General features: G+C 43.0%; 7 protein-coding genes and 2 pseudogenes across 10 annotated transcripts; 4 read left to right on the forward strand and 5 right to left on the reverse strand.

Annotated features, from left to right (window-relative positions):
* Positions 1-12,018: 12,018 nt before the first annotated feature.
* LOC115159598 (AN1-type zinc finger protein 5) lies at positions 12,019-20,536 on the reverse strand. The gene is made up of 6 exons (XM_029709470.1): positions 20,212-20,536; positions 14,612-14,784; positions 14,378-14,477; positions 14,103-14,200; positions 13,832-13,960; positions 12,019-13,656 (listed from the first exon to the last, which is right to left on the reverse strand). Exons 2-6 carry the CDS (start codon positions 14,763-14,765, stop codon positions 13,508-13,510), a joined length of 630 nt encoding a protein of 209 aa, XP_029565330.1. The 5' UTR covers positions 14,766-14,784; positions 20,212-20,536; the 3' UTR covers positions 12,019-13,507.
* Positions 20,537-21,103: 567 nt separating this feature from the next.
* smc5 (structural maintenance of chromosomes 5) lies at positions 21,104-51,694 on the reverse strand. Its single transcript, XM_029709469.1, has 24 exons — positions 51,436-51,694; positions 33,103-33,244; positions 32,859-32,911; positions 32,605-32,767; positions 32,353-32,487; positions 32,095-32,235; positions 31,454-31,615; positions 30,981-31,052; positions 30,616-30,871; positions 30,327-30,481; positions 29,163-29,276; positions 28,892-28,986; positions 28,646-28,778; positions 28,324-28,497; positions 27,840-28,009; positions 27,239-27,362; positions 27,009-27,131; positions 26,786-26,914; positions 26,590-26,685; positions 26,407-26,511; positions 25,981-26,100; positions 21,816-21,995; positions 21,623-21,718; positions 21,104-21,555 (listed from the first exon to the last, which is right to left on the reverse strand). Exons 1-24 carry the CDS (start codon positions 51,588-51,590, stop codon positions 21,424-21,426), a joined length of 3,225 nt encoding a protein of 1,074 aa, XP_029565329.1. The 5' UTR covers positions 51,591-51,694; the 3' UTR covers positions 21,104-21,423.
* A 551-nt stretch (positions 51,695-52,245) lies between these two features.
* mamdc2b (MAM domain containing 2b) lies at positions 52,246-62,555 on the reverse strand. Its single transcript, XM_029709471.1, has 14 exons — positions 62,264-62,555; positions 62,047-62,157; positions 59,544-59,839; positions 58,899-58,983; positions 58,363-58,500; positions 57,695-57,978; positions 57,443-57,536; positions 57,123-57,269; positions 56,609-56,874; positions 53,660-53,756; positions 53,402-53,557; positions 53,034-53,287; positions 52,780-52,864; positions 52,246-52,668 (listed from the first exon to the last, which is right to left on the reverse strand). The coding sequence occupies exons 1-14, from the start codon at positions 62,292-62,294 to the stop codon at positions 52,616-52,618; spliced, it is 2,097 nt and encodes a 698-aa protein (XP_029565331.1). The 5' UTR covers positions 62,295-62,555; the 3' UTR covers positions 52,246-52,615.
* Positions 62,556-72,202: 9,647 nt separating this feature from the next.
* LOC115159601 (amyloid-beta A4 precursor protein-binding family A member 1) lies at positions 72,203-84,764 on the forward strand. Of its 2 annotated transcripts, none has more exons than XM_029709475.1 (13): positions 72,203-72,661; positions 77,232-79,211; positions 79,537-79,740; positions 80,497-80,536; positions 80,739-80,884; positions 81,377-81,409; positions 81,537-81,620; positions 81,854-82,069; positions 82,214-82,393; positions 82,670-82,882; positions 83,211-83,330; positions 83,453-83,593; positions 83,820-84,764. In XM_029709475.1, exons 2-13 carry the CDS (start codon positions 77,301-77,303, stop codon positions 83,889-83,891), a joined length of 3,360 nt encoding a protein of 1,119 aa, XP_029565335.1. In that variant the 5' UTR covers positions 72,203-72,661; positions 77,232-77,300; the 3' UTR covers positions 83,892-84,764. The 2 variants fall into 2 exon arrangements, with proteins under 2 accessions (XP_029565335.1, XP_029565336.1); XM_029709476.1 differs by having other exon boundaries at positions 81,857-82,069.
* Positions 84,491-124,713, reverse strand: LOC115159600 (tight junction protein ZO-2-like). 2 transcript variants are annotated; one of them, XM_029709474.1, is made up of 24 exons: positions 124,558-124,713; positions 112,435-112,573; positions 105,118-105,171; positions 100,632-100,756; positions 100,409-100,511; positions 99,500-100,241; positions 99,259-99,362; positions 98,930-99,083; positions 98,147-98,258; positions 97,834-97,976; positions 94,646-94,730; positions 94,321-94,471; positions 94,036-94,144; positions 93,708-93,927; positions 93,421-93,602; positions 93,078-93,173; positions 92,778-92,857; positions 92,383-92,593; positions 91,413-91,513; positions 88,582-88,809; positions 86,369-86,470; positions 85,971-86,261; positions 85,723-85,808; positions 84,491-85,563 (listed from the first exon to the last, which is right to left on the reverse strand). In XM_029709474.1, exons 3-24 carry the CDS (start codon positions 105,160-105,162, stop codon positions 85,401-85,403), a joined length of 3,633 nt encoding a protein of 1,210 aa, XP_029565334.1. In that variant the 5' UTR covers positions 105,163-105,171; positions 112,435-112,573; positions 124,558-124,713; the 3' UTR covers positions 84,491-85,400. The 2 variants fall into 2 exon arrangements, with proteins under 2 accessions (XP_029565334.1, XP_029565333.1); XM_029709473.1 differs by lacking the exons at positions 112,435-112,573; positions 124,558-124,713 and adding an exon at positions 108,485-110,397.
* Positions 124,714-129,719: 5,006 nt separating this feature from the next.
* pip5k1ba (phosphatidylinositol-4-phosphate 5-kinase, type I, beta a) lies at positions 129,720-144,221 on the reverse strand. 2 transcript variants are annotated; one of them, XM_029709477.1, is made up of 14 exons: positions 143,962-144,221; positions 140,292-140,348; positions 138,776-138,906; positions 138,279-138,396; positions 137,920-138,072; positions 135,780-136,076; positions 134,838-135,031; positions 134,613-134,693; positions 134,479-134,527; positions 134,319-134,403; positions 134,073-134,210; positions 133,824-133,947; positions 133,535-133,622; positions 129,720-130,945 (listed from the first exon to the last, which is right to left on the reverse strand). In XM_029709477.1, exons 2-14 carry the CDS (start codon positions 140,346-140,348, stop codon positions 130,943-130,945), a joined length of 1,518 nt encoding a protein of 505 aa, XP_029565337.1. In that variant the 5' UTR covers positions 143,962-144,221; the 3' UTR covers positions 129,720-130,942. The 2 variants fall into 2 exon arrangements, with proteins under 2 accessions (XP_029565337.1, XP_029565338.1); XM_029709478.1 differs by lacking the exon at positions 143,962-144,221 and adding an exon at positions 141,223-141,282.
* A 27,722-nt stretch (positions 144,222-171,943) lies between these two features.
* On the forward strand, positions 171,944-177,720 carry LOC115159604 (protein escargot-like; annotated as a pseudogene).
* A 10,127-nt stretch (positions 177,721-187,847) lies between these two features.
* On the forward strand, positions 187,848-196,085 carry LOC115159603 (zinc finger protein 264-like; annotated as a pseudogene).
* A 4,003-nt stretch (positions 196,086-200,088) lies between these two features.
* LOC115159605 (intracellular hyaluronan-binding protein 4) lies at positions 200,089-206,529 on the forward strand. The gene is made up of 8 exons (XM_029709480.1): positions 200,089-200,543; positions 201,061-201,181; positions 203,840-203,986; positions 204,111-204,182; positions 204,848-204,925; positions 205,172-205,352; positions 205,472-205,654; positions 205,872-206,529. The coding sequence occupies exons 1-8, from the start codon at positions 200,285-200,287 to the stop codon at positions 205,935-205,937; spliced, it is 1,107 nt and encodes a 368-aa protein (XP_029565340.1). The 5' UTR covers positions 200,089-200,284; the 3' UTR covers positions 205,938-206,529.
* Positions 206,530-263,475: the final 56,946 nt, after the last annotated feature.

A 263,475-nucleotide genomic window follows, 5' to 3' on the forward strand; every position in this document is an offset into this window, starting at 1 on the left:
ACCTTTGTGTTTTTAATGTAAAATGTTTTTGTTGTACTGTATGTGTGTTTATAGTTGTGTTTAATGTTGTGTTAGTGTATGTAAGTTGTTTTGTCTGAAACATTGTTCCCCCTGCTGTATTGGACCAGGTCTCTCTTGGAAAAAATCTCAATAAGAAAAACCTGTATAAGTAAAGGTACAAAAATAAATAAATGAAGTGCTCTGAAAGGCTGGTCATGGCTCACATCAACATCATTATCCCAGAAACCCTAGACCCACTCCAATTTGCATGCCGCTCTAACAGATCCACAAATGATGCAATCTCTTGCATTCCATACTGCCCTTTCCCACCTGGACAAAAGGAACACCTATGTGAGAATGCTATTCATTGACTACAGCTCAGCGTTCAACACCATAGTGCCCTCAAAGCTCATCAATAAGCTAAGGACCCTGGGACGAAACACCTCCCTCTGCAACTGGATCCTGGACTTCCTGACGGGCCGCCCCCAGGTGGTAAGGGTAGGTAACAACACATCCGCCACGCTGATCCTCAACACAGGGGCCCCTCAGGGGTGTGTGCTCAGTCCCCTCCTGTATTCCCTGTTCACTCATGACTGCACGGCCAGGCACGACTCCAACACCATCATTAAGTTTGCCGATGGCACAACAGTGGTAGACTGATCAACGACGAGACAGCCTATAGGGAGGAGGTCAGAAACCTGGCCATATGGTGGACACGGCCAGGTCCAACAACCTCTCCCTCAACGTGATGAAGACAAAGGAGATGATTGTGGACTACAGGAAAAAGAGGACCGAGCACACCCCCATTCTCATCGACGGGGCTGTAGTGGAGCAGGTTGAGAGCTTCAAGTTCCTTGGTGTCCACATCACCAACAAACTAACATAGTCCAACCATGCCAAGAAAAACAAACAACAAAACATATTCCCCCTCAGGAGACTGAAAAGATTTGGCATGGGTCCTCAGATCCTCAAAAGATTCTACAGCTGCACCATTGAGAGCATCCTGACTGGTTGCATCATTGCCTGGTATGGCAACTGCTTGGCCTCCGACCGCAAGGCACTACAGAGGGTTGTGCGTATGGCCCAGTACATCACTGGGGCAAAACTTCCTGCCATCCAGGACCTCTATCAGGCAGTATCAGAGGAATGCCCATAAAATTGTCAAAGACTCCAGCCAACCTAGTCATAGACTGTTCTCTCTGCTACTGCATGGTAAGCGGTACCGGAGCGCCAAGTCTAGGTCCAAGAGGCTTCTAAACAGCTTCTAACCCCAAGCCATAAGACTCCTGAACATCTAATCAAATGGCTACCCAGACTATTTACATTGCCCCCCCCCTTTACACTGCTGCTACTCTCTGCTGTTATCATCTATGCTTAGTCACTTTCATAACTCTACCTACATGTACATATTACCCTGTATATAGTCTCGCTATATTTATTTTACTGCTGCTCTTTAATTATTTATTACTTTTATTTCTTATTCTTATTCATATTTTTTTATATATCTATATTTTAAACTGCATTGCTGGTTTGGAGCTCATAAGTAAGCACTTAACTGAAAGGTCTACACCTGTTGTATTCGACGCATGTGGCTAATACAATTTGATTTCATTTGGCTTTGATAGGAGATAACTGAGGATGGATCAATAACATTGTAGTTACTCATCAATATTAACCTATTGACAGAGTGAAAAGAATTAAGCCTGTACAAAATAAAAAATATTCTAAAACATGCATTATGCTTGCAACAAGGCTCTAAGGTATTACTGTAAAAAATGTGGCAATGCAATTAACGTTTTGTCCTGAATAGAAAGTGTTATGTTTGGGGCAAATCCAATACAACACATTAGTGAGTACCACTCCATATTTTCAAGCATTGTGGTGGCTGCATCATGTTATGGCTATGCTTGTAATCATTAAGGACTGGGGAGTTTTTCAGGGTAAAAAAGAAACAGAATGTAGCTAAATACAGGCAAAATCCTAGAGGAAAACCTGATTCAGTCTACCTTCCACCAGACACTGGGAGATGGATTCACCTTTCAGTAGGACAATAACCAAAACACAAGGTCAAATCTATACTGGAGTTGCTTACCAACTTTGCAGAGTTCCAGTTTTGAATTAAATCTACTTGAAAATCTGAAAATGGGTGTCTATCAAGGATCAGCAACCAATTTGACAGAGCTTGAAGAATTTTGAAAAGGATAATGGGCAAATGTTGCACAATCCAGGTGTGGAAAGTTTTTAGAGACTTACCCAAGAAGACTCACTGCTGTAATCTCAGCTAAACCATCAGCAATGCCCTCACTAGCCTCAGTCTTCAGGCAGTATTGGTTTTGTTCTCGTTCAGCACGCTTCTCATGTTTAGTATATCTGCTTATTCTCATTATTAAACTCACCTTTTGCACCTGCTTCCTGACTCCTAGCGTATACGTTACAAGATCATAGGAAATCCCTGGACATAGTGCCTTTGATACTATATTAGTTAGCTCAAAGAGCTAGTTGCTGTCACAAACTCCACACAGTTTTCCCCCTCAGGAGACTGAAAAGATTTGGCATGGGTCCCCAGATCCTCAAAAGGTTCTACGGCTGCACCATCGAGAGCATCCTGACCAGTTGCATCACCGCCTGGTATGGCAACTGCTCGGCATCTGACCGTATGGCGCTACAGAGTGTCGTGCGAATGGCCCAGTACATCACTGGGGCCAAGCTTCCTGCTATCCAGGACCTATATAATAGGCGGTGTCAGAGGAAAGCCCATAAAATTGTCAGAGACTCCAGTCACCTTCTAGGCAGAGTTGCAAAGAAAAAGCCATATCTCAGACAGGCCAATAAAAATAAAAGATTAAGATGGGCAAAAGAACACAGACACTGGGCAGAGGAACTCTGCCTAGAAGGCCAGCATCCAAGAGTCGCCTCTTCACTGTTGACGTTGAGACTGGTGTTTTGTGAGTAGTATTTAATGAAGCTGCCATTTGAGGACTTGTGAGGCGTCAGTTTCTCAAACTAGACACTCTAATGTACTTGTCCTCTTGCTCAGTTGTGCACCAGGGCCTCCCACTCCTCTCTCTATTCTGGTTAGAGACAGTTTGCTCTGTTCTGTGAAGGGGAGTAGTACACAGCATTGTATGAGATCTTCAGTTTCTTGGCAACTTATCTCATGAAATAGCCTTCATTTCTCAGAACAAGAATAGACTGGCGAGTTTCAGAAGAAAGTTCTTTGTTTATGGCCATTTTGAGCCTATAATCGAACCCACAAATGCTGATGCTCCAGATACTCAACTAGTCTAAAGAAGGCCAGTTTTATTGCTTCTTCAATCAGAAAAACAGATTTCAGGTGTGCTAACATAATTGCAAAAGGGTTTTCTAATGATCATTTAGCCTTTTAAAATTATAAACTTGGATTAGCTAACACAACGTGCCATTGGAACACAGGAGTGATGGTTGCTGATAATGGGCCTCTGTACGCCTATGTAGATATAACATAAAAAAATCGGCCGTTTCCAGCTACAATAGTCATTTACAACATTAACAATGTCTACCCTGTATTTCTGTTCAATTTGATGTTATTTTACTGGACAAAAAATTTGCTTTTCTTTCAAAAACAAGGACATTTCTAAGTGACCCCACACTTTTGAACGGTAGTGTACATCTCCTGTGTGTGTTAATAAAGTTATTGTGTGTGTTAATAAAGTTCCTGTGTGTGTCAACTCTTGGGCTGCCTTATTCCCCTCTAACTGGGGGCAGTGTCAGTAGGTCACAGACAGGTAAACATGTAAAGCCAGGTCACTCTTTTTCAATATTTAAATCAATTTCATGTTCATCAATTGAGTTCTGTTTTGCTAATTGTAGGGTACTGTCTGTAAAAAAAATTAAAACAACATGTGCACAATGATGTGCCAAATCTGTAATTTAATTTGTAATTTCACCTGTCCTTGTGCTTGTCTCCACCCCCTCCAGGTGTCGCTTATTTTCCCCAGTGTATTTATCCCTATGTTTCCTGTCTTTCTGTGCCAGTTCGTCTTATTTGTCAAGTCAACCAGCGTTTTTGTTTCTTAGCTCCTGCTTTCCCAGTCTCTCTTTTCTCACCCTCCTGGTTTTAACCCTTGCCTGTCCTAACTCTGAGCCCGTCTGCCTGACCACTCTGCCTACCCCTGACCTCGAGCCTACCTATCGTCTTGTACCATTTGGACTCTGACCTGGTTTATGAACTCACGCCTGTACCCAACCTGCCTTTTGCCTACCCCTTTTGTCATAATAAATATCGGAGCTCAACCATCTACCTCCTGCGTCTGCATTTGGGTCTCGCATTGTGCCCTTATATAAGCATTAGAATAAGCTGCAATATTTGCAGCCATGTAGGTGATAATAGGCACTGATCCGTCATCAGTATAATTCTAATGTCAAGGTAAGATTTGACTGGAGAAAGCTGATCTGAGTTCAGCACTGCATTTATTTCGATCCTATCAGTATCGACACATGCTTCAACAACAAAGTTCTCCCTTTGTGGTATTTTGGGAAATGCATGTGAGTTCTTCGGCCGTTATAGGAACGATGCATCGTTAAAACACTCGTAAGCTTAAGTTCCATCGCTATCGGGAAACCGGGCCCAGGACATTTAAACAGTTAGAGACACTCTCACTCATTTGTTCAAACAGAGACACTCTCACTCGTCTGGACACCAGACACCATGACCACACACGGACCAAGACAAACAGCCTTAAAGATTTAATGAATGTTTAGGTTTCCTTTTCAATACCCATTAGGTAAAACAAACGCATTATGCACATTTTACATATTCAATGTGCTATTAATACACTACATGCAGAATATTGGAGGACTATATTGTCCATAAATAGTTTAATGAATGAGTGAGAATATATGTAGTAACACATACAGCACACACAAAGATATAGAACACACACCTCTGAACCTGTTCACAAAGATATGGGACACACACCTCTGAACCTGTTCACAAAGATATAGAACACACACACCTGTTGGTCCCCATTAAATAATGGAGGGGAGCTCATCTTTGTCACAGGCGTCGAAATGAGTAGACCAAGGCGCAGCGTGTATAGTGCTCATATTTAAACTTCTAATGAAGACACTTGAACCAAAACAATAAAACGACTGACAACAGTTCCGTAAGGTACACTCTGACAAAACGGAAAACAACTACCCACAAAAAACAAAGGAAAAACAGGCTGCCTAAGTATGGCCTCCAATCAGAGACAACGATAGACACCTGCCTCTGATTGGAAACCATACCCGGCCAAAACATAGAACACAAAACATAGAATGCCCACCCACCTATCACACCCTGGCCTAGCTAAACAGAGAAAACTCAGCTCTCCTAGGTCAGAGCGTGGCAATCTTCCACAGCATAAACTACGGTCATCAGCCCTGTCAAGTAGAAAACCCACACATGTATAAGACATTGCATCTATCACCGGTAGAATAAATTTTTTTTACTTTGCAATCATGTTATTACAATCTCATTATTCCAACCAATAATATTCCTGAAATGATTCCACCTTCAATGATAAAAGTAAACCCCAGATCATGATCAACAGCTTTCATGCAAATATAGTCATCATACAATTCTGAACACATTCCTGTTTATACATTTCTCAGATGATTGTAAATCTATTTAATGCATTCTCTCCATGAATTATGCATGTGTATTTAAATGTGAAGTAATATCACTTCATGTACAATCTGGGCAAAAAAAAACATTACACTCATGTAGGCTATAATAACCTAGTCTAACATGTCTTTCAATGTGGGTACAAGTACATTTTGTGCACAAGTCCACATTGAACCTAGATCTGATAAGGGGGCGACAAAAACAAAGGATCCAGTCAAAGCAGTCTCCAGCTTTTCACCTACTGGACAATAGGGATACTAGCATTGGTCTTGTGAATAAAGGGGTGTTTTGCTTGAGCATAATCCATACAGTAATGACCAATGAGTGGTGAACATTTAACATCAGATGGTTTCACAATCAAAGAAAATAATGTCCCATAAAATAAAGGTGTGAGGAAATTCAATTGAACAATATGTCAAAGAAAAGTACCTCGCTGTATCTCATGCCTCCCTCTACAGCATGTTATTCCTAGCCTTGACATGACTGTCACATAACAAGCCCTAACAGTGTTTCTCACCAATGTTATATTAACCATATTACTTACTTAGGAACTACGCCTACAAGCCAATAGACAAATAAACCTGTTATTGGACTAATATAAGTACATGCAGGTATGTGTTGACATCTGTCAGAGAGCTGGCAATAACATGAGGTTCAACTTGTTGCCCAGAGATTTCTTTCTCCCACACGTGGTATTTGGGGGCCTTTTATAGTAATCCACTGGGGGCCAGCTGTGACTGAGAACCGTGGGTTGTTCTGTAGCTGAACACGTGCTGCTTGTTTTAGGCTGAGTATGCCTGCCTGCCTGACTGACAGTGTGCATCTAAACATAGCATACTGGGCCCGCTTCCCCAATAGCGATGGAATTTAGGCTTACAAGTGTTTTAAAGATGAATATTTCCTACAACGGCCTAAGACTTCAAATGTGTTTCCTGAAAACTCCATGTAGGCAGAACGTCGTCGTTGGAGCATGTCTCGATACTAATAGGATCGAAAGAAAGGCAGCGCTGGTCTTGGATCAGCTTTCTCTATTCAAATCCGACCTTAATTATTCCACAACACTGACAACAGATCAACTTCTAGAAAGATAATAGCCTATCACCTATGGCTGTAAATATTGATGAGGCTTATTCTAATGCTTACCCTACAATAATGCACTAAATCAAATGTATGCACATTGCGCACGTTACACATCATGAAATATATTGAGACAAAATTACAGTTGCCTACAATTAAGCAAAATAGGAAATTGATTTCAATATTATTGAATTATATAGGCCTATACGATTTTCATTTCAATAATATTTTGTATCATTCTCTTGATTGTAACAATTGCAAAGACATGAAAACTATTTGTAGTCAACTTCGTTGTGAAGTTATCTGTGGTCTGTGACAGATAAACATCTTGATTATGCTCAGCAGAGACCTGTGTAGCCTATACAGTGAAAGGAAAAAAATAACGGCACACTTCATTGTTATACGAGTGGTCTGAACGAGCGTTTTCAAGTGCAACTTTAGTAACGAAGGTTTTGGGAAATAACGAAGAGATTTAATGATGCTCCTACCAAGATTCCAACGATGAACTTAGCCTTAAAATGATTTTGGGAAACCGGGTCCTGTACTGGTGGAAGCTGGGGGTGAGTATTTCACGTGAGAGAAGGCCACGCAGCTGTAGGTTGCCAGTCTCTATATTTACCCATAGGCAGAGACACAGACTATAAAAAAGCAGAACCTCCACAGTTGTCATAGCACTGAGGAAGAATATCACAGTCATTTAGGTTTTGTCCCTCTGGTCATATTAAAATAGTATGGCAGTGTAGCAAGCCACTGCAATTATGTAGTGATACTAGCAAATATAAGACATTGGAGTCTCAGAGACATAGGGAAATTAATCACCTTCAATGTTGCAACAACATGTATTAAAGTCTCACAATGTGAAAACAGGTTACAATAGGTGATGATGGCATTTTGTAATTTTTTTGCATCCCTAGTAGCCGACGGTAATGGCGACAGTTAGTCTTACTGGGGTCCGACACATAACGAAAAAGACATTACAGATCAAAGACTTTACAATTTAAAACATGAACATGTAGTGTCAGCGTGTGTGCACGCATCTATCAGTTACACATACATGTCAGTACGTACACACAACAAGTAGGTCACATGGGGCAGAGCCTTTGTGCCTTGCGGTGTTGCTTTTATTGTTTTTTTGAAACCAGGTTTGCTGTTCACTTGCGCTATATGAGATGGGAGTCCCATGCACTCATGGCTCTATATAATACTGTATGTTTCCTTCAATTTGTTCTGGACTTGGGGACTGTGAAAAGACCCCTGGTGGCATGTCTGGTGGGGTGTGTGTGTCAGTGCTGTGTGTAAGTTGACTATGCAATCAATTTGAAATTTCCAACACATTCATGTTTTTTATAAAAACAAGAAGTGATGCAGTCAGTCTTTCCTCAACTCTTAGCCAAAAGAGACTTGCATGCATAGTATTAATATTAGCCCTCTGATTACAATGAAGAGAAAGAACAATTTGGGGCGGCCTAGTGGTTAGAGCATTGGGCCAGTAACCTGAAAGGTTGCTAGATTGAATCCCTGAGCTGACAAGGTAAAAATCTGTCGTTCTGCCCCTGAACAAGGCAGTTAACCCACTGTTCCTAGGCCGTCATTGTAAATAAGAATTTGTTCTTAACTGACTTGCCTAGGAAATTAAAAAATAAATCCTGTTCTGGGCCAGCTGCGTCTTAACTAGGTCTTTCTTTGCAGCACTTGACTATATGACTGGACAATAATCAAGATAAGATAAAACTAGAACCTACAGGACTTGCTTTGTGGAGTGTGGTGTCAGACCTCTCCCCATCTTTACAACTATTGAATCTATACGTTCTGACCATGACAGTTTACAATCTAAGGTAATACCAATTAATTTTGTCTCGTCAACTTGTTCAACCATTCATTACCAGATTCAGCTGAGGTCTAGAACTTTTTGTACCAAATACAATGCTTTTCATTTTAGATATGCGCATGATGAGTTTATTACTGGCCACCCATTCCAAAATTGACTGTAACTCTTTGTTACGGGTTTCAGTGACTTCATTAGCTGTGGTTGCTGACGTGTATATGGTTGAATCCTCAGCATACATGGACACACATGCTTTGTTTAATTCTAGTGGCAGGTCATTGGTAAAAATAGAAAAGAGTAGAGGGCCTAGAGTGCTGCTCTGCGGTACACCCCACTTTACATGTTTGACATTAGAGAAGCTTCCATTAAAGAAAACCCTCAGTTCTATTAGATAGCTCTGAATCCACGATATGGCAGAGGTTGAAAAGCCATAACACATACATTTTCTCAACAACAGGTTGTGGTCAATAATATCAAATGCTGCACTGAAATCTTCTCAGCAATTTCTTTCAATCAATCATGCCATTTGTGTCAGTGCAGTACATGTTGAGTGCCTTTCTCTATAAGCATGCTGAAAGTCTGTTGTTCATTTATTTACAGAGAAATAGCATTGTATTTCGTTAAACACCATTTTTTCCAACAGTTTGCTAAGAGCTGGCAGCAAGCTGATAGGTCTGCTTTTAGAACCAATAAAGGCAGCTTTACCACTCTTGGGTAGCGGAATTAATTTTACTTCCTTTTCATATTAAAGAATGACAGATAGGAGTGGCTATAGAGTCAGCTCCCCTCCTCGGTAGCTTTCCACCTAAGTTGTCAATGCCAGGAGGTTTGTCATGATTGATCGATAACAATTTTTCCACCTTTACCACACTAACTTAAAAAATTCTAACTTACAATGCTTTTCTTTCATTATTTGTTTATTTATGCATGAGTACAATGGCACACTATTCGTTGTTGGCATTTCCTACCTAAGTTTGCCCCCTTTGCCAATTAAGTAATCATTAAAATAATTGGCAACATCAAGTTGTTTTGTGATAAATAAGGTATCTGATTCGATGAAACTCAGAGCTGAATTTCTCTTTCTGCCCATAATTTCATTTAAAATATTCCAAAGTGTTTTTCCATCATTCTTTATATCATTGATCTTGGCTTCTTAATAAATTTTCTTCTTCTTTTTGTTGACTTTAGTCACATGATTTCTCAATTTGCAGTAAGTCAGATGTGCAGCCAGACATATTAGCCACTCCTTTGGCCCCATCTCTTTCAGCCTTAACAATTTTAACAGTCAGTTTCTGTTCAGGTGCATGTTTATCAATAATTGGAAGAAGTAATTTCATAAATTCTTAAAGTGCAGTGTCTGGATGCTCCTTATTAATCACATCAGACCAACAAATATTTTAACATCACCCACATAAGTCACAGCAAAATCTTTTGTATGATCTCTTACGCACTATTTTATGCCCAGCTTTTGGAACTTTGGCATTCCTGGATATAGCCACTATATCGTGATCACTGCATCCAATGGGTACGGATACAGTTTTAGAACAAATTTGTACAGTATAAGTAAAAACGTGATCAATACATGTGGATGATCTTGTTCCTGTAGTGTTTGTAAACACCCTGGTAGGTTGATTAATAACCAGAACCAGATTAGTCACTGGTTACAGTGAAAAGCTTCCACTTGAGCAGACATCTTGATGAAAACCTGTCAATATTCAGCTCCCCAAGAAAGTAGACCTCTCTGTTTACATCACATACACTATCAAGCATTTCACACACATTATTTATATACTGACTGTTAGCACTTCGTGGTCTATAGCAAGACCCCAAAAGAACAGGCTTTAGATGAGGCAAGTGAACCTGCAACCACAACACTTCAATAACACTTGACATGAGATATCCTGTAAGCATTACAGGGATATGGCTCTGAATATGTACACCAACACCTTCCCCGTAAGCATTCCTGTATCTTCTATATATGTAATATCCTTGTATTGATTGCTACAAAGGAATTATCTAAGTGAATCTCAGAAATGGCTAATATATGAATGTTATCTGATGTTAGCAAGTTATTGATTTCATGAGCCTTGTTTCTAAGGCTACATATATTATCAATATGGGCTATTTTCATCCCTTTCCTGGGTAGCTTACCAGTGATAGACATAACATGGAAAAGAGCAAAAAAAACAAAAAAAACATTCAGCAGTCGATTAATCAGTTGGTGTTGGTAAGTGTGTTCGTGTGCTGCGGGGTTGAAGCTACGAACCCATAGGCTTGGCTCCCCATCCATTCCAAGCTTTTGGGAGGGAGGACAATGAGCCTGTCATGGCGGATGTAAGCAATGTCACCAAGCGCTCTGGCAGCTTTCATGGCTAGGATAAGTTCTTTCCTCTTCTGGCGCACAGCTGCAGGATAGTCCTCGTTGAGGAAGATGTACGTTCCTCTCAAGTTCTTGGCACTTTCCAGAACAGCCGTCTTGTCCTTTAACCTCAGGAACTTGACCACTATCGACCTGGGCCTATCACCTGGGCTGATGATGGGTTTTTCAGTCCTGTGGGTGCGCTCCACCTCAAATCTTCCTGTGATCGATCTTCAATTTCTTTGAGATAATTTCCCTCACTTTGTCCTGACTCCGTCCAGGTCTCATGTGGAGATTCTGCAATTCCTTCCCCAACAATGTTGTTCCACCTTGATTGTCCCTCGAGAATCTGATTTCCCAGTCATTGTCATCATGGATTCACATACAGAACTGATGTCCTCTCTCAATGACTTACAGATTGCTGTCACCTTGCAGTTTTGTTTAAACTCATTGAGCTGACCCTGGGAGAACTGCAAACTGTTCTTCAGGTCCTTTACCCCTCAGGTAGTTCATTCTTTTATTAGTTGAATCCACCAGTATTTGGAAAACAGTTGAAGCCATTTTCTTGTTGTAACAACTGGTTGTAGAACTATTTTTGTTCATTTAAATGATCATTCACCAGTGATAGACATCACGGTCCTCAACGGTACTCCCACTGGCTTTGGTCTTTGTCATGGTAGTAACGTAGGCTACGCTGTTACTCCTCAGTTCCAGAAAGGGCAGGTCACAAGGAAGATTGAAACAGCAGGGATCTAGACAGACACAAACCCGGGACAATCGCGTCGCAGGCTGCGTTCAAGTCCAGAAAACCCCATTAGCTTGATAGGCAGCTAGGCCAGCTGCTACGGCAAGCAGCTCCTCAGATCCTTGGTTGGCAGGATCCCTGGACAGATAGTTGCTGAGACCGCCGCTGGCGCCAACCGCATTGTGGGACCCCAAAAAAACAAAGTTAGCTAGCTAGTAACCAAACTTTTTCAATAGAACAGTTGAGACTCAAAACAAACCGAGCTTTCCCTCATTAAACAGGAAGTTAAGAACACCCTGCGTTCTGTTAAACAGGTAACTCTCAAGCCACGATTTTAGTTAAATAAATTGCCACAGAGTAAATGATTCTATATCTCTGTACATAATTTTATTTACATGGTACAATTTTGCTGTAATGTTGGGTAACAAGATTATATGTGCGGTACATAAATATAAAGATGGTTTGTACAAACTTGCATAACTAAAAAGGGTTAAAATGAAAAGGTGAAATCTCACAGCCCTACCGAGAGACTAGAGCTGAGCAGCCAGACCAAAAAAAAAGATTAAAAAAAATAAAATAAAAAAAGTCCACTGGATCAGTTCTGACTACTGAGGAACACAAGTACTTGCACACACACAATACTCAGCCACCATCCATCCATCCATGAAATGGCATACATCAGACGTGTTTAATACATAGCATGTGATCCGCACTACACAATATAAATCAGAAATATATCACACATTTTCTGGGAAATATTGATCAAAAGATTAGTGGACCTAACCCTTCCAACCTCAGCAATCTGGTTCATTTAGGCTATTTGTCATTGATACAACAACCCAAGCAAAACATCCCATATCCTCAAAAAAGATCACAGAATGGGCATCAGCACTGTCACATGACAACAGTTTGGGGTCATATGACCCGATCTCAATTGCAGGAAGTGAACGGTCTTCTGCCAGTCTCCCATCCAGCCAGACAAAGGCAGCGCCAAGTTTCCCCTTCAAATACACATTACATCACAGCATCAGACCTAAATACTTTTTAGAAAACCCATCTTTAACGGATACAAGTAAACCTAAGCAATGGTTTTTAGTGCAGCACACATTGCAGGAAGAATGAACCAGTGGAGCAGGCTTGTATGACTACACTGATATTCTGTTTGATTCAGATGAATCTGATGAGAACCTATAGGGTTGGAACAGAACACATCCATCCTCCAAGTGTCAGTGCTGCTTTCACCATTCATACCGGTGATACAAAATAAAAGACTTCATTTGTTAAAGTCACTTCTTCACATCTGATCTCACAATAGAGAATGTGCTTGGGGGGGTCTCCCCTGAATTGAGGCCCCATACAGCACAGAAACAAACATGTCTGGTAGTACATATAAATGGACTGATCCGGTCGGGGCTGTAACAGTCTTTTAGGCTACAACATCCCCCCTCTCCTCCGAAAAATCTCATAAATACAGAGAGTCAAAGTAGTAAACTCATGACAACCACAACACATCAGACCGCCTACTTGACAACAATCAGATTCCCAAAAAACACTAAGAATTAAGCCAGGTCCAGGCGTCCCTGGAAAAGAGTGTCCTAGTCTGCTGAATATTTTTTTTTTTTTTTCAAGATTCTTTTTTTTCTTCTTTTGTCTTTAATTTTTTCTAAAATCGTAAGCTCAGGCAGACAGAAAACAGAAGAAAAATGTGATCGTTCATGCATTGCAGACAACTGGATTCCCCCCATAATGTTAAAAAAATAATAATAATAACTAGTCCTTTAGAACGCAGGTCAAGCGCGAGTCCTTTTTTTTGCCATTCACTCCAAGTGTTCAAGGTCAAAGTGAGAGAAAATCTTATATTCTCTGGATCTTGTCGGCCACCACCACAGGGTTCTCCTTGCGGATCTTGGCGGCGGCGTCGGCTTTGTAGTCATACGGGCAGTTGTGCTTGTCTGAATAACGGTGGAGTCCACAGAACAGGTTCCCACAGCGGCAGTCAAAACCTGACAGAGCAAAAAGGCACAGTGAGTCAGTCACACTAATAGACCCAGGTCATATCCCCTCTGCACAGTGAATCCTATACTCAATCATAGAGAGGCACATAAGCCACAGTCTTCTTGACTGAGGTCTGACTGAATAAGAAACAATGTTAGGCAGTACTGGATTGTTTGTCCTCACCTGTAAGGCCAACCTTCTTGCGGCACATGAAGCACCTGTTCTTTTTCGGTTTGGCGGGGTCGGGTGATTTGGATTCGTCACTGCCGGCAGCACTGGGAGGGGAAGCTGAGGCGGTGGGCTGAGTGACCACTGGAAAGACCAGAAAAATAAGACCTCAAAACAGAGAGCCCAGAGACTATTCACAACCACCTCCCATCACAGGCCTGTAGCCACTCACGTGACCCCCCCCCCCAAATGAGGCACTGAACACCCATATGAATTAGATGCACACCAGGTTCTGCAAGCTCTGCTTTAGGCGACGCTCCTTCCTCTTCACAGGAAATGCTCATCTCGGTCATCTGTTGGGTAACAGGAAGAGCTGCTGCCCCACTACAGTGAGAGAAAGAGAACAGGTGCTATAGGCTAAATAAATCCTCCACTTCATACTTGCCATCTCATTCAAATGTAATGATATAACAAACGTGGTGCGAGAGAAGTGTCATTTGGTGAGACTTGGTCTTAAAGAATAGTTTCCATGGTCATTTCAGAGTAGCAATAGACCCTCACCTGGCAGCTTCGGCCTCAGCTTCAGCAGCATTATTCAAGGAGGCCTCAATTCTCTGGATGGTCGAGGTCTCCATTGTGGGGCTACTGGACACACTGCCACCTAAATGAGACAATACATGATCAGATTCACTAAGAGAAAATCCACTGACTGCAAAAACATGGAGTTGTAAGGCATCTGCTTTTCAAACAGATAAAGATTAACAAAACCAATTATGGAAGAACGGCAGATCTTACCCATTGCACTCAGGGGGCTCACTCCATTGTTCTGTCTGGTCAGGTGGTCCTTATAGCAGACAGAGCACATGCCACTGGTCCTGGGGTTTCCAAAGAAACCACAGCCGGTGGCACAAAGCATGGGCGCTTGGCTCTGATTGGTCTCCTGTGCCATCTCTGCTGATTGAATTGTCCTGGACATAATGAAAATAGAGACTCATTAGAAAATGGGAATACATTTTTAAAAAAACGAGACTTTCAATATAAAATGCCGGTCCAAAGTTTTTTTTTTTATGGTTTCGAGTTTTGAAAATACAGATTTCTGAACGCTAATGCAACCTCTACCAATAGAAGATACTGAACCCACAACCTAAGAAGCAACATGACTACTCCAGCATTCTCAGGGCAGTCCTGTAATCACTGCAGCATTGAGCTGCTTGCCGCCATTAAAAAAATAAAATAAAAGGGAACACTTAAAACAACACAATGTAACTCCAAGTCAATCACACTTCTGTGAAATCAAACTGTCCACTTAGGAAGCAACACTGATTGACAATAAATTTCACATGCTGTTGTGCAAATGGAATAGACGACAGGTGGAAATTATAGGAAAGACACCACCAATAAAGGAGTGGTTCTGCAGGTGGTGACCACAGACCACTTCTCAGTTCCTATGCTTCCTGGCTGATGTTTTGGTCACTTTTGAATGCTGGCGGTGCTTTCACTCTAGTGGTAGCATGAGACGGAGTCTACAACCCACACAAGTGCCTCAGGTAGTGCAGCTCATCCAGGATGGCACATCAATGCGAGCTGTGGCAAGAAGGTTTGCTGTGTCTGTCAGCGTAGTGTCCAGAGCATGGAGGCGCTACCAGGAGACAGGCCAGTACATCAGGAGACGTGGAGGAGGCCGTAGGAGGGCAACAACCCAGCAGCAAGACCACTACCTCCGCCTTTGTGCAAGGAGGAGCAGGAGCACTGCCAGAGCCCTGCAAAATGACCTCCAGCAGGCCACAAATGTGCATGTGTCTGCTCAAACGGTCAGAAACAGACTCCATGAGGGTGGTATGAGGGCCCGACGTCCACAGGTGGGGGTTGTGCTTACAGCCCAACACCGTGCAGGACGTTTGGCATTTGCCATAGAACACCAAGATTGGCAAATTCGCCACTGGCGCCCTGTGCTCTTCACAGATGAAAGCAGGTTCACACTGAGCACATGTGACAGACGTGACAGAGTCTGGAGATGACGTGGAGAACATTCTGCTGCCTGCAACATCCTCCAGCATGACCGGTTTGGCGGTGGGTCAGTCATGGTGTGGGGTGGCATTTCTTTGGGGGGGCCACACAGCCCTCCATGTGCTCGCCAGAGGTAGCCTGACTGCCATTAGGTACCGAGATGAGATCCTCAGACCCCTTGTGAGACCATATGCTGGTGCGGTTGGCCCTGGGTTCCTCCTAATGCAAGACAATGCTAGACCTCATGTGGCTGGAGTGTGTCAGCAGTTCCTGCAAGAGGAAGGCATTGATGCTATGGACTGGCCCGCCCGTTCCCCAGACCTGAATCCAATTGAGCACATCTGGGACATCATGTCTCGCTCCATCCACCAACGCCACGTTGCACCACAGACTGTCCAGGAGTTGGCGGATGCTTTAGTCCAGGTCTGGGAGGAGATCCCTCAGGAGACCCTCCGCCACCTCATCAGGAGCATGCCCAGGCATTGTAGGGAGGTCATACAGGCACGTGGAGGCCACACACACTACTGAGCCTCATTTTGACTTGTTTTAAGGACATTACATCAAAGTTGGATCAGCCTGTAGTGTGGTTTTCCACTTTAATTTTGAGTGTGACTCCAAATCCAGACCTCCATGGGTTGATAAATTGGATTTAAATTGATTCTTTGTGTGATTTTGTTGTCAGCACATTCAACTATGTAAAGAAAACAAAGTATTTAATAAGATTATTTCATTCATTCAGATCTAGGATGTGTTAATTTAGTGTTCCCTTTTTATTTTTGAGCAGTAATATATATATATATATATATATATATATATAGTAACCATAGATATTCAACCATTGTCCCATTACGGCGTCAGAGCACAGCGGCGCCAGTGAGGACATCTTCCTTTTGACTTTGAACTAAGACTACTAAGACAACTACTACGTTGGCAAACAACCTGAAAGGGTGCATGCACACTGCCACCTAGTTCCAGGTGTGTCATATCAAGAAGCTGATTAAACAGCATGATCATTACACAGGTGCACCTTTTGCTGGGGACAATTAAAGGCCACTAAAATGTGCAGTTGTGTGACAACACAATGCCACCGATGTCTCAAGTTGAGGGCGCGTGCAACTGGAATGCTGACTGCAGGAATGTCAACCAGAGCCGTTGCCAGAGAATTGAATGTTCATTTCTCTACCATAAGCTGCCTCCAATGTCATTTGAGAATTTGGTAGTCCGCACCGGTGCGTCAATCGACTCTAGGTGGTTAAAGTCAGAAAAAGTTAACATGCTTGTGTTCCTTGTCAGATACCTTTTCGTAAGATATGGCTAAAATAAAAATAGGCAGAAGGGTTTTATTCCCACTTATCTAAAGCGCTGCTGTGGGAGCTTATGCAATGCCCTTTGCTCAATTCAAGGCTATGAATAAACCCTTCGACAATAATATAAACATTTGTTTATATGTTTAACTTGTACAAGTAACATGTACTGGAAGTTCTATTGACAGTAGCCTGGTGTAGGCCTATATTATTGACAGTTTGGTTTGCAAAACATAAAACTTTGAGACTCGGTTACTGGCTTCTTAGATTCATTTGAAGGTTGATCATGAAAGAGTAGGCTATATGCTTAAGCCAACAAGTCACATTCAAATAGAATGATGATTGGGACAAAAAGGTAAAGTAAGCTTTTAAAACAAGCCAGACAATGAAGTGTCCGCTGCAAAAGGCCCATGATCATCCGACATTGAAGAGGCGAGAGAAATGTTCTGACATTCTGCACAGCTTTTGGCACCATATACATTCATTAAAATAGACATGGCAAATAAGAATAGGTAGGTAATTTGGCATGTTGCCTGTTGTGCGCTGCCCGACTCCAGCTGTGCCAGCCATGTTAAAACAAGCTAAACTAGCGCCTGTTAAAAATTAAACTTGCTTCTGTCACATCACGATGTCATCAAACATTGTTGATTTCCAATTACATCGTAGTATCGCCCAACCCTTATTAGGTAAAGGATGCCGATTTACCGCCATCTGTAGTTATGGAATGTTTCCCCATGAGTATAATTCAGTGTAATTTCCTTCAGTTAACTACTTAAAATGGTGAAAGTCCTCAATTGCGCTGCCCATGCTAAAGCAGGCTTTTGGGCACTAGGGTCCTCCATCTATGGGTTCAACGCAACTCACTCACCCTGTATGTCACAGTGGGTTTATTTGGAGACACATTGAAAGCTCTCTAAAGCAGAGATTTGATAATCCCAGGGTTTTAATAGGCTACGTAGTTTTTTTTTTTTTACAACATCCATTTCAGCACCATCTGTTAATAACTTTTTCAGCACTATGCTTATCAGTTGGGGTTTAGACCTAGTTAGAACTTAAACCTTGATAGCACCACAGTAAATGTGTGGCTGCCTGCCTGGTTATCGTCAAAACAAGGTCAACAGACAAGACAGGGGTCTAAACAGATGGCGGGATGTGCAAACAGTGTTCAATCACTGGTAAGAAGCAACCAATCATTCTGGTTGCGTCACTCACTATCACGTCGAGAGATGAACAGAGTGGTGTGTGAACCTTATCCCAACCCAGAGCGTTCTGATCAGCTACAAACTGGGATAGTTGTACAGTAAAACAGTCTTAAGGCAGGTTGATAAATACCCCAAATGAAGTAGCCACTTTCCATCAGCTTAACCGTAGCCAACTAGTCTGTTCATGGAAGAAAACGAAAAGCAAGTGCTAAGGCACTTGTATCAGTCTTCTAGGAACCGAGGGGCGCCACGCAGGGAGATCCACAAGTCCATGCCACGCTTTCTAGCGAAATGCGTCAGAGGTTTCCCCCAGAAAGGCACTTCAATCGCCCCATCACGTGTATGCCTGCTGACTGCAGTGTTCTTTGCTGTCCCAAACTCGCATGGACGGGGTATTAGCTTTCGCCTGTCACAAGGGTGCAATGTGACAGGCTGATCTCAAAGGCGCACTCACACGACCTCGCTATGCTATTTATAGGCAACCCTGGAAGCCCCACTAAAGTTTGGTTACGTCACCAAACCTTAGCGCCTGCTCACAGTGAGACGGGTCCGTTCGTAATTTATTTCTATCAAAACGTGTGAAGGGCGCTCACGGTTTGACTGAGATATGGTAAATGTTGCAATGTTTACATACAAGCTGCAAACTACTGCCACACACACACACACGCCTTGAATTGTATTGACAAGAGCGGTGGCTTTGCCATATATATATATATAAAATTGACCGTGTGTTGCTAGGTAGCTATATTGTAAGCCAACAGTCCCATCCCTTATCAAAATCACATGTGCTGTCTGCAATACTGATGAGCCCCCCATTAATCAACTGACAATGTTATACAAAACTACAATGGATATATCAATATCTATTTAATAAATCCCCCACAGACTGGCAAGCTAGCTGGGACAACAGTTCCGGGGAACGAGTCAGACGGTGCAGTACCAGTAGAGCTAGAGTAGAGGCCTCGACTGCTCTTTAAATCCACTGAGTCACGCTAGGCTACGTAGCTAGTGAAGATTGTAATTCCGACATCTAACTAAGTTAGCCTAGCATCACTGTACTAGCAAACAACGTCGTGATAGCTGTTCAGCTAACTACAAATGATCATACAACAGTAATTATTACTATGATCCAGCAAGATAACTAGTTTGAAATGTGGTTCATCTAAGTCACGATGATTACCGTTAGCTAAGGTTAGCGCTTTGTCTTTCTCTTTTGTTCCTGTTTTGTCAATTCAACATGAACAAATGTAGTTCTTCCAATAATTGACGTATACCAAAGCATCTGTAGCGACCGTCACATAAAACGGATGTCAATTTGAACAGACTTTAGGTACGTTAACCATGTAAAATATTCGAAGGTTGAGCAGGTGGCCTCGAGTTGAACCACATCACACTCAAGCTAGCTTAGCTAACCATCGACGACGCATACGGAATCAGATAGTTGCCGTTTTAGGCCGGCGCTGGCTCATGAGAAGCCTTTGGACGATAAGTCCTACTTGCTAACAATTGTTTTCCGCGGTGAAATTAAGGCTTCTATGTAATAATAAAAAAGTTTGATCCCCTCAAATACAGCTAGCTAACGTTAGCTAGCATAATTGAACCCCTTATTTAAAAAAAAGTAGTTGTCTGTATTTAGCTAGCTATTGACCCTCATTGTGTAATCGTAAAGTAATGAAACTAGGTTTAAATAGCTTTGACGGACCTGTATAACTAGTTAAGGTTATCTTAAATTTGTTTAAAACTAGCTGGTTAGCTACCGTTATCGATACCCTCTTTCAAAGACACTCAACAGCCAGTAACGTTCGTTAAACATCAACAATACTTTGCTTTTCATAACGCGCAGGCTAGTTGGCTGGCAAATATTTTAAGGCGTTTAACTTACCTTCAGAACTAGTGTTTTTGCTCTGTAACGTTAGTTAGTCGTTCGCTGTACCAAAAGTCCTGGCAGACTCTCCGTTCCCCTTCCTGAGATACTAAGGGCTCCGTCTAAAAGTACGCCCGCTAGCGTAGCTACTGACTGTTTTCCGCTTGTTTTTTGTGTTTTTTTGCCCTCTTTAGTACGAGTGGTAACATACGTCATGGAAAATAGCGACCATCTGATTGGTGGACAGGAGTGTAGGGGGCACCTAGTTTCGGTCGTCGCTGATATGTAACCTGTATGCAACACATAAGCGAAGTGTTAGCTACAATGTAACCATTTTGAATAATTATTGCGGATGTTTTGGAAAGCTGTGAATTTGAGTAGTCAACACTCATTCGTAGGCTTGGACATGGTGCCCCAACAACACACAACAGGAGTAAATTAAGTCACTTGAGTAATAACTTGTTTACTTTGCACAATAGCTTACTAGAACGCCAGTAAATAATAAGTAATCTTGGGTAGCAAAAAAAAAAAAAAAGTGTAATCTATGCAGACTGAATATCACTCCTGTCATTGATCATTATTTTGAAATGTTGAACAAAACAATTAAGCACAGAAACATTACAATATTAAAGATAAGGGTTAAACAAATCAAATGGTACTCTGTTACACCTTGTTCCATTTGCATAGGAAGTTGTCAGCTCTTTCGTACAATTGTGTGATCACATTTCGAGGTGATGAGCGAAAAAGTATTTTGTTGCCCTCAATGGTCTTTGATTGATCAAATTAGATACCTTTAGACAAAGGACCATTGATAGAATGGGGGGGATATTCTTGATTTCACACTGATGATGCCCTAAGAACTAGGCAAAGACCATTAGCTAAAAAACAAAAAACAAGTCTCATGCCCTGCTGACTGCTTCACATCAAGAACATTTAATCCACTATTCATTTGCTCAACCCAAAATAGAACAGCACTTGCATCTTTACAATTGACATGCAACTATTCTTGGAGTCATTCCAATCTCAAAGAAAACATTTGAACAATGCATATTGAACAGTATTTACAAAGTATCTATTTATTTAAACAGTGTATATAAAAACCCTAAATAATTTGTGCAAATGTGTAGGGGGAACAATACACAACCCCCCCAAAAAATAATGATTGTGTCAACAAATCTTTTCTGTCAAACCAAAAATGAGAGCTCAGAAAATGATGAACTGGTCATTTCACTATTTGCCCTTGCGGCGGACGCAGCGTCTGGTGAAGGCCTTCTCGTCCCACTTGTTGGGAGGCAGCATGTGAGGTCCGTTATGGACACACAGGACAGTCATCTCATCTGCATACTGGAGGTTCTGAAGGAGCTGGAGAAAAACACAAACATTAACCCACAACAATCACTAGTAAGTCACCACCTCTGCAGTGACTTACCTTGGGAGTGATGAAGAAGTACTGGGAGGTTGTCTCCTTGCAGGCTGTCCGTACAACAATGTCAAAGACTCTCCTTTCATTGACTGGGTCCATACCCTGGATAGAATAGGAAGAAATAAAGCCTGTGTGAATACAGTCTGGATGGGCAAGTGATTTTACCACTTAAGCAGGCAGCAGTTGGTGTGTTACATACCTGGTTGATCTCGTCCACCACTCGGAAGGGACAGCGGTTGAGCTCTTGCAGGGCCATGAGGTAGAGCATTGTGGAGACACTGCGCTCCCCTCCACTCTGGTGGTGTGCTGTGAGCTCATGGAGCTGCGTGCTGCTACGGAATTTCACCCGGATACGGATCCCGTATTTATCATACTCCTCCTGCAGGGAGCAGACACCAGTAAGACAGACTTACTACTTTTAGGGTTGTCATGATACTGGATTTTCCTTGGCAAAAAGGGAAAGAAAGGAGACTAAACTATTTAGTCCTTAAAAAAAAATACTGTATGTAAAATATTGTGTGCTATATCTTGGAAAAGATACGTGATTCTGGGTGACAACATAAGGCTGTTTGTTTCCATCATTAGGACTGTTTTCCTCAGGAAATTCAATCCACTTCATGTTTTGTTTCTTTGCCACGATACCCGAGTATCACGATACTGGTTGTTAAAGTTCATGTTAAGTATCCTTCTATTTCTGTTATTACGGGGCTATCTCTGTTATTAGTGCACCTGCACAGGAGTCTCATGGTTGATGAACCTGGCCTGAGTGCAATGGCAACCACGTAGTGTGCTAATACGATTTAGTAAACGTTGTTAAACTGGAACCTAGTCGTTGTGTCACTGAGTTAACATTGGTAGCAGAGGATGGCTAATAACTACAATGTGCCACCTCGGTTCGACGAGAAGAGGTCGTATGAAAGATGGAAAAATTAACATGGAATCTGGACACGGGTTACTAATCTGGACGAGAAAAAGCAAGCACTTGTGGTATTATCACTCGAGGGAAGAGCGAGAGATACAGCACTGGAAATAACCCTGGAGGATTTGAACAAGGATGATGGTATGGGAACTTTGATTAAGAAACACAGAATCCTGTGCTCTAAAGAGAAACACAGTGCCTACGAGGCATATTCAAACTTTGACAGTGTTACTAGAGACATTTCGGTTGCAATGACGGACTACCTCATTGATTTTGAACAGAGGTACAATAGGATGCGCAAGTACGACATGGTTCTCCCAGATGCAGTTATCTTTCAAGTTGCTAGATACTGCCTGTATGGATGGTAGGGAGAAACAGTTGGCTTTGACTGCGCTGACTTTTGCGTCAATTAAGTCGGTACTAAAAATAATTTTTGGTGAAAAGACGTCTGTCACGCCAATAACAGATGGAATGCAAGTGAGTGAAGCAGCATATTACACTGAGCAGCAGAGTAAAGGCACCAACAAGTCACGTTCAAGACAACCAGAAGAGGGCGCCATTTCCCTGCACAAATCCACTAGACAAATATGGAAGGAGGTCAAAATGTGCTATTTGTCAAAGCACTTACCATTGGGTTAAAGACTGTCCTAAAAAATGAACAAGTTAAACTAACAGGAAAATGTAAACAGAGAGAGCAGTGTAACATTACACTGTTTTCAAACGAATCTGCTTCTGATACGGAGATCTTTATAGTTGAATCCTTAGGCTCTTTTGTGATTGATACTGCATGTACACGCACAGTGTGTGGTGCAAAATGGCTTGATAGCCATGTCAGTGAACTAAATATGAAAGAAGTACAAAACATGATTGACACCAAGCAACAGAGCTTTCAAATTTGGAGATGGGAGAATCGTCCATTCTACCAAGAGAGTCAAGATACCAGCAAAAATTGGTCAGACTAAGTGTCAAATTGAAACAGAGGTAGCCCTTACAGATATCCCCTTACTATTAAGCAACGCTTCTCTCAAGAAGGCAGGGGATGTACTAGGAAGTGATGTTTAAACAACCAGTGACCCTTGAACTTACTACCTCAGGCCACTATCGTGTAAACATTTTAGACAAAGACATCACAGAGTCCATGTAAAAATGAGATTCTGACGGACACAGAGCACATGGAGTGTACTACAAACGAGTCGACTGTCAAGAGTGGAAAGGACATTGGCCAAGATGGTGTGGTGATATTTGTGAGGCACCATTGTCAGGGTGCATCACTCAAGGAAAGTAAATGATCAACAAGATGGAGGGTCTGTTGCTGACAATCAGCCTCCGAATGAAAAGGACAAAAATGACACATTAACAGACACAAACCTACCAGATGTCACATCCAATGATATGGACACAAACTGACACAGGAAATGGAGCAGACACCTTCAACCATGCCACAGGTAATACTGTTGAGTGTTCAAATGAGGAAAACATTCAACAGCCACATGTGTTAAGACAACATGGTTGTTCCAATCTGAAAACTGGACAAACTGTTAACTACATGGACAGAGAAAGTGGTATTCTGCATACAGCAACAGTCATTGGACTAGCAGGATAAGCCAAAGGAAAACACCACAACTGGTACAACTTGCATTACTCTGAACCAGCTATACTTTCTGGTACAACAGGGTCAGCTGACCTGTCACTTGTAGATCATCTCAGAATTGAACCAATGGGGAAAAAAGAAAGAAAAACATAATGACATTCAAAATGATGTACTTGAAACAAAGGATGCGTCATTTGACTCAGCTAAGCTAGATGAGCTCAGTAATTGGAGGAACAATTGAGTGTTTGAGGAAGTCAAAGACATTGGCCAAAAATGTCTCATCAAGGTGGGTGTGTACCCTTAAAAGAGTCCTTAACTGGAATAGTGCCAAAAGCATGTTTAGTGGCTAGAGGTTTAGAGGAGCTGGCTGCTAAAGAACTCCCAAAAGACTCACAGACATGCGCCTCAGAGTCATGATGATGAAACATGTCACAAGTGGATCCTGCAGTCTTCTATTGGCTTGATCAAGACTGCAATGTGACTGGAGTACTTGCCTGTCATGTTGATGACTTTATCTGGGGTGGCTCACAGACCTTTGCTACAACTGCTTCCACACCTCAAAGCTGTTTTCCAGGTCGGCCGTGAGGAGCATGATCATTGTTATGTTGGCATAGAGTTTATTACAGTTGATGGAACAATACTGATGCAACAGTATATCAAGAATCTTTAACCCATTCACATGGATTCTTCAAGAGCCATACAAAGGAATTCCCCTCTGTGGAATTGAAGCTGATCAATTGAGGTCAAAGATAAGTAAAATTCTATGGGTTACTAGACCTGATGTAATGTTTGATGGCTGCAACTTGGCATCCAACAACACGTCACTGTACAAACCATTCATGAGGCAAACAAAGTTGTTCATAAACTGTAATCACAACAAGTGACTCAAGTTTCAGCATGTTGGAAAAGAGGACTCTGAAACTAGTTGTCTTCATCTGTAAGGTGCCCTAGGGAAGCATCCCTGGAGGCGCACAAGGTGGACATCTAATCGTGTTAATGGGTGATGGAGGAAGATTCTCACCTATCTGTTGGCAGTCAAAAAGGATCAGAAGGGTTGTTCAAAGCACACTTGCTGGAGAAACACTTGCTCTTGCGGATGGAATTGACAATGCTATCTTTCTTGCAACTCTGTTCTCAGAGCTTACCACTGGTGAGACAAAACAGCACATTCTACCTGTAGTTTGTGTCACAACTACTCCTTAGTTGATGCTGTGAAGTCAACCAAGTCTGTCACAGAGAAAATACTTCGTCTTGAGTTTAGCAGCATCAAGGAACTTACAGAGAATCCAGCAGATTCTGTGGTCGACCACAAAGGAACAGCTTGCGGACTGACTAAAAAGGGCGCATCCAGTCTTGTGCGCCTACAGGCACTCAGTAATGGAAAGTGGCAGCTTGAGTAATACAAATAAAAACTTTGTCACACAACCCATTTGTAATGGGGGACTTGAATGATACTTGGACATTTAATTATGTTGTTGATGTTTGTCTTTAAAGAAAAGTGGGAGATTGTTAAGTTCATGTTATAAGTATCCCTATATTTCTGTTATTACGGGGCCATCACTCTGTTATTAGTGCGGCAGGGTCTCGTGGTTGATGGACCTGGCCTGAGTGCAATGGCAACCATGTAGTGTGCTAATTCAGTTTAGTAAACGTTGTTAAACTGGAACCTTGTTGTTGTGTCATTTCGAGTTAACACTGGTATGGTGACAACCCTATGCGACTGCTACTAGAGCTCCCACAAACATCTAAGACACTCTGGCACCTCCCCCTTAGTCCAGGTGTTTGGCGTGCCTTACCTCGTTCTCTGAATGCATGTCCACCTCCCCCTTAGTCCAAGTGTTTGGCGTGCCTTACCTCGTTCTCTGAATGCAGGTCCACCTCCCCGGCACACTGCATGGAGCGGAAGAAATCACTGAACTTATCATTGATCTGCTCTACCAGTTGCTTCAGAGGATTCAGCCAGCGCTCCTTTGCCTGTCAACACACAGAGAGAAGTCTTCAGGAGGGAAACATCTCTGTAGAAGGCATCAAACCTAGGGTGTAATCATTAGTCCAAACGGAAAGTTTTAAAAACAAGAGTTTCTTTTGGATAAATTCAAGTCCTTCCCTGCTTGGTTCCATTGGCTTCCATTTAGCAACAGAATTGGCGTAATGAATTCAAACATGCACTATCAAACACCGATTTGCTAGGCATTTTCAGAAGGACATTTTTTTTTTAAAGCATTGAAATGATAAAATTGGCACAGACTGATTCACTGGACTAATCCATCATTAGAGTACCTCTGATATGTTCTGTCTGTAGGTTTTCAGGGCATTGCTCTTCTCATCCAGCTCTTTCTCCAGGTTCTTTATCTCCTGCTCTCTCCTGTTGTACTCATCCACCACCTGGCGAAGAAGGGGGGGTTGTTACATGGTGAGGCAGAATCAATACGTGCACACGCTTTGAGGAGCCTTCTGACTTACATTCTCACTGAGGCCAGTGAAGCAGTCTGCCCTGGACCTCTCCTCATTCAACATGGCGTCTATCTCATCCATAGTGTCGGGCAGCTGGCTGAAGGCCTACAGTACACAAATGAAGAAATTCACAAATTAATGAATGCATTAAAACTGGTAGAATGAATGGAGGACTCCGTGTGGAGTTGTGCAGTACTATACTGACCGTGTGTAGGTCTGGGGGTACAGCACTCTCCCCAGGGTCCATGTTGCAGATCTCCCTGGCCCTCCTCATCAGGCCCTTACACATCTCCAACAGACGGGCCTTGCGCTGCTCCAGCATGGCACACGCTTGCTGAGAGGGGAGAAGAAGAAACACACACACAGTGAGTACAGATTACAACTTACAGTGTGTGAAATTGTATGCGTGTGCACGAGCGTGACCTGACCTCTAGGACCCTGAGCTCAGCCGAGCCCTCCCTGCAGTCAGTCTCCAGCTTGGTCTTCTCTGCTGTCATGCCCACAGTCTCTAGAGCCATGTACACCTTCTCCATACTCAACTTAACCCTCAGCTAGAGACGGAGGGAAAAGAGAATGATAAAGAGAGACTTAAGGCAGTCAGTCTACACCACCCAGGTTCTGTGTATCTGGAGCCTTCAGCATTAACCTGTGACTGTACCTTCATGTGGGCCATGAACTCAGCCACAATGGCCACCTTCTGGGAGTTGACTGCTGAGATCTGGGCCTTGGTCTCCTCCTCAGCCTTCTGTAGGTCAATGCCCCCCTGCTCCATCTGCCGAAGACTACACACAAGAGGAAATGGTGTGCAAGATGCGAAAACAACAGCAGCAGACCACGTGTAACCACCCCAGCCTAGGACTTCCACATCCAGCTTCTTCACCGGCGGGATCGTCTAAGACAAGTCACCCGACAGCTAATGAAACTGGGAGCATCTGTCTGTAATAAAACATAATTCTGAAACAATCATTCTGATTGGCTGGGCCTGGCTCCCAAGTGGGAAGGCCTATGCTCTCCCAGGCCCAGCCATGGCTGCGCACCTGCCAGTCATGTGAAATCCATAGATTAGGGCCTAATTTATTTAAATTGACTGATTTCCTTATATGAACTGTAACTCAGTAAAATCATTGAAATTTAGATTTGCATTTATATTTTTGTTCAGTATATTAAATGTTATCCCCCCCCACACTCAAACAACCTACTATTTAGGACACAAGTATGGGTATTCGGACACGGCCTGTGTGTGTGTGTGTGCCACCCACCTGTCCTGCTTGGTACTGATCTTCTGTTCCAACTGTCTCTTTTTACCCTTCATCTCTGAGAGCCCCTTCTTCTGGGCCCGTAGCTCATTGTCACAGTGATCCAGCTTGGCAGCACGTTCCTGCATGGCGCTCATCTGGACATCAATGGCCTGCATGCTCTTTTCAGCCGTCTATGCATAGCCAACGGTTACACTTCATTTCCAAGCTGTACTGCTATATCAGTGCTTTGCTAAACATCTGGTTATTACTACAACATCACTGCAGGTTATGCATGTCAACTTACATCATTGTGCATCTATGAGTGTCTGATATCTCTAAGGTGTTAAGTCAAACTCTTGGAAAGTTCCTCTCCGGTGTAAAACGCCAAATGTAGTTTATTGCTAGTGTAAAGGTGTCGTTTCAAATTCATCGCTTATTGGAAACTTTTTTCTCCAAGTGGGGGAGGTGCCTGTGGTGAATGCTTGACAGGTGTCTCTGGCCTCACCCTGATCTGCTCCTCCAGCTGGCGTTTCTCCTCGGCGTCCACGGCCATGGTGAGGTACTGGGAGGGCCGCACGGCAGAGTTACTGGTGCTAGTCTTGCCTGAGTAAAAGGACTTCTTCAGAGAGTACTTCTCCTCAGCTGTGTAAAGCACCTTCAGGTAGGGCTCCTCAATCACCTGAGACATATGGTCGAAGGATTAGAGTTTGGATCAGCTTACTTTTGATTCCAGTCTGTTCAGAAATCAAATAAGCTATGAAAATGAAGTAATTGGTTGACATTTATGACTCTCCATCCTCTCAGGCACTCTAGGGTATGGAACGTACCGTCTTGATCATGGCTTTGGTTTGGTCCGTTCCCACGGGAACGTCGTGCACCTTGTACTGGTTGCAGAGGTAGCTCATAACCTCTTCTGGAGCATCAAAGAGCTCTCGCAGGTACGCAAAGAACCCAAAACGCCTAGACAAGAAAAGACAAAAATGCATCTTACACATTCAATACAACTGAAAGGGTTAGGTATAGGGTTGATACATTTACATTCCATCTTGGGACAGTACGAGAGGACTACTCACTTCAGAGACTCGATGGGTCGGGAGGGAGCCCGGGTGGCGCAGGATTCCTCAGGAGCGAAGACTGAATTCACCCTCAGGTTCTGGCTGTCACGCACCTGAGGACAAATCCATCATCAGAACTCTTACTGACGCACTTATTACTTTAATTAGAGCCTATAACTATGGCCTGGTTAGGTGGGTCACATAGAAAAACTCAGGGTCCTATATCATAGCATACAGTGCAATGACTGAGTATTACTTTTTCTATTCTTTATCAGCAGGTCCGCCTCACCTCCATCATAAACTTCTCCATGTCTTCCCTCTTCTGGAAGACAAAGGCTCGCAGGTCATTGAATGGAATGTGGTTCTCCACGTACTTGGCATGGTTAGGGTTGCGGACACTAATCTGAAAAGAGCAGAACATTTCTTTCAAAGTCTACATATGGGCTTTCAAATTATGTTTACATATCAGCCATACATTCGGTTCTTCGAACCAAGTAGTCTTTTCATTCAAATGCAAAAATCAAATCAAATAAAAAGAGCACCAGGAACTGAGCCCCACAGTGGAGGTGTCGTAACAATGCAGTCAAATGGGGAATGGTTTCAATCATTTTTCACCTAGGGAATTTTAGAAACACTTAAAATAAGGGCTGTGTTTCATGCAGGCTTACCACGGCGAGACGTTTCGATAACCATGGAAATCTCTCGGGCAAGGTTACTAATCAATATATTTGGCTCTATTTACTTACATTCAAAAATGGTAATTAGCATCAAAGTAGACATCATGCAAGACTACAAATCCCTGCAAATCACATCTAGCTGACACCTTTGCTAACAGGTAGTGTCAATTAAAAAAAAAAAATTCACAGAATTGTCCATTTAAAGAAATGTAGCCAATGTATTAATTACTACATTTAGCCAACAAATACTTCATCTAGAGATTCTTATAGTTTCCTCAATTCAGCAGTCTTGTCCAGGTCATCATGGCATTTGTAGATCTTTATGATAGCCACATTAACATTTCATTTTCGGGGGGGTGTAAATACTGGCGAATATATTGATATAAGTCCCCTTGTTCTAGAGAGATTTCCAGTTATCAAAACATCACACCAGGCTAAGCCTGCATGAAACACAGGCCTTATTTTAAGTGTCTCTAAAATACCCTATGGGAAAAATGTATTGTGGAAAAAACAATTGGAACCATTTCCTTGGACTGCTAGGCTCATAATGTGGTACTCTACTGTGGCCATTGTAAGATATTGGGGTGTAGAATGAAGCGTTAGTTGATAACGTATCAAAGAAAACTTCAAAGTTCAGATAGGTCTCCACGTAACAGCAAACAAAGAAAAGTAGGAGGGGTGCTTGACAATGACACTTCAAAGTATATGGAGAGAATTAGGCCCATATAGCCTTGACTATCCCTATAGCGTTGACAATCCCTATAGCGTGCTCTCACCACTAGCATCATAGGTTCATAGACATTGCCACTGAAGATGTGTTTGTTCTGCCTCAGCCACTGGACGGCAGCGTAGGTGTCCTTGGAGCGCCCTCTCAGCTTCTCCTCCTTGATTTTCATCATGTCATCCAGACTCCTCAGCCTGTTCTTCAACACTACAGGAAACAAGAAGAGTTAAGCTAAGTCAAATGGTACATGTAACGCTCCACCATGGTTAAAATGGTGCAGTGAGCCTCTATGCCAAGACAGTTTGAGACCCAGGACTCCCCAGACCCTGTGTGTGTCTTACGTCTACACTCTCCGTTCAAGTTGTCCTTCTCTCTACGCATGTCGGCCTTTTCTCCCTCCATCTTTGCTTTCTCTTCCTGGATGCGCCTCAGCTCCGCATTCACCGCATTGATCTGCGGCGTCACGTCTGATTGGTCGCCTACGTTGGCCAGCTCCGCCCTCAGGTCGTCAATCATGCGCCGGGTGTTGCTGATTCGCTTCTGGCGGTCCGCCGCCTCCGTCTGCTTCAGGCTGAAGGCCTGCTTGATATCCTCAATCTAGAGGGATAGGATCAAACTTATTTCATTTTTAAAACATCATTCTATTTCCATTGGTATCAATATGGCAGAAATAGATAGATTTTGAAGAAGAAGAAAAGTGCCAGACCTCTCTGTGCTTCCGGTCCAGCTGGTCCTGTTTCTGTTTACACTTCTGAGAGGCCTCCCTGATGCTGACCGTCTGGAACACAACAAGGATGCATCACCACCACCATTCTATTTAACTAGGCAAGACAGTTAAGAACACATTCTTTTTTACAATGACAACCCACTGTTCCCTGGTAAGCTAACTGCCTTGTTCAGGGGCAGAACAGTCAGCTCAGGGATTTGATCCAGCAACCTTTCGGTTACTGGCCCAACGCTCTAACCACTAGACTACCTGCCACCCCACACTGTGTTGTCTATGGGCTAGACAACACAGTGGTTCCCAAATGTCTTTGCAGTATCACCCACCAAGTAAATATAACATATTCTTTCCCAGGGCCCAGTCTCAAAAGGCATAAGCTGCGACCCTGGAGCTAAATGGACCTCCCTCTCCCTCCATCCATCCCAGTTACAAAGCCCAGGAAGCCAGTCTCTGACCTTGTCCTTCATCTGGTTCTCGATGGGCCTCAGCTGACTGTCGATGTGCTGGATCTTCTTCAGCATGGGGGCCTGGGACTCCCTCACGGTTTTCAGCTGCTTCTTGGCGTCCTCCCTAGATTTCTTCACCCCCTCCAGCTCCTTACGGGCTGTCTCATACTCCTGGAAAGGACAGAGGGTTGTCAAAGATTGTTAACATGAATGCTGACATAACATACTTACATATGCATTTTGTTTTTAAATGGTGGAGTACCTATCCATGTCCAGGCTCTTTTAACAAGCTATAAATTACTATAGGGTTGTATTCATAAGTGCACACCGTAGCAAAATGTTTTGCAACAAACCGTTTCCGCCACATTGTAAAGCACAGGCGTTAAACTCATTCCACGGAGGGCCGAGTGTGTGCAGGTTTTCGCTCCTCCCTTGTACTTGATCGATGAACTAAGGTCACTAATTAGTAAGGAACTCCCCTAACCTGTTTGTCTAGGGTTTAATTGAAAGGAAAAAACAAAAACCTGCAGACACTAGGCCCAACATGGAATGGGTTTGAAACCCCTGTTGTAGAGTGAATAAACTGTTTACGTTGGTGTGAACTAATAAATATGACCCATGTGTCACATGATCTCTCTATGACCACTCACCACCCAGGGTTTCTTCTTCTCCAGCATCTTGATGTTGTCCAGGTGTCTCTTCTTCTCGTAGTAGCGCTCCACGTCGTGCTTGTTCCGTTCGTTCCTCTGCTTGAACTTCTCCAGGGCGCTGGCCTTCTCCTTGCACACATTCTACCAAACAAAACAGCTTACCTTAGAACTTACTCTCCCTGAGCCAAGAGCTTCTTTATAAAAGAAAAAACAACTAAATCTTCAATTATCCAGAGCTAGAACTAAAACTGATCTCACCTCCAGTTCCCTCTCTTTGGTGCGGAAGGTCTTGAGCTCGCAGTGGAACTCATACATCTCTGGAGGTCCCACTGACTTCTCTGTGGCCTCTAGCAGCTCAACCTTGGTCATCTTGGCAAACTCACCCACCTTCTCCTGCAAAGTCACAGGGCACAAACAGTGGTCAGAGAATTTGAAGTATGACATGAGCGGATCGAGTAAGAAAAAAACAAGTAAATGAGCAAGGAAGACAACCTCCAAGTTTACACTCACCTGTGGCAGAAACTGGCAGAGGTTGCTCACTTGGATCTGTAGAGCCTTCACCTCCTCCTCCACAGTCTTCTGGCTGGTGTGTTTCCCATTAAGCATCCACGTCGACTGGTTATTCTCCACATGGATCTCTCTATTGATCACCAGGTTCCCCTGGGCCTTGTGCCTGAAAACACAGGTAGGGTTCCCTCAATGTTTTTATACAAAGACAGAGGGAATCCATGTTGGCATTTCTGAATAATCTAAAACAAACTTACAGTTCAATCTCAACCGATCCTTTGTTGCATCCACGCTTCACATACAGCCCAACCTAGTCAGAATACATCCAAGTTAAAATAAATTCTGTCCAATAAAAAACAAAACAAACTAAAAATACAAGTCAATATAGTGTGCCATATATGCAATAATTAAATCATTCAAAAAAGAAAGAAAGTTTCATGCTCTTGACAACATATCCTAAGTGTAGCTAGCTAGGACACTTATTAATAAATAGCCAACTACCTTGTCCCCTCTGCCCAGGATGGCAGTCTTTCCTGCCAGACCCAGACATATGGCACAGACAATACTGGACTTGCCAGTTCCATTGGCCCCCACAATCATGTTTAGGTTTGGTCCAGGGTAAACTATGGAGTGGTCGTAGGTCCTGTGGGGGAAGTAGAGGGGAGTGTGTCAGCTTAACTTAAGTACAGCAACTTTATTAGCCAATGTTAGCTAGTAGGGCTGACTTCATTTAGTTGACTGGTCGATATCTCGGTTGACCAACAGCCTTTCTTTAGTCGAGCAGTCGAAATATTTCACACCCGTCTCAGTGGACTAATCCATTGCGGAGGCCACGGGGATGGCACAGTCCATCACTAAGACATTGTATATGGTTCAATTATGTAAAAATAATGGTGCAACACTAATCAATCAGATATTATTTTATAACAAATAAGCTCTCACACATTGGATATGGTCACTGTAGAATTGGCGCCTTTCCTATGTTGCTATGTGCATAATAGCAAAGTTAACCAGCATATTGGGATTGAGAACAATGGGGTGGTGCAACAGCAGCAGAGACGAGGCGAAGAAACCAACTTAATTAGGTCTATAATCAATAGCAAAACTCTTAATGTGCCTGGCTTTATAAATCATCCATATATATTACCAGTCAAAAGTAGACACCTACTCATTCAAGGGTTTTTCTTTATTTTTCCACATCCACAAGTTTCCACATCCTCCGTATCCATTTTGCTGTCACGTGTTACTGTGTTCGGAGTTTGTTATAACCAATTTATTTATGTGATTATGATAGGCTATAGGTCAGGCCCTATTGGTCACATGCATGCGATGCTTGCATGTTTCATGTAAAGAGAGCAAGGGCTGGGAAGGTTTTCCTAAACAAAATAGGGATTTCGGTAACAGAACATTAGTCAGAAATAAGTAAGAAACTAAATGGCTGAAATTATGTTGCTTCAGCACGGGCAATAAACACTTGCTGTGCCTTTTAAAGCGCTGCAGTCGGGAGGAGAGAACTTGCACCAGTCACACAGGCACTCGCTGTCATTTATTTTAACACAGTGTAACCATCGGGTTCTTTCTTTAGTCATTTGTGTGTCTTAATTATTTAATCAAACAGCGTGCTTAAACCATCAGACAAGCTCAGTGCATCTGTAGTTGATTTTATTCAAACACAGGGTGTGTGTCTATATATGGAGAAATAAGGTTAAACATTTTGACCGATCGATTGGTTGAAAGAACAGGACACCTCACAACCAAGATTTTTTAACTAGCCTTGGCAACAATACAACAACCTCTGTCGGACACATGCAAATTTAGCAACATTTAGCTACCTAGCTAGATGGTTACAAGACTTGGTCACAGATTATTTATTATAATCTTTGACTCAGTTGTCCATGTCAAAGTAGGCGCCTCTGCAACTAATGTCTGCAAAATCGTGTATATGTTCCATACAAGTCCGAACGTTGAATAAGCTGCTCAAAATGAGACAAAACATCAACAGGAAACTATTGTTTACCCGACTTTAGAGCCAGTAGTTCTGCACCAAGGTAAAGTTATATTGGATATATGTCAAGGGTTCCGGATAGCACAGACCGATTTTGCAGTGACAACAGGTTTGTGGTGTCAGTCTTCCGTTTACACAGTGACAAGCAGATAGCTAATAAAATAAAATAAACTACTTTTAAAGTGAGAATAGGAATTGGTCTGAAGCCAAGAAAAGGAAATTCACGATGTCATTACTGTCCTGTGAGGATGCAAATAGATCCGATCAGCTTTGCAATAAATAACTTAATCCAGACCCCCTCTCACCCACGGGGACCATTCTACTACTCTTTTCAAACCATCGTATTTCCGCTACTCTCATCAGCCCACTGGGAACCATCGGCACGGCTAGCCTGCCTACCTTCAAAAGCAGCTTCAGGAGCGAATGGAAGTAGAATAAACTCTAGTTCTGTTCAGGACTACACGACAAGTCACCGGACGACTGCAGAGGAGAACAGTAGAAGACGGGTGGGGACCCCTTTTGGACAATCAAGAGCCTTACAAGCATGCTGTGAAAAGGCCCGGTTCAGAGAGGTGGCACGGTTCAGAGAGATACACAGCGAACCAAGGCATTTTCACTAGAGGTCGACCGATTAATCGGAATGGCCGATTTCAAGTTTTCATAACAATTGGTATTTTTGGATGCAGATTTGGACGATCTAATTTTTTAAAATTTTATTATTATTTACATTTTTTTGAACTTTATTTAACTAGGCAAGTCAGTTAAGAACACATTCTTATTTTCAATGACGGCCTAGGAACGGTGGGTTAACTGCCTTGTTCAGGGGCAGAACGACAGATTTTTACCTTGTCAGCTCGGGGATTCAATCTTGCAACCTTACGGTTAACTAGTCCAACGCTCTAACCATCTGCTTTACAATGCACTCCACGAGGAGCCTGCCTGTTACGTGAATGCAGTAAGAAGCCAAGGTAAGTTGCTAGCTAGCATTAAACTTATCTTATACAAAAACAATCAATCATAATCACTAGTTAACTACACATGGTTGATGATATTACTAGTTTATCTAGCCTGTCCTGCGTTGCATATAATCGCTTAGGTACACGTTGCTCCAACCATAAACATTATGCCTTTCTTAAAATCAATACATACGTATATATTTTTAAACCTGCATATTTAGTTAATATTGCCTGCTAACACGAATCTCTTTTAACTAGGGAAAATGTGTCACTTCTCTTGCAAACAGAGTCAGGGTATATGCAGCATTTTGGGCCGCCTGGCTCGTTGCGAACTGTGTGAATACTATTTCTTCCTAACAAAGACAGCCGACTTCGCCAAACGGGGGATGATTTAACAAAAGCGCATTTGCGAAAAAAGCACAATCGTTGCACGATTGTACCTAACCATAAACATCAATGCCTTTCTTAAAAATCAATACACAGAAGTATATACACTGCTCAAAAAAATAAAGGGAACACTTAAACAACACAATGTAACTCCAAGTCAATCACACTTCTGTGAAATCAAACTGTCCACTTTGGAAGCAACACTGATTGACAATACATTTCACATGCTGTTGTGCAAATGGAATAGACGACAGGTGGAAATTATAGGCAATTAGCAAGACACCCCCAATAAAGGAGTGGTTCTGCAGGTGGTAACCACAGACCACTTCTCAGTTCCTATGCTTCCTGGCTGATGTTTTGGTCACTTCTGAATGCTGGCGGTGCTTTCACTCTAGTGGTAGCATGAGACGGAGTCTACAACCCACACAAGTGGCTCAGGTAGTGCAGCTCATCCAGGATGGCACATCAATGCGAGCTGTGGCAAGAAGGTTTGCTGTGTCTGTCAGCGTAGTGTCCAGAGCATGGAGGCGCTACCAGGAGACAGGCCAGTACATCAGGAGACGTGGAGGAGGCCGTAGGAGGGCAACAACCCAGCAGCAGGACCGCTACCTTCGCCTTTGTGCAAGGAGGAGCAGGAGAAGCACTGCCAGAGCCCTGCAAAATGACCTCCAGCAGGCCACAAATGTGCATGTGTCTGCTCAAACGGTCAGAAACAGACTCCATGAGGGTGGTATGAGGGCCTGACGTCCACAGGTGGGGGTTGTGCTTACAGCCCAACACCGTGCAGGACGTTTGGCATTTGCCAGAGAACACCAAGATTGGCAAATTCGCCACTGGCGCCCTGTGCTCTTCACAGATGAAAGCAGGTTCACACCGAGCATGTGACAGTCTGGAGACCCCGTGGAGAACGTTCTGCTGCCTGCAACATCCTCCAGCATGACCGGTTTGGCGGTGGGTCAGTCATGGTGTGGGGTGGCATTTCTTTGGGGGGGGGGGCCGCACAGCCCTCCATGTGCTCGCCAGAGGTAGCCTGACTGCCATTAGGTACCGAGATGAGATCCTCAGACCCCTTGTGAGACCATATGCTGGTGCGGTTGGCCCTGGGTTCCTCCTAATGCAAGACAATGCTAGACCTCATGTGGCTGGAGTGTGTCAGCAGTTCCCGCAAGAGGAAGGCATTGATGCCACACACACACTACTGAGCCTCATTTTAACTTGTTTTAAGGACATTACATCAAAGTTGGATCAGCCTGTAGTGTGGTTTTCCACTTTAATTTTGAGTGTGACTCCAAATCCAGACCTCCATGGGTTGATAAATTGGATTTCTATTGATTATTTGTGTGTGATTTTGTTGTCAGCACATTCAACTATGTAAAGAAAAAAGTATTTAATAAGATTATTTCTTTCATTCAGATCTAGGATGTGTTGTTTAAGTGCTTCCTTTATTTTTTTGAGCAGTATATTTTTTAACCTGCATATTTAGCTAAAAGAAATCCAGGTTAGCAGGCAATATTAACCAGGTGAAATTGTGTCATTCTGCGTTCATTGCACGCAGAGTCGGGGTATATGCAACAGTTTGGGCCGCCTGGCTCGTTGCGAACTAATTTGCCAGAATTTTACGTAATTATGACATAACATTGAAGGTTGTGCAATGTAACAGGAATATTTAGACTTAGGGATGCCACCCGTTAGATAAAATACAGAACAGTTCCGTATTTCACTGACAGGAAAAAAGTTTTGTTTTCGAGATGATAGTTTCCGGATTCGACCATATTAATGACCTAAGGCTCGTATTTCTGTGTGTTATTATGTTATAATTAAGTCTATGATTTGATAGAGCAGTCTGACTAAGCGATGGTAGGCAGCAGCAGGCTCGTAAGCGTTCATTCAAACAGCACTTTCGTGCGTTTGCCAGCAGCCCTTCGCAATGCATTCCGCTGTTTATGACTTCAAGCCTGCCAACTCCCAAGATTAGGCTGGTGTAACCGATGTGAAATGGCTAGCTAGTTAGCCGGGTGCGCACTAATAGCGTTTCAAACGTCACTCGCTCTGAGACTTGGAGTAGTTTTTCCCCTTGTTCTGCATGGGTAACTCTGCTTCGAGGGTGGCTGTTGTCGATGTGTTCCTGGTTCGAGCACAGGTAGGAGCGAGGAGAGGAACGGAAGCTATACTGTTACACTGGCAATACTAAAGTGCCTATAAGAACATCCAATAGTCAAAGGTTTATGAAATACAAATCGTATAGAGAGAAATAGTCCTATAATTCCCATAATAACTACAAGCTAAAACTTCTTACGTGGGAATATTGAAGACTCATGTTAAAAGGAACCACCAGGGGAACAAAATGGCGCCGTAGAGAGAACACGGTGTTTCAGCGAGCTCACGCGGTATTCGTAAATTTATATCCTTACATTAATCTCCTAGCTTGAAAAAGTGGTAGAATTGGCTTAATAAGTTACCCTACAATGAGTCTTGGTGACTATTTCTCAAAAATCTCCGACAACATGCCCAACAGAGCTACTAAGAAGTCGACCAAAACCGTCATCCCTGTAGAGGTGCAGGAGGAGCTAGCTAACGTTAGCGAATCTAACAACATTGCGGATCCAGGCACAATGGACCTGGTGATTCAAAGGATGACAGATAACATTACTAAAGTGATCGATATTAAGATAAGAACGGTCCTGGAAGCAATAGCAGGCCATTCAGCTGAACTACAGAGGGTTGTCAAACGTGTTGATGAGGCGGAAGGAAGAATTGCTACTGTGGAAACTTCAACTACATCCATGGACACTAAGATAAAAGCACTTGAGAAGCAGGTGCGCGAAATGGCGGAGCACATTGACGACTTGGATAATCGAGGACGCAGATGCAATATCCGTGTTGTGGGACTCCCGGAAAATTCTGAAGGGACACGTTCAGTAAAATTTTTTGAGGAATGGATCCCTGGCTACCTACAAATGGACACTAAGGCTGGTCGTGTGAAGCTAGACAGAGCACATCGCTCTCAAGCACCGATACCCGGTCCCAATCAGCGCCCACGACCAGTGGTTATAAAGTTCCACAACTTTACCGACAAGCAGCGCGTCATGGATGCGGCTAGAAACATCGGTTCTGACGGTAGTCAACGTAAAGGTCCAAAGGTCTCATTCTTCAATGATTATTCCACAGCGGTTGTACGAAGGCGCAAAGCGTTTGATGAGGTGAAGGCTCGACTCAAGAGAATGAAGATCGACTACGCACTGCTGTACCCGGCCACATTGAAGATTATGGTCAACGGATCGCCTAAAAAACTCTACACATCTGAAGAGGCTGCTGCGTTTATTGACTCTCTCGGGTAAATAACCTTAAGCTGCACCTCCGCAGCATAGGATAACGTCTTATTTTATTTTGAATCTGATCATGAAACAGTGGTGTAAGTTCTCATGTGCTCCTGTTCAGTAATATTCGTATCGGTATTATTTTTCTTGCTAAAGTAACTGCCGCCGTAGCTCAGACTGAGATATGTGTGAACCTATATTGGTGCCCAGGCTTGGTTTTAGGTGGAAGAGCCTCAATCTTCTTCTATTGATTTTAATTTCCACATATATAAAGGATGAGGCTATTGAGTGGCAATGCGGACTTAAGAGTCTACATTGGAAAGTTGAAATCCCCTGCATGTTAGCTAGTGGGAAAATCCCCTTTTGGATTTTTACATGTTTATTTTTTGGGTTTTGTATAGTTCAAGTTCAGGGTTCATATCGTTTGTTTACGCTCAGTGAGATAGAGGAGAGTTCAACACATGGAAAAAGGTACCACCCCATTTTTACAGTAAGATTCAGTCTGGATATTGAATGGTCAAAGCGCAATGGCAGGTAACAGACTAAGTGTATGTACATGGAACATTAGAGGGAGCCATAACCCCATTAAAAGGAAGAAGATACTATCCTTTTTGAAAAAAGAAAATATTGATATTGCCCTGTTACAAGAAACCCATTTGAATGATAAGGAGCATCTGAAATTACAACAAGGGGGGTTTGGTCAAGTGTATTTTTCATCATTTACATCCAGAAGTAGAGGTGTAGCAATTCTTGTGAAAAAGAACCTGCCACTTAAGGTCTTGAAGTGTGTGAAAGATAAATTGGGTCGCTTTGTTATAATTAATGGTACTTTACAAGGGCAGAGCATTTCCATAATGAATATTTACTTCCCCCCTGCCCACCCCCCTGACTTCCTCACTAAGGTATTTCTAGACTTTTCAGAATTAAACTCAGACACTGCAGTGGTCGGAGGGGATTTTAATTGTTTGTTGAACCCCCTTATTGATAAGCTTCCCAGTGGTATAGCCTCGCTCTCTCCTCAAGCTAAGTCACTTACAGCCATTTGTGATGATCTGGGGTATGCTGATGTTTGGAGAGCTTTTCATCCCTCCAACAGAGAGTTCACTTTTTTCTCTGCACCACATGGATGTCAGACTAGAATAGATTACTTTTTTATGCCCAGGACGTCGCTGCAGTCTGTTTTATCCGCTAGGATAGGAAGCATAGTCATATCTGATCATGCGGAGGTGATCCTGGAAATAAAACTCAACGGGGCATTCAATCAGTCAAGACATTGGAGGTTGAATACAACCATTCTTAAAGACCATACATTCACATCATATTTTATTACAGAGTTTAAAGCATTTTTCTCTATTAACTCTCAATCAACAGATAACCCCTCACTCCTTTGGGAAACCTGTAAGGCGTACGCCAGGGGTCTGATTATGTCATACACAGCCACTAAGAGGCGGAAAAAGCGTGAAAAGCAAAAAACACTAGAGGGTGAATTGGGAACTAAAGAGAAGGACTACATTAAAACTCCCACTCCTGCCCTATTAAAGGAAATAGCAGTCATTAGATCAACGCTGGACTCCCTCCTAACACAGGACGCTGAAAAGAAAATGAGATTTGTCAAGCAAAAGCTATATGAACATGGCGATAAGCCAGGAAAGTACTTGGCGTACCTAGCTAAAAAGAGAGCTGACTCACAGTCAATTGCGGCTATTACTGATTCTGATGGCAATCATTTATATGAAAATAAATTGATAAATGACTCATTTAAGACATTTTATGCAAATCTTTACGCCTCAGAACTGCCAAATGACGCACCCAAGTTAATGGAGAACTTCTTTTCTAAGATTGAGCTCCCTACTATCTCCGAAGAACAGAAGTCTCTCCTTAATGCCCCTATTACTGAGGAAGAGATAATGTCCGCAATTAAGAATCTGCAAAATGGTAAGGCCCCAGGACCGGACGGGTTTTGTAGTGAGTTCTATAAAGAGTTCCATGGCCTGATCCTTGAGCCATTGCGTGATATGTTTAACCACTCATTTTCAAATGACCAGCTCCCCCAAACGCTGCGAGAAGCCAACATATCACTTATTCTCAAAAAGGGAAAATGTCCGGAGTCTTGTTCCTCGTACAGACCAATTTCCCTTCTGAATGTGGATAGAAAATTGCTTTCTAAAATCCTAGCCACAAGATTAGAGGACTCACTGCCACTAATTGTGAAAGGAGACCAAACTGGCTTCATTAAGGGACGTAGGTCATGTAACAATGTCAGACGGCTCCTTAATGTAATTGAAGTCTACCAACAAAGTGCTATGGATGGTCTTGTGCTCTCCCTAGATGCTGAGAAAGCATTTGATCGTGTGGAGTGGTCTTACCTATTCTTTGCTCTAAATAAATTTGGTCTGGGGGACAACTTTATAAAATGGGTGAAAGTTTTATATGATGATCCTCAGGCTGCTGTCCTTACTAATGGACTACGGTCAAATAGCTTCTCTATACACAGAGGTACCAGACAGGGCTGTCCTCTGTCCCCCCTCCTATTTGCACTTGTTATGGAACCACTGGCCGAGGCCATCAGGGTAACGCCTGCTATACAGGGGCTGCTCATTGGTGATGTTCACCATAAAATAAGCTTGTATGCTGATGATGTCCTGATATTTATTTCTAATCCCGAGACTTCAATCACATCTCTGATTAACACTATTGAGTTATTCAGCGAATTCTCAGGCTACAAGATTAACCTAACTAAATCAGAGGCTATGCCACTTGGTAACCTTCACTCTGTACCTAACACTTCTCCCCCCTTCCCTTTTAAATGGTCTCCCTCAGGTTTTACGTATCTGGGTATATTTGTAACTCCTAAATTCCAACAAATGTACAAAGCCAATTTTGTTCCCTTGTTTGACACAATAAGACAGGATCTGGAGCGCTGGAACTCTCTTCCGATTTCATGGTTGGGTAGAATATCCCTCTTGAAAATGAACATTTTACCTAGGCTACTTTACCCAATCCAAATGATCCCAGTATTACTCTCCAATAAGGTAATAAAGGATGTAAATGTATGGCTAAGTTCCTTTATATGGAGTAAACGCAAGCCAAGACTTAAGATGGCAATATTGCAGCTGCCAAATTCTATGGGTGGCTTGGATCTACCCAATATCAGGCTCTATCAGTGGTGTGCCCACCTATGTTATATCTCAGACTGGATCACAAATGATGACTCCTCTATTTGGTTAGACATTGAGACTTCTCTTTCAAACTACCCTTTACAGGACCTTTTGTTTCTCACAAGTTTCAAGTCTGTAAAAGATCGCTGTAACAACCCCATTACACTTAACACACTCAAAGTATGGAGGTCAGTTCAACGTTTCCTGGGAAGGTCCAAACTAACCTCTGCTCTTACCCCAATTCTCAACAACCCAGATTTTGTCCCAGGATTGCTCGATGCTGGCTTTAACGTTTGGCTTAATAAGGGCATACGCAGACTAAATGACTTATTTGCGGATAAGATTTTATTGTCATTTGAGCAGATGGTCGAGAAATATCAACTCCCAAAGCAGGACTTTTTCCGTTTCCTACAAGTAAGACACTATATTCTGAAGAGCACCACCTTAATTGGTAACCCTGATATGTCTGTCATTGAAAGAATGCTTTTTTCCCCACAAAGGAAAATGTCTGTAAGTCTGTTTTATGATGCTTTAAGGTCCTTTTCCGCTGTCGACACACAGAGAGTGAAACAAGTGTGGGAGAAAGAACTGTCTGTTACCATTGACGAAGAGATGTGGGAGGACATTTGGAAATATGCAAAAACAATATCTATATGTAATCGTACTAGAGCAATTCAATTAAGAATAATACACAGATTGCATATATCCCCAAATCGCAGACATGCATTTAGCCCCGCTTCCTCCTCTCCTCAGTGTCTCAAATGTAAAACTGATACAGGCACCCTAACACATTGTTTATGGTCATGTCCCAAAATACAAAGATATTGGTCTGGTGTTCTGCAAGAGATTGAAAAGATCCTAGGGGTCGATCTAGAATTGGACCCAGTTTCTCTACTGTTAGGTCTCCCTAGTAGGCATGTAACTTCTGTGGGTAAGAGGAGGCTTTACAACATCCTCACCTTCGCAGCGAGAAAAAACATACTTTTACAGTGGATTAGTGATAAGGTTCCCTCTATTAAAGATTGGCATAAGATACTATTTGAATGGGTCCCGCTGGAATATCTGACATGTACATTGCACTCTAAGACAGATCAGTTCTACAAAGTATGGGAACCTTACCTAAATTACCTAGAACCTGAAGTATCAGCTATTATGCTGCAAGGATTCCCTTAGAATGGTGATCGATGTATTCCAGAATTACACTGTACGGTCCGTGTGAGGAACTCAACTTCTTGGTTTAAACTGAGCATTTTATTTTATTTATTTATTTATTTATTATGTCTTTATTGTTATTTTTTTTTTCTGTTTATGTTTGTTTAAAATGTATGTATTGAGGGATGCAATGGGGGGGATGGGGTGAGAGAAGCGGGGAGAGGGAAACGGTGGGTGTGTGTGTACGTGCGTGCATACATACGGATATGTGTAAGCGAGTGCTGTTTCTTTTGCCTTGTCTTTGTTGTTGTATCTCTTAATATGGGTGAAAATTGTGAAACTCCAATAAAAAATACTGTTACAAAAAAGGAACCACCAGCTTTCATATGTTCTCATGTTCTGAGCAAGGAACTTAAACGTTAGCTTTTTTTACATGGCACATATTGCACTTTTACTTTCTTCTCCAACACTTTGTTTTGCATTATTTAAACCAAATTGAACATGTTTCATTATTTATTTGAGGCTAAATTGATATTGATGTATTGTATTAAGTTAAAATAAGTGTTCATTCAGTATTGTTGTAAATGCCATTATTAAAACAACAACAAAAAAAATATATATAAAAAAAACGGCCGATTAATCGGTATCAGCTTATTTTTTTGGGGTCCCCCAATAATCGACTGTCTAATTTTCATGGAAATACATTAATGATTTCTTACTCCAAGCGGGCGGCGGTTCGTGTGTAAAGTATAGGAGTGCTGTAAGTGAGGGTAGTTTCTAAAATGTACCAAAGTTAAGTGTCTCGCCCTCTCTGTCTTTTGTAACAAGCAGCCATATTGTTATCAGTCCGCTAGGGACCTGTTAACGTATTAAGTGTGTATGTTAATCTTGTGTTACCATTTAGTTAGCTAGTAAATAAATAATTAAACCAATGTGTAGTACTGAATCATAAGTAAGGCAAAGGTTTTTGCAGATGCAAGGAGGTTACGACTGTTAAGAATGATATGATACGAGGTTATGATAAATAAGTTGACTGTTTATAGATGTGATAGGTAAAAGACCTTTGAGTTTAATAATTTGGGAGACGGTAACTAAAGAACCGCTCTCGTGTTGACCCAGATTCTAATGAGTTAAGTTTTACCTGATTAATAAAAATAATAATAAAAGGGTAACAATTAAACATAGTTGATTAGATAAGTATTCACCACCATGCCAATTCCACCCATGCTCTAACAAGATTTTCCAGCACACAGCTTTGACCTACTACAGTAGCTATGTTGGTATTGTACTTCTATGTGTAGTTGCTTAGGATTCAAACCCTTCTCAAAACAGCCTAATTCATACTCTTCAGAGAGAGAGATATCTATATATATAAACACACACACACACACACACACACACACACACACACACACACACGGCCAAAAGTATGTAGACACCACTTCAAACTTATGGATTCGGCTATTTCAGCCACACCCGTTGCTGACAGGTGTATAAAATTGTGCACAGCCATGCAATCTCCATAGACAAACATTGGCAGTAGAATAGCCGTACTGAAGAGCTCCGTAACTTTCAATGTGGCACAGTCATATGATGCCACCTTTCCAACAAGTCAGTTCATCAAATGTCTACCCTGCTAGAGCTGCCCCGGTCAACTGTAAGTGCTGTTATTGTGAAGTGGAAAGTCTAGGAGCAACAACGGATCGGCCACACAAGCTCACAGAACGGGACCGCCAACTGCTGAAGCGCGTAAATATAGTCTGTCCTCAGTTACAACTAGTGGTGTAACGGACCGTAGTTGATCCGTACGGATCACCCCACACGGTTCGGCACGCATGTGAACCGCGGATCAATTGCAAAGTTTAACCATCATAGTTTTACTGCCGCTGTTACTTTTTAAAGTAACAATTCCCTAAATCCCGATGCAGAGTTGCAGTGAAAAGACAGATGTGTTTTACTCTGAAGCCTGATTTGATTGTTTTTAAAAAGCAGTTGTTTACTGTTCACGTGAAAGAGGCATGTTGAATCCCACCGAATCAATCCTGCTCGCGTTGCAAAAAGCAAAGAAAAAAAGGTGGAGGAGCTGAAGAAATGGAAAAGCCTCCTGCTTCATTTAAGTCTCATGTATGGGAGCATTTTGGCTTCCCTGTCAAACATGATGGAAGAAGGGTGGTAGACAACAAACACCATTACGGCGTGTAGGCATTGCGCCACAAGAAAGCCGTATAAATCATGGAAATACATCGAGCATGGACACTCATTTAAAGCATCATCACCCTGGTGTGTCAGTGATGGGAGCCAACTCAGACAAGAGACAACTTCTCACCGCGGCATTTAAGCAGCCCTTTGCTGCAGAATCAGATCAGACTAAAGACATCACCAAATCTATCGGGATGTTTTATGCTGCAGACATGAGGCCATACTCTGTTGTGGAAAACAAAGGGTTTAAAATATAGTGAAAGTGCTTGAGCCACGCTAGGAAATCCCCTCACGCACCCACCTCAGTATGAAGATTGAGGTGGATCTTTATGAACAGGAAAATATCCAAATTGACCACTGAAACTGCACCGTCTGTGTCCATGATCCTAACCTCTGAAAACAAGGATTCTACAATCCATGGGCCCAAGTGAGGAAGACAGCACCATCACTAGAGATGTCAAGGCTGCCATTAGAGAGGACCTGAACCCCAGATACACCCTTAATGTACAGGACTACCTTCATAGATCTACTGCACTGGATCCAAGGTTCAAGTCCCTGTCTCACCTAGACCCTGCCCTACACCGGAGGACATACAGTGATCTCACCACTGAGATTGTGGCCACCGAGGTAAAAACATAAAAGTGAATTACTTAAATAATAAATATACTGCAGTCTAATCTTAGTCTATGCTATTAGTCATCCATTTTGGATTTCGAATAATAATGGCTTTTATAAAATGTTATTGCCACAATTATAGTTCTATGAAATATGACAATAAATAATTAGTTTAATAGAGTGAGCAATTTTTTCTGCAGGGTCAAGCCACAGAGCCGACAGGAGCAGAATCAGAGGCATCATTATCCACAAAATATTTTCACCATGAAGGGGCTTTTCGGGGAGACCTTTGCGAGCAAGGACACAGGCAAGACGTTTGCCAACACCATCAAAGAGGAGGAGGCATCCTACAAGGCAGCAAGCGGCATTCCAGTGGATGATGATGATGATTCACTGGCATGGTGGAAAAGCAATGAGTGTAAATACCCTCACATTGCCATGATGGCAAGACGCTACCTGGCTGTGCCTGGCCCATCAGTTCCTTGCAAGAGGGTGTTCTCCACAGCAGGGGACATAGTGATTGCAAAGGGGCTCTACACTCTCCCCAGAAAATGTAGACATCCTCATCTTTTTGAAAAATAATTTGAAGTTATAAGCTCAGGTCTGCTTTGCTTACTTTACTCTTTTTTGATGATGTTGACAGGCAATTTTTTCATTCATTATTGTTCAAATGAAGAAGGTATCATGCCTCATATTGCACTTTAATTTAACAATTGAGTATTGAATATTTTATTTTAAGATTTTACTGAAACACTTTAAAGTTCCTTGCTTTAAGTGTTCTTTAAGTAATAAATGGAATGCAAAAGTTGTCTCCCCCTTTTTTTCTTTGATGATCCTGAAAAAAATTATCCGAACCGTGACTCAAAATCGGGATCCGATCCTTAACGTGAGTTTTGTGATCCGTTGCACCACTAGTTACAACACTTACTACAGAGTTCCAAACTTCCTCTGGAAGCAACAACAGCACAAGAACTGTTCGTTGGGAGCTTCATGAAATGGGTTTCCATTGCCGAGCAGCCGCACACAAGCCTAAGACCAACATGCGGAATCCTAAGCTTTGGCTGGAGTGGTGTAAAGCTCACCGCCATTGGACTCTGGAGCAGTGGAAACACGTTCTTTAGCAGTCTAACGGACTAATCTGGGTTTGGCGGATGCCAGGAGAACGCTACCTGCCCCAATGCATAGTGCCAACTGTAAAGTTTGGTGGAGGAGGAATAACGGTCTAAGACTGTTTTTCATGGTTCGGTATAGGCCCCTTTGTTCCAGTGAAGTGAAATCTTAATGCTACAGCATACAATGACATTCTAGACAATGCTGTGCTTCTAACTGTTGCAACAGTTTGGGGAAGGCCCTTTCCTGTTTCAGCATGACAATGTCCCTAATCGCCCAACCTCACGAATGCTTCTGGCTGAATGGAAGCAAGTCCAAGCAGCAATGTTCCAACATCTAGTGGAAAGAAAGCCTCCACTCTTCTTGGAAGAGCAGCAAGGGGGGGGACCAACTCTATATTATTGCCCATGATTTTAGAATAAGATGTCCGATGAGCAGGTGTCCACATACACTATATGACCAAAAGTATACACACACAGCGCCTTTAGAAAGTATTCATACCCCTTTTTCCACATTTTGTTGTGGTACAGCCTGAATTTAAAATGTAGATTTAGTGTCACTCGCCTACACACCAAACCCAATAATGTCAAAGTTGAATTGTTTTTAATGAATTAAAAATGAAAAGCATAAATGTCGAGTCAATAAGTAGTCAACCCCTTTTATGGCAAGCCTAAATAAGTTCACCTCCGTACCTTCAGGCTCTGATCAGTCCCTACACCCAAAGAAGGGCACTGCGTTCATCCACCTCTGGCCTGCTCGCCTCCCTACCTCTGCGGAAGCACAGTTCCCGCTCAGCCCAGTCAAAACTGTTCGCTGCTCTGGCACCCCAATGGTGGAACAAGCTCCCTCACGACGCCAGGACAGCGGAGTCAATCACCACCTTCCGGAGACACCTGAAACCCCACCTCTTTAAGGAATACCTGGGATAGGATAAAGTAATCCTTCTAACCCACCCACCCACCCTACCCCCCCAAAAAAGATATAGATGCACTACTGTAAAGTGGTTGTTCCACTGGTTATCATAAGGTGAATGCACCAATTTGTAAGTCGCTCTGGGTAAGAGCGTCTGCTAAATGACGTAAATGTAATCTCTGTACCATAAAGACAATTATCTGTAAGGTCCCTCCGTTGAGCAGTAAATCACAAACACAGATTAAACCACAAAGACCAGGAAGGTTTTCCAATGCATCGTAAGGAAGGGCACCTATTGGTAGATGGGTAAAAGAAATATAAAAGCAGACATTGAATATGGTAAAGTTGTTATTAATTACACTTTGGATGGTGTATCAATATACCCAGTCACTAGAAAGATACAGGCATCGTTCCTAACTCAGTTGCCAGAGAGGAAGGAAACTGCTCAGGGATTTCACCATGAGATCAATGGTGGCTGTAAAACAGTTACAGAGTTCAATGGATGTGATAGAAGAAAACTGAGGATGGCTCAACGTTGTAGCTACTCCACAATACTAACCTAAATGGCAGGGTGAAAAGAAAAAAAACGCCTGTAGAATTTAAAAACAAATCCAAAACATGCATCCGGTTTGCAATGTAGTGTAACTCAAATACATTTGTTAGTAGTCAAGGAAAATATTACTAGCAGGTTGTGTATCACAGCTGGCCTGGTACATTGTTTACTGCCTTCATTCGGGATGCACCATTTTAGTGTCAATGACTTGATATTTTGGACAAAAACTGACAAATGTAACTAAGGCTGGGAATGTCAACACAATCAAACTAGCAAGGGTAATGATCACAAGTCAGTCATAACGTTGCTAATAGGCTTGCGCATCCATTTATGTAGCAAGCTAAAAACACAGAGCCTAACTTTAGCTAGATAGCTAGCTGCTACGAGGATGTCATGTAATTGGAGGGGGTGAGTGACAGAATTTTCCCCCCTCATATTTTTTGGTGGCTAAACACAGCAAGATGCAGGTGTCATTTGGTTAGCAAGCAAGAACTTGAACATTATCCAATTAGCATATCTCTTGCCTTCACAAATTCACTCTGCTATCTACTCCGATTTCAGAGCACTCTTGTCTGAGTGTGCCAGAGCGCAGAATAACTGATGAATTTACAAACGTGCAACACCCGCTGAATATGACTGGTGTCAGTAAACGTAGGCACAAAAAATGTTAGTCATGAACGCTCTAGATAAGATGTAAACAGCCTAGCTAACCAGCTCTGCTAGGGCAGGTAAAATGGTCAGAGTGAGGTGTTCGCTCATTTGTGTCTGGAAGTGGCTAGCTTGAACTTTAACCAGTCAGCTTCGGTGGTTGGTTGGGACAAGGATGCATTGGCAGGCAAGCTGCAGAAGGACGAGTAGGCTAGAATTCCCCATTGTTTATCAGTGAAATTTTGATGGCCAACTAGCTGCAAAAGATTGAGAGGGTTTAGCTGATGTTCCTTTGTTAGATTTAATCATCACATCTTGCTCTGGCTAGCATTAGTTACTTATCTTGTTGATGTGCATAACCGAGGGAGAGAGCCTACCTTTTCATGGTTGTTTGATCAATAGGACTAAAGTTCACAAATATAAGAGGACTCCCGTGGTATTGACAGATCGGCAGAAATACATTGAGGTGTATTTTGGCGAATGCTTTCTAATGATCTAAAGTCGCATTGTTGCAACTGCGTGTAAACACACAGTCCACTTCAAAGTGAATGATGGTAGGCCTGTGTGGCAAATAGCTTGTTTGCATAAAGGCCTACTGCAGCTCTGATCGGTCCTGGCCAAGACAGATATTTTTATTTATGGCAGTGTCTATTAATTGGCCAAACGCAAGGATGCTTTCCCACTCTATATTGCTATAGAATTTTCACAAATGCCTTTAGTATACAAAATCACCAAATATTCCAAAAATGTATGAAAATGACTGTCGCTTTTTAAAGTGTAATATTCTTCCTGGGGGAGTATATGAAGAGATTTTAATAAGATTAAATGCTGCAAAATGCTGTCAGTTCCACTTAGTTACCTGAGGTAGACCTTCAAGGTTTATGTGGGTAAATGTAATTGTTAACAATAGCGAAACCGGCATTGTGACGCAGAACAATTGTCTCGGAATAGAATGTTCGGAATGAGTGTTGGTGCCACCGCGCTCAATAGAACTAATAAGAGTTGACAGGGTGAAAAATATCCTAAAATATGGCCTGCTTTTTCGCGATTACTTCGAAACTACGGCAAGCAGTTGGGACATACGGTAATATTATGAAACTGGGCTCGGCTCCATGGCAGATGCAATGAACTAGTATAAAAAAAAGCTTTGTTAAAAATGTCGTGCCCAGCCTACTCTAGTCTCCTGTTAATCCGACGTCTAGAATTTGAGCTAGGAAGGCGCAACAAATACCACGATTTAAAAATTCAATTGTTAACGACCCTGTTAAAATCCGGTGAGGTTCTCGGTAATGGACGGCTCATGGCGAAAAAGTGTGTTGTGTAACTACAAGTTGATTTGCTTATGTATCGATACTAGTGTCATAGCGGTTTAGATATATTAACGTTAGAGATTTGAATTCGACAACACCATCGTCGCGTCAAACAGGTTGTCAACTATCTTCCGACCTATTTTCCGTAAACAGGAGCTTTAACATGGAAATATGGCCGTGTCGGAACCCTAACCCTGTAACTTTGTTTTTTGGGAAATGATTTCTCGACCATATGAAACATACGTCACCGATGTTTACAAAACCATACCGTAAACAATGCGTGTTAACGCGTTTAATTAGCGCGGGCGTCGGGAATCTACGACTCTCACGGCCAGAAGATACGAGTCAATTGGCGCTAAAGGTAACGTTAGTTAGCACATAATACCCCCATTCATAGACGCTGCTATCTAAGTTAGGTAAATTGCTATCACGCCGTAATAGCTAGCTACCTTTTTGCTAGCTAGCTACCTAGCTAGCGTGTTTGGAAACATGTTACAGTTGAGTTGACTTACAGGAAGTTTTGCATTGTGATGCGAATTATGGATCCTTCGACAAATCCAGACACCTGTCCATCTCCAACGGTACCAGAGGACGAACCTGCTCCATTATTTGAAGGTTGTGTGTTCGTTACGTTACTTATTCGTTTTTTCTTGCCCGCAGAAGCCATGATGCTGACTTAAAACTTTGAAGATGTGCTAGCAGTCTTTCAGTGGAATTCGCGCGCCCAGTATGGACGGTTGTCGATTGATGATTGGACAAGGTGGGTCACGTGCAGCGTAGTTCACCATGAAAACAACATGCAGCTCATGTCCACTAGGTGTCAGTAACGCCCTATGTTTCATGCCTACAGCAAAGAGAGTTCATTACAGTAATGAAGTATCTTTGTCTTCCAGATAGTGGCAGTCAGAATACAGTAAGAGGTGCACCAATACTAAATATTCTTAAAATATTAGCTATAGTTCTATAAAATGTGCCAATACTCTTGTAGACCTTTAAAAATGATGACAAAGTCATAAAACAAAAGCATGCTTTGTTTTTGCTGATCATGTAGTGTTGTCATGTTGTGTTGCTACCATGCTGTGTTGTCATGTGTTGCTGCCTTGCTATGTTGTTTTATTAGGTCTCTCTTTATGTAGTGTTGTCTCTTTTGTCATGATGTGTGTTTTGTCCTATATTTATATTTTATAAAAAAAAATGTTTATCCCAGCCCCTGTCCTTTTGCCTTTTGGTGGGCCGTCATTGTAAATAAGAATTTGTTCTTAACTGACTTGCCTAGTTAAATAAAAAATGTAATAAATAAGATCAAGACAAGGACACGCATGTTGAATAAGCATCCGTCTTTATTTCAGCATTAATCTAATGCATATTATTTTGAATACAACACAGCCTCTATTGCTGGGAAAATGTTGACTGACTACTACCAGTTTCTCTACAAAGAGCAAGTAGGGTCAGGTGTGACTGATAATTAAAAATGTGTACAGTGATATCATTTGATTGGTTGTAAATGCAGAATCTCTTTTACTCAATTCAAGGCATTTTTTGTTTGACCCCAATATGTGCAAAAGGATTCGGTGCTATTAGTACACCGGCAAAATAAAATGTAAAAATATGTTTGTGTACATTTTTGTCCGTATGTGCAGCATAGTATTGATGCATGCATTTTATTCAGCACTCTTCCTGTCCTCTGGTCCTTCACTCAATGTCATTTGAGTTTCCTGGGGAATGGGTCATTTTGACTTCAATATCTGTGGACGAAAAATAAAATGAGCCATGAGTTGAAAGATTGCACAAAGCAAAACAATTCAACACAATCCATGTTTGTAGAGGTTGTATAACATTAATAGGGCAACAGATACCTGGGCATGGTCCACTTTCAAACACAATGTCATCGATGGCTATGTCACTCCTTATTGAGGAACCCCTGATGGCCTCAAAAACAACCTAGATCAATAGGAGAAAAAGGACAACAAATGATGCTCAATAAAAACGTATTTAGCCTGAGCACATGTGAATAGGACTGGGTGCTATAATTCTTCAAATCGTTGCCTGAATATATTGTTGTAATTTGGGGTTGGTGGGTAGAGGAGAAGTGAAGTTTTTCACCACTTGCCTGATGCTGTTGGTCACTCTGGTATTCCACAGTTGCTTTCAGCCAGGTGATGCTCTGCTCTCCAGTGTGTTTCCATAGCAACACATCCTTTCCATCCTGTCTCAGATGGATGCTAAGCTCACCTGTGCCTGAGCCGTACATCTGGTAGAAGAAACGTAGGCACTGAGGACCACTGGATCCCCTCAGAGGACTGGAGAGTAACCGGGCATTCTGACCAGGCAGCATGTTAGACGCCTCAATGTGCATGTAGTACCCTAACAGAGTTTCACAGGGTCAAATTCCAACTATCACAGTATAACATGGAAACAGACTACAATGATGTCACAATTACTCTTTTTAAGGAATGTTAAAGGGCATTGGATACTCACCGACTCCTGTGGTGTGATCTCCCTTCGGCCCGGTGTAGGAGGTAGGGGTAGGCCCTCTCACCAGTACCCAGTCACCCATATCACCCTCCTTGTCTTGAATATACCCACAGTGACCCATCTCAAAGTTACAGTGCCCAGGGACAGACAGGAGTAAACCTGCAGATGGACACCCACAATTACTCTCAAGGGACAATGTGTTTATCACAGAGACACTATAACTCCCAGAGATCCTGTGGGCATCAGTGAGCGGGAAGTTACCTGCTGTAAGATCACAGTCCCCGAGGCTCACACTGATGTCATCCAGAGCAACTGAACCACAGTCCCAGAAGTTTGTACATGTGCTGACAAACACCACCTGGACAGCAGGGGCAAAGTCTTCAACAACATACATTCTCAGAGGATATGGCTTCTGAAAAAATGTAACTGCATAATGCATTTGCAGACAGAGTTACACCTATTTAATTAACTGTGATAGGGTAATGTTTAGATTTTGAACAAATAATGCATGTTTTATCAGGGCAAAAGAGTTTACAAAGAAAAACCAGTGAGGAGAATCTCTGACTACTGAATTCGGCATCCTGTTTCATTTTATGTGAAACGTATTTAACCTTGTCTAACTGCTGCTGCTTACAAAGCTGGAGCCAAACCAAAGGACTGAGAATAAAAAAATATGTGAAAGATATGAGCTATGTAACGCTGAACAAACTTCAAAGCCCCCAACACAACAGTTTCAGTTACAGTGGGGGGGAAAAGTATTTGATCCCCTGCTGATTTTGTACGTTTTCCCACTGATAAAGAAAGGATCCGTCTATAATTTTAATGGTAGGTTTATTTGAACAGTGAGAGACAGAATAACAACAAAAAAATCCAGAAAAATGCATGTAAAAAATGTTATAAATTGATTTGCATTTTAATGAGGGAAATAAGTATTTGACCCCCTCTCAATCAGAAAGATTTCTGGCTCCCAGGTGTCTTTTATACAGGAGCACACTCTTAAAGGGAGTGCTCCTAACCGCAGCTTGTTACCTGTAAAAAAGACACATTTCCACAGAAGCAATCAGTCAATCAGATTCCAAACTCTCCACCATGGCCAAGACCAAAGAGCTCTCCAAGGATGTCAGGGACAAGATTGTAGACCTACACAAGGCTGGAATGGGTTACAAGACCATCGCCAAGCAGCTTTGTGAGAAGGTGACAACATTTGGTGCGATTATTCGCAAATGGAAGAAACACAAAAGAATTGTCAATATCCCTCAGCCTGGGGCTCCATGCAAGATCTCACCTCGTGGGGTTGCAATGATCATGAGAACGGTGAGGAATCAGCCCAGAACTACACGGGAGGATCTTGTCAATGATCTCAAGGCAGCTGGGACCATTGTCACCAAGAAAACAATTGGTAACACACTACGCCGTGAAGGACTGAAATCCTGCAGCGCCCGTAAGGTCCCCCTGCTCAAGAATACATATACATGCCCGTCTGAAGTTTGCCAATGAACATCTGAATGATTCAGAGGACAACTGGTGAAAGTGTTGTGGTTAGATGAGACCAAAATGGAGCTCTTTGGCATCAACTCAACTTGCCGTGTTTGGAGGAGGAGGAATGCTGCCTATGACCCCAAGAACACCATTTCCACTGTCAAACATGGAGGTGGAAACATTATGCTTTGGGGTGTTTTTCTGCTAAGGGGACAGGACAACTTCACCGCATCAAAGGGACGATGGACGGGGCCACGTACCGTCAAATCTTGGGTGAGAACCTCCTTCCCTCAGCCAGGGCATTGAAAATGGGTCGTGGATGGGTATTCCAGCATGACAATGACCCAAAACACACGGCCAAGGCAACAAAGGAGTAGCTCAAGAAGAAGCACATTAAGGTCCTGGAGTGGCCTAGCCAGTCTCCAGATCTTAATCCCATAGAAAATCTGTGGAGGGAGCTGAAGGTTCGAGTTGCCAAACGTCAGCCTCGAAACCTTAATGACTTGGAGAAGATCTGTAAAGAGGAGTGGGACAAAATCCCTCCTGAGATGTGTGCAAACCTGGTGGCAAACTACAAGAAACGTCTGACCTCTGTGATTGCCAACAAGGTTTTTTTCCACCAAGTACTAAGTCATGTTTTGCAGAGGGGTCAAATACTTATTTCCCTCATTAAAATGGAAATCATTTTCTAACATTTTTGACATGCGTTTTTCTGGATTGTTTTGTTGTTATTCTGTCTCTCACTGTTCCTATAAACCTACCATTAAAATTATACACTGATCATTTCTTTGTAAGTGGGCAAACGTACAAAATCAGCAGGGGATCAAATACTTTTTCCCCCACTACATATAAAACATTATAGGCAGGGCATGCACAGGATATCAATTGTGACGAGGAATGAAAACAACTGACTAACTAAAGAGGGAATTAACCCTCTACTGGGGTTAATTAACCCTCTACTGCACATCATTGCCCTCAGGCATTATTTTCAAATTCATGACAATATGTGATATCATGTCTGCAAAAGTTCCAATGAGATGCAGAAGTTGGTGTGATGTCTCAATTGGGGCAGGGGCCTTCTTTTAGGAAGCAGAGCGATGTGAGTGCATGGTGTGAGCAATAAATTTCATTATTTTGCATGTTTAAATAGAGAGAACTTGACAATAAAAACATATGTCCTTGTGTAGGGACCTCTAAATTAGCATATTTGATAGGTTTTGAACATATTTTGTTTTTATATATATTCAAAATATTTGCAACGTTGTGCAGTTAGGCTAATTTTCAGGGCAATATCATGCTCAATAAAGTTATGTAAAATTATGGCCTTGGTCAATGTTTTTTCCAACATATCTACTGATATTCACAGGCAATGGGGCAATGGACACAGGGACATTCTCTCAGTGAAAGTAGCCTAATCGAAGAGTTAGAATCATACCATCTGACAGTGTGGGGGGGGGGGGGGGGGGGGGGGGGGGTCTGTCGCCTAAGTGACAGCCAGGAATAATGGACCCCAGAATCAGGTTAGAGAGGAAATATCAGATTTTCCTTGGTGTTTTAGTACCCTTATGGCACAGCGTTTCTGGGTGTGGGGGGGTAAAAGGTTTTTTAAAATTCTTATATTGATACATTATCAGAAAGCCTAAATCTTCCAAAAAATAAGATGGAACATATATATATTTTTTAAACCAAAATGTGTGCATTAGAGGGTTAATATATTTTAATACATTTTACCTTTGCAGCCTGTGGACTCTGGAAGGTGATGTCCGTTGCTATCCAAACACCTCTGGACTTGTCGTTCTGGGTCCATATCCTGTCCTGTGTGATTCCACTCTGATCCTGAAGGTAAACGGTGAGAGCCTGGTCTGTCTGTTGGAATCCACGGAGAGAGTAGTGGAACCTCAGACAGTACTTCATGTTGCCGGGCAGAGGAGGCCCGAGCAGGCGGCTAATATAGCCAGCACGTGGACTCAGCCGAGAGTGAGCTAGAAGAAAGGACCCTGTGGGGAGAGAAATAACTCTTATTATTGTCTTTGGCAGCTCTGTTCCCTGTCTATCGTTTTGCTATGGAACATTTTCACTTTGCACCAGGCACTGGTCTTTCTGACACCTGAAACGCTTCAGGTTTTAACCAAAGTCAAATTGAATGCATTGCAAATGGTCAGCAGGAGCAGCTAGAGAAACAATCTCGTGTTTACTCATTGCGCTTCTCGTATCTTTGTGTGATCAACATTGTATCATCTCTGACCTGCCCCTGTTGTGTGGTCCCCAGTCCTGTAGATGTTGGGCTTGACTGACACTCTCTTCCATGGGGATCCTTCCATCTGATCCTGGGTGTAGTGGCAGAAACCCACCTCAAAGTCACAGTTGGCAATGGAGGGATCAAATGTTGGCTCTGTAGCACAGATGGGACACATTAGGACGCTGCAGCCCAATACTCTTTAACATAATGCTTTTCTCCTCTTTTACCTTTTAACTCCATCCATATCTGTCATGAGAGTTAATGTAAAGTAAAATGTAAATCTACTGTGTGATGGAAACAGGAGGAGAGGGACCAAACAGACCCACCTGTCTCTGCACTACAGAACTCAGGAGAGAAGGCGATATCATCGAGTGCCACGTGACCCCCCCTCGGGCTGTTGAAGGTGACTTCAAACACCACCTGGAGAGAGCAGGTGTACACATACAATCACACTCATCGAACATCCGCAGATCAGGCCAACACATGAAGAAGTGAACATGCTGCTCACTGTACTCAGTATTCAATCAGAATGTAAATCCAATGTGCACTCCTTGTGAAAACATCTGCACCCCACTGACCTGCAGAGGGAACGGGGCCTTGATGTCCACCTGCACAGGTATCCACTCCAAGGTGGTAGCAGTCCAGTCATTGAGGTTCTGGTCCTCTGGGTCTGCTCTCCACAGCTCCTGGTACTGGCCTGCCTGGTCCCTGGTGTAGACAGAGAACAGGTTCCCTCGCTCCTCTCCCCGCTGGTACTGGAAGCTTAGGCAGCCCGACATGGGCACCGTTGTCATAGCAGACACCAGTTTGGCTACCTCCTGGAATGTCTTGGCGTACACAGAATCCACATACATGTAGTGACCTGGGAGGGGAGGGCAATGGCAGTTTTGATTTTCAACTTGAAGCCATTATGGATGATACCAAACAAACTTTCTAGATTCTATTGCCCGTTGTACTTCCTCAAGCTACAATATTTTGGAATTCTGCTGCCATATGAAAAAACAAAAAATAGATTTGTGAACTTAGCAGGAGGCCAGTTGAGTGTCCCCTGCTGAATGTACGAAATGCCGTTGTTCTGTTGAATGTTAATACTGTATTGAGTTATTTGTTTTGGTTCTTGTTCATTTTGGCTGTGTCATTTGCTTGTGGCCTGTGTTGAGCAGTTGTATATTCTTTTTGAGTGTTGAGCTGCGATATCTGCTATACATCGACTAGCATTTAAATGTGTGAGTTGCTAAGGCTTCACCTGCTCCGCTGTGCTGTGTGTGGACGTAAGGTATGTTACTCTGAGTGTCCCGGGCAGCTCCTCCTCCCCTGTACCAGTTGACATTGGTGTTCCACTGGTTTCTGTAGCCACAAAGGTGGGACTCCTCGTAGTCACACTCTTGAGACAACAGGACAGTAAACCATTAATACAACACTTCACTGTGAGGAAGCGGACCGAGGGACCTCTCTCATTAAAACCTTCTTGTTATATTTTATTATAGTAAATAGAGCAAGTTAAACAGGCAGATGATAAAATGAGTAAAAGAGGAAAGCACATACATTATATATCATTAACATTTCATATACACTAGATAAAATATAAATGTGACTATTGTAATGTTATTGTCACATAATGAACATGTTTTGTTGGATGAAAAGTGATGAATGAGTCATTATGTTGTCATCATGCGTGTGTGTGTGCATTCATGCGTACCTGTGTGTGTTTGTGCATGATGTCAGTCACTTTCAAAATCTTACAAATCTCGAGGGTATTTGATATGGGTGTGACTCACTGACCTAAGCAGTATCCAGGGTTGATGCGTATCTCAAAGATGGCCACACTACTGCCTTTGTTCTCACCAGGTCTGCCGTCAATGGCAATCTGATGGGAAACACATGTTCAGTAATAGCCCTCAATCGGTAATGAATGAGGAGGGGATATGAAGGTATTGTACAGTATGTCTGTGCCCCATTATGTTGGGTGGGAATGTACGACATATCGACTATACCACCATAGGCTAATGGCACAGTTCCCAGCTCCCAAGTGAGTGTAGCTAAGGCAGGTCCCCCCAGGCAGGTTCAAGGTCAAGTGCATGGTTAGTTACTGTAATGCTCGTGCCTGACTGCCTGTGTGCAGTGCATGTTTCTATCATGCTCCCTTATTTCTATCAAACCAGTCGGGTTGAGTGCAGCAGGAAGCACCTTTAAGATGTCACATGCAAAACATAGCAGCAGTTATCAGACCAGACCGGAGATTGAACAGCAGATACAGTACATGCATGTCATTTCATGTTTGGACTTATCAATGTTTATCTTTTGGGGGGCTCTTTAGAATATTTTCAAGGCCCCATTCCTCCACCTAAGTGTGGCAGTGTTTATATTAGCCCATACATTTTAACAGTGTGTATGTGCCTCCCATGTTCCTGAGGGTGTGTTGTTTACCCTGTACGGCTCGGTGCTGTTCTGGAGGTCAATGCTGGAGATGAGCCAGCTGTCGGAGGCAGTCTGGGTGCTCCACAGGGCCCGGTCGAAGCTCTCGCCCTCTCTGCGCTGTTGGACCTGCAGAAAGCCCGATCCGGAAAGTTGGTACACCAGCCTCAGACAGCTCCAGTCCTCCTGCTCCATGGATGGGCCCAGCAGAACTGCCCTGCCCTCCCCCTCTGACCTCTCCTCTCCCTCTGACCTGTCTTCCTGCCCATCCTGGTCCTCTAGGCCTGGGTCCACTGAGATGAAAGACCCTGAGAACAGAGAAACAGATTGAATAGATGTTCTATGAAAAGAGCAAGAGAGGAAGAGAGTATAACAGGACCTACTTAATCCATTGTCATTAGGCTTTTTTTCAAAGGATGCCTAGGGTGACAGTGGCAGGGAAGGATGGATGAAAAAAGGAAGAGAGGAACCAGATGATGAAGAGGAAGGAGGGTGGACGGTCTGCCACAACAGGACACAAGTAATAGACAAAAACAGGAAGAGACACATTCTGCTTAAAGTTACCATATAGTAGTCCCTGTCTTTTAAGGTAAACATAATGATTACATATAGTAGTCCCTGTCTTAAGGCAAACATAATGATTACATATAGTAGTCCCTGTCTTAAGGCAAACATAATGATTACATATAGTAGTCCCTGTCTTAAGGCAAACATAATGATTACATATAGTAGTCCCTGTCTTAAGGCAAACATAATGATTACATATAGTAGTCCCTTTCTTAAGGCAAACATAATGATTACATATAGTAGTCCCTGTCTTAAGGCAAACATAATGATTACATATAGTAGTCCCTTTCTTAAGGCAAACATAATGATTACATATAGTAGTCCCTGTCTTAAGGCAAACATAATGATTACATATAGTAGTCCCTGTCTTAAGGCAAACATAATGATTACATATAGTAGTCCCTTTCTTAAGGCAAACATAATGATTACATATAGTAGTCCCTGTCTTAAGGCAAACATAATGATTACATATAGTAGTCCCTTTCTTAAGGCAAACATAATGATTACATATAGTAGTCCCTGTCTTAAGGCAAACATAATGATTACATATAGTAGTCCCTTTCTTAAGGCAAACATAATGATTGCATATAGTAGTCCCTTTCTTAAGGCAAACATAATGATTACATATAGTAGTCCCTGTCTTAAGGCAAACATAATGATTACATATAGTAGTCCCTTTCTTAAGGCAAACATAATGATTGCATATAGTAGTCCCTTTCTTAAGGCAAACATAATGATTACATATAGTAGTCCCTGTCTTAAGGCAAACATAATGATTGCATATAGCAGGTGTCATAAAAAAATCTAATCTGCATTCTTATGTGTCCTTTGATCATTCTGGGATATAATAGTACTACTAAGAACCACATCTGAGAGCTGTGAATGCCTAAATCTGTTATTTCACTGTTTCCAGATGTGTGCTGGAAACGCAGTCCAGATGGCTCTCTCTCCCCCCACTTTCTCTCCATCAGAGCAACAACTGCATAAACCACATCAACAAGTACAACAACTAGTACAACTAGGCCTACTACAGACACTACTACAGGCACTACTACAGGCACTACTACAGACACTACTACAGGCACTACTACAGGCACTACTACAGGCACTACTACAGGCACTACTACAGACACTACTACAGGCACTACTACAGACACTACTACAGGCACTACTACAGGCACTACTACAGACACTACTACAGGCACTACTACAGACACTACTACAGACACTACTACAGGCACTACTACAGTCACTACTACAGACACTACTACAGGCACTACTACAGGCACTACTACAGACACTACTACAGACACTACTACAGGCACTACTACAGACACTACTACAGGCACTACTACAGGCACTACTACAGGCACTACTACAGACACTACTACAGGAACTACTACAGACACTACTACAGGCACTACTACAGACACTACTACAGACACTACTACAGGCACTACTACAGACACTACTACAGCCACTACTACAGCCACTACTACAGGCACTACTACAGACACTACTACAGACACTACTACAGGCACTACTACAGACACTACTACAGACACTACTACAGGCACTACTACAGACACTACTACAGACACTACTACAGACACTACTACAGGCACTATTACAGACACTACTACAGGCACTACTACAGGCACTACTACAGACACTACTACAGGCACTACTCTGTATAGAAGAGAGGACAGTCTTCTCATGTTTTCAATAAGCAACAAGTATTTCAAGCACTTTAATTAAGGGGGATAACCCACTGGGCACATGCTGGTTGAATCAACGTGGTTTCCATGTAATTTCAATAAAATTGAGTTGAACCAATGTAGAATAGAAGTTGAATTGAGGTCTGTGCGCAGTGGGAAGCTACTGTATTATAGGCACTTGTCAGTGTTATTAAAGGGGATAGTCTTCAACATTTTTCAAAGTCTCCTACCATCTTTGTTGAGCGTCCAGCTTAAAAAGTTTGGGTCTGATGTGTATCCACAGGTGCTGGACTCAAAGCTACAGGAGCCTGGCAAGTGCTGGATCTGGGCTTGGACTGTGGCTGGGAGAAGAGAGAAGATGGATGAATCATACAGACACTAAAACAAGCGCCACTGCATGTATAAAAACATGCACATATTCACTGTAGATTTGTTTTCTATACTCACCAAACAGGGTGAAGAGGTAGAATGGAAGCATTGCAGTCTTAAATTAAAAAAATCCAATACCAGGAGACAAGCGGAAGTACCTTCAAACTAATGCACGAGCGATTGTGTGTCCCAACCAAAATCAAAGCCAGCCCGAGGTCCACACTGTCCGTATTTCTCTGTCTGGTCCTGTGTGTCTGTGTCTGTCAATCAATATCAATCTCTCAAGCTCACAAACTGCCAGCACACTGTACAGTCTCAGATAAGAAGACTCTGTCCAGACAGCAGTGCTGTGAGGAGGAGAGAGGGAGGGAGGGAGACTGGTAATAATCTGAACCAGACTCTTACAGAGCTCCAGAACTCTCTCTCACTTCCCTCACCTCAGATTCCCCAAGATTTTGTCTTAATTTACATTGTGGGAAGTAGCCTTTGAGGTATACTGCTTTTGTATTTATACTGAACAAAAATATAAATGCAACACTTTCAAAGGTTTTACTGAGTTACAATTCATAGAAGCAAATCAATCAATTTAAATAAATTCATTAGGCCCTAATCTATCGATTTCACATGACTGGGCAGGGGCGCATAAATGGGTGTGCCTGGGAGGGCATAGGCCCACCCACTTGGGAGCCAGGCCCACCCACTGGGGAGCCAGGCCCAGCCAATAAAAATGTGTTTTTCCCCACAAAAGTGCTTTACTACAGACAGAAATACTCCTCAGCACCACCCCTCCCCATCCTCAGACGATCCCGCAGGCGAAGAAGCCGGAGGTGGAGATCCTGAGCTGGCATGGTTACACGTGGTCTGTGGTTGTGAGGCCGGTTGGATGTTCTGGCAAATTCTCTAAAACGATGTTGGAGGCGGCTTATTGTAGAGAGATGAACATTTAATTCTCCGGCAACAACTCTGTTGGACATTCCTGCAGTCAGCATACCAGTTGCATGTTCCCTCAAGATTTGAGACATCTGTGGCATTGTGTTGTGTCAAAAATGCACATTTTAGTGGGGCCTTTTATTGTCCCAAGCACAAGGTGCACCTGTGCAATGATCATGCTGTTTAATCAGCTTCTTGATATGTCCCACCTGACAGGTGGCTGGATTATCTTGGCAAAGGAGAAATGTAAACAAATTTGTGCATTTTAGAGAAATAAGCTTTTTGTGTGAATGGAACATTTCTGGGATCTTTTATTTCAGCTCATGAAACATGGGACCAACACTTTACATTTTGCGTTTATATTTTTGTTCAGTATAATGGCAATTATTTTTATTTACTATTTTAATTTGTCTCTTATAATGCTGGTCATCACTGCAATTGTATTGATGAATAACATAGCCTATCAACATCGGTGTGTTTACCCCAGGGTATTTCTTGACCAGTCAGTCCCCAAGTAACCTCGACTCCAGCTGTTCTAGGCTGGGTTCTCCAGAACGTCAAGCACTGGCTCTCAGTTCACAAGAACATGATGTTCAGTTATGGCTCGCAACTTGTCTACTGGAAACAACATAATAATAATACAAAATACAAAACAATTTCAGCAAGTAAGACATGCTAGCAATAAAAGCTGAAACTTTTGTAAGCTGCTATTCCAGTCACGACTTCCACCGAAGTTGGTGTCACTCCTTGTTCGGGCGGCGTTCGGTGGTCGGCATCGCCGGCTTTCTAGCCACCATTGATCTACGTTTCATTGTCCATTTGTTTTGTCTTGATTGTACACACCTGGTTTCAATTACATTATTATTTATTCCCTATTTAACCCTCTGGTTCCCACATGGTTTTATTCGTTGTTATGTGTTCGCTATTTCTGTGAGCTGGAGTATTTTCCCTGCGTGGAATTATTTTGTGGTACATTTTTTTACTCAGTTCTGTGTCCTGCGCCTGACTCCATCCTACCTGCTGCACACTGACACTTGACAGAAACACGCACCTAAATATGGAGTCAGCAGGTACACCCAGTCCTCCGTTACCGGTGGAGGAGCGCATCAAGCAGCATGCGAACATGCTCCAAAATCTTGGCACAGCCATGGATCACGTGCTGCACACCATGGAGCAATGGGAGAGAGGGGGTTTTCCCACATCCCCATCCACTTCACCCCAACCCACACCGCTGTCCACCCCTCCGTCACCTGGACCCAGTGGGATTCGGCTCTCGCTCCCGAGTGCATATGATGGGACGGCTGCCGGGTGCCAGGGGTTCCTGCTCCAGTTGGAGCTCTACCTGGCGACCGTCCACCCGGCTCCCTCGGGACACGAGAGCGTGTCCGCCCTCATCTCCTGTTTGTCGGGGAGAGCACTTGAGTGGGCCAACGCCGTATGGGGGAGAGAAGGCGCAGCGTTGGTCCACTATGAGGATTTCACCCGCCGCTTCCGGGCGGTCTTCGATCATCCACCTGAGGGGAGAGCGGCGGGGGAACGTTTGTTCCATCTCAGACGGGGGATGAGGAGCGCACAGGACTTTGCACTGGGCTTCAGGACCCTGGCAGCCAGCGCAGGATGGAATGAAAGGGCCCTGATCGACCATTACCGGTACAGTCTACGTGAGGACATACATCGTGAGCTGGCATGTAGGGACACCACCCTTACCCTCAACCAGCTGGTGGATTTATCCATCCGGCTGGATAACCTGTTGGCCACCCGCGGACGTCCGGATCGGGGCCCGTCCATTCCATCCCCCAGCACCTCTGACCCTACACCTATGGAGCTCGGAGGTGCTGCTCTGAGGGTGACCGGAGGGGGGGCCGTTTCCTGCACCACATGTGGCCGCAGAGGGCACACTGCTGGTCGGTGCTGGGGAGGTTCCCCAGGGAGTCGAGGCAGCAGGCAGGGCACTGGTGGATCATCCCAGGTGAGTAGGCACTCGACTCACCCAGAGCTCCCTGTTGCGCACATGTGTGTGTGTATAGAATTTCCGGAGTTTTCCCCGCATTCCCAGAATAAGGCGCTAGTAGATTCAGGCGCAGCTGGGAACTTTATTGACCGTTCATTTGCACTTAGATTAGGGATCCCTATTGTTCCTGTTGATGTGCCCTTCCCTGTACATGCCCTAGATAGTCGGCCTTTAGGGTCGGGGCTGATTAGGGAAGCCACAGCTCCACTATGTATGATAACGCAGGAGGGTCATGAGGAGAGAATTAGTCTCTTCCTGATTGATTTTCCTGCGTTTCCAGTGGTGTTGGGCCTTCCCTGGTTGGCCTATCATGACCCCACTATTTCGTGGCAACAGAGGGCTCTCAAGGGATGGTCACATCAGTACTCAGGGAGGTGTGTAGGTGTTTCCATAGGTGCAACTATGGAATCCTCCCTGAATATGCCGATTTGGCTCTCGCCTTCTGTAAGAAGAAGGCGACTCAACTACCACCCCATCGACGGGGGGATTGTGCGATAAATCTCCTGGTAGACGCAGCACTTCCCAGGAGTCACGTGTATCCTCTGTCACAGGAGGAGACGGCGGCTATGGAAACATATGTATCCGAATCTCTGGGGCGGGGATACATTCGGCCTTCCACTTCACCTGCCTCCTCGAGTTTCTTTTTTGTGAAGAAGGATGGAGGTTTACGCCCGTGTATTGACTATCGAGGTATAAATCAGATCACTGTGAAGTACATTTACCCGCTGCCTCTCATAGCCAGTGTGACAGAGTCATTGCACGGGGTGTGCTTCTTCACAAAATTGGATCTCAGGAGCGCTGACAACCTGGTGCGTGTCCGGGAGGGGGATGAGTGGAAGACGGCATTTAGTACCACCTCTGGGCATTATGAGTACCTCGTCATGCCGTACGGGTTGATGAATGCTCCATAAGTCTTCCAATCCTTTGTAGACGAGATTTTCAGGGACCTGCACGGGCAGGGCGTAGTTGTGTATATAGATGACATTCTGATATACTCCGCTACACGCGCCGAGCATGTGTCCCTGGTGCGCAGGGTGCTTGGTCGACTGTTGGAGCATGACCTGTACGTCAAGGCTGAGAAATGTCTGTTCTTCCAACAGTCCGTCTCCTTGCTAGGGTACCGCCTTTCCACGTCAGGGGTGGATATGGAAAATGACCGCATTTCAGCCGTGCGTAATTGGCCTACTCCAACCACGGTAAAGGAGGTGCAGGTTCTTAGGGTTTGCCAACTACTACCGGAGGTTTATCTGGGCTTTGGTCAGGTAGCGGCTCCCATTACCTCATTGCTGAAGGGGGGACTGGTGCGACTGCAGTGGTCAGCTGGGGCGGACAGGGCTTTTGGTCACCTGAAGGCTCTGTTTACCTCGGCTCCCGTGCTGGCTCATCCTGATCCCTCCCTGGCATTTATAGTGGAGGTGGACGCGTCCAAGGCTGGGATAGGAGCTGTGCTGTCTCAGTGCTCGGGTACGCCACCAAAGCTCCGCCCCTGTGCTTTCTTTTCGAAGAAGCTCAACCCGGCGGAGCGAAACTATGATGTGGGGGACCAGGAGCTGTTGGCTGTCATCAAGGCTCTGAAGGCGTGGAGGCATTGGCTTGAGGGGGCTAAACACCCTTTCCTCATATGGACTGACCACCGCAATCTGGAGCACATCCGGGCCGCGAGGACACTGAACCCTCGCCAGGCAAGGTGGGCCATGTTTTTCACCCGTTTTGTTTTCACCCGATCCTACAGACCAGGTTCCCAGAATGCTAAGGCAGACGCACTTTCTTGGATGTATGACACAGAGGAGCGGTCCACGGATCCCACTTCCATTCTTCCGGCTTCTTGCCTGGTGGCAACGGTGGTATGGGAGGTGGACGCGGACATCGAGCAGGCGTTAAATACAGAGCCCACTCCCACCCAGTGTCCAGTTGGGCGTCTGTACGTTCCGTCTGATGTCCGCGATCGTTTGATCTGTTGGGCCCACACGTCACCCTCCTCTGGTCATCCTGGCATCGGTCGGACAGTGCGCTGTCTTAGTGGGAAGTACTGGTGACCCACTTTAGCTAAGGACGTGAGGGTTTATGTTTCCTCCTGCTCGGTGTGCGTCCAGTGCAAGGCACCTAGACACCTGCCCAGAGGGAAATTACAACCCCTACCCGTTCCACAACGGCCGTGGTCAAACCTATCAGTGGATTTCGTGACGGATCTTCCTCCGTCACAGGGAAACACCACAATCCTGGTCGTTGATGATCGGTTTTCTAAGTCCTGCCGTCTCCTCCCTTTGCCCGGTCTCCCTACGGCTCTACAGACTGCGGAGGCCCTGTTCACCCACGTCTTCTGGCACTACGGGGTGCCTGAGGATATAGATTCTGATCGGGGTCCCCAGTTCACGTCTAAGGTCTGGAGGGCGTTTATGGAACGCCTGGGGGTCTCGGTCAGCCTCACATCAGGTTTTCACCCTGAGAGTAATGGGTAGGTGGAAAGAGTAAACCAGTATGTGGGTATGTTTCTGCGGTCCTATTGCCAGGACCGGCCGGGGGAGTGGGCGGCTTTCATCCCCAGGGCAGAGATGGCCCAAAACTCCCTCCTCCACTAACCTATCTCCTTTTCAGTGTGTACTAGGTTATCAGCCAGTCCTGGCACCGTGGCATCAGAGCCAGATCGAGGCACCTGCGGTGGATGAATGGTTTCGGCGCTCGGAGGAGACATGGGACGCTGCCCATGTGCACCTGCAATGGGCCATCAGGCGGCAGAAGGTGAGCGCCGACCGCCACCGCAGTGAGGCCCCGGTGTATGCACCGGGGGACTGGGTCTGGCTCTCGACCTGAAACCTGCTCCTTCGCCTGCCCTGCCGGAAGCTGGGTCCACGGTTTGTGGGGCCATTTAAAGTCCTGAGGAGACTGAACGAGGTTTGTTATAGGTTACAGCTCCCCCCTGATTACCGTATTAACCCCTCGTTCCATGTGTCTCTCCTCTGGCCGGTGGTGGCTGGTCCGCTCCAGGAGTCTGAGGTGCGGGAGGTTCCTCCGCCCCCTCTGGACATCGAGGGGGCCCCGGCGTATACTGTTCGAGCCCTCATGGACTCAAGGCGTCGGGCGAGGGGCCTTCAATACCTCGTGGAGTGGTAGGGGTACGGTCCGGAGGAGAGATGCTGGGTGCAGGTGGAGGACATCCTGGACCCTTCCTTACTGCAGGAATTTCACCATCTCCACCCTGATCGTCCTGCGCCTCGTCCTCCAGGTCGTCCCCGAGGCCGGTGTCAGCGCGCTGCTGGAGCCGCGTGTCGGGGGGGTACTGTCATGACTTCCGCCGAAGTTGGTGCCTCTGCTTGTTTGGGCGGCGTTCGGCGGTCGACGTCACCGGCTTTCTAGCCGCCACCAATCTACGTTTCATTGTCCATTTGTTTTGTCTTGATTGTACACACCTGGTTTCAATTACATTATGATTTATTCCCTATTTAACCCTCTGGTTCCCACATGGTTTTGTGCGTGTTTGTTCGTTGTTATGTGTTCGCTATTTCTGTGAGCTGGAGTATTTTCCCAGCGTGGAATTATTTTGTGGTTTTTCGAGTAAAGTATGTTTTTTTACTCAGTTCTGTGTCCTACGCCTGACTCCGTCCTACCCGCTGCACACTGACACTTGACAATTCCTTTTGCCTGGCCGGTCTGTAATGCATGTTGTAGGTTTGTGTACATGTCCATGACATGCAAAAATGAACATCATGAACTAGCCCTTAATTTCTTGCTGTTAAAACACACACACACACATGGAAACTTTGTAGCTGAAAAAGTGGCCTGATTGGAAGGAATTATGTGTAAAAAGTATCAGAAGTAAATCACAAGAGGACAGCCAGCTTTAGAGTGGCTTTTTTAATAACATGGTTCTCTGTTATATTTTGTCATTTTCTTCAGAACTGAAGCAAATGAATGTCAGAGGGAGGTAAAAGTAAAGATGCTTCAGGGTGATGGATTGTGCAGAGAGGGTCTGATGCTAGTTATAAGACACATGTTATCCCACATTTGTTCTCCATATGTACTTTAACTGCCTGGTCTGTCTTTCCCTCTTTCATGAAGGTGCAGGGAAATGCTATGAGAGAAAAACAGATGGAGTCCGTTCTGGGTGAAATATTACAGTATATACACTTGATTATGTGAAGGAGGGCCAGACTTGAGCAATCAATGCATTTAATTTGCTAAGAGAGAAGAGTGGGGTCATTTCTAGTGTAAGGCCAAGCATTGAGAGAACTGAACCAACATGCTATACAGTAATCCATTTTTACGGAAACTATCACAATCGTCATGAAATGACAATCAACAAAAACAGTATAAATAACAGAATGCCATTTCTCAAGCACCTTGTAAACATTGGGACAATGGTATCATTAACACCCACGTGTGGTTTAAAAATATGACATCTGTAGCCTAGTTTGGGTCGACACAGTGCAGTTGTGTGTAAGCTGATACCCTGACGTGTTCTGTTCAGAATGTGACAAGGTGCCAGAGGACTGATCCTTCTGGGCCCCACCTATCCGCGGGGTCTGCCCAGCCCAGAGGGCCTCATCAGGGGCCTAGATGGATAATAGCTAGTCCCCCCTTTCAGAGCAATCATCAACGACAGAATCACAAAATCATTTGTCTCTCAACCAGAAGTTACAAGTGTGAGTTTGTATGAACTCCCTGTTTTTGAACTGCACCAAAGATCATCTGAGTAATAATATTATTACTGTAATAATGCAAGAGATAGGACATTAACTTTGAATATATATTCAAATGTCACACATTGCTTATGGGAGTGGACTGTTATGGAAATGGTTTAAGCCATGCAGTATATATTATATAAACACAGGAGACTGATACCATGTGGTTGGTCAGCTCATATCAGAAGATTAAGAACAGTTCAGCTATTGGACAGTGCCACCTGCAGTCCAGCCCAGGCAATACTACACCATCCATCCCTTGCTTTCTTCAGTGTAGTTTAAGCCTGGAAGAAGGCTACTGCATGAACAATTCTGGAGGTATTGCATGTGGCCCATGGGTTTTGCGTGACAACACTGTAATGAGCCTGATCAAACATTTATGAATGATATTTTCAGAGATGGGTTTTAAGCATGCTCTTAGCCAGTCATGTCAGTTAAGAACACATTTTTATTTACAATGACGGCCTACCCTGGCCAAATCCAAACCCAGACGACACTGTACCAATTGTGCGCCTCCCTATGGGACTCCCAATCACAGCTGGTTGTGATACAGCCTGGGATCCAACCAGGGTCTGTAGTGACACCTCTAGCACTGACAAGCAGTGCCTTAGACCGATGCGCCACTTAGGAGCCCAAGTTTCCATTTAACCATTCATGCAGATGAATTACCTGACACATGAAAAAAGTAATGACTGGGCTGAAAAACATGAAATGCCTGGACAGTTGTATAAATGCCGACAGACAATTTGTTCGTTTGACATGGTGGGATCATTTTGTGTCGGTAAAATGAACGATGTGAGAAATGATGGTGGAAATGCCTTTATGAGCAAATATTGATATAATAACCATCATATCGAAGTAAACTTGGAGTCACACGATGATATGTTGTGTGGTCCTCCCACTACGATTCGGGAAACAATGCAATTTATTAGGCTACAGATGAAATAAGTTATGATGAACTTCACAGGGTGGTGAATATGCAAGATGATGAGCTTGATGCTCCTCTCCAATAAATATTGAGGGTCTTCTGATGCTGTCTGGTCAAAAAGAGTATGATATTGTTGCCGCCTGTAGCATTGAATGCAAGGGAAGCCAGCAAGCATTTGGCCTCCCTTGAATTTGTTTGACAATTAAATAAGAACCAATCAGCTGAGTGAGCTCACATTTCAATGGTCCTGGCACACCCCCCCAAAAAAAGTGTCAAGGGAAGGCAGTTTGGATTTGGCTTCACACCAATCACATCACATCAAAAGCCTAACTCCATTTACAGAAAAAAATATTATTGTTGCATCTCAATGTTTTTCTCCTCCAGTGGCTAGCTAGGTAGCTAAAATTGGCCCTTTCCTAAATTAGCCATGGATGGAGATAGGGATTTGGACTTGTGGTTTGATTTAATTCTCAGTACTGGCCAGTACAGGCGATTCTGATCCAACCATTATTTCATACATTGTGCCCATGGCCTGAGAGGATGGAAGTTCAATATGTAGCTAGATGTAGAAGGCTAATGTTAACTCGCAGGCTCATCGTTGCCCATCAAAGGAAGTTAGGCTAGCGATCAAGCATTTTAGCCAGGTAGCCTAGGACAACAAAAACTAAAAGCATGTACTGGATGACAGAGTGATAGACCGTTTCATCAACATGACAGAGAGGAGGATGGCATTGGCGTTTCTCTACAAGTAGGGTGAGTCAGCAAGTTTTTTAGCGCGCACACATACACACACACAGAAATCAGTAGCATGGACAGCCACATCATATTTCGCTTATGTTGATTGAACTAAATTGTTTTAGGGATATTTTAGTTGTCACTGTAATAGACCTAAGTATTGGTGATTTGATGAGGTTGAAATGTTAACGTTTAAATGATGCTAGCTGGAATAGTGGAGAGATCTCTTGTTTTCTTTGTGACTTGCGTTAACTCGTGATTCTAAATCACGTATAGTAGTCTTGAAAATGACAGAAAAATGAACTTGCTTGACCACGCTGTAGGTCATGTAACTGTTTGTAACATACAACCTCTGTCTGTACTTCACCAGACAGAGGTTGCTCTCTGGTTATGTGATGAAACACAGGTGTGGTTGAATTTATTCTGCGTCTTGTTATTGTCTCTCAGCCTTAGCCCTAAATATCACGGTGTCAAGGCATATGAACTAACAGGTTATAGAGCAAACATGCAATGATCACAAAACATAGGTTGTAATATGGCACATTTTTCCTGGCTTGGCTTCCCCAATGATTTTACCCACACACCGCTACTGGGGGAGGGGTGATGATCAAAGATTGGATACCATTACCATGGTTACTACTCACATCAGTATCTTCAGTCACGTGTTGTCACGGTAACACGACAGCTCTGTTACGGTGAAGAGAGTCATGTGACTGAGGTGGGAGTGCGTTCTAGGGAATAATGTTCTCCCTAGATAACGTAGCCCACAGCCTATATATAGCCTAGTATATTCTGATAAAATGCAGGAAGCGAGTGTCCTTGAATAGCTTGTTTTGTGTGGTTGACACCGTGGTGTGGATATTCTGTTTAGTTTACACAGGTGTTTCTCAGCCCCAGGGGTAGACTTGGCGGGCTCTGATATCTCACTGCGCTCACTAAAAAGTGGTGCAGCGCATACAGCAGCGTTGCCTACGAAGAGGCGGAATACGGCCGGTGCAGCTCCGTAAATATTATGTTGAAACACAGCAGTCTTTTAAAGGCGCTTTGTGCGTCGGTAATCCGCTCTGATGTCACGATCAGGAGGAGTTGACCGCTCAGGCCTAATCCATGCAAATTGTCTGAAGGGACAGAGGGACCAGCAAAAATGGTGAAACGGATTGTTACGCGACCAACCCATTCCTACTGACGAACAGGTAAGATTATATTTATCATCCAGAATATAGGGCAACGATTAACATGACAGCGACTGGCATGTCGACCGCATTCCGTCTGTAGTATATAGAATGGAATGGATTATGGTAGTCTACCGGTGGCGCCGATTATTTGACCACAAAAGCAGCTGGCAGATGGATAATTTCATTAGAGATGTGTCACATTGTATAACCTTTCATCGTCGTCGGACATTCAGACAGGTGCCTGTTTTTTAAATATGACGACAGTCCATTCGTAGTGCAGTTGTCAATAACAAAAATGTATTATTTAACCACAGGATCGAGCGCCAAAATTACTGTTTGCTTTCCTTTTGGGCTGTGACACAGGATGACAGAATCGGGAGAGCGCTTTCTCATCCCATAGAATAGTGACTGTTCTGTCCGGACTCCGGACATATCGCGGTTGAAAAGTCACGTTATTGCACATCGGCCTATAACTAATACTGAACAAAAATATGAACGTAACATGCAACAATTTCAAAGATTTTACTGAGTTACAGTTCATATAAGGAAATCAGTCAATTGAAGTAAATGCATGAGGCCCTAATCTATGGATTTCACATGACTGTGCAGGAGCGCAGCAATGGGTGGGCCTGGGGAGCCAGGCCCAGCAATCATAATGAGGTTTTCCCCACAAAGGGGCTTTATTACAGACAGAAATACTTCTCAGAACCCCCCACCACCCCCTCCCTCTCAGACTATCCCACAGGTAAAGCAGCTAGATGTGGAGGTCCTGGGCTGGCATGGTTACACGTGGTCTGTGGTTGTGAGGTCGGGTGGAAGTACTGCCAAATTCTCTAAAACGGCATATGGTAGAGAAATTAACATCTAACTATCTGGCGTCAGCTCTGTTGGACATTGCTGCAGTCAGCATGCCAATTGCACAACCCCTCAAAACTTGAGACATCTGCGGCATTGTGTTGTGTGACAAAACTGCATATTTTAGAGCGGCCTTTTATTGTCCCCAGCACAAGATGCACCTGTGTAATGATCATGCTGTTTAATCAGCTTCTTGATATGCCACACCTGTTAGGTGGATGGATTATCTTGGCAAAGGATTTTAGAGAACATTTTAGAGAGATAAACTTTATGTGTGTATGTCCATTTCTGGGGTCTTTTATTTCAGCTCATGAAACATGGGACCAACACTTTACATTTTGCTTTTATATTTTTGTTCAGTATAGTTTTAGGAAATGGCAATTATTTGTATTTTCTATTTGAATTTGTCTCATATAATGCTGGTCGTCACTGCAATTGTATTGCATGAATAACATAGCCTACCATTGGGCTGCTTCCAATGAAAAGAAGAGTATTTGTCACAAGGTACCTGCTGTCCCACCCTTTTCATTTCCTCACGTTCAGGCAGCTTTTTAAAAATGTCCTGCCTGCGACCATGAAACGTGGGACTTGGATAAGCTTTTGTCAGTCATCACACCACCTTGCTTATACATTAATCTAATCCTGCTGAAACAATAAACATGTCATCAAAATGTAACCAGTAGACCTATTGATGCTACATGTAAACACTGTTTTAACATTGGCCTTGTCTCGTGTGTGTGTGTTTGTGTGTGTTAGGCTAGTGTAAAATCAGTGAGTTAATGGCTTGGTTAATCCCCTCCCTGGGGCTTTCACTGGAGCCCTGACAGATGGAGGAGCAGTACACAGGTCACAGCTCCCTCCGCCGGCCCGGCTGCCTGGCCCATGTTGCCCACAGCCAGACCATCTGTGACCCGGGCACTGCCCCCCAGGTGCCCGCCAAGTCAGCAGCACCAAGCACCGGGGAAAGGGCATAAATCGAACATATCATCTGCACTCTGTCCTCCTCTCTGTCGGTTTCTGCCTGCACTAAGATTACTTCATCCTGAGGTTCTGCATTAACCTCTGCCCCTAGTCTCCATTCAGCTATCCAGCCGTTATTAAATCTGTACATTCTCTGCTTTCTGTATCCATCCAATTTGCATTTGAGTTACTCTCATTAATTCATAGAGTATAGAAGCCTATAGCTCTTAAAGCTACAGAATACTGTACCTGCAAAATTGTGAAAGCTAATCCTATACTATACTTTGAAGTCAGTATACTGATGCTGAGTATACTGCATAATCTATCCAGAGTCCAGACATCAATTGTCAGGAGGTCTATGTGTAGCTAGCTGGTGTATAGGAGTCAGGCGCAGGACAGCAGATAAGAGTAAATAAACATATTTTATTCAACATATAATAAATGCAATACATAAACAGAGCCCACAATAACGGACCTACCTACATAGAAACAATCACTCACAAACAAACATGGGGGAACAGAGGGTTAAATAATGAACAGGTAATTGGGGGGATTGAAATCAGGTATGTAAGACAAAGACAAAACAAATGGAAAATGAAAAGTGGATCGGCGATGGCTAGAAGGCCGGTGACGTCGAACGCCGACCGAACGAGGGACCGACTTCGGCGGAAGTCGTGACATCAAAATTCTGTACACTGAGCATACAGTTCAGGATTCAGCCCAGCCTCCTCTCTTTCAGGTCGGTGGTGTTGGGGCTTTGTCCTTCCTCCTCTTTCATGCCAGCTGCTGTGCTGTGGTGGTGTGGTGTGGTGCTGCTGCTGGTACACAGAGAATATACCTGAGATTAAACACACCCAGATGAATCGCATGGGATTTAGGTTTTACCCTGGAGAATAGGGAGCCCTGCAGCTTCTTATCTGTCAGTGTACATTCTGTGTCTGTGTGTGTGTGTGCTTTGTACTACAGTGGGGGAAAAAATTATTTGATCCCCTGCTGATTTTGTACGTTTGCCCACTGACAAAGAAATGATCAGTCTATAATTTTAATGGTAGGTTTATTTGAACAGTGAGAGACAGAATAACAACAAAAATATCCAGAAAAACACATGTCAAAAATGTTATAAATTGATTTGCATTTTAATGAGGGAAATAAGTATTTGACCCCCTCTCAATCAGAAAGATTTCTGGCTCCCAGGTGTCTTTTATACAGGAGCACACTCTTAAAGGGAGTGCTCCTAACCGCAGCTTGTTACCTGTAAAAAAGACACATTTCCACAGAAGCAATCAGTCAATCAGATTCCAAACTCTCCACCATGGCCAAGACCAAAGAGCTCTCCAAGGATGTCAGGGACAAGATTGTAGACCTACACAAGGCTGGAATGGGTTACAAGACCATCGCCAAGCAGCTTTGTGAGAAGGTGACAACATTTGGTGCGATTATTCGCAAATGGAAGAAACACAAAAGAATTGTCAATATCCCTCAGCCTGGGGCTCCATGCAAGATCTCACCTCGTGGGGTTGCAATGATCATGAGAACGGTGAGGAATCAGCCCAGAACTACACGGGAGGATCTTGTCAATGATCTCAAGGCAGCTGGGACCATAGTCACCAACAAAACAATTGGTAACACACTACGCCGTGAAGGACTGAAATCCTGCAGCGCCCGCAAGGTCCCCCTGCTCAAGAATACATATACATGCCCATCTGAAGTTTGCCAATGAACATCTGAATGATTCAGAGGACAACTGGTGAAAGTGTTGTGGTCAGATGAGACCAAAATGGAGCTCTTTGGCATCAACTCAACTCGCCGTATTTGGAGGAGGAGGAATGCTGCCCTTGACCCCAAGAACACCATCTCCACCGTCAAACATGGAGGTGGAAACATTATGCTTTGGGGGTGTTTTTCTACTAGGGGGACAGGACAACTTTGCCGCATCAAAGGGACGATGGACGGGGCCATGTACCATCAAATCTTGGGTGAGAACCTCCATCCCTCAGCCAGGGCATTGAAAATGGGTCGTGGATGGGTATTCCAGCATGACAATGACCCAAAACACAAGGCAACAAAGGAGTGGCTCAAGAAGAAGCACGTTAAGGTCCTGGAGTGGCCTAGCCAGTCTCCAGACCTTAATCCCATAGAAACTCTGTGGAGGGAGCTGAAGGTTCGAGTTGCCAAACGTCAGCCTCGAAACCTTAATGACTTGGAGAATATCTGCAAAGAGGAGTGGGACAAAATCCCTCCTGAGATGTGTGCAAACCTGGTGGCCAACTACAAGAAACGTCTGACCTCTGTGATTTGGGTTTTGCCACCAAGTACTAAGTCATGTTTTGCAGAGGGGTCAAATACTTATTTCCGTCATTAAAATGCAAATCATTTTATAACATTTTTGACATGTGTTTTTCTGGATTTTTTTGTTGTTATTATGTCTCTCACTGTTCAAATAAACCTACCATTAAAATTATAGACTGATCATTTCTTTGTAAGTGGGAAAACGTACAAAATCAGCAGGGGATCAAATACTTTTTTCCTCCACTGTATGTAGATGTGTGGGGTATTGGCAAATCTCAATATTTTTATTTTACCGAAATTGAAGATAGAATTGACATTAAAATGGATTTTGGATGAGTGAGACATACTTCATAACCACAGTGGTGCTCTATCACTCACTCTCAAAACACAATCCCATTCTCCTGTTTGTAGATGACCCTGCTGTTTCATCCAGACCCCTGAACTATGACCTATCTGCTCTCATGAATTTCCTGTCTCTCTGCAGGCAGTGCTGTGATTGGTGTTTCTTTGGAGAAGGACCATGTTCTATATGTAAACAGATTACAGCAGAGCGATGAGCCACAAGCAGCAGGGGGAGGGGCTAGGTGATGCTGTGGGGGAGGAGCAGAAGTCTCCAGCTGCTCCCAGAAACAGGCAGCCCAATGGCACAGCAGGAGGAGGCGGAGGAGAGGGGGTCCCTGTCCGGAGAAGTTGGAGACCCTGCCAAATGCTCGGTCAGGACGGGCAGGATCCTTATCTTCATCACAACCACCATCATCATCCCTCTATTCCGCACCAAGGCTCGGGCCGCGGCCCCCCACGGCACCATAGGCGTTCACCCTCAGGGCAGGGCCTGTCCAGGCAGGGGGAGAGAGTGGCTATGGAGCCTCCTCGCCACACCCAGCCGCCCCGCCCTGGCGTGGCCCACTACCGCCGCCAGGGGGAGCCCAGGGTCAGAGTTCACAGACGGAGACAGACGCCGAGAGACTTCGAAGAGATCCACGACCCGCCGTTTCCACATCAATGGTCATCTGACGCTTCTCTGACTGAGCAGAGTGACAGGACTGGTCCAGCAGCAATGAAGCAGCGGCACCTCCTGCACTCCCCTCCACCCCACCACACACAGGACAGTGGAGCACCTGACCTTACTGCTGGTACTCTTACGCCAACACACCACACACCATGTCCCCCTGCATCTGATATCCCTCCTCAAGAGCTGCCACCACCCCTTACCAACAGAGAGTCTCCCCAGCCTCAGGAGGATGAGGAGAAGGAGGAGGAAGGGTGCAGCTCATCCATAACTCAGTCTGTTAGTGCTCAGAGTGGATTTGACATCCAGACAGACCTAGAGTGGAACCAGGAGCATGGGGGCCATGGAGAAGGGGACCTAAAAGAGACAAGTCTGGGAGAAGAGGACAAAAGAGAGAGGGATTTGGGAGAGGACAACCAGGAAGATGGAACAAATGGCCACTGTTCTGACACTGATAGTGCTGCCTCTCTAAGCATGGAGGCTCCGTCCCTGAGCCCACCTCCTCGCCAATCACCACCTACCTCTCCATCTCCATTCTCGCCCCCTCCACTTCAGTCTGAGCTCTCGGACCAATGTAGTGATGAGTTTAGCCCAAGCCCCACCCACGACACTGACATAATGCCTGACGATGAGAGCTGCACTGATTCTCCACTGTCCCATTCCGAATCCTTCACCTTCACAGACTCGTATCCAAAGACCTATGCAGAATTTTATAATGAGTCCTACCCACAGTCAGAATCCATCACAGAATCCTACACAGAGCCCTACGCAAAATCCTACCCCCAGTCTTTCCCTGAACCCTTGAAATTGATGAATTATCCAGACTTAGACAAAGAGCTCCACAGGAGATCTGAGGCCGACCCTGATGATCCATATGCAGAACCCTACCCAGAGCCCTATAGTTGTAGACAGAGGGAGCATGTTTATAAGGGAGCTCCAAGCACTGAGCCCCCCACTGATCCACAACCCCATGCCTCCTGGCCAGGTAGGGATGTGGGGTTACCACAGACCAGCCCCCCTTGGCAGGGTCGCTCAGTTGGCTCAAGACTGCACCACTACGATGACACTACATCTGATGGGGAGGGCGACAGCCTTAAAGAAAGCTCCAGCTCTCAAAGCCTGGGGCCACCTCCCAGGTACGTTCAGGGTGAAACCCAGTCAGAGTGTCCCAGCTCTGGGCAGCCTAGTTCAGGCGAGTTACAGGATGAGAAGGCCAGGAGGGAGCTCAGGCTTCCAGCAGAAGGCCTTTCAGAGGACAGTGTCAGGGGATCAGGGACTGCCATCTCTCTGGCCATCAGGGACATCCGAGAGGCCATAGAGGAGGTGAAGACTAAGACGGTGAGATCGCCCTACACTCCTGACCAGCCCATAGAGCCTGTGTGGGTGATGAGACAGGAAGTCAGTCCTACTGAAGAGGAGTATTCCCCACAGAAGCCACCGGGAGGCAACGTGAGTGTGAGTATGAAGCAGCTCTAGATCACTATGAAGTGTTTACATAGTTGAGTTGTGTCAGTGATCATTGCATCATTGATAATAGTGAACAACTCTATGGGTGTGTGAGCATGGGGTCTGGCCAGGTGTGATGTAGTTGTTTGTATGTGTATGTTTTGTATTGTTTAAAATAAAATCTTACAATAACAAAAATTATAGGGAACAACACAGTGGCAATAATGTTATTTACTCAGATCTGTTTAAATGTGCCACCAGAAAACATCAATAATATCATTAACTGAAGTTTTCTCTATGTATTTCTTAATCTTTCCTACTGCCCGTCTCTCAGTCACCTTCACACTATACCCAAGTTCCAGTTCGCGACACAGTTCCAGTCCCTGTCTGTGTTCCAGTACCATCCCCAGCCCAAGTTCTGGCGCAAGTCCCAGAGCCTGTCTGTCCTGTGAGGGCAGAGTCCTCCAGAACACACCAGGTACAGCACAGGGAGCATAGAGAGCAGAAGGAACCGCCTAGGCCTCCATCGATTGAGGAGGTAAGTGACTGCTGTGCACTGTTTCAAATGCGGTTGACGTTTTATCATGAGTCTTGTACTGGAGGCAGAACCGAGCGATTTCTCCTTAGGCCAGCTGCAAAGTCAAAATTGGCTATATTGTAAAAAGTCATGAAAACAAAAATCACTTTTTGTTCTTAATTTAAGGTTAAAGGGATACTTTGGGATGTTGGCAATGAAGCCCTTTATCTACTTCCCCAGAGTTAGATGAACTCGTGGATACCATTTTTATGTCCCTGTGTGCAGTTTTAAGGAAGTTGCTAACTAGCACTAGTGCAATTTCGAAGTAGAATTCGCACAATGGCTGGAAGTCTGCATGCTCGCAGATACCCATAGACTTCCAGTCATCGTGCTATTGCTAGTTAGCATTGTCCTGAGAAGCTGCCTCTAACTTCCTTCGTACTGGACACAGAGACATAAAAATGGTATCCACGAGTTCATCTGACTCTGGGAAAGTAGATAAAAGGCTTCATTGCCAAAATCCCAAAGTATCCCTTTAAGGTTAGACATTGGGGTTAACAGTGTGGTTAAGGTTAGGGTTAAGGTTAGGGTTAGGTTTAAGTCAGATTTTATGACTTTGTGGCTGTGCCAGCTAGTGACCACTCTGCAGAGCTGCCTCTACAAGATTCATGATGAACGCACTACTCTGAAAAGAGATGACTGAGGTTTAAGGAAGTGCTATTCTATAGTTACTGTCTTCACCATTACTGATGTATAACAGTAATATTCATATTTCAGATCCGGAGGAGTATGCCCTTCTTTCCCTCATATGTGGAAGGTGAGTGTCTCAGTTGGGGGATTATTAGTGAGACAGGTGAAGGAGTGTATTCTTGGAGACAAAGCTTTGCTGTGGTATGAAGGAATTCAAATGACATTATGGAACAAGTCAGGAGCAGTGGTATGTTTTCACTGATGTACAGACATTGTAATTTATGATGACTATTGATTGTACCCAGCCTCAATGACCGTCTTGTCTATAGTCCCAGGGCCATGTGACCCAGAGGACCTGATCGATGGCATCATCTTTGCAGCCAGCTACCTGGGCTCCACCCACCTGCTGTCAGAGAGGACACCCACTAAGAGTGCCCGCATGCAGCAGGCCCAGGAGGCTATGAGCCGTGTCAGGGTGAGAGTCACATGGGGGTCATATCAACTAGGGCCCAATTCTCTTCCCTCATTTTCCTTTCCTTTTTTCAATCTTTTAAATGGCCACTAACAAGGAGGTAAGATTTTCATAGATAATAATTCTCATGTCCTTAGATTCATATAATTATGTGCATTACATTTTTACTGAATAGTTATTGATAGATCTGCCAAATAACATTATTTAATGTCCATAAACAAGCATTGAAGAATGCCTAGGGCACCTGTCAGTTAGTGTATGTTGTTAACACATGCTGTCTGTTTCTTGAGGTGTGCTCATATCACATTGATAAAGGGACAACTTTTGAGGATGTTTGCCTTATAACCTCTGGACCAATAACTTTTGTCGGATGTGATAGACAGCTAACATCACACATGCCCCATCTTACTGTTCTTTACTAAGCACTGTTTTGAACGCTCTCTCTGATTCTCTCTATCTCTCTCGGTCTATTGCTTTTGCTATTCCATACGGCAGACCGCCCAAAAGCAAGCTAAACACAGAAAGAAGGTACAGTGACAGTGTTACGGCTGTTTGTTGTGTCTTTTTATTATTAAAACTAAGTCTTGTCTGTTATTGTTGTGATTAAAGTCTCATGTTGTTGAAATGCTGCTCTCCTCTCTCCCTAAATGTGCAGACTGAGGATGAGGTTCCTTCCTCCACTGAAGTGGATCTCTTCATGTCTACTCAGAGGATCAAAGTGCTGAACGCAGACACTCAGGTAAATACTGTATACTATTCACCTTTACATGGACTCAAGGATAGCAAACACTATGTTGCAGGTACCAAACAATCTATAGTATTAGTAAATCCAACACTACAAGTTATCAAATTTACCTCTCACCAGTAGTCACTGCTACCACACACACCTAAACTACACCCACATACTATACTGCCAAACACCTCTCTTTCCCTCTACAGCCACATAACCATGTCCTTATCCTGTGTTCCTAGCAGGAGTCCATGATGGACCTGCCTCTGAGGACCATCTCCTACATTGCTGATATAGGCAACATGGTGGTGCTGATGGCCAGGGGGAAGATGGTGCGCTCCAGGAGCGCTCAGGAAAACTTGAACCAAACCACTGACCACTCTGACCACACCAACAGCCCTGTCCGTGACGACCTTCCCCAGTACAGGATGATCTGCCACGTGTTTGAGTCAGAGGATGTAAGTGTGTGCGTGTATGTGTGTGTTTACAAATTATCCGTTTGACTCACACAAGTGTGTCGATGTAGAAATTGTGTGACATATGTGATATGTGCATATTTTTGTATTCATCAGGCATGTATGATGCCTCTCCTCTCTGTCCAGGCCCAGCTCATAGCTCAGTCCATTGGCCAGGCATTCAGTGTGGCATATCAGGAGTTCCTGCGGGCCAATGGAATCGACCCAGAGGACTTGAGTCAGAGGGAGTACAGCGACCTGCTCAACACTCAGGACATGTACAACGATGACCTCATCCACTTCTCCAAGTCAGAGAACTGCAGAGACGTGAGTCAACCACTAGGTGGCAGGCCAGTGTTGTGCTTGATTGATATGGGATTTTAGATCTATAGTGGGTATGTCAATTACTTTTAATACAGTACAAGGTAGACCTATAATACACGCAACCTTTCTTGTTAATGTAACAAATAGATGCACAAATTCCGTCCTTATTGCAGTCAGAATGCTAACTACAACCATGAAGGCATTCAAGTGAACATAGTTGCATTGACCATAATTGTGTAAGTAGTGGTATGTCTTACTGTTCTGTGTATCCTACCTCAGGTTAACATCGAGAAGCATAAGGGAGAGATGCTGGGGGTGGTCATAGTGGAGTCAGGCTGGGGCTCTATCCTGCCCACCGTCATCATTGCTAGCATGATGCATTCTGGGCCAGCAGAGAAGTCTGGTCGACTCAACATTGGTGACCAGATTATGACCATCAATGGAACAAGTCTGGTTGGACTGCCCCTCTCCACCTGCCAGAGTATCATTAAGGTCAGTGTTTTTCCTTCTCTCTTTTTGTGTTTCCTGAAGTCTTTTTCCACAGTATCCTCTCCCTTTCTGTGTCACTGGAGCCCAACTGTGCATTTCTGCACAGGATAAGAGCTCTGGATAAGATTGTCTGCTAAAAATGACTGCTGAAAATGCAGATACATGGTTGTCAACCTTAATCTAGTCTGCCCCTATGCAAGCCGGCACACATTGCAAACAATTGACTGACTGCTTGACCAGGCAGTTCTGCAAGCATCTGCATGTCTTTCCCTCGTCTTGGCTGTTAACTCCTGTTACAATCCTCCCCTAAATGTCCATCTCTACTCTCCAGGGTCTGAAGGCCCAGTGCAGGATCAAGTTGAACATCGTCAGGTGTCCCCCTGTCACCATGGTGCTGATCCGCAGACCAGACCTCAGATACCAGCTGGGCTTCAGCGTACAGAATGGGATTGTGGGTACCATGACAATAGAAACCAATACAGATGTCCCCTATATATAATATACACACTTTTTTTAAACATAATTGTAGTTTTCTTTATCAGCTGTTTGTGTCCCTCTCTCCTCCCTCTACAGATCTGCAGCCTGATGAGGGGGGGCATTGCTGAGAGAGGGGGGGTCCGCGTCGGTCATCGCATCATTGAGATCAACGGCCAGAGTGTGGTGGCTACGCCTCATGAGAAGATTGTTGACATCCTGTCTAATGCAGTGGGAGAGGTATGAGAAGACACTAAACAGCTAGAATGTACTACAGTCCAGGGTTGAGGGTCAACTATTTGAACTCAGACAATTTAGTAATGAGTTGAAATAATCCTTATTTAATCTGTAAATGGTGCTACAATGAATTAATGGGATTTTATTGAGTTGAGAACGGTAGGAAGCCTCATGCTCGGCTGTGTAGCATGTCTGATCATGCAACCTGTGTGATTTCTTTGTGCTGCAGATCCACATGAAGACTATGCCTGCAGCCATGTACCGTCTGCTGACTGCCCAAGAACAGCCAGTCTACATCTGAAAATGCTGTCCACATTAAGAGGATTTACTTCCATTTTATTCAATTATTTCCATTTATTTATTAACCATGTATTCTTTGATTTTCACACTCACTGAAATGCTTGAAATGTTTTTTTCCCCCCCATTTCTCAGCACTGACTTGCCTTAATCTGAATCTATTTTCATTATACATATGAATGACAAGTGCATCGCTGAAGGCACAGATTAATTTACCAGACAGAGTATATATGTGATGTTTGATCAATAACCAAAGAACTGAATTTAATGTGCATATTTAAGAAAAACAAAGAGCAAGGAATACATTGTCTTTCAGGGTCCTATGAATGTACTATAATACTACACATACAAACAGTCTCCATGGGGGCATGGAAACCAAAATGTGAGCTTGTCATTGGACAAGAAAAAAACAACACTTAAATTCAGGCTTGCATGTACAAATATGTAACTCTGCAAAGGCAATGTCCTTAGATGTTAGATGTTGCAGCTATGCTATAATTTGCACCTGGTTGAATTAACTCCCAGAAGCCATCCTGCTTGAGCCAGCGTTAGACGTACGCACAGCACTGTCACCTTTATTTATAGAATGAACTAAGACACAAGTGAAAGTTAAAAAGTTATTTATTTATGTGTATTTGTTTGAGAAAGTTAAACTCCAGTCGACTACAGTCGATTTATTTCAGCAGCCTGAGGAACACAGACACGTAGAGCAAAGCAACAGACATGTTAAAGACAGTAAGAGTCACTCTCCTATACACCATGGTAAAAAAAAGAAAACGTATATACTGTATATGCCATAAAAATGTGATCGTCTCAGGTTGTATGTATGCAGCTAATACAGAGAAGTAAACTGGCATGTTTTGCCCATCACCTCTGAGAGCCAAGTGTTGACTGCTTGTTTGTTCTTTCAGTGATCTGACATTGTTACACTTTCAGAGCTAAAGGCACTTTGTATGTGCTGATCTCTAGTATTTAAGGAGACAAAATGTCCAAGTGTAGAGTAAATCAAAAGGGAATGCAATGCATGATTTAAAAGGATAAAGGCTAGATTCTCCACCACTAGCAGACCATAGAGCAGCAGTAGACAGAATATTCTGTCCGTCCAAATACATTTGTATTAATGTAACAAAGAATGCTTAAGATGTATAACATGTATAAAGATAAATATATACACAAATGTAAGGTTTATACATAAAAAAGACAGGGTACTCAGACTCCACTGGTTTGGGCAGATATGACTGAGGGGTTGAGGGTGAAGATCAAACACTACCCATCAGGGTAGACATTGAGGTTAAAATGCCGAGTCACCATCCACATAGTGTGGCAAACTAATAGTCAAGGTAAGGACACATACTTGGTTAGTGGTCACAAGGAACGGGATATATCCTCCTGCCACTAGGTCGGGCCAAAGATTCAGATAGGCAACCATAACACTAGGCTGTTTGAGTGAGCACAGCGAGGGCCTCGCTGATTGGGTGAGAACGGAAGGGTGCGATAGGTGGGTCTGTCTGTCCTACAGCTCAGTGTCTTTGTATTTCTGGGGGTTACTGTAGTAGCCTCGTCTGGTCTGGTCGGCCAGCTGTCTGCGGTACTCTTCCTCGTCGTCGTAGTGACCCCTGCTCTCAGAGTACGGAGGCCTGGAGGATGGGGTCTGGGGCTCCGGGTTGGAGCTGGAGCTGGACACAGGAGAGCGAGAGAGAGACATTTTCATTCATTCTGATTGTTGTGCATCAAGTCTGTAAACATAAAAAAAAAAAAACCTATGACAGGCAGTGGAAAGTTCAGTAAAAATGCTAATTTGTGTGGTGACAGACAAGGTTCATATACGAACTTACCCTATTGGCTGTGGGCGGTTGTGGTTGGGCTTTGGTAGTTTCACTGGGACTGCATAGATGTCTGGATGCTTCTGGGCTATTTCCAGCTACAGTCAGAGATCAGGATATTACATACATTACAATCTAAGAAGGCAACATCCACACTTGAATATACCTTTGGGTACATGCAATGCAAAGTGGACCAGAAAAATGACATGATTATGAAGCATTATTATCTATACTTAGTTTCCACTATCAGTAGTACTGACCCGTGCTTGCTCGGCCTCCTGGAGCTCCAGCATCCTCTGGGCTCTGGCCAGGTGGTCCATCTTTTCAAAGGCCTTCACCTTGCCCATGAAGGAGCGGTTGGCCGGGTCCTCTCCCTCCGGGACAGCGTGGTCCTCAGATGACTGGTTGAGTGCCCTCAGAGTGGGCTTAAGGGCCACAGTGGGCTTGAGGGCAACTGGAGGTGGGGTTGGCTTGGGCCCCCCGGCAGTGTCGCTGCTAATGGTGCTACTGGAGTGGGAGTCGTAGCCCCCGCGAGACTGCACCCTCACCTGCTGCAATAGGAGAGGATAGTAACCTTAGTAAGTCTTAAGTGCAAGATGTGGGTCAGAGTTAGGCTTCAGGGGATTGAGAGGTGATGGTGGGCTTCAAGGGGTCTCACCTTGGGGGGCTCAGGGACGAAGGAGGGGGGTGGACTGGGGTCTCTCAGCACCTCTCTGCTCCCTGATCGCCTCATACGAGGTATGGGGGCAGGATGGGCTCTCTGGAGAGGGGAAGGATGTACATATGTCAACAGATATACATACGCACAGTGAGGGAAAAAAGTATTTGATCCCCTGCTGATTTTGTACGTTTGCCAACTGACAAAGAAATGGTCAATCTATAATTTTAATGGTAGGTTTATTTGAACAGTGAGACAGAATAACAACAAAAAAAATCCAGAAAAACGCATAAAAAAATGTTATAAATTGATTTGCATTTTAATGAGGGAAATAAGTATTTGACCCCCTCCCAATCAGAAAGATTTCTGGCTCCCAGGTCTCTTTTATACAGGTAACGAGCTGAGATTAGGAGCACACTCTTAAAGGGAGTGCTCCTAATCTCAGTTTGTTACCTGCATAAAAGACACCTGTCCACAGAAGCAAAAGACTAAAGAGCTCTCCAAGGATGTCAGGGACAACATTGTAGACCTACACAAGGCTGGAATGGGCTACAAGACCATCACCAAGCAGCTTGGTGAGAAGGTGACAACAGTTGGTGCGATTATTCGCAAATGGAAGAAACACAAAATAACTGTCAATCTCCCTCGGCCTGGGGCTCCATGCAAGATCTCACCTCGTGGAGTTGCAATGATCATGAGAACGGTGAGGAATCAGCCCAGAACTACACGGGAGGATCTTGTCAATGATCTCAAGGCAGCTGGGACCATAGTCACCAAGAAAACAATTGGTAACACACTACGCCGTGAAGGACTGAAATCCTGCAGCGCCCGCCAGGTCCCCGTGCTCAAGAAAGCACATATACATGCCCGTCTGAAGTTTGCCAATGAACATCTGAATGATTCAGAGGACAACTGGGTGAAAGTGTTGTGGTCAGATGAGACCAAAATGGAGCTCTTTGGCATCAACTCAACTCGCCGTGTTTGGAGGAGGAGGAATGCTGCCTATGACCCCAAGATTACCATCCCCACCGTCAAACATGGAGGTGGAAACATTATGCTTTGGGGGTGTTTTTCTGCTAATGGGACAGGACAACTTCACCGCATTAAAGGGACGATGGACGGGGCCATGTACCGTCAAATCTTGGGTGAGAACCTCCTTCCCTCAGCCAGGTCATTGAAAATGGGTCGTGGATGGGTATTCCAGCATGACAATGACCCAAAACACACGGCCAAGGCAACAAAGGAGTGGCTCAAGAAGAAGCACATTAAGGTCCTGGAGTGGCCTAGCCAGTCTCCAGATCTTAATCCCATAGAAAATCTGTGGAGGGAGCTGAAGGTTCGAGTTGCCAAACTTCAGCCTCGAAACCTTAATGACTTGGAGAAGATCTGCAAGGAGGAGTGGGACAAAATCCCTCCTGAGATGTGTGCAAACCTGGTGGCCAACTACAAGAAACGTCTGACCTCTGATTGCCAACAAGGGTTTTGCCACCAAGTACTAAGTCATGTTTTGCAGAGGGGTCAAATACTTATTTCCCTCATTAAAATGCAAATCCTTTTATAACATTTTTGACGTGTTTTTCTGGATTTTTGTTGTTGTTATTCTGTCTCTCACTGTTCAAATAAACCTACCATTAAAATTAGACTGATCATTTCTTTGACAGCGGGCAAACGTACAAAATCAGCAGGGGATCAAATGCTTTTTCCCCCCACTATGTCAACAAAAACAGACTAGTTCAACACAACTAGTCAAGATTTTTGACTGACAATGGGAGATTGCAGCGTTAAGTATACTCCAATAATCTGTCAATATGGAATTTTTTGGCCGGTCCGTCCAAATTCACATAGAAATACCAGTTATAGGTCTGTCACTCTTATTGAAAGCAAGTCAAAATGTGGTAGATATGTTCTATGTGCGCTATTTCTATGCTTCCAGGTCTTAAGTTTAGTTTTTTCGTCTTTTACTTTCAGTTTTGTACACCAGCTTCAAACAGTTGAAAATGCAATGTTTTGGTAATGAATAAGATTCACAGCATTTTTGATGGTACTTATGTCACAAACTGAAATAAGCAAACTATTAGAATTTTAGCAACCAGAAAATGGCAGAGCAATTTCTGTACAGTGCACCTTTAACAGGGAGGTTGATGGACAGAGAAATGCCAGTCTCTCTCTGACACTGAATGAGCGTGATAGTAATTGACAGCAGTAAAGCCCACCTCCTCTGTAAGTACGGGCTCTGAGGAGCGGCTGATTGCCGACACCAGCTGATGGGGCTCGTCCATTGGCTCGTCCAGCTCGTTGTCGGTGTAAGCACCGCCCTCATCGGCCATGTCTTCGTAGTCGCTGGTCAGCCGGCTGTCCATGCTCAGGTAGTCAGCGCTCATCGCTGACAGGTATGACATGCGGTCGTCATGGATATCCAGGTCCTCCTCCGAGGCGTCCAACTGAGAAACACAAAGAGACAGAGAGATGCAGGTTGGTGTTTCAGAAGCTTGTGTTTCAGACATAAGGAAGTGAATGGTGGCAAATGTTTCACTTTTAAACTCGGACAAAACAGAGATGCTAGTTCTTGGTCCCAAGAAACAAAGAACTTCTGTTGAATCTGACAATTAATCTTGATGGTTGTACAGTCATCACAAATAAAACTGAAGGACCTCGGCGTTACTCTGGACCATGATCTCTTTTGACAAACATATCAAGACCATTTCAAGGACAGCTTTTTTCTATCTTCATAACATTGCAAAAATCAGAAACTTTGCCCAAAAATGCAAAACAGTTCATCCGTGCTTTTGTCACTTCTAGATTAGACTACTGCAATGCTCTACTTTCCGGCTACCCGGACAGAGCACAAAATAAACTTCAGTTAGTGCTAAACACGGCTGCTAGAATCTTGACTAGAACCAAGAAATTTGATCATATTACTCCAGTGCTAGCCTCTCTACACTGGCTTCCTGTAAAGACTAGGGCTGATTTCAAGGTTTTACTGCTAACCTACAAAGCATTACATGGGCTTGCTCCTACCCATCTCTCCGATTTGGTCCTGCTGTACATACCTACACGTACGCTACGGTCACAAGACGCAGGCCTCCTTATTGTCCTTCAAATTTCTAATCAAACAGCTGGAGGAAGGGCTTCCTCCTATAGAGCTCCAATTTTATGAAATGTCTGCCTATCCATGTGAGAGACGCAGACTCTGTCTCAACCTTTAAGTCTTCATTGAAGACTCATCTCTTCAGTAGGTCTTATGATTGAGTGTAGTCTGGCCCAGGGGTGTGAAGGTGAACAGAAAGGCACTGGAGCAACGAACTGCCCTTGCGTCTCTGCCTGGCCGGTTCCCTTCTCTCCACAAGGATTCTCTGCCTCTAACCCTATTACAGGGGCTGAGTCACTGGCTTACTAGTGCTCTTCCATCCCGTCCCTTGGAGGGTTGCGTCACTTGAGTGGGTTGAGTCACTGACGTGATCTTCCTGTCCGGGTTGGCGCGCCCCTTGGGTTTGTGACGTGGGGGAGATCTTCGTGGGCTATACTCGGCCTTGTCTCAGGGTAGTAAGTTGGTGGTTGAAGATATCCTTCTAGTGGTGTGGGCGCTGTACTTCGGCAAAGTGGATGTGGTTATATCCTGCCTGGTTTGCCCTGTCCGGGGGTATCGTCGGACGGGGCTAGTGTCTCCCGACCCCTCATCTCATAATGACAAAACAAACCGTTTTTTATTTTTTACATTTTTGCTAATTTAAACTGAAATATCACATTTAAGTATTCAGACCCTTTACTCAGTACTTTGAAGAAGAACCTTTGGTAGTGATTACAGCCTCGAGTCTTCTTGGGTATGATGCTACAAGCTTGGCACAACTGTATTTGGGGAGTTTCTCCCATTCGTCTCTGCAGATCCTCTCAAGCTCTGTCAGGTGGGATGGGGAGCATCGCTGCTGAGCTATTTTCATGTTCAAGTCTTGGCCACTCAAGGACATTGAGACCTGTCCCGAAGCCACTCTGGCATTGTCTTGGCTGTGTGCTTAGGGTCGTTGCCCTGTTCGAAGATGAACCTTCGCCCCAGTCTGAGGTCCTGAGCGCTCTGGAGCAGGTTTTAATCAAGGATCTCTCTGTACTTTGCTCCGTTCATCTTTCCCTCTATCCTGACTAGCCTCCCAGTCCCTCCCGCTGAAAAACATCCCCACAGCATGATGCCGCCACCACTATGCTTCACCGTAAGAATGGTACTCGGTTTCCTCCAGATGTGACGCTTGGCATTCAGGAGAGTTCAATCTTGGTTTCATTAGACCAGAGAATCTTGTTTCTCATGGTCAGTCATTTAAGTGCCTTTTGGCAAACTTCAAGCAGGCTGTCATGTGCTTTTTACTGAGGAGTGGCTTCTGTCTGACCACTCTACCATGAAGGCCTGATTGGCAGAGTGCTGCAGAGATGGTTGTCCTTCTGCAAGGTTATCCCACCTCCACAAAGGAACTCTGGAGCTCTGTCAGAGTGACCATTGGGTTCTTGGTCACCTCCCTGACCAAGGCCCTTCTCCTCCAATTACTCAGTTTTGCCGGGTGGCCAGCTCTAGAAAGAGTCTTGTTGGTTCCAAACGTCTTCCATTTAAGAATGATGGCAGCCACTGTTCTTGTGGACCTTCAATGCTGCAGAAATGTTTTTGTACCCTTCCCCAGATCTGTGCCTCGACACAATCCTGTCTCAGAGCTCTACAAACAATTCCTTGAACCTCATGTCCAATCAAGTTGTAGAAACATCAAGGATGATTAATGGAAACAGCATGCACCTGACCGCAATTTTGAGTCTCATTGCATAGGGTCTGAATACTTATGTAATTAATCCGGTTTTTTTTTTATATATTGCCCAAAAATTCGAAAAACATTTTTCACTTCGACATTATGGGGTATTGTGTGTAGATTTATGAGGAAAAAAAATGAATTCAACCAATTTTTGAATAAGACTAACGTAACAAAATTTTGAAAAAAGGGAAGGGGGTCTGAATACTTTCCAAATGCACTGTATATATTGTATACATTTACTAAGCATAAACAGAGCTTACCTTGCCCTCACAGACCCACACGGCCCGCTCCTGCTGTGCCCGGATAGAGTCCTTCACACTCCCGTACCACCCGTCATTGGCTGAGTTCAGGTCAACGGTCGCTGTGCATGGAAACAAAGCAGAAAGATTGGCACAGTAGCCACCCTGGCTATCCAACACTGCCACCGGGGACCACCAGTGTAACTGCAATACTGCTTGCTGTACACTGTACTGTATAATTGTACACATGAATTGGATTGTGTGTTTACTAACGCATTAGTCATAGTTTGTTGACTATAACGTTAATATAGTGACAACGATGTAGGCAGTGTAATGGTTATGGTATGAGGGTTTGGCTTGAAGAGGTTTTTGCACCTGGTCACAGGCAGCTGTTGTGGTGTGCACAGAAGTCCACAAGTGGAAGGAAAATGTGAGATGAGGATAGCGCGTATATGCGAGAAGGAATTATACAACGAGTAAAGTGACGCTGTATGTGGCTGCTACGAAATTGAACTGTGTGTGTGGGTTTATTCATTCCACCGATTCTGTTGCATTTTTTTAAACGGAAGCATATGGAAAGAAACAGAGGGACCTACCTGAATTTGTCAAATAGAAACTCGTTTTGCAACTGTTTTTGACTAACGATGACACCCCTTATCAGTTAGATGAAGGCAAGAGTGTGCAATGCGGTATTGAATGTTTCACTGTCTGTCACCTTGATTACTCCAATTTTCTCTCGACCTGTGCACCTACATTGTAAACTTTCATTCATAGGCTAGGTTGTAGCAACCTCATGATGGGTATAAGGAAAATTAGAGTATCATGTAGTAGCCTAAACCTATCACTGTTACATTGAGCTGGATTAATGGAATATGAATGCCATTCATCTAATATGCTGTAAAAGAAACACCACACTCATAACAAATAAAATTAAAAAAATCCTCCCTAATCTCAAACGGCACCGACTGCCACTGGTGTGTGTGTGACTGACCAGTGAAGAGGTGAGAACAGGTCTTCCTCAGTTTGACCGCCTGCTCGTAGAGTTTGCGGGCACTGCGGTTGGAGCCGGGCACCAGGCGGTTCCTCATGGTCTTAACGCCACCCTTGCTGTCCGGGTTGAGGAACACCACGATGGGGTACCACTGGGTGTAATTCAGGGTGTCCACCGCCTTGGGAGTTACATCCAGCAGGGCATGGCGGTCCTGGGGAGACAAGGAAGAGGGTCAATGTGAGGGGAGGCTGGAAAAGATGATGAGAGTGAAAGAAGAGTAAGGTGAGGTGGAGTATGATGGAAATGAGAATTGCCGTGTTCAAAAGAATGAGGAATATTACTATGGTGATGAAGAGGACGGTAATGATTAGGATGAAGATGGTGGTTGTCTTCACCTGTTCTATGATCTGTCGAATGGTATTGAGTCTCACCACACCGGAGGACTTCTCAGTGCCTGCATCCTTGGGCTCAGTCTCTGCGTGGGCAAACAAAAACACATCAGCTTCTCACCAAAACCAGACACACACATAAACACACGCTCATAGAAGCAATAAGGCAGAGCTCAATTTAGCTTGCCTGGTCAGCGAAGGGTGAGAAATTTGCATTGAAATAAAAAATGATAAAATAGAGCGCACCTAACGTAAATACATGATGCAAATTCATCCAAAAGCAGAAGTTAGAGGCACCATACTTACTGGCTATGACAAACTCTTCAGGCAAGTCGTTTCCCAGTTTCTCATTGACTGCGTCTGCGATGGGCCCAAACACAACCACTGGTCTCCTGAAGCCAGCTGAGGATCAACACAGACACACAGTTAGTATCTCACATCTGGAATAGACTTCTACTTGCGGTCTAGTGCAGACCATTATGGGAAAATTAAGAATCATTTCAGAAACATTCAGTTGAAGTTAGGAAGTTCAAACGAAGGTTTAGTGTTCTGATATGTCCTTTTTGATCTTACTCTGTTCTATGCAGTCAAGTGGCTCTTAGACCACACCACAACAGGAGATAGGAGTCTTCTGCCTTGGGTGACCTACCTTCTCGTAAGACCACCCTCTCATAGGCAGGGAAGCGTGTGGTGACAGAGATGGCAGTCAGGTCCTCTCTGCTCTTACGGAGGTCCTTCTTCACCGCTCTTTGACCTCTCAACCTCCAGAAGTCTCCTCTGTCATTGGCTGTTCCTCTCTGGGCGTTCTGCACATTTGACATTTGTTCGGCCCTGAGAAGCAGAGAACCCCATGCATCATAAATTGGCACCAACTACCAATCATTGCACGCACACACACATAATCCTTGACACACATACTAGCACACACACACACACCTGCTCTTATTGGGGATGATACCCTTCTCCAGCAGCTGGTTGTCTTTGTCAGTGCGGATGGCCAGCCAGTTGCCAAGCTTGCCGTCATAGAGTGTGTCCGTCACCTTGAAGATCTCCCCCCGGAAGAAGGGCAGGCTCTGGGGAACCTCTTTCTCATATTCAAAGTGGGTCCTGATGAAGAAAGAGTCCCCCCTACCCGATGCCAGGATGTCCTTATAGACTAGAACAGACAACACACACCACAAACCTCAAATTACTTCACCTGCAATATGACCTGAAATAATATGACAGACTTGCCTTAAATCTATAGAGTGAAGGCGTTGCTCACCATCAGGTTTGCTCTGAGCCAGGATGGTGACATCATCTCCCTTTGGAATCTCCAGCAAGTACAGGACAGCATCCTCACGCACTATGCCCCTGAAGTCCATGTTATTCACCTGGACAAACAGACAAAGACATAACATTAGATCTATCACGTAAAGCACTCATGAACAGACCGAAGGGGTTTCAAACATGACACACAGGAAACACATAAATCAGACAAAGACATGCTATTCATATAGTGACACAGATCAAACAATGATATTAGACTAAGAGTTAACCCTTCCCCTACCTTCATGATCTGGTCCCCGGTGCGAAGGCCCTCCTGTTCTGCAGGGCTGTCCTCCTGAATGCCTGCAATGAAGATTCCCACATCGTTTCCTCCCGCCAGCCTCAGCCCCACGCTGTCTCCCTTCTGGAAACGCACCATCCCCGTGTTGGGGCTGGACAACACATAATACATTTAAGACAAATGACAAGTTAATAACATTTGTACATTTCTATACATAATCTACTTTAGAGTATACTACACTGTTGAGTTAACAGAATCTGCACCCTAGACACATTCTCTGTAGATGAGGAACCAACACACTGTGCATGTAAAGTCGATGACTCACCCGTATATGTCCTGGTCCTCTATGCTTGGCCTCAGTGGCAGCTTTGGGGCAGCGTGGACTTTTGGGGCAACATTGACTACCGGTGCTGTAAAAAGAAAATCCTAGTGAGACAGATCAGTGATTGTGTGCTTCTTTTAGCATTACTATGATGGAGGTGTAAGTAGGGCTGTGACGGTCATGAAATTTTGTCCGCCGGTTATTGTCATGCAAAAGACTGCCAGCCAGTCTCTCGGTAATTCACCGGTAATTAACATAAAGATGTTGAGCATCGCCAAGCCTCCACCCATACAAGCCACGGATGTTTTTTGAACATCTACATTAAAAAAAAATCTAAATAAAATGTAATATACACCATCACAAATCCATTACTTATTTTATGCAGGTATGAAGAAACATTTTGATATAATGAACATGTATTTCAGAAGAACAGAATGAGTTGGCCTACTGTATGTTATCTGGCTATGCACCATGCCATAGGCTTGTTCATTTAGCAGACAAGATATGCTATCAGTCCAGTGAGATTATTTTATATGATTTTATAGTAAGAAGAATGTAATTGAACTGTGCTGAATAAAATTTTTCCCATTCTGGAGCGAGTGAGCATATGAAGTGTAAAAGTGATCACTTGAAACAGGTCCTATACCCTAGATTTATAGTTATTTTGCTAATTTAGTTGTGAAGGATACAAACCTTAATGTCTTAGAAATCAAAACATATGGGCTGCATGATGCAACTACAAGCTATTGATGATTTGATAACATAAAAAATAAAGAAATTGCACTCTGTTCCTTGCTTCAGGCTGCACATGCTGTTCTCACATCAAGAGGTCCTACTTTCACCCATCAGACTATTCTCAATTTAATCTTGTCTTGTAAAATGAGTTTCGATTTAGAACAGCCCATTATCAAATGGGCAGGAAGAGTGGCAGGGGGAAAAAAATGACATGTAATGCACAAAATAGCCAACGGAGACCACTTTCCCACCGGTTTGTTCAATCATGCAGGTAGGCTACTCCATTTATCGTTCTGCCCATGAGCAAGGCAGTTAACCCACTGTTCCCCAGGCGCCAAAAACGGACGTCGATTAGGCAGCCCCCACCCGCACCTCTCTGTTTCAGAGGGGTTGGGTTAAATGCGGAAGACACATTTCACTTGAAGGCATTCAGTTGTACAACTGAATGCCCCTTTCCCCCTAGTAGGCCTAACATGTTTCCATAATTCAACTTTGCGGTGGAGAAAGGAATTAAAGAGAGCGATGTTAACGCACAGTGGTGAGATATTCTGTAGCTAAAAAGGTCATTATTCATTTAATTATGAAAATATAAAAAATGCCCTATTACTAGGCTACTCCAAATCAAATATACTATAATTGTAGGCTAACTGTTGCCCTGCACAGACCTGGTGGATCTTCAAGGCATTCCTAGTCGATCACCAAACATCGCTGTAGAAAAGCCAATGATAAATGCTTGCGCTCCTTTTTTATTGTTCATGTTGCACTGTTAGCAGTAGGTGCACTTGATTCAGAAGCCCTGCGCACCGGGTTGGAAAAGTGTCCCCATTTTGAACCATTTTATTTGTCTGAAACAAACAAGCTCAAATCACAGCGCCTACAAGTTTGATACTAGCCCATGTGAGATTTCATAACTTAAAACCATGACCAGAGAGAGACTTCAAAGAATATAGCAAAGAGCTGCTGTTTTTATGAGTGAGTTAATGTTAAATGTTTTACTTGGCACTGTCAACACAGTCTTTATTACAAAACATAAAAGGCCTTCTCCCTCCCACTTGCTCCGCAGCAGAAATGAATGAGTAGCCAAGTGTATCGATAGCCCTGCGTTTGTATTATTAACAGCTTGTCGTGTCCATTTTAATATCAAGGAATATTTCACTTTCTCTGGTCATAGGAACAACATGAATTTGTGCATGAGGCAGATGCAGTGCGACTCGAGTTTCGCCATCAGGTGGAAGACTGTATCCCCTCTCTCTGGTCAGTCTCACCAGAGGAAAGGAATGAGAGCAGGGACTTTGAGAGGCTGACCCTTTGCTGCTCTCTCCCTCCCTCTGCAGAGACTAATGCCATGTTCAAATCAACTGGAAACTCGGACATCTCCCGACTTCAGTACGTTCAAGACAACTGGGAACTCTGAAAAAAGTTGCCTGGGCAAAACCGTTTTGAGCAGTCATCCAACTCGGAATTCCAAGGCGGAAACTCTGGCACCTTTCTAGAGCCCCGATTTTCCGACTTGAACATCACGGACGTTGTGATTTTACCCAGTTCCCAGGAGTCTTGAAAGCACCATGACCATCAAATGCAGGTACCATCAGTCCAGTAAAATAAAAATGCTAATTTTTTCAATCAGAGCTACACCAACTGATCTATTTTGTTATCAAAGCTTGAGTTTTGAAATATAATAAGGTCTGAGAAGAACAATATTGGCAGGCCAGGCATATCGCCAATATTCTGTGATAATGTACTAGGCCTGCCTACAGCACAAATGGAATTCCTACAGAACTGTTTTTATTAGGTTAATGTTACATTTTTAAAGTGATGTTTAAAAAAAATCTAAGAGTTAGATCTCGGCTTGCCTTTTGGCTGCGAAAGTGATCTTTACTCAGAAAAGGTTGGTGACCACTGGCCTAGGCCGATAAGTTCTTTCACAGACTCATTAATAGGATGTTTGGAGCATAGTAGACAATAACCGGCCCATCCAGGATGCATAATAATACATTTGTATTGATGTCAGAGTGGTTAGTCCCGTGTGTCTCAGTTGGTAGAGCATGGTGTTTGCAATACCAGGGTTGTGGGTTCGATTCCCACGGGGGACCAGTACGGAGAAAAAAATGAATGAAATGTATGCATTCACTACTGTAAGTCGCTCTGGATAAGAGCGTCTGCTAAATGACTAAAATCTAAAATGTAAAAATGTTAGAGGGACAGTAGAGTCCTGAGTACCATTAGTGACCTGATGGCCATTAACAAGTTGGGTACTACCAACGCATGTCCAGAGTGCATAAAAGGAGACTACCGTGACTCAATGGTCACGTGGAATGAACTGCGGTTATGACATGACTGCCGGTAATAAGGTACAGCCCAAGGTGTAAGTTACCCGATACTGGTTATATAATAACAGGTAAATGTGATAAAATTTGTATCTATCGTATTCATTTGTTTAAAGGCATTGTAGTTACCTGGGGGCGTTTCTGGGCGGGACTCCTTCCTCTCTGCTGGCAGAGGGGGCGTGTCCTCCATAACTCTATCTGATACTCGTGCCGGCATGGCGAACGGTGTTGGCATGGCGCCCATCTTAGCCAGCCTACTTGGTGGGTCCTCCCTGATGTTAACGCACACAGAATCCTATGGTTCTCAAACTCTACAGCACAGCTACAGTCAAAGTAGACTTTTCTCATAGTGATGGAGTAAAAACACTCATTCTGTAAATATCTGAACTTGTTACATAAGAGTGATCCATAGTGCAGGTGGGACCAGAGGGTGACGGTTTACCTGGGTTTGTCTCGGAGCCTCTCATTGGAGGAATGGGAAGACAGGTCTGAGGTGGGGGCCCGTCGGTCATCCTGTGGCGAGTAGGAGCGGTACGACTCGATCTCCGAGATATCTGGAACACAAAATATCACCAACATCTAGTTCATCTTCAGACAGATCACCCAGGTCATGTTTCATACATACAGCCTCACTGAAACACCAACTCAACTTTTTACCCAAGAAACATATTCTAAGTAGGGTGAAACAGACACAGCAAATCTCACAAAGTTACACTGTGGCAGTGGCTGACACAAAGAGATGCACTCCTGTACTCAATAACCTAGCTGCAGCTCCAATCTTAGACAGCACATATGCTACATGTCAGACCATAAGATAATACAATTCTGTCATATTCATTAGGTGGATTATGAGGGGTATTATATTCCCCTGGCAAGCACTCACACACCACATCCCTGAATGGAACATTCTGGGTGAAAAGTCTCTGGGGCATGTGACATCTCTTTACCAATGATCGTGTGGATGGTGAGTAAAGTTAAAAATAAATAAAGGATTATCCCAAAAGGTGGAAAGTGCTTTTTGTGAGAATCAAACAAAAACTAAACAGACATTTCAATAAAATCAGACAGGGACAGAACAATAGACAGCAGAAAACGTACATGTTCAAATCAGCAGATTATACAGAAGGTCAATGAAAGAAAAAAAGCACTGGGACAGTTCCAAATCTGTCCACATAAAAAGTGGAAAGGAGCTGCTGCCACAGAGACAGAGTGGAGGGTCTCTCACCATCAAGCTCAGAGTCACTGTCTGCCAGGGGAGGAATCCTGATGAGGACCTGTCTTCTGTCTCTCTGCACCACCAGCTGCAGCTTCCCACGAGACTTCTCGATCAGCTTCCCTGCATCACTCAGAGACAGGTTCTCTGTCACCGTACCATTGATCTGACACAGGGTGAGATGTCAAAGCACATTCACATCTGTAGCCACCTGTCTAAGATAGTGCTGTCATGCCTTTAGCCAACTTTACACATCATTTTTGAAGAGGCAGCACTGAAACAATACTTCCCCCAGGGCCGAGATGAAACAATGGTGTGTCTGTGTGTGAGGTCCTTCCTACCTTCAGTATGATGTCTCCCTCCTGGAGGTTGCCATCCCTGCAGGCCAGACCTGTGCTGGTCATCTCCTTAATGAACAGCTGACTACCCAGATGCAGACCATACTCTACAACACAAGTCAACATAAAAACGAAGTAAACATTTAAACACAGGCAGTCTTGGAGGAGAGGGTAGGTAGAGTCAACAGAAATGGAGGAGCAAGAGATCAATATAATGTAATGTTTCATATAGACCTATTCTGACCTTCGTTGGGCCTGTTCTTCAGTAGCAGCACACTAACGGGTTTCTCCAGGGGCTCCGGCTCCCGAGGAGGGCGGGACATGGGGATTGGCATGGAGGCGGGGGAGGGTGAACGATCCAGACGTTCCCTGCTCCCACTCCTCTTCATCTGCTCCTTCCTCTGGTCGCGGTCACTAGGAACATGTTTGTGGTTCCGCTCAAAGCTGCGGTCACGACCGTGACTAGCTCTGTATCGCAAGTCAGGGCTGTTAGTGCAGTCCAGAGTGCGTTCGCTACGGAAACGCCTGTCAGGGCTGGGGTCGCGGTCAAGGGCCCGCTCACTGCGGTAGCGGCGGTCTGGGCTGGGCTCGCGGTCGAGAGTAAGATCACTACGGTAACGCAGATTGGGGCTGTGGTCACGGTCAAGAGTGCGGTCACTTTTGTAGCGGCGGTCAGGGCTACGTTCGCGGTCCAGAGTCCGACCTTTGCTGCCGTCTCGTCTGTACTGCCTCTCTGGATCAAGGTCCCTCTCCATACTCCTTCCCCGGTCATCTCGACCGTAATCCCGGTCAAAGCCCTGTCCCTGGTAGCCAGCGTCTGTGTAACCTCCCCTCTCCTGGCTGTGGTCGCGATCTTGATGACCGCTGCGTCCACTGTACACACTGTGGCGGTCCTGGTCATAATCATTGTTGCTGAAGACACGGTCGTCAGGGGAAGGGCCGTGTTTCAGCAGGTTGACCGGAACCTTCCTGGGCCTCTTGACCGTCTGTCAAAACCAAAGACCACATAATGCACTGACTGAACAGTCAGGAATCATTGACACTTATCCAACCCTCAGATCCCAAGCTCCTATACTCGAGTCCTAAATGTAAAATCGCAAGCATCTTCATCTTTTGCCACCATAATAAAACAGATGTTAAATATTATACTCACAATTTTGGCTACTTTTCCACACTTTCTGAGGGTCTGTACAGCGAAGGAGTGTGGCACACCATCCATGGGAGTAGCGTTCACCTGCACCACCCGGTCATTCTCACTACAAAACACAATTAACATATGAGGGAGAAAAAAAAATCCACTGTGAGATATTCAAACTGTAGATTCAAAATGACTGAACACGATGCATCATTATGATTGATTGACAGGAGGTACGTACAATAGCAGGCCATCGGCGGGCCCTCCCTGAAGCACGTCAGACACTACTATGGACATCTCCCCGTTTTCCTCGTTGGGGTTGTCCCGCCCCCCGGACACTGCAATACCAAAACCCATCTTGGGGTCCTGCAGTGGAGAGGACATGTATTAGAGATGTGTTTGTATGGGTGTTTTGATTAGATTTTTGTTCATGCAAGCGCCTGTTTCCTAGTCGGTTCAGGTTAGTGTGAGTGAATATATCTAATTATTTTAAGTACGTCTAAGTTTACTTTGTGTGTGTGTACCCTTCTGTCCCTGTCCTTGTATGAGTGGTGTACCTGCCCCTGCGCTGCCCAGATGAGATTGGAGCAAAGATTTGATGGTCCTCTAAGACTCCACCCCACCCCACTCACTCTCCCATCTGTACAATTATTTTTTTTAATCGAATTGCTCCACTCCAATGTCTTTCAATACCAGATAGAGAGAGAGAGACAGGGACAATGGAGGCAATGGATTGTTAGAGAGCGAGTGATATGGTAAGCTAAAGAAAGAGGACAAGAGGAAGGGTAAATTGGAAAGAGGAGCGTGAGAGAAACTGGGACTAAGGAGATGTAGAAGGACGGATGAAGAAAGAGAGAGTCTAGAGAGCGCATATGACAGCTGGCCTTGGAAGGGTCAGTGATGTGGTGGTCAACAAAATCTATTTGTTAAAAGCAGCTTCATAGCCAGAGGATAGAGTGAGGCTATGAGACAATGAGTGTGAGCTCCACATGATTAACAGTGCTGGGCAGATGTGCTGCATGCATGGAATGTGTGCTGTAGATGGATGAACATGTTCTAGATCAGTGGTTCCCAAACTTCTTATAGTCCCGTACCCCTTCAAACATTCAACCTCCAGCTGCGTACCCCCTCTAGCACCAGGGGCAGCGTACTCTCAAATGTTTTTTGCCATCATTGTAAGCCTGCCACACACACTACACGATACATTTATTAAACATAAGAATGAGTGTGAGTTTTCCCACAAGCCAGGTTGTGAGTGACAAAGAACTCTTATAGGACAAGGGTACAAATCTTACATATAAAACCTTATTTGTTCATTAAAATTGTGAATAACTCACCACAGGTTTATGAGAAGGATGTGCTTGAAAGGATGCACATAACTCTGCAATGTTGGGTTGTATTGGAGAGAGTCTCAGTCTTAAATCATTTTCCACACAGTCTGTGCCTGTATTTCGAGAATCCACTCTCACATAGGTACGTGGTTGCAAAGGGCATCAGTGTCTTAACAGCACATTTTTTTGCCAAGGCAGGATACTCTGAGAGCAGCCTAATCCAGAAATCTGGCAGTGGCTTCTGATTAAATTACATTTTCACAGAACCGCTTGTTGCAATTTCAATGAGGCTCTTGTTCAGATATCGGTAAGTGGACTGGAAGCAGGGCATGAAAGGGATAATGAATCCAGTTGTTTGGGTCATCCGTTTCAGGAAAGTACCTGTGTATTTAAGCACCCAACTCACTCAGGTGCTTTGCTATATCACATTTGACATTGTCCGCAAGCTTGAGTTCATTTGCACACAAAAAAAGTCATACAATGATGGAAAGTCCTGTGTGTTGTCCTTGTTAATGCAGACAGAGAACAACTCCAACTTCTTAATCACAGCCTCAATTTTGTCCCGCACATTGAATATAGTTGCGGAGAGTCCCTGTAATCCTAGATTCAGATCATTCAGGCGAGAATAAACATCACCCAGATAGGCCAGTCGTGTGAGAAACTCATCATGCAAGCGGTCAAGCAAGTGAAGATTATGATCAGTAAATAACTTTAAGCTCATCTCTCAATTAAAAAAATGTGTCAATACTTTGCCCCTTGATAACCAGCGCACTTCTGTATGTTGTAAAAGCGTTACATATTTTGCATAGTGCAGAAAATACACGAGTGTTCAGGGGCCTTGCTTTAACAAAGTTAACCATTTTCACTGGATTGTCCAAAACGTCTTTCAAGCCGTCAGGCATTCCCTTGGCAGCAAGAGCCTCTCGGTGGATGCTGCAGTGTACTCAAGTGGCGTCAGGAGCAACTGCTTGCACGCCCGTTACCACTCCACTATGTCTCCCGGGCATGGCTTTTGTGCCATCAGTACAGATACATTTACATTTTTTACATTAGATTTTAGTCATTTAGCAGACGCTCTTATCCAGAGCAACTTACAGTAGTGAATGCATAGATTTCATAAAAAAAATTCTCCGTACTGGTCCCCTGTGGGAATCGAACCCACAACCCTGGCGTTGCAAACACCATGCTCTACCAACTGAGCCACACGAGACACGATATCATCTTGACCACTAAAAGTCCATTTGATGTCACAAAGCTGTCCAGTACTTTAAAAATATCCTCTCATGCTGTCCTGGTTTTCAGTGGTTTGCAGAAGAGGATGTGTCTCTTAGTTAAACCCCCATAAATGTAACAGACATATACCAGGAGCTGTGTCACGTGTTGACTCATCCAGCTGTAAATGCATAGAATTCACTGGCTTGTATGCAAAGCAGTAATTGTTTCAAAACATCTCCTGCCATGTCACTGATGCGTCGTGAAACGGTTGTTTGATGAAGCAATTGTCTGTATAGTTTTTTTGGCCTTTTCCCCCAGCATTGTACCAGCTATATCTGCGGCAGCAGGAAGAATTAAGTCCTGCACAATGTATGGGGCCTGCCTGTCCTAGCCACTCGGTAGCTCACCATATAAGACGCTTTTAGCCCTTTCTTATTAATGGTATATGTTGCTTTTATAGGTCTTACTACTCGAAATACTTAATTCTTGCTCAAAAAACTCCTGCGGCTTATTTTTCAAATTGGCATGTTATGTTTCTAAAATGTCTGTGCAAGAGTGAAGGTTTCATCGAGTTGTGAGACTTTTGCACATATAACACACTGTGGCTGAGGAAAGGCACTACTCCCAATATAAGAAGAGCCCAAATCAATGTAGTTCTCATCATATTTGCGCCTCTTTGATGGTCCAATGTCTGTTGTTCGGTGCTTTCCTCAGGTAAGGGGGCAGTAGCTCTTCAGCTGCATCAGATTCACAACTGTCAGTGTCCATGCTAGCTGGGCTAACAAAAAATGTAGAATTACTGATGCTAGCATTGGATGTGCTCGTGGAAGCAGAACAACTTGTGTCGTCGACAGATGCAGGTATAGTACTGCTGGTAGTAACAGCACTACCAGTAGAGCTGGTATGTGTCTCTATGGACGCGGGCTTTACTTTTTTTTAACCCTTCGTTCATTTTCGAACAAACGGAATGAGCAGCAGCTACGTTTGGCTACATACGGACTGTTTGTGGAATATTCGCGAGAGAGTAACACCGTACCTAAACCGGCTGCACGTGCGCCAATTGATTTTGTCCCCCCACACCAAATGCGTTCAAAACAAACTCTGAACCAATTATATTAATTTGAGGACAGGTCAAAAAGTATTAAATATTTATGGCAATTTAGCTAGCTGGCTTGCAGTTGCTAGCTAATTTATCCTATTTAGCTAGCTAGCTAATTTGTCCTGGGATAGAAACATTGAGTTGTTATTTTACCTGAAATGCACAAGGTCCTCTACTCCGACAATTAATCCACACATAAAACGGTCAACCGAATCGTTTCTAGTTCTCTCCTCCTTCCAGGCTTTTTCTTCTTTGGACCTTTATGGCGATTGGCATTGAACTTTCATAGTTATCACGACGACCGACCGAACTCAGTTCATCTTTCAATCACCCACGTGGGTATAACCAACGAGGAGATGGTATCTGCTTCTATAAACCAATGGAGGAGATGGGAGAGGCAGGACTTGCACCGCGTTCAGGGTCACAAATAGAACAGACTTCTATATTAGCGCTTGGCAACGCAGACGCTTGTTGGCGCGCAAGCAGTGTAGGTGCAATAATTGAAAAACACGCATGTTTACATTTATTTTGCAACGCTTGCGCACGCGACTCGAGAGGTGTGGGAGGCATTTAACAGTTAATATGATTGGATGTTAATTATTTGACTAGGCTACCTGTATTTGACATTGTGTTGTGATTTTGCTGAACACTAGATGGTTTAATTTTGGCAGTGTAACAAGGCTACTCAGGCGAGAAAAAAAACCCTCACCCAAATGTACAGCCCCGTTGGAAAATATAAATGGACTGTTTGAAAATGTGAAGATTTAAAAAAAAAAAAAATGTATGTGACGTACCCTCGACGGCACTGTACGTACCACTGGGGTTGATAGTATAGCACATGTTCTGAAAGAAACAGAGCTTAAAAGGATCCACAGTATATTGCATTGTAATCTGGTGGTGTAGCTGTAGATGGCAATTATAATTCATATCTGGTTTGGTTATAACCCTACAAGAAGGGTAATGTTATGCACTGAAATGTAATATCGTTAGACTAAATGATGTTATGATTGCAGTAACGGCAAGCAATATACTGTATTGTGTAGTAATCCAGTGTGGTGTGTGTATTGCAAAGCTAGACTCACCCTCTGCAGTGTCACAGTATACTGCTCCCACATGGTTTCCTCCATGACTGGGCTCTATAGGAGAAGGGCACATTCCACAATGAGGGTTAGAACAGGATATATTAACCATTTGTTTCTCATTTCAACAAGACATACAGAGTCAGATTAATCTTTAATGACCATGCCAATAGAATACATCAAAACATCTTACTCCAAATCTCATATAGCCAACAACACAAAAGTTAACAGTACTATACCTGGGAAACATAAGAGTTTGTTTGTGCAACACATGCTCTCTGAGCACATAGTGCAGTACACACCAAGTACAGTACACACCAACTAATCACTTTGCCTGGCTAACCAGACTCCTTGCTCCCGCCAAACGCTACGCCACGCCCACGGAAGAGTTCCTTCTGCATAATGAGTCTAGATTGGAGTACCTGCCCGACCCTTCACAGAACGTGAACACATTAGGGGCCGTCCGATTTGTCCAGAAACCAAGGGGTTGGGCCAGAGCCAGAACACACGTGGGTAAAGTGGCAGTGTCATTGACTTTGATACTTGGTTAGAGATGATCCTATCACTGATTACTTTTGTACAAGGCCTCCCTGTGGCACAAACAACTTCAATGATGGCAGTCTCTGACTAAAATATGTAGCGAACGACAGAGCAGCGGAAGAATTTAGTGTGAGTTGTCAGTCTACTAACCAGCATCACACATGGACTACTGATTCCACACACCCTCAGCCTTACAACACAGAACCCATACCACCAGTTGAAAACAGAAAACTCTACCAAAATAACCACTGACACATTTTTACCAACTTCACTCACTGAAACTACTACACACATCATGAAACACTTGTCCCAACTGCCTGTCTACCTGCTTACCTTTTCACCCAAAGACCACCTGTCTAACTATCTAGAGCCAAGCTGGAGTCACTCACAAGCCCCTTGAGGATGGGTGTGGCCTTGTAGGTGTGGATCCATTTCCTGTGCAGGTGAAGGACAGTCTTCATGGTTCCTCCTCTGCGCCTCTACCTCCACTGATGCGCTGCTCTGGCTGCTACGTCTCTACCTCCTCCATTTCTACAGCAGCACCAGTGGTAACTGCAACACCCTGCTTTGGTCTGCCTGCCTAGCTTTGACGTAAGCTGGATTCTGCTGGCCTACATTCAGCGCAAATCCCACCATCCACAGACTGTGTAAACACAATCGCACACATCCATGCTGATGATTAAAATACACACACAAAATAACGCACTGACCTAATCGCACACACACATACAAATAAGTATGCAATTGTGTGTGTGTGTGTGTGTGTGTGTGTGTGTGTGTGTGTGTGTATGCATTTAACCCAAATACTCACACATACAGAAAATCAAACGCTTTAACTACATACTTAAAAAAATAAAAAAAAATAAACACACATGGGGGCACACACAGCCAATCTGAGAGCGCAGGTCTTAGAAGTACTTTTTTTTATTATTTTTTTTAACTTAAGTGGAGCCGAATCCCTGTGATGCTGACATCTCCAGCCCAGGCTTTTAGAAATGGGGGCATCACTCTGGCTGACAGAGGGGACAGATCATAATCCACTTTTAGAAGTTTGGACTGACAGGACAGATAAGGAGTGTATTCATTAGTGCACACTAGCAAACTGTAGCAAAACGTTGTGCAACAGAAAACCTTTTGCTGCGAAAATGAATGTTTCTTATTGGGAAAGTACAGGCTAGTGCTCTGTGTTTGGTTCCTAGTGAATAAACCCCTGGACTATTGCTATGACTCAATATAGAATGAGCATATATTGACACACAGTTGTTCTACAGAGTAGTAGAACTACATTGTAAATCACTTGTGATTAAGTGTGAGGAATCAGGATATTGCCACACACGTGATGGAGGATATTGCAAAATCCACCATGATAAAAATAAAAAAAAGAGATTAGAAAATTGGAAGCTGTGTGGATAGCAGTTAGCAGACCAGAGCGTGGGAGTCTGGGGGTCTGTAGTGTGTGTACCTCCAGGCAGAGAGATGGAATGTTGGGCAGCGCAACAGTGCGTTCTCAAATATCTGAAGTAGCCAGCATTATGGAAAAAGTATCCAGCTTGTGGATCAGCGAGGGAACATTTTACAGGACAGGAGCTCACCTATAATACCAACATTTACCACACACATATCCATCTCCCACAGTACAGCATCTTAAAACCACTCGTAACAATTCCTTCCCTTCATTCGCCTGACCAGCTGGCGGTGAGAGTGGTGCTACATCCTAGTGGTAGGACAGTGGTATTGAGTATGGAGGCACAGAGAGAATCAAGTGCGTATAGTCTGCTTGCTCCTACTGTACGTCTGTCTCTCCTGAACAGTGATGAGAACAGGGTACAGGCAAGCCCAGTGGCACAGTGAGTCAAATTGCCTTTTTCTGCTGTGTGATGTCATTTAGTTCACTGGCAGGTCAGGTGGCTGAGTCTTGGCTTCCTGAGAGTATTACACGAGAACACAGTTTCTCTGATGAGATTGAGCATTTCTACATTGAAATGGCTGAAATAACACTGAGCTACCCTCATGGGGTGTGGCTTAGAAGAACAGATCCTTTAAGTGCATGCAGTGCTCTCAATCCTAAACACACAGACACACAACTGCAAAGACAGCACAAGCAAGGCAACCAACCATACTTTAAAAAAAAACTAATCTACACACATGACAGCTAGAACTCCGGCAATGAAAATCTATAGTTCCCATTACGGCAGAGAAGTAATGTGGTTTTATCTGAAGGGTAACCATCCTAGCCATCAGTCTAATCCACTCTAGATCGTTGTAGTACGCCCTCTACTTGCAGTACAGTCACATTACATGGAGTGACTACGCACTGTCTATTAAATACACTGGAACATTAAAAAAGGATCATAACTACACTGTACATCACCTCAGGGTAGGTAACTTCTACCAACAGCAATCCATTAAAACCACTAGTAGGATTTTTTTGGGGGGGGATAATGACTCCCAAATATTGCCACACTTGCTCAGACGCAATCGTGAATTCATTATTACCGAATTATAACTGACTGCCCATTGTGCAATGACTTCAAACACCATATTAAGTAATATCTTCACTTCATACGGAATATCACAACGTGGCTTGGCTTGCAAAAGTTGACAGGCACAGCCTTTTGATGGTTGCTACGAGTGAACTCATTCCTTCGTGATACTATGTAACGTTAGCAGCAGCAGGTGGAAACATTCCAGTAAGGGTCCCGTGACAGACTTGAAACTTTGTAAAACATTTGTGCTCTAGTGTGTGTCAGCGAAATTAACATTGCAACAAGATGATTAAACAATATGGAATAATTTCTAAATGGACCTTAGAATCGTTAGTTTTACTTACTTTGAAATAATGTGTCTCATATCTACTAAGACTGAAGAGTCTCCCTCCATTTACGGGCATCATGCACTTTCAAACCGGAGACCACTTTTCTTGTGATTCAAACAAAGGAAATTAGGCAACGACTATTGTTAAAAGTAACATGCAGCCTATCCAATATCATATTTTAAAAAATGCCCCCATGTTTTTTAAATAATCAGTAAAACAACCCAGCAAATTGAATGAGTCAGAGAGCCCCGAAAGGGACGACAGTATTAGGATGTACCAATTCAAGATGGGGTAACCTAAGTGGTCTCGATATTTTCATCTCGACAAATATGTAGAGGAATTGCAGTCCATTGCTACAACAAAATAATCAAATAACTGATCGAAATGCTCAAAATGTACATTTTACTTTTACAAAAAAATATAAAACACGCATTCATTTTTGCTTGGAATGCTGTAAATTTTCGGGCAAAATGGATCCTTCCAGATTACTTAAAGCAACCACATTCACATAGAAATATGAGGTATAGATCTGTCATTATAGAAAGCAAGTCAAGAAGTGGTATCTCTTCTATGTGAGCATGTTTCACATGCTTAAGTTTCGTTTTTTACTTTCAGTTTTGTACACAAGCTTCAAACAGCTGAAAATACAATATTTGTTGTTATGGAAAAGTCATTTCACAATGGTTTAGATGCTACAATGATGCTTTACACCAGGGGTACTCAACTACTATTTCAGAAGGTCCAGTGACAAATGTCCTTGGTGGCAAAGGTCCTGATGGATATTGTCCTTTATTGGCGCTGTGGTACAGCATAGTAACAAACAGGTCTGTACATTAAATTAGACTAAGAATTTGAATTACAACTCATTTCGAATGTAAACATGCTGAAGAACAAAAGTGGTTGCATAATTGTCTATGCAAAAACCTTTGCTTGAAGGTAAACTAAAAGATGAGCTCATGGAAAAGATCAAACAGATCCCACTACAGAATGCACCATGCATTTAACTCTGAATGGCCTCAAGTTGTTAAGTTATATCTTCAGCTAATATTTCAGTTTTCCTCATTGCTGTGGAATCTGACAGTGGGATCAGTTTGATCTTTTCCATGAGCTCATCTTTTAGTTCACCTTCAAGCAAGGTGTCAGCAACTTCACACATGCATTCTTTTACAATCTCAGTATCTGAAAAAGTTTTTTTTCCCCCAAAACCCAAGCTATCCTCAGTGAACACTCCATTGCACGTTGTTGGGCTGTCAGGGAATTGACAAGGACTTTGGTGTGGGATTTGAGTAAGTTAATCTTGTTTTTTCTCACCTCTGTTCAGGGGACACATCTGATCGAATTTACTATGCCTGGTGTGATAATGGCACTTAAAATTGACACTTTTCACAAGAGCTACAGACACATTGGTTTTGTGCTAGTTGCAGGGAGAATGAATGAATACTGTTCCGTCCACTTGTCTTTGAATACATGGATTAACTTGATTTTTTATTTAACAAGCCATATTAAACAAAGATACTGGTAACAAAGCTCCTTCAGTCATATTTACAGTTGAACTGCGGGTAAAATCTGCTTCTTTCTGCCTGCTTGTCCCAAGGTTCTGCAAAGGATATTTGAATTAATGTGATTGTGTAAGACGTGGCCTCTTGTATTTGCACATAACCACGCGATCGGATTAGTAGGCACTAGTAGAGGTGAGCGTTGCTTCGATAGAGAGAGAGTGAGAGGTTGCTGAGTTTAAGAGGCCGCTGCGCCCGGTAGATTTTTTAAAGCTGTCAAAAAATAATGTATTGACTTTTATATAACAAAATGCAATATGTTGTCCCATCTGGATTGACTGTTCTCTGGGTCTGGACTCGGACCGCCAGTTGAGTTTGGCTGCTCTACACTATACTTGCTTGTTTTGTCACAACCTGAAATTAGGTGAACTATTCAAATTTTAGCAACCAGGAAATGGCGGAGCGATTTCTGCATAGCGCACGCACACAGGCACGCACACACAACCGGCCAAACGTTTTGGAACACCTAATCATTCCAGCATTTCTTTATTTTTCCTATTTTCTACATTGTAGGATAATAGTGAAGACATCAAAACTATGAAATAACACATATGGAATCATGTAGTAACCAAAAAAAGTGTTAAACAAATCAAAATATACTTGAGATTCTTCAAAGTAGCCACCCTTTGCCTTGATGACAGCTTTGCACACTCTTGGCATTCTCTAAACCAGCTTCATGAGGTAGTCACCTGGAAAGCATTTCAATTTACAGGTCAGTCAATCCAGAAAATTAAGAACTGAAAATTTCTTCAAGTGCAGTCGCAAAAATCATCAGGCGCTATGAGGACCGCCACAGGAAAGGAAGACCCAGGATTTACATTAGTTCATTAGAGTTACCAGCCTCAGAAATTTCAGGCCAAACAAATGCATCACAGAGTTCAGACACGTCAGGCCTTCATGGTTGAATTGCTGCAAAGAAAACACTACTAAAAAGACAGCAATAAGAAGAAGAGACTTGCTTGTGGCTAGAAACACACGCAATAGACATTAGACCAGTGGAAATTTGTCCTTTAGTCTAGAGTTCAAATTGGAGATTTTTGGTTCCAACGGCCGTGTCTCTGTGAGACGCAGTGTGGGTGAAGGGATGATCTCCGCGTGTGTGGGAAACCATGGAGAAGGTGTTATGGTGTGGGGGTGCTTTGCTGGTGACACTGTGATTTAGTTAGAATTCAAGGCACACTTAACCAGCACGGCTACCACAGCATTCTGCAGCAATACGCCATACGATCTGGTTTGGGCTTAGTGGGTCTATCATTTGTTTTTCAACAGGACAATGAGCCAACACACCTCCAGGCTGTGTAAGGGATATTTTACCAAGACGTAAGCTTTTCTCCTTTGCCAAGATAATCCATCCACCTGACAGGTGTGGCATATCAAGAAGCTGATTAAACAGCATGATCATTACACAGGTGCACCTTGTGTGTGCTGGGGACAATAAAAGGCCGCTACAAAATGTGCAGTTTGTCACACACCACAATGCCACAGATGTCTCAAGTTGAGGGAGCTAGCAATTGGCATGTTGACTGCAGGAAAGTCCACCAAAGCTGTTGCCAGAGAATTTTGTTAATTTCTCTACCATAAGCTGCCTCCAACTTCTATTTTAGAGAATTTTGCAGTACATCCAACCGGCTTAACAATCACAGACCACGTGTAACCACGCCAGCCCAGAACCTCCACATCCGGCTTTTGTCTGATGAGAGGTGGGAGGGATGCTGAGGAGTATTTCTGTCTATAATAATGCCCTTTTGTGGTGAAAAACTCATTCCGATTGGCTGGGCCTGGCTCCCCAGTTGTTTAATCAGCTTCTTGATATGTCACACCTATCAGGTGGATGGATTATCTTGGCAAAGGAGAAATGCTCACTAATAGGGATGTAAACAAATTTGCGCACAAAATTTGAGAGAAATAAGCTTTTTGTGTGTATGGAAAATCTCTGGGACATATATTTCAGCTCATGAAACATGGGACCAACACTTTACATGTTACGTTTATATTTTTGTTCAGTGTAGCACAACAATACGTGTTGTGATGGTTGGCCTGAATCTCTCACTCTGAGTTCTCTTTGAACCGCTTCTATGGATGAGTCCTGTCTTCCTGGTTAAATTTGCATTGGGGGAGGGGAGAGAACCAGCAACTTCCAAATAGGGCAATGGGACAAAGGCCTTGGATACATACACTTGGTGAATGGGGAACATGAATACCTGAAGGAAGACCTAAGGCAATAGATAACCATCAGAGCTTTTCCAACTGACTTAAAACATAAACAGGAAATCCAGAATGGTTTTGCCTAAAGACTAAATCACACAGCACCATATAAATCATACGTTCAACCACACATGCTCACAGTGTTAGGGCAGAATAGGATGGGTAAAGAACACATGTACAAAGTAAGCAGAAAGGATGAGGTACCCTCAGAATAGCAGAGTAGCTGGGTGCAGAGAGTCGACGGAGACACAGGTACTGGGCTTCCTTGGTCCAGTAGAACCTATCCCAGGAGCAGCTGGACCTGAACAGGTCAGTGTTGGACTGGTCAGCACTGGGTGTGTCCCTGTTGGGAGAGACAGCAGGGCTTTAGATGACCATTACTCAACATTAGGGATAGAGTTCAACTTTGTATAAAGAATTGTTATTGGTAACCTATGTAAAATCTCAGCTGAAAAGAGTAGAAACTGTATGAAATGAATTTCATTCCACATTAGAGAATTAAAACGCTGACGGGCCATTGAAGTGAAACATTAAAAGAGTGAAAGGTATTGGTTCAAACACCAATCCGTAACAAAACAAAGCCTTGCCCTGGTCACAACCATACAAACACTCACACATGTAAAGGCACAGTCTGATACACAGGCATGCGCACACACAAACATAAGGCCTCAATGCAGCTGTAATCTGTTTGCGCTTGAGCCAAACATTTACTCCGCAGCCATTTGACCTCATGTCAGAATAGTAATAAATAAAGTGATTGACCTTGCCGTGATCTTTGACCAAATGCTCAGCTTGTGTTGTTGGACTTTTCCTTTCCAATGAACTCCCCAATCCCCTACCCTAGCCGTATTATAGCTGAGCAGGGAAGCGATAGACAAGCTTCTGTCAGCATGAGTCCCACACAATTAGGACATCTCCAAACTTAGATCACATTCATGTCCAAAATGGAATTCATGTACCTTGGGAGAATTACTAAGAGCAATGTTGTGTATACTGAATAATTGATCCACAACGTCAACCTCACAGTGAGTGAGGGGGGTCACATAAATATACACACACAAACAAAAAACCTTCCTTGACAACTTAGTAACCGCTTGAGTGGCAATACACTGCAAATTTTATTTGCAACAATAAATACAGTAGCAGCCATGGACTAAAGAATGGTTCCACAGTGGATCTGATAATGGATCCAGTGAGTGACTATGCTGGATTGGTCCAGCTAAGGAGAGCCATGCTACTCACAGAAAGGATCTCTGCTACATTCATTAATCTGCTGTGCTCCAATAGCAGAGTCACAATCAAAATGCAGCATCTATGACCTGAGCAGTAACTAATGGCAACAGACATGCTCATGCTGTAGCATGTAGGCTAGTACCATCTGGTGAGCAAAGCAGAAACATATTCCAAATCATGGTTGTGATTCACCCAGCGATATTGGCAACATTTTGAATACTTGTGCAAAACATTCAAATATTGAAGAGGTATAGTAGATGCTTGTACTTGAATACACCAAAAGCTACATACAGACAGTAGACAAACATTCATTTTATGCATACAAGCTCATATGCACACCTCTGCTTAACTCACCCTGGGGGTCTCCATAGTTTCCTCCCAGGTGGTAGGAGCTCTCGTTTGTTGAGGGGGACAATCCCCATGGCCGCCTGCATGATGGTAATGAACTTCTTAAACTTCATATTTGAGCCCTCGGCTGTTTCTCCACTTATAACTGCATTACATACACCCCATGCTACTCACAACGGCTCCACTAACATCTCACTTCCCTCCGCAATATTCTGAAAGGAAGCCCTGACTTCTAACCCTCTCTGCCACCACTGTGCTCACTGCCATCATACACACTACACTGAACCCACTGAGCCCTGCCCACTTGCTACTAGGTTCGCAATCACGAGCCCTGTGTCCCCTACCGTCGGCTCTGACAGATGGTTTTTCCCCCCAGAGAAACGAAATGGACAACAGTCATGCTACTGGCGGTGGGCAGGCCCAGAGGGGATGACAGCGCGTCACTGTTACATAACTCTGGAGATCTCTAAACATTACACTAATGAAAACACTGCTGCTGCCGCCGGGATAATTGTGGTACGAAGCCCTGACAGATCATGTATGTACACCGCCCCATTTTCCCAAAATCCCTATGTAGGTTTAGTCCCCATTAAAACACAGAGCCCCCCCATCATCATCTCACACACTCAACTTTCCATCATCACACCATACCCTCTCCCATCCCCAAAAATATTCTCCATCTAGCAGACCATTCACTTCTTTATTCACTTCAACATTCACATTCCCTGTCACCCACTGACAGCATGCAGCCATGTCCCGTGAGGGGGGAAATAAAGAAATAAATGCAGCTGGAGAGCTGCCAGCCAATACAAACCTCTGGATAGGAATTATATCCCAGCAGTTTGCATGTCTGGATTACTGCTCTCTATATGGCTGGACCATGAGAGCAGGAGATTTCACTGCGAAAGAGCAGGGCACAGAAATCCCTTGGCACTCTAAGGGCCCCAAACCAGCAGCAAGCCCATAAGTAACAGACTATTTATACCCAGTTAGGTAACAAAAACACTACAGAATGGAATAACTTTAAGGGCTATGCATTGTGCATTATCCAGGCAGCAGGCACTGCCTAAAGGGCATACGGGACAAAGAGCATGTAGGATGCTTCCACTGTGCTGACTGATGACTAGGATTCTAATCTAAAACCCTCACTACCTCGCAGAACATCTTAATAAACAAGGCATGGTCCCATAGAATCAAAAACGTTATAGTAATCTCAAATACATTTCTAGTATTAATCCATGTAGTCAGTGGCACATGCGCACAAGTGTCTCACTTCTCTCTTGCTGAGCATGGATGTCAGCAGAACAAAAGCATTAATCCTGTGGCCTCGTTCAGTCTTTTACTGTAAATCTCACCAGCTGGACCCGTGTCATGGCACATTACTACACACACACTCACCCCTCCACCATGCTGTCCCAAATATCACAATATGTCTTCTACATGATGTAATCACTGAATTCAGCATTAAACTGGTTTAAGATAAGCCTTTATGGACATCTGAAAAGCAGTGACACCACAACAGGGGGAATGAGAATATGTTTTACATCAAATAACATTTCCCTCAAATCAAAACAGCTCATCTCCTAAGCTGCAAAGTGATGCAATTTGACCAGAGCATTGTGATGCAAAGTCTCTTGTGGTGATGAGTGTTTGGGTTGCTACATTTATTTATACTAGTTAACGTTTTAGTCACAGCGCCTATTCTGCATGTTCCAAAAAATAACAATGAGATGAATGAACGTCAGAAGCCAGCAAAGTACCCAAACCACCCTCAATATAAAAAAGATCACTTGGATCAGGAGGACAGGTAGGCCTACCTGTTTGGACCCCAGGAAGAGTAGCGGCTGCCTTGGAAGAAGCTAATGGGGAACATAATAAAATACCCACATCCGAATGCCTACCACAAGCGTGAGTGCCACATGCTCAGATAAGCGAAAAGGATAAAAGATGCTTGGTTATCTGTACTTTACTATTTATATTTGACTACTTTTACTTCACTACATTCCTAAAGAAAATATTGTACTTTCTACTCCATTCATTTTCCATGACACCCAAAAGTACTCGTTACATTTTGAATGCTTAGCAGGACAGGAAAAGTCAAATTCCCACTCTTATCAAGAGAACATCACTGGTCATCCCTACTGCCTCTGATCTGACAGACTCACTAAACACAAATGCTTAGTTTGTAAATAATCTCCTAGTGTTGGAGTGTCGCCTGGCTATCCGTACATTTTCAAAACCAGAAAAGGAATTTTAAGTATATTTTAGCAATTAAATATACTTAGGTATCATAAGTAAACAAAAAAAAGTTATCCAAATAATTTTACTCAAGTAGTATTTTACTGGCTGACTTTCACTTGAGTCATTTTCTATTAACATATCTATACTTTTACTCAAGTATGACAATTGGGTACTTTTTCCACTACTGGTGGTGGTTTCTAAATCGGTAGCCAGTCTGTTTGCAAGTTGTTTTATGTCATGTTTTGATTGTTTTATTGCGACCCTGTCTCTCACCAATTACCACTTGTAGAATTATTGTTGTATTTTTCTCGCTCGGCTTTCACTTGATTATGCATTGTCCCTATGGAATGCACACAGTATGCCAGACGGAGAGCCATGTCACTCACAAATAAGTTCAATACATTTATTTGATTTCCTACTAAGCTCAATACATTTTTGAATACTGTTGAATTCCGTTTAAATATCTGGATTCCATGATTCCGTCCTCTTTTTCCGCAACGCAGATTTTCTAGGACCCCCTTCCAACGCGGGTGTGGTTATTCTTTTAGTTAAAAAAAACTAAAAAATATCAAATCGTTTCTGGGTAACAATTAAGTGCCTTAATGTGATTGTTTTAAATAAAAAAATGTTCAAAAATAGCTTCTTAGCAAAGAGCAATTTCTCAAGCAATAACTGACTGTTCGGTAGGACTGTTTGGGAATGGTCTGAGTGGGGAGGGGAAAACTGAACACTAGCTGTTATTGGCAGGTTTGGAAATACTGCATCTTTCTTATTGGTCTATTAACAAATTTAGCAGGCAGGCCAAAATTAAATCCCACCAAAACAGTCTCAATCGTCAGGCGGTCTTTTAAAACATCTCTTCCATTAAAAGGGCATCATCATAAATTTCACAATATTATTCCAACCTCAGTGTGGAAATACACTGAACAAAAATATAAGACCCAGCACGCAACAATGTCAAAGATTTTACTGACGTATGGTTCATAGAAGGAAATCAGTCAATTGAAATAAATTCATCAAGCCCTAATCTCTGGATTTCACATGACTGGGAATACAGATATGCACCTGTTGGTCAGAGATACTGTACCTTAAAAAAAGTAGGGGCATGGATCAGAAAACCAGTCAGTATCTGGTGTGACCACCATTTGCCTAATGCAGCTCCTTCGCATAGAGTTGATCAGGCTGTTGATTGTGGTCTCACTCTTCAATGTCTGTGCAAAGTTGCTGGATATTGGCAGAAATATGCTGGCATACACGTTGTTCCAGAGCATTCCAAACATGCTCTATGGGTGACATGTCTAGTGAGTATGCAGGCCATGGAAGAACTGGGACATTTTCTGCTTCCAGGAATTGTGTACAGAACCTTGTGACATGGGGCCGTGCATTATCATGCTGAAACATGAGGTGATGGCGGCAGATGAATGTGCCTCAGGATCTCGTCATTGTATCTCTGTGCATTCAAATTGCCATTTATGAAATGCAATTGTTTTCTTTGTCCATAGCTTATGCCTGCCCATACCATAACCCCACCTCCACAATGGGGCACTCTTGTTCACAACGTTGACATCACCCAGACGACACCATACACGCTGTCTGCCATCTTCCTGGTTTCATCCGTGAAGAGCACACTTCTCCAGCGTGCCAGTGACCATCGAAGGGGAGCATTTGCCTACTGAAGTCAGTTCCGACGCCAAAACTGCAGTCAGGTCAAGAGCCTGGTGAGGACGACGAGCACGCAGGTGAGCTTCCCAAGACAGTTTGACAGTTTGTGCAGAAATTCTTCGGTTGTGCAAACCCACAGTTTCATCAGCTATCCGGGTGGCTGGTCTCAGATGATCCCGCAGGTGAAAAAGCCAGATGTGGAGGTCCTGGGCTGGAGTGGTTGCACGTTGTCTTGGACGCTCTGCCAAATTCCCAAAAAGTATGTTAGATAAATGAACATTCAATTCTCTGGAAACAGCTTTGGTGGACATTCCCCCCTTAAAACTTCTGTCTTCTATACATGACCAGTCAAAAGTTTGGACACACCTACTCATTCAAGGGTTTTTATTTGACTATTTTATACATTGTAAAAGAATAGTGAAGACATCAAAACTATGAAATAACACATATGGTATCATGTAGTAACCAAAAAAAAAAGTGTTAAAGAAATCAAAATATATTTTATATTTGAGATTCTTCAAATTAGCCACCCTTTGCGTTCTCTCAAGTAGGTGTATCCAAACTTTTGACTGGTACTGTGTACCTACTTATATACAACGTGCAAAGAAAAAGTACATGAACCCGTTGGAATTACCTGGATTTCTGCATGAATGTGACCAAATTTGATCTGGTCTTCATCTAAGTCACAACAATAGACAACCACAGTGTGCTTAAACTAATAACACATTGTATTTTTCTTGTCTATATTGAGCACATCATTTAAACATTCACAGTGTAGGTTGGAAAAAGTATGTGAACCCCTAGGCTAATGACTTCTCCAAAAGCTAATTGGAGTCAGGAGTCAGCTAACCTGGAGTCCAATCAATGAGATGAGATTGGAGATGTTGGTTAGAGCTGCCTTGCCCAATAAAAAAAAAACAATTTGAGTTTGCTATTCACAAGAAGCATTGCTGATGTGAACCATACCTCAAACAAGAGAGATCTCAGAAGACCTAAGATTAAAAATTGTTGCCTTGCATAAAGTTGGAAAGGGTTACAAAAGTATCTCTAAAAAAAGTCAGTCCGTGGTAAGATGTAGAAAGTTCAGCACTGTTGCTACTCTCCCTAGGAGTGGAACAGCGCAGAATGCTCAATGAGGTTAAGAAGAATCCTAGAGTGTCAGCTAAAGACTTACAGAAATCTCTGGAACATGCTAACATCTCTGTTGACGAGTCTACAACACATAAAACACTAAACAAGAATGGTGTTCATGGGAGGACACCATGGAAGAAGCCCCTGCTGTCCAAAAAAAACAACATTGCTGCACGTCTGAAGTTTGCAAAAGAACACCTGGATGTTCCACAGCGCTACTGGCAAAATATTCTGTGGACAGATGAAACTAAAGTTGTTTGGAAGCAACACACAACAACACTATGTGTGGAGAAAAAAAAGGCACAGCACAACAACATCAAAACCTCATCCCAACTGTAAACTATGGTGGAGGGAGCATCATGGTTTGGGGCTGCTTTGCAAGCCTGGAGAGCTTGCTATCATCAACGGAAAAATGAATTCCAAAGCTTATCAAGACATTTTTCAGGAGAATGTAAGGCTATTTGTCCGCCAATTGAAGTGCAACAGAAGTTAAGTGACGCAACAGGACAACAACCCAAAACACAGAAGTAAAACAACAACAAAATGGCTTCAACAGAAGAAAATACACCTTCTGGAGTGGCCCAGTCAGAGTCCTGACCTCATCCTGATTTGAGATGCTGTGGCATGACCTCAAGAGAGCAGTTAATACCAGATATCCCAAGAATATTGTGGAACTGAAACAGTTTTGTAAAGAGGAATGGTCCAAAATTCCTCCTGACCATTGTGCAGGTCTGATCTGCAACTACAGAAAACGTTTGGTTGAGGTTATTGCTGCCAAAGGAGGGTCAACCAGTTATCAAATCCAAGGGTTCACATACTTTTCCCAACCTGCACTGTGAAGGTTTACACGGTGTGTTCAATAAAGACATTACATTTTTTCCCCCACAAAAAGGTAGTCAACATTAGACACCCCCAAAGATTCTTAGAAATAAAATAATTAAAAGTTGGTTTGGTCCCATACTCCTAGCACGTAATGACTACATCAAGCTTTTGACTACAAAGTTGAATGTATTTGCAGTTTGTTTTGGTTGCGTTTCTGATTACTTTGTGCCCAATAGATATTTAAGGTAAATAGTGTATTGTGTAATTTTGGAGTCACTTTTATTGTAAATAACAACAGAAGGTTTCTAAACATTTTTACATTCATGTGGATGCTACCATGATTGTGGATAATCCTTAACTCGTGAATAATGATGAATGAGAAAGTCAAAGATCATAACCCAAATACATGCTAACCTCTAACCATTACCAATAAAAGGTAAGGTTAGCATGTCTTGGAACTTTCCCACTCATCATTATTCATGATTCATTCAAGATATTACCGTAATCATGGTAGTATCCACATCAATATTGAAGTGTTTAGAAACATATATTCTTATTTACAATTAAAGTGACTCCTAAATGACACAATACATTACCCCCGAATTAAGATTGAAAGATGTCTGCAGAAAGAATGGGGCGTCAGCTATAAATGACACTGAGTTTGAAAAAATTGTATTTTCGTTATTGAACTACAGTAAGTGAAGTGGATCAACACCCGGTAACAGAATGATGGTACCAGAATGAAATCATGGGCCTATACTTGTGCTTATAACTTTTGCTTAGACCATGGTCTAAAATGCTTTCACATAGGCCAACCTGGCCTAATTAGCAACAATGCTGAGGACAGCCAGCTGAGCAGATAAATTCTATCCAGTAACAAATTCTATCTCAGCCAATTAAAATTATTCACGTAGTTGGATGTGATCCAACACTTTTTTCACTAAAGCATCCTTACCAGAACTCCACCAGCACATTCTGATACTCAAATAAAACCGCATCAAATGCAAAAATGTGTCTAGACAATTATCTCACAGTATAAGACCTAGTTCCTCACACTTTTCAGGACTTGCAATTTAAGTTAGGGATTCTAAGGGGGGGTCATCATTTTTCCTTTGACATTTTTTATTTTTTTTCACCTTTATTTAACCAGGTAGGCAAGTTGAGAACAAGTTCTCATTTACAATTGCGACCTGGCCAAGATAAAGCAAAGCAGTTCGACAACATACAACTACACAGAGTTACACATGGAGTAAAACAACATACAATCAATGATGCAGTAGAAAAAAATAAGACTATATACACAATGTGAGCAAATGATGTGAGATAAGGGAGGTAAAGGCAAAAAAAAATGCCATGGTGGCAAAGTAAATAAAGTATAGCAAGAAAAACACTGGAATGGTAGATTTGTAGTTTGAAGAAAGTTCAAAGTTCAAATATAAATAATATGGTGCAAAGGAGCAAAATAAATAAAATAAATAAATACAGTAGGGGAAGAGGTAGTAGTTTGGGCTAAATTATAGATGGGCTATGTACAGGTGCAGTGATCTGTGAGCTGCTCTGACAGCTGGTGCTTAAAGCTAGTGAGGGAGATAAGTGTTTCCAGTTTCAGAGATTTTTGTAGTTCGTTCCAGTCATTGGCAGCAGAGAACTGGACGGAGAGACGACCAAAGGAGGAGTTGGCTTTAGGGGTGACCAGAGAGATATACCTGCTGGAGCGCGTGCTACAGGTGGGTGCTGCTATGGTGACCAGTGAGCGGAGATAAGTGGGGACTTTACCTAGCAGGGTCTTGTAGATGACCTGGAGCCAATGTGTTTGGCGACGATTATGAAGCGAAGGCCAGCCAACGAGAGCGTACAGGTCGCAGTGGTGGGTAGTATATGGGCTTTGGTGACAAAACGGATGGCACTGTGATAGACTGCATCCAGCTTGTTGAGTAGGGTATTGGAGGCTATTTTGTAAATGACATCGCCGAAGTCGAGGATTGGTAGGATGGTCAGTTTTACGAGGGTATGTTTGGCAGCATGAGTGAAGGATGCTTTGTTGCGAAATAGGAAGCCAATTCTAGATTTCACTTTGGATTGGAGATGATTGATGTGAGTCTGGAAGGAGAGTTTACAGTCTAACCAGACACCTAGGTATTTGTAGTTGTCCACAAATTCTAAGTTAGAACCGTCCAGAGAAGTTATGCTGGACGGGCGGGCAGGTGGAGGCAGCGATCGGTTGAAGAGCATGCATTTAGTTTTACTTGTGTTTAGGAGCAGTTGGAGACCACGGAAGGAGAGTTGAATGGCATTGAAGCTCGTCTGGAGGGTTGTTAACACAGTGTCCAAAGAAGGGCCAGAAGTATACAGAATGGTGTCGTCTGCGTAGAGGTGGATCAGAGACTCACCAGCAGCAAGAGCGACATCATTTATGTATACAGAGAAAAGAGTTGGCCCAAGAATTGAACCCTGTGGTACCCCCATAGAGACTGCCAGAGGTCCAGACAGTAGGCCCTCCGATTTGACACACTGAACTCTGTCAGTGAAGTAGTTGGTGAACCAGGCGACGCAATCGTTTGAGAAACCAAGGCTACTGAGTCTGCCGATGAGGATGTGGTGATTAATAGAGTCAAAAGCTTTGGCCAGGTCAATGAATACGGCAGCACAGTATTGTTTCTTATCGATGGCGGTTACGATGTCGTTTAGGACCTTGAGCGTGGCTGAGGTGCACCCATGACCAGCTCTGAAACCAGATTGCATAGCGGAGAGGGTGCGGTGGGATTCGAAATAGTCGGTAATCTGTTTGTTGACTTGGCTTTCGAAGACCTTAGAAAGGCAGGGTAGGATGGATATAGGTCTGTAGCAATTTGGGTCAAGAGTGTCACCTCCTTTGAAGAGGGGGATGACAGCAGCTGCTTTCCAATCTATGGGAATCTCAGACGACACGAAAGAGAAGTTGAACAGGCTAGTAATAGGGGTTGCAATAATTTCGGCAGATAATTTTAGAAAGAAAGGGTCCAGATTGTCAAGCCCAGCTGATTTGTAGGGGTCCAGATTTTGCAGCTCTTTCAGAACATCAGCTGAATGGATTTGGGAGAAGGAGAAATGGGGGAGGCTTGGGCGAGTAGCTGTGGGGGGTGCAGTGCTGTTGAATGCAGTAGGGGTAGTTAGGTGGAAAGCATGGCCAGCCGTAGAAAAATGCTTATTGAAATTCTCAATTATAGTGGGCTTATCGGTGGTGACAGAGTTTCCTATCCTCAGTGCAGTGGGCAGTTGGGAGGAGGTGTTCTTATTCTCCATGGACTTTACAATGTCCCAGAACTTTTTAGAGTTGGAGTTGCACGAAGCAAATTTCTGTTTGAAAAAGCTAGCCTTGGCGTTTCTAACTGCCTGTGTGTATTGGTTTCTAACTTCCCTAAAAAGTTGCATATCGCGGGGGCAGTTCGATGCTAATGCAGAACGCCACAGGATATTTTCGTGTTGGTTAAGGGCAGTCAGGTCTGGGGAGAACCAAGGGCTATATCTGTTCCTGGTTCTAAATTTCTTGAAAGGGGCATGCTTATTTAAGATGGAGAGGAAGGCATTTTTAAAAAATAACCAGGCATCCTCTACTGACGGGATGAGGTCAATATCCTTCCAGGATACCAGGGCCAGGTCGATTAGAAAGACATGTCCCCCTTCATAAATCTACACATAATACCTCATAAACAGGTTTTTAGAAATGTTTGAAAATGTATTCAAAATAAAAAACTGAAATATCACATTCACATAACTATTCAGATCCTTAACTCAGTACTTTATTGAAGGACCTTTGGCAGCAATTACAGCCTAGAGTCTTCTTGGGTATGACACTACAAGCTTGGCACACCTATATTTGGGGGAGTTTCTCCCATTTCTTCAACGCAGATCCTCTCAAGCTGTCAGGTTGGATGGGGAGCATCGCTTCACAGCATTGCCATCTTTGAATGCATCAACTTTATTTTCGTAAACTCTTTAGGGACTATTGTGATGAGCCCAAAAACCAAATCTGGAGTGAATCTGACTTTCACTCCACCAGAAAATATAAATAAATAACATTGTCAAAAAAGTGAATTGTTGATAGTTTACTTTTTTTTAAAGATATCAATGCTAAAGTTAACATGGTTCATCACGGTAATGTCTGAAATCAGATTTTTGACTTATCAATACCAAATTTGTTGTTATTTAGGCTAATGGTTAATGAGAGGTTTTTTCAAACGTTTCCCAAGATGGAAACGTTGACGGACCTTATGGGGAAATTATTTGGCAAATTTGTTCCGCATGAGGAAAGACACCGACATATGAAGTTTCAAGTTGAGGGTTTAAGCAAGACTGCCTATAAACAGCGCCACCTATAGCAGTGCCATTATTTTTATTACCAAAGTCACTCATGTCCTCAATGTTTTTTTTTTTTTAGTTACCAATCTATGCTTGAGTTATTTGATTATGTCAACAACAACAAAAAGGTTTCACAACTTTGTTGTGAACCCCAAAAGGTCATAAGTTATACATGATTTAAAGATGAAATAGGTTTTGGTTGCCCAAACAGAAAAGCCAGAATGGATAAATACATCAACTATTAGGGAGGGAGGGGTCAACAACATTGAGGTCTCAGAATGTAGGCCAAATCGTGACAACATAGCACTTCGCTGTGGGCAACAATGGACAAACTCTGAAGCCGCCCAAGCCTGGTCAGTTATAACTGTACTCTATTTTCAGAAGCTTTGTTTTTCTTATGAATTAAGCGCATGAGAAGGCTACTGAATAAGCGCAACAGAGGCTACTGCAAAGAATGGTCAATGCCCAAATTAGGCAAAAGAAGCAAGCAGACAGTAGGCTAGGTTACAAAAGGACATGTCAGTTTCGAAGTTCGACACAAGTTTGACTTACCTAATGGAAGTTCTGGATATTTGATAGTTTGCTATGGAAATGCACAATTAAATACCGAATATGATAGTCCACCAACAGAATGTGAGTTTTGAAGTAACAAAATAAGCAGTTCGTCTTCCATCAAAGCTTTATATTTCCTGGTTTCTGCAGGTATGGGCGTGGCGTTGAAACTGAAGGTGAGTCGCACACGCTACCGTAAGCTTCCACGTGAGCGTAGGTGGGTGAGTTCAGGGGTGTAATCCTTACACCAAACAGTTGCAAAACGTTCTGTTTTGCAACGAAAACTAGCGTTTCTATTTGACAGATTCAGGTAGGTCTCGCCCTGTTTGCTGAACATGACCAATATAAACGCTTGTTTTTGTGTTTTGAGTAATGATTACACCCTAGTTTCGACCAAGGGAACGAGTCACACCACAAATGTTTACTTATGGCCCACTTTCCGTTTGATGTCCACTCTCCAGTGAATTGTACAGAAACTGAATGTCAGCTCATAAATATTTGTGAGGTGGGGGAAAGCCTATTCGCTCATCTCTGCTACTCACTCCTTTGAATTCAAAGTAATCCACACTAAAACTGTATGAATCATGTCTGGGAAGTGGAACATAAAAGGAAACATCCTCCACAACCAATTTTACTTAACCATGAGCACACTCCAACCCCTACCTTTTATCAGTAGGCTACAATTTGAATACCTGCCTAGTTGGTTTGACTTGCCATGTAAGAGGAGGACCCTGTGGCATATCCAATGTCTATCAGACAGAAGGCCTATGTATGGCTTAAATAGCACACAGTTCAGTGTGCTAAATGAGCATGACAATTGTTATAAGGGCTTCAATTGAATCACATCCTGAGCTGGATGTGTTAGGACTTGTACTATTATTTTGTTACTCGAGTCATTGACTTGGGTTGTCGAGAATCAAGTAATGCACAGGTAAGTTGAAACAATGCATACAGCACGTTATGTTGCCAAGATGTCAGCTTTTGCTTTAATGCATATGAAAATCATGCATGCAGGGTTGTAATGCACCCATTATTTTAGAGGGGGCACAAAGTATGTAAGGATGAAACAGCTTTTTCCTGCAATCTAGAGCCATAATCATTGTGCCATTCTATGTACAAAAAATGTGTATATTTCTCTGCATATGTTATCTAAACATACCTCTTTACCTGTTAAATTGTCATTTTGTTAAGGATGTCATTCTGACTTTTGTAAATCACACATCTCAATATACTGTCCTACAATGGTGTGTATTCAAGGATGCTAAGAGAAGCCAGGATTCCTCAAACAATTTGCCAGGAAAAAAAGATCAAATTTATCTTTCGTCTCTCTGTGTTTCATAATTTTCCTTCAATTAGCAAGAGGCTGAATGTATCTCACCGGAGAAAGCATCCAAGCGAACAAAACAGCACCCCTCTGTCTCCAGTATGTGTAGCCCATCTTTTTGATGCTGTCTGGACAAAAATATAATTATTGTTGCCGCCCGTAGCATTGAATGTAAGGGAAGCCAGCAAGCATTTGGCCTCCCTTGATAAAAAAATAATTATACAATAATAGCCAATCAGTGTTGAGCTAAACTGAGTGATCAACTGAGTGATCAACTGTGAAAAGTGTCAAAAAAGTTTGGATTTGGCTTCACATCAAACCAAACTTCATTGACAGAAAAACATTTGAATTGTTGTATCTAGTTGTGTTGTGGTCCTCCAGTGGCTAGCTACCTAGCTAAAATGAGCCCTTTCCTAAATTAGCCATGGGTGGAGATGGGGATTTGGACTTGTGATTTTACTTAATTCTCCATACTGGCCAAAGATTATAATGGTGATTCTGATCCAACCATATATTCATACATTGTGCCTCTGGCCTGAGAGGATGACAGTTCAAAATGTAGCCAGATGTAGTAGGCTAATGTTAACTAGCTGGCTAATCGTTGCCCGTGAAAGGAAGTTAGGCTAGCGATCAAGCATTTTAGCCAGGTAGCCTAGGACAACAAAAACTAAAAGCGTGTACTGTATGACAGAGTCATAGACCGTTTAGGCAACATGACAGAGAGGAGGATGGCATTGGTGTTTCTCGCCTAGTAGGGTGAGTCAACATGTTTTTTCTACTTACACGCACATAAATCAGTCCCATGGACAGCCACACGATATTTAGCTTACGTTGATTGGACTAAATTGTTTGTGGAATATTTTAGTTGTTACTGTATTAGAGTAAGCATAGGTGATTTGACGATGTTGAAATGGTGCTGGAATAGTGGAGGCAGCTTCTTTTTATTGTGACTTGCGTTAACTCTCCGGTGTTCTAAATCAAGTTGTTTTGTAGTCCAAAAATGTTGTAAATATTAACTTGATTGACCATGCTGTAGATCATGTAACTGTTTCTTAATTACAATATGCTTTGTAGACTCCACCGGACAATGTTGCTCTGCAGTTTTGTGATGAAACAAAGGTGTGGTTGAATTTATTCTGACACCATCTTATTGTCTCAGGCATAATGACCATATATATATATATATATATATATATATATGGTCATCTCACAGTGGCAAGGCATATGAACTAACATTATAGAGCAAACAACGCAATTATCACAACACATACAGTTGAAGTTGGAAGTTTACATACCTTAGCCAAATACATTTAAACTCAGTTTTTCACAATTTCTGACATTTAATCCTAGTAATGTCAGTAATGCCTAGTAATTCCATGTCTTAGGTCAGTTAGGATCACCACTTTATTTTAAGAATGTGAAATGTCAGAATAATAGTACAGATAATGATTTTTCTGCTTTTATTTCTTTCATCACATTCCCAGTGGGTCAGAAGTTTACATGCACTCAATTAGTATTTGGTAGCATTGCCTTTAATTTGTTTAACTTGGGTCAAACGTTTTGGGTAGCCTTCCACAAGCTTCCCACAATAAGTTGGGTGAATTTTGGCCCATTCCTCCTGACAGAGCTGGTGTAACTGAGTCAGGTTTGTAGGCCTCCTTGCTCGCACACGCCTTTTAATTTCTGCCCACAAATTTCTATAGGATTGAGGTCAGCACTTTGACTCCAATACCTTGACTTTGTTGTCCTTAAGCCATTTTGCCACAACTTTGGAAGTATGCTTGGGGTCATTGTCCATTTGGAAGACCCATTTGCGACCAAGCTTTAACTTCCTGACTGATGTCTTGAGATGTTGCTTCAATATATCCACAACATTTTCCTGCCTCATGATGCCATCTATTTTGTGAAGCGCACCAGTCCCTCCTGCAGCAAAGCACCCCCACAACATGATGCTGCTACCCCCGTGCTTCCCGGTTGGGATGGTGTTCTTCAGCATGCAAGCCTCCCCCTTTTTCCTCCAAACATAACAATGGTCATTATGGCCAAACAGATCTATTTTTGTTTCATCAGACCAGAGGACATTTCTCCAAAAAGTATGATCTTTGTCCCCATGTGCAGTTGCAAACCGTAGTCTGGCTTTTTTATGGCGGTTTTGGAGCAGTGGCTTCTTCCTTGCTGAGTCAGGTTATGTCAATATAGGACTCGTTTTACTGTGGATAAAGATACTTTTGTACCCGTTTCCTCCAGCATCTTCACAAGGTCCTTTGCTGTTCTTCTGGGATTGATTTGCACTTTTCGCACCAATGTACGTTCATCTCTAGGACACAGAACGCGTCTCCTTCCTGAGCGGTATGATGGCTGCGTGGTCCCATGGCGTTTATACTTGCATACTATTGTTTGTACAGATGAACGTGGTACCTTCAGGCATTTGGAAATTGCTCCCAAGGATGAACCAGACTTGTGGAGGTCTACAATTGTTGAGGTCTTGGCTGATTTCTTTAGATTTTCCTATGATGTCAAGCAAAGAGGCACTGAGTTTGAAGGTAGGCCTTGAAATACATCCACAGCTACATGTCCAATTGACTCAAATTATGTCAATTAGCCTATCGGAAGCTTCTAAAACCATGACATAATTTTCTAGAATTTTCCAAGTTTTTTAAAGGCACAGTCCAACTTTGTATGTAAACTTCTGACCCACTGGAATTGTGATACAGTGAAGTGTATGTGAAATAATCTGTCTAAACAATTGTTGGAAAAATTACTTGTCATGCCAAAAAGGAGATGTCCTAACTGGCTTGCCAAAACCATAGTTTGTTAACAATACATTTGTGAGAGGTTGAAAAACGAGTTTTAATGACTCCAACCTAAGTGTATGTAAACTTCCGACTTGTAAACTTCCGTAATATGGCTTTTTGTCTTGGCTTGGCTTCCCCATTGATTTTACTCACGCACCGCTACTACTGCACTAACATACCTAGGATACTACATCCAAATTGCAACACAGTACATGGGATCATAATACAGGCATATATCATAGCATCCTATTTACTACACAACCACAAAAAAAACGCACAAATTTCTATCAATAATTATGATAAAACATGGCCTTAAATACACTGTAGTTTAGTAATTAATTTAACATTGAAAAATGCAAAAACAGGAGAAATCTGAGGGGCATGTACGCTTGTGCCCCCCATGGGCATGACGCCACTGTATGCATGGCTTGATTGTATTTTAACAGGGTACATTGACAGCATTATGTCCAACAATATCCATAGGAGAGTAATAGCGAGATTACCTGATGTGTAGGTTTAGTGGTCTCCAAACTGTGATCCACCTAAAACCTTTTGAATTTGCCTGTACATCTCCAGATAATCAAAACAATGTTTTAAGCCTAAACAGCCCAGTCTTAAGCCGTGACCCAGGAGGACTTGGCTGTGAATCACCAGGGGTCCTGACCACCGTGGCCCATCTCACTCACCATTTGGAAAATACTACCCTATGGGTTATATTGCACAACACTCAACTGACTTCCACCAACATTTTTCCAATCAAAGATTTATGATTATTTCAAATAAGTAATCAGATTGAGGCTGTAAACAGTTGATCAACTTATTGCAGAAGCAGTTGTCTTTTAAAAACTCAGTTACTTTCTATGTTCAGTTTTTACTGAAAAAGCCTCTTCTATATGGAATTATGATAGCATTTGCATCTATTCATAACAATCCTGGAAGAAAGAGATTAGTAATTCTATTCCCATTATGCCACCTACTGATCATTTATGGAAATGATTATGTTGCCCTCTTAGGGCTGAAGAATTTAGAGATGAAAACATAACGCTATTGCATACAATCTGATTTTATTTTACTTTGGCTGCATCCAGACAGGCAGTCCAATTCAGATTTTTTTGCCTAAACTTTTTTTTGATCAATCAGATTAGATCTTTTGCCAATAATTTAGCGTCAGAAACAAAATTGGTGTATAAACTCAACCATTTAGTATTTTCTAGAAATATAACATTTATTACAATATACATTAGGCCAACTGTACATTTAATTATCTTAAATACATCATTTCACAAAGAAAATGTATAATCATGACTGATCATTAATAGGACAACAGCTACATGAAATGTGTGATCATGAAAGGAAGACAATTGATATGGCATATTCACAAATCCTTAGCTACATGACATAAGCCTTGGATGGTATTCCTTCACCATGGCATTGTTTTAAAATCTTGACCAAGTCAAGTCATTGAACATTGATTGGCAACTCCTGTAAGTCCTCTGTGTCCCCTGGTGTCCAAGGTCTGCTGCACTGATTCTGAAGTGACTTGATTTCTGAGGACTCAGAGGTATGTCATGTAAATAAAGCATTTGCCCAATGCAGTATTTTCTGGTCCTATTTTAGATTATTTATCTTAATGCAATCTTATGCAAAAAAGTGTCTCTTTGTGCATGTATATACTTTTTGTATGCTTCAAATAAAAATATTTGATGGCTTTTATCTTTCAGGGATCCAGCCTCAGAGATTTGAACTATATTGTTAGTGATGTCAATATTAAAAGAATCAATCACATGGATGTGCATACAAATAGAGCTCTGCTAGAGAAGCAATGAATATAAATGATTTGACATGCTCCACAAGGGCTGCGTTTACACAAACAGCCCAATTCTGATATTTTTTATACTAATTAGTCTTTTGATCAATTACATCAAGATCTATTCACATCAGATATTGTTCAGAGCTGACCTGATTGGTCAACAGACAAATTAGTGAAAAAAAGATCAGAATTGGCCTGCCTTTGTAACAGCCTATGTGACTGTTGCTAGTAGTCTCCATCTGAAAACCTTAGGGCTGTCTCTGATGTTACAGTAGCAGCAAAGTGTACTGTAGCAGGAGAAAGCAGCTTCATAGTGCAGGTCACGACATTAAAAAGGCAGGACAGTTTGTAGAGGAGTGCTGTCATGATAGCATTTGTTGTGCAGTTGATGCTTAGAGGTCATCGTCTATTTTGTGGTGCTGTTGGATGGGACTTGTCATCTTCTGCCACCAGTCTTCACTAGAACGCAGAGGTTGAGTATGTAACAGAGGAGTGATGTAACAGAGGAGCATTGTTGGTGATGACTTCATAGATTATTTTTTTGGTAGTGATTTCACACAGGATTGGTCAGAGAAGAACAAAAGTCATGCTGATGTCAGTGACACACAAAAAAAAAAAGACATTTACAGGAAATAGGTTATCAATAAATGTCACGGTGCAGAGCTTTAGATTTGGCTGCTGGCGGGCAAGGAGACCCCCAGCTTCGCTAAAACCATTGACAACCATGTGCCATTTAATTTTTGGGGTTTTAGCTACCTATTGAACTACACATCTGTTATTCCAATTGAGCAGATTTATCTATCAGAGTTATGCATGCTTTTCATGATCAGTAAACATCAATTGATCATGTATTTTAAGATAGCTAATCAAACAGCATGTAATTTAGCTTGCGTCAGAGATTAGATTATTGGGAAGAGCTTAACGAAGCATGCCGCAAAGTTCTTCAATTACAGTTGTGGCCAAAAGTTTTGAGAATGAGAAATTAATTTCCACAAAGTTTGCTGCTTCAGTGTCTTTAGATATTTTTGTCAGATGTTACTATGGAATACTGAAGTATAATTACAAGCATTTCATAAGTGTCAAAGGCTTTTATTGACAATTACATGAAGTTACAAAGAGTCAATATTTTCAGTGTTGACCCTTCTTTTAAGACCTCTGCAATCCGCCCTGGCATGCTGTCAATTAACTTCTGGGCCACATCCTGACTGATGGAAGCCCATTCTTGCATAATCAAATGCTTGGAGTTTGTCAGAATTTGTGGGTTTTTGTTTGTCCACCCGCCTCTTGAGGATTGACCACAAGTTCTCAATGGGATTAAGGTCTGGTGAGATTCCTGGCCATGGACCCAAAATATCGATGTTTTGTTTCTTGAACCACTTAGTTATCACTTTTGCCTTATGGCAAGGTGCTCCATCATGCTGGAAAAGGCATTGTTCGTCACCAAACCGTTCCTGGATGGTTGGGAGAAGTTGCTCTCGGAGGATGTGTTGGTACCATTCTTTATTCATGGCTGTGTTCTTAGGGAAAAATTGTGAGTGAGCCCACTCCCTTGGCTGAGAAGCAACCCCACACATGAATGGTCTCAGGATGCTTTACTGTTGGCATGACACAGGACTGATGGTAGCGCTCACCTTGTCTTCTCCGGACAAGCTTTTTTCCGGATGCCCCAAACAATCGGAAAGGGGATTCATCAGAGAAAATGACTTTACCCCAGTCCTCAGCAGTCCAATCCCTGTACCTTTTGCAGAATATCAGTCTGTCCCTGATGTTTTTCCTGGAGAGAAGTGGCTTCTTTGCTGCCCTTCTTGACACCAGGCCATCCTCAAAGTCTTTGCCTCACTGTGCGTGCAGATGCACTCACACCTGCCTGCTGCCATTCCTGAGCAAGCTCTGTACTGGTGGTGCCCCGATCCCGCAGCTGAATCAACTTCAGGAGACGGTCCTGGCGCTTGCTCGACTTTCTTGGGCAGCCTGAATCCTTCTTTACAACAATTGAACCGCTCTCCTTGAAGTTCTTGATGATCTGATAAATGGTTGATTTAGGTGCAATCTTACTGGCAGCAATATCCTTGCCTGTGAAGCCCTTTTTGTGCAATGCAATGATGACGGCACGTTTTTCCTTGCAGGTAACCATGATTGACAGAGGAAGAACAATGATTCCAAGCACCACCCTCCTTTTGAAGCTTCCAGTCTGTTATTCAAACTCAATCAGCATGACAGAGTGATCTCTAGCCTTGTCCTCGTCAACACTCACACCTGTGTTAACGAGAGAGTCACTGACATGATGTCAGCTGGTCCTTTTGTGGCAGGGCTGAAATGCAGTGGAAATGTTTTTGGGGTATTCAGTTCATTTGCATGGCAAAGAGGGACTTTGCAATTAATTGCAAATCATCTGATCACTCTTCATTACATTCTGGCGTATATGCAAATTGCCATCATACAGCAGACTTTGAAAATTAATATTTGTATCATTCTCAAAACTTTTGGCCACAATTGTGCATGTAGCCAAATCAAAAATCCCGACCTATGGTTCGCAATGCTCCACTCACTACTTGTATCTGTATAGTCTGTTTGTTTCTGTTGGTTTTGGCTAGCTTAATGTTCCGATCGGTAGTAAGCTAGCACTCACTCAAGTGGCTGCTAGCATCCTCATGAAAAGGGGCATGAGGGAAGCCTTACAATATCCCGTTTCTCTAAGTAGTGAGAACGCTATGGAGCAGGCAAAATGTTGAAAAGTAATCTTTAGACGTGTTGTACTTCTCTTAAAATGTAGTTTTGTAAATGACTAAAACAAGCAGACAAAAATGTGTTTTTCCTGTGAGCCAATGGGATAACCTAGGTAACCACAGGTTATTTTCCCCACAGGTGGACAGGGTCACAACGTTCTATCTAATACCGACTGGGCCCATGAGTGACTTTAAAGGGCATGGAATATTTATGATATCAGAGACAAAACAAGCGGTGATGTTATAGAGAATGGAAAAATATATATTCTATTGAGCAATTTCTGACTTCTAACTAAATACATATTGTATCTTGTACACCCACCAAGTAGACATCATGTACAGAGTCTGGGCTGCCCTGGGTAGGGGGAAAGGGGACAGTGTCATCCAGGGCCACAATCGTACAAGAGGCACTGGGGAGACAGTGGGAAGAGAAACAATAACTCCATCACTGTCTTACAGAACAAACGGTTGATTCCATCAAGGGATGAGCCTTGAAAGGTACTGTATATGGGTGCTAAGGTGGTTAAGGAAGGGATGAGGTCTATATGAAGTGGGGCAGTGTACAATCAGGGTGTTGAAGGTGTAAACACTATGAGCAGTTGACACTGTACCTATTCTCCAGGTGCTCCTCGAGGTCTTTCTTGATAGTCTGAAGAGCGGAGGAGGAGAAGGAAACAGCCTGCTTTAAACTTTTAGGGAGCGTAACTAGGTCAGGGTGCTTGGAGGAACTTATTACTGTTGAACAAAACAGAGAAATACAAAAAAAGCATAAAGAAAGGATAAAGCAGAGATTGCATGATGTGTGTTTGTGTACAGGCCCAATAGATTGTGGGTCGTGTAGTTTATAAAAAGGTGACTACATGGTCTGTCCAGGCATTCCATGCTTTGGGCCTTCCTCTCATCCTTCTCCTCCTTTTGGGGGGACAGCACCTCTTGGGAGGCTGACCTCATCGCATGGATGGAGCTCCTCTTCCTCTTGGAGGATGCTCCTCTTAGAGCTGAGGGAGAGAGAGCATTAGTGAAATGACTAAGCAAATGAATGGGAAAATATGATATAAAAGGACATGAGGCAACCAGTTGAGTGTGTGTGAGTCAAAGTCACTTACGATGGATCTTTTTGAATACAGTGCCACCCATGAAATTAAGAAATCTGTCTGCATAGAAACCGGGCCTGTGAACTGACACTGTGTCCTGAAACACAAACAGGTGTCAGGCCACTATGACAAATGGAATATGAACACAAATCACACATGCACACTACCCTACCCCATCGTGTACAAGGGCCTTCCAGGAGTGTTCCATCTTCTTAATTAACCTTGAAAAGAAGCACAGATGTTATGTTACATAGATATGTTTTTCTTGATGGCAGTGCCAACGGTGGTTCCACGAAACGCTCTTACCTGTAGGACTGTAGGATGTCAATGATCCCCAAGAAGATCAGCAGCTTCTCATCTTTGTGTTTTGCTGGAATTCCACCCATTCTGATAATTTATCAAAAATACATTTACATCTCACAGCTGCTATGCAGTGTATGACTGGATCATGGTGTGAATAATACAATGTACTAACGTTTACAATGACATGTCATTGGTTAAAGGGCCTTATTAAGGTGAATGTTCGCTCACGTGTCATCGTCTGCCACTGGCTCTGCAACCTTGCCATCCCCTTCCCCTTGGATGGACTCCAGGGCGGTGGAGTAGAGGACCCTCTGGCCGTTGAGGCGCTTACTGTCCCCCCTGGCCCCCCTTTCCAGACTCTTGTCCAGAACATGCACCCCTAGCAGGAGACTGTAGTCCATGATCTTAAAGCTCTCCAGGACCTGACCGAGACATAACCACACAATCCACACACATGAATATGACAGGAACATAAAAGAGCCGCAACACATGCAGTACACATGCTTCTGGCCAAGGATTCCTGGTCCTACATGTGAACAAAGCACAAACATGACCACATTTTGTTCTCACTTAATAAACAATCCTCTTAATTGGCATCTCCACGTGACCTTTGAAAACCACCCATGCTGAAAGCTATAAAAGCAAGAGCTGGATTATCAAACCAAACACACTCAAACCTCCAGCCTTCTGACCAAACACTAATGTGAAACTGTAACTCCTCTAAACAAAGGCCTTTTCAGTGCCTGTGTTACCAAACACATTTACTGTAGGCTTATACTGTGTTGCTGCCTACATACCACATTGTGTTGGGTGACTGTTATTCTGCCGCAGTCCAGTTCCTAAGCCTTGTAATAAGTCAGGTGTTCTGCTCTGGGCTGTTCTTGAAAGTAATCCCTGTTGAGGGGTCTACTGTGCTTTCCCAGTAATCAAACAACATACAGTACTAATGAGGTCATTCAGAAGAGCTTAAGGTGATGCAGAAGAGGCCCGTCATCCTTTCATAATATTAATCGACAATGGGGGTTCAAAGTTCAATGACGTCAGCGATATAGCCAACCAAATGCTACTGAAGGAACTACTATTTTCCTGTCACAACACCAATTTGACTAGCCTTCCTGTTTTGAATATGCAATACCAATATGTAAGTGAATCTACTGTGAGTGGCCTCACCCTGCAATCCCTCTGCAGAGTCTTCATCAAGGCACTGTACGTGTCGCCATCAAAGTGCAGGCCCTCGAGCATCTCCTGGAAATCCAGGTCTTTGAAGGTGGGCGAGGACTTGGCACGCTCCTTGCGCGAGGCGTGCCGTTTGTAGGTGGAGCCTTTCAGGTCGTATTTGTAGTGCATCTTAAGGGCCCTGGGTAACACGTTGTTCATCACCACCAGACGGATGTTGACCCCGGCACACTGGATGCAGTACAGGCCGTAGAACTTAGGTAGCAGTGTCCTCGGGTTCTGATTCAAATTCTGACAGAGGGAAAAACGGATAAATGTTCATATGAGGATATGATCAAGTGTGTTACTAACACTTAAATGGCATATGTATAAATACCTTATTTACATAATACTTATTTACATAAGTATTCAGACCCTTTCCATTGATCATCCTTGAGAAGTTTCTACAACTTGGAGTCCACCTGTGGTAAATTCAATTGATTGGACATGATTTGGAAAGGCACACACACACCTGTCTATATAAGGTCCCACAGTTGGTAGTGCATGTCTGAGCAAAAACCAAGCCATGAGGTCGAAGGAATTGTCCTTAGAGCTCCGAGACAGGATTGTGTTGAGGCATAGATCTGGGGAAGGGTACCAAAAAAAATGTATGCAGCATTGTAGGTCCCCAAGAACACAGCCTATTTAATCACTCTTCAATGGAAGACGTTTGGAACCACCAAGACTCTTCCTAGAGCTGGCTGCCGGCCAAACTGAGCAATCGGGGGAGAAGGGCCTCGGTCAGGAAGGTGACCAAGAACCCGATGGTCACTCTGACAGAGTTCCTCTGTGGAGATGGTAGAACCTTCCAGAAGGACAACCATCTCACCAATCAGGCCTTTATGGTAGAGTGGCCAGACGGAAGCCACTCCTCAATAAAAAGGCAGAGGAGTCCATCTGGAGTTCGCCAAAAGGCACCTGAAGAATCTCAGACCATGAGAAGCAAGATTCTCTGGTCTGATGTAACCAAGATTGAACTTTTTGGCCTGAATGCCTAGCATCTTTCAGCGGCAAGGACTGGGAGACTAGTCAGGATCAAGGCAAAGATGAACAGAGCAAACTAGAGATCCTTGTTAAAAACCTGCTCCAGAGCGCTCAGGACCTCAGAATGGGGCGACGGTTCACCTTCCAACAGGACAACAACCCTAAGTACACAGCCAAAACAACGCAGGATTGGCGTCGGGACAAGTCTCAATGTCCTTGAGTGGCCCAGCCAGAGCCCAGACTTGAACCCGATCGAACATCTCTGGAGAGACCTGAAAATAGTTGTGCAGCACCACTCCCCATCCAACCTGACAGAGCTTGAGAGGATCTGCAGAGAAGGGAGAAACTCCCCAAATACAGGTGTGCCAAGCTTGTAGCGTCATACCCAAGAAGACTCAAAGCTGTAATCACTGCCAAAGATGTTTCAAAGTACTGAGTAAAGGGTCTGAATACTTATGTAAATGTAATGTTTATTTTAATAAATTAGCAAAAAAATTCTAAACCTGTTTTTGCTTTGTCATTATGGGGTATTGTGTGTAGATTAATGAGAATCTATTTAATACATTTTAGAATAAGGCTGTAACCTAACAAAATGTGGAAAAGGGGTCTGAATACTTTCCGAAGGCACTGTATGTGCAGTACGTCACTGCCCTCTTTCTATCTGCTGTGTCACTAAGCCGTTGAGCCTCCCTGCAACCTCATTGGATAACGCTCGGCAGGCCTGAGCCAGCCTCCTTTCACTGTGCAACTCCTCGATATGAATCTTGGTTGCTGTCACTCAAATGGTGAGGGGCTGAAGCTCATTGGCTGGAAATCGAATTGCTAAGGGGCTGGCCCATGTGGGCCAAGCTTGCAGTACTCAAAATAGCGCCACACAACTTCCAGAAAACAGTTGCTTTCAAACTAGGGATTTCATGGCTAATTGAAGACAGTAATTCTTCTCATATTATGCATGTATGAACTACAAATTGCCCAAAGAGTGAGGTTTAAAAAAGATGTTCCGGAATGTCTCTTTAAATAATACTTTACAATCTATGAATTGGAATTTTCTGAAAGTACTAGAGATGATAATTGCCCCATTTATGGTGTTTGTGTAAAGGGAGAGGCTCACCATGTAGTAACCAGGAAGGAGTTTCTGCAGGAATTCAGCCTCTTTATGCTGCACAGTCTTAATGATGAACTCATCGTCGCTGGTCAGGTAGAACCAGGAACTGCTGGCCCCGGGGTTGGACAGCTCAAGCAGAGGTTCGTTACAGATGGAGTACTGGAATTCATACAGGATGAGCTATTAGCACGCATTCATATAGACAGGAATGCAATAAAGAAGTATCAAACGAATAAAACAATTGTGCTCTTATTGATACATCATGGACAACTAACGGTGTGAATTGCTACATGATTGTATGCTGCATTATCAGTGAAGAACATGGTATGTAGGAGTGTTTTCTGTAAAGGGCTTTCCACACTAACCAGGTAGTCATCTGCTTTGATGCCAAAGAGCTCTCGGAAGTAGCGGAAGGCGAGAGGGGCGTAGGTTTTGAGACGGAAGTCTGGGAAGTGGTGCGCTGGTGTCATGTTGCTCCCCTCACTGACGGCACAAACAGATTAGTGTTAGTACAACAACACCTATATACAAACACTCATTTAGGACTGAAAATATGTACATTTGCAACAGAGAATATTGACTGAGTGATGCAAGGAAGCTATTGAAGTGTACACTAAGCATCAGTTGGGTGATACGCAGTGCCTAACAGATGCCACAACAGACGTGTGTCTTTCAGTGACGCTTAGAGGGTCGCGATAAATGTTGTAGTTAACACTTGTAGTGAAAGGGACTTCTGTGTCAATGGGAAAATTTGACCAATGCGGTTTAGATATGCTTCTTTTACAGGGTTTGTGCTGTATTAGTGTCACTAACTAGTGATGTGTAGAACCCTGCTGAGTGATGCCAGTGCTGTGTACTGTACCTGGGTAGGAAGACACTCTCCACCATGTAGAAGTCCTGCATGAGTACATCTCTGTCAGGCTTGGATGTCAGGTTCCCCACAGCATACCCAATGCCCAGCTGGATGGCTCCTTTCAGGGCAGCTGCTGTGGGCTGGGACCACACAGACATGTTCTCACAGGGTACCAGTGAAAAGTCCAATGTGCAGAGGTAATTGAGGTAGATACAGTACATATAAACCAGGATAGATATTAAGCAGTAGCAGCAGAGTGTGTGATGAGTCAAAAGAGTTGGTGCAATGGAAGGGGGAGTCAATGTAGATAGTCCAGGTAGCTATTTGGTTAACTATTTAGCAGTCTTATGGCTTTGGGCTAGAAGCTGTTCAGGGTTCTGTTGGTTCTAGAGCGGCGGATAACATGATTAGGTAGATCAGCAACTACGTTGAGTCACACAAGGCACGCTGACTGCCCTGAAGATTGTTTCTGCCTTTCCATCAGTTCAGGATAAACAACAACTCAGTGGCCTTATGGTTAGTGTCCGCCATGTGATTGGAAGTATGATCCCTGGCAGAATCATACCAAAGACTGTAAAAATGGGACCTGTTGCGTATCTGCTTGGCACTCCGCATTCTGGAGATAGATTTGGGGTAAGGCCCTGCGATAGATTAGCGTCCTGTCCAGGGGGTGTACTTGTACTTCAAGCTGCCTCATGCTACAGAGGTGTTTGGCTACCTACATTGGCATAGGATGGAAAAGCCCAAATCAGTTAAAGCTGAAGGTGGTCCCGACATCAGATATACAGAAATATGATGTTATGGAATCATCTGGAACCTTACCCATTATAACCCAACTTCCAATCTCAGGGTGGACACTAACCACAAGGCCACTGAGTTGTTCATCCTGAACCGATGGAAAGTCAAAAACAATCTGTAGGGCAGTCAGCATGCCTCAACACAGTGGATGATCTACCTAGTCATGTCATCGGCTGCTCTGGATCCAGCAGGACCCTGAACAGCTTCTAGCCATAAGATTGCTAAATAGCTACCTGGACTGATTCATCACATACACTGCTGCTTATTATCTATCCTGTTTCCTAGCCACGCTATCCCTATCCATGTACTATACATATCTACCTCTGCAGATCGACTTGGTACTGGTACCCTGTGTATATAACAAAGTTATCGTTACTCATTGTGCATTTATTCCTCGTATTAACTTTATTTTTCTGTCTGCATTGTTGGGAAGGGCCCAATGTAAGCATTTCACTGTTAGTCTACACGCTGTTTACAAAGCACGTGACAAATAACATTTGATTTCATCAGCAAGCACAAACAGACTGAGCACCGTTATATAACACTCCACCATCTCTAGTCTCGGGAGGACAAAGAATTGACCAATATTTCAGAGGAATAGCAGTTATCCTTCTTGAAGCTCAGTTCACCAATGGGACCATGTTCATTCTCAGAAGGACTTGATACAGAATTTGTACATCTGTGCCATGCAGTATAAATTAACTATCGGGGCCCAAAGATTCCATACCTTTTTGTAATCTTTTGACCCACTGGTTCCTCCACTTTCAGTGGTTGTTGTTGCCATCTTTTGGATAGAAAGAATATAGATTAATTTACAAGCAAGTTCAAGTATACACCTTTTCACCCTCTAACATGATCTACTAATAGATGTATTATAATCATGGTTCTGGTATGTCGTTATTACCCACCAATCAAATGTATGATAAATCTAATTTATTTTATTCGGAAGTTGTCACAAATTGCTTTCCAGATATCCAGCCTAAAATTCTAAAGAGCAAGCAATGCCGCCTAAGAGGCAATTGCACAGTGGCTCGGAAAAACTCCCTAGGCCACCATTCTGGTTCTTTTGTTAAGCATAAAAACGGGAAACAGGAGAGTTCCTATTCCATGACACAATAAAATCGTGTGATATGAGGGTTGCATCTACAGCAAATATTTTGCAATTACTGCATATCCCAGTTACACACTTCCTAGAGGAGATAGTCAAGTCCAGAACATTCTGAGCGCTGTATACCACTATAGCTAACATATAGATGTTTGTATCTACTATCCCACTTGCATTGAAGTTTATCTTCTAATCACCATTGACAAAATGAAGGTTTCTGCAATCAGCTTGCTGAAAATACATTTTACTGTAGCAAATATAAAACAAACAAAGTCAAGAGTACTCAGGTGACCAAAAATCTGAAATATCTCCTAACGCCAACATCAATAGTGGAAAGAAGTACACCTGAACTAAATCCATCTGAGGCTTCACTGTGAGAATATTATTCAGCTCTGAAAAAGGCTTCTTCCATAACAAACAATCTTCCATTGCCAGCCACACAGTATACTCCAATGTCTTCTGCGTATTTTCCATAGTTTCTGCTAGTGTCCAATACCTATGCCATCTTGTAGTCTAGAATGAGAGAGAGAGGGAGAGAGAGAGACATACGTACCTCTCTGGGTAGTGCTGTGTTGTGAGGAACTGTGGGGCAGAAAGGGTCTATAACTCTACTCTGCTGACTGGACCCCTCAACACAACCCTTGATCCCAATTAAGGAGGATTGAAAAACCAGTGGAGGCTAAATCTCCCCCAGGGACATTCCAAGAAGTCTGAAATTCACAATTTAAAGTCTCTGCCTATATGTTGACAACTATAACCTTAAAATCATGATTAGGCCCATATAACAATGGGTCTCATGTCCACTTCACTAAGCAACTTTACCTCTGGAGCTACTTGTTGTTTTGTTTCTTTGGGCAGAGGTAGCCTAATTTAAAGAGCTTTGAATTTCAGAATTCTTCTTGGAATGTCCCTGGAGGTGATTTAGCCTCCACTGGTTTTTCAATCCTCCTTAATTGGGATCAAGGGTTGTGTTGAGGGGTCCAGTCAGCAGAATAGAGTTATAGACCCTTTCTGCCCCACAGTTCCTCACAACACAGCACTGTGCAGAGAGGTACGTATGGCTCTCAATCTTGGAAAGCAATTATTTTACACACCCACATTGTGTTGAGAAAAATGAAAAAATATATATTGTGCTGCTTTATCATGTTTTCAATGTGAATGCTATTCATCTGCTAGCCTCATACCAACCCATGAACCACTCACATTCTCAAGGAGCTAACATAAGTGACTGCCTCAGGCAAGCATCTCAGTGTTCATAAGTTGACTGGGGCCCATCATCGAATATGCATCTAATAGACCTGCTTCAAAGTGCAAAACTGTGTGCGAAGGGTTTCATTCTTTGGAGAGGTCTGATGAGATTGCATTCTCAAACAATCATTGTGATCAGAGCTAAATCAGACTGTTTCATACCCACCGGGCACACACTGGTTGAATCAATGTTGTTTCCATGTCATTTCAATGAAATTACGCTGAACCAATGTTGAATAGATGACTTTGCCTTGTGGGTATGTGTTGTTTATAGCTCACGTTCCCTGCTTGTTTGTCACTGTACTGGACTCACGTACTGTGAATGGTGTTAGATAACATTTCATTATGATGGGGTTTCAGTTCAAACTGGTTAACTTGTTAAATGTATAAAATAATGTGTCAGAACCAAATCATGTCAATGCAGAAGCAGGACTACAGTGGGACCTATAGTCAGATTTAGGGTTTGAGTGTTGGGGTTATGGTAAGGGCTTGGGGTATCAGTTAGTGTGGTAGTTTTCCTGTTTTGCCTTCAAATTGCTCTTCATGACCCTGTCTCTGGATTACATTATGTACAGCATAACGTGAGTAAACACATGCAACTTTTGATCAGTCATTGCTATTGTACTTAGAATAAGTTGAGTGTTAAGAGTTGACCAGTCGTGAAAGGCTCTCCCCATCAAAAACAATGATGTAAAGAAAAGTGGTGCTTTAGATTGAATGCCTTTCAGGAGTTGATGTATAATGCTAGTACTGGGGTTCTGTTATCTGAGCTGAAGATTTGTTGACCATGCTATAGTCATATGGTACACACACATTCAGCAGATGCTCTTATCCAGAGCGACTTACAGTAGTGAGTGCATACATTTTCCATTTTCGTACTGGTCCCACATGGGAATCAAACCCACAACCCTGGCATTGCAAGCACCATGCTCTACCAAGTCAGCCACGTGGGACAATGTCTCTTTATGAGTGGCGGAGAGGGGATGCAATAAACATTTTCCAAAGTTAATATTTGGTGTGTGGAGAGGGCGAGAACAGAGAATAAATGACGCAAATAAGGCACGAGATCACCTAAGCAAACAATGGACTGGATGAATTGTAGAATAGGTGGCAGGAGAGCAGATTAACCAGAGGGAGGAACCCTGCCAAATTTGAACAAAGAAATCTCTGAAAGCAATCCTATTAAGAGCTGTCCATGGGGACTATTCTAATCAAGTAGAAGTTCATAGAAATATCTGGTTTACTGTATATCTTATGCCTGAATGCTGAAAGGCAGTCACAGAGCCCAAATAGTATAGGCATCATGTCCTGTTATTACATAATATCATATGCAGGTCAACAACTCGGGTTACTGAATTGTGTATACTTTTAGAACAGGCTAATCATATTCATAGCTGTCATAATGATGCATGAACAGGTGAACAATCGTAGGTTGCCTACGTTCTTCTACAACGTGTAGTTAGTTCCTTCTGTTAGGTTATGGGGAAGTGACAAACCAGATGTATTTCTGCCTGTTGCTAGGGCTAATGGTGCTTTCAAGACAACTGGGAACTCTGAAAGAAAACGAGGTAAAATTATTACGTCAGTGATCTTCAGGTCGGAGCTCTAGAAAGCGTGCCAAGTTCCCGACTTTTCCCAGTCGGAGCTCGTTTTTTTCCAGAGTTCACAGTTGTCTTGATCAAACTGAGGTCAGAATTCGGAGATTTCCGAGTTCACAGTTGTTTTGAACGCAGCATAAGCAAGTCAGCTTCTTGTGTCATCAATAGTTTGCCTTACAATGATCAAGTAAAATCCTACTAAGACTGCTTGAATAGGCGTTACCAACAACTGCAAAAGAGAAGTGATTGAGTGCGAACTTCGACTGTCAAGAAAATAGTTGTTTTATGAAACAAAAAAAGGTAGCGTATTCTGTTGACGCCCAAAACGTCGGCAGGTGGCGGCACCAACAATATGACCGACATCTTCAGGTGGTGACAAGTTGGCAAAATAAATTGGTAACAAGAAGACAACAGTCTTTTCGCTTATAAAATATGTTTGTCCTTACCTTGACTATTATCGCTGTTGTCAAATGAAAATACAAAGACAGGTAACTTTGCAACCAGGCTTCATCGTTTCTGGCTCGTCTGAAGGCTTGTGGTAATCAGTGACGTGCGAGCATCCTCGGTGCTTCCGTGCCATTCTCCGCCTACTGTCACGTACCTTTATGTCGCCTAGGCCTACAACCCGGAGGTTGGTGCCTACATATTCGAAGCTGTTCTCTAATGAACAAATAAATTGAAACACGTAACCTATAGTTAAATGCATTCCGGTACTCCCATGGAATTGAAGTCAAATAGCCTGCAACCAGTAGGCATATTATGAGTTGTTATTTAGTAAATGCACAAACCAACAGTGTTAAATATTAGACTGCTATATTGTTTGTATTGGTTATGACAGGGAGATGACTGTAGCCTATAATTAGCCATGAACCATTATCATTCTTTGTTCAGAACTGTGAGTTGTATAGGTGTAGCCTAGTCAGTAGGGGGTGCAATTGGTTCAGAATCATAATAACCTAGGGCTAGGTTTACTATACTCTAAAGCTCAGCATCCCGACATGAGATACTATACATTTTACAATATAATACGACAGTTGGCCACTTACGATAGAATTCTGTAGTATACTGTAGAATACTATACTACACACTGTAATATCTCTAACATGTGTAGTACTTACTATAGAATGTTGTAGTATACTGTAGAATACTATAGTAAATACTACAGTATAATCTGCAAAACAACACTATAGTAAATACTACAGTAATGTCCGCAAAAACACTACAATCTGCAAAAACACAACACTTTTTAACTATAGTAAATACTACAGTATTTAATTTGCATACTGACACCTAAGAAGTGTTCCACCTAAATGTTCCACCAGAGAGAGCGAGAGAGAGAATGGCTTCCAACACACACAGCAGTACTGAAGAGCTGCTTTGTGTCACTGGGGGACAGATCAACAAACCGCTCTTTGAATTGTTGTGAAGTAAGAGTAACGAACAAATTACACAATGTCAACTCATAAAACCTGATTTATAGAGGAGTGAAAAGCTTCAGTCTCTTACCACCCCTTCTTCCTGTGGCATTCGGCTGCAAAGACGGAAACAGTGAACATGCAAGCCAGATGTTATTTACCTATAAGGGAATAATTATCAGGAAACAAATTGCTAATAGACAAATCAATGGTAAGTCTAGAATTATTTTCTGAGTATAACAATTCAGCTTGGTCTTTTCTCCGCTGCCACATGCAGCGACATCTATCAGGAAAGACGCCAATGGTTTTGATAAGTCAATGTGATTGTGTGATTATTGGATAAACGGTAGGATCCAAGGGGGCAGAGGGCAGGGAATGGAGCTGCTGGGAGAAAGTGCTCTGATTATGGACAGGCTCATATTACATGTGTGAGGGAGAGTGACCAGGTCACACTACATGCTACACTAAGGAATAGGATCGGACTCTGAGTGTACCATAGTGGGCTATTAGACGAGACAAACTTATACTGGGAAAAAGACGAGATGAAACAAACCTACTCTAATATAATGTATTTGTACAGTAAAATTATAAACTTGGATTAGCTAACACAACGTGCCATTGGAACACAGGAGTGATGGTTGCTGATAATGGGCCTCTGTACATCTATGTAGATATTGCATAACAAATTATCCGTTTCTAGCTACAATAGTCCTTTACAACATTAACAATGTCTACACTGTATTTCTGATCAATTTGCTGTTATTTTAATGGACAAAAAATATGCTTGGCTTTCAAAAACAAGGACATTTCTAAGTGACTCCAAACTTTTGAATGGCAGTGTATATATACAGTACCAGTCAAACGTTTGGACACACCTACTCATTCAAGGGTTTTTCTTTATTTTTTACTGTTTTCTACATTGTAGAATAATAGTGAAGACATCAAAACTATGAAATAACACATATGGAATCATGTAGTAACCAAAAAGTTCTAAATCAATATATATATATATATATATATATATATATATATATATATATTTGAGATTCTTCAAAGTAGCCACCCTTTGCCTTGATGACAGCTTTGCACACTCTTGGCATTCTCTCATCCAGCTTCATGAGGATTGCTTTTCCAACAGTCTTGAAGGAGTTCCCAAATATGCTGAGCAGTTGTTGGCTGCTTTTCCTTCACTCTGCGGTTCAACTCGTCCCAAACCATCTCAATTGGGTTGAGGTCGGGTAATTGTGGATGCCAGGTCATCTGATGCAGCACTCCATCACTCTCATTCTTGGTCAAATAGCCCTTACACAGCCTGGAGGTGTGTTTTGGGTCATTGCCCTGTTGTAAAACAAATGATAGTCCCACTAAGCGCAAAACAGATGGGATGGTATATCGCTGCAGAATGCTGTGGTAGCCATGCTGGTTAAGTGTGCCTTGAATTCTAAATTTAATCATTAACAGTGTCACCAGCAAAGCACCCCCACACCATCACACCTCCTCCTCCATGCTTTATTTATTTTATTTGTTTATTTCACCTTTATTTAACCAGGTAGGCAAGTTGAGAACAAGTTCTCATTTACAATTGCGACCTGGCCAAGATAGAGCAAAGCAGTTCGACAACATACAACAACACAGAGTTACACATGGAGTAAAACAAACATACAGTCAATAATACAGTAGAAAAATAAGTCTATATACAATGTGAGCTAATGATGTGAGATAAGGGAGGTAAAGGCAAAATAGGCCATGTTGGCAAAGTAAATACAATATAGCAAGTAAAACACTGGAATGGTAGATTTGTAGTAGAAGAAAGTGCAAAGTAGAAATAAATAATGGGGTGCAAAGGAGCAAAATAAATAAATACAGTAGGGGAAGTGGTAGTTGTTTGGGCTAAATTATAGATGGGCTATGTACAGGTGCAGTGATCTGTGAGCTGCTCTGACAGCTGGTGCTTAAAGCTAGTGAGGGAGATAAGTGTTTCCAGTTTCAAAGATTTTTGTAGTTTGTTCCAGTCATTGGCAGCAGAGAACTGGAAGGAGAGACGGCCAAAGGAGGAATTGGCTTTGGGGGTGACCAGAGAGATATACCTGCTGGAGCGCGTGCTACAGGTGGGTGTTGCTATGGTGACCAGTGAGTGGAGATAAAGGGGGACTTTACCTAGCAGGGTCTTGTAGATGACCTGGAGCCAGTGGGTTTGGCGATGATTAAGAAGCGAAGGCCAGCCAACGAGAGCGTACAGGTCGCAGTGGTGGGTAGTATATGGAGCTTTGGTGACAAAACGGATGGCACTGTGATAGACTGCATCCAGTTTGTTGAGTAGGGTATTGGAGGCTATTTTGTAAATGACATCGCCGAAGTCAAGGATTGGTAGGATGGTCAGTTTTACGAGGGTATGTTTGGCAGCATGAGTGAAGGATGCTTTGTTGTGAAATAGGAAGCCAATTCTAGATTTAACTTTGGATTGGAGATGTTTGATGTGAGTCTGGAAGGAGAGTTTACAGTCTAACCAGACACCTAGGTATTTGTAGTTGTCCACATATTCTAAGTCAGAACCGTCCAGAGTAGTGATGCTGGACAGGCGGGCAGGTGCAGGCAGCGATCGGTTGAAGAGCTTGTATTTAGGAGCAGTTGGAGGCCACGGAAGGAGAGTTGTATGGCATTGAAGCTTGTCTGGAGGGTTGTTAACACAGTGTCCAAAGAAGGGCCAGAAGTATACAGAATGGTGTCATCTGCGTAGAGGTGGATCAGAGACTCACCAGCAGCATATTTTATGATGGGAACCACACATGCAGAGATCATCCGTTCACCTACTCTGCGTTTCACAAAGACACAGCGGTTGTTACCAAAAATCTCAAATTTGGACTCAACAGACCAAATGACAGATGTCCACCGGTGTAATGTCCATTGCTCATGTTTTTTGGCCCATGCAAGTCTCTTCTTCTTATTGGTGTCCTTTAGTAGTGGTTTCTTTGCAGCAATTCGACCATGAAGGCCTGATTCACGCAGTCTCCTCTGAACAGTTGATGTTGAGATGTGTCTGTTACGTGAACTCTGTGAAGCATTTATTTGGGCTGCAATCTGATGTGCAGTTAACTCTAATGAACTTATCCTTTGCAGCAGAGGTAACTCTTCCTTTCCTGTGCCGGTCCTCATGAGAGCCAGTTTCATCATAACGCATCACGGTTTTTGCAACTGCACTTGAAGAAACGTTAAAAGTTATTGACATTTTCGGAAATGACTGACCTTCATGTCTTAAAGTAATGATGGACTGTTGTTTTCTTTGCTTGTTTGAGCTGTTCTTGCCATAATATGGGCATGGTCTTTTACCAAATAGGGCTATCTTCTGTATACCAACCCAACCTTGTCACAACACAACTGATTGGCTCAAACACATTAAGGAAAGAAATTCCACAAATTAACTTAACAAGGCACACCTGTTAATTGAAATGCATTCCAGGTGACTACCTAATGAAGCTGGTTGAGAGAATGCCAAGAGTGTGCAAAGCTGTAATCAAGGCAGAGGGTGGCTACTTTGAAGAATCTCAAATATATACACAGTGGGGGAAAAAAGTATTTGATCCCCTGCTGATTTTGTATGTTTGCCCACTTACAAAGAAATGATTTCTATAATTGTAATAGTAGGTTCATTTGAACAGTGAGAGACAGAATAACAACAAACAAATCCAGAAAAACGCATGTCAAAAATGTTGTGAAATGATTTGCATTTTAATGACGGAAATAAGTATTTGACCCCTCTGCAAAACATGACTTAGTACTTGGTGGCAAAACCCTTGTTGGCAATCGCAGAGGTCAGACGTTTCTTGTAGTTGGCCACCAGGTTTGCACACATCTCAGGAGGGATTTTGTCCCACTCCTCTTTGCAGATCTTCTCCAAGTCATTAAGGTTTCGAGGCGGATGTTTGGCAACTCGCACCTTCAGCTCCCTCCACAGATTTTCTATGGGATTAAGGTCTGGAGACTGGCTAGGCCACTCCAGGACCTTAATGTGCTTCTTCTTGAGCCACTCATTTGTTGCCTTGGCCGTGTGTTTTGGGTCATTGTCATACTGGAATACCCATTTTCAATGCCCTGGCTGAGGGAAGGAGGTTCTCACCCAAAATTTGACAGTACATGGCCCCGTCAAATGATGCGGTGAAGTTGTCCTGTCCCCTTAGCAGAAAAACACCCCCAAAGCATAATGTTTCCACCTCCATGTTTGACGGTGAAGATGGTGTTCTTGGGGTCATAGGCAGCATTCCTCCTCCTCCAAACACGGCGAGTTGAGTTGATGTCAAAGAGCTCCATTTTGGTCTCATCTGACCACAACACTTTCACCAGTTGTCCTCTGAGTCATTCAGATGTTTATTGGCAAACTTCAGACGGGCATGTATATGTATTTTTGAGTAGGGGGACCTTGCGGGTGCTGCAGGATTTCAGTCCTTCACGGCGTAGTGTGTTACCAATTGTTTTCTTGGTGACTATGGTCCCAGCTGCCTTGAGATCATTGACAAGATCCTCCCGTGTAGTTCTGGGCTGATTCCTCACCGTGCTCATGATCATTGCAACTCCACGAGGTGAGATCTTGCATGGAGCCCCAGGCCGAGGGATATTGACAGTTCTTTTGTGTTTCATCCATTTGCAAATAATCGCACCAAATGTTGTCACCTTCTCACCAAGCTGCTTGGCGATGGTCTTGTAGCCCATTCCAGCCTTGTGTAGGTCTACAATCTTGTCCCTGACATCCTTGGAGAGCTCTTTGGTCTTGGCCATGGTGGAGAGTTTGGAATCTGATTGATTGATTGCTTCTGTGGACAGGTGTCTTTTATACAGGTAAGAAACTGAGATTAGGAGCACTCCCTTTAAGAGTGTGCTCCTAATCTCAGCTCGTTACCTATATAAAAGACACCTGGGAGCCAGAAATCTTTCTGATTGAGAGGGGGTCAAATACTTATTTCCCTCATTAAAATGCAAATCAATTCATAAAATTTTTGACATGCGTTTTTCTGGATTTTTTTGTTGTTATTCTGTCTCTCACTGTTCAAATAAACCTACCATTAAAATTATAGACTGATCCTTTCTTTGTCAGTGGGCAAACATACAAAATCAGCAGGGGATCAAATACTTTTTTCCCCCACTGTATATATTTTGATTTAGAACTTTTTTGTTACTGCATATACATGATTCCATGTGTTATTTCATAGTTTTGATGTCTTCACTATATTATTCTACAATGTAGAAAATAGTCAAAATAAAGATAAAGCCTTGAATGAGTAGGTGTGTCCAAACTTATGACTGGTACAGTATATCTTTTTTTGAGGAGTGGGAAAATATCAGATCATTAGGCAATGATGTCTCCCTGGAGTTAGACTGTACTGGATTGACTTGGATCCACCTCTGGTGGCTGTATTTGATTTACAATTAGGTTTCCTCTCTGTCTCCGTCTCTCTATGTGCAAGTCTTATGGATGTGATTCTGAAGGTGAGTGTTGTTTGCTTATTTTATTTAAGAAAAAAACATTTCCAGAAAAAGTATTGGGGAGAAAAAAGCCCCCCGAAAAGGTATGAATGTGATCCTTGTAGAGTAAATCATCAACTTCAGTGATGTATTTTGATGCTGTTAACTTCTCCATCCTGACTCTCTTTAGGTGGGGGTGGTGATTGTCAGATTCCATGCAGTCAGTTGAAAACACAGAAAATAGATTATTTCAGTGAGTCAGCCTCACAGGAACTGAATAGGTCCCCGTTTGTGCTTTTACAATAATCAATGGCTCAGCACAGAGTCAGAGGAGCCACACAGGCTTTTGTACTAAAATGGTGTATGTGTACATGCGTCTGTCTGCCTGTCTGTTTGAGAGTGGTTCATGCTACAGAGGGATTCCTGTGTTGAGGCAGAAACAGTGTCAATGTTCGTGTGTGTGTATAGACAGACCAAGGCGCAGCGTGAGTAGCGTTCTACATCTTTATTATAAAGTGAAACTTAGCAAAATACAAAACAGACAATAAATGAATAAACAAACCGTGACTACAGCTACGCGCACTAACTCAAAACAAACAATATCCCATAATCCACAGGTGGAAAAAATGCTTCTTAAGTATAATCCCCAATTAGAGACAACGATAGCCAGCTGCCTCTAATTGGAATCATACCAAACACCCAAACATAGAAAAACTAAACTAGAACCCCACATAGAAAATAATAACTAGAAAAAACCCCAGTCACGCCCTGACCTACTCTACCATAGAAAATAAGAGCTCTCTATGATCAGAACGTGACACACAGATTGTAGTGTGCTGTTCAAGTGGAAGGGGTCGAGATCTGAGGACAAAATGATGTAGATTTGGAAGGAGAAGTGGTATTCGTTGATTATGTATGGTTGGATGGATAGAGGAGGAAGGGTTGGAGAATAAGGGTTAGTGCTCCAACAAGAGAGAGAGATGGAGAGAGCGGTGGTATTACTGTAATATCTTTGATCACACTCCCCCTCACGTTCTTGATCGCTCGATTTCCCTGCCCCCAGTGCAGCCCTGACTGGAACCCTCCAGTAGGTTTTCTCAAGGAGAAAGCCTACACATTTATGTGAAAGATAATAAAACAAAACATTATAGTAAATACTACAGTATACTACAGTCCGCAAAAACACTACAGTAAATACTAGTGATAGGGAAACTAAGCTTCCTGAAGCATTGAGGTTTTCCAGACAATTGTGTCAAAAATAAGTTAATTATTCAAGACTTTGATCAACACATTGTACAGTAGTGGCACCTGCTGAGCAGCCAAATGAATATAGATAACATCCCACACCTTTTTGTCTTCTACCAATCCAATACCAAACTAATCAGGTGGTTGTTAGACGAAACTAATCTTCAAACGTCATTGATCACGTACTTCTGATAAAGGGATACAGGCATCGGCACACTGCTTCGAAGTACACTGCTTAGCGATTCCGACGCATGCCTTGGAGCTCCGGTATCAAACGTAGTAAATACTACAATATAGTACAGTCTGCAAAAACACTACTGTAAATACTACAGTATACTACAATCTGCAAAAACACTACATTAGTTACTATAGTGTATACTACAGTTTTCTTTTACTATAGTATTTATACTATAGTTAACTGTAAATACTACAGTATACTACAGAATTCACTGTAGTGGTTTTGCAGACTGTAGTTCACAAAAACACTACAGTGAATACTACCATAAAGTCAGCAAAAACACTACAGTGAGTACTATAGTATTTATACCATGGTATACTATAGTATTATTTAATGTAGGTTGCTCAATTAGACTAAGTTAGTGAGAGCTGTGAATTTATGAGGCATATTATTTATGTGACATGAGCAGCTGGGATGAGTGACAGGTTTGCTAGGCAGCTCTGGAGTGTGCTGTCACAGAACATAAATCCTCAGATTGGCTGCTGAGTTTATTTATTCACTGTTAGCACCAGTTATTGTTGATGTTCATAGATGAACAACAAAAATGACTTTTTTCCAACTCAAATATGAATCATTTTCAGATGTGTTATAAAAGTGAGACAGCTTGAGACTATTCAATATCCAAATGCAACATATACCCGGTATCCAAATGCAACATGTACCCAGTAAGCAAAATTACTTTGAAAATATGTATTCTTTTCCAGACGTTTGAAGTTAGGTTCATTTTAAGTTCTGAATGAAAGGTGAAAATAAGCTCCAGCCATTGCCAGGAGCCCGTCCTCCCCAATTAAGGTGCCACCAACTTCCTGTGTTACATATACACAACTGTGTTTCCAGCGTATAATTGTCCGGACACTAGCCTGTAAAGCACGGAAGGAGTGTTTGAAATGTATTCGTAATCAGTTTGAGGCCCAGACAAATAATGACATAATTACACCCATGGAGATTTCTATCAGACCTAACCCACATGGTGATGTGCCACCAAAGACTCTGCACTGTTCTCATCAGAATAACCATTCTAAGAAAGTGTGTGTTTGCGTAAGTATGTGAGTGTTTGTGTATGTGTGTACACCTTTACAGTGTCAACCCTGCTTTTATTTCTAATGCTCTCTCTCTCTCTCTCTCTCTCTCTCTCTCTCTCTCTCTCTCTCTCTCTCTCTCTCTCTCTCTCTCTCTCTCTAGCAGCTATATGACCTCCTGCTGGGGACATGCGTTATCATGAGGGGTGTGTGCTTGTCATTACATTCTGGAGGTGGCAAAGAGTCCTCCTTCAGGACCAATAAAAGTGCAAGGAGAGAGCCAGGATCTCTGCCTACGGCTCCTCTGACAGGTCATGCAGCATCTCGGCTCACATGGGAATTGAGATTGGCACAAGGGGGTTTGGCTGGATACAATTCTGGAGATATTGCTGGTACGTGGTGATGTTTTGAACAACACTGTTTCTGAACTGGTATGTCAAATTAAATTAAATTGTATTAGTCACATGCTTCGTAAACAACCAGTATGGACTAACAGTGAAATACTTACTTAAGAGCCCTTCCTAACAATCTTTTTTCCAAGATGGTGTAGCAGTCAGACGTCTTTGTCCTGTCGTGTCCCTTGTATATATCTTTTTACATCTTTTTCTTCGCATATCTTTTAAAAATATTTTCCTAAACCTCAACTTCTAAATACTCTCCTGCCACCTGCCTCACCCAATGTGGCATGGATCTGTTTATAAAAATTTTTCTAAAGTATTTCTATTTACTTCGGATCTGGAATCCCTCAACTGAAGCTAGCCAGCTAACTACCTACCAGCTATCAGTCAGCAAACCATTGCTAGCGGTCATCAGCTAACCTTTAGCTCGGAAAGCTCTCACCAGTTCGAACAACGTGACTCAAACCAGAGCATAACGGACCTATTATTATTTTATATATTTTTTCCCCATATCCCCGGATTCCTACCGCAAACGCTGAACATTTTCATCTGGATCTTCGCAACTAGCTAACCGCAATCCCAGGTGACTACTCCTGGCTAGCGTTTCCATCCCGGAGCAAGCACCAATTAGCCTGAAGCTAGCTCGGCCATGGCTCCTGTGCTACCACCAAAGCCCACTCCTGGGCTACAATATCCGGACCCCTTCTACTGCCGGTACGGGGCACAGAACCCCACCGATCCTCTACGACTGGAATACCATCATAATCTGCCCGAGGATTCCAACAGGCCCCTCAGGCGCGACGTCCGCTGAAGGCCCATTCTGCTAACCGGCCTGCTAGCTATCTAGAGTTACTTGAACCCTACTAATTCCACGACTGGTTTATCGACGTCACCGCACGAAGACGCAAAAACAGACTTACCTCCATCGCGACTTCCCCCAAAGGCTAGCTTGCCTGCCCCGGTCTGCTAACTGCTAGCTTGCCTGCCCCGGTCTGCTAATTGCTAGCTTGTTTAGCCCCGGCCTACTAACTGTTAGCTTGTTAGCACCGGCCTGCTAACTGTCTGAATCGCCGTGTCCCCAGTCAGCCCAACCAATCACTGGACCCATATGTTCACATGGTTACGCATGCCTCTAATATCAATATGCCTCGTCCATTACTGTCCTGGTTAGTGATTACTGTCTTATTTCACTATAGAGCCTCTAGCCCTGCTCAATATGCCTTAACCAACCATGTTCCACCTCCTACATATGCGATGACATCACCTGGTTTACACGTCTCTAGAGACTATATCACTCTCATCATTACTCAATGCCTAGGTTTACCTCCAATGTACTCACATCCTACCTTACCTTTGTCTGTACACTATGCCTTGAATCTATGCTATCATGCCCAGAAACCTGCTCCCTTTACTCTCTGTTCCGAACGTGCTAGACGGCCAGTTCGTATAGCCTTTAGCCGTACCCTTATCCTACTTCTCCTCTGTTCCTCTGGTGATGTGGAGGTTAATCCAGGTCCTGCAGTGCCTAGCTCCACTCCCACTCTCCAGGTGCTCTCATTTGTTGACTTCTGTAACCGTAAAAGCCTTGGTTTCATGCATGTTAACATTAGAAGCCTACTCCCTAAGTTTGTTTTACTCACTGCTTTAGCACACTCTGCCAACCCGGATGTCTTAGCCGTGTCTGAATCCTGGCTTAGGAAAACCACCAAAAACCCTGAAATCTCCATTGCTAACTATAACATTTTCTGCCAAGATAGAACTGCCAAAGGGGGCGGTGTTGCAATCTACTGCAAAGATAGCCTGCAGAGTTCTGTATTACTATCCAAGTCTATACCCAAACAATTCAAGCTTCTACTTCAAAAAATTCACCTTTCCAGAAACAAGTCTCTCACTGTTGCCGCTTGATATAGACCTCCCTCTGCCCCCAGCTGTGCCCTCGATACCATATGTGAATTGATTGCCCCCCATCTATCTTCTGAGCTCGTGCTACTAGGTGACCTAAACTGGGACATGCTTAACACCCCGGCCATCCTACAATCTAAGCTTGATGCCCTCAATCTCACACAAATGATCAATGAACCTACCAGGTACAACTCCAAATCCGTAAACACGGGCACCCTCATAGATGTTATCCTAACTAACTCACCCTCCAAATACACCACTGATGTTTTCAATCAAGATCTCAGCGATCACTGCCTCATTGCCTGCATCCATAATGGTTCTGCGACCAAACGACCACCCCTCCTCACTGTCAAACGCTCCCTAAAACACTTCTGCGAGCAGGCCTTTCTAATCGACCTGGCCGGTGTATCCTGGAATAACACTGACCTTATCCCGTCAGTAGATGATGCCTGGCTACTCTTTAAAAGTGCCTTCTTCACCATCTTAAATAAGCATGCCCCACTCAAAAAAATGTAACTAGGAATAGATATAGTCCTTGGTTCACTCCAGACCTGTCTGCCCTTGACCAGCACAAAAGCATGTTGTGGCGTTCTGCATTAGCATGAAATAGCCCCTGTGATATGCAACTTTTCAGGGAATTTAGGAACAAATATACACAGGCAGTTAGAAAAGCTAAGGCTAGCTTTTTCAAACAGAAATTTGCATCCTGTAGTACTAACTCAAAAAAGTTCTGGGACACTGTAAAGTCCATGGAGAATAAGAGCACCTCCTCCCAGCTGCCCGCTGCTCTGAGGCTAGGAAACACTGTTACCACCGATAAATCCACTATAATTGAGAATTTCAATAAGCATTTCTCTACGGCTGGCCATGCTTTCTACCTGGCTACTCCTACCCCGGTCAACTGCCCGGCACCCTCCACAGCAACCCGCCAAAGCCCCCACCATTTCTCCTTCACCCAAATCCAGATAGCTGAAGTCCTGAAAGAGCTGCAAAATCTGGACCCATACAAATCAGCTGGACTAGACAATCTGGACCCTCTCTTTCTAAAATGATCTGCCAAAATTGTTGCAACCTCTATTACTAGCCTGTTCAACCTCTTTCGTATCGTCTGAGATTCCCAAAGATTGGAAAGCTGCCACGGTCATCCCCCTCTTCAAAGGGGGTGACACCCTAGACCCAAACTGTTACAGACCTATATCTATTCTAGCCTGTCTTTCTAAGGTCTTCGAAAGCCAAAGTAACAAACCGATTACTGACCATTTCGAATCCCACCGTACCTTCTCCGCTATGCAATCTGGTTTCAGAGCTGGTAATGGGTGCACGCTCAAGGTCCTAAACGACATCATAACCGCCATCGATAAGAGACACTACTGTGCAGCCGTCTTCATCGACCTGGCCAAGGCTTTCGACTCTGTCAATCACCACATTCTTATCGGCAGACTCGACAGCCTTGGTTTCTCAAATGATTGCCTCGCCTGGTTTACCAACTACTTCTCTGATAGAGTTCAGTGTGTCAAATCGGAGGGCCTGTTGTCCGAACCTCTGGCAGTCTCTATGGGGGTGCCACAGAGTTCAATTCTCAGGCCGACTCTCTTCTCTGTATACATCAATGATGTTGCTCTTGCTGCTGGTGATTCTCTGATCCACCTCTACGCAGACGACATCATTCTGTATACTTCTGGCCCCTCTTTGGACACTGTATTAACTAACCTCCAGACGAGTTTCAATGCCATACAACTCTCCTTCCGTGGCCTCCAACTGCTCTTAAACGCAGGTAAAACTAAATGCATGCTATTCAATCAATCACTGCCCGCACCTGCTCGCCCGTCCAGCATCACTACTCTGGACGGCTCTGACTTAGAATACGTGGACAACTACAAATACCTGGGTGTCTGGTTAGACTGTAAACTCTCCTTCCAGGCTCACATTAATAGGGCTAGGGGGCAGTATTTTCACGGGCGGATGAAAAATGTACCCAATTTAAACCGGTTACTACTCTGGCCCAGAAAATAGAATATGCATATTATTAGTAGATTTGGATAGAAAACACTCTGAAGTTTCTACAACTGTTTGAATGGTGTCTGTGAGTATAACATAACTCATATGGCAGGCAAAAACCTGAGAAAAATGTAACCAGGAAGTGGCAGAAATGAGAATTGTAGTTCTTCTTTTGAATCCCTTGAGAAACTACAGTGACATAGGGGTCACGTTGCACTTCCTAAGGCTTCCATTGGCTGTCAACAGTCTTAGGAAACTGGTTTCATCCTTATCCTGTTACCGGGCAGAAAATTGTGGCTCAGTCAATCAGTGGCCAGTCTGAGGACAGGTGTCTCGTGACGCGCATGCACGCGAGCTCGCTGTTCGTTCTTTTTCTTCTGGGATGAATACCTATTGTCCGGTTGGAACATTATCGCAATTTTACGTAAAAAAATACCCTAAAGATTGATTGTAAACATCGTTTCACATGTTTCTACAAACGGTAATGGAACTTTTGAACTTTTCGTCTATGGATTTGCGCCTACCCCTCACGGCATTGTAATAGTGTTCTGGATGCGCCAACAAAACGGAGGTATTTGGACATAAATGATGGACTTTGCAGAACAACTGAACATTTCTTGTGGAAGTGGGAGTCCTTCCGAGTGCATTCCGCCGAAGATCAGCAAAGGTAAGAAAATATTTCAAACATATTTTAGACATTTGTCGAAGCCGTGGTTGTAGGCTAAATGTATAGCTTAGCATTGAAGGCTAAGTTCTGTTCTCAGAATATTAAACAATGTGCTTTCTCCGTAAAGTTATTTAGAAATCTGACAGAGCGGTTGCATAAAGGCGTAGATTATCTATAATTCTTTAAATAATCCTTATAAATTTTGTCAACGTTTATGATGAGTATTTCTGTAAATTTGTTGAATGGGCACATCAAAGTTATGGGGAGAATACATTTTCTGAACGTCACGCGCCAATGTAAAATGAGGTTTTTGGATATAAATATGAACTTGATCGAACAAAAAATGCATGTATTGTCTAACATGATGTCCTAGGAGTGTCATCTGATGAAGATTCTCAAAGGTTAGTGCTTAATTTTAGCTGTATATCTGGTTTTGTGACGGCTATCCGTGCTTGGAAAATGGCAGTGTTTTTTTTTTGCTAAGGTGCTATCCTAAAATAATCTAATGTTTTGCTTTCACCGTAAAGTATTTTTGAAATCGGACAATGTGGTTGGATTAACGAAAAGATTATCTTTAAAATGCCGTATAATACTTCAATTTTAATTTTGAGATTTTTGTGTTTTGAATTTCGCGCCGTGCTATTTCACTGGTTGTTGTTCAACCAATCCCGTTTACGGGATTTTATCTCGAAGGGGTCTCCAATCCAAAATTAAATCTAGAATCGGCTTCCTATATCGCAACAAAGCATCCTTCACTCATGCTGCCAAACATACCCTCGTAAAACTGACCATCCTACCGATCCTCGGCTTCGGTGATGTCATCTATAAAATAGCCTCCAACACCCTACTCAACAAACTGGATGCAGTCTATCACAGTGCCATCCGTTTTGTCACCAAAGCCCCATACACTACCCACCATTGCAACCTGTACGCTCTCGTTGGTTGGCCCTCGCTTCATACTCGTCGCCAAACCCACTGGCTACAGGTTATCTACAAGTCTCTGCTAGGTAAAGCCCCGCCTTATCTCAGCTCACTGGTCACCATAGCAGCACCCACCCGTAGCACGCGCTCCTGCAGGTATATCTCACTGGTCACCCCCAAAGCCAATTCCTCCTTTGGTCGTCTTTCCTTCCAGTTCTCTGCTGCCAATGACTGGAACGAACTGCAAAAATCTCTGAAGCTGGAGACTCATATCTCCCTCACTAGCTTTAAGCACCAGCTGTCAGAGCAGCTCACAGATCACTGCACCTGTACATAGATGGGCTGTTTACAGATGGGCTATCTACCTACCTCATCCCCATACTGTATTTATTTATTTATCTTGCTACTTTGCACCCCAGTATCTTTACATTTACATCTTTACATCTTCACATTCATCTTCTGCACATCTACCATTCCAGTGTTTAATTGCTACATTGTAATTACTTCACCACCATGGCCTATTTATTGTCTTAACTTTCCTCATTTGCACTCACTGTATATAGACTTTTTGTTTTCTTTTGTTCTACTGTATTATTGACTGTATGTTTTGTTTATTCCATGTGTAACTCTGTGTTGTTGTATGTGTCGAATTGCTATGCTTTATCTTGGCCAGGTCGCAGTTGCAAATGAGAACTTGTTCTCAACTAGCCTACCTGGTTAAATAAAGGTGAAATAAATAACATTTAAAAAACAATGTAGAGAGAAAGAAAATAGAGAAATAACAGAAACGTAAAACACATAGTAATAAATACACAATGAGTAACGATAACTTGCCTATATACAAGGGGTATCAGATGCAGTGGTATGAGTTAATTGAGATAGATACAGTTGAAGTCAGAAGTTACCATACACCTTAGCCAAGTACATTTAAACTCAGTTTTTCAAAATTACTGACATTTAATCCTAGTAAAAATTCCCTGTCTTAGGTCAGTTAGGATCACCACTTTATTTTAAGAATGTGAAATGTCAAAATAATAGTAGAGAGAATTATTTATTTCAGCTTTTATTTCTTTCATCAAATTCCCAGTGGGTCAGAAGTTTACATACACTCAATTAGTATTTGGTAGCATTGCCTTTAATTTGTTTAACTTGGGTCGAACGCTTCCCACAATAAGTTGGGTGAATTTTGGCCCATTTCTCCTGACAGAGCTGGTGTAACTGAGTCAGGTTTGTAAGCCTCCTTGCTCGCTCACACTTTTTCAGTTCTGCCCACAAATTTTCTATAGGGTTGAGGTCAGCGCTTTGTGATGGCCACTCCAATACCTTGACTTTGTTGTCCTTAAGCCATTTTGCCACAACTTTGAAAGTATGCTTGGGGTCATTGTCCATTTGGAAGACCCATTTGCGACCAAGCTTTAACTTCCTTACTGATGTTTTGAGATGTTGCTTCAATATATCCACATAATTTTCCTGCCTCAAAATGCCATCTATTTTGCGAAGTCACCAGTCCCTCCTGCAGCAAAGCACCCCCACAACATGATGCTGCCACCCCCGTGCTTCACGGTTGGGATGGTGACATTTCTCCAAAAAGTACGATCTTTGTCCCCATGTGCAGTTGCAAACCGTAGTCTGGCTTTTTTATGGCGGTTTTGAAGCAGTGGCTTCTTCCTTGCTGAGCGGCCTTTCAGGTTATGTCGATATAGGACTCGTTTTACTGTGGATATAGATACTTTTGTACCTGTTTCCTCCAGCATCTTCACAAGGTCCTTTGCTGTTGTTCTGGGATTGATTTGCACTTCACACCAAAGTACGTTCATCTCTAGGAGACAGAACGCATCTCCTTCCTGAGCAGTATGACGGCTGCGTGGTCCCATGGTGTTAATACTTGAGTACTATTGTTTGTACAGATGAACGTGGTACCTTCAGGCATTTGGAAATTGCTCCCAAGGATGAACCAGAGGCACTGAGTTTGAAGGTAGGCCTTGAAATACATCCACAGGTACACGTCCAATTGACTCAAATGATGTCAATTAGCCTATCGGAAGCTTCTAAAACCATGACATAATTTTCTGGAATTTTCCAAATTTTTTAAAGGCACAGTCAACTTTGTATGTAAACTTCTGACCCAGTGGAATTGTGATACAGTGAAGTGTTAGTGAAGTAATCTGTCTGTAAACAATTGTTGGAAAAATGACTTGTGTCATGCACAAAGTAGATGTCCTAACCGACTTGCCAAAACTATAGTTTGTTAACAAGACATTTGTGGAGTGGTTGAAAAACGAGTTTTAAAGACTCCAACCTAAGTGTATGTAAACTTTCGACTTCAACTGTATGTACATATAACTAGGAAAAAAGTGACAGATAGTAAACAGTAGCAGCAGCGCATGTGATGAGTCAAAAAAGTTAGTACAAAAAGGGTCAATGCAGATATGCAAAAATAGTGAACATTGAAAATATTCTATTGTAACTGTCAGGTCCACATTGAGTAGACATCAATCGAAAAATAGGAAATAATACAATTATTTTGAATTCCTTAAAGTCATCATCTCATCTCTGCTCAGGCAGTAGGAGCCAAACAGTCAGACAACGTTATCTCTGTAGCCTACTCCCCATACTGTTCTGTCTTTAGTCATGCAGCTGCAGGACTGTCTGACAAAGATAAGGCATGCTTTCACTGTCACCCGTTTTGAGCCCCACCAGTTCAGCAAAAATAAATAAATTCATGTAAATCACCTGTTTTGCATGTTATTTTGGCATTAATTCATGTCACATATCAGTTTGCAAACAATGTAAAAAAATATATAAATGTTATTAATAAAGCCGCATACAAACATGGTCTCTTTCTTGAGTAAGGCAGGTCCAAAATGCAGGTGTTTCAGCCAAGCTCAGTGCTTTCTGTGGTCAAGGGGCAGCCAGCAAAATACTAATCAAATCAAATTTGTCACATACGCCGAATGCAACAGGTGTAGACCTTACCCTGAATTGCTTACTTACAAGCCCTAAGAAAATATTTACTAAATAAACTAAAGTAAAAAAAATGTATAATAAAGAAGAAAAAAAGAACACTAAAATAACAATAATGAGGCTATGTGCGGGGTACAGGTTAGTCGAGGTCATTTGTACATGTAGGTGTGGGCAAAGTGACTGTGCATAGATAATAGACAGCGAGTAGCAGCAGTGTAAAAACAAAAGGGGGGGGGGGGGGTCAATAAATAGTCCGGGTGGCCATTTGATTAATTGTTCAGCAGTCTTATGGCTTGGGGGTAGAAGCTGTTAAGGACCCTTTTGGAACAAGACTTGGCGCTCCGGTACCGCTTGCCATGCAGTAGCAGAGAGAACAGTCTATGACTTGGGTGACTGGAGTCTTTGACAATTTTTTGGGCCTTCCTCTGAGCGTACAGAGTGTAGGCGTTGGTAATCTTTATTTGTGCTGTGATTGGCTCATGGTTCTGTCACTCATGGGGACACTACGTCACCGCAGAATCTACAGGGAGAGCTAGGCAGTTAAAGCCCACTTGGGTGCTGCCATAGAAGTGCCCAACCAAGAAGGCTCAAGGTCATTGGCCACAGATAAAATGGCATCAAATCTACCATAGTTTTGATTGGATTGATCATGTTACTTTCAAAATCTTAGCCAGGCAAGCAGTCATCATCATGAATCACGTCGACAATCTACTGGCAAATCCTTTTCAATCCTTGACATATGAAGATAAATTATAGATAAAAGGTATCGGGGCTCATTGGCCATTGGACATACACATTACACAGTCGGAAATCGCAAATTCAACAATGAGTAGTTTGGAAGGAATCAGTGGCTAAATGCAAGCATTGCAAAGCAATCACTATTTTGCTTTGCGTGCCTGCTATTCGGTGGAGAGGGTGTGTGGTCCAAGTCTGGATTTAAGGATTTAAAACATCTGTCTGAAAGGGTCTCTTTTCCAAGCTTAAAAGGATAAACATTCACTCACAACACCATGGGCCAGAAAAGGTTGAATACATTGGCCATGCTGTCAATCCAGCATGACTTCTGCCGCGTTCAAAACAACTGGAAACTCGGACCTGGGAAATCTCAAACTTGGCCATACTGACAACTGGGAACTCTGAAAAAGCCTAGCTTCAACTGGGAAAATATGTTTGGGAATCCAACTCAGAATTCCAAACCGGGAATTCAGGCCTCTTTCTAGAGAGCCAACCTGAAGATTGCTGACGTTTTGATTCAACCTTGTTTTTTTTAGAGTTCCCAGTTGTCTTGAAAGCACCTTTGATGACAAACTTTGCCTCCTTCCTGTTCAAGTGAGCACAGCACAACAACGGTGAGTCCAAAAATGTCTTGTAAGCTGCTTCATAAATGAGTGCATGTGCTTTTCTTCACCAGGACAGGATACTATATAATGTTGTTGGGTCTGTAACCATGTTTGCCAGTGACAGTCTCTACCCATTCAAATATTTGTTTAAAAAAAAAGTTCAGTAATAGACCCATGTAATTCTAGTTGATATTGCAAGGGTTGTTTTTTGTTTTGTTGTCACCGTTATTGTGCAATTAATGTGTTGTGTAGTGTAGTGGCTTTGCTGGCATGCATAAAAAAAATTATACTTTGCCCGACCAAGATTTACATGCTAAAACAATCACTGTGTACATTCCTCTCTCATGCAGTCTATCTATGCGGTCTGTGTGTGTCGAGGCATAAACATGTATCCATCTCTGCCTGAGTCGGAAAAAACTGTTGCAATTGATTATGGTAATTGTAGTTATTATCACTTTATGCGCAAACTAGGTTGAATATTTGCTTAATAAAAACTACAACTCCCTTCAGCCCAGCGTCCCACCTAAACTCAGCAAAAAAAGAAATGTCCTCTCACTGTCAACTGCGTTTATTTTCAGCAAACTTAACGTGTAAATATTTGTATGAACATAACAAGATTCAACAACTGAGACATAAACTGAACAAGTTCCACAGACATGTGACTAACAGAAATGGATTAATGTGTCACTGAACAAAGGGGGGGTCAAAATCAAAAGTAACTGTCAGTATCTGGTGTGGCCACCAGCTGCATTAAGTACTGCAGTGCATCTCCTCCTCATGGACTGCACCAGATTTGCCAGTTCTTGCTGTGAGGTATTACCCCACTCTTCCACCAAGACACCTGCAAGTTCCTGGACATTTCTGGGGGGAATGGCCCTAGCCCTCACCCTCCGATCCAACAGGTCCCAGACGTGCTCAATGGGATTGAGATCCGGGCTCTTCGCTGGCCATGGCAGAACACTGACATTCCTGTGTTGCAGGAAATCACGCACAGAACGAGCAGTATGGCTGGTGGCATTGTCATGCTGGAGGGTCATGTCAGGATGAGCCTGCAGGAAGGGTACCAAATGAGAGAGGAGGATGTCTTCCTGTAACGCACAGCATTGAGATTGCCTGCAATGACAACAAGCTCAGTTTGATGATGCTGTGACACACCGCCCCAGACCATGACAGACCCTCCACCTCCAAATCGATCCCACTCCAGAGTACAGGCCTCGGTGTAACGCTCATTCCTTCGACGATAAACGCAAATCTGACCATCACCCCTGGTGAGACAAAACCGTGACTCAGTGAAGAGCACTTTTTGCCAGTCCTCTCTGGTCCAGCGACAATGGGTTTGTGCCCATAGGCGACGTTGTTGCCGGTGATGTCTGGTGAGGACCTGCCTTACAACAGGCCTAGAAGCCCTCAGTCCAGCCTCTCTCAGCCTATTGCGGACAGTATGAGCACTGGTGGAATGATTGTGCGTTCCTGGTGTAACTCGGGCAGTTGTTGTTGCCATCCTGTACCTATCCCGCAGATGTGATGTTCGGAAGTACCGATCCTGTGCAGGTGTTGTTACATGTGGTCTGCCACTGCGAGGATGATCAGCTGTCCGTCCTGTCTCCCTGTAGCGCTGTCTTAGGCGTCTCACAGTACGGATATTGCAATTTATTGCCCTGGCCACATCTGCAGTCCTCATGCCTCCTTGCAGCATGCCTAAGGGATGTTCACACAGATGGGCAGGGACCCTGAGCATCTTTCTTTTGGTGTTTTTCAGAGTCAGTAGAAAGGCCTCTTTAGTGTCCTAAGTTTTCATAACTGTGACCTTAATTGCCTACCGTCTGCAAGCTGTTAGTGTCTTAACGACTGTCCCACAGGTGCATGTTCATTAATTGTTTAGGTTTCATTGAACAAGCATGGGAAACAGTGTTTAAACCCTTTACAATGAAGATTTGTGAAGTTATTTTGATTTTTACTAATTATCTTTGAAAGACAGGGTCTTGAAAAGGGACATTTCTTTTTTTGCTGAGTTTAGTACTTGAGTTTATTTCTTTTGTGAATGATTACATTTCTCTGTAGAGAAACGGCAGGTTGTGCTCACCAAAAAAAAAAACGAAATGAAATTCAAGTAATCGACATAGGTCAATTAGTTGTTTAACACATGGAAACGTCGGTTAATCGCGTAGCACTACTTTGCAGTCGGAATGGAGAATATTTTATGTACGAACCGGTCCACGAGGATAACGAGTGTATAGCCGGCTGCATACCTTCATTTTCGATGGTAAGATAAACGACACAATGTCGCCATCTGCCAGCCTTTAGGTTAGCCTAGGCCAGGACTAGGCCAGAGATACCTGGTATTGGGCAATACATGGTGGACCATATAGTGCCCCACCCAGGAGACTGTCGGCCAATCGCGTTTAAATTGTCATGCTGCGTCACACGGTTGCTAATCTAATCATCATGCAATCCCTTCTCAAAGTCAGGGTATGGGGTCCACACAAAACATGAAACATTTACATATACAGAACTTGAATCGACAAGAACATCTCAAGGACAGAACTACATAAATTCCAAAATGTCACACGTAGTGTACATATCAATACATACACACAAAGTATCTAGGTCAAATTGGGGAGAGGTGTTGCTTTGTTTTAATTGTCATTTTAACCAGGTTTGCTGTTGATTTGAGCAAAATGAGATGGAAGGGAGTTCCATGCAATAATGGCTCTATATAATACTGTATGCTTTCTTGAATTTGTTTTTGATTTGGGGACTGAAAAGACCCCTGATGGCATGTCTGGTGGGATAAGTGTGTGTGTGTGTGTCAGAGATGTTTATAAGTTGACTATGCAAATTATTTGTTTCTTTAAAAAAAGAAGTGATGCAGCCAGTCTTTCCTAAACTCTTAGCCAAGAAAGACTAGCATGCATAGTATTTATATTAGCCTTTTGATTACAATGAAGAGCAAGACCTTGCGCTCTGTTCCTGGCCAGCTGCAGTTTAAGTAGGTCTTTCCTGTTCCATCAGTTAAATTGCAGGACTACAGTCGTAGATATGAAGTCGGGAAAAATAGCAAACTGGCCATCAACTGTAACTATTGCCTTGGGACATCAGGCCAAAACATGAGGGGAAGCAAGTGTAACACCGAGAGGACGCAGGTGATGTTGGAAAAAAAATGGTGGAAGCGGATGATGATGTGGATTCCGAATCTAATGGCGGTAGAATCGAGGAGAATTGTAATATTGTCCAAAATAATGGAAAACAGAGCAAAGTAATGTACATGGATGAGAATGTCACTTCGTATCTTGTAGGAGAACGGTTTGTTAATGAGGAGCAGCTGATCGAATAACCAATCTTGAGGAATCTATTTGAGATACAGTTGCAAGAGAAAGTTTGTGAAACCTTTGGAATTACCTGGATTTCGGCATTGATTACTCATAGAATGTCGTCTGATCTTCATCTAAGTCACAATAATAGACATCCACAATCTACCTAAACTAATAACACACAAACAGTTGTACTTTTCAAATTTTTATTGAAGACATTGAGTAATCATTCACAGTGCAGGCTGGAAAAAGTAAGGGAACCCTTGAATTTAGTAACTTGTAGGTCCTCCTTAAGCAGCAACAAACTCCACCAAACATTTCCTGTAGCTGCTTATAAGAATTTTGAACCATTCCTCCCCACAAATCTGCTTCAGTTCATCAATATTTCTGGGTTATCTTGATTGCCTTCTTCAGGTCATGCCACAGCATCTCAATTGGGTTAAGGTCAGGACTCTGACATGGCCATTCCAAAACACGAATCTTCTTCCTTTTCAGCCATTCTTTAGTTGACTTACTTGTGTGCTTTGCGTCATTGTCTTGTTGCATGATCCAACCTCTCTTAAGCTTGAGGTCATGGACTGCTGCCCTGACATTCTGCTGTAAAATGTCTTGATGCACTTTTGAATTCATTGTTCCCTCAATGATTGCAAGGCGTCCAGGCCCTGAGGCAGCAAAGCAGCACCAAACCATGATGCTCCCTCCACCATGCTTCACAGTTGGGATGAGGTTTTGGTGTTGGTGTGCAGTGCCCTTTTTCCTCCACACATAGCGTTGTGCATTTTTCCCAGAAAGTTCAACTTTTGTCTCATCTGTCCACAACACATTTTCCCACAAGTGTTGTGGAACATCAAGGTGGTTTTGGGCAAACTTGAGATGTACCACAATGTTTTTTTTTGACAGCAGTAGTTTCCTTCGTGGTGTCCTTCCATGAACACCATTGTTGTTAAGTGTTTTCAGTGATAGTGGACACATGAACACCGACTTTCGTTGTTTATAGAGTTTTCTGGAGGTCTTTTGCTGTTACCCTTGAGTTCGTTCTCACCGCTTTCAGAATTGCTCTTGGAGTGATCTTCACAGGACTCCCACTACTGGGGAGAGTAGCAACAGTCCTGAATCTTCTCCATTTGTAGACAATTTGTCTTACCGTGGATTGATGAACACCAAGGTAATTTGCAATGCTTTTGTAACATTCTCCAGCTTCATGCATCTCTATAATGCGTCTTCTAAGGTCCTGTTGAAGTTGGGATCGAGGCATGGTTCACACTAACCAATCTTTCTGGAGAAGAACAGATTTGTCAGTAATCAGGCTTTGTGTGCCTTTTTTTAAAGGGCAGGGCACCTGTGCAACCCTCACCTCCAATCTCATCTCTTTAATTGAAACACCTGACTCCAAATAGCTTGTGGAGAAGTTGTTAACACAGAGGTTCACTTACTTTTTCCAGCCTGCACTGTGAATGATTACTCGTCTTCAATAAAAATGTGAAAAGTACAACTGTTTATGTGTTAATAGTTTAGTCAGATTGTGTTTGTCTAATATTGTGACTTATATGAAGATCAGACCACATTTTATGAGTAATCCATGCAGAAATCAAGGTAATTCCAAAGGGTTCACAAACTTTTTCTTGCAACTGTATGGGGCCCCACAAGGGTGCATGCTCAGCCCCCTCCTGTACTCCCTGTTCACCCATGACTGCGTGGCCAAGCACGCCTCCAACTCAATCATCAAGTTTGCAGACAACACAACAGTAGTAGGCTTGATTACCAACAACGACGAGACAGCCTACAGGGAGGAGGTGAGGGCTCTGGGAGTGTGGTGCCTGGAAAACAACCTCTCACTCAACATCTCACTCAACATCAACCTCTCACTCAACATCAACAAAACAAAGGAGATGACCGTGGACTTCAGGAAACAGCAGAGGGTGCACCCTCATCTACATAAACAGGACCACAGTGGAGAAGGTAGAAAGCTTCAAGTTCCTTGGCATACACATCACTGACAAACTGAAATGGACCACCCACGCAGACAGTGTGGTGAAGGCGCAACAGAGCCTCTTGGTAAGACCGATTTAAGTTTCCCTGCGTTAAAGTCCCCGGCCACTAGGAGCGCCGCCTCTGGGTGAGTGTTTTCCTGTTTGCTTACGGCGGAATACAGCTCATTGATTGCGGTCTTAGTGCCAGCCTCAGTCTGTGGTGGTATGTAGACAGCTACGAAAAATACAGATAACTCTCTAGGTAGATAGTGTGGTCTACAGCTTATCATGAGATCCTCTACAACAGGCGAGCAAAACCTTGAGACTTCCTTAGATATCGTGCACCACCTGTTATTTACAAAAATACATAGTCCGCCGCCCCATGTCTTACCAGACGCCGCTGTTCTATCCTGCCGATACAGCGAATAAACAGCAGCCGTATGTTGATAATGTTGTCGTTCAGCCACGACTCCGTGAAGCATAAGATATTACAGTTTTGAATGTCCCGTTGGTAAGTTTAATCTTCCACGTAGGTCATCGATTTTATTTTCCAAAGATTGCACGTTTGCTAGCAGAATGGAAGACAGTGGGGGTTTATTCGATCGTCTACAAATTCTCAGAAGGCAGCCCACCCTCCGGTCACATTTTCTCCACCTTTTCTTCATGCAAATGACGGGGATCTGGCGAACTCATTAAAGAAAAAAAAGGATTCTGCCAGTTCGTGGTGAGTAATCGGAGTTCTGATGTCCACAAGTTATTTTTGGTCATAAGAGATGGTAGCAGCAACATTATGTACAAAATAAGTAAAATAATAAGTCACAAACAACGCAACAAAAAAAAAAAAACACAATTGGATAGGAACACGCAAAACGTTAGCCTTCTTCTCGGGCGCCATCAGACTGTTAAACAGCCATCACTAACACATTAGAGGCTGCTGCTTATAGGCATAGACTAGAAATCACTGGCCACTTTAAGGAATGGAACACTAGTCACTTTAATAATGTCTACACATCTGGCATATCTCATCTCATGTGTACATACTGTATTCCAAACTATTCTACTGTATCTTAGTCCGTTCCACTCTGTCATCACCATCACCACATCGTCCATATAAACTCAGCAAAAAAAGAAACGTCCCTTTTCAAGACCCTGTCTTTCAAAGACGATTCGTAAAAATCCAAATAACTTCACAGATCTTCATTGTAAAGGGTTTAAACACTGTTTCCCATGCTTGTTCAATGAACCATAAACAATTAATGACCATGCACCTGTGGAACGGTCGTTAAGACACTAACAGCTTACAGACGGTAGGCAATTAAGGTCACAGTTATGAAAACTTAGGACACTAAAGAGGCCTTTCTACTGACTCTGAAAAACACCAAAAGAAAGATGCCCAGGGTCCCTGCTCATCTGAGTCAACGTGCCTTAGGCATGCTGCAAGGAAGCATGAGGACTGCAGATGTGGCCAGGGCAATAAATTGCAATGTCCGTACTGTGAGACACCTAAGACAGCACTACAGGGAGACATGACGGACAGCTGATCATCCTCGCAGTGGCAGACCACGTGTAACAACACCTGCACAGGATCGGTACATACGAACATAACATCTGCGGGATAGGTACAGGATGGCAACAACAACTGCCCGAGTTACACCAGGAACGCACAATCCCTCCATCAGTGCTCAGACTGTCCGCAATAGGCTGAGAGAGGCTGGACTGAGGGCTTGTAGGCCTGTTGTAAGGCAGGTCCTCACCAGACATCACCGGCAACAACGTTGTCTATGGGCACAAACCAACCGTCGCTGGACCAGACAGGACTGACAAAAAGTGCTCTTCACTGACGAGTCGCAGTTTTGTGTCACCAGGGGTGATGGTCGGATTCGCATTTATCGTCGAAGGAAAGAGCGTTACACCGAGGTCTGTACTCTGGAGCGGGATCGATTTGGAGGTGGAGGGTCTGTCATGGTCTGGGGCGGTGTGTCACAGCATCATCGGACTGAGCTTGTTTTCATTGCAGGAAATCTCAATGCTGTGCGTTACAGGGAAGACATCCTCCTCCCTCATGCGGTACCCTTCCTGCAGGCTCATCCTGACATGACCCTCCAGCATGACAATGCCACCAGCCATACTGCTTGGTCTGTGCGTGATTTCCTGCAACACAGGAATGTCAGTGTTCTGCCATGGCCAGCGAAGAGCCTGGATCTCAATCCCATTGAGCACGTCTGGGACCTGTTGGATCGGAGGGTGAGGGCTAGGGCCATTCCCCCCAGAAATGTCCAGGAACTTGCAGGTGTCTTGGTGGAAGAGTGGGGTAATATCTCACAGCAAGAACTGGCAAATCTGGTGCAGTCCATGAGGAGGAGATGCACTGCAGTACTTAATGCAGCTGGTGGCCCCACCAGATACTGACTGTTACTTTTGATTTTGACCCCCCCTTTGTTCAGGGAGACATTATTCCATTTCTGTTAGTCACATGTCTGTGGAACTTGTTCAGTTTATGTTTCAGTTGTTGAATGTTGTTATGTTCATACAAATATTTACATGTTAAGTTTGCTGAAAATAAACGCAGTTGACAGTAAGAGGACATTTCATTTTTTGCTGAGTTTATGTAAATAGTCTTAATTCATTCCTACTTAGATTTGTGGGTATTGAGTATATGTTGTGTAATTTGTTAGATATTACTTGTTAGATATTACTGCACTGTTGGAGCTAGAAGCACAAGAATTTCCCTACACCCGCAATAACATCTTCTAATCACATGTATGTGACCAATAAAATTTGATTGGATTTGGATTTGATATCTAAACTGTTGGAGTATTGGGTAGAGTGAAGACTGTGAGGATCACGAGAGGCGGGCTTGTTTAAAAAATGTATGCTTCCGCGGATCAGAAGAAACGTGTTGCGTCTCACCCGATTTGATAAGTTTGAAGTGTTGCGTGTGTCTCTTAGGAACAGGGCATCCCTCAAGTGGGTTATATCTGGTGTCTCGTGGTAAATCGATGTTGAAGAGATTCAAAATATTCCTAGAGTGATTCATGCATGTCGGATTAATCTTGTGGTGAATGAAAAAAAAGCGAAGTCTCTGTTCTTTTGGTTTTTGATATGGAGTCTTTCCCTACTCAAGTGCAGTTAAGGTATATTAACTACAGAGTCAGAGCATTTATCCCAAGACCAATGCAGTGTGATCATCGTAAAGCATTTGGTCATGTTTCAAGTGTTTGCAGAAGGGATAAGCCGAGGTGTCAAAGTTGTGGAAAAGATCATATCATGTGTTATTGAAGTGATGAAAATGTGACAAGAGAATGAGGTGGCCAAAGTCAGGGCTGTCCAGAGCATTTCATATGCAGCAGCTGTTAAAAAGGTTAAGGGTTTGAATGGTGCACCTGAAGAGTCCATGGCGGTAGATAGGCCTTCACTGCAGGCTGCAGTGGTTGCCTTTCACGTGCAGGATCCTGACATTTTAAAGGTTAAGAAGGTGGACTTGGTGGCCTTTATAGATATGGTGATTAATGGCACTGCCAAGTGGAGAGAAGATCCAGGAAGATAAAACTCATTGTGGATGTGGCGGAACGGTTCCTGGGGCTGAAAGATTTCTCGGCGAAGGAGTTACATGGAGCCGTACCACCCTCTCGGGTCCTAGAACCTGAGAAGGGAGATATGGAGATTTGAAAGGAGAAGAGGGAGTTTTGTTTTGTCAATGTACTATTTTTATTTGGGTGGATTAAGTTAGTTTCCCTATTATGTATGGATTTTTTTTTTTATCATGTTTTGGTTTCAAGCTGTCCAGTTAGTGGCGGCAATACACCTTTTTGGTTTGTGGTCAGCCTTGAAACCCACAGAAGAAGAATATCACACATTTCCGGGAAATTTCATCACGTTTGTAGCTATTTGCCATCAGTTAAGTTATACTTCTATTCAATACTTTTTGATAAACATATTTCATCAATCTTAAATTAATAATTGTTAGTTTGCAGGAATGTTGAGTAACGAGGCTTTTCAGAGACAATTATCTACCATTGTCGAGGTATTAGTTGCAGCGGCAGTTGCGGAGATGGGCAGACTCCTTGATGAGTGCTCTGCTGCTGTTATGCCTCTAAAGTTGGTCCAGCAGAATGAGGAAAGTATTTTGCTGAAGAGTAAGCTTCAACGTGTGAACAAAACCAAGACAGTGAGTGCACATTTGGTCATACCGTTGGGAAAACGAGTTTGCAGATGACTGACGACAAACTTGGCTAGCTAGCAAATTGTTATTTAAAAACTTTTACCAGAATCCTGTAATTTTTTTTAAACCGTGTACTTCAAACCCAAATATAAACTTGAGTTTATAGAATAGAATCCATATATACATATGAGATGAGTAATGCAAAATAAGTAAACATTATTAACGTGGCCAGTGATTTCAAGTCTGTATATTGTGGAAGTGTGGTTTCGTCGGGTTGAGGCAAGCATAGCTGGATGGATCTGAGTTTATATTTGAAAAATTCCATTAGCCCATCGCTGCTTGGTTCTATTTGTTTCCTAAACGGTTTCCGTTACAATACGTAATGAATATACTCCATCAAACGTTAGTTAGTTACCTACTAGTCTCAAACTATGCAGCCTTCTCCCTACAGTTTTCAGCCAAGCTTCGCCCACGACTGCTTCATCTGAACTACAATCCCGACGCTGTGGTGTTTAGAAACGTCAATAATCATAGCTTGCGATACGGTTTTCGAAACATGGCCCATAAATTTCATCAGGTAAAAAGAATCCTTGAGTTTTTCACAGATCCATACAGCTATGTGGTACTCAATCCGACGAAACTACACTTCCACAATATACACAGACTTGAAATCACTGGACACCTTAATAATGTTTACATATTTTGCATTACTCATCTCATACATGTATATGGATTATATTCTACTGTATCTTAGGTTATGCTGCTTTGGCATTGCTTGTCCAAATATTTATATATTCTTAATTCCATTCCTTTACTTAGATTTGTGTGTATTGTTGTGAATTAAACTGCACTGTTGGAGCTAGAAACACAAGCAGTTTGCTACACCCGCAATAACATCTGCTAAACACATGTATGTGACCAATAAAATAACATTTGATTTAGATTTAGACTACACTTCCCCAGTTACGCTTATACACAGGTGGTTGGAGCCTGCTAGATAGCTTAATAGAACAGGTCTCTGTTCTGTAAACAAGCTCTGTAACAGATAGATATGGCCGTATGGGAACTCTAACCCTATCAAGGTGTGTATCAATTTAACCTTTTGTTTTTTGAAAATCATTTATTGGTGATATGAAAGATAAGGTCCTTATGCTAACAAAACTGTACCGCAAGCGATGCAGACTGAGCGTCTGGCGTCTTAACAAAACTACGTCCAATGACTTATGTGTAATGGAACTGAGTCATTGTCAAGTGCTAGCTACTTACTTACTGAACCAAAGATACTTCCCCTTTCATCTGTGATTGAACTGTCGTTAGCCCACCTAGCTAACCTGCTAGGTCATTAACTTCATATTTTAATCTTTCAGAGACAATTTTCATCATTCATGGAGATGTTGGGTAAAACATTGTTGGAAAAAATGGCCATGTTAATGAAGATGATCATGGTTGAAAAAGAGAAGACTGCCACAGGCATGAGCGCCCAGAGGCGTGTCAGTCGGGCAAGGGGGACAGAGGAAGGAGCACCAAGAGGTACACACCCATAGGGAAGATTTTCTTGTCTCCTTCTCAAAAGGTCAGAGGGGAGGGACCTCTGCAGGGCCTAAAATTAACACCCTCCAAATGCGGGTAGATTTTGGCATTGGCGGGTAAGATGTCTATTTCATCAGCAATGCTGGTGGGTGGTCAAGGCTCCACAGTGTAAACATTTAACTTGAATTTGCAAATACAAAAACGTTCAAAGTCAAGTATGAGCACATTAATAGCAAAGTAAATGCTGCAGTAGTTGTTTACAAAGTTTTGTTTCATAGCTGGTAGATAATGACACAAACTACGAATCCTATAATAATATTACACCCAATTGTGTGGAAATTCACTCAACTTTGTCCTTATTGACTATTTACATTGTTTGGTTCACAAGCTCCCGCCCTTAAAGGGGCAGCTGAACATTTTTGTCTTGTGATATTTAGTTTAAAAACATTTTTTTAATGAAATAACATTGAGCAATATACCACAACACTTTTAACTAGTAATACATTTGTTTTAGAAACATTACCAAGCATGCTCATCTGTGACATTTTTTGGGGGGGGTTGGTGTAAAATATATATTTTGACTGGTAAAAAAATCGGAGTGGTTGGTAGTTTAAAAAAAAAATCTAACTCCCACAGTGGCTGGTAGACCAAAAGGTTAGTTTTAGGCCCAGGACCTCTGACCTCATCCAATGGGTTTTCATAAGGAGACGAGGAGAGAGGGTGCGAGGAGTATGTACAGTGCATTTGTAAACTATTCAGACCCCTTGACTTTTTCCACATTTTGTTACATTACAGCCTTATTCCAAATTTGATTAAATCATATCAGAAATACTTGAGAAATTAGCAAAGTGTTTCCGTCTATGGCTGGGCAATGTATGTTTTTGCGCGATATTCCAAATGTCTGTATCGCAATTTTTCCAAAAACATTTTATGAGCGTTTCTGTCCGCTTGTTCTCATGTTGTCTTTTTGGTCTTGTCTCCGTCGCTCCTTCTGTGCTGTTAGCACCTTTCCAATTACACCAGAGATCTGTATATAATGACGAAATGCCCATGTCTCCGCCCTAACTATGGGAGTTGTTATTCCCAAAGGTGGGAAGATGGGCGACAAGCTTAAGTCCAAAATTAGCCCACAGAAACGCACTGGCCGTATTTTGGCGAGAGTGAAACATCTTACTTCAAAGGGTTTGGGTTAAGTGCATTAAGACACATTTCAGTTCAATGCATTCAGTTGTACAACTGACTAGGTATTCCCCTTTCACTTTGCCTCTTCCTTTGTTTACACACACACACCAAGCCCCTGCCACTCACACAACAAAGAAATCACTTCGTCTTCTTGACAAGCGGTTTCAACTCGCTATTTGCATTTGAGGTTTGGTCCGACAATCGGTCGTATGGACACCAACACGTTGAGACATTATTTTACTGTAATAGAGAAGTGAACCTTTCTAACAAAACCCTGGTCTATTTCTATGGGTACAAGTACTGTTCACACCCCTCTTGTTGGTGGAGAGAATTTAGCAGGTTTAAAGCTTATTTCCCGCAATTCTACACATTTTGTCACCCCCCCACATTTTGTCACCCTCCTGCCGACATCTCGCCCCACAGTTTGGGGACCACTGTTCTAGCCTAGTGCAATTTGTACTCCTAACTGACCCACTTAGCTAGCTACCTCACCAGATAATGGTAACAACAAACAGTGCACGTGTATTTGTATGATGTAAATACTAGGCTGATTTCTAGCAATATCTATGACTAAAAAGGAATATGTTTTACAATGGGACTTCATTATATCAAACACTGGAGTACAATTCTTAGCTATCTGATTTTGAATGTGGAGTATTATTATGGTGTTTTTGATGCATGTCTTTTTAAATATTGATACTGTTTTTTTAGGGGACAGTCTTCATTTCCACAACTACTGCACTGACCCTGTCTCTGAGAGTGCTCATCAAGAGGAGGATGACTTTAACCCCCAGACCTCACCTGCCTCAGAGACACAAGACGACCAGAGAAACACGTAGCCAAACTCGGGCAGGAATGGAGAAGATGCCCAGTGTGGAGGGGAATCTATTGGAGGTATGGGCAGAATTACACTGGATATAGTGAAGTCAATTAGCCATAACGTGTGCTGTAATTTTATGAAACGTAGTACTTGAATCAGTAAGCTAATGATGTTGTGGCACCACTACTATTAATTAAGCCAACTTTTTTTAGTCAGTGTTTATGATTTAAGGATACTCAGGACAATCAGTTACACCCCCATTTAAAATGAGTGTTCCTATGCATTTATTGGGTAAAATGCCACCAATTAAGCCCTATTTGGACGGGATTCGTTTTACTGGGCGAGGTCGGTGATGTAACCTTTACACTGCAGTCGTAATTTTAGTCCCGTGTAAATCTGCCACATCAGTCATTTTCACATTTCTGGAGAGTAATAATTCCAGGCTGAATAAACTACCGTTTTTTGATGAGATCTTCTGATAATACTATATCCCGTGCGACTCGACATCCCTGTGCTGTGAGGGGTATTACAGCGTTTACCATGTGCTGCCTGCAGTTTGGGTAAGATCAGGGGAACAAATGGATGCTTAAAACAAAGTGCTATGCACATAGCCAACAGATGAGATGAATGATCTGTTCTGTCATATAGCCTGTCACCTTTCCCAGTGCTTATTTCTCTTTTAAAAGATGAATCTGATTTATATTGTGCCAATTAATTGATAAATTGGCAAATACGTCAGTTAATTTAATGTCTGCATACAGTTTATGTATGCATACATGTTATTTATTATATTATTTAGAATATTTAGAATTTGTCTGAAATGAAAGCCAGTTAATCATGCTCTGGAAAAACATGCTGGCATAATAACTACATAACCAACGTTCTATAGTCATTCAAGTGCTGTTGAATAGGGCTTTAGACTGTTGAGGAATACTTTTCTTTAGGGTGGGTTTATTGTTAGCTGTTTAAATTATTTCTGAGAAATGTTAGTTAATATCCACAATCTTATTCATACATGTAATGCAGTAGTTTGTTTTACATTTACACCTCAACAACGACAATGACCCTCTCTGTTGCAGATGTGGTATTGCTCTCTGAATTTGATCATCAAGAGGAAGTTCACCTTAATCCCCAGCTCTCACCTTCATCAGACACAGAGAAACAAGACAGACAGCCCTCAAACATGGAGCCAAACCCAGGCAGGATTGGAGAAGATGTCCAGAATGGTGATTCTTCAAATACAGACCAAAATTCAGATGCAAGTGATGCCAGAGCAGTGAAGGTGCCCTTCATTTGCGACTTTTGGGGAAAGTATTTCAATTGGAGATGCACTTTTAAAGCCCACCGTAATCATCACACCAAACCCTTTAGCTGCCCACAGTGTGGGAAAGGTTTTGGTACGAAGACTGGGTGTAATAATCATCTCTTGGAGGTGCATTCTACAGACAAGCCCTTCAAATGCACAGATTGTAGGAAGAAGTTTGCTTTGAGAAAAGGTTTCGTCAAACATAGGGATCTCAACCCAACTCTGCACACCTGCACAACATGTGTGAAATCGTTCTGTGGGGAACGTACGCTAAAACGGCACAACTCTTTGTGTCCAAAAACCTTTCGATCATCAAATCAAATCAAATTTATTTATATAGCCCTTCGTATATCAGCTGAAATCTCAAAGTATTGTACAGAAACCCAGCCTAAAACCCCAAACAGCAAGCAATGCATGTGAAAGAGGCATGGTGGCTAGGAAAAACTCCCCAGGAAAAACTCCCTAGAAAGGCCAAAAACCTAGGAAGAAACCTAGAGAGGAACCAGGCTATGAGGGGTGGCCAGTCCTCTTCTGGCTGTGCCGGGTGGATATTATAACAGAACATGGTCAAGATGTTAAAATGTTCATAAATGACCAGCATGGTCAAATAATAATAATCATTGTAGTTGTCGAGGGTGCAACAAGCACGTCCGGTGAACAGGTCAGGGTTCCGTAGCCGCAGGCAGAACAGTTGAAACTGGAGCAGCAGCATGGCCAGGTGGACTGGGGACAGCAAGGAGTCATCATGCCAGGTAGTCCCGAGGCATGGTCCTAGGGCTCAGGTCCTCCGAGAGAAAGAAAGAAAGAGAGAAAGAGAGAATTAGAGAGAGCATATTTAAATTCACACAGGACACCGGATAAGACAAGAGAATACTCCAGATGAAACAGACTGACCCTAGCCCCCCGGCACATAAACTACTGCAGCATAAATACTGGAGGCTGAGACAGGAGGGATCAGAAGACACTGTGGCCCCATCCGATGATACCCCCGGACAGGGCCAAACAGGCAGGATATAACCCCACCCACTTTGCCAAAGCACAGCCCCCACACCACTAGAGGGATGTCTACAACCACCAACTTACCGTCCGAAGACAAGGCCGAGTATAGCCCACAAAAATCTCCGCCATGGCACAACCCAAAGGGGGGGGCGCCAACCCAGACAGGAAGACCACGTCAGTGACTCAACCCAATCAAGTGACGCACCCCTCCCATGGACGGCATGGAAGAACACCAGTAAGTCAGTGACTCAGCCCCTGTAATAGGGTTAGAGGCAGAGAATCCCAGTGGAAAGAGGGGAACCGGCAAGGCAGAGACAGCAAGGGCGGTTCGTTGCTCCAGCCTTTCCGTTCACCTTCACACTCCTGGGCCAGACTACACTTAATCATAGGACCTACTGAAGAGATAAGTCTTCAGTAAAGACTTAAATTTACATTTACATTTAAGTCATTTAGCAGACGCTCTTATCCAGAGCGACTTACAAATTGGACTTAAAGGTTGAGACTGAGTCTGCGTCTCTCACATGGGTAGGCAGACTATTCCATAAAAATGGAGCTCTATAGGAGAAAGCCCTACCTCCAGCCGTTTGCTTAGAAATTCGAGGGACAATTAGGAGGCCTGCGTCTTGTGACCGTAGCGTACGTATAGGTATGTACGGCAGGACCAAATCGGAAAGATAGGCAGGAGCAAGCCCATGTAATGCTTTGTAGGTTAGCAGTAAAACCTTGAAATCAGCCCTTGCCTTAACAGGAAGCCAGTGTAGGGAGGCAAGCACTGGAGTAATATGATCCAATTTTTTGGTTCTAGTCAGGATTCTAGCAGCCGTATTTAGCACTAACTGAAGTTTGTTTAGTGCTTTATCCGGGTAGCCGGAAAGTAGAGCATTGCAGTAGTCCAGCCTAGAACTAACAAAAGCATGGATTAATTTTTCTGTGTCATTTTTGGACAGAAAGTTTCTGATTTTTGCAATGTTATGTAGATGGAAAAAAGCTGTCCTTGAAACAGTCTTGATATGTTCTTCAAAAGAGAGATCAGGGTCCAGAGTAACACCGAGGTCCTTCACAGTTTTATTTGAGACGACTGTACAACCATCCAGATTAATTGTCAGATTGAACAGAAGATCTCTTTGTTTCTTGGGACCTAGAACAAGCATCTCTGTTTTGTCCGAGTTTAAAAGTAGAAAGTTTGCAGCCATCCACTTCCTTATGTCTGAAACACAGGCTTCTAGCGAGGGCAATTTTGGAGCTTCACCATGTTTCATTGAAATGTACAGCTGTGTGTCATCCGCATAGCAGTGAAATTTAACATTATGTTTTCGAATGACATCCCCAAGAGGTAAAATATATAGTGAAAACAATAGTGGTCCTAAAACGGAACCTTGAGGAACACCAAAATTTACAATTGATTTGTCAGAGGACAAACCATTCACAGAGACAAACTGATATCTTTCCGACAGATAAGATCTAAACCAGGCCAGAACTTGTCCATGTAGACCAATTTGGGTTTCCAATCTCTCCAAAAGAATGTGGTGATCGATGGTATCAAAAGCGGCACTAAGATCTAGGAGCACGAGGACAGATGCAGAGCCTCGGTCTGACGTCATTAAAAGGTCATTTACCACCTTCACAAGTGCAGTCTCAGTGCTATGATGGGGTCTAAAACCAGACTGAAGCGTTTCGTATACATTGTTTGTCTTCAGGAAGGCAGTGAGTTGCTGTGCAACAGCTTTTTCTAAGATTTTTGAGAGGAATGGAAGATTCGATATAGGCCGATAGTTTTTTATAATTTCTGGGTCAAGATTCGGCTTTTTCAAGAGAGGCTTTATTACTGCCACTTTTAGTGAGCTTGGTACACATCCGGTGGATAGAGAGCCGTTTATTATGTTCAACATAGGAGTCTAATACTGCGGGTAATGGAGTCGCCAATGACTAGGGTTTTCAATTTGTCAGAGCTAATAGTGGGAGCCGTCGGCGTCTCAGACCCCACAGCGGGAGGAGTAGAGACCAGAGAAGTCTCGGCCTCCGACTCCGACTCACTTAATGGGGAGAACCGGTTGAAAGTTTCTGTCGGCTGAATAAGCGACACCGGTTGAGCATTCCTACAGCGTTTCCCTCCAGAAGCCATGAGAAAGTTGTCCGGCTGCGGGGACCGTGCGAGGGGGTTTATACTAACGTTATTATCTGTACTTGCTGGTGGCACAGACGCTGTTTCATCCTTTCCTACACTGAAATTACCCTTGCCTAGCGATTGCGTCTGAAGCTGGGCTTGCAGCACAGCTATCCTTGCCGTAAGGCGATCGTTCTCCTGTATATTATAAGTACAACGACTGCAATTAGAAGGCATCATGTTAATGTTACTTAGCTTCGGCTGTTTGAAGTCCTGACGAACCATGTCCAGATAAAACCTCCGGGGTAAGAAAGTTGAATGAAAAAAGTTGAGTGAGGGTAAAAAGTAAAAATATACGGTAATGAAAAAGCAAAAACCGTTAGGTAGCAAAGTAAGATCGGCAACAAAAACGCACAGCAGCGTAAACAAGTCTGCAAGTTGTGACCGGAAACAGGAAACAGGAAACTAGAGGAACTCATGGCCAATATGGAAACGTCATAAGGCAGAGCACTCGGATAAGAAGTATTGCTGTGAAACCTGTGGCAAGCGTTTCTGTTCATCTTCATCTTTAGCCAGTCATCAGAGAACAACTCATAGAGCAAAGGCTTATAGCTGTGATGTATGTACTAAAGATTTCAGGGATGTAACCAATTTCCAAAACCATATGACCTCCCATATTAGAAAAGGCCATGTTAGTCTAGAAAAAGCTTTTGCCTGTAGTGTATGTGAGAAATGTTTCTCATGTGCACGCACTCTCAGAGATCATCTGACCATCCATACCGGAGTTGGTTGTAGCATATGTCACAAACGTTTTTGTCTTTCAACCAGTCTCAAAGGTCATATGACTTTACATACTGGAGAGAAACCTTTTGTCTGTGATTTATGCGGCAAGAGTTACTGGCGTGCAAGCAAGTTCAAAGTACATGCGCTTGCCCATACCGGAGAGAAACCTATGGCCATCACCCATACCAGAAGAAAAGACTACCGTTATGTCTGTGACATATGTGGCAAACATCTCCCTGATGCAGCTAGGCTCAAATGCCATATGTTCGTACATACTGGTGAACAACCTTTTGCCTGTGATCTATGTGGCAAAAAGTTAAATCACTAAAGCAATCTGAAAAGACACAAGCTGTCTCACACAGGGCAGAAATTGTATGTTTGTAATACTTGTGGTAAAGGTTTTACCCGTTCAACAACCCTTAAGATACATCAACGCAGTCACACTGGTGAAAAGCCTTACTTCTGTGATATTTGTGGGCAAGGCTTCACCTCGCATGCCTACGTCAAGAAACACAAGATGATTCACCTGCCATCTCAACGTCATTCAAGACCGCAGAACACTGGGCCAAAGTCACATGTCTGCAGCTTCTGTTACAGATCTGTGTTGGATCAGCACATGCACACTCACACAGGAGAAAAACCATTCAACTGTCTCATTTGTGGGAAATGTTGCATGTTTAAGGCTACTCTTGAAATACACATGCGCAGTCACACAGGGGAGAGGCCATTCAAATGTCGCAATTGTGGGAAAGGGTTCATGTGTAAGAATACTCTTGTAATACACATGTGCACTCTCACAGGGGAGAGACCATATGCTTGTAATGAATGTGGCAAGAGTTTCTCCCAGAGTAGTCATTTAGTATCTCACCAGCGTGTGCACACTGGTGTCAAAGCATTTGTGTGCAACAAATGTGGGAATGCCTGTAGCTGAAATCTGAAAGTTCATAAGTGCAAGTTCAACCAGAAAACAGTCCATGGACAGAATGTACAGGATCACTGAAGAAAACTGCTCACATGATCACTCTGGACACAGTTTCCCAAAATAATCGTAAGGCTAAATTCATCGTTAGTCTTTGTAGGAGTATCGTTAAATCTCCAAGCTGTTTCCCAAAACCATCATTGCACTTAAACACTTATTTACCAACTGCCTCAGACGTCGTAAAACAGCTAAGTTGAGTCTTTAGATGCTCCCCCCCATAGTTGCCATTGTCTTTGCAGTTGTTACAAACCGAGGATAAAAAGATGCTTCAACTGAAAACCGAGATGACTACATTAAATGATAAATAGGCCTGTGGTGCAGCTAATTATTATTTAGCTAATTGTAGGCAACTATGTATTTTTTGCCTCAAAATATATATTATGTGTAACAACGTGCTCAATGATGTGCCAAAGTGCATTTTATAGGTAATGCTTATAAGCGTTAGAATAAGCCGCCTTAGTATTTGCAGTTATCGGTGATATCTCCAGAAACTGATCTGTTGTGTATATTGTTATAATTCTAATGTTACGGTAAGATTTGAATTGTGAAAGCTGATCCGAGAGCAGCGCTGCTTTTCATACGATCATATCACAGTAACACGTTTCAACGACGCACTTGGCGAACATTCTCTGTGGTGTTTTGGGAAACGCATGTTACTTCGCAGTTTATAGGAACGATGCATCGATAAAACACTTGTATGCCTAAATTCCATCGCTGTCGTGAAACTGGCCCTGGATAATAGGATGGGCTTATTTCATAGATGTTCCCAGTTTCATATGTTGGACTATAATTTGAATTCTAAATTAATAGTGGCAAGTGTTTCGCCCAGATAATTCAGTTTTATTTTTTTAAGGAAAGGGGACTCGTTTTAAAAAAATGTATATATACTTCAAGGCTTTTCCAGAAGGTTCTCTGACTACTAATAGTATGTTCTTTTCTGATTCTTTGGAGGCATGATGGCATCTCAGTTTTTTTTTTTTTTTTTTCAGATGCAGTTTGTAAAACATAACATCTCACAACACCTGGTCTTCAGCAAGTCTTAATACACCTTGACTTATTCCACATTTTGTTTTGGCCTGAATTTGGAAAATTGATTACATTTATTTTTGTCACCCATCTACACACAATATTCCATAATGAAACATTTTTGCTAATTTATTGAAAATGAAATACAGAACTACAGTGTACTCCACAAGTATTGGGACAGTGACACTTTTTTGTTGTTGTTTTGGCTCTGTACTCCAGCACTTTGGATTTGAAATGATACAATGACTGAGGTTAAAGTGCAGATTGTCAGCTTTAATTTGAGGGTATTTTCATCCATATCAGTTGAACTGTTTAGAAATTACAGCACCTTTTGTACATAGTCCCCCCTATTTTAGGGGACCAAAAGTATTGGGACAAATTCACTTGTGTATTAAAGTAGTCAAAAGTTGAGTATTTGGTCCCATATTCCAAGCATGCAATGATTACATCAAGTTTATGACTACCAAGTTGGATGCATTTGCTGTTCTTGTTTGTTTCAGATTATTTTGTTCCCAATAGAAATTAGTCAATACATGTTCACCTTTGGCAGCTGTGAGTCTTCATGGGTACGTCTCTAAGACCTTTCCACACCTGGATTGTACAATATTAGCACATTATTATTTTATTTTTTTAAATTTCTTCAAGCCCTGTCAAGTTGGTTGTTCGTTGCTAGGCATCCATTTTCAAGTCGATTTAAGTCAAAACAGTAAGTAGGCCACTCAGGAACATTCAATGTAATTGGTAAGCAACTCCACTGTATATTTGGCCTTGTGTTTTAGGTTATTGTTCTGGTGAAAGTTGAATTTGTCTCTGTGTCTGTTGGAAAGCAGACTGAACCAGGTTTTCCTCTAGTATTTTGCCTGTGCTTATTTTTATCCTAAACTCCCTAGTCCTTGCTGATGACAAGCACACCCACAACATGATTCAGCCACTAGCATGCTTGGAAATGTGAAGTGGTACTCAGTAATGTTGTACTGGATTTGCCCCAAAAATAAGTTCAGGAGTAAAAATGTACTTAAGTCACAATAAGTTGCATGGACTCACTGTGTGCAATAATAGTGTACCCCATAAATACAGATCATTTTAAGGATGGATAAATAACTTCACCATGCTCAAAGGGATATTCAGTGTCTACTTTTTTGTTTGTTTTTGCCATCTGCCAATAGGTGCCTTTCTTTGCGAGGCATTGGAAAACCTCCCTGGTCTTTGTGGTTGAATCTGTGTTTGAAATTCACTGCACGACTGAGGGACCTTAAAATGATCTGTATTTATGGGGTACACTATTATTGCACACAGTGAGTCCATGCAACTTATTGTGACTTAAGTACATTTTTACTCCTGAACTTATTTAGACTTGCCATAACAAAGGGGTTGAATACTTTGACTGAAAATATTTCAGCTTTTCATTTTTAATGAATTTATTTATAAATCAATTTTAAATTCAGGATGTAACACAACAAAATGTGTAAAAAGTCAATGGCTGAGACTACTTTCTGAAGGCACTGTATTTCATTATTTTAATTTATTTTTGAAATGACCAAATAAATATTTTAGAGAAATTGATAGTCGACAAAAAATTATTTTTCACAAACTGTATGCACCGTAGGTATGGTGCTGGAGATAATGAATATGATTTTAAAAAGTGGTCAAAGAACTTGAATAATATCGTACAATTAATTTGAGTTAATCTTACTGGAGAGTGATCTTCTGTGTGACTTTCTGTCGTACTGTAAAATACTATGCCCTATGAATTCACTCTTATGGTGGATGTAAAGGTAATTTTACAGTTCTGTCTACAGTGGATATATTTCACATACAGTATTTGTGTAGTGTTCCATAAGTTAAATTGTAGGTATCTAGTGGGGTCTTCACGTGCGCGCGGGAAGTGGGAAACCGCAATGTGGTAAGTCATAGGTCTGACTTGATTGTGATCATGTGCTTTTGAAATCGGACCAATTATTCAACCAATAAGATTTTAGCTAACTTAATAAGCTAGCTAGATTGTTTAACACTGACAATATGGTCAAGCTAGTTACCTTGTCCATATAAGTTTGTAATTGTACAAAAAAATGGATGTGTCATCTTTTGGTTTCAAAAGTGAAAGTTCAGTCCTGAAACGCTACAACTCGGCATCTCGGGTAACAAAATGTCGTCAAAGTTTCTCACTGGAAATTACGAGTTGGAGGGTCGTTCAAATGAAACTTCCCAGTCTGAACTATGAACTTCAGATAACATGTGAACGCCCCCCATAGACCTACAGTCACAGCAAGACATGCTGAAGAAAATGCTGCTTTTATAACCAAGTGGGGAGGTGGTAGTTACCAGCAGGGCTGGCATTATGGGCAGGCCTTATGGGGACTGGCTCGCCCTACTGTACCTCCTTTCCGTCCAAATAAAATATTTAAATATTTATCATTTATTTGACCGAGATGCGCGCTGACAAATACATCAATCTCAGATAAAGTATCTGAGCGAGCGAAACAGCGCCCCTCTCTCGGTACGTGTTGCCAGTGTATCTGATGCTGTCTGAACAAAAATAGTATGGCATGTCATACTCTTTTTGGCCAGACAGCATCAGGTATATAGGCTACATATAGTACGACAGTGGCGCTGTTTTGCGCTCTCGGATGCTTTCTCCTGTGAAATAGTGCGCTGTTCGGATTAGGGGTGTGCCTAGTAATCGGACAAAACGAGTATTGTAAAGGACATGGGCAATTGTCCTGATACCGTTATGATCCAAGTATTTTTTTTGCTATTGTCCGTGATCTAAACATTTAATTTTAGGATGTCGGTCCCGGCGCACATCTTTCAATGAAATGCAAGGTGCTACACGGTCTATATAACTCATCTGGCTAGTTTTTGATTGTCTGTAAATAGAAGGGCGGGCTCTACGTTTGTCCTGTTGCTCTGATTAGATCGAGCGACGCTGTATTTCTATGTCCACTCAGTTCATAATTTCACCAGACCACTTCTCCTTGCATGTTTCAGTGTGATAATTTCTTTGATGCTGCCTTCTGTTAGCCTGCTACTATGATGCATCAAAGGGTAGAACATTTGCTCAAGCTATCAATGTGCAGTGTCTAATAAGTGGGGCGAGGGTAGGGAGAAAATATGAAACGTTTATGTGCATTCTGAGTGACAGAAAACTGCCCGCTGCAAATCAAGGACACAGACCTCCGTGCACTACTCCTAATCTGCAGTTTATTTTTGCAAGGAGATTGGTATTTTGCCAACATCTATTTAGAAGTCTTAAAACACATCTGTGTTTTTACTATCACAAGTATCATCCTACTATTAACTGTTAATTACTTATAGGAGGTCGGCACACCCCTATTTCTCATACTGAAATTGTTTTGGAAGAAAGTAACCTACTTTTTGAAGTAATTTTTTTTTGACAATCAGATGAAACCATTTGGTTGTGTTCGTTCATGCCACATTAAAATAATACATTTAATTGAAATTGTATAACTCTAAAACCCATTAAGAAATTACACAGTAGGTCCAGTGAAGGAAAAAAAACATGCCCCCTATAGATTTTATTTTATTTAACCAGGCAAGTCAGTTAAGAACAAATTCTTATTTACAATGATAGCCAAACCCGAACGACTTTGGGCCAATTGTGCACCGCCCTATAGTACTCCAAATCACATCCGGATTCGAACCAGGTTCTGTAGGGATGTCTCTTGCACTGAGATGCAGTGCCTTAGGCCTCTGCGCTACTCGGGACAGGAAATCAAATGACTGTCCGGCCCTGATGACCAAATCCAAAGAAAGGTTATTGATCATGTATGTACACAGTTTAGCAGATGTTATAGAGGGTGCAGCGAAATGCTTGTTCCTAACAATGCAGTAAAATGTGGCCAACAAGCTATGACAATAATGCTTGTAAACAAATGATAGTGTTCAGAAACCATATTTTTGTATAAATGCTGTTATCGAAGGTAATTTCCTTAGTAGGTGACGTGACAAGTCGGCATGTGGGAGAAGTCTGAGTCTTACAAGTTTCCCACTAGTAATGGCAAACGTGTTTAAAGATGGCAGAGTACAGATGTGACACTTTTTTTTAGCAGTATCCAGAGTTTTTAAACTATGGGGCGCAACATAATTCAAATGTACCAATAAATCAGCACAATCTACTATCTCGTTTTTTCAAATTGCTTGCGTTTTGGGAGCTAGAATTGGATCATGGACACCGTGCTAATGCCGACACAAAAACATAATGTAGAGCCATCTATAATATGGCTAACATAGCAAACTAAGCATTTGTGATAAGTGCATCTTTATGCACACCTGCTATTGCGAGTTGGAGGGACGTTCAATTGGATTTTCAAAGTAGTATGTGATAAATACCACCTTCCGACTTGGTTATGAATGCAGCAAAAGACTCATATCAATCTGCACCGTTTCTGTCTAATCTATGCTGTGGCTGAAGTCAGAAAAATAGCAAATTGGCCATCAATTGGAACCATTGACTAGGGATATCAGACCAAAACAGGAGCGGAATGTTTGAAGTGTACCGCCCCGTAATAGAATTTACTTTTAAAATAGTTTTTTTCCAGGGCCATCCAGTTGGTGGCGGCAATACAATGCAAATTGTGGAACGCCATAAAATCTCAACGAAGAAGAAGCAGAGTACCATCATTTCCGCAAACATTTAAATTGCTGTTATTAGCTGTCGAAATCACTGAGGTATAATAAGAACCTTACATATTTTTTTGAGATTCATGAATCTTTTAAGAACTGTTAGCTTGCAGCAATGTTGATTAACGAGGCTTTTCAGAGACAATTATCTACCATTGTCGAGGTATTAGTTGCAGCGGCAGTTGCGGAGATGGGCAGACTCCTTGATGAGTGCTCTGCTGCTGTTATGCCTCTAAAGTTGGTCCTGCAGAATGAGGAAAGTATTTTGCTGAAGAGTAAGCTTCAACGTGTGAACAAAACCAAGACAGTGAGTGCACATTTGGTCGGTTGTTGGGACTACGAATTTGCTGTCGAATGCCGACAAACTTGGCTAGCTAGCTAAGTTACATAACAGTTTCCTAGTTACTAGTAACAGTTTGCTAAGGACAGACTTTTACAATGGGTGTATTCGTTTGTCAGATTCCGTTGGAAAACGTTTTCCAACGGAAACGGTTGAAGCGTTTATTCAAGGAAACAAACAGAAAGAAACGGGGAGGGACCTACCAAAATTTGGCCAATACAAACTCGTTTTCTTTAAACGTTTGGAATAAACTGTTTACGGAATAACGACATCACCCCAGGGGTCGTCTGTTGTAAAACGTTATGCAGCAGATCGTATACTCCAAACGTTTAACGAAAACGAGTTTGTAATGGCCAAATTCTGTGAAGGTCCCTCCCGGTTTTGAAACGTTTATTTGGTTCTTTAACGGTTTCTGTTGGAAGACGTAATGAATACAGCCCAGCTAACCGTAGATGACTAACTAACAGTAGATGGGCATTGAATCAAAGATACTTCTCCTTTCATCTGTGACTGAATTGTCGTTAGCCAACCTAGCTAGCTACCGGAACATCAGTTGGAACCTGCTAGGTCACTAACTTCATATTTTAATCTTTCAGAGACAATTTTCATCATTCATGATGATGTTGGGTAAAACATCATTGGAAAAAATGGCCATGTTAATGAAGGTGATCATGGTCGAAAGGGAGAAGACTGCCACAGGCATGAGCGCCCAGAGGCGTGTCAGTCGGGCAAGGGGGACAGAGGAAGGAGCACCAAGAGGTACACACCCATAGGCTATATCAGAAATACTTGAGAAATTAGTAATTTCTTGAATTATTTCTGGATATAGCAGCTAATAAATGCTTCCACGTACATTGATCATTTAATCATTGGTCATTCAAAGGTGTGAGCTGAAGTATGCTAATTGTGTGTAAATGTATAGCTGTCATCCAAATCCAGCAAGTGTTCTAGACCAGTGGTTCGCAAACTGTGGGGCGAGGGGGCGGCAGGAGGGTTGCGGAACTCAGTCCGGCTTTAAACTTACTCTTGAAAGTTGTAATAGTAGAATGCACAAGCTGCAATTTCGAAATTGGGAAGTTCATCACCAGTTCCTCGTGTCATGTTAGTCATTGCATACCTTAGAGAGCTATTTATAACTTGTCAGAAATGTCCAGATGAACTAGCCCATGTCGGTTAATGTTTTCTTTTTTGTTTTTTTAGTAACCACAAGTGGAAAAAGTTTGGGAACCCCTGTTCTAGACTAGTAGGACTTAATGGTGCCGACAGATATGGCAGGTCTGCTTCTAACACCTAAGCAACTTTGCAGTTTTTTGTGTTATTTCTTACATTATTAGCCCAGAATTTTTTTGTGTTATTACATACAGCCGGTAATAACTTTTGGATATCAGAGCAGCGGTAACTCACCAGCGTTACGACCAGGAATACGACTTTCCCGAGTTGGATCCTTTGTTCGTACCCCCCAGGGCAATTTAACTTATTCCAGAGGCTGCACCAAAACCCCTCCGGCTGTGATGTATTCGAAGTGGACTTCTAGTCCGACTCAGGAGGCGTGCACACCATCCACCTCTTCGGGTATATTACTCGCTAATGTTCAGTTTCTGGACAATAAAGTAGACGAGTTCAGGGCGAGGATTTACATCCAGAGACATCAGGGATTGTACCATACATTGTTTCACAGAAACATGGCTCTGTCGGGATATACTGTCCCTGTCCATACAGCCAGCTGGGTTCTCAGTACATCGCGCAGACAGGAATAAAGAACTCTCCGGGAATAAGAAAGGCGGAGGTGTATGTTTCATGATTAACTACTCCATGGTGTGATTGTGATAACATACAGAAACTGAAATCCTTTTGTTTACCCAACCTAGAATACCTCACAATGAAATGCTGACCGTATTACCTCCCAAGAGAATTCTCTTTGGTTATAGTCACAGCCGTGTATATTCCCCCTCAAGCCAATACCACGACTGCCCTCAAAGAACTACACTGGACTTTATACAAACTGGAAACCACATATCCTGAGGCCGCATTTATTGTGGCCGGGGATTTTAACAAAGCAAATTTGAGGAAAATGCTATGGAAGTTCTACCAACACATTGACTGTGGTACTTGCTTTGGAAAAACATTGGACCGCAGCTACTCAACTTTTCGAAATGCCTACAAGCCCCCCCCCCTAGGCAAATCTGATCATGACTCCATTTTGCTCCTCCCTTCCTATAGGCAGAAACTCAAACAGGAAGTACCCATGCTAAGGTCTATTCAACGCTGCTCTGACCAATCGGAATCCAGGCTTCAAGATTGTTTTAATCACTCGGACTGGGATATGTTCCAAGTAGCCTCTGAGAATAACGTTGACTAATACACAGATACGTTGACTGAGTTAATCAGGAGGTGTATAGGAGATGTTGTACCCACTGTGACTTAAAACCAACCCAAACCAGAAACCGTGGATAGATGTTTTAGCATTTGCGCAAAACTAAAAGAAGGAACCACCGCATTTAACCATGGCAAGGTGACTGGGAATATGGCCGAATACAAAAAGTGTAGTTATTCTCTGGTAAGGCAATCAAACAGGAAAAACGTCAGTACAGAGACAAAGTGGAGTCGCAATTCAACGGCTCAGACACGAGACGTATGTGGCAGGGTCTACAGACAATCACGGACTACAAAGGGAAAACCAGCCCCGTCGCGGACACCGGCATCTTGCTTCCGGACAAGCTAAACACCTTTTTTGCCGGCTTTGAGGATAACACAGTGCCATCGACGTGGCCTGCTACCAAGGACTGTGGGCTCTCCTTCTCTGTGGCCGACGCGAGTAAGACATTTAAGCGTGTAAATCCTCGCAAGGCTGCCGGCCCAGACGGCATCCCTAGCCGCATCTTCAGATCATGTGCAGACCAGCTGGCTGGAGTATTTACGGACATATTCAATCTCTCCCTATCCCAGTCTGCTGTCCCCACATCCTTCAAGATGTCCACCGTAGTTCCTGTACCCAAGAAAGCAAAGGTAACTGAACTAAATGACTATCGCCCCGTAGCACTGACTTCTGTCATCATGAAGTGCTTTGAGAGACTAGTCAAGGATCATATCACCGCCGCCTTACCGGGCCACCCTAGACCAGTGGTCGCCAACTAGTCGATCGCAGAAGCGCCCCTTCAACCTCAGGAGGCTGAAGTAATTTGGCTTGGCACCTAAAACCCTCAAACTTTGACAGATGCTCCAATTGAGAGCATCCTGTCGGGCTGTATCACTGCCTGGTACGGCAACTGCATCGCCCGCAACCGCAGGGCTCTGCAGAGGGTGGTGCGGTCTGCCCAACACATCACGAGGGCAAACTACCTGCCCTCCAGGACACCTACAGCACCTGATGTCACAGGAAGGCCAAAAAGATCATCAAGGACAACAACCACCCGAGCCACTGCCTGTTCAGCCTGCTACCATCCAGAAAGTGAGGTCAGTACAGGCGCATCAAAGCTGGGACCAGCTTCTATCTCAAGGTCATCAGACTGTTTAAATAGCCATCACTAGCTGGCTTCCACCCGGTTACGCAACCCTGTTTTATATACATAGACTTGGAATCACTGACCACTTTAATAATGGAACACTAGTCACTTTAATGTTTATATACTGCTTTACTCATCTCATGTGTGTATATACTGTGTTCTATTCTTTAATGTTTATATACTGCTTTACTCATCTCATGTGTATATACTGTATTCTACTGAATTTTAGTCAATACCACTCCGACATTGCTCAGTCTAATATTTATGTATTTCTTAATTCCATTATTTTACTTTTTAGATTGGTGTGTGTATTGTTGTGAATTGTTAGATACTACTGCACTGTTGGAGCTAGGAACACAAGCATTTTGCTACACCCGCATTAACATGAGCTAAATATATGTGATCAATAAAATTTGATTTGCAATTTGTACTCCTAATTGACCCATTTGGCTAGATGCCTTAACATTATCTGGGAACAACAAACACGATGAATACTAGGCTGATTATTAGACATATCTAACTAAAAAGACAAGACCTTTTACAATCTGAGTTCATTATATCAAACACTGGAGTACAATTCTTAGCTATCTGATTTTGAATGTGAAGTATTCTTATGGTGTTTTGATGCATGTCTTTTTAAATACTCATACTGTTTTTTTAGGGGACAGTCTTCATTTCCACAACTACTGCACTGACCCTGTCTCTGAGAGTGCTCATCAAGAGGAGGATGACTTTAACCCCCAGACCTCACCTGCCTCAGAGACACAAGACGACCAGAGAAACACGTAGCCAAACTCGGGCAGGAATGGAGAAGATGCCCAGTGTGGAGGGGAATCTATTGGAGGTAAGGGCAGAATTACACTGGATATAGTGAAGTCAATTAGCCATAACGTGTGCTGTAATTTTATGAAACGTAGTACTTGAATCAGTAAGCTAATGATGTTGTGGCACCACTACCATTAATTAAGCCAACTTTTTTTTTAGTCAGTGTTTATGATTTAAGGATACTAAGGACAATCAGTCAAAACCATTTAATATTATTGTTCCTATGCATTTATAGGGTAAAATGCCACCAATTAGACTGTTAAGGAATTATGTTTGCAATACTCGTTAGTATCGTGGCAAGGAAACAAAACACAAAGCGGGTTTAACTTTAGGGAAACAGACCTAATGTTGAAAACATTGTCATCCAGTCACATTTATTCATTTCCCAAGCTAAAGCGCACAATATTTTACATACAGCAAGTTTTTAAAGAACCAAAGATTTTAGCCATGGAAAAAATATTGCGATATTGGTATCGTCCCAGCCCTAATGGGTACGTTGTTTGCTGTTTTAAATTATTTCTGAGAAATGTTAGTTAATATCCACCATCTTATTCATACATGTAATGCAGTAGTTTGTTTTACATTTACACCTCAACAACGACAATGACCCTCTCTGTTGCAGATGTGGTATTGCTCTCTGAATTTGATCATCAAGAGGAAGTTCACCTTAATCCCCAGCTCTCACCTTCATCAGACCCAGAGAAACAAGACAGACAGCCCTCAAACATGGAGCCAAACCCAGGCAGGATTGGAGAAGATGTCCAGAATGGTGATTCTTCAAATACAGACCAAAATTCAGATGCAAGTGATGCCAGAGCAGTGAAGGTGCCCTTCATTTGCGACTTTTGTGGAAAGTATTTCAATTGGAGATGCACTTTTAAAGCCCACCGTAATCATCACACCAAACCCTTTAGCTGCCCACAGTGTGGGAAAGGTTTTGGTACGAAGACTGGGTGTAATAATCATCTCTTGGAGGTGCATTCTACAGACAAGCCCTTCAAATGCACAGATTGTAGGAAGAAGTTTGCTTTGAGAAAAGCTTTCGTCAAACATGGGGATCTCAACCCTACTCTGCACACCTGCACAACATGTGTGAAATCGTTCTGTGGGGAACGTACGCTAAAACGGCACAACTTCAGTGATCATCCGGAAAAGGCATACACCTGCTCTTTGTGTCCAAAAACCTTTCGGTCATGGCCAATATGGAAACGTCATAAGGCAGAGCACTCGGAGAAGAGGTATTGCTGTGAAACCTGTGGCAAGCTTTTCTGTTCATTTTCATCCTTGTCTTGTCATCAGAGAACAATTCATAGATGTCATTAGAAAAGGCCATGTTAGTCTAGAAAAAGCTTTTGCCTGTAGTGTATGTGAGAAATGTTTCATGTCATCTCTCAGATCATCTGACCATCCATATTGGAGTAAAACGTTTTCGTCTTTCAACCAGTCTTAAAGATCATATGACTACATACTGGAGAGAAACCTTTTGTCTGTGGTTTATGCGGCAAGAGTTACTGTCGGGCAAGCCAGCTCAAAGCACATGCGCTTGCCCATACCGGAGAGAAACCATTAGTCTGTGATGTATGCGGCAAGCGTTTCCATCTCCCACGCTCTTTTGAAAGACATAAAACCACCCACACTGGACAAAAGCCTGTCTGTAATTCATGTGGCAAATGCTTCAGGGGTGCAAGTGCTCTCAAACGACATGGCCATTATCCATACCAGGCAAAGAGACCACCGGTACGCCTGTGATGTTTGTGGCAAACATCTCCCTGATGCAGCTAGGCTCAAATGCCATATGTTCATACATACTGGTGAACAACCTTTTGCCTGTGATCTATGTGGCAAAACGTTCAGTAACCCAGGCAATCTCAAAAGACACAAGCTATCTCACACAGGGCAGAAATTGTATGTTTGTAATACTTGTGGTAAAGGTTTTACCCGTTCAACAACCCTTAAGATACATCAACGCAGTCACACTGGTGAAAAGCCTTACTTGTGTGATATTTGTGGGCAAGGCTTCACCTCGCATGCCTACGTCAAGAAACACAAGATGAATCACCTGCCATCTCAATGTCATTCAAGACCGCAGAACACTGGGCCAAAGTCACATGTCTGCAGCTTCTGTTACAGATCTATGTTGGATCAGCACATGCACACTCACACAGGAGAAAAACCATTCAACTGTCTCATTTGTGGGAAATGTTGCATGTTTAAGGCTACTCTTGAAATACACATGCGCAGTCACACAGGGGAGAGGCCATATGCTTGTAATAAATGTGGCAAGAGTTTCTCCCAGAGTAGTCATTTAGTATCTCACCAGCGTGTGCACACTGGTGTCAAAGCATTTGTGTGCAACAAATGTGGGAATGCCTATGCCTGTAGCTGAAATCTGAAAGTTCATAAGTACAAGTTCAACCAGAAAAAAGTCCATGGACAGAATGTACAGGATCACTGAAGAAAACTGCTCACATGATCACTCTGCATAATAGGATTGGCTTACTTCATAGATGTTCAGTTTCATATGATGGAGGAAAGACTTGGGTATACCTTTTTAAAACCTCTTAGATGTTCTGGTACCGCTTCTTACCGTCATGATCACTTATAAATCGATCTGTGGACACCGTAGATCTTAATGGCTTGCATTGAGCGATAGCCCTGGTTCCCACGGACGCAGCAGTATTTTCTGAACCTGTGTGACGTAGGATGTGAAATCTGAAAGGACTTAAAGCTGGGATGTTTTTCCTACCATTTCATTAGCTCGTCTAATTGTCCAACTCCTGTCTGAGTCCCACATCGCAGCCATTGACAAAGCATGTGGCTGCAATCATTACATCGTAATGCCGCAGGAGAGAGTGGTTTTATCAGGGTAGCAGAGATCGATTTATAGCAATTAATCTAAAATAATTCAAATTTTTAAGTATACTTTCTGTTTGTCATCGATGGACAAGCTAGAGCTCTGAGACATTCACAGCGATGGGGGCAGATGTTTTGATCAAGAGACCTTCAGAAAATATTCACATTTTCTGTAACTAAACATACAAGTATATATTTTAGTTATAAGGAATGTGAAATCTTAGTTGTATTTGATTTTGTTATATTTAGAAAGGTATATAAGCCATTTCAAGACTTCTTCACACAGTTTTGTTGAATTGGAAATACATAAAATATTTCATTTTCTTATATTTTTACTGTGTACTTGAGCTTGTGTCCTACAAAGTGACTACACCTCAGCAATATATAACTATTTTTACCAGAAAGTACTCTTTGAGTATGCAGCGTTGCTAGTTATTGTTTATGGATCGCTCATGATAAATAATTACTTTTGGAGAATATGTAGATGACATTTTCAATTACTTTTAGTTACATTTAACTGGTTTTAATGATGAATGGATAGTGGTAATATTTTTGCTTAGAGAATTCTGATTTCAGTTTAATTGTTTCATTTGATGGAAATTAATTTTGAAAGTGTTTGGTGCTCAGGATCTGTAAATAAACAAACCACCTTAGGGTGGTAATCTTTAAGAAAAAGTGAGACAGGTTTTTTTTATACTTTAAGACCAGTGGTGGTCAATGCCGTTTCAGTTGAGGGAGTACTAATTTATTTTCATGAGCGTGATCTTATTTCTATTACTGCATATTGGATGACTGTCATTCATATTCCATTCACCCAGTTAAAGGTAACAGCAATAGGTTTAGGCTGCTACATGATACTCTAATTTTCTTTATACCCATCCTGAGGTTGCTACAACCTAGCCTATGAATGAAAGTTTACAACATAGGTGCACACAGGTCGAGACAAATTTGATGTGACACAGTTACATTCAATACCGCCTTGCACACTTGCCTGCATCTAGCTGATAGGTGGTGTAATCATTAGTCCATCAGTTGCAAACAAGAGTTTCTATTGGACAAATTCAGCAATGTTTATCCCCGTTTTTGTTCCGTTTGCTGCTGTTTTAAGAAATGTTTTTCAACAGAATCAGCAGAATGAATACACCTGATTATGCGTAAACACAGTTCAGTTTCATATCAGCCACGTTGTATTTTTTCTCGCATCTACTTTATGCTCTAACCTCCTTTCACCTCTTCCCTTTGCTTGTAGACTTCAATGCACAACACATCAGCTGTATGTGACCAGTCGAAATAACCTTTCCAAGCCAAACCGCTACACACAGCGTACATCGTTGTCACCATATTAGCTAAAGTGAAGTCAGCATAGCGAATATAACTAACGTGTTAGTAAACCAGCTACAATCATGCAGTAACGTTAGTGTACATTCAGTAAGCAGTTACACCGGCAGGCCACGGTGGCAATAAATGAGTAAAACCAAAAGATTACGTTGGAAGAGTTCCTGTGTTGTTGGATAGTCATAGCCAGCTAGCTAACATAGCATCCCTCTGTTTCAGCAGGGTGTGTCAGTAGGCTATACTAGCTAGCTGCATTTGCTAGCTACGAAAGTGAAAATTACTTTCTCTCTTGCTTCTTCATTTTAGGAAGAAATGAATTTGTTCAAAACTGTTCAATTTTCTTTCTCTGTCAACTACTCAACACATTTAATGCAGTTCTAGCTAGCTGTAGCTTATGCTTTCAGTACTATATTAATTCTCTGATCCTTTGATTGGGTGGAGAGCATGTCAGTTCAGGCTGCAAGAGCTCTGATAGGTTGGAGGATGTCCTCTGGAAGTTGTCATAATTACTGTAAGTTTATGGAAGGGGGTGAGAACCATGAGCCTCCTAGGATTTGTATTGAAATCAATGTACTCTGAGGAGGACGGAAGCTAGCTGTCCTCCGGCTACACAATGGTGCTACCCTACAGAGTGCTGTTGAGGCTAATGTAGACCTTATATGCAAAAGTGTTTTAATCAATTACTTTATATTTAGTATTACTTTTATCTAAGGGTAACTGTGTTTTAACATTTACATTTGTATGAAATTCACTGGGGATATGTCTCCTCTTCCTCCTCTGAGGCACCTCCACTGTTCAAGACAGGCCTTTTCAAGGCTCTCTTGAGTCCTAATTGTATTATTTTCTGACGTTTTGGTGGTATGATGAAAATGTATTTTTTGCAGCAGCACTGTGCAAAAGATCAACACCTGGTTAAATTAAGGGATATAGTTCTTAATTTTAATTTTCGTTTGAAACGAATACACAGAAGAAAATTAAACATCTTTGGTATTTAAGTGTTGATCCCATGTTTCAATGGCAGAAATAAAAGACCCTAAACATTTTCCATACGCACAAAAAGGTTATTTCTCTTAGTTTGTGCACAAATTTGTTTACATCTCTGTTGGTGAGCTTTTCTCCATTGCCAAGATAATCCATCCACCTGACAGGTGTAGAAAATCAAGACTGATTAAACAGCATGGTCATTACACAGGTCCACCTTATGCTGGGAACAAAACAATTCTACTAAAATGTGCAGTGTTGTTACAACACAATGTCACAGGTGTCTCAAGTTTTGTCATGCTGACTGCAGGAATGTGCGCCAGAGCTATTGCCAGATAATTTAATGTTAATTTCTCTACCATAAGCCGTCTCCAACCTCATTTTAGAGAATTTGGCAGTACATCCAACCAGCCTCACAACCGCAGAGCACGTGTAACCATGCCAGCCTCCCTCCATATCTTGTTTCTTCACCTGTTGGTTCCTAGCTCACAATGCTAGCAAAGTTAACTTTGCTGTTCCTTGCATGCGATTGGCTGTGGTTTTGGGGGTGGCACGCAGCCTGGGAGACAGGGCTGACTGTCAGGCATCATTCAGGGCTGAAATACCCCACGAGGGCTTAGTTGAACTACGAAGTCTTAGCTCAAGGTAAGGGACATTTAGCTTGCTAACGTTCTAATTTATAAATTACAATGAGCTCCAAACACATGAAAGCATGATGTTAAAATGAAATGTACCATCCCTTAGTGTAGCCATCAATAAAAAAGTTTGTGCTGATCCACCGTGGGCTGTCGCTTAAGTTATACTGTCAATATCATCAATAGATCCAGTCATTTATCATTTCTCGTGATCTCGACAAAACGTTTTATGTAGAGATCATGATCATGTAGCGGTCATGATCTCGGCATAACTAGTGAATATCTCTGGACTTCTGTACTGTTGACTATTTCACTTCCTCAAAACCCCAGAATGAATCTAAGATAACTCAATAAATATGCAATGAATTTTGACTTTTTTTCCCGAGGATGTTTTAGTTGCGCAATTTGACATCTAGTGAAGGTGTTTGGTGCAGTATTTCTTAAGTAAAAAAATGTGCAACATGTATAATGTAGTCAGAGCTGCTGGGCAGGTCTGTCTCACGGTCTATGCTATTGGATAGAGAGCAATCACCGCAGCGGGTACACACAATGTTAGTGGGTAAATGGACATCGTCAAATCAAAACCCAACCTTAATTTACCTGTTGAGACTTACGGATGTTTCAGACGAGACTCACTTTATCACCAAAATTATCCTATTTACACGTTGTAGTACATTTTGACTCTCGAATAACTTTCTGACTCACATGGATGCCACATAGGCCGTTTCAAAGGTATTTGTTGATTTAAAAAATAATAATAATGGAACGGCTTATTTGGTCTAATAGAAGTTTCCTAATGCTTATGTAGTTACGTGTACTGATATAATTTAGAGAAACTTTACCAGAGTTGTGCCTGTTGTTCACGCCTCACGACTGCCTTCCTTTTTTGAAGACATTTATTTTCATTATTGGAGCTATCACTTGAGTATCTGGTCAATGTAATGGATAATCTGTGAGTTGGACAATTTTTATCCCCATAATAATAGGCTTTATATAGTTATTTTCTACCAACTGTGGTACTCAAAGCACTTTACATAGTAGGGTGAAATTCACCTCATTCAATGTGTAGTACCCACCTGGGTGATGCACAGCAACCATTTTTGTGCCAGAACACATCAGCTGGAGAGGTGATATATGCTAATGATTAAGGTAGCCATTATGAAATGGGGTCAGGTTGGGAATTTAGCCATGACACCAGGGTTAACTCCCCTACTCTTACGATAAATGCCATGAGATTTTTAATGACCACAGAGATCTGGGACACCCATTGAACATCCCATCTGAAAGACAGCACCTTACACAGGGCAATGTCCCCTTCACTGCCCTGGGATCTCTTTAGGGAAGAGTGCCCCCTACTGGCCCTTCAACACCATTTCCTCCTATCCAGGGACTGACCCTGCTTAGCTTCAGAGGTAAGCCAGCAGTGGGATGCAGGGTGGCATGATGCAGGGTGGCATGCTGCAACACACTTTGAATGGCGGTGACCAACCTCTTGACAAAAGTGATCGAATGCGCCCATTGATTGTTTGGAGACAGCTTGTGTCAATTAAATACCAGCTATGACATTTATACCTGCAGAAAACCTAATTGATCATGATAGAAATAAGTGCCAAAAAACCCTACCCAAAAGCATGCCTTTACGCTATGATAACGTTAACGTGGTGTGTTTCTTTAACACCTCATGAATAATATTGTAATATTATGGGGCGGGGTTGTATATAAATGATCCGCCATTTTGGACATACCGCATGCTCAAATGCTGTAGACTGCCAGGTTCGAACTTAATGCAGGGGATGTTCATAATTTAATCACAGGTCAATATGTTTGTTTTTGAATCATTCGGTTCGTAAAAAAACGTCATTAGCTTTAGCATTGTATGTAACCCAGGTTTTCTTCCAGCTGATTTTGAAAAACAGTCTCAACATGAAGGGTATAATTGAAGATCCCACCGAAAGTGCTGGTTTTGGGTGCGCCGTGACAAACCGTTTTGGTCAGCTTTTAGACGACGAGGCCGACCCTTTCGATATTATTCGCCAGGCGCAGGTGGAAAAACAGAAGAAAAAGGATGAACTAAAAAGAACTGATACAACATCCAAACCTGTCAAGAAGGAGTCTCGAAAGGACAAGAGAACTCCCTTGAATGCTGTGGAAGGCAACCATTCACAGGCAAAAATTGTACAGGGTAAGTCAATGCAATGGGTGTAGGCCTAGCTAGCTAATGTTGACGTGAAGATGGCCAGTATTGACGGCACGTGTCAGGTGCATTTAAGGTGTAACGTTAGTTATCTAAAACAATTCCGGCGTGTCAAACTTGCATAATTGACACTAATGATAATGAACTATTCCTGTACATGTGTTATGGAATTCCACGTTATTATGCACATGTTGTTCGCGGTCTGGCAGGCGTAGTAACTAACTTAACTACCTTGTTAGCTAACTAGCTAGATTTCTAACTAGCCAACTTCAGTGCATCATGGGGGTTGTACTAGGTAGTTAACTTTATATTTCCACTGGAACTTTCGCGGAGTTGCTAGCATGGTATAGCTTGTAAGCTAGTTCTAACTATATCAATCACATGCTAGCTAACTAGCAAGCTATCTAGTTAGGTTTAGCTAGGAATCTAGCTAAACCTAACTAAACCTAGGGGGGGGGCTGGTGTGTGTGGGGTGATTGCATAATTTCTCGTCATTTATGTGCAGGTCAGAAATATCCTCCTCGTGGTGCACCTGGCCAGGTGGAGGAGAGGGGGGAGAGACGAGTTGCCTTCCGGGATCGGAGGCAGAACGACAGTGAGGCTCCGCTAGGATACTCAATTGAAAGGTAGGTAGTTATTATACACTATAGAGGTGGGAATTTTCTGGTTTGACAGATTGAGTATGACATTGGCTGCTTTTACACAGGCAGCCCAACTCTGATTTTCCACAAATTGGTCTTTTGACCAATTAAACCAGCTCCGAAAAAGACAGGATGATTAAAGGGCACGTGTTATTTTCCAGAAGATCAATGGAAATAGCCCCATTCTGATCATTTTACACTGCCTGTGTGAACAGCCATAGGCTATTCAAGTATTAACATCTGCTATTTCCTTCAGTTTTCTTTCTATGCTGACCCCACTTTGCAGAGCTGAGAACTGGATAGTGGTATGCATGTTCACTCCAACTGGCCAACCAGTGCCTTCGGTGGAGCCATCATGCTCCTTACTAGGGGTGTGCTGAACTCTTCATACTTGTAATCCTATACGTTTCACACTTGATAGGCAACTCGGAATTGTCTTGACTTGTGTTCGAAAAACCGAGAATTGCAGTAAAGCCTGTACTAAAGTGCTCTGCCATCACTCAAAGTGCTTCTGTTCCTTCACTCATTCACACATTGCTCACGATCTCGACATCTGAAATGCAGATGACTTACTTTCATAGTCCTGATTATCAACAAAATGGGTTCATAAATGATGCATGGCTGGCTACTGCTGCCTGCATTTATTCCAGATGTTCTCGCCCTAGTAGCCTAGGCTACATTGTTTTACTTTCGAGAGGAGCAACATTTCTCTCCCAACATGTAGCCTATGCTACAACATTTGTGCAATCAAAATTAACTATTTAAATGTGTAATTTTATCTTCTAATGATCTGTCGTTTGGAGAACATGTCGGAGAAATAATCATAGTAAGGGAGACTCGCGTGTCTGGTGAATTTAGTTTCCGGACAAAGTAGTAAACACAAACTGCTACAACACGGCCTCAGCAAATCTGAAAATATAAACAGATCGATAGCTGGAATAATGCCTAGCTACTGATTTTGTTTGGAGACGGAAGGGAGAGTTGTGAGTGAAAGTGGGAGATGGTGCGAGTCCGGGACAACAAGAGAAGAGATGTTTGTTCTAATCAATCATGGCAGCAGGCAGCACCCTGCCGGTGTCTTTACTGACAGCTGAATCAGCCAGTTGGGGTTAAGTATTCTGCACGGTTTGAGTGACATGAGAAATGCTACCTTTTTAGCAACTTTCTCAGATTACAGATAATGACATAACATCGTTGTATCCGGCAAACTCCTCATATCCCTAACGATTCTCCTTTTGTCTCTGTACTTGGCACACCCCTACTCCTTACCCCAAAACTTCAATTAATATCTCAGGTGTTTCTTTGATTAATAAACTTAACACAACTGGAATGCATTAGACTGGCTATTTGAGCCAAGTGTCTATTTCCTTAATGCTCTCAGCTTTTGCTCATTTGCGTAGTTGACTGTTTAATTCCAACATAATACATTTCTTCATTTCCTGCACTGTTTATCACGTTTCTTATGCCTCTATTAAAAAATAAACTTCCCTTGACTGAATAATTAGTCTTTGACTGTGCATCTTTGTCCATTTTTACTTTCACCAGTAGAGGGCGACGGCCTAATTTCTCTAGTGTTCTCTACTCCTGAAGTTGACTGTTTGTGTGCTTGCCATTTAGCTAGCACTTCTCAGCTGTTAGCAGCCAATGGCTAGCAGTTTCTTACTGGCGATTACTGAATTATTTAATTTAACAAATTAAACAATAAAGGTGCAATATGCCAAGATCGCTCCACCATTTCCTGGTCGCTTAAATTCTAATAGTACACTTAAACAAGCAGTGCGGAGTGACTCATTGTACCATCTAAACCTCTATAAAATTTGTTTTCAGTAACAAAAATATTATATTTTTAGTTTGAAGCATGCCTCAAGTGTAGGGCTGGGCAATATATTGTGAAAACCGGTACAGATTGTTTACAATAGTCTAAAGGTATTTTTATACAGTGATAAATTACCAAGTGGGTCAACTTCACTGTCAGTTTTGTTCTAGTTTGGTTGAGAATAAAACCATAATGGAGAAAGCCTACTAAAACCACACAGAATTCATTTTTTACCTTTCTAGGCTCATGCACAACTCCTAAAACATATTTAGAACTTCAGAAACAAAATGCTGCCATACCATGAAATTAGCCAAAATATCATTGCACCGTATTTTTTTTTATCGCTCTACCCAAGTGTCAAGTCTGGAGCATGACGTCACAATCTCTGCTGGTCGGCTACTGCATAGCAACCTAGCTATGCCAAAAGCCTTTGTAAATTACAATCGCCAGAATGGCCAAACAATTATTTTTTTCCATAGCGCTGACATCATCCATGTATTCCTATCATCTACTGGTTTTAATGTCTATGGTTTGAAGCTGGTGCACAAAACCGAAAGTAAGATGCAAAAACAACTTAAGAACGGGAAGCTCGAAATAGAGCAGATCTATCGCTGCGTAGACTTGTTTTCAATGAGAATGAGATCAGTAATTTGTATTTCTGTGAGAATTTGGTCAGGTCGCCCAGTAAGTTATATGGCAGCTTTAACCTGTAAACAAGGTAACCTCTTTCATGGTAACCTCTTTAACAATCTATTTAGAAACTGTTGATTATTTGCTGAAATGTGTACCTTGCCCCCCCCCCCCCCCCCCCCCCCCAAAAAAAACAGGCCTGTGGATCAGGGTGAGCGTGCCGCAAGGGGCCGAGGTGGTGTCCGTGGAAGAGGAATGCGCGGCAACAGCAACTTCAGATCCACAGATGGCTTTGACCAGAGAGGCAAAAGGGAGTTTGAGCGCCACAGTGGCAGTGATAGAACGTAAGAACAATACTTATCACATTGCTTTTAAATCAAGTTTGTCTGTTTCACAATGCATGTGAGTGTTGTACTTGGATTATGAGAAAATAGTTTAGATTGACATTTAAACTTTTGCCTGTTGCAGTGGTGTCAGGCCAGAGGAGAAGCGAGGGGGCAGTGGTCCACGTAACTGGGGATCCATGAGGGACCACATGAGGTGAGTACGCACATTAGGACTCTAAATGTGAGACATTTAACTGTGCCTCAGTGTTTGAGTAGCTATAGGTGTACTCTGCTGTCCTAGTTTGGACAATTAGGAGTAGCCTCAAACCCAGGCTTCTCACATTCTGTTCCAATGCCTTGAAGTCTTCCTCAGGAAGACTATAAAAAGAGGTATAGTCTAGGTGAAAACCAGTCAAATATTTTGCATTGATCCAAACAGGTGTCTGACTGGCAACAAGCTAGCTAGTGAAGGTAGCGCTGCATAGGCTACTAAAACATTGTCCAACACTGTCGGAAAAGACTGGGACACAACAACGAAACAAAGCTCAAACAAGAAAATGCCCCTCCTGATGGGCAATATAATTTCTACTCGGACACAATCAAATGTGAGTGTTGAAAGCCAGTGCTCTCATTCAAATGTACAATCCCATACGGAAGTTGTTCAGACTTCAAATAGTTGTCAACAAGATGAGATTTGGATGGAACTAGCCAAGCTGTGGCTTGTCTCTTGAAAAAATATTAAAATGAGAGCCAATATATTCCTTTGGGTCTCATTGAGGTGGGTCTCAACCAATGTGACTTGGCATGTCTTCATCAGCACTTTCATATGAATTGTCTTGAATGATTGTTACTGTAGTTATACTGTTTATGCTATTTTAGTGCTGCCGCTGATGGGGCTCCCACTGAGGGAGGGGATGGAGATGAGGTGGCGGATTCCGCAGAGACTGGAGCAAATCGGTGAGAGAGCCAAGTGACCAACCAGCGCAGCATTGTTAATCAGACCACACAGTGAGACAGTGCAAATAATATACATGTGTAGCTTACTACTTTATGCAAATCCTCTACGATACTCACTACATATTCTGGTCTATACATACACTGAACTCAGACGTTATCATTTTAAATGCTCACATTTACTCTAGTTATAGAATGAGTTTCAGGTTTAGATTTCCATCCCTATAGTAATCTGTTGATTCTCTGCAGTGCCTCGGAGACTGAAGGCGAGGGGGAAGCAGTGGTGGAGGTTTCCGTGGAGATGTCTCTGGACGAGTGGAAAGCCCTACAGGAACAAAACCGGCCCAAGAAGGAGTTCAACCTGCGCAAGGCTGATACCATTGTGCCCTCTGACTCTGTGGTCATCCACAAGTCCAAGAAACAGGTTGAGGTGAGGATTTGCCCAAATGCTGCAAAAACAGGATGCTTAATATCACTGCTTGTTTCTTTTGGGCCTCATTGAATTACAGCAAACTGAGTTATATGGTGCTCGTTTCTCTTGATCAATAGGAGGAGGTTGAGGAGGATGACGCTGCAGCCCTCCGTCGCCCCGCCAATGACATCACAGCCAAGCTGAAGATTGACTTTGGCAGTCTGGGACGACCCTCACGGGGGACCAGAGGAGGAAGGGGTGGACGAGGTGGCCCAGCCACACGGCCAGAGACCATTTCTCCCCAGAAGCCTCCTGAGAAGGTATGTCTGGACTGAATGGGTCCTGTTAGATATACATCAGGCGTTTGAAACCATTGCCAAAGGCAGCAAGGATGGTGGGCAGGTTCAGTTCGACCTGTTGCCTTTCTGCCTGTCTCATTCAGTTGAGTCGCACTGCAATAGGCCTTTGGGCAGCATATTCCTTATCCATGTGTTGATACACAGGTATCCCATAAGTTGACTGATTGATTCTCCCTAGGCCCGATTCCAGCAGGGACAGGCCCCAAACCCTGACGACCCAGAAGACTTTCCTGCCCTTGCCTAAAGGAAGCGGACCAGAGCCCAGTCTACAGGTGGCCCTTCACCTGTACTGTGCCTTAGTGGATTTGGCTGCACTTCCCAAGAGGAGCAGGAAAAAACTGGTTATGCTCGTATCTATCCCAAAGGACTGTATATATCAGAGTTCCTATCTGCTCTGTATAGTTCAGATGAATAGCCTTTCATTCTAATTGGAAATATGAATACTTGACCTGTTTATAAAAAAAATAAATACTGTTGACATTGACATGACTTAGGATACTATTTGTTCAACCACAAGTGTAAACTGACAGTGGTAGACCCCTTTTGGTTTCTCCAGTGACGTCTTATTAAAGCACATGGATTGCTTTATTGAATAGCCATTTGTGCCAATGCCTAGACAAGTGTGCCTTTCAGTCAGCACCAAGAGGGTGTATCAAGACTGTTCTTTGAGTCATTACAAGCCATCTCAGATCCACCTCACACCAAACAACCCATCTAAATAAGAAACAAATGTTTAAACAGCATGGAATACTTCACAGTACATGATTTGTTTGGTGTTCATCTTTATTGTATGATATCTTTGACAGGTTTTATAAAGGATTTCTCTGGAAATGTAACCTTCATGAATTTCCATTCTGTATGAGTCGTGTCCAGAACAGAGTGCCTCTACCCTGCTGTCGCCTACTAGTAATGAACTAGAATGCATGAGAACTCTTCTTGTTGTCAAAGGCCTGTTGGCGATGCCACAGCCAGCTTTCCCCTGTGGCACAATCCCATGTTCGCTAAGCTGAGGTCACTTAATGCCATTTTATTGAATTTGAATGTGCAATTTAATTTGGTGTTTTAATGAATGTAGGGTAACTGTCCCCTAATGAGGAGATTCGGTTGTAAGTTAAGTCTATGTGGCCTTACTGTGCTTTTGAACAATTCGAATCTGGTCAGGGAACAACTCAATGGTTTGCTCATTTTAGCTATTCATTGACTGTGACCTGTCTGATTTCTTGGAAGGAAATCAACAGGTAGTCTACATAAGGTCTGCTTCTTGGTGGTCATCTTGAGGCCTAACAAAGTCCCCTGGGCCTCTGACTATTGGGTGATGGATTGGAGAGAACCAATCGCCATGTTGGCGGATGGCCAGTTCCTCTGTTAGAGGATTTGAGATCCAAATCAGCTGTATACACTGATGTCTCTGACCTTGGCTACAGACACCATTAAATTAATTGGTGTACGGTATAATAGTCTCACATGTGGACTCATCAATCAACTGAGGTTTATGGGAAATGGTTTTAATCACAAGTTAACAAAGCAAATGAACAGGATCTCAGCGACGTGAACGGCACAACTAAAGCTGATTTGCATGTAGATCTTCTGGAACTGAGCCATTTGAGGGAAATATAACTGGTTTGGAGCAAATGCAAGACTCATGTCTACTTTTCTTCCTGGAGGGCTCATTGTATTGATTAGCAGGGAATGGCTGCCATCCTGGGGGCTTTAGAGGGGTTGATATTTCATCTTAAGAAAATCAAAACAAGCCTCTTAAATCAACCCTATGGGGCGTGGAGCCCCATTACTCCCTGTTAAGGATGTGAGGGAAGTGTTTCTTTTTCTCACAGGAGAGGGAGCATGAGTCTGCTGTTCATCTGCCAACAACGCTGTCTGGTTATTTACAAGGAATTTGTAAATGCCCAAGTTAACATAAGTCAAATGGCACTAAACATTTACATTTTTTTGTTCATGTTAAGGTAGCAATTCAATTAATCATAATGGATAGTGCTCAGACTCATGTACATGTCACAAAGGGAGGTGGTGGAGAATGAGTGTGAATAAATGACCCACTAGGCTGGTTACAGTGCACAAAGACCACAGTAAGGTTATTTTTCTTGGCTTAATCCTGTACTCTGATTATATCAGCTTCTTTAGGAAATGAGTGTTTGTGTGGAGAAAGCCTTCGTCTCTAATGGAGAGCATGTTACTGCCCTGCCAAGTTAGGACCTTGGGCCAGAAGATGAAGAGCAACATTTTGCTCTCTGAATAATGTCTAATAAGATCTTCAAAGTGCTCAGATGGTGAAATCAATAGGACCACTAAATCTGAATGTTGCCATGGCCACATAGCTGCTATACAGAGGATAACAATAGCAAACCTAGGCTTCTTAGGAATATTGAGCTCACGTATATGTTTATTTTCAGTAACAAAGATGAAACAATGATTAAGTCTACAAACTAACATTGCCAATATTTTACACGATAAGCAGTAATGCTTATTTTGAAATCAAATTGACTTCAAAAGGAGCAGGGCCTCAGTTAAAATGTAAGCTCACTGCTGCTGGTTTTGTTCCTTGCTAAATCTAAAAGCCTTATCCTTGATAGTCACTTGATACCCCCTCTGAGTCTTTGAAGGGGTTATTTTTCTTTTGCTCTTGTTTAAACAGCATTAGCCAAATAATCCCTGTGACTGTTTAGCACAGTGCATGTTTATTTTAAGAGCCCTCATCGCACTGGCTAGTTTTATATGGACAGGCAGAAGTACACCTAAAAACTACCAACAGAGCTAAACCAGACTTGTGTAGGTAAACAGTTTTGAGTTGTCGTACGTAAAGAGACGGTACAGTACAGAGCTATAGACACAATTGAAGACATTTTGACCTCAGCAGAGAACCCAGTACCAACAGAGTATCCCAGCCCAGAGGGTTATTTCCTGGCTGGCCTGTCAGGTGTTCTATTAGTGAGGTAAAAGTGGAGCCGTGATCCGTGAGCACACCGGCAGTCTGCCTGTCTCCAAGGAAACAATTAGGACTCTGTCTTCGTGGAGTGGCATCACCACCCTTACCTTCAGCAGAGAAATATCTCACACATTCACAATGTCAGGGAGTATTTAGCCTGGTTGGCCTTGTGTAAGTGCACTTGTGAACATTTCTTTTGTTTTATGTTTTGCACACACAGAGGCTAGCAGTTGTGTGTGTGTTCCTGCGCCTCTGGGTTAGACAATTCTCTCCTCTGGTTCATCAGTATCTGTTGGTTTCTTCACGGCCAGAATCTACCATCTGTTTTTAAAAGAGGCCTTTGTTGCCTAGAGAGGTCACACTGGGTAGCTCTGTCTCGCTCTCATTCTCTCTATTTCTCGCTCTCCTTCCCTCCATAATTTCTCGCTCTCCATTGTGGGATGTGTGTCAAGGTTACCCTTCACTGCAGGTGTATGTGAGCCTCAAAGAACCTGTTATATTGATTTAGACTTAAGGGCTGATGCTGTCAGCAGCCTTGAATCCTGAGGAACAGATAGCGGAGAAGAGATTTTTGAATTAATCCATATTTCTACTGTTTATTTAACTGGCAATATATACAGTATTTAGGTTCGAGGGAATTATGGAGGTCTTGAGTCATACATTTATGATGAATCAATATAGATATCTCAGTTTAAACCGTACTTCATATACAGTAACTGCTGTTTATATGCACCTGTGCAATAGAGTAATTTCAGAGTCCTCCGTAATGAACAGATGCCTTCAAGGAAGATATCAACACCACTAACAGGTGTCAGAGATGTAGAGATCTTCATTTGGGCTGATGGGAACCTGGCATAACACCACAGACACGGTAAACATATTAAGCTAATTTGTTTGCTTCAATGGCACAGAGACATTTTTAACAGTTTATTACAATTATAAGAGGAGAGGATACAACACTACTGAAATTTACTGAACCCCCCCCTTCCATGTAAGCATTATCAGAACACATACAGTCTAGTCTTTCAATTGAAAAAATAAACTGGACAGTGGGGCATTGCCAAACTATATTATTTGATCTGAGAGGCTGCTCTGTGTGTAGAGCCACCTAGATAATTCTGTTTTTACCAATGGTTATGCAGTCCATCAGGGCGGGTCGTGCTGATCTATAGATCACAGTGGGACACAATGGCTCTCAGCACCAGGAGGAGTGGGAAAGGCTGCCTCCTGGTGTTCCTGAAATGAGAGATGCAAAGTGCTCTCGTCGCGAAATGAAAGCCAAACCGGAGGCACCTTAGCAGGATCTACATGCCTGTTGACCCAGGGAGAATGGGATGGGAATGTCAAAACAATATTGTCTCTATGTATTCCAGATGGAAATAATATGGGTAACAATAGGGCAGGCAAATAGATTCAGCTGTGGGACGACGATGGTCGGAGTGATGGTTCGGGGGGCCAGAACATCATTATAATAATTTGTACATGCAAGTTGACCACCATTAAGCCCAATAAGAGATTGTATTTGAAAATAGAAATCATTTCATACTTGATTGTATGTATGTCTCTTTTTTTCAGGGCATGGCTAAGGCACATGTGATTGGACAATGTGTGTGTGAGAGTGAAGAGGGTGTCACAGACTTGCAGAGAGAAGGGAGGCCTGTGGTTAATAATCAGTAATGAATTTTAATTATGGAGAAGTCTGGCTGCCCGGAGCATGATCCACTCCAGTGACTTGTCTGACTCCTTCAGCTCTCCTCCTCCTCCCCCTGGTTAACCTGTGAGGTCACGAGGTCAGGTGAAGTACCGTTCCTCAGCCTGAGCCTCGACACAGTGACAGGATGAAACACAAGACGCTGCTGCTCATCTCAGCTCAGCTCTCATGCTACTGATTTGACGATGTAATCAACCCGACAGCCCTCTGCCTAAAGATAAACAACAGGTTCTTCAATCTGCATTAGTCAATGGCAAATTAGGTTTACACACACACACACACACACACACCAGGCATATCCATCACATCTTAACTGAAAACCATGGTAATGGTGTCTATTGATTTTTTTTTTCTTCCCTGGACCAGTCAAGCATGTAGAGAGAATGAAATTACCTTCACTCTCGAGGTTGTCAGGAAAATGTTACATCAGGAAAAGGCCTTTATTGTGTATGTGGCAAATACATTCATTTACATTCAACAACATTCTTGCCTATTAACATCTTTCATCAAGTCAGCAATTTCTCAGTGCCATTTTTTTCTCATTAACACCGCTTGATAATAGGCCTATACAACCTCCTCAAAACGGTAACAGTCAGTCTCAGCCAAAGAGATACAGTACAGTGGGTCAGCTCAGCTCTCCTCCCCTCCCAGACTATGACAGACATGCGGCTGTACTATAGTGGTGTGTAAAATCCGACCCAGGGCAGAGTGTGTTGGGCCCTGCCTGCTGTGTGCGTCTACATCCCCCCCTCTGCTCTGCTCCCACTGAGCCGGCGGCTCTGAATCAGTAAACACAATGCCGCCTTTAATTAGCCCTCCGTTTCTAATTGATTAAAATTCCCTGTGGCGCAATTATGCTGCCATCGCATAGACATTCTCCTCTCTCTCTCTCTCTCTCTCTTGGTCTCTCCCTCTCTCTCTTGCTCTCTCTTGCTCTCTCTCTTGCTCTCTCTCTTGCTCTCGCTCTCTCTATTTCAGCGAGTCATACTGAGACAGGGTAGTGTGTCAGAGTAGACAGACTGTTTTGGACCACTGCCAGCTATCGTGACTAGCACAGAGGCACAAGATACTTTACCACATGGGTTGGCAGGGTGAAAGGAAACGGGCATAGCTTGGCTAATCTGCCCACCTTCTGCTGTGCTGTGCTTGCCTGAGCACTGTGAAATCATGGGTGTTAAATGGCCACCTCATCATAATTCTGTGTGGGATGCATCTCGCAGCAGTGGTACAGCAGCTATGAGGTCCGTATTATTGGGAGAGAACAGGCCCATGATGAGAAGCCATTCCACCCCATTGAAATAACACTCAGACAAATTACTCCAGAAACACGACTACAGGCTACACCCTCATCACAGAGTAATTTCTCCCTGAGTGGCAATAATGCAATATCATGCACACAGACACCTCATGAATTTCAATGAGGACACAATCACATCTGACTTTTAAACAATGGCTGAGGAGGACATTTGATGAATGGGAGTTTATTTTTCTGTGTGCTGCTTTTACTGTTTGGTTGGTGGTGACATTTCCAACCACAGTTGGACCGTGGAGGTTAAAACCCGGAGATTCACCTGAACAAAATCAGCATCACATATACAATGTCACAGCTCAAAAACACCCTGTTCACTCATCCATTGACTTGTTTTCATTGAGTCGGGCTTTTCAGCTCATCGAGGAAATCTAGCTGTTTTCCATCTCCTGTGGATTGAGGAACGAAGGCCATATTTAGATACATGTATTGTGAGGCAATATGTCCACTGTATTAGCATGCTGCAGCAATGAAGATTCCACATCTGAATTATTATGCATGTTTGAATTATTATGACATTGAGTTTATATATATTTTGTTGAGTACATGAATCCAAATATTCTTGATGTGTAAGAAGAATGATTCCATGCACCTGGTTACCAGGTTTGAATGACTAGGAACCCATTAATGAAAACAATAGTTGTAGGATACAGCTACTGTATGTCATCTACAGATACAGAACATTTATTTGACCTGTATAACCTTTGTTTGAGGTCAGGACCAGGAGGACTTTAATCTCTTTATCAATCTCCAGTCACAGACGCAGCTGTGCTGCACCTATCCCAGCACGCTTCACTCTGGCTATCAGGCCAAAACCAACTGATTCTGCACGTACTCAGGAATGACTCAGACACAGTTTGACATTTGGCATATGGAGAACATATATTGGATTTATAATTGAATTAGTGTGTAGAGAACTCTTTCAGGGACTTGTTTCAGTGAAACAGAACGACAGCGTGGTTTTCTCCCTTCTATTTGTACTGAAAATACACTACTACCTCAGCCTTGGCTGTGGCAAGTGACACACGCATGGATTCCATTTACTATGATTGAAATCAGTATTTATCAAAGTCATGCATTTAATTACAGCTAGCCAGAGAGTTAACTTAGCCAAGAACAAAAAGGCTGAAGCATATTTTCTTCTGTACATACATTTTCACTTCATTGAGGGTAAAATAATAGACAAAATACTTGGTGATATTAATGTTCATGTTTTGTTGAATAATATAGTGATAATTACAGTATTTCCTTGACTATTATTTCATACCTCAGATGAGTCCTGAGGGAAAACACACAGGATCCGGAAATACCTGTAGTGTTTCTAAACGGCTCCATTTATTTCCACACATGACAACTGGATGGTTCTCTTAACCTGGCTCAGTTCTTTTTGTTATTTTATTTTTAAAAAGTACCCCCTTTTTCTCCCCAATTTCAATGTTGTCTCCACTGCAACTCCCTAACGGGCTCGGGAGGGAAAGGTCGGTGCATGTGTCCTCCAAAACATGACCCGCCTAACCGCACTTCTTAACACCCGTCCACTTAACCCGGAAGCCAGCTGCACCAATGTGTCGGAGGAAACACTGTTCAACTGACTACTGTAGTCAGCCTGCTGGCGCCCGGCCCGCCACAAGGAGTCGCTAGAATGCGATGAGCCAAGTATAGACCCCCGGCCATACCCTCCCCTAACCCGGACGACACTAGGCCAATTATGCGTCGCCCTATGGGACTCCCGATCACGACACAGCCCGGGATCGAACCCAGGTCTGTAGTGATGCCTCTAGCACTGCGAAGCAGTGCCTTAGACCGCTTTGCCACCCGGGAGGCCTAACCTGGCTCAGTTTTATGTGCTGGGAGGCACCAACGCTAGCCTTAGTATTCCCCTCTTGCTTTCACTGTGTAATTTGATCAGGTTATTCATAACATTCAGCGGACGTCTCTCCCCAGAGTTAGCGTGACATTGCTATTTGCAGAGGATAAATGCATTAGCTGGCCCACTGCTAGGAAATTGAGCATTTAATATTTGCACTTGATGGGATGTACAGGTAACTGCCAAAAATAAAGGAAACACCAACATAGTGTCTTAATAGGGCTTTGGGCCACCACAAGCCAGAACAGCTTCAATGCACCTTGGCATAGATTCTACAAATGTCTGGAACTCTACTAGAGGGACGTGACACCATTCTTCCACATGAAGTTCTATCATTTGGTCTTTTGTTTATGGTGGTGAAAACTGTCTCTGGCGCCGCTCCCGAATCTCCAATAAGTGCTCAATTGTGTTGAGATCTGGTGACTGAGACGTCCATGGTATTTTTTTATTTCACCTTTATTTAACCAGGTAGGCAAGTTGAGAACAAGTTCTCATTTACAATTGTGACCTGGCCAAGATAAATATAATAAAGTATAGCAAGTAAAACACTGGAATGGTAGATTTGTAGCTTGAAGAAAGTTCAAAGTTAAAATATAAATAATATGGTGCAAAGGAGCAAAATAAATAAAATACATAAATACAGTAGGGGAAGAGGTAGTAGTTTGGGCTAAATTATAGATGGGCTATGTACAGGTGCAGTGATCTGGGAGCTGCTCTGATAGCTGGTGCTTAAAGCTAGTGAGGGAGATAAGTGTTTCCAGTTTCAGAGATTTTTGTAGTTCGTTCCAGACATTGCCAGCAGAGAACTGGAAGGAGAGACGACCAAAGGAGGAGTTGGTTTTAGGGGTGACCAGAGAGATATACCTGCTGGAGCGTGTGCTACAGGTGGGTGCTGCTATGGTGACCAGTGAGCGGAGATAAGGGGGGACTTTACCTAGCAGGGTCTTGTAGATGACCTGGAGCCAATGTGTTTGGCGACGATTATGAAGCGAAGGCCAGCCAACGAGAGCGTACAGGTCGCAGTGGTGGGTAGTATATGGGGCTTTGGTGACAAAACGGATGGCACTGTGATAGACTGCATCCAGCTTGTTGAGTAGGGTATTGGAGGCTATTTTGTAAATGACATCGCCGAAGTCGAGGATTGGTAGGATGGTCAGTTTTACGAGGGTATGTTTGGCAGCATGAGTGAAGGATGCTTTGTTGCGAAATAGGAAGCCAATTCTAGATTTAACTTTGGATTGGAGATGATTGATGTGAGTCTGGAAAGAGAGTTTACAGTCTAACCAGTTTTACTTGTGTTTAGGAGCAGTTGGAGACCACGGAAGGAGAGTTGAATGGCATTGAAGCTCATCTGGAGGGTTGTTAACACAGTGTCCAAAGAAGGGCCAGAAGTATACAGAATGGTGTCATCTGCGTAGAGGTGGATCAGAGATTCACCAGCAGCAAGAGCGACATCATTGATGTATACAGAGAAAAGAGTTGGCCCAAGAATTGAACCCTGTGGTACCCCCATAGAGACTGCCAGAGGTCCGGACAGCAGGCCCTCCGATTTGACACACTGAACTCTGTCAGAGAAGTAGTTGGTGAACCAGGCGACGTAATCGTTTGAGAAACCAAGGCTACTGAGTCTGCCGATGAGGATGTGGTGATTAACAGAGTCAAAAGCAGTATATGTATATGGTAGTATATGTATATGGTTATATGGTTTACATCGTTTTCATGCATAGCCATGGTAGCCAAAATAATGACCTACCCAGAATTTGTATACATGACCCTAAGCATGATGGGATGTTAATTGCTTAGGAATTGCTCAGGAACCACACTTGTGGAAGCACCTGCTTTAAATCTACTTTGTATTCTTTGTCTACCCAAGAGTTTCCTTTATTTTGGCAGTTACATGTGTATCAACAGACAGATTTACAGGAACTTGGGTCCTCTTGACAACTGATGGGCAGAAGGCATTTGGATGTGAAGGCAAAGCAGAGAGAGGGAGATATAATAACAACAATTCATATTTGTGTTTTTGTCTGTTGGAAAGGAAGCCTGCTGGTTGCTGGCTCTGGCTTTACAGAGGTGAGGCGGTAGACAGCTATCAGTAGGAGCCCAGTGGCACAGCGTCCGCACGGCCAGCTAATTTCAGTCACAAGGCACCGGATAAATAAATACACTGGCTATTTCTCCACACCAAAAAGGATGAGGGTGAAGGAATTTTTTTGAAGTTGTGCTTTTAAGGCCCAATCACTGAGCATCTGTTCAAATACAGAATAAAGGCAAACAACACCTTCCCTGCACATAATAAGTTACCTGCAGGCGATATCTCAGCCCTATTTCTTGTTCCCTTAGAATGAATGAAACTCTTTACGAAGGTCTGTGCTGGTGGTGGTGGTAGCAATGGGATAAACAACTTAAAAGGCAGAGCCTAGGCACTACTGGTGCAAGGCTAGCTACATTCCCACTGGTAAGGAATGTTTAACTTAATTGACACTGACTGGGTCACATTCAATATTGTCTGTGTAGGTGTTGTTTCAGTAACTCTGTACAGTGTGAGATGTTGAGAGATAAGGAAGCCCCATATGCACAGGGCATCATGAGACACCACTCTGACCCCTGCTCTGCCCCCCTACCTCCCTGTACCACACTGAGTGACTGGTGGGCAAAGAAGTTCTCATATCCTGCCCAGTGGTTCCCCACTGGCTGTGCTGACATTTTTCCCAGGTTCATACGTCTTCCCTGCTGGCAGCCATCTCAGGACCACCCCCCTTTGTTTCTGTGTTGAGGAGTTCTGCCCAAATACACAACAGTGTCTCACCATTTGCTAAACATTGTAATGTATTCTGCCACCATGCATCCTTTATCTTAGGCTAGCACTCTGTTTACCTGACGGGGGAAATGGTTACAGGGTGTCCACGGAGGGACAGAGCATGGGGCGACGGAACATTAGGAGAATGTAACAAAATACAGTGGAGGCAGTGATATGGAGGGAAGGAGAGGTTGAGTGGTGGATGGAAGGAAGAGCAGGCAGAGGAGGAGGTAATTAGACGGTGATTCCTCCCCCCTCTCTCTCTCTCTCTCTCTGTGGAATGGGTTTATTAATCAGGCTTTGATAAGAGGACAGTATTCAGGCCCGTGAACAGTTGATGTGGAACACGGCTCTAATGCAGCTACCTCCTTTTCCTCTCCTCTCCTCGTCTTTGAGACATACATGCGTGACATGCAGCAGCACGAGGAGGGCGCCGCCTGGTGAACGACACCCTGGCACCACTGGAGCCTTTACCTGTGATGATCACACTGTGTTCCCTGCGTGGTCAGGCCCGCTGACAGCCCTGCTTTAATGAACACCCATCTACAGCAGAAATCCGTCATTACAGGAGAAATCCGTCACTGCAGGGTCACGCAGGCTGGCACGCGGGAAGGGAGGGAGGGAGAGATGGAGGGATGGAATAAGTCAAGCAAGGGGCATCATTTGGAGGAGGGCATGGAAGAAAGTGGGCAGGTGACATCATTAGCCCTTTTCACGGAATTGTGTGAACCCACAGCTCTTCCATGCCCCTGATCAATGCCCGATTCCCACTCTCATCTTGGTCAATAAATAATTAAGGCAGGGAAATTGGAATACAAAGACGTCAGGCCAAATGAATGACATAGAAATGGATTGTGGTATAATAACAAGTTGCTGTAGTCAAAAAGTCCTCCCAATAGAAATCCTGCATGTCCTGATTCCCTCCGTAGGATGTTGGATTACCTGCTCCCATCACAGAAGCGGAACTGCAGGCCCTTGAGTAATTGGCACGTAACTGCTTTCAACAAGCCTGTGTCTTTAGAATGAAGTGCTAATGTTGCATTACATTGCTCTGACCATTAGTCCAGTGAACCTGCCTTACTGTTCCCCATCAACCTTAATGCTATTGTTCCTCATCACGTTGAGTGATCTGCTCATAAATGTTACCTGAGGTCTGAGCCGGGGCCCGCTGGTCGCGCTGTCTGCTCTCATTACGCCTTGGGCTGTTAAAGGCCTAATGAGGTGGATTGAAGGGCTGTTATCCCCCATCAGGAACCAGGCACATCTCAAACGGACCCTTTACAGTCCCACTCAGCTCCTCATGGTACGTTGTTGTTCTGTTTAATTACAGCAAACGAGCAGCATAAGCTGGAGAGACAAGAGTAATGTCATGGGTGGTTGAAGGGAGTTGTGGTTGTGCTGTGGATCCTCTACCTCTCGAGCCTTCCCTGTTGCTCAATTGGTAGAGCATGGTGTGTGCAACGCCAGGGTTGTGGGTTCGATTCCCACGGGGGGGCCAGTACAAAAATGTATGTATTCACTACTGTAAGTCGCTCTGGATAAGAGTGTCTGCTAAATGACTAAAATGTAATGTAAATGTACCTCGGTTTGTATAGGGTTAAACAGGCCTTGAGGCTGGTATTTCTATGAACAGTATATTGATTATCATATTGCAGTTCATACATTGTCTACCCTATGCCTGCCGTTGTGGATCTAAGGGTGGAAGAGGAAGAAGAAGACTGCAGGCAACAGTATGCCATACTGTTCAGGGAAGTCAGGAACCAATATACTCAGTCAGTTAGGAAAGCTAAGGCTAGCTTTTTCAAACAGAAATTTGCTTCCTGTAGCAATAATTCCCAAAAGTTTTGGGACACTGTAAAGTCCATGGAGAATAAGATCACCTCCTCCCAGCTGCCCACTGCACTGAGGATAGGAAACACTGTCACCACCGATAAATCTACGATAATCTAGAATTTCAATAAGCATTTTTCCATGGCTGGCCATGCTTTCCATCTGGCTACCCCTACCCTGGCCAACATCTCAGCACCCCCTGCAGCAACCTGACTCAATAGCCTTGGCTTCTCAAATGACTGCCTCACCTGGTTTACCAATTACTTCTCAGATAGAGTTCAGTGTGTCAAATCGGAGGGCCTGTTGTCCGATCCTCTGGTAGTCTCTATGGGGGTGCCACAAGGTTCAATTCTCGGGCCGACTCTTTTCTCTGTATATATCAATGATGTCGCTCTTGCTGCTGGTGATTCTCTGATCCACCTCTTACGCAGATGACACCATTGTGTATACATCTGGCCCTTATTTGGACACTGTGCTAACAAACGTCCAAACGAGCTTCAACGCCATACAACACTCATTCCGTGGCTTCCAACTGCTTTTAAATGCTAGTAAAACTAAGCGCATGCTCTTCAACCGATTGCTGCCCGCACCCTCCCGCCCGACTAGCATCACTACTCTGGACGGTTCTGACTTAGAATATGTGGACAACTACAAATACCTAGGTGTCTGGTTAGACTGTAAACTCTCCTTCCAGACTCACATTAAGCATCTCCAATCCAAAATTAAATCTAGAATCGGCTTCCTATTTCGCAACAAAGCCTCCTTCACTCATGCCGCCAAACATACCCTCGTAAAACTGACTATCCTATCGATCCTTGACTTCGGCGATGTCATTTACAAAATAGCCCCCAACACTCTACTCAGCAAACTGGATGTAGTCTATCACAGTGCCATCCGTTTTATCACCAAAGCCCCATATACTACCCACCACTGCGACCTGTATTGTCTTGTTGGCTGGCCCTCACTACATATCCGTCGCCAAACCCACTGGCTCCAGGTAGTCTATACGTCTTTGCCAGGTAAAGCCCCGCCTTATATCAGCTCACTGGTCACCATAGCAACACCCACCCGTAGCACGCGCTCCAGCAGGTATACTGCACTGGTCCTCCCAAAAGCCAACACTTTCTTTGGCCGCCTTTCCTTCCAGTTCTCTGCTGCCAATGACTGGAATGAATTGTAAAAATCTCTGAAGCTGCAGTCTTAAATCTCCCTTAAGCATCAGCTGTCTGAGCAGCTTACCGATCACTGTACCTATATACAGCCAATCTGTAAATAGCACACCCAACTACCTCATCCCCATATTACTACTTACCCTCTTGCTCTTTTGCACCCCAGTATCTCTACTTGCACATCATCATCTGCACATCTATCACTCCAGTATTAATGCTAAATTGTAATTATTTTTGCCTCTAGGGCCTATTTATTGCCTACCTCCCTACTCTTCGACATTTGCTCACACTGTACATAGAAAAATCTATTTTTCTTTTGTGTTATTGACTGTACGTTTGTTTATGTGTAACTCTGTGTTGTTGTTTTTGTCACACTGCTTTGCTTTATTTTGGCCAGGTCGCAGTTGTAAATGAGAACTTGTTCTCAACTGGCCTACCTGGTTAAATAAAGGTGAAATAAAACATATCTAAAAATAGTCAGTGTGTTGAGTGATACGTAGAATATCAACAACTGTTGTGGCTGTTGTGCAATAAGTCCTTGTCGAGTTGTGAATCTACAGTATGTATGTCAAAATGTTTAATTGTGGGAAAACGAAATAGAATCTCTGTAAGGGGTGCGTACTGGCGGCAGAGAAGTCAGGCGCAGGAGAGCAAAAACTGATTTACAACGGCGCAGTTTAATAAATAAAACCACCGTTAACAGTACAATAAAGCCATGGGTACAAAACCCGTCACACACCAGCATAACGTGCACAAGCACTACAACAAACAATTCCGGACAAGGACATGGGGGAACAGAGGGTTAAATACACAACATGTAATGATGGAATTGAAAACAGGGGTGTGGGAGGACAAGACAAAGCAAATGGAAAATGAAAAGTAGATCGATGATGGCTAGAAGACCGGCGACGCCGACCGCCGAACGCCGCCCGAACAAGGAGAGGCATCGACTTCGGCGGAAGTTGTGACAATCTCAACAACATATGAAAGCTGAGACTATTCTTTCTTCGACTTTTCATTGACTTATGCCTGAGAGCTCTCCTTTCCTATCTCCAGTACCTGATAGCGATTCCATCGTGTTCAGATTATAGACTATCTGATCTCAGTCCAGCTTCTGAAGGTGCAATATACAGTATCATTAGCCAATACAGCACACCGACTGATTCTAGGCCAGGACCATAAAGACAACCATATGTCATTTTCAACACACTTACACCAGATGCGGACTGATCTGAAAGCAGGCCTCGAAGAGATCCATCTGCCCAGTGGAATGGAATATAACAGGGCAATTTAGGAGCTGAGAGTCCCAATTGACACATTATCAATCTTAACTAATTCAATTGCCTTCTCTGCAACTCCACTGGGCCATCTGTGTACTACTAAACAACTCTATCAACCACATGTTGCCTTGGTATTGATCTGGGGTAGGCATTACAGCATTACACTCCTGCTCTGATGGAGAAAGAAGCCATGCTTGAATACAAAGACAAACCTGATGGTTAGAGGAGAGAGGAAGTAATTAAACACACAACAAGTCAGTGCGCTATCCTGGGGCCGTATCCACAAAGCATCTCAGAATAGAAAACTGATCATAACAGCTGAGAATAGAGACAAAATGAAAGCTATGCAGAAGCCTCTTTAGTCATAAGAGTCCTACCTAGTTGACAGATATTTAGGAGACCTCATGAGCTGTCCTAACCAGTTAGGAGATACTAGCAGGTGTCTTGATAATAGAAAAAGATAGCGAGTCAGCGGTTCCTGCGTCATAGACAGGCAATTACATTGGAGTTTGGATAGATCAACCAATAAGTCATGTTGAACTACATGCTCTTGCGCTTTTGACAATGATTTCACATGGGGCCTAATTCACATGATATTCCTAAATACCTATAACCACTAGGCTAATACAAATGACCTCGACTAACCTGTACCCCCGCACATTGATTTGGTACCAATACTCCCTGTATATTGCCTCGTTATTGTTCTTTTATTGTGTTACTTTTTTTGTTTTTTATTTAGTAAATATTCTCTTAACTCTATTTTCTTAAAACTGCATTGTTGGTTAAGGGCTTGTAAGTAAGCATTTCACGGTAAGGTCTACTGTTGTATTCAGTGCATGTGACAAATAACGTTTGATTTGATTTAATAAATAATAATATATTTTTTTATTTTTATTTTGATTATTTAATTAACATGTATCATATTATTTCAAGTTATCTCTTTGGAGCTCAATATAACGTGTTAAAAAAATATACCTACATTCGGCATGCCTTTAAGATGGGCAATTGAAAGCGCCTTGGGCATATATTAAAGGGGCAGTGCAATTAAATGTGATTTTCTTGTTGTTTTTGATGATATTTCCACACTATGAGGTCAAAACAACACTCTTAAATTGTGAAAATGATGATAATACTTTTTATGTAAGAGCTTTTTTGAAAAGAATGCCTGGAATTTCAGCCTGTTCAGGTGCGATGGAACTTTTGGCCCACATCATGATGTCAGAATGTGATTTGATTATGATAGACCAATGACTGTTCATCTGGGTAAGGGGGTGGGCTCTACACCATCCTATCAGCCAACCAGGGCTGTGTATGCAAATATCTTCAAATTTGTTTCCTAACGCCCACATGATGAGACTGAGCATTTCAACGGCCAATGGATGCTCAGGGAAATAAATGATCAAACATATATTTTTTTTAGTTATTTTCATTAAACAAAGTGATTTATTATACATACAATGATGATTTCAAAATGTAATTACATAGATTGCATGGGGGCTGTAGCTTTGATTGTGTTTGGTGAAAATGATAGACCTTTCAAACATGTTATGCAACATTATCTGCAATTGACTTGATTCCTACCACGCCAAAAATATTTAGAGTTGTTGAACAGGAGACGTTGAGTGTGTTGATTTAACGGTATATTGTTAAAATTCCGCTTCTAACAACCATCAAATCAAAATATCAGAATGTATTAAATTATGCATGGCAACATACTAGGCAAAAATGAAGAGTAGGCAAAGTGGTCGTGCCAGGTGGAAATGATATAAACGTGTTACCAATTACAACCGTTGATGTACAGTCACATTCACCTTTGTTGTATGAAGCCTGCTATAAACTCTATTAGGGTTGCAAAATTCCAGTAACTATCCCAAAATTCCTGGTTGGAAGATTCCTGGAATAACGAGGGAATAAGCAGGAAATTTGGGAATCCTACAACTAGGATTTCTGGAAAACCAGGAAATTTGGGGAAAGTTACTGGAATTTTGCAAACCTAGACTCTATAGAGTTCACAACTGAACGATACCGCAACGCGATTAGTTATTCCCCATTATTTGCCACAATGTCAATGAGCGTCATCACTACCTTTCTTTTGCGGTATCTCAAACTGTCATGATGACCAGCTGAGAAAAACGTTTGAGTTGATTTTACTCCTAGCTCACACTTAGTCTGGGCAGTGTCTTAATATCCTCCTAAAACCTAGTCTGGGCTGGGAGTTTATTTTGTCTTAAACAGGTTTTAACAGGATTCCTAGGACCTTTTCTGAGATGCTTTGTGGATTCCGGCCCTGTCCTTAGATCAACCAGCTGAAACTGAATTGTGGACCGCTATCCTTCTACAGACTGTTATGACAATCTCCATAAAGCATTGCCGGGGTTGACAGATGTGATGTTTTCTTTTTAGGACACGTCTTTATGCTATAGTGAATGTGAGTAATGTGATGTTTGGCCTGCTCGCTGGCTGACTCCTGTTCTCCTGTAGTGATGGGCTGCTTGAGATTTGTTGACTGTGCGAGGCTAGGACACTAAAGTGCTGTGGAATACTGGACTCCGTAGACCCTCTCTGTGATTCTTCCTCCAGGGAATAGATTGCCCTGCTCTGTATTTTGATAGTTCTTTCATAGAAATAGGAAAAGGATTGGATTTGACAGATACTGTGTGTCCTGCTGTTTGAGTGAATCAACCCAATGTTTCTCCATTTCATATTGATTCACACTTCTGATAATGAGAGGAAAATAGTCCAAATATAGCATTTAGAATTTATTACTTAATTGTTTTTATCTACCTACCTCCGTATAAAGATTTCCGAACCACTTGGCTGTGATTATGCAGATGCTTTGCTCATGTTGTTGCTCTGAATGTAGATGGACAATAAACCATTGTCCAAATTGAATGAGCAAATGACCAAGTTGCTAATCCAATGACCCTTAGCAGGGATGCTTAAAGAGTGGGATAGAGAGGCACACACATATGTCTGTACTCCTAATGTAGGAGTGACAGCATTAGAGCATTAGCCAGAATGGACTGAATTACTCTGTTCTGTCTCTGCAGTATTCTGTTCCCTAAAATAAGCTTTTCCCCTCCAATTTTGGCATCATATTTGAAAATAGCTTTTGTCTTCAGCCCCCCAAAAGAAAAAACTTGTTATAAACACTCTAGGTTAAACGTTTTAAGATTCTGTCACCAGTTTAATTTGAATGAATTACAATTATACACTATTTGGTTCAAATATAAATGAGAGGTCATTGATTAATAAGTGTATTAAGAATATACAAATTAACCAAGCAACATAAACAGACCAATTATATTAATTGAAAGTTTGTTTCTTATCTTTCATGTGCTTTCCCATTTTCACATGGTTGGATTTACCCTGCATGTATTCTAAATGTGCCACACTGTATTTGTACTCTGCTTTATACTTGACTAATTGAATGCCCTTGGGGATCTTTGAATGCACACCAGAGCTTCAACTGATTGATTTGACTTGAATAGCCTACAGTACAGAAACAGTTGTGTCAAAATAGGTCACTTTGTTTCTTGTGCTGAGTTAGACAGCTGAATTTGATTCTAAATAAATTGACAATTGACTTTCGTACAATCTGACATCCTTTTGTTTATAGCTGCCCTTATTAGGACTATATACACTGAGTGTACAAAACATTAGAAACACCTTCATAATATTGAGTTGCACCCCCTTTTGCCCTCAGAACAGCCTCTATTCTTTGGGGCATGGACTCTACAAGGTGTTGAAAGCGTTCCACAGGGAAGCTGTGCTTCCCACAGTTATGTCAAGTTAGCTGGTAGTGGTTCTCTACTTCTCTACTTCCATCTCATCCCATAGATGCTCAATTGGATTGAGATCTGATGACTGGGCAGGCCACTGCAGTAAGCTGAATTCACTGTCATGTTCGTGGAACCATTCCTGCATAATCCTAGCCTTGTGGCATGGGGCATTATCCTGCTAAAAAATGCATTTGCAGATGGATACACTGCTGCCATAAAGGGATGCACCTGATTGGCACTTTTATCAAGGGGCCCAATGGTGTGCCATGAAAACACACCCTACACCATCACACCATCACCACCAGCCTGCAATGTTGATACACGGCATGATGGATGCATGTACTCATGTGGTTTTCTCCATACCCTAGTCCTCACTCCCATCACCGTGAAACAGCAGGAATCACGATTCATCACACCAGGCAAAGTTTTTCAAATCTTCCAGTGTCCAGTCTTTTTGTTCCTTAATGTCTTTCTGTTCCTTTCCTTCCTGGATGTCCTTTGGGTGGTGGACCATTCTTGATACACACTGGAAACTATTGAGCATGAAAACCCAGCAGTGTTGCAGTTCTTGACACACTCAAAACGGTGCGCCTGGGACCTTCTACCATGCCCTGTTCAAAGCCACTTAAGTGTTTTATCCTGCCCATTCACAGTGGTGGAAAAATTACCCAATTGTCATACTTGAATAAAAGAAAAGATACCTTGATAAAAAATGACTCAAGTAAAAGTGAAAGTCACCGAGTAAAATACTACTTGAGTAAAAGTCTAAAAGTATTTGGTATGAAAGGTACTTAAGTATCAAAAGTAAATGTAAATGCTAAAATGTACTTAAGTATCAAAAGTAAAAGTATACATTATTTCAAATTCCTTATATTAAGCAAACCAAACAGCACAATTTTCTTGTTTTTTATTTATTTATGGATAGCCAGGGGCACACTCCAACACTCAGACATCATTTACAAACTAAGCATTTGTGTTTAGTGAGTCTGTCAGATCAGAGGCAGTAGGGATGACCAGTGATGTTCTCTTGATAAGTGTGTGAATTGGACAATTTTCCTGTCCTGCTAAGCATTCAAAATGTAACGAGTACTTTTGGGTGTCAGGGAAAAAGTAATGAGTAAAAAGTACAACATATAGTTTTCTTTAGGAATGTAGTGGGGTAAAAGTAAAAGTTGTCATTAATATAAATAGTAAGGTAAAGTACAGATACAACAAAAAGCTACTTAAGTAGTACTTCAAAGTATTTTTACTTAAGTACTTTACACCACTGCCTCTTCGCCCTCTGAATGGCACACATACACAATCCATGTCCAGTTTTTCTCAAGGCATAAAAATCCTTCTTTAACCTGTCTCCTCCCCTTCATCTACACTGATTGAAGTGGATTTAACAGGTGACATCAATAGCTTTCACCTGGATACACCTGGTCAGCCTATGTCATGGAAAGAGCAGGTATTCCTAATGTTTTCTACACTCAGTGTAGGTCATTATATTCTGTTTACATATTTATGATATCAAAAATGTCATGGTCTGGGTAGAAACATCAAGATGTATAGCGGTCCTTATATTAGTCCTTTGTTGTGTCCAGGGGCACAACTCTGATTTTAGAAGTGGGGGGGACATAATTATTATTAGTTTTGATTGAGTCGGATAAACACTCCAAACAGCCTACCCAACTGCAACCGAGGCATCCGCATGGTCCTAAAGCAAACCGTTGCCTCGATTTGTATCATATTCCAATGGGTGGGGGGTGAGGGGGCAAAAATGCAATTTCAGAATGTGGACATGTCCCCCCTGTCCCCAGTGACAGTTGTGCCCCTGGTTGTGTCCATGTCCTTTACAGTAGAAGAACAGTCTTCTTTGTCCTAAAATGCCATTATAGAGCAAGAGGAAAATTCCATAGTATTTATTAGCTGTGAAATGTCCACATTTCTGTGCCATCACACATCACCAAAACACATTAGACACTTGTTGACAGTAAACCATTTACTTTTGGAAACTGTTTGGCTTAAGTTGGAAAGAGCCGTGGAGGGAAATTACATAAATGGTGTTTAAGGAAAACCCTGTTATGTCCTTACAGGGTCATTTCAGACTTGTTAGTGGTCATGTCATGGCAGAGAGGGGAAAATGTGACGTCCTTTCTGCCCCATTTACCCGACCAGAGCAGTTCAGAGCCACAACGTGTCCCTGACAGGCCGATGACATCCACTCATGTTTCACGGCCATGTCAGAGAAATGAAAAACGGATGACCTCATGAGCGAAAGCCTGTTGTCCCTGTCCAGCAACACCTCATGAAGCAGGTCTCCACATCCGAGGTCCTGGCTGAGCCTTGTGTCTGCTGGGTCTCTCAACCCCTGGTCGGACTAACCCACAGTCTGCACAGTTTCCGTCTGCCTGCCATCTCCCAACCCATTACATGAGTCATAATCAAGACATTGAGTTCATTCTGCTGTATTCTAAGTGTGTATTAACACTTAAAAGCAGGGTCGGAAATGAGAAGAATCTCTCATTACGCTTGTAAAAGTTGAGGAAATAGAGTCACAATTACCTCCTTGAAGATCATGAGAGAAAAACAGATATTATGTTTCTAAGGGTTGTGATTGAGTGAGAAGTGGAGTATGTTTACAAGGAAGGAAGGGGGAAGGGAACCTTTTCAACAAAGGTAAATGCAACCTTCTCGCTCCTGAGTCTTCAGATCCTTACTCGTTTTAAATCAGAGGTTTTCATTTTATATAACTGCAGGGTAGATGATAGGAATAAGACAGAATATGTTTTCTAGTGTACATTAATGGAGACGTAACAGTGAATGCCTGTGATGTATTAGAACATGCACATTTCACATGTAATTCATCATCATATCACATGTATGTGCTTTCATGAGGAAATTAATGTTTGCCTCATGTTTATATTCAGAGTATATGCTACCTATGTCTGTGAACACATGCCTCAGTCATCTTGGGCTTTGAGAGAATAATACAAATGAAGTAATGTTGTCTGGTGCCAGGGGCCTCATGTATTAATCCTGCTAAGGCACAAATCTGTGCGTAAACAATGCGTCATTGCCACGCAAAGTGTGAGATTTATCAATATGAATGTTTGCTTGAGAGTGTGCGTAAGTTTGCGTACAGCCTTGACCATGCGTACACACAGTGCCAAGTGGTGGAATAAGGGAACTGCTTGTCAAGAGTAGAATGGGAAAAATACACTGAGTGTACAAAACATTAGGAACACCTTCCTAATATTGAGTTGCACCTCCACCTTTTGCCCTCAGAACAGTCTCAGTTCATCGGGGCATGTACTAGAAGGTGTCGAAAGCATTCCACAGGGATGCTTCTACTCCACAGTGTCAAATTGTCTGGATGTCCTTTTGGTGGTGGAGCATTCTTGATACACACGGGAAACTGTTGAGCGTGAAAACCCCAGCAGGGTTAAAGTTATTGACATGCTCAAACCAGTGTGCCTGGCACCTACTACCATGCCCCGTTCAAAGACACTTAAATATTTTCTCTTGACCATTCACCCTCTTAATGGCAGACATACACAATCCATTTCTCAATTGTCTCAAGTCTTAAAAATCCTTCTTTAAGCTAATAATTAAATAATTTTTCGATGTCACTGTGAATTCATGCCACATATCTTGACATGCTATATAATTTGACAACATCAGTGCATTTGTTACAATAATAATCCATATAAAGAACAGTAATTTGTTAAATTAGAGGTATGTGTGAAAGTGAAACCAAAAAACGGCGATAATGGTAAATCGTATGAGAGATGGGTAATCTGGCTCTGTTTGAAGATATGGCACACGCTGCATTTCTCAGAGAGCATGTTTTTAGAGACAGGTGGGACTTTTTCTGCAGAAAGTATTGTTTCCCAAAACCAATCTCATAGGATTTTTGCGAGGGTTTAAGACCTAATTTAAAAAGGCAAACACATGCCATTCCGGTGCACCTCCAAGTCCTATCCACCCTCTGGTTTTTGGCATCCGGCACTTTTCAGCAGGAGTTTGCCGATCAGCATCTCACGGCCCTCGAGACAATGTTTTGGATGCAGTCATCAGCAAAACTAACAGTAACACATACAATTTCCATACACAATCACACAACATGTTGAAGTCAAGATGGGTTTCTTTGCCATGATGCTATCAATGGGTTCCCAACTACAAACAGAGTAAAAGACGGCACTCACATCGCCAAAAAATCCCCATCCCAAAATGAGTTCAACTATGTGAACAGAAAAAATTTCAACTCTTTATGTGCAGATGACAGGTTATGTGATACGCAAAATACGCTGCTGAATGTGGTGGCCAGGCAGAACAGCAATGTTGGCTTATACGCCTACAGGAGGGAGCTGTTGAGGATGGATAGCTTATTGGTGAGTGTTCCCTACTCATTTGTAGCTATGTTTTTATTTTTACTGGTCAAGCCACAACTGAGCGAGCCAAATAAAACCTTTTGGTTGTGCTCAATCTCTAGCACCTCTATTTCAGTCTCTGGTTATATCTTTTTTTTTGGTTGCGCCATTGTATTTCATGGTACGGTCACAGAGTTTCTAAACCCAGAGACACAACTTTGCGAGACTTCCGTGAACGCAAGAAAAGCAGACCAAGTAGACCAGGCCTGGATTTGGGGTTTGAGGAGTCAATGAGAGAAGTGAAAAATTTCTTGTTTACTTGTTAATTTTCTCTAAATCTAAAGTCATGACCTAGATTTGAGCCAATGTCTTAATTCGTTGAACGTTATTAATCCAACCTTGTGAAAGTGACAAAAAGACACGTTTTAATTTGAGTAAAAAAAACACGTTATATCGAAGGAGTACATTTGATTTGAGCGCCTGCACATGCGCATGTCGGCGCGAGACGACTGTTAGACCCTATGAAATATTTCTGTGCAAGCGCTTAGCTAGCCAATGCCATCGCCTATAAGTGTGAGTGTGGATTTCTATTGGAGAAGTAGTTTTAGACCATAGACAGTCTTCATACTCTTCTGTCTTTGGTACGGCGTTGTATATTTCCCACAGGCTTTAAAGGGATGATTTTGACCATATATGGTTAATTAGGGTGCGTTTCGAAATGCAAACAACCAAGGTCGTGCACAAGTACTGAGGATGAGAACAATTGGTATTTATCAATGCCAAAGATTATGGATATACTGACAAGATACATGTCTCTCCTCCCTAAAAATGGGAGTCCTTGTCTACAAAGCGGCACGGTGCGCTGTCTAGCTCCCGCCTATCCTTTCTTTGGATTGGTGAATACATCTCATTATTGCAATCCTTATTTGAATATTCGATGAGGGTTGTTGACGTCAACCTCCTTTATTCAATGGAGAGTGATGCTATGCTACTAGCCTCATACCATGAATATGCATAGCCATCTCGGGACAGCTCTGATATAAAGTGTTTTTTCTCAAAGTTGTCAGGATGTCACGAGTCCTACTTATATCAGTACACTCGTAACAACTTAAGCATTACTAAACCTCTATTCTATCAATCACATACTAAATAAGTCATAATTTTTTTTGTAGATCAAATTTGACACTCTCATTGACCTCCATACAAAAACTCCTTGCTTGGTGGGCGAAACAACAAAAAAATGCCACCTGCTGAAGGGAGAGTTGGGCCTCTCTCTTCATTTTCCTCTCTGTCAATGGTAATCTACTACCGGGCGCGTATGACGATCGTAGATTGTTTGATAAATCACACTTTTTCTATGCATAGAACAATTCTAAATTCTGTTCGTAAGTAGTATTTTAGAATAGTTTCTACACAATATTGATAAATGATGCCTCAAGTCTCTGGACTGGAGCTCTCATAAATCATCAGCAGTGAGACAAGAAAGTGTGATTATCTCCTGGTGTTTGCCACGTGCTTCTCTACGGATGTTATTGTATAATTAACTGTGGCTTATGGCTTGGGGATAGAAGGTGTTCAGGTACCTTTTGGTCCCAGACTTGGCGCTCCGTTACCGCTTGCAGTGCGGTAGCAGAATGATCAATCTATGTCTTGGCTGGCTCGTGTCTTTGACAAATTTCCAGGCCTTGTTCTGATCATGCCTGGTATAGAGGTCCTGGATGGCAGGGAGCTCAGACACAGTGATATACTGGGGCATCCACACCACCCTCTGTAGCGCCTTGCAATCGAGGTCGGTGCCGTTGCCATCCCAAGTGGTGATGCAGCCAGTCAAGATGCTCTCGATGGTGCAGCTGTAGAACTTTTTGTGGATCATGCCAAATCTTTTCAACCTCCTGAGTGGGAAGAGGCGCTGTTGCGCCCTCTTCACGACTGTGCTGGTGTGAGAGGACGATGTTAAGTCCTTGGTGATGTGGACACCGAGGAACTTGAAGCTCTCGACCCGCTCCACTACAGCCCTGTCAATGAGGATGGGGGGGTGTGCTCGCCCCTCAGTTTCCTGTAGTCCACAATCAGCTCCTTTGTCTTGCTGACATTGAGGGAGAGGTTGTTGTCTTGGCTCCACACTGCCAGTTCTCTGACCTCCTCCCTGTAGGCTGTCTCATTGTTGTCGGTGATCAGACCTACCACCATCGCATCAGCAGCAAACTTGATGATAGTGTTGGAGTCGTGCGTGGCCACACAGTTGTGGGTGTACAGGGAGTACAGGAGGATACTAAGCACACCCCCCTGAGGGGCCCCCGTGTTGGCAGATGTGTTGTTACTGTTGTGACGTTGGATTGATTGTGACGACTGCTGTTCATCGAATGATTAACTGTTTATAATTACGTGATTAAATGAATCAGGTAATTATTAACTAAGTAACCTGGGGTACCATGGGAAAGTTTGGCTTTATTGAGTTTCTATTTCCCAAATTTCCAAACTCGAAGAATATCAGAATATTGATATTACAACAGTCAATAATTAATTAATTTCCTCTACAGTCTCATTCTGAACATCGCATAATCCGGGAATCTACACAAACCCGAGTCCCATTAAATAAGTCCATACCACACCAATTGAGTTGATTATTGACTTACTAACAAGCTAAAATGATTATATAAAATACACATACACACAGTCTGAGCTATTGATTAGAACTTAGTACAATGAAAACGGTCCCTAGCGGGCCAACACAATATGACACGTGCTACACAAAATGGGGATTTAAAAAGAGAGAGAAAGAGAGAGTGCACGAGAGAAAAGCACACTTGGCTACATTTGTAAACTATGCTTAGGTTAACCATAACCTTGCCCCAAACTACCGCTCTTATGGGTCAGAATATAATGATGTAATTACGTGTCGAAGGTCTCCAATGGGGTATCTCCTCGTGGCCCGAGTTTTGCCTTCTCCTCTGATTGCGACACTTCTGTTGTTACCGGGTGTAACTCTCTGATTGTCCGCTCGATGTCAGTGTCCTTTCTCTTAGTGGTCTGTTTCCTCGTCCTTGTTCTGAAAGAGGGGTCTTCTGAGGACGGCTAATCAGCCATATAGGTGGTTCCAGAGTGGGAACGAAAGCAGTGTAGATACATGATTCCTTGGAGAGAATAACCGGGAGGTCCTGCTTGAATTCACCCTCTTAGACACAGCTACTCATCCGTAGCATAGATTGTTAAAAGGTTCCTTTGTCATCTTCAACCTCGTGTTGCATTTTGGGGTTGTTGACTACTCAGACCTTGGCTGCAGCGCTTGGTCACCTAGTCATGATGTTAATTCTTAACTCACATGTTTTATAACCCTCGGGTCAGAAATGGGCGTTTTCGCCTTCAGGGCAAGTTTTCTGGGCTTAACTTGTTACGAGGCAAGGTCTGGCTTTTACTCAGATCCAATTCAGACAACTAACTTCACATTTCATCTTTACAAAAACATTCTCTTTGATCTGGACGTTTTCCCCACAATGTACAGTATGCAAACATCAGGTACATATTGTGAAAACTCTTCAAGTTACAATGTTTTCGTTATAACGTCGTCATTTAACTTTTAATAACAACAAAAACAACATTCTTTTTCATATTCCATCTATTGTCATTACCACCATTTTGGCTGACGAAACATATTGTCCCAAAGTCCATTTATTGCATGTTACTGTTCTGAGGTAGGTTCTCCATAGGCCCATCATACATTCCATTCCTCCACAGTGAGAGGACAAAGGGATTTTGTCTGCTGCCTTAAGATTTACAATGGGCGGGAGGTGTCATAAAACCCCCACCTCCATACCTCTCGATCTCTTCCCCTCTGGCGGGTGTGACAAATGTCTTTTGTAGGAGTGTGGTCCAGGGTAACCTGACCCGAACAGGCCAGTCATGACATTACCTACCCTCGCCACCTGGAGGTGGCCCATCAAAGTCCCGGATCCAGTTGCAGAAGGAGTTGTTCAGTCCCAGGGTCCTGAGCTTGGTGATGAGCTTGGAGGGGACTATGGTGTTGAACGCTGAGCTGTAGCCAATGAACAGCATTCTCACATAGGTATTCCTCTTGTCCAGAGAGCATTGTGGAGTGCAGTAGCGATTGCGTTGTTTGTGGATCTGTTGGGGCGGTATGCGAATTGGAGTGGGTCCAGGGTGTCTGGGATGACAGTGTTGATGTGAGCCATGGCCAGCCTTTCAAAGCATTTCATGGTTACGGATGTGAGTGTTATGGGACGATAGTCGTTTAGGCAGGTTACCTTTGAGTTCTTAGGAACAGGGACAATGGTGGTCTGCTTCATCCAGAGATAAAGCTGGGGCTTCTGGGTCCAAAGACGCTTCTTACTGAAGCACATTCGCTCGCTTGATGTCATTTGTGTGATCTATTTGTATGAAATCTAGATGAAGAATTTCTTTTGGATAATTGATGAGTCAAGTGATTTGGATTCTGTGTATTTAAACCCTCCAGTTTTTGTGTTCTAAGCGGCCGCCCAGATGAAGTGAATGCAGTCCGGAGCATGGTGGATCACAGGTTTTGCTAGTGCATGTAGGGCTTTCGTTTGGTCAGTGCATGGCTAATGGAGGTAGTTTTAGTGAGATGAAATGGAAGTCTTGAGATGGTTTTGAGTAGCTTGGTTTTAGAGTTAAAATAAATTATATTTATGGAAACAATGCAATTGAACGGAAATGAGAAACTGGTATGTGTTTGAAATGTAAATATAGAAAACCATGTCTTAATAAATGTTAAAAACGGTCCTTCGTTGTCTGCTTCTGCTTTACTCAGCCTGCTCAACCCAGACCCAGAACAGGGATAGGGACTTTAGAAAAAGATGAGGTCAGGTAAGAAGGATAATGACAAATACAGTTGAAGTCGGAAGTTTACATACACCTAAGCCAAATACATTTAAACTCAGTTTTAAACAATTCCTGACATTTAATCCTAGTAAAGATTCCCTGTCTTAGGTCAGTTAGGATCACCACTTTATTTTAACTGTGAAATGTCAGAATAATAGTGGAGAGAATGATTTATTTCAGCTTTTACTTCTTTCATCACATTCCCAGTGGGTCAGAAGTTTACATACACTCAATTAGTATTTGTTAGCATTGCCTTTAAGTTGTTTAACTTGGGTCAAACATTTCAGGTAGCCTTCCACAAGCTTCCCACAATAGGTTGGGTGAATTTTGGCCCATTCCTCCTGACAGAGCTGGTGTAACTGAGTCAGGTTTGTAGGCCTCCTTGCTCGCACACCCTTTTTCAGTTCTGCCCACAAATTTCCTTTATGATTGAGGTCAGGGCTTTGTGATGGCCACTCCGATACCTTGACTTAGATGTCCTTAAGCCATTTTGCCACAACTTTGAAAGTATGCTTGGGGTCATTGTCCATTTGGAAGACCCATTTGCGACCAAGCTTTAACTTCCTGACTGATGTCTTGAGATGTTGCTTCAATATATCCACATAATTTTCCTGCCTCATGATGGCATCTATTTTGTGAAGTGCACCAGTCCCTCCTGTAGCAAAGCACCCCCACAACATGATGCTGCCACCCCCGTGCTTCAAGGTTGGGATGGTGTTCTTCGGCTTGCAAGCCTCCCCCTTTTTCCTCCAAACATAACGATGATCATTATGGCCAAACAGTTCTATTTTTGTTTCATCAGACCAGAGGACATTTCTCCAAAAAGTACAATCTTTGTCCCCAGTTGCAAACCGTAGTCTGGCTTTTTTATGGCGGTTTTGGAGCAGTGGCTTCTTCCTTGCTGAGCGGACTTTCAGGTTATGTCGATATAGGACTCGTTTTATTGTGGATATAGATACTTTTGTACCTGTTTCCTCCAGCATCTTCACAAGGTCCTTTGCTGTTATTCTGGGATTGATTTGCACTTTGCGCACCAAAGTACGTTCATCTCTAGGAGACAGAATGCGTCTCCTTCCTAAGCGGTATGACGGCTGCGCGGACCCATGGTGTTTTTACTTGCGTACTATTGTTTGTAGAGATGAACGTGGCACCTTTAGGCATTTGGAAATTGCTCCCAAGGATGATCCAGACTTGTGGAGGTCTACAATTTTTTCTGAGGTCTTGGCTGATTTCTTTTGATTTTCCCATGATGTCAAGCAAAAAGGCACTGAGTTTGAAGGTAGGCCTTGAAATACATCCACAGGTACACCTCCAATTGACTCAGATGATGTCAATTAGCCTATCAGAAGCTTCTAAAGCCATGACATAATTTTCTGAATTTTTCCAAGCTGTTTAAAGGCACAGTCAATTTAGTGTATGTAATCTTCTGACCCATTGGAATTGTGATACAGTGAATTATAAGTAAAATTATCTGTCTGTAAACAATTGTTGGAAAAATTACTTGTGTCATGCACAAAGTAGATGTCCTAACAGACTTGCCAAAACTATGGTTGGTTAACAAGAAATTTGTGGAGTGGTTGAAAAACGAGTTTTAATGACTCCAACCTAAATGTATGTAAACTTCCGACTTCAACTGTAAATAAAGGTTCAAAAATATGTTTTTTTTGTTCAGTATGTCCAATATTCTCAAAGCAAGAGTTGAAACAGTTGAAACAGTATGTACTATGGTATGTGTGTGACAGAAGCTCTGTGTGCCTCCCCTGGGTGAGACCTGTGGCCTGGGGTCAGGTTATAATAAGGTGATGCTTCTCCTGTCTTTGCCTCTTACCCTTGTTTAATCCTCTCTGCTGTCACCCTGTGCCTTCGCAGTGTGCTCTTCAATCTAGCCGGGAGAGCCGGGGCTCAGACCCCCGTCTCGGAATGTCAATGAGGAGAGCCGTGTTATGAGTACCTGAGGAGAGGTCTGGGAATGAATAATGAATAGAAGAAAAGTGTGTTTTCTTATGCCAATGCGACCCGCACAGAACCACACTGGGAGTGGAAAGGTGCTATTGAATTAAATTGGGGTTTTAGAGAATCGGTCACAGTCAGCATACTTAGACGGAGACTGCCAGGGTACACATGACCGCTGAACAAGACCAGACAAGAAATATGTCTGAGAATGGGTCTTATTGTGTCGAAGTCTGGCGCAGTGTTAATGCTGCTGACTCCGGACCACACATAGCCCCGTGACGACAGAGGTTTGAGGATGGTCTCGGCCACTCAGTCTTTGTCCCTACCACTGTCTATCCCCTCTCTGTGTTTCCCGAATTGGAAAGACAGCATCTTATTTGAATGCCTGGCATTGATTTTGGACATTCATGTTTGCCCAGAGTAAGGATACAGTACAGAGACTTGACTTTTGTCTCCTATTGAAGAACCTGCATTTGAGAATCTTGAAAGGAGATTTAAAAATTTAGCTGAAATGCGTCTTGATATTTTTCTGTCTAATTCATGTTCCAGTCTAAATCCTCAATCTGTTGTAAAACAGATTAATATTCACAACAAACAGTAGGCACTGCTGTTCTAATGACATTCAAATGACAAATGGCAGCAACAAATGGCTCCATTACCAGCTCAAGACACACGACACTCCCTGTGAATATTAAAAACATGGCCTCTTCCCCAACTCAATTACCCAGACTTCCCCACACACAGGGACAGACACTTGGAGAGAGTTTATCTCAGATCCACACAAGACATTTATTCGCATCCAAACACTCAGCAAGCCCCACTCGGGATTTCAAGGCCCTTTTGCAAATCCACTCCGATCGAGATGATATTTAAGAATCATTTGGCCGGCCAAAATGGTTCCGATTGGGTCCAATGAATGCTGTCAGAGGAAATTAAAAGATAGTCCCTATTAGTGTGACTCGAAGATCAATAGCAGGGGCGCCACTTTGGTTTTAGATCACCTGTAGCGTGTTGGTGTTCATGCCCAGGTTAAACGTACGCCTCTAACAAAGCCTGATCACAATACTGTCAAGACTCAGCTACTGGCCACCCATCTCAGCAAAGCTATGAAGCCTTGGCACAGATCTCCCCCTCTCCCCCTCTGTCTCTCCCCTGCTCCTTCTGTAATTGTTTTGGCAGCCAATGATCATAATTGAATGCAGAACATGAATGTTATCAGGCATGGCAGGTTGACCTTTGCCGAGTAACAGCTGGTAGATTTTCCACGTAAGGCGTGTGGCAGGCATGGACAATAACGTCTCCACGTTGGGCCAGGCTCTCTCCTGGATTACCTGATAATGTCCCATCCCCATGCATAATTAGATTGACATTTCTCACTAATAGCCTTAGCCTTCTGTAATTGCTAGTTGTGGTTAATTCTAATATCCGGGGTGATAATTTAAATGACCGCACTGCCAACCCGCATATGGCAGGGTATTTATCTGCCCCGAGGAACAGTGCAACATTATGTCCTCCTGATGTCTATTTAATGTTTATTGACTGCATTCACGGCACAATTTTTATGTTCTTCTCAATCAAATTAGAATCGTCATAAGCGGCGAAACATGAGCATTTTGTTGCCATAACTCACAGCTATTTAGACACATTAGCATAGAAATCAGCTGCAACCAGAATCATTGGCATTATCCCACCATGTCTAACCAAGAAACATTGGGCCATTAGAAGCATCATCTCCTTCAACTTAATGACATTCAGTTGATGGACTCCTTTTCCAGTATCTCTCCCCCTCTTTCCCTCTCTTTTTCCCTCTCTCTCCTCACGGTATCTGTACTGTCGTCCCCTAGTGATTGAACTCATCAGGTCTGCTTCAGGAGGGGTGGGGTGGTGGAGAGGGAGAGAAGTACTCTCTCAGTCTCAGAGTCGGCGGGAGCAGTCCCTTGTTCATATGTATGCACTCATGCTGCTTGCCCGGGTGTGGAATAATGGGTCATTCCAGCACAACATGGAGTCTGAGGCAGAATCACAGATGATCTACTCCGCATGACTGGGCTCCATGAATGACAAAGTGAGAGAGAGAGAGAGCTGCAGGGATAGAGAGGGAGAGATGGAGATAGGGGAAGGGAGAGAGAGATGCAGGGATAGAGAGGGAGAGATGGAGATAGGGGAAGAGAGAGAGAGCTGCAGGGATAGAGAGGGAGAGATGGAGATAGGAGAAGGGAGAGAGAGAGCTGCAGGGATAGAGAAGGAGAGATGGAGATAGGGGAAGGGAGAGGGAGCTGCAGGGATAGAGAGGGAGAGATGGAGATAGGGGAAGGGAGAGGGAGCTGCAGGGATAGAGATGGAGAGATGAAGATAGGGGAAGGGAGAGAGAGCTGCAGGGATAGAGAGGGAGAGATGGAGATAGGGGAAGGGAGAGAGAGCTGCAGGGATAGAGAGGGAGAGATGGAGATAGGGGAAGGGAGAGAGAGCTGCAGGGATAGAGAGGGAGAGATGGAGATAGGGGAAGGGAGAGAGAGCTGCAGGGATAGAGATGGAGAGATGGAGATAGGGGAAGAGAGAGAGAGCTGCAGGGATAGAGAGGGAGAGATGGAGATAGGGGAAGGGAGAGAGAGCTGCAGGGATAGAGAGGGAGAGATGGAGATAGGGGAAGGGAGAGGGAGCTGCAGGGATAGAGAGGGAGAGATGGAGATAGGGGAAGGGAGAGGGAGCTGCAGGGATAGAGAGGGAGAGATGGAGATAGGGGAAGGGAGAGAGAGCTGCAGGGATAGAGAGGGAGAGATGGAGATAGGGGAAGGGAGAGGGAGCTGCAGGGATAGAGAGGGAGAGATGGAGATAGGGGAAGGGAGAGAGAGCTGCAGGGATAGAGAGGGAGAGATGGAGATAGGGGAAGGGAGAGAGAGCTGCAGGGATAGAGAGGGAGAGATGGAGATAGGGGAAGGGAGAGGGAGCTGCAGGGATAGAGAGGGAGAGATGGAGATAGGGGAAGGGAGAGGGAGCTGCAGGGATAGAGAGGGAGAGATGGAGATAGGGGAAGGGAGAGAGAGCTGCAGGGATAGAGAGGGAGAGATGGAGATAGGGGAAGGGAGAGGGAGCTGCAGGGATAGAGAGGGAGAGATGGAGATAGGGGAAGGGAGAGAGAGCTGCAGGGATAGAGAGGGAGAGATGGAGATAGGGGAAGGGAGAGATTTTGAGAGCAAAGGCAAAGAAGGTTAGAAACAGGAATGGGTACAAATGGCTAAATACAACTACAAATTACACATACAAAATACCATAAAGATCAATGTATCAAAAGAAACTACAAAATGCTTGTATACTTGTATTTTGCCATGTGTTTAATTAAAAATAAATTTGCAAGCAGCCTGCCCGAACAGCAACAATAATCTCAGTAACAGTTACAAAAACGTGACTGTGATATGTTGCTATTTATCTACCTTCGTTGAGCAAGTCACTCTGGATAAGAGCATTTGCTAAATGACCAAAATGTAAATGTAGTGAATGCGAAAATTAACATACCAAATTACTGCAAAGCACACCGGGTATTATTATTGGCCTTGTTTCGGGGAGGATCTCATTAGAATAATACTCAGCATGCTTTGCTATTGTTCATTTTTATATTTACATTAACATTTTCATAATTCAGCAGACACTCCTATCCAGAGCGACTTACAATTAGTGCATTCATCTTAAGATAGCTAGGTGAGACAACAACACATCACCATCCTATCAAGTATATTTTCCCTCAACAAAGTATTTATCAAAATGTTTACATATACATGTATGTTTAGTTCATTTGGCGGACGCTCTTATCACACCGTAGTGTTATCAGACTTCTGATACCAATGCAGGGTGAAATGGGGGCCACAAAATGTGAACCGCTATAAAAAATGGTATAGAAAAGTATTTTGTATTTTGAAAATCTAAATATTTTGAAAATACAAAATATATTGGAGTGTAGTTCAGCCCAGTGTAATTCAAATGACAAAATACTCAGAAGTAATTAAAATACGTATTTCAAATACATTGAGGGTGAGAAGAAGAATGGGACATTACATGTGACCAGTATTGTTGATCAAGCTCGGAGTGGCCATACAACCTCTCTCACTACCCCAGTGCACTTCAATAGCACGCTACACAAACCCTCACATAATGTACACCAGAGGCTCTAACCCACTCCAGGGCATGATATCACACTCCCTTACTGACTCACGCATGCACAAATCATGGCTCACACACTGTATCCTGGCAATGGCAGGCAGGCAGGCAGACAAACAGACAGTCACGCAGACAGACACCTACACACACACATGCATGCATGCACGCATGCACACACGTACGAACGCACGCACGCACGCACGCACGCACACACACACACACACACAGAACAGAACACCCACCCAGCCCTTCCACGCACTCCCCGCCCTTCATGCTTGGTGCCCTGCTGAGGCCTCTGTCAGCCGTGACTGACTGTGTGACAGGGTTGGTGGGACTTGGTTATGAGTCATGCGTGCCTGGGCTTGTGGCCTCAAAGCTGGGTACCTCAATGCTACACCTGGGTACCCTGGCTGGTAACCACAGAAGAACAAAATGCTCTGTGAAGAGTGGCATCAGAGAAGTGCTTGAATGATATGCAAAACTGAACAAAGGTGAAAAGATTATTCAAGAAGGAAAATGATAAATATGTATTGCAATCGGAGTGGCTGACTTTTAATATGAACTCTGTATAACACAGATGTGTTTGGTAGGCGTCATGTGCAGTTCCTTTCCAAGTCTGAAAATAAACAAGAGAAAATATGAAAGTTCAGATTGAGTTGAATTATTTTATGGAGCTGTTTTGGCAGAGAGGTTTAGAGTATGTCCTGTAAAGCTAGCCTGTAATGAGAACAGAACCCATGTGGCTAGTAAACACAGCTCCTCTTTTAGCTTTGTATCTATTAAATAACACACAATCAATAGGCAAGGTTTCCTAATTACATGTACTCCCTGTTTATTCCTTAACCAGCTGTTGAACTCTGTAAGAACATAACCTGAGGCTGCCTATACCACCACTGGTGATGTTGAGATCATTCATCAGTGAATAATGGTTGCTTTGTTAACACACAGATACAAACACACACACACACACGCACGCCCCCTGCCTGGCACGGAACCCTCAGCCCCTTCAAAGAGACAACCTGAGACACAACCTCTAACTCATGTCTCGTTAAGTCTCCACCATGTACTGCAGTCACTGCTCTCTTGTGAATTTCATGTTTGTGATCAGTGTTCAAAAAAGGATTCTCTATGTATCTCTTGGACAAAAATACTAACAGTAATGCCAATAAAACCAAGCCAAGCCATAGAGGGTGGATGAGCCACAGCTGGTGTTTCCATATGCATCTCATTACAATGGCAGAAGATTCCCAGCCACTGTGTTGGTCACAGTCTGTGATCCACGATGCTGATGGAACCCTGCTGAGGCCAGAAACACACACACACACACACGCACACAAACACCTTCATTAAGTGTCACTGCTAGTTACTAGAAATGGAAACAAGATCTTGAGCAATCCAGTAAATCAAGCCCTCCGCTCAGCTGGGGTGTGTGGTCGTCTGCATGGCAACCGCATCAAAGTGCCATTATGGGATGTGGAGGGCTATCGGTCATGACTAGCGAATGCTCCTCAGAGCGACATTCGCCTCTACTTCCATTAGCCCAGGGAGAGAAATCATCCCACAATTACAGGAGCCAGCCAGGCTGCAGTCAACATTAACTACACTAACAAGTAACAACACTACTGCTGGGTTCACTAATAGAGCAGCACTCTGACATCACTAAGAGATGCTCTTATAGGCAGGTTCCTATGTCACCAAATGGATCAGTTTTCACTCTAATGGGCTATATGAGTCATTTTAGATGGACCACTAAAAGGCCATTGGTTGGTCTGGTGGAGATGGAGACTTATTTGATTGATATAGGGTCTGGTTCTATACAGACCGTGCTAGAGTACTCATAGCACCATATCCACATGTACAGTAAAGAGAAAATGACAGTATTTCACACAATGGAGCTTGCTTAACATAAAAGGCTGGTATTGATTCGTGAGCTGTCATTTAGGTTGACATGAATAAATAATTTAGCCTTGGACTAAAATAGATCTTTACATGTGTCTTTGCTTATAATGGATCTCTTACCAGCTCAGTACTGTGCTGCCATTCACACTTTTGAGAGAGCTGGTGAGCTCCGCACCTCTCCCAACCAAACATATCCATTTATGCCACAGCATAGTGAATGCATGCTTGGTGCTTCTATTAATATACCTTGTATTCAGGGGAAAGGGCTCTTTTCTGTGAAAGGTAGGCTCCTCTTTTTGGCGAGAAAGCTAGCTACTCTCTGTATGGTGAAATGAGGCTGATTATATATCTGAAAGCTGCTCTCCAAGCACAGGGCGAGAGAGAGAAAAAAAGAGAGAGAGCAAGATACAGGGAGAAAGAGAGAAATAAAAAGAGAGCGAGAGTGAGAGAGAGAGAAATAAAAAGACACAGTGAGAGAAATGGAAAGAGAAAGAGGAAATTAAGAGAGCAAACAGGGGAACAAAAAGGGGAAGAGAAAGATAGAGGTTTCTCATCTCTGTACATCTTAACCCCCTAAGGTCGATGTCCACGCCCCTGCGGAAATCTAATTAGCGTAATAAAAAAAATCCCCATATAACTCTGTCAGTTTAAGGTAGAGATCTCAGTTTTTTTGCATTGGATGCATCTCAATCCACCGCACCACATCCTGAAAATTGGTCTTCTCATAAAATCGTCTGTAGCGTCCAAACGGTCTGGCCTACAAATTATTATGACCCCTCTATGGAAAGAAGAGACTCTCACGAACACGATGATGTCTTGGGACCCGTCTGAAGTTGGTACAGCCGATCTGCCAACATCTTTCTGTAGCGCCAGAATAGTTTGGGCAACTCACGCATACCCTTCTGCGGAAAGGTGAGACTCTCACAAACGCGTACCTGTTGGTTGTTTTGCTCTAGGACGTCCACAGGCCTCACAAGACTCGTCTGAAGGTCCCCGGTACCAGTTGAAAAAATGAATGGAAGTAGAGTGCCTTCGGAAAGCATTCAGGCCCCTTAACTTTGTCCATATTGTTATGTTACAGCCTTATTCTAAAATGGATTAAATAAAAACAAATCCTCAGCAATCTACACACAATACCTCATAATGACAAAACATTTTGCAAATGTATTACAAATAAAAAAATAAATCAGGGAGTGAGTGGTTTAATAAATAAATACATGAAAACACAATATAAAACACGAACAACCCACAGACAGGAAACAGAAACAGAAACAATGACACCTGGGGAAGGAACCAAAGGGAGTGACATATATAGGGCAGGTAATCAGGGAGGTGATGAGTCCAGGTGAGTGTCATAATGCGCTGATGCCCGTAATGATGGTAACAGGTGTGCGCCATAACGAGCAGCCCGGTGACCTAGAGGCTGGAGAGGGAACACATATGACTCCACCAATCAGGCCTTTATGGCAGAGTGGCCAGACAGAAGCCACTCCTCAGTAAAAGACACATGACAGCCCGCTTGGAGTTTGCCAAAAGGCACCTAAAGACTCTCAGACCATGATTCTTTGGTCTGATGAAACCAAGATTGAACTCTTTGGCCTGAATGCCAAGCGCCACGCCTGGAGGAAACCTGGCACCGCTCATCACCTGGCCAATACCATCCCTACGATTTAGCATGGTGGTGGCAGCATCATGCTGTGGAGATGTTTTTCAGGGGCAGGGACTGAGAGACTAGTCAGAATCGAGGCAAAGATGAACGGAGCAAAGTACAGAGAGATCCTTCATGAAAACCTGCTCCAGAGCGCTCAGGACCTCAGACTGGGGGCGAAGATTCACCTTCCAACAGGACAACGACCCTAAGCACACAACCAAGCCAATGCAGGAGTGGCTTCTGGACAGGTTTCTGAATGTCCTTGAGTGGCCCAGCCAGAGCCCGGACTTGAACCCGATCAAACATCTCTGGAGACACCTGAAAATAGCTGTGCAGCAACGCTCCACATCCAACCTGACAGAGCTTGAGAGCATCTGCAGAGATAAATGGGAGAAACTCCCCAAATACAGGTGTGCCAAGCTTGAAGCGTCATACCCAAGAAGACTTGATGCTGTAATCGCTGCCAAAGGTGCTTCAACACCTGAGTAAAGGGTCCGTTTTTTGGTTTTATAAATTAGAAAGAATTAGAAAAAAATCTGTTTTTGTTTTGTCATTATGGGGTATTGTATGTAGCTTGATGAGGAAAAAAATAACAATTTAATACATTTTAGAATAAGGCTGTAATGTTACAAAATGTGGAGAAAGTCAAGGGGTCTGAATACTTTCCAAAGGCACTGTATATATGGAGTCAGTTTAGTGCCAATAAAAAGGGGTTAAATACACATAAAACAAATGTTTCCTGATCTTTCTTATATCGCTCAGATATAGGAAACACACTTTAGAACAAACTTCCTTTCAATTTTTTGGGGGGGGACTATCTGTAGTAAATCTGTTATTCAATGTGTTTGTATGGGCTGATCGCAGTAAGGTCCAGTAAAAATCTTCATCAAATATTTCTTAAAATTCTAAATCAAATAGCAAAATGATCCTTTTGATGACATTCTTAAAACAATTCCAGGTTTGATTATGGGTGCTTTTGACATTATTTATCCCCAGGGTCACTACTTTCCTTGGCACCCAATAACCTCCATGCCTGCATGCTCCTAACAGAGCCAGTAACCTAACAAATCAAATCAAAGTTTATTTGTCACGTGCACAGTCATGGAGAACTGGATATTGCCCGAGTCTGGTTCAGTGTCAGCTATAGAACCTTAGTTGAAGCTGAAAGCCATATAAATCTCTCCAAAAACATCTGTGCTTTCTATAAAAGTGGCCGGCTGACCGTGTGCAGGATACCTGATACTCCCTCTGACACACAGGCTTAAGGACACCTAGGAGCAACTTCCTGTCCTTCAGATTGGTTCAGCAGCCTGTGTTACTCTGGCTAACTTTTTATGGGGGAAATGTGCACCATGTTTCCACACACCTTTGCCCCTTTCATATTATAATCTATATACAACTGAAAAGAAAAAAATATAATGTCTGTCTTCTTGATCAATTACTCTATGTAACACTATATTATACGCTTCTGGGGATTTTCAGATATACAGGCCTTTCACTGACCTGGAGTGAAGTGGAAGTTGCTGAAAAACAAGACATTCCTTCAGCTTTGGTCTGTTGAGGGTAAATTGTTGTATTTATTTCATTTATTTAACCTTTATTTAACTAGGTAAGTCAATTAAGAAACAAATGTGTATTTACAATGACGGCCTACCAAGAAGCAAAAGGCCTCCTGGAGGGACGGGGGCTTGAAGCCTTTTCCCTTCTGTTAGGTGTAGGATTAAAAGGCAGTGACTGACATATTACCTGGTGACAGGGTCCATGTTGGGGCTCAAGTTTACACACTGAAAGCTCCTTCTCTCTGCTCCTGATCGCTGCTGACACTGAGGATAGGACCCAGGGACCCGCTAACTCACATATGACACGCTATTGGCTTTATGTGTTTAAACTACAGACACTACCGTTTCGTAGCAATATATTATCTGAAAGATCTGAAAAGGAGGAGAGGTGTGAGTGCAATTCTTGGCTGACTGAGGCCCTGCATATACCCTGACTGGCTCTGCATCTAAGACATTCTCCACATTGAGGATGATGGATAAACTCAGTGAATCAGCCAGTCCAGTACATGCGTGTGTGGAATGATTCATTCCCAGACGTGATTCACCCCAGAGCTACTCTACATTATCTTGCCCCTGTGGACCTCGGTGTCATCTGATTGTCCTGAGTCCACACATGTGGTCGGATTCTCAATCAAGAGGCAAGGAGTGTCTCTCAGTCACTCCAGCCCTGCAAAGCAATCTCCTATATCTTCTCTCCCCTTAAGAGTTTTTTTCCCCTTCCCTTTTTCTCGATTTACCAACCAGATTTGTATCTTGGAAAACACTGATCCCCCTCCACTCAGCCAATCCATTCAAATATTTACCTTCCCGCTTGTCCAAGGACATTTGTGGTCTGTGTAATGGTGTGTTAGAGCTGGTACTGCCCCTCCGTGCTCCTGATTTATGTGGTACCAGGGGTTTGGTGAATAAATATAAAAATACTGCAGCGCAATTGGTTGCCAGGAATAACAGGCTGACTGGATTCCTGTGCTGGTTTAGATTGCCTCTCCTGCAGTGATCTGGGGCCTAGAGAGAGCAGGGCCAGAGGAGGCAAGAGAGTGAGAGAGTGAGAGTGAGAGAGTGAGAAAGAGAGAAAGAGAGAAAGAGAGAGAGAGAGAGTGAGAGAGTGAGAGAGTGAGAAAGAGAGAGAGAGAGAGAGAGAGTGAGAGAGAGAGAGAGAGAGCGAGAGAGAGTGAGAGAGTGAGAGTAAGAGAGAGAGAGAGAGTGAGAGAGTGAGAGGGGCCAGGTGAAGAAACAAACAAAGAGCTGAAGTAGGTCACCAAATAGAAGAGGAATAGAAGTCAGTGTTGAACAAAGAAAGAACTGTTGAGAGGACTACAGTAGCCCAGAGGACTCACACAGAGCGTAACAAGGTCAGCACTACAGGGGCCGGACTGCATAACGAAGACAGTTGATTAGAGAGAAGAGAAATACCTTGTTGAATAGTCAAAATATTGTAGGTCAAGTTACTGATGGATACAGAATTATACTTCATGTTAGCCAATTACACAGTGAATTTGACAAATTATAGCGAAACAAGACAACCCCCTATGGCGTCCTGATAAACACAAAAGGTGCATTTCTGAGAGCATGCCACTTAGATCACAGGTCAAACCTTATGCTAGCCTGAGAGTGTTAGTGTTAGCAATGTGTAGTAGAGTACTGGCTTGGACATGAGACACTGAAAACATTCAATCCCCCACCTGTCCATATGTAGTGTAATTGGCAGAATGATCAATATCACCAATATGCATCCAGTGTACATATGAGTAATCATTGTTATTCTCACACAGTGGTGCCATGTTGTCAGGGGCAGGAGAGGAGGGGAAAGGCTCTGGTCATTAACACTGAGGAGGCAGACACACACATGTATAGTGTCCTCTGTAATTACTGGGACACTGAAGGATTTTCTCTTCTTTTGGCTCTATACTTCCAAACTTTGGATTTGAAATCAAACAATGACTATGAAGTTAAAGTGCAGACTGTCACCTTTAATTTGAGGGTATTTTCATCCATATCGGGTGAACCGTTTAGACATTTCTGTAGATAGTCCCCCCATTTATTCCAAGATGGCGTAGCAGTTCAGACGTCCTGTCGTGTCTCGTGTATATATATATTTACATATTTTTTTCTTCACTTATCTTTTAAAAAAAATTTGATTCAAATACTCAACCTCAAAGCATTCTCCTGCAACCCGCCTCACCAATTAAAAAAAAAAAAAAAAGAAAGTATTATTTACCTCATCTGAATTCCACAACAGAAGCTAGCCAGAGGTTAGCCATTTTCACTGGCTAACGTTGAAGTTCAGCTAGCCACGGTTAGCCGTCCTCAGCTGTCCATTAGCTCGAAAAGCTATCGCCAGTTTTTGTACAGCGCGACTCAGACCAGAGCATATCGGACCTATTCTCTCTCCTTTCCCCGATTTCTACCGCAGGCTCTGGACATTTACACCTGGATCTTGCAGCTAACTAGCTGCTACCTGAGTGACTATTGGCAACGTCGGTCACGGAATTAACACACATTATTATGGAGCTAGCCAGCTAGCCAGCTGAAGAGTTCCGTCAGCCACTCGTGGGCTATTCCTGAGCTAGCCAGCTGAAGTGTCTCCTGGGCTACAACTCACCTATCCTGACCCGTTTCACTGCCGATGCGGAGCCCCATCGGGTCTTCACGACTGGACCACCGACGTTATCTGCCCGAGGGAGTTGTCCAACTGGCCCCTCCGTCGCGACGTAACCTGATCGCCCATCTGCGGCCAGCTAATCGTTAGCTGTCTTTTCGGCTGCGATCTGAATAGGTCTATCGGACACTTTTCTTGGGCCACTATAACTAACTATTTTGCCAACTTGGACAGGTCCCCCCTTCCACACGGAACCCCACTAACCCACAGATGGAAACGCACGAGGCGGCTAAAAACAGACCTCCCTCCCATCTTCCACCAGCTTGCTACCTATGGCCCGGCTAGCTGTCTGAATCTCACTGGACCCTCTGATCACTCGGCTAAGCATGCCTCTCCTTAATGTCAATATGCCTTGTCCATTGCTGTTCTGGTTAGTGTTTATTGGCTTATTTCACTGTAGAGCCTCTAGCCCTGCTCATTATACCTTATCCAACCTCTCAGTTCCTCCACCCACACATGCTATGACATCTTCTGGTTTCAATGATGTTTCTAGAGACAATATCTCTCTCATAATCACTAAATGCCTAGGTTTACCTCCTCTGTACTCACATCCCACCATACCTTTGTCTGTACATTATACCTTGAAGCTATTTTATCGCCCCCAGAAACATGCTCCTTTTTCTCTCTATTCTGGACGTCACAGACGACCAATTCTTATAGCTTTTAGCCGTACCCTCATACTTATTCTTCTCTGCTCCTCTGGGGATGTAGAGGTGAATCCAGGCCCTGCAGTGCCTGGCTCCACACCTACTCCCCAGGCGCTCTCTTTTGATGACTTCTGTAACCGTAATAGCCTTGGTTTCATGCATGTTAACATTAGAAGCCTCCTCCCTAAGTTTGTTTTATTCACTGCTTTAGCACACTCTGCCAACCCGGATGTCCTAGCTGTGTCTGAATCTTGGCTTAGGAAGTCCACCAAAAACTGTGAAATCTTCATCCCTAACTACAACGTTTTCAGACAAGATAGAACGACCAAAGGGGGCGGTGTTGCAATCTACTGCAGAGATAGCTTGCAGAGTTCTGTCCTGCTATCCAGGTCTGTACCCGAACAATTTGAACTTCTACTTTTAAAAATCCACCTCTCCAAAAACAAGTCTCTCACCGTTGCCACCTGCTATAGACCCCCCTCGGCCCCTAGCTGTGCTCTGGACACCATATGTGAACTGATTGCCCCCCATCTATCTTCAGAGCTCGTGCTACTAGGCGACCTAAACTGGGACATGCTTAACACCCCAGCCATTCTACAATCCAAGCTTGATGCCCTCAATCTCACACAAATTATTAATGAACCCACCAGGTACAACCCCAAAGCCGCAAACACTGGCACCCTCATAGATATCATCCTAACCAATGTGCCCTCTAGTTACACCTCTGCTGTTTTCAACCAAGATCTCAGCGATCACTGCCTCATTGCCTGCACCCGTAATGGGTCAGCGGTCAAACGACCTCCACTCATCACTGTCAAACGCTCCCTGAAACATTTCAACGAGCAAGCCTTTCTAATCGACCTGGCCCTGGTATCCTGGAAGGATATTGACCTCCTCCCGTCAGTAGAGGATGCCTGGTTATTTTTTTTAAATGCCTTCCTCTCCATCTTAAATAAGCATGCCCCTTTCAAGAAATTTAGAACCAGGAACAGATATAGCCCTTGGTTCTCCCCAGACCTGACTGCCCTTAACCAACACAAAAATATCCTGTGGCGTTCTGCATTAGCATCGAACTGCCCCCGCGATATGCAACTTTTTAGGGAAGTTAGAAACCAATACACACAGGCACTTAGAAACGCCAAGGCTAGCTTTTTCAAACAGAAATTTGCTTCGTGCAACTCCAACTCTAAAAAGTTCTGGGACATTGTAAAGTCCATGGAGAATAAGAACACCTCCTCCCAACTGCCCACTGCACTGAGGATAGGAAACTCTGTCACCACCGATAAGCCCACTATAATTGAGAATTTCAATAAGCATTTTTCTACGGCTGGCAATGCTTTCCACCTAACTACCCCTACTGCATTCAACAGCACTGCACCCCCCACAGCTACTCGCCCAAGCCTCCCCCATTTCTCCTTCTCCCAAATCCATTCAGCTGATGTTCTGAAAGAGCTGCAAAATCTGGACCCCTACAAATCAGCTGGGCTTGACAATCTGGACCCTTTCTTTCTAAAATTATCTGCCGAAATTATTGCAACCCCTATTACTAGCCTGTTCAACCTCTCTTTCGTGTCGTCTGAGATTCCCATAGATTGGAAAGCAGCTGCTGTCATCCCCCTCTTCAAAGGAGGTGACACTCTTGACCCAAATTGCTACAGACCTATATCCATCCTACCCTGCCTTTCTAAGGTCTTCGAAAGCCAAGTCAACAAACAGATTACCGACTATTTCGAATCCCACCGCACCCTCTCCGCTATGCAATCTGGTTTCAGAGCTGGTCATGGGTGCACCTCAGCCACGCTCAAGGTCCTAAACGACATCGTAACCGCCATCGATAAGAAACAATACTGTGCTGCCGTATTCATTGACCTGGCCAAAGCTTTTGACTCTGTTAATCACCACATCCTCATCGGCAGACTTAGTAGCCTTGGTTTCTCAAACGATTGCGTCGCCTGGTTCACCAACTACTTCTCTGACAGAGATCAGTGTGTCAAATCGGAGGGCCTACTGTCTGGACCTCTGGCAGTCTCTATGGGGGTACCACAGGGTTCAATTCTTGGGCCAACTCTTTTCTCTGTATACATAAATGATGTCGCTCTTGCTGCTGGTGAATCTCTGATCCACCTCTACGCAGACGACACCATTCTGTATACTTCTGGCCCTTCTTTGGACACTGTGTTAACAACCCTCCAGACGAGCTTCAATGCCATTCAACTCTCCTTCCGTGGTCTCCAACTGCTCCTAAACACAAGTAAAACTAAATGCATGCTCTTCAACCGATCGCTGCCTGCACCTGCCCGCCCATCCAGCATAACTTCTCTGGACGGTTCTAACTTAGAATTTGTGGACAACTACAAATACCTAGGTGTCTGGTTAGACTGTAAACTCTCCTTCCAGACTCACATCAATCATCTCCAATCCAAAGTGAAATCTAGAATTGGCTTCCTATTTCGCAACAAAGCATCCTTCACTCATGCTGCCAAATATACCCTCGTAAAACTGACCATCCTACCAATCCTCGACTTCGGCGATGTCATTTACAAAATAGCCTCCAATACCCTACTCAACAAGCTGGATGCAGTCTATCACAGTGCCATCCGTTTTGTCACCAAAGCCCCATATACAACCCACCACTGCGACCTGTATGCTCTCGTTGGCTGGCCTTCACTTCATAATCGTCGCCAAACACATTGGCTCCAGGTCATCTACAAGACCCTGCTAGGTAAAGTCCCCCCTTATCTCCGCTCACTGGTCACCATAGCAGCACCCACCTGTAGCACGCGCTCCAGCAGGTATATCTCTCTGGTCACCCCTAAAGCCAACTCCTCCTTTGGTCGTCTCTCCTTCCAGTTCTCAGCTGCCAATGACTGGAACGAACTACAAAAATCTCTAAAACTGGAAACACTTATCTCCCTCACTAGCTTTAAGCGCCAGCTGTCAGAGCAGCTCACAGATCACTGCACCTGTACATAGCCCATCTTTAATTTAGCCCAAACTACTACCTCTTCCCCTACTGTATTTATTTATTTTATTTATTTTGCTCCTTTGCACCATATTATTTATATTTTAACTTTAACTTTCTTCAAACTACAAATCTACCATTCCAGTGTTTTTCTTGCCATACTTTATTTACTTTGCCACCATGGCATTTTTTTGCCTTTACCTCCCTTATCTCACCTCATTTGCTCACATTGTATATAGTCTTATTTTTTTCTACTGCATCATTGATTGTATGTTGTTTTACTCCATGTGTAACTCTGTGTTTTTGTATGTTGTCGAACTGCTTTGCTTTATCTTGGCCAGGTCGCAATTGTAAATGAGAACTTGTTCTCAACTTGCCTACCTGGTTAAATAAAGGTGAAATAAAAAATAAAATAATTTTTTTTTTAGTGGAGCAAAAGTATTGGGACGAATTAACTTATATGAGTATTAAAGTAGTCAGAAGTTTAGTATTTGGTCCCATATTCACAGCACACAACGACTACATCAAGCTTGTGAATCTACAAATTTGTTGGATGCATGTGCTGTTTGTTTTCGTTGTGTTTCAGATTATTTTGTGCCCAATAGAAATTAATGGTAAATAATGTATTATTTGCATACTATGAATATGGGACCAAATACTTACATTTCCCCCTAAACGGTTCACCCGATATGGATGAATATATACTCAAATTAAAGCTGTCAGTCTGCACTTTAACCTCAGAGTCATTGTTTGACTTCAAATCCAAAGTTTTGAAGTATATAGCCGAAGGAAGAAAAACTTGTTCACTATCCCAATAATTACAGAGAGCACTGTATGTGTAAGTGAGCGGTGCTGGAGAGACTATTAGGTTCCATTATAATGATTGTTTATTCACGCTACTGGCAGAAATGAGCACACGTGCGCACACACTCTTCTTAGTCTTGCACAGTATAAAGCACGGTGCCCAGTTCATTGCCACCGTTTCATACACATACACGCTTATACTCATGCATGAGGCACGTGCGTTCATGCCCATATGCAAGTAAAGCACCAGTTGACAGCTTGTTATGCTGCAATACAGATGTAGGATCTGAATTAGAATATTTTTTTGTGACAGAAATGCAGATGAGCTTTGTGATTAACATAAATTCACCTAAAACCCACACTAACACACGGTTATTAACAGCATTGACCATTTCATGCAGCCTCCTTTTGGCCTGCTAATAGCCTAATCACCAATCAAGCAACATTATGGACTAAACATTCAAATCCTGTTACTGCAGGATTATTTTGCTGTGACAATATAGGTCAAATTAAGATCTTATATCTGTACAATATAAATTACCTTGAGGTCCACATGGATCGCAGTGAGCAGACTGTTGCTGGATTTACTATACATGAAGTTATATATGTTTCACTGAGGATTCATGCTAGATACACTACATAGCCAAAAGTATGTGGACACCTTGCTCATGAAACATCTCATTCCAAAATCATGGGCGTTAATATGGAGTTGGTCCCCCCTTTGCTGCTATAACAGCGCTGACTACTGGGGAGGCTGTCCACTAGATGTTGGAACATTGCTGCGAGGACTTGCTTCCATTCAGCCACAAGAGCATTAGTGAGGTCGGGCACTGATGTTGGGCGATTAGGCATGGCTCACAGTCGGCGTTCCAATTCATGCCAAAGGTGTTTGATGGGGTTGAGGTCAGGGCTCTGTGCAGGCCAGTCAGGTTCTTCCACACCGATCTCGACAAACCATTTCTGTATGGCCTGACCTCGCTTTGTGCCGGGGGGAATTTTCCTGCTGAAACAGGAAAGGGCCTTCACCAAACTGTCGCCGCAAAGTTGTAAGCACAGAATTGTCTAGAATGTCATTGTATGCTGTAGTGTTAAGATTTCCCTTCGCTGGAACTAAGGGCACTAGCCCAACCCGTGAAAAACAGCCCAAGACCATTATTCCTCCTCCACCAAACTTTACAGTTGTCACTATGCATTAAGACAGGTAGCCCTGCATCCGCCAAACCCAGATTCGTCCGTCGAACTGCCAGATAGTGAAGCGTGATTCATCACTCCAGAGAACGCGTTTCCAGTGCTCTAGAGTCCAATGGCGGCGAGCTTTACACCACTCCAGCCGATGCTTGGCATTGCACATGGTGATCTTAGGCTTGTGTGCGGCTTTTCAACCCTGGAAACTCATTTCATGAAGCTCCCAAAGTTGCTTCCAGAGGCAGTTTGGAACTCGGTAGTGAGTGTTGCAACCGAGGACAGACGATTTGTGCCCTCTTTGAGGTTAAACACCTGGAAGTCCCGTTCTGTGAGCTTGTGTGGCCTACCACTTCACAGCTGAGCCATTGTTGCTCCTAGACGTTTCCACTTCACAATAAAAGCACTTACAGTTGACCAGGGCTGCTCTAGCAGGGCAGAAATGTGAAGAACTGACTTATTGGAAAGGTGGCATCCTATGACGGTGCCACGTTGAAAGTCACTGAGCTCTTCAGTAAGGCCATTCTACTGCCAATGTTTGTCTATGGAGATTGCATGGCGGTGTGCTCAGTTTTATACACATGTCAGCAACGGGTGTGGCTGAAATAGCCGAATCCACTAATTTGAAGGGGTGTCCACATACTTTTGTATATATAATGGATTTTTGAAGGCCCTGTCATGTCTGTGTATGGCCTAACAGTATATAGAGTCCAACCACATCAGTTCACCATACTGCTCTGTGCTTCCAAAGGAATGTCTACCCAGGCTTCTTAGCATTACATGGCTGGATAAAGTAAACCAGCCTAAAGCCTTGAATCCTGCTTAGGGCTGAGACTGTGAGATCCAGGGCCTGGGAAGAGCAGTGCTGGCCTGCAAACACACGTACACAACCCAAGCTGCTACTCCTGCTTACAGTAAGACTGGCTGCTTCTACTAGGCATCATCAGACTGCTGGCCGAAGGAGATGTTTGGATTAGCCTCTCAGAGAGACTTATGAGACTAACTGTAAGGCCTAAGAGGCTGTGTGTGTGATTGTGCTTGTTCGAGTTAGAACAATGTATTATAGTGTTACTCCACAATGATACAATAATTGACAACACAAAATACAGATTTCAAAAATGTAAACACATTGTGGACCACTCAGAAATAGTTTTGAGACATCAAAAACAATCATATTCAAACATGGTACAGTGTTTACTTTGGCATCATCTATAATACATCACATCATTTATACATTGGTTTGAGTTATTATACATTAGGTAATCTACACATGTATGCATTAACAAAAAACAAAGTACAGTAGATAAATGGACATTTAGGTACTTATAAAGAAACGTCTCCATTGGAGGATAAGGTGGCAGGCTTTGGCGCAGGCATTTACATTATTGTTATCTGTTACATTTCTAGACCATAAAAAATGGATCATTTTGGCTGGACTGACAGAAAAAGATCCTCCCTATTGTCGTTATATAACCCTCAGTAGAGCGAAGCATGAGCTTTGTGTGCGTGCATGTGTGCACTGTGCAGGTGTGTGTGCATGCGTGTGTGTGTGCCTGCATGCGTGTTTGCACTGTGCAAGTGTGTGTGCATGCATGTGTGTGTGCCTGCATGCATGTGTGCACTGTGCAGGTGTGTGTGCCTGCATGCATGTGTGCACTGTGCAAGTGTGTGTGCATGCGTGTGAGTGTGCCTGCATGCATGTGTGCACTGTGCAGGTGTGTGTGCCTGCGTGTGTGTGTGTGTGCCTGCATGCATGTGTGCACTGTGCAAGTGTGTGTGCATGCGTGTGTGTGTGCCTGCATGCATGTGTGCACTGTGCAGGTGTGTGTGCCTGCGTGTGTGTGTGTGTGCCTGCATGCATGTGTGCACTGTGCAGGTGTGTAAACACCAGCCTTTTATAAGATGATGGACTCCCCTCCATTTCATGCTGAATTCCATTCTGCCTTGATGCGCTGATGTGCTCCTAAAATGGCTTCTCGCCCCTGTTCTCAAATCCATGTGCCTGCAGTCCCAAAGCTTTTGTTCCACTTTCCTTAAAAAATCCAACACTGCATTTTTGCCTGTTTTTCTGCACAGATTTCCCCCTCAGCATCATATTAATCAGCCATACCATCTTCCACTTTTCTCTAAGATCACATTATCATTAGTTACATAAATGTTGACACTGAGTACATCTGGTTGTTTTGATCAACATTATATTGAAGTAGGTCAATGTAAATGCATTACCCTTGCCCCCAGTGCTGTCTGTCCCCTGCAGTCCTGCTCTAAACCATGACCTTTGATGTTCTATGGTAATTCTCTCAATTCAGTCAACAGGATTTCTCGCTTAGATTTTTAGCTAGTATTCATGGATACAGTATGTATTTTAGTAATATGAACAAGTCTCATCTATATGTTATGGTAGAGTAGAGCTGTACGAATGAGGCATATTAGTAACAATCTGATAGTGTGATGTCACACAGTGTTGTGAGAGAGATAGACATACAATTTCCCTGAAGAAAACACATCCACAAAGACTGCACCCCTAATCATCCAAAGCATAATGCAATGATGAAACAAGAACTGATTAGGGAAGAGAGATAATTCCATGTCTATAAGGACATACTGTATTACTTTTAATCTAATATCCATGATATGAGTCTGAAATAAAAGATTTACTTATTTTGTCCTGCAGGTCACAGCTCTACATATAGTAACCTTTCTGATCCACCTCAATCGTCAAATCTCTTTCAATTTGGAGAGTTCGGTAGTCCCATGTCTCAACTGCTGTTGTCATCAAATGAATTAGAACTCATCTTCTTGTATTCTCTCTGGCCTTGGGGCATAAAATAACACGTGGACCAAATAAAACAATCACCATATACGATGCGTACACATTAAATAGAACAAACAGTATTAGTCACAATGTTTAATGATTTTGTAGCTTGCATTTGCAAACATCATTAGTGTTTTATACTCCTGCTGTGCAGAAGCGCAGGCGTTCACTAATATCACCACTGTGTATGCAAAACCATGTCCTCTATCAGTCCTAGAACAGTGTGGGTTCTTCCTCCGCACCACCAACTGAGATACACATCTATGGCCAAACTCAACTCTCTCCATCTTATCTGTCTACACTGATGATGCCGTTTCTGCTAAGATCATTGTGTCAGTAACGTGGAAATGGATGATGCATGATGGCTATAGATGGTCAGGTTGCGACAACACTCTGTCTGTGTTATTACTGTAGCCTCTCTCTCTCAATCTCCATATCTCTCTCTCTCTCTCTCTCTCTCTCTCTCTCTCTCTCAGTGTAACAAATCCTATTTGTTTGAGCAGAAGAGGACAGGAATATTCACACAAAATCACAAAAGCCCAGAGAAAGTTTATTTCACAGAGACTCCTTCCTTGTGCTCCTCCAGATGCTTGTTTTCTGTAACCGAATCTCTCGATTTACATTCTTAGAACTATTTTGTCTCTTGGGTTATTTTTCCATAATGCACCAGGTTATGCTGTTACACCCAAGGATTTCATAAAAGCACATCTTGTTATGACATCATACCTGTAAACATGTTAACCCATTCCAACCAATCATGAACCCTGTAGAGATGCACTCTTTTTTTGTATTTCAATCCCTTTTCAATCTTGTCTCATCGCTGAAACTCCCCAAAGGGCTTGGGAGGCGAAGGTCGACTCATGCATCCTACGAAACCTGCCTAATCGTGCTTCTTAAAACCCGCCCGCTTAACCCGGAAGCCAGCCGCACCAATGTGTCGGAGGAAACACCATCCAACTGACGACTGAGGTCAGGCTGCAGGCGCCCGGCTCATCACAAGGAGTCACCAGAGAGTGATGAGCCAAGTAAAGCCCTCCTGGCCAAACCCTCCCCTAACCCGGACGACGCTGGGCCAAACCCTCCCCTAACCCGGACGACGCTGGGCCAAACCCTCCCCTAACCCGGACGACACTGGGCCAATTGTGCACCGCCCTATGGGACTCCCAATCACGGCCAGTTGTGATACAGCCCAGGATAAAACCCGGGTCTGTAGTGACGCCTCTAGCACTGCGATGTAGTGCCTTACACTGCTGCGCCACTCGCGAGGCCCAGAGATACACTCTTGACTAGGATCAAAACCCACAACAATCCTTAAAATGCTCTTTGACAGGTGTACGTTGTCTTTTCATATCACTCTTCCTCAGACTAAGGATGATAATCCAAAAAATACCGTTTTCAATGTATGAAAGCTATAGCTTTTGAGGCATTGCAATTATTGTGAATGGGTGTCTGTATAACGGCCGTGTGGGTCTTACGTTCATTAGGGTTGAAGGTCTATCCGTCTGTGTGTGAAAGTGTTTGTGTTAGGGTTAGGGGTTGTATCCCTCTTTGACAGTGAGCGTTATGGGGTAGGGGTAGGGTCAGGGTCAGCGGTGCGTCAGTTTCTCCAAGTGCCGGGTTTAGGCTTTGAGGTCACCTCTCCCTCTGAAGGCACTGTGGGCCTAAACAGAGTGTTAGGGTTGGGTAAACTCACAGGGAGCGCCTGGTTGCCAGAAAGAGCCTTTTGAAAGGGCAAAAGCCGAGGCTTGGTTCTAATCACTGGGATATCAAATGTAGCCAATGTCCTCTCAGAGAGCTAACAAGAGGCAGGTCGTGATCCCTGACTTGGTGGTGCTAAAGGTCGGTGCGCTCCTATGAAATGAAGAGCTATTAACAGAAAGATCATCGCTAATGAGGACCCTTCTCTGCATGGACAGAGAGAGAGCCCAGGCTGTGGAATGTGGACTTTTCATAAACACAGGGGAAAGGTTATTAGTAACTTTTATGAGGAAATGTAATTACTGGATGAGTGATTGTTGTCCATGTATTAGATTTGTCTATGTTTCTGACAAGAGGGCTGAGGGAGTTTTGTTTCTGCCAATGGTTTGGTTGTGTGTGATTCTTGTTTGTACATGGACATGTGCATGTGTGTGGATACTTTAAAACTAAAAGGATCTATTGAACCCTGTCCTGCCATGGCCTGCCCTGCAGTGACCCAATCTCCCAACCAGGAGGCGCTGCTCGCACTGTGTTTATGGGGACTAGGACCAGAATGAAGGCGAAGATGATGTAATCTCTTTCAAGTTTGTGAGCCTTTCTCATGAGCTCAGAGCACACATATCCTGGCTCAGTAGCAGAGGCTGAATACAAAGTGAAAGAGTACTGTGTGTGTGTTGACCCCAACTGAAACAGAGTGGAACAGCCATGTCATCACTCCGCGCCCAGACCATGCGTTCCCATGGGAAAAGTTACAAAGAGCTGCTAAAAATTAGTGGGGCACATTCTGTGTGCCTCACAGTCACTGGACACAAGCTATAACAGTTGAGCGCTTTGCTGAGGTCTACAGAGTCTCTCTCCTAATTCTCTCTCTCTTTCTCTCTTTTCTCTATCCCTCTATTTCACTCTCTCTCTCTCTCTCTCTCTCGCTCTCTCCTATTTTATTTTATTTCCCTTCACCTTATAAAAATTCTGTGGAGATTACTGTGCCAATGAAGAGTTTATTGATGGAATGAATATCTTAGTTCTCTCCTCATAGTCTGAACTGCTTTATTAGTTTGTCGTCAGTGTGTTTACTTGAAGTCCCTGATGACAATGAGACAGAGGCAGCAGACAGTCACTAGCGGAAGCATTCTCTGTGAGAACACAAACAAACCCCTTTGGCTATGAGATAAGTGTTTGTTTACCTTCTCCGTTTCTCAGGTAATAAACATTGATTAGCTCAAGTGTGTTAGCTTAGCTTAATTAGCACTTTGAGCACACATACAGTTGGAAGAAGCCTTCTTTTTTAAAACTTAACTAGGCAAGTCAGTTAAGAACAAATTCTTATTTACAATGACGGCCTACCCCGGCCAACTGTGCGCCGCCCTATGGGACTCCCAATCACAGCCAGATGTGATGCAGCCTGGATTCAAACCAGGCACTGCAGTGACACCTCTTGTATTGAGATGCGGTGTCTTAGACCACTGCGCCACTCGAGAGCCCAAACACACACGCACACAAACATACGTGCACGCACAAACACACGCATAAACACAGGCAAACACACACACACACACACACACACACACACACACACACACACACACACACACACACACACACACACACACACACACACACACACACACACACACACACACACACACACACACACACACACACACACACACAGTGACTGCACAATGAATGTACATGTACTCACATCTCAGTCCGGCTGGTCCATGTGTCTCTGCCGTGGTCCTCCTGACAGTTGTAGTATAATGGATAGTTTGGGCGGTAAAATAAACAGGTTGAGGGGTCAGTCTGGGTGATTTATAGCCTGTAGGATGAATCACCTCCTCTTTCAGGGAGGGGGTCACCATCCCCATCACCATCACCATCAAATCCTTCCGTTTCACTGAGCAGCGGAGTAATCTGTGGATTCAGCTGTGACCTCACTAACCTAGTGTCTGAACCCACCAACAGAGCCTGAAATGGGCTTCATCTGTCCTCCTCCTCCTCCTCACTTTGTCCAGCTCCATCAGACTGCTGTATGTCAACGCCACTCACACATGCACAGCTCCATCAGCCACATGGTGTGCAGTGTAACATCCATTTAACAGTAATATACTATCAACCAGTCAGAGTGTGGGTACCAGGGTTTGAGGTCAGTTCCATGGTGTCAACTCAGAATGACACACATATGCCAATGTACGTGTTGACTGAATTGGAGTGGAATTTAGCCCACATGGGTACACCATCTCCACACCCTGCAAACTCCATAAGATACTTCTGCTGGTCATACACTGAACTGTGGCCTATGTACTGCACTGTGAACCACACACTTCATCAATATGGAACTGGTGACATCTCCATTATACTGACAGAGACATTACTCACTATTTATTCATTCATACGTATATACCTGGTAGGAATGTGTGCCAGTCTTGCTGCTGGTCACCAGACCTTGTCATTCGATTACAGGTCACACAAATCTAAGTGGCAGCCAGTGAGCTGAGAGAACAGAAACACAGCTCAGCCAAAGCCATTTGACAGTCAGGAGCGAGGGCCGGAGAGAGCAGAATCTGGCCTGTCACCGACTCACCGCATTACCTTCCTCAATGACAAGGTCTGTTTGTGATGATTCAAATAGGCTGTCTGCTTCCCATAGAGATTACAGTGTGAACCCAGTTCCAGTCAACATAGCAGCAGATCTCACTAGCGAGGTATGCAAGGGGAAACAAGTGGTCACGTCTGGGCAACGCCACTATCTCATCCCATAGATAAGGTTGTTATCATGGTAACATATAGGGCAGCAGCGGACTGGGCTCAACTCAGCCCCAAATCATATTGACAGGAAATGTGTCGCCTGAAATGAACTGTGAGATGGTTGTCGGCCCGCCCCGTGTATCATTCTAGGACCTGGTTGTGAGTGTTGGCAGCTGATACAGGTTTTCTCAGGCTCAATCAGCCAAGCTGCTTGAGGTAAAAGGGATCAATACTTTTCATTTTGAAAACAGAGGTGATATCGAGCGGAGAAAGACTGACTCCTCACTCAGAGTTGAGTGACAATAAGAGGCAAGAAGAGGCACATTATTTTAATAATTGTGATGTTTCATCTGCTTGTCTCTTTTATCTCCTGGCTTTAGAGACAGAGATGGCTTCGGAAAACGAACCAGAAAAACTTCAGAGAATACTTATTTTCAGAAATGAGTGCAAAGTGATGCTCAATTCTGTCTGAGCTGAGAACGTATTATTTTTCATGCAATTTGGAGACAAGGAGACGTGTATACATCATATGTAAACTCACACTGTTTTCCTGACCCAAGCACGCGCACGCACACACACATAAAGACGACCTTCTGCAATAAAAATACAAATAAAATGAAGCCGTTTTATGATCGCACACCAGATAGGTGCAGGGAAATGTGTTGGTTTACAGGGTCAGCCATAGCAGTACGGCGCCCCTGGAGCTAAGTACCTTGCTCAAGGGCACATCAACAAATTTCACTTTGTCGGCTCTGGTATTTGAACCAGCGACCTTTCGGTTACTGGCCCAAAGACATGTACTGATGAAGCCATCATGGTCCAGAGAGTGTATCATAACCATGCCCAGATCTAATTTAACCATTTAGTTGAGGGAATGAGATAGAAATTGCGACAGCATTCATCTTCCATCACAGCTGGCAGAGGGGAACACAACAATAGCCCGCTCAATGTATTATAATTTTATTCAGACCAAATTGAAAAATGTAATCACAGTCATATTCATAAAGTGCCAATAGGCGAGGGAGGAAATGCAGTCCTAATAGTTCTGCTGCTGCCCCTCTGATTGTTCTACTGTGTGTCTGACATGCTCTCTAGTACAGTACAGTCACATACACTCTTAGAAAAAAAGGTGCTATCTCGAACTCTTCTTCAAAGAGAACTCTTTGAAGAACCCTTTTGGGTTCCATGTACAACCCTTTCCACAGAGGGTTTTACATTAAACCCCAAAGGGTTCAACCTATATCTACAGCATACTTATCTGTATTCTGAACATAGCATATCCACACAGTATATCATTTAATTTCATATAATTATCATATCTAAATTTACACCTACAAATGTACAAATTAAAAACTGTAACACTGTGACCTACAGGATTGGATCACTCTCCATTCCATTTGTCATTGTCAAATGGAACTCACATTTAGACCAGAAAATACCACAGTATGATTTCAGAGCTGTTCTCCCACCACAGAACAGACATGGTTGTTGAGGAAAGGACCTGGCCGGGCTGGTCCAGAGCGACTAGTCACTGTGACCTGGCTCTCACCCTATCCTCATTAGAGTCTCACTCTAACCCAGGGGAGCACGTTTCATAGTCTCCTGTGAAAGGAAAACACAGCCCTGTTAAAGCCCCTTCTCCTGTGTGTGTGTGTGTGTGTGTGTGTGTGTGTGTGTGTGTGTGTGTGTGTGTGTGTGTGTGTGTGTGTGTGGGAGCCTCTGGGGAGCACAGCTGGAGGAGGAGAGGTGAACCACAGCTCCACTCAGACTGTTGCTGATCCACAGGTCATAACATGTGTTAACAGTGACACAGTGAGGTCATGTGTGTGGTGTGTCACTCTCTCACACTGTGTGTTTATGTGAATATATGCAAATGACTGTATGCATCTGCTTGAAAGGTTGAAAGGATGGCTGTGCGCTACAGTTTAAGCCTTCCATTATTTCTCATCATATTGGCCAAAAACGCTTTATGTAATACTGCTATGCTATGCCGAATTAAAGCAACCTAGTCTGAACCATTTACCTAACCGCACACACTGGCACATAGTTTTTTCTGAGATATCGGAGTGTAGAAGAGGAACTTAATCTTTGTAACTAGCTAACGAAGCCCACTATGGGAATCCATTCATAGCATGGTACACTATCCAGGTCCTCCCTTTCCTCATGACTGTGGTCCTGTTCTTGCCTCCTCCTATTCACCTCTCACTGCATTATTACAGTCATGTGACCAATGTGGGACACAAACCAGGGGTGAAATGGAATTTGTTCACTGTGCATACGAAAGCATGGGTTCTCCTCCCAAAAACTCTGCCCCCTGTGTATACCTTAAGGAGCACCTCTCGGTTTGCCCTTAATCCCCATTGATTGTTCACCATATGAGCGGCTTTAGGATTCCCTGGGAGATTAATTTAACAAATACACCACCTTTGGGGGACTTAAGCTGTGTTTAAAGATAGTTAAAGACTCATAAAGGATGTGGCTATAAAGACATAAAAAAATAAAAATCCCAATTATTGGATGAGCAAAACCAATGAACACACACATAGGGTTATATCTTATATCTTGTGTTACTCTCTCACCACGACTCACCTAAATCAGCATGGGAATAAGGACAACTCATGAAATGAACTTGTATGAAAAATGCAAGAGGCTAGGGATATAACTAATAGATATTTAAAGGTTTAGATGACTGCTTCCAGAATGTTCTCCCATGCAATAAGAATAACTGCAGTATGACAATGAAATACAACCATACACAGACTGCAATTTGACTTGGATGTATTACAAATAAAAATTATTGTTTACACAACACAATCAATGGCCATGTGTATAGAAATAAAAATAGAAAACCTCCGGTGATTAGAGTCCACGCTTATAAAACTCAGTTATTGACACTGTTCGACATGGCCAACTTGCAAACTATAGTAGGCACACGGTGGAGCCCAACAAAGACATGAAGAATGATCCAGCAAAAGGAATGGAAACCCAATGTTACTCACGGTACCGAACTCCCTGAAACAATAATTCCAAGGCCGATGCCCATCTATAACCCATGGCGGAAAATGCCCTGCATGCAACAGAAGAGGGGCCTCCCGAGTGGTGCAGCGGTCTAAGGTACTGCATCGCATTGCTAGATGCGTTACTACAGACCC

Source organism: Salmo trutta, chromosome 23 (genome assembly GCF_901001165.1).
Source record: "Salmo trutta chromosome 23, fSalTru1.1, whole genome shotgun sequence".
Lineage (NCBI taxonomy): Eukaryota > Metazoa > Chordata > Actinopteri > Salmoniformes > Salmonidae > Salmo > Salmo trutta.

Bases quoted from the DNA above. Each gene is read 5' to 3' on its own strand.
- LOC115159598 (XM_029709470.1), bottom strand. From the start codon at position 14,765: ATGGCACAGGAGACCAATCAGAGCCAAGCGCCCATGCTTTGTGCCACC. The intron at 14,201-14,377 runs GTGAGGGTCTAT...CTCTCACTGTAG, and splicing joins GCTGAGGCCGAAGCTGCCAG to TGGGGCAGCAGCTCTTCCTG. The intron at 13,657-13,831 runs GTGAGGACAAAC...TTGCTCTGTCAG, and splicing joins CAAGAAGGTTGGCCTTACAG to GTTTTGACTGCCGCTGTGGG.
- smc5 (XM_029709469.1), bottom strand. From the start codon at position 51,590: ATGGCTTCTGCGGGCAAGAAAAAACGAATAAGTAACGTAACGAACACA. The intron at 30,482-30,615 runs GTAAGACACACA...TGTTTCCTGTAG, and splicing joins CTTGAACGGAGAGTGTAGAC to TGTTGAAGAACAGGCTGAGG. The intron at 27,132-27,238 runs GTACAGTCACAG...CTCCGTCTCTAG, and splicing joins AGTTCATGGCCCACATGAAG to CTGAGGGTTAAGTTGAGTAT.
- mamdc2b (XM_029709471.1), bottom strand. From the start codon at position 62,294: ATGCTTCCATTCTACCTCTTCACCCTGTTTG. The intron at 59,840-62,046 runs GTAGGAGACTTT...CTCTGTTCTCAG, and splicing joins CTGGACGCTCAACAAAGATG to GGTCTTTCATCTCAGTGGAC. The intron at 52,865-53,033 runs GCAAGTGGTGAA...CTATTGATCTAG, and splicing joins AGAGTGACCAACAGCATCAG to GTTGTTTTTGAGGCCATCAG.
- LOC115159601 (XM_029709475.1), top strand. From the start codon at position 77,301: ATGAGCCACAAGCAGCAGGGGGAGGGGCTAGGTGATGCTGTGGGGGAG. The intron at 80,537-80,738 runs GTGAGTGTCTCA...TCTTGTCTATAG, and splicing joins CTTTCCCTCATATGTGGAAG to TCCCAGGGCCATGTGACCCA. The intron at 83,331-83,452 runs GTGGGTACCATG...CTCCCTCTACAG, and splicing joins TCAGCGTACAGAATGGGATT to ATCTGCAGCCTGATGAGGGG.
- LOC115159600 (XM_029709473.1), bottom strand. From the start codon at position 108,547: ATGATGCCCGTAAATGGAGGGAGACTCTTCAGTCTTAGTAGATATGAG. The intron at 105,172-108,484 runs GTAAGTAAAACT...CTTCTCCTATAG, and splicing joins ATGAGACACATTATTTCAAA to AGCCCAGTCATGGAGGAAAC. The intron at 93,928-94,035 runs GTGAGCAACGCC...TGTCTGTTCTAG, and splicing joins GGCTCAGAGCAAACCTGATG to TCTATAAGGACATCCTGGCA.
- pip5k1ba (XM_029709477.1), bottom strand. From the start codon at position 140,348: ATGGCAACAACAACCACTGAAAGTGGAGGAACCAGTGGGTCAAAAGAT. The intron at 134,528-134,612 runs GTAAGAGCGTTT...CTTCTTTTCAAG, and splicing joins GACATCCTACAGTCCTACAG to GTTAATTAAGAAGATGGAAC. The intron at 134,211-134,318 runs GTAAGTGACTTT...TCTCTCCCTCAG, and splicing joins TGTATTCAAAAAGATCCATC to CTCTAAGAGGAGCATCCTCC.
- LOC115159605 (XM_029709480.1), top strand. From the start codon at position 200,285: ATGAAGGGTATAATTGAAGATCCCACCGAAAGTGCTGGTTTTGGGTGC. The intron at 201,182-203,839 runs GTAGGTAGTTAT...CAAAAAAAACAG, and splicing joins CTAGGATACTCAATTGAAAG to GCCTGTGGATCAGGGTGAGC. The intron at 205,655-205,871 runs GTATGTCTGGAC...GATTCTCCCTAG, and splicing joins CCCAGAAGCCTCCTGAGAAG to GCCCGATTCCAGCAGGGACA.